The sequence below is a fragment of the Erythrolamprus reginae genome, chromosome 1 (genome assembly GCF_031021105.1).
Source record: "Erythrolamprus reginae isolate rEryReg1 chromosome 1, rEryReg1.hap1, whole genome shotgun sequence".
Taxonomy (NCBI): domain Eukaryota; kingdom Metazoa; phylum Chordata; class Lepidosauria; order Squamata; family Dipsadidae; genus Erythrolamprus; species Erythrolamprus reginae.
The window spans coordinates 97891913-98180270 of record NC_091950.1 but is presented as its reverse complement, the minus strand read 5'-3'; the positions used below and the strand labels follow the sequence as shown (position 1 = coordinate 98180270).

Genomic DNA, 288358 nt, shown 5'->3' with positions numbered 1-288358 from the left:
AGCAATTTTATAGGGCAACCTCTGGCTGACTTTGCTCTATGAATGGATGGATGCATAAATAGATAGATAGTTATGCTAGCTTGCAAGCCAGGATGTCACATTGATTTTTTTCCCCCATTCTGTTTTGTTCATTAAAATCCAAAGTACAGTAAATGGGAGCCTGGGGGAAATCCCAAATACTGACTAATTCTTGGGAAATTGTTGTAGCTTTATAGCTTTGTAGCTATGTTGGCTGAGGAATTCTGTGAGTTGAAGTCTACAAGTCTTAAAGTTGCCAAATTTGAAGAACTGTATTTTATAGCCATGAACGAAAATGACCTATCCATCCATTCAGTATCCATCAGACACTGAGCCCCTTCCTTCCACATGTGGGATTGTCCCTGTCAGGATAAAGACTCTTATCCTGGGTTTCTCTAACTTCATGCTGGGTTTAAAGATTCTTAGAAATGATATCTAATATAAGGCCCTACTTCTGCCCTTTGTAGGATTGTTCAGTGATATGTTTTGTCATCTGACAGTGTCAACCAAACCAAATTTCCATCAATAGAACCTTTTATTCCCTCCAGACATAGTATGGTAAAAACAATATGGAATCTGAGGAGAATATACGATCTGTATATTTGTATACCTGCTAGAGGTATACAAGCAGGAAGAAGGAGATTGTGATCCCGCTATATAGAGCACTGGTGAGACCACATTTGGAATACTGTGTTCAGTTCTGGAGACCTCACCTACAAAAAGATATTGACAAAATTGAAGGGGTCCAAAGACGGGCTACAAGAATGGTGGAAGGTCTTAAGCATAAAACATATCAGGAAAGGGGGGGGGCATGATCGAAACATTTAAATATGTTAAAGGGTTAAATAAGGTTCAGGAGGGAAGTGTTTTTAATAGGAAAGTGAACACAAGAACAAGGGGACACAATCTGAAGTTAGTTGGGAGAAAGATCAAAAGCAACATGAGAAAATATTATTTTACTAAAAGAGTAGTAGATCCTTGGAACAAACTGGTTGGTAAATCCACAGTAACTGAATTTAAACATGCTTGGGATAAACATGTATCCATCCTAAGATAAAATACAGGAAATAGTACAAGGGCAGACTAGATTGATTGATTGATTGATTGATTTTGTCCAATGCACAATGAGGGTTTTAGTGGACCATGAGGTCTTTTTTTGACGTCAATCTTCTATGTTTCTTTTTTTTATATAATTTTTTTATTAATTTTCATAAAATAAACAGACACACATACAAACACTAAACATAAAGTGGGGGTGTATTTCCCCCGCTTCTTCTGAAAGTGTACATTCAAGTACAGAAAAAGAATACATAATTGAATATATGTTAAATGTTAAAAGGTTTAGTAAAATTGAATTAAAGTTTTACAAATCTTGAATACAATGTGAATATTAGGTAAAATTAGTATAGAATAGTCATCATAAAAAAAGAAGAAAAAATACCTTTAGTATAATCTTAATTACTATAGTAAAATGCCATATTCATCAAACAAAACATGTCAACTAATTTCAACTATTATATAGACCAAAGTTCTTAATATGTTACTTATACTTATACCTATACATAAACTACTATGTCATAATCATCAAAAAAAGCATTTAAACTAGTATTGATATTGTTATCACCTAAGTAAAAAACAAATACAAAAAGTTAACTAGAAATAAGTGTGTATATCTTATTTTTTCTTATCTATCCATTTATAAACATTGTTCCATGTTTCATAAAATTTAGTATCTTCTTGATCATTTAATCTTCTTGTCATCATGTCCATTTCAGCGCAATCTAATATTTTAGCTATAACCTCTTCTTCCTTGGGGATTTCCTCCCCTTTCTAATTTTGTGCATATATTATTCTAGCCGCAGTTAATATGTGTATAATTAAGTAAAGAATTTCTTTCTTATAGGTCTGATTGGTAACTCCTAATAAGTAAAATTCCGGGGTATTATCTATATCTTGCTTTATTATTTCTTTTAATATTTTTTCAATCATCTTCCAATATATTTTAGCTTTACCACATGTCCACCATTGATGGTAATAGGTTCCTATATCCTTCTTACATTTCCAGCATAATGGGGATGTTTTGGGAAACATTTTTGCTATCCTATTTGGTGGGAAATGCCATCTGTAGAACATTTTGATTTGGTTTTCTTTTAATGAAACTGATTTGGTCATTTTCCAATTATTAATCCAAACTTTCTCCCATGTATCTATGTCTATTTCCTTACCAATATTTCTACACCATCTTATCATAGTATCTTTTAAAGTCAACTCTATATTTTTATGAGCGATAAGAAATTTATATATTTTCCCTATCATTTTTATTGAATTAATAGTAATTAGATTGCTTAAAAGATTCTTACTTTTATTAAAAATATAAAGAATTTTATCCTTCTGGTATCTAGATCGAATCTGAGCATAATGCCACCAGTCTATTATTATCCCTTCTTCTTGTAATTTAATCCTAGATTTAAGTTTCATCTGGTCATTTAATAATTCTTTATATCTATAAGTTATTTTCTTATCTTTTATAGACTTTGGATGCGTTATTGCTTCTAGGGGAGCTAGCCATTCTGGGATATTTAAAAAGTGATTTTTCTTTATGTCTTTCCAAACTTCTAGTAGATATTTCCTTAATGTATGCCTTTTAAAATATGAGTGATTTTTTTCCTTATTGTACCATACAAATGCGTGCCATCCAAGCATAAGATCATGTCCTTCTAAATTAAGTATTCTTTTGTTCTCTAGAGTTATCCACTCTCTGAGCCATGTTAATGCGGCAGCCTGATAATATAGTTTCCAATTTGGAAGGCCAAATCCTCCTCTTTCTTTAATGTCTTCTAAGCAGTTCATTTTTATCCTTGCTTTTTTCCCTTGCCATATAAATTTTTTAACTAGGTTTGTTAAAGTTTTAAAAAAAATTCCCCCTGGATTTATTGGAATTACCTGAAAGAGAAATAAAACCTTGGGTAAAATATTCATCTTAATTGTTGCAATTCTTCCTAAGAATGATATTTTCAGATTGTTCCACATTGCTAAGTCTTTTTTAATTTCTGTCAGTAATTTTGTATAATTATCATTTTTTAATGTTATTGTTTTCGCTGTTAAATTTATTCCTAAGTATTTTACCTTTTTTACAATCTTTATTCCAGAGATGCTTTCTAGTTTAGTTTCTTGTGTTTTGTTCATATTTTTAGTCAAAAAATGTGTTTTGCTTTTGTTTATCTTTAAACCTGCTACCTTTCCATATTGTTCAATAGCTTGCAATAAAGTAGGAACTGTTATTATCGGTTCTTCAATTATGAACGTTAAGTCATCTGCAAAGGCTTGGACTTTATAAGTTTCATCTCCTACAGTTAAACCTTTAATTTTAGGATCCGCTCTTATTTTAATTAATAGAGTTTCAAGAATCATGATAAATAACAATGGTGATATAGGGCAACCTTGACGAACTCCCTTATTTATATCAAGTGTTGGTAGTTGATTGTTGTTCAATATTATGTTAGTTGTTTGTTTTGAATATATAGTATCTATTAAGTTAACAAATTTTGGGCCAAATCTCATTTTATTTAGTTGCATTTTTATGAATATCCAATTGACGTTATCAAAGGCCTTTTGAGCGTCTAGAAACATTAAGGATGCTGTCTTGCCTGGATATTGTTCATAATACTCTAATGTATTTATTACTGTTCTAAGATTGTTTTTAATTTGTCTCCCTGGTAGAAACCCATTTTGGTCTTGGTGTATTATTCCATTTATAACTCTTTTGAGTCTGTCTGCATAGATGGCAATAAATATCTTATAATCTACATTTAGCAATGATATGGGCCTATAGTTTTTAATTTTTTCTGGGTCTGTGCCCTGTTTATGTATTAAAGTTGTCAATGATTCTGACCAGGATTTAGGAATTTTACCCTCAAGTCTACATAGATTAAAGGTTTCTAACATATGGCTTCTTATTGTATCGTTTTCTATCTTATACCATTCTGCCGGTATGGCGTCTGGGCCTGTGGCCTTGTTGCTTTTCTGTTTTTTAATTGTTGTTAGGAGTTCTTCCATTGTTATTGGTCCATCCATGGTGGCCTGTTGGTCTTCTGTTATTTGTGGTAATTTTGAAGCTTGTAAGTAGTTAAAGACTTCATCTTCACTAACATTATCTTTAGCATATAGATCTTTATAGAAGTTATACACAATGTCTGCCTTTCCTTCTGTATCATATTTTATTGTACCATCTTTGTCTTCTAATTTTTTAATTAATTTTGATTGGCGCTGTTTTCTAAGTTTATATGCTAACCATCTGCCTGGTTTATTTGCATGTTCAAAGTAGTATTGCTTTGCTCTTTTAATTTTTTCAGTTATTTGGTTTTGTTCTATAATTCTAATTTTATGTTTAATTACATTTATTTCTGTTTTTAAGTCTCTGTTCTTGATATGTTGCTGTGATAAAAATTCTAATTGTTTCAATTCATTTATTAATTGTGCATACTTTAATTTATTTTCCTTGTTATATTTTGCGGTATAAGATATTGTTAATCCTCTTATATAAGCTTTAGCTGTATCCCATAAGTTCTGTGGGGTAGTTTCTGAAGTTTTGTTGATTTCGAAAAATATTTTTAATTCCTTTTCGATCCAATCCTTATATTTCTTATCATTCAATATATTTCTATTCATCCGCCAGTTATTCTGTTTGTTATTCATTCTCATAGAAACCACTATTGGATTGTGATCGGCCCACGTATTGACGTCTATCTCTACATCTCTTATTTGTTCTGCGACCGTTTTTGGTGCCCATACCATGTCTATTCTTGTCCATATTTTGTGGGGGTTAGAGTAAAAAGTATATTGTCTCTTTTGGGGGTATCTTTCCCTCCAAATATCATTTAACAATAATTCCCCTTTCATTTTTTTAAAAGTACTAGGTAGCAAATTCCTTCTTGTCTTTTTGTTTCTTTTCCTTTTATTGTTACCGCCCCCCCCCCCCGAGTGGTCTAATTGTCTATTCACGATAGCATTAAAGTCACCTATTATTAATACATTTTCAATAGCTAGGTCTATTATTGTTTGATGCAAATTTTTATAAAATGTCATTTGATCTTCATTAGGGGCATAAATAGAGACAACAACTAAAGGTCTAGGTTCAATATCAACTTGTACAATCAATATTCTACCCTCATTATCCTTAAATATTTGTTTGGAATTTATAGAGTTCTTAACATACATCACTACACCTCTTTTTTTTTTATCTGCTAATGCAGCATACATTTTTCCAATTTTTGGATTCAACAGTAATTTTTGGTTATTTTTTTTAATATGCACTTCTTGTAATATTGTAATTTGAGCATTTTGATTTCTGATTTTAGAAAAAAATTTGTTTCCTTTTCCTTGGTTCATTAAGTCCATTGACGTTTACAGAAAAGATTTTTAAATCTTTACTTGTTATCATTTAGTAGGTTTTTTAGTTTCTCGCTGAGGTTGAACTCTTCTGGCACCTTGGTCCTGCTCTATTACCTGAGCAGTAGCCCCCAGGTCTTCTTCTTGCTGAGTTGTTAGTTTTCCCCCTGGTTGTTGTTGAACTAGTTGTTGATCAACCACTTGTTGCTGGTTTGCATGGTCCCGGCGGCTGATGCCACTATTTTCGAAAAAGTACATAGCTTGTTCTACGTTTTCCAATTTGTATCTTGTAGAGCGCCATGTCAGAGAAAGACCTTGTGGGATAAGCCAACGATAAGTTATGTTTTCTTTGATCAGAATTCGGGTTAGAAAGTGGTAATCTCTTCTGCTTTCTCTGACACTTCTTGGAACTTGTTTTAGTATTTTTATTTCAACTCCTTGATGTTGGAGTTTGGCAGTTCTTGACCAGTGAAGTATGTCATCTCGCAAAGCTTTTCTTGTAAATTTAATGTGTATCTCTCTTGGAAGATTATGACGGCGGATGTAGCTATTCGAGATTCTGTATACTTCATCGATTTCTTTGAGTAGGGCTGTGGGATCCTCTTGGAGTATTCCTCCAATAGTTTCAGCCATAGTCATTTTTAAATCTTCATCTTTTTCCTCTTTTATATTCTGAAATCGAAGTCCATACGAAGCTCGTTGCATCTCCAACTGAGTGATTGATTCGTCATATCTTCTGTATCTTGCATCAGCTCTCCCTTCAAGATAGTCCATTCTTTTTTCATTTTTGTCAGATTTCTCTTCGACTTTTTTGACTCGGTCATCACTTTCTTGTAATGTTTGTTGAATCTCCTTTATCTGGTCTTTCATTTCACCCACATCAACTTTCAATTGGGCCATCTCCATTTTAAATTCCACCAGGTCTGCTTTTATAGCTTCTCTTTGTTGTGTTGCATCCTCTTTTATGGCCTCTCTTTGTTGGGTGGCTTCCTCTTGAGATTTAAACATAAAGTCCTTCAAAGTGTTCAAAGTTTCTTGTAATGTTGCAAAATTAGACTGCATTGTTTTTTCCTTGTCTTTGTCCTTTGTAGACATGGTTAACACCTGGTGGGACGGGGAGGGGTGCGGTGACCCTTGTGGAGAGGGAATTGTTGCTGTAGTTTGTTTTTTGACCGTTTTGACAAAGGTTGAAGTATTTGACATTGTCTAATTTGAATCCACTCTTTAAAATTTAAAATTTAAATTTAAATTGGTTTAAATTATTTTCCAATTGTATGTAGTAAAAGGAAAAGAATTCCTATAAATTCCAAATCTATCAGAGTATTTTTAACAATTACCCTTAAAATGTAATTCAATTACCAACAATTGCCAACAGAATTATTATAATTTTTAAAGCTCTAAATATGCAATGCCAAGAAGAGCAGGTGTAAAACTTTTTTTTTTTTTAAAGTAAAAGGTAAGAGTTAGAAATAAGTAATCTAGTAGGAGGACAAAGTAAGTAAAAGAAAGGAAAAATATTAGCTATTCATAAAAAATAAAAGAAAGCAGGGAAAAGAAAATTTATAGAAAGGAAAAAGGAGGGAGAGAGAAAAAAGGGGAGAGAATTAATAAAATTAATAAAAGAAGTGGAAGAAATTGTTTTAGGGGAAATAAGAAACAAAAAGGAGGTAATATTTTAATTCAACTAGTTAAAATAGAGCAGGAGACCAAGGTTTATTAACAATGCATATGTTTCAAATCAGGTTTCTTTTAGAATTGGCAGTGCACAGAAAAAAAGGAATCAAGGAGAGATCAAGAAGGAAGGAATAATTATTCAAGAAACACAATATCAATATTATATACTTATGTTCTTATATTCTTCTTATAGGTCCTGTAGTTTTGCTAGAGAGTAAGGATGTAAGTCCAAGTCTCAAAGAATAAAGTTATGTTTAATTTCACTTTCAAGTTCAAAGGGAAAGACAAATTAGTAGTTTTCTTATATTTAAAATGAAGTCAGTTTATTTTCCAAGTTCAAGGCAGGAGCAAAGAAACAAATCCCAAGATGGAGTCAGGTTAAATTTCGTACAGCAAGGCAGATGTTAAAAAGTTCTCAGCAAATAATCCAAAAGGAGTCAGCAAGTAATCCAAAGAGGCTCAGCAAGTAATCCAAATAGGTTAATCCAGGAGTAAATAGTCCAAAGGAAAGGTGTCAGTCACTTCTAATTTCCATTTATTTTGTGGTTATTGAGTTATTTCATTGTTGTGGAAAAAAAACAACAAGATGGAAAAAAAAGGCAGCAAGAATGTGTTCCTCCGCCTTCAAAATTTAAACCCGGAACACTATGTTTTTAGCAATCTATCAAAAACAAATTCTAGTCATAACTGCTAATTTCCTTTAGCAATTTAAATTTTCTAAATAGTCATATCAAATTTGAGTTATTTCGTTAATCCATAAAGTAAAAAAAAATTATTTTTAAGTTCCAAAGTTCAAGTTCAAGATGGAAAAAATGAAAGTGAGAAAATTAGATCCGGCTATTATGTGCGGATGAATCCAAACAGGAAAAAACTTTCACTTTCGCCCTATTGAAAAAAAAACTTTCACTTAAAACTTTCACGATCCAATCTTCTGCTTTTAAACACGAAACAAAAAAGGGGTTTTTTACCTTGGGTCTTTACTCTGCTGTATTCTTTTCCAGTCAAATTGATTTAGCACTTTCACTTCTTTGGCTCTTTTCTCCTTCCCGCTGGGTGAGGGGAGAAAGCGCTGGCCGATCCTCTTATGGAAAGAGGAGCGGTTCTCCCGTCTCCGAAGCTGCGGGGCGAACCGCTGCCTCCGGAGTCTTGGCGACGGCTCCTCGGGCAGAGGGGAGCCCCCTGTTCTGGGATCGGGCCATCCGGGCCCGATCCGATCGCAAATGCGACCTTCGGAGGGGGTAGAAAGGCTCCCAAGGCAGAGCTCTGCCGAAGAGAACCCGATGCGGTCTCCTCCAAACCGGAAGAAGAAAGAGAAACATAGAAGACGTCAATCTTCTATGTTTCTATCTGTAAGTAAAATAGTCTATGAAAGCTGTGTGTTTCTCTTGAAAAATAAGTAACATTAATTGGTTCATAAGAATTTTTAATTTTGTAAATATTATATGGTGCCTGAAAGCAATAAAGAACCCATTCACTCCTCAGTATTTTGCGCTGGTTAGCCAGAGATAGTACCTACTTATCACAAGTAAGAAAGCTAGTGGCTATTAAATAGTCAATGTAGCGTTATATGGCCGAATTTCCAATTAATCAAATGTCCTGGTTGTAAACTAGAACTGACAACCATCTAACCATAAATAATTTTCTGATTTATACACAAGGTTTAAAGGGGTCATGGTATCCCTCACTAACACACCCTGCCAGAGACAGTCATTACTCAGCTAGCTGTGCATTGCTTTTGGCTTGTTGCAATCATTTTCTTTCAGACAGTGCTGCTTCCTAGGCTTTGGCATAATGCCATGCTGTTTTCCAGAAACCATTGTGCAGATAAAAAGAGAGTCAGAATTACTGGCCAAGTGTTGAAGAAGAAGAAGAGAAATCAGCAGGTCTATTTGTCATAGTATTTATATTGCTTTATAGCAGTGTTTCTCAACCTTGGCAATGTTCAGATGGAGGGACTTCAACTCCCAGAATTCCCCAGCCAGCATGCTAGGTATAGACAAAGTAATCAATCCTATAATTCTGGGCAGACAAAACAATCATTATGTCTTCCTAAAGTTGAGTACACTACATTCTATAGTGTAAAGATTTGCAGATAGGGATTCAACTTCCAGTTTATTCTAAATATAATAACTGGAAGAAATCACTGAGGAGGTGGAGGGTTTTCTGTCTCATACAATGTCATCCAAAATATTGCTGAAATTTTATATATTAAGCTATTGTAACTTTACAGACTTTTATGTCTATTGTTTTAAAAGCATAAACAGAGTAAATGCAGTAACAGGTATTGGCCCTGAGCCCAAATCCACCATAATAGTTTGCACAATTTCCGGTATTAGGTTATTATCCTGCCAATCAGAAAGCGGTGGAAGTGATGTGCCGGTGCCTGGAGGCTGTTGGGGCCTGGATGGGTGTCAACAGACTCAAGCTCAACCCGGATAAGACGGAGTGGCTGTGGGTTCTGCCTCCCAAGGACAATCCCATCTGTCCGTCCATCACCCTGGGGGGGGAATTATTGACCCCCTCGGAGAGGGTCCGCAACTTGGGCGTCCTCCTCGATCCACAGCTCACATTAGAACAACATCTTTCAGCTGTGGCGAGGGGGGCGTTTGCCCAGGTTCGCCTGGTGCACCAGTTGCGGCCCTATCTGGACCGGGACTCATTGCTCACAGTCACTCATGCCCTCATCACCTCGAGGTTCGACTACTGTAATGCTCTCTACATGGGGCTACCTTTGAAAAGTGTTCGGAAACTTCAGATCGTGCAAAATGCAGCTGCGAGAGCAGTCATGGGCCTACCTAGGTATGCCCATGTTTCACCATCACTCCGCAGTCTGCATTGGTTGCTGATCAATTTCCGGTCACAATCCAAAGTGTTGGTTATGACCTTTAAAGCCCTTCATGGCATCGGACCAGAATATCTCCGAGACCGCCTCCTGCCGCACGAATCCCAGCGACCGATTAGGTCCCACAGAGTGGGCCTTCTCCGGGTCCCGTCAACTAAACAATGTCGGTTGGCGGGCCCCAGGGGAAGAGCCTTCTCTGTGGCGGCCCCGGCCCTCTGGAACCAACTCCCCCCGGAGATTAGAACTGCCCCTACCCTTCCTGCCTTCCGTAAACTCCTTAAAACCCACCTTTGCCGTCAGGCATGGGGGAACTGAAACATCTCCCCCTGGGCACATTTAATTTATGCATGGCATGTCTGTGTGTGTGACTGTTAGCATATGGGGTTTTTTAAATATTTAAATATTTTAAATTTGTCTGATTGCTTATGATTTGTTTTTTACATGTTGTGAGCCGCCCCGAGTCTTCGGAGAGGGGCGGCATACAAATCTAAGTAATAAATAAATAAATAAATAAATACCAATCCCTAGAATTCTCCTTATTTTTTAGACTTCAAATAAGAAATTGTATGAATTTGTGACAACCACAAGTAAATACCATTTTTATTGGCTATGCTGGCAGTATTACTATTGCTTTTTTTAATTAATATACTGAATGCAATGTAGATTCCTTAGACTGATTAGATCAGGATTCACTTTTATATTGCGTACATTATTGCAATAGTTTTGAAGCCAAAAAGCTTCTTTGATTCAGCCCAGGAGTAGCAGACTATAATTATTTTCTTAGCTGTTTAGAATCTTTATGGGCTTCCTTAATCCTTTAGTTGATCTCACCAAAATTACTTCTGTCTGCTGTTTACCTTAGATTAGCAACCGAGAAATAGGCAATGGGGTAAACATGGTTTTGAAGTCTATTGCCTTTTCCTTTAACTTTTGCAATTCATTTCCCCCCATGTTTCAGAACATTTATTTCTTGAAGCATGATACCAAGATTTAGTTTACTTACACCATAGAAATCATTGGAAGGTTGCCTGTTGTGGTATCAAAAGGGATTTCCTGTCAGAACTGGAGGAAGGGGATTTATGCCACTAAGCTGGAGCGTCTTTCTGAGGGTACTTGCCCCCTGCCGTCAGGTAATTCTAATGATTTTGCTTTCATGGACTCTCTTCACCTAGCAAAATGTTTAAAATTATTTCCAGATTTGTTAATATAAAGCTTGTCTAGCTTTGCCTCTTTTCTGTTTTCCTCCTATCAAGAGACTTATAACGTTTAGCCCAGGAATGGAAATAGGTTTGGCTTAACAGCTGGTGTTTATGTTTCCAAAAAAGTGGAACCAAGAATTATTTGCTTCTTTTTTCATTCCAGCAACCTTTGCCAGAGTCCACAGTTGCAACTTAACACCACTTCTACACCTGATAGGACCCAATTGGCAGGTCTACAAAACTGTCCCCCATTCAATCTAAACATGTTACAGAGTGAGGGCTTGGCTTGAACATCAGCCCTATTTCTTCCTTTCCTTTCCTTTCCTTTCCTTTCATTCCCTTCCATTTCCCTTTCCCTTCCCTCCCCTCCCCTTTCCTTTCCCTTTTCCTTTCCTTTTTCCGGATGAAGCATCCTTTGAATATTCAAAGGCCAAATCCATGTTTTATTTCCAGCTGTTTGGGGGAATGGATGGCCATGATTTTGCTGGTTCTTCCCCAAGCACTGGGTTGAGATGTTGGCTGGGCCCAACAGAGATGAAGCTGTGCTGTAAGTTTGTTATGGCACCTTGGCTACTGTATTATGGTTATTGTTTAGCATGTCTGGATGTTCCCGCAAAAGATTGAGATTGAAAACATATCAAGCTATTTTGAGACCTATGAAAATTATGAGAGCCTGCGTTCCCTCAGAGATCATTCATTTAGGAAGGCCTTAAAACACCAGATTCTTTTAGAAAGCAATGGATCAAAGAGATTGCTGAGCCTGGTGGTATATTATGTGACCAAATATTTTGACTTTCCCTCCTGTGCTTGTTTTACCATTGATTCTTTTTTTGTTAGTTTTTAGAAATCGAATACATACATTCATCAATAAAAAAGTTTAAATCATAGAATCATTCTCTCTTTTGATGCTATTTTACCTTCTTCCTTGATGATTCATAAAAAGATAAAACATTACGCCTTCATTTAAATGATTTAACATCTAAATATACAATGAACCACTCTTCCACTCTTCTATTGGAAGAAGGAATGAAATTATGAGACAATAGAAATGTCTCATTCTGGGACAGAATTTGGAACCAAAATTACAAATTAATGAAATTAACTGCTTGTAAAGAAAATATTTATAAAATGTATTAGAGATGGCATTTACCCTTAGTGAGTTTGCCCAAAATTTACCTAAATCTGACACCAAACTGCTGGAAATGTGGCTACAAAAATGGAACCTACTATCATATGGGGTGGATCTGTCCAGTGCTACAAAAATGTTGGTATAAAATTCAAACATGGTTGGAAGAAATTACTAAGCAAAAAATTAAAAAGAAAGCAGAAGCATTCCTCCTAAGGATACTAGACCAAGATATAGGAAAGCAATATCATTACATTATACTACACATCCTCACACCTTACTACAATATTGGAAGCAAGGAGGGGTACCAACCAAAAATATAATAATCAAAAAGATATTGGAATGTGCAGAATTAGAAAATTTGACACTAGAATTGAAAGAGAAAGAAAATTAGGAATACTACAAAGCTTGGAAATTACTGTATGATTGAAAGAAAAAAAATTAATATATTAACAATCAATTTAGTATTAATGTAGCATATTGTTGCTAACACAGTAAGAATAAACATGTATATACTTTGATATACTAACATTTATAATATTTATAATAATGAATAGTGTTATAACAAATATGTTTAGAGGTGTAATGATTATAATGATTGTAGAACTATATTAAAATAGCAAATAAGCATAAAACATTCATTGATATAAACACCGTAAAATAACCCTAGAGGTATAAATGTGTACAGTATATGTAATTGTTACGTTTTGTATAGTGTTTTATTTGTTTGTTTTCTTTTGTTTTTAAAGTTTATAAATGAATAATTTTTTTTAAAGTTTCATTCTTTCTTTAGTCTTCTCAGGAATGCTAGATTTAGGGTACAAAAATACATTTGTGTATGCATCTAAGATTAACTTCACTGAACGTATCACCCTACTGAGTAAGTATCTCAGTCTCCTCCCACAGATTGGCTCTTTTAATTAAATTGGAGATTTAACATCTATTTCCCCAAAAAAATCTAATGAAGCTTAAGGGTGGAGAGACACATAGAAAAGGCCATGTTCACCTATGTTTAGCATTGTCCAGTGCCTAGAGGCCTTTTGTGTCATCTTCAAATTTGATGAGCTTTCCTTCTGGGTCTTTGCCTAAGTCATATATGAAATTACTACTATGCATTCACTCTGGATAATGATGACAGTTATAAGGATATCAAGTATCCCTGTCCCTCTGTGTCTTCTGTATCAGAAAAATTTGCTTGGTGAAGCCATGCTCAATACATTTTAGAGTAACCATCTCAAATTGATGCTATCCAGATGTGTTGGAACTTTATTTTTCAGAGGGAATGCCATCTCAACGCATCTGGCAAGTACCACATAAAGAAGGCATCCCTTAAATGTGTTTATCATGCAGGAATTTTATTTTCCATCTTCTTTCATGGGCTCCTACTGTGTCATCCCTTATCCCCCCCCCCTTATGTACAATTGTTTGTATGAATTTTCCTATGTTAAATGCTCCTTTAAAAAAAATAGAGTCATGAGTTTATTAAATATATTCTTGGGGCATAACTACTGAGTTAAGGCATGTGGCTACTTTGACCATCTACTTCTGTCCTTGTTTATTTAGCATGTTTGTGTTGATGAGATGATACGAGTACTGTAATTTTGAAATATATACAGATGCTAAATATATATGAGGTGAACACCAGCTGAACAACGAACTGAAGAGAATTAAAAAAGAATATAATATGTTTTTCTGAAAGAGCAGATGGCCCAGGCACAATAGTGCTGCTTTGGATTGATGTATGATAAACCAAGTATCATAAAGGGGATAATTAAATAGAAAAGAAGCACTGCTTCTCTTTTGGTAGTGTTTTTTTTTAAAAAAGTCAGTATTATAGTAAGCTAAACCAAACAGCTGCTGATACAAGCAATCGCCCTATGAGAAGACTTGAAACATTTCAATAAAGTAATATTTTGAAAATAAAGTATCTCATAATGGCTCACAATAAACCTAACAGGTAGCTTCATTAAATTGCCTGAAAATCTAGTGAAAGAACATATGTTTATGATTCACTACCTGAAGCAAGGACGTTTCCTGCAGATAAAAATTAAAGTGGGTTCCTTTTAAAAAGCCAGCATCAAAAGAAAAGTGCAGAAAAAAATATGAAATAGTTTAAAATAATGTGATAATATATTTAGTTTTTTGACTTGTAACAGTTTGTCTAGTGACTATTCAAAGTTGCAATGGCATTTAAAACGTGACTTGTGATAATTTCTCACACTTATGACCGTTGTGGCCTCCCGTGGTCACATCAACAAAATTCACATGCTTGGCAACTGGTTCATATTTATGACGGTTGCAGATGCCCCAGTCATGATATCACCTTTTGCAAAGCAACAGTCCATGGCTAATAAGTTTTCTGGGCCAGAGTCCAATAGCTCATTAAAAATCTCTGACAAGAGTCTATTAATCATTCCAAACTCACAGCATTGTGGCAGAAGTCCCAGATAGGCAGTCTGTGTATTTTTAAAGCAGTCAGGAAGTAAACTGGATCTCTAGAGCATATAATAAACACCTTATCATTGTGGAATGTTATCCTTCACACTGATTCCTCGTGAGACCTTCCTTTATATAGTCACAAGGCATGGCCAAGAGTTCCATAATGCTATTCACACCCAAACCTCTTCCTTCCTGAATAATCCTGTCTGGACATAGTTCTGCGCACCCTTGCGTCTATAAGTGGTTCATCGTCATCTTCTGAGTCAATCGTTAACACCTCTGTGGGTGCCATAGGCTTTGGTTGGCTTTCAACTCCTCATCCTCTTCACTCTCAGACTTGGTTGCCAAGAACACTAGTCTAGGATACAAAAACGCATCCATCTCTCGATCTTCAAAATCCTTGATCCACTGAGCAGGACGTGGACTGGTCACAACAATTACTAACTTAACAACTACAAGGATTCACTTAACAGGAAAGCAAAACTCACTTTACAAATATCTCATTTAGCAAAAGAAATTTTGAGCTCAATTGTGATAATAAGTCGAGAGCCACCTTTACATAAATTAACAACATAGCCTGGAGACAAAAGGGAAATAATATTAAGAGGAATTACATAATTCCTGGAGTGGGGATGCTCATGGAGTTGCATCCTTCTTTTTCCAGATTATGCCAGTTTCCAAAGGACCATATGATGTATTCACTATGGCTAATATTGCCAAACTGAAATTCAAACAACCTGCTATAAATGCTTTCAATTCATTTGAGTTAGTGAAAATTTCAATATTTCTTCCAGGATACAGAAGAGAGATATATCAAGCATAATTTCTTTTTAGTCCATCATTATGAATAAGAATTATTCATTTATTTGTATCCATAATCCCACCATGAAATGAAACCCTAAACTAGTGATGGCAAACCTTTTTTCCCTCAGGTGCTGACGGTGTGTGGGGTACACTGTTCCACATACGTGAGAGGCCACACCCATAATGCAATGCACCTATAGCACGTCCTGCCTCTGCATATGTTCACATGACCCCCTGCGCATGGGCACGTGATGCCCTTGTTTTGACCTCACATCCCAAAACAGCAGCGGGAAGGGGGACGTCTCCCATTCCCAAACAGAACTAAGGTGAGGGAAGGAAGCCTCCTTTCCCCAAACAGAGCTCGGGGAGGAAAGCCTCCTTGTTCCCTTGATAGAGTTGTGGGGAAGGGAGGAAAACTCCTTCCCCCAACAGAGCTGGGAGGGGAGAAAAGCTTTGTGTTCCCAAACAGGCACACCACAGAAAGTGAGGAGAAACCATGTGCGTTTCTGACTGAAAATCAGCTGGCTGGCGGGAGGCACATTCACACGCACAGTGGATCTGAGCTGGTCAATGGCTCTCTTGCCTGCAGAGAGGGCTATACGTGCCACCTGTGGCACGTGTGCCATAGATTCACCAACACGGCCCTAAATCCTAAACACACTTCTATACATAGAGACCAATCTTGAAGTCACAGACAGGAGGTAGCATTTGTTTACACCCCTTGAATATTTTTTTCCTAATTGGGAAATATACTGCTCAAAAAAATAAAAATAAAGGGGATACCTAAACAACACAATATAACTCCAAGTAAATCAAATGTCTGTGAAATCAAACTGTCCACTTAGGAAGCAACACTGATTGACAATCAATTTCACATGTTGTCAGCACATTCAACTTTGTACAGAACAAAGTATATTTCATTCATTCGGATCTAGGATGTGTTCTTTGAGTGTCCCCTTTATTTTTATTTTTTTGAGCAGTGTATTTTTGGTGTGAGATCTATAAGATTGAAACTGCAAGTCCTCAAATATTCATATTATGCATTCTTTAAACAAAATAATAATAATGAAGGACTTTCAAACTTTCCCCAATTAGGGAAAAAAGCGCATAAAATTCTGATATTGCCCATATGTATGATATAGCCTACTTATTTTACATTACTACTTTGCCTGCAATGATTCTTAGTTCCCCCCAAATGTTAAATGCTAGCCCTGCTTTGGAGTCTGTGATAGTTCAGCAAATTTTGAAAGAGATGAATATTTGTAGCCTCTCCTATTTATAGTTAGGTGCAACAATAAACAATTTATGAGCAAAGGAGAATTAACTGCAGGTCAAGCCAATTCATTATGCCAAAGTAGTGAGCTAATCCTGCTATACAAGGACAGTATCAAATAGGCTTTATGTGTGACTGAGCACAGAACAATTGTTGCTGGCAACATTCAGCCATTAAGCGCAAGTTTTTAAAATGCTGCAGTAAGGACATTTCCCAGAGGCCTAGATATTGTTGTCTGAAATGCCTCATTCTGCAAAATGCTCTCAGTTGCTCATTCCATGTTGCTTCTTGCTCTTTTGCCCAGGATTGGAAAGCGGTAATATTGCATCATCTACTATTTTGTTTTTGGTAACCAATCCAATTATTTCCCTGTTTCCCAGCTGTAAACGCACAGGTTTGTCAGGATCCTGTCTATACATATAATCGTTCTATAAGAATTCTTCTGAGATGTGCATGGTACTAACAAGCAAAATTCTTCCTGCAAGTATAATGAGTTCATATATGTTTCAAATTTTGGATATCTGTCCAAATTTTCAAATGACTCCACAAAAAAGGTGTCAGGCTTTGAACTATCACATCAGCAACGAACAATCCTGAATAGGATTTGTATCTCACATGGTGTTCTGACCCAGCCCTCACAAGCCCAACTCAATAGCCTATTCATGAGGAGAAGCCCCTTTTTTATTTAGAAAGGCAGTAATACATGGCATTCACTGACAAAACTCCAGGTCACACACCCATAGGTGAGTCACAAGCTGTAGCAGTCTCTGAGCTCCCTGTTGGTCATGACCTTTAAAGCCCTACATGGCATTGGACCAGACTACCTCCGGAACCGCCTGCTACCGCACGAATCCCAGCTACCGATAAGGTCCCACAGAATTGGCCTTCTCCGGGTCCCATCGACTAAACAATGTCATTTGGCGGGCCCCAGGGGAAGAGCCTTCTCTGTGCTGGCCCCAGACCTCTGGAACCAACTCCCCCTCGGAGATTAGAACTGCCCCCACCCTCCTTGTCTTTCGTAAACTACTCAAGACTCACTTATACCGCCAGGCATGGGGGAGTTGAGACACCTTTCCCCCAGGCTTTTTTATACTTTGTTTTATGTTTGGTATGAATGTGCTGTTTGGTTTTTTAAATAACGATAGGGTTTTATATGTTTTTTAATATTAGATTTGTTTCACTACTATATTGTTTTTATTACTGTTGTGAGCCGCCCCGAGTCTAACAAATCTAATAAACATCAACATAAACATCAACATCCCTGCAGGGAGCCTCAATTAGCACTTTAATCCCAGCACAAAGAGTCCTGAACTACCTGGTCAGTGGCAAGGAAATCCTGGCAAGGAATCCACTTTCTGGAGCTTGAAGGATGTCTCCAATAACCATGCCTCCCACACCCCTCCTCCTTATATCCCAGCCAGGGAGGGGCTTGTTAACATCTCCTTATTTTCCTGGATAGCTATCCCTCAGTCCTGCATTGCTCTCCTCTCTGACCTTCTCTGCGCATATGCACACCTGGGACAGGGCCAGCTGTTCTTCCTCCTTGCTCAGCTCAGGCCCCCAAAACAGCTCTCTTTCCACCTGGCTCCTGCTCTGTATCTGGCTCTGAGACTTCCTGCTCCCCAGCCGGCTCCGATGGCAGCCCAGGCACACCCTCCACCTCCTCTGACTCATCTGACTCGACTGCCATCCCTGCTGGCAGTTGATGAACCACAGCACATGGCATCCACCAGGACTCTCTGTATAAATGGGGCATAGTATCATAGAAACATAGAAACATAGAAGACTGACGGCAGAAAAAGACCCCATGGTCCATCTAGTCTGCCCTTTTACTATTTCCTGTGTTTTATCTTACAATGGATATATGTTTATCCCAGGCATGTTTAAATTCGGTTACTGTGGATTTACCAACCACGTCTGCTGGAAGTTTGTTCCAAGGATCTACTACTCTTTCAGTAAAATAATACTTTCTCATGTTGCCTTTGATCTTTCCCCCAACTAACTTCAGATTGTGTCCCCTTGTTCTTGTGTTCACTTTTCTGTTAAAAACTTTCACTTTCACTTTCCTGTATCCTCCCGTCATTGTGACTGTGTGACTACAGCAAACTGTAAATCACATTGTGATCAACTCAGTGCATATACTGGGTCAATATTTAGATATTTTAAATATTAGATTTGTTATACATTGTTTTTATTATTGCTGGAAGCCGCCCCAAGTCTACGGCGAGGGGCGGCATACAAATCAAAATAATAATAATAATAATAATAATAATAATAATAATAATAATAATAATAGTAGTAGTAGTGATAATAGTGATAATAGTGATAATAGTGATAATAGTGATAATAGTGATGATGATGATGATGATGATGATGATAATAATAATAATAATAATAATAATAATAATAATAATAATAATAATAATAATAATAATAATCCACTGGAACTTGTGCCGGAACTACCATTTACAAAGAACTGGTGGGATCATAAGCCCAAAAAAGTGGTTGAAAATGAGCAAGCAAAACTACTGTGGGACTTCCGACTTCAGACTGACCGAATTCTGAAGCATAACACACCAGACATTGTGATTGTGGAGAAAAAGAAAGTATGGATCATCGACATCGCAATCCCAGGAGACAGCAGAATTGAGGAGAAGCAGCTAGAGAGAAATTAGTGAAATACGAAGATCTAAAAATCGAGCTGCAACGGCTCTGGCATAAGTCAGTGAAAGTGGTCCCAGTGGTACTTAGCACGCTGGGCGCAGTGCCAAAGGATCTCAGCGGACATTTGAAAACCATTGGAATTGACAAACTCTCCATCTGTCAATTGCAAAAGGCCGCTTTACTGGGATCGGCAAACATAATTTGCCGCTACATCATGCAGTCCTATGTGATTGGGAAGTGCCCGACTGGTGATGAAATACGAAATCCAGCATAGTGATCTCGTTTGCTGTGTTGTACTGACATAATAATAATAATAATAATAATAATAATAATAATAATAATAATAATAATAATAATAATATCTGACTTTTAAAAGTATAAATAGTGCTTCAATGGTTACATGGCCGAGAGTCTAGACACTAATATTTGAACATGGATCTTTGTTACATTTATATTTTATTGGATTTTACTTATCTAGTTGAAATTTAATTTATATTTCTAATCCATGTACGATATGCTATACCAGTGATGGCAAATCTTTTTTTCCTTGGGTGCCGAAAGAGCATGGGCACGCATTATTGTGCATGCGTGAGTGTTCATACCCATAATTCAATGCCTGGGGAGGGCAAAAACAGCTTCCCCTGCCCCCTGGAGGTCTTCTGGAGTCCAGAACTGACCTGTTTCTCAATTTTTGGTGGGGCCAGTAGGCTCGTGTTTTTCTATTTGGTAATACAATTTTGGCAAGATTGGGAAAAGCTGAAGTATTGAACGGTGAAGGGTTACTCAGGTTATTGTTGGATTGTGTTGCTAAGAAGGTTCTGACTTTAGTATTAATATAACTAGTTTAAAACTCTTGCTTTCTTCTGATGGGTAAATGAGCAATATAACACTAAGCAATCCTTCCTTCCAATTGTGTGGAAATGAATTATCAGAGATCAAAAAATGAAAGTTGTAACAAGAAGAGAACATGGAAGCAATTAATTTCTCCTCTTTTCTAGACAGCTTGATTTGAATGTTTTGCACTGTAAAAAAAACCCTTCATTAAGTGTCCAACTTTTCTTGATTTTAAGAAAAATATATAATCTTCAGAGCAAACCAAGCATAGTTTGTTCTTCATTTCTATTTTTGGCATTAGAAAGAAACTAAAGTTTCTACATTCTATAGATGCAGCCTGCCTGTCATGAATGTGCATAATTTATGCAAAAGCTCTATAACACTTGGCAATAAATCGTATGTTGTGTATTGTGTTCTCTGGCTACATTATCATTTCTCCCGTCCTTGAAAAAAGTATCTAATTTTTACCAGGAAATGTCATTTGGTATTTGGAGAAAACTTTGGTATTTGGAGAAAACAAGCACAAGGAAGAGAGGAAGAGTGAAAAGCTTGCTTTGCTAACTTAGGTGTTTTTTGAATTGCTGTTGACATGAATGTATAATAATGAGAAGATGAACTTTAGTCAACAGAAAATGAAAGCATCCAATTTCAAATGCCGGAATGTAGATGGAAAAAACTATCGAAGCTGTTGCTAAAGGAACTGAATCAATGTAATAATATCTTGTCTATGTTGAAGGAAGCCGAGCCAATCAATAATTTCTCAGTAACTGTAAACTCCTCTTCATTTTATTTGTCCTAAAAGTTGAGATTTGTCAGTAATCATTCCCATATCTTAACAAACTAGAAAGTGCTAATCTTAACAGACAGGAAAACAATAGTATCCGCTATATGAAATAGAGTCGGAATATTAGACTTTTCTTTGGCCTCCTTGGCCTTAGCTAAGCATCTCTGCACTTGGAAGTTTAGTATGCAAACATTAGCATGCTAAATACACCAAGACTTCTCAAGTAGGTGGCACCATTGTTAACTATGTAAGTACAGGTTTTTTTTAATATTCTTTCTTTTTTAATTGAAGAGTTTTGACTTTGCTGCATATAGTGTCCAGTTCAAAGTTCAAGAATAAAATGGTCATTTTACAAGTTTCCAGACCCAGGTTTGACTGTTTTTTTCACTTTCATGTTTATACGGCATGAAGTTCTATATCAGTGGTCTTCAAACTTTTAAAACAGGGGGGCAATTCAGAGTCCCTCAGATTGTTACAGGTAAAGGGGAGACTGGCTGGGTGGGTGTGGTTAGGTGGTCATGTGACAAGGTGGTTGTGGCCAATTTAACAGTCCATTAAACAATGCACACAAATTAAACTTTAATTTGTTTTACTCCTGGGGATGTTTTATTTGCTTTTGCTTGCATGTTGCTCTTTTGGTTGACTTTTCTTTTTACTAGATCATTTTTGCAGTTGTTTAGGAGTCTAGTGGTCCACTTCAAGAAAACTCAGTTTCCCAGCAATTCTTCTCAGCCCCAAGGAACTTGAGAAATCTTTCTGTCTCTCTTCTTTCTCTCTCTCTTTCTCTCTGCCCCTCTCTCTCTCTCTCTCTCTCTGGGTCTCTCTCTCCCTCTTTTCTCTTTCTCTCTATTTCTCTTTCTCTTTCTTTCTCTCTCTGTCTGTCTTTCTTGGTCTATCTTTCTCCCTCTCTCTCTCTCTCTCTATTGGACAGGGAGATGAAAAGCAGGCAGGTTTGGGCCATATTTTGGCCTCCTGGGGTGTCTGAGTCTCCAGCAGCCTTCTGCAGGCCAAAATGGTTGGTCTTAACTTTCAAACTGTTGGTTTTGTTGTTGCACTCAAAACGAGAATATACCATGACACACTTTTTTGGACAGCTTTGATCAGAAGTGGCTCTGAGGGCCACATAATGGTTTAATTTATTTTTCAAATATCTAAGCTGCTCAAATCCAGAGTAAATGAAGCGTTACAATTTTTTTTAGAAAAAGCAGAGTATATAGTATAGAAATTAATATGCTGACACTAGTAATACAAGACTTTAAATCAGGAGTTAAATGCTCCCTGTCCGTCATGCCTGTCAGTTATTGCCCTACATGGCATCGGACCAGAATACCTCCGGAACCGTCTTTTGCCACACGAATCCCAACGGCCGATAAGGTCCCACAGAGTTGGCCTTCTTCAGGTCCTGTCGACTAAACAATGTCACATGGCGGGCCCCAGGGGAAGTGCCTTCTCTGTGGCGGCCCAGGCCCTCTGGAATCAACTCCCCCCAGAGATCAGAACTGCCTCTACTCTCCTTGTCTTTCGCAAATTACTTAAGACCCACCTATATCGCCAGGCATGGGGTAATTGAGACATCTCCCCCAGGCTTTTATAGTTTTATGTATGATATGCATGTGTTGCATGGTTTTTAAATGATGGGGGTTTTTATATGCTTTTTTAAAATATTAGATTTGTTTACATTGTCACACTGTTTTATTGTTGTTGTGAGCCGCCCCGAGTCTTTGGAGAGGGGCGGCATACAAATCTAATAAATTATCAAATTATCAAATTATCAAATTATCAAATTATCAAATTATCAAATTATCAAATTATCAAATTATCAAATTATCAAATTATCAAATTATCAAATTATCATTATCATTATCATTATCATTATCATTATCATTATCATTATCATTATCATTATCATTATCATTATCATTATCATTATCATTATCATTATCATTATCATTATCATTATTATTATTATTATTATTATTATTGGAGAGCCAGTCACAAAGGGAGCACAAGTCTTCCAAAATGGATGCCACCATTTCAATTATTTTATCTTCTGTGCATGCACAGAACGCTTTGCATATGCACAGTGGGTAAAAGAACCTACATGGCAGCATCTGGGCAGATGGGTAGAGCCTCATACTCCCTTCACAACCAGCTCTCTGATGACTGACAGGCATGAATGAACAGGGAGCATTTCATCCCTGCTTTAAAATACCCATTCCTGGTTTATGCTTATGGCCCAATTAATGATGGTTTATTCAACAAACAATGGCTCGATGCAAAGTGTGGAAGCAATTGATTGCTGGAATAAAGGGGTTAATAACAAAAGGCAGCCCTATTACGAATGGACAAATGTGTCAGTTTTAATTTCTTTTTAGTTTCTCATTATTCCAGCTGTGAAGTTCAAAGGATAATTGGAGTGTCAGTTTTGGATGGATGTGACTTGCTGATTAGAATTCTGCTGCAATTGCAGGTGTCTCGTTTAATTGGGAGAACTTCTGTGCTAGATATGATTGAAATGAATAACTAATCTACTACATGAATTAGATCTCACACCAGTAAATTAATACATACATGGGTGTCTCATCTTTTGCAACAGATAGTGAAACGGTTGGGCTGTTGACTTTTGACACTCACATTGCTTCAAGTCAGCTCAGATGCCTTTTGAATGATATCTCATCATTATATCAACTTTTTTCTAGTGGGCCATTATATCAACTTTTTTCTAGTGGGTTCAAAAGCACTGGTCTGATGCTTGAACCCCAAGAGTGACAATGATTGCATGGAGACTTTTCCATTAAACTGCATACTTAAATGTAGATTTTCAAACATTGTATAGTATACATATATGGAAAAGATCATCAAAAAGCACAGCTGTAACACATTTATAGAATGGCCCAAATTGGACACAAACACCCACAACATTTTTGAGGAATGAAAAATAAAGGTTAATTATTGTTCAGAGTGCAAAAACCTAATCAAATTTGAGCATGGCCTTGGCATAGTCCACTACTAAATGAGAAGAAAAGGGCTTGAATTCATCCCACAACATGGAATAAGCACTACAGTGTATTGCCAATGCCATTAATTCTTTGGATTCTTTCTCACTAGTGAAGAAATTAGTGTTCCTCAATCTGGTGCCATCCAGATGGATTGGATGCAACTCATATTGTTTCCAGCCATAAATGATGGGAATTATTATCTAACACATCTGGAGGGCAACAGCTCTAAAGAAGGCTAGTTTCAGCTAAAGAAGTGTTTACTGCATATTTAAGTGCTTATGCTGAGAACTCTGAATTAATATATTCTATTGAAAAATTCTACCCTGCCTAGATGTCAAAGGAATTTGCAATGGCATAACGGTTCCTGTCTGCAGTCCAAGACTCCATACAATCAAAAGAAATGAAATATCATTTACATTACGGGCCCTCTTTCTTCATAAACTTTCTGAAGCCACGCCTACTGGATTAAGAAGGGCAATAGACTTCTTGAAAACTGCTGAACTCTCCATTAATGCAGTTGTGAAGGCAATTCTTTCATGGACCCAAATCCTTGACCTTTTCTCAAATTCTTATCCCCATAAAGCAATTACCTATCAGCTAAGAGGAAGCAATGAATCACCAATCCTTGTTTGTACTGCACATTGAATTGCTGTTGCAGCAAACAACTCATTGGAATCTTCTGCTCAGCTGGAAGAGATTGATGCAGTGGTCCTGAGGGGCTCCTGCTTCAATTCCCAGCCCCAACATCGCCATAATTTCTTCCATATGTGTTTGTGCAAGGCGGCGTGTCAGCTTTGGCTGGCAGGTGGCATAATGACCTTCTGGCCTGAGGCAGGCTTACCACATGGTCCAGGAATGGACTAAGGACCCAGACAGCCACAGGGAGAATATACTGTAAAAACCTGGAGAAACTGACATTGTGTTGCAAATGAAGGTATAGTTCGTTCGTGAGTTTCTCTCGTTCTTTTTAATGTTATGTAAATTGTGATGGGTTGACAGTACAATATCTCAGAGATGGTTCAAGTTGTTTTTATATGCCTTTAGAAATTGATACATTTTGTCCTAGCATTGTCATTCTCTGTCAAATCAGGACTTAGAACCAGTAATAGGCTGCTGCCCCCAAGGAAGGGGGGATTTTGGGGGGGGGGTGTTAGTAAGTTTATGCACTATTTATTGAATACTTAATAATTTTTTAAATTGTCCTTTCTTATCTGTTACCTTAGTATGATCCTTAATTACTTTTAAAATAGGAAATAATTAAATAGTATGTTTTTACCCATAAATGCTTTAATCATTTTAATCATCTAGAACTGAACTTTACAGCAATTAAAGAAAATTGAGCTACTTGCTTAATCTGTTATCATACTGAACCTTGTGGGTTAAACCTTAAAATGTTACTCTGCTCCTCAACAAATAATGCTTTCTATCATTTATCTTTTTTGAGGCTATTCAAATAATGTGGCAAAATCAACTGAAAAAGAGTCCAAGAATCTATTCGAAAATTTATCTTGTTCGGTAAGCCACTCCCATCTAGTTACATGACCTTTAAGCCACCCCTGCTCACATGATTGTCAAGCCACTCCTACCTGGTCACATGGCTGGCAAGCCACTCCTACATGGTCACATGGCCATCAAGCCATACCCACAAAATAAGCCACGCCTACAGTGTGGCAGTAAAAAGTTTGGCAGCTCATCACTGCTTAGAACTGTCCTTCACCTTAGGGTTATTTAATGATACTTGAGTTGAAATATTTTGGATTTTGTTCGTCAATATTTTGACGTAACTGAGACTGAACCACTGCAGATCAAATGATGAAGCTTCGAAGCTTGGTTTGAGTTGCAGAAGAGAATGAGAACTTTCCCTGCTCCGTTAGGCCACAAAATACTCTCCTCTTCCAGATGATCTGGTGATACCGATTATTGTGTTTTACAAAACTAGTTTGCCCATATTCTATTTGTACCGAAAGAAATGTATTTCTTATAAGGAATTATAGCTTGCTTCTGGATTTGGAGACTGTAATGTCTCCTCTATAGCTCTTTGTCTGGCCTCAAGATCAAGTGCCTATAAAAAAAATAGAGCAGGTTTTTCACTCCCAAGATATGTTTATGGACCGTTCTCTGCATTTACAAGAGAGATTATGTATGTAACAGTGGGAAATGAATGAAATATATACCACAAATGAGAAATAGCTTTAAAAACCTCCCAAAGAAACCCAATGAATCTCAGTGGTAGACTCAGATTATATAAATAAGACTGCTCATGTCGAAATGTTTTCTTTACAGCCTTACTTGTGACCATAATCAGGAAGCTGGGGGAACACAACAACGTGAAATACTGCATTGTAGCATTCATGCAAACTGATCTTGAAGAGGACCGTTATGCATGCTATAGGCATGTCTTGCACCACTAAGCTTGCCCAGTGCTCAGCTGTTCTGGGGCTCCTTTGTCAATCCAGTCCTATGTGTATCTTGGAAGGTGCCATCACCATTGTCTACTTGAGGACCAATGCTTGCAAGCTTATCTCTTACGTAATGCAGAAGAATGCATTTCATGTTGCAACTGTCACAACCTCTTACTATAGATGTATATGAAGAACCTTTAGAGTAAAAACTCTGCAGAGGTAGTACAACTATTTTTCAAATGCTGGAGACAAAAGAAGGAAAGTCATCTTCATTATATCCTGATTGTAAGTTCCCTGGTAGCATCTGGCTATCATTGGCTAGAAGAGTGTTAGATTGGGGAGACCTTTAGACTCATCCAACAGGGCAGCTTGTACATTTTTAAATGAATTATGTGAAACACTAGCACAGATGGGGGAACCCATGAGTAGAATGCACAACAGGCAGGATACACCAAGGAGCAACAGCACGTGCCAGGCGAGGAAACAAATTATATATTCAGTAACTGAAAAATAAAAATAAGGAAATCTTTCACAGAAAGACAGAGAAATGTACATTCTTAGTAGAAGAAAAATACAACACATAATTATATATCAATAATGTGCCCCAGAAAAAGACTATCTTACACACAGAACAATTAAAAGAGATGTTATTGCTCAATAGTCTCTTTTATTCCCCTTTTGGGGCTGAGTTAATTCAAATTTTGATATCAACAGATATCAACCAGATATCAACATTTCTTTTCTGTAGCTTAATCCTTTTATTTGTCTTCTGGATACGGGCTAAAACATATTATATTGTTGTATGGTTCTTTGAGAAAAGGCTTCAACTACCCCATTAACTTTGTTTTTAATTTAAATAATTTCAGCTGTCTTCAAGCAAGGCCATCTTTGCCTGCTTAGGAAGCAGAGAAAGCGTTTAATGACTTATCTTACAAAAAAGACAGTGTGGTAAGAGCAGGATCAATGGCAAGGCTACAAATCCATAATTTTAATATTTAATTTGGATACTTCTGGGTTATGGTTTCATTCTTTTGCCTTGCTGGTCTAGCAGGTGATGGATATAACAGTCATTCCAAGGTTTTAGCATAGCCTCTGCCTATTTTTTCTTGTATGTTTCAAACAGCATCTTCTATTTTTCCTAGGATGGGAATTTTCTAATTGATTTATGTGCTGTCAAGTAACTGTCAACTGTTAATAATCCTAACACAGATTCCCTCCCCCCCTCAGTCCCTAAATAGATCTTTCGGGTAGTGCGGGAATAATTCCTCAAAAAGGTTTTGGTTTCACTTTGAATTTTGTCATAGCAGTTGTGTTACCCTTTTGCCATTTTGTAAGATAATAGCTATAATAGTTATTGCAATTCAGGAGAAAGATTTATAGCAGTAGTTTAGATTGCATGCTGGAGCTCTTTCTTCCCTAGGACTAAGCAAATAACAATTCTTGTTTTCCCTGAACAAAAGTATTTGCTTTCTCCCTAGATAGGAGGAAAATTCTCCAAAATTTTCAGCATTTGCAGCTCTCTAAAATGATAAATGGTTCCATTTGCATGCCCCCCCCCCCCGCAGAACATAACATAAGGAATGTTATTATGTTATGTTCTAGGAGTGGGGGGTAAGGATCAGTCAAAAAATAAATTCAAATTGCCTTGGATTAGGGTTTTGTTTTGTTTTACATCTTGTTATCGATTTTAATTCTCTTATAAACTGCCTGGAGCTTTTTCAAGTAGGACAGCATATAAATGTTTGCATAAATAAATAAATAAATGTGGTACTTAGTTTTAATAATTAAATTTTAATCTATATAATACACTGATTCACAAACCAAACTGTCATCTTTAAGCTTGCTCAGACAAAGGTGGGAGCAAATCCTACCACAACTTTTGTTGGTGCTTCCACTTTGTCCTTACCTTGACCGGGGGTATTTTTCTCCAAAGTTTTGAGCTGGTCTCAGTTGTTGATGACCCTCGGAATCATTGGGCTGGAAGGGAATTCAAGAACGTCTAATCTAAACCAGGGCTGAACTGGACTGGGCTGGGTTGGAATAGAGTAGAGTAGAGTAGAGTAGAGTAGAGTAGAGTAGAATAGAATAGAATAGAATAGAATAGAATAGAATAGAATAACAGAGTTGGAAGGATCCTTGGAGATTTTCTAGTCCAACCCGCTGCTTAGGCAGAAAACATTACACTATTTCATACAAATGGTTATCCAATATCTTCTTTAAAATTTCCAGTGTTGGACCATTCACAACTTCTGGAGGCAAGCTGTTCCACGGATTAATTGTTCTAACTGTCAGGAAATTTCTCCTTAGTTCTAAGTTGCTTGCCTTCTTGATTACTTTCCATTCACTGCTTCTTTTTCTATCTTCAGGTGCTTTGGAGAATAGTTTGACTCCCTCTTTTTTGTGGCAACTCCTGAGATATTGGAACACTGCTATCATGTCTCCCATAGTCCTTCTTTTTATTAAACTACGCTCGTAGACGTACCCAGTTCCTGCAGAAACATACAACTGTTCTTCATATGGTTTAGCTTCCAGTCCCTTAATCATCTTTGTTGCTCTTCTCTGCACTCTTTCTAGTGCCTCAATATCTTTTTTACATCATGGTGACCAAAACTGGATGCAGTGCTCCAAGTGTGGCCTTACCAAGGCATTAAATGTGGTATTAACACTTCACATGATCTTGATTCCATCCCTCTGTTTATGAAGCCTAGAATTGTGTTGCTTGCTCATATTTAAATGTTTGTCCACTAGGACTCCAAGATCCTTCTCATAGTTACTACTGTTGAGCAAGCTACCTGTACTCAGATTGTCCCAACCAAATGGGTATCCAACCTATTGAAAGTCTCTGCTGATCAAGGATCTATGGGTGAAGAAGGCAGGCTGTTTAATACTTTCATTTGAAAATCTGTTTTACATTTGACTCTCCCTCTGTAAAATAGCCCTGGTGGCACTAGAATGCAGTACTGCAGGCAAACTCTACTGACAGCCTGGAGTTCGATCCTGACAGGCTCAAGATTAACTCAGCCTTCCATGCTTCCAAAGTCAGTAAAATGAGGACTCTACATTGCTGGGGGCAGTATGCTGACATTATAAAGTGCCCTGAGAGTGTTGTAAAGTATTGTGGAGTAGTACATGAGTCTAAGTGCTATTGCTATTTTCACTGAGTGGCTCTTGTCCAGGAACTATGGGAAATAAATTCACAACACCTCCCTTGTGACTCCCCTCCAAATATACAAAGAGTGTTATCATATCTCTCCTTAGCCTTCTCTTCTTTAGGTTAAACTTAGCCAGTTCTTCATAGGCTTTCATCCCCAAATCTATTTTTGTTGGTCTTTCTTTTGGTTTTCCCACATGCTCAGCATGAATGTCCTGACCTATAATTTGGGAAACTTTGCCCTTGTGACCTCTTATCTACAGGGATTATTTCTAGTTGTGCAGTTTTCCCCCAGCAATTATTTTTCTACTTTTCAAACAGCATGACGAACCTGGAAGTCACATAACATATCCTCCCCATTATCAGACCTCTCATTTACATTCCCAGCCCCTTGTAGTCTTTAACAAAATAGTTTTATGCAGCCATTCATTATGGCAACATTTAGCCAGCTTCATTTCAAAGGCTACAGTTACTGAGCTGCCTTTTTGAAGCTTTCATGTAATGTGAGTCCTAACAAGGCTAGTGGTATGAAACTTTCAATATTGTTTTACAGTTATTTAGTTAAACACATCCCATCTTTAATTTATTAAATATGAGATTAAACACACACAATCTAAATCAGCTTGAACAGTTTAAGCCACAACAGCTTCTCTGTCCAAGTATTTTGCTTTTAGCTTTATGGTCAGTCAGGTCAAATGGTTCTTTGGCTCTTCAAAATGGGAAAAAAACAAACCCCCAATTCGAGACAACAGAGTCATGACAACAGAGAACTTTGGAACTGCAGCTTGGCAAAAATCTGAGATAACAGTGTGAATTAATTTTTCTTACAGAAAACAGACAACATTTCTTACAGGATACAGAAAACTCTTCATCTCCTTACAATTTAGCCATTAGCATTATTAATTCAATTTATCATACTCAAGATGAAATAAGACCATGCTTATTATATGGGGTGCTAGCCAAGTACTGCAATATTCTCAACACAAATATCACCAACAAGTGATTCAATCTTTGTGGGACTAAATCAAGTAGGCCATGGGGATTACTTTACATTATCTCAATGTAAAGTGACTTTGCTTAGAGACAAATATTGCCTGCTGATATAATTCAGAATTGATTTTTCCACCATTTATTTCTAAATATGGAATCAGCTGGAGCAAATTATAATTGGATAAACAATCCTTGAGCTCAATGGCAGTAATGGCGAACTTATGGCATGTGTGCCACAGATGGCACATGGAGCCATATCAGAGGGCACATGAGGCATTGCCCTATGCCATCTTCAGCGCACATGCACAGGTAGCCAGCTGATTTTCAGTCATGGGGAAGGATATTTCACCCTCCAGAGGCTTAAGGAAAACTTCCTGAAGCTCCGGAGTATGAAAATCCACCCAATGGGCAAACCAGAAGTTTAGGGAAAAAGTACTTGGTTGTTGTGCTGTTTCTTGCACTTTGGATGCTTCAGGAAGTGCTGTTTTTCGCACTTCGGGGATTCAGGAAAGCTTCCTGAAGCCCCGAAGTGCGAAAAACAGCACCATGGGCAAACCGGAAGTTCAAAAAAACCGTACCTCCAGTTTGCCCATTGTGCTGTTTTTCACACTCCGGGGTTTCAGGAAACTTTCCTTAAGGCTCTGGAGTGCGAAAAACAACACAATGGGCAAACAGGAAGTCCATTTTTCCAAACTTCCTGGTTCTCGGTTTGGCAGTTTTTTCACCATCCCATGCTTCAGTGAAGCCTGTGTGCACGCATGGGGATGGGGGGGGGGATTGTATGCATGTACAGAGGGCAGTGCAGGAGTGAGCATACATGGGGGAAGGGAATGGGTGTACTCGTGCTAGCATATGCCCACACACACCCTTTCGGCATGCGAACCCAAAAAGGTTTGCCATTATTGTTCTTTGGACATTCTCTATGGTCATTCATGTCATGGTGGTCCCAAAAATGCTTTTTCAAGAGGCAACTGGACTCTCTTGTTTTTCTTTGAAGACGTTTCACTTCTCATGCAAGAAGGTTCTTCAACTCTTTTTCCGTTGCCTCTTTGAAAAGCACTTTTGGGATACCCCTTAACCCTTTACCTTTGACATTTTCCCCAACTATAACAATACAGTAATCCCTTGCTACTTCGCGGTTCATCTTTCATAGATTCACTACTTCACGGGTTTTTTCAAAGGGGGCTTATGGCTTAGAACACTGAAGCAGGGACGGTTTGTATGTTTGTGTATGTGTGTGGGGAAACTGCAGCGGCGGCTTCCTTCAGCCAGCACGTCATGGGGAAAGGCTCGGCTTGTCTTGTCCTCCAGTTCATGGATGTTTCTCAACTCTCTGAAGATCGTCCGCTGCCACCTGACTACAGGAAAGCCGCTACCACCGCTGCTGACCACTGAGAGAAGCTGGTCTCTCTCAGCAGTCAGCAGCAGTGGGTTGTTAACAATACATGGAGGGTTTTAAAAGTCCAAATACTCATTAAATACATTAAAAAAATCTTTCCTCTACTTCGCGGAAATTCATTTTTTGTGGATGGTCTTGCAATGCATCCCTCGAGAAAAATGAGGGATCACTGTACTGCCATTTGTTTTCTCTGCTTCTCTGGAAGCTGATCTGAAAATATTTTCTGATAAGTAGAATAAAGCAGATGTTGCAGTAATGTGTTTTAGCTTTATATTGATTTATCTATTTGACTGTTCTTTTTTAACTGATGTGCCTTAGAAGTTTTGTTGATAAAAATAGCTCAATTTTTTGAAAATAAATCAACCCAAAAGGAAGTCTAAAATCATCTCGGGGATGATTCTTCTTTTTTACCTACTTTAGGAATAACCCAAAGGGAGGAAAATAGTGTATAATATAATTACATTATAAATGGTCAATAATTGTACTTAGATTTCTTTCTGAAATTTACTGGATATATTTAAACTTGAGGATGTAGGAGCAAAAAAGAGATCTATGGAGCTCTTCAAGTTTTGCGGCGTGCAGGTGCTTGAAAAATATTATCTATTCTATTATCTTCTACCCTGTTTTTTTGACCAGAACATATCTCTCATCCATTACTTCCTCCCCCCTCCCCCCATCCACCACTTGAGAGCCATGGAAATCTGGGATGTTATATTGTTTGCTAATAACTCTATGATGATTCTCAGTCATCCAGCTATGTCCCAAAAGTGCTTTTCAGAAACTGGATTCTGTTTTTCCTTGAAGTTGTTTCACTTCTCATCCAAGAAGCTTCTCCAGTTCTGACTGAATGGTGAAAAAGGATTTATATTCCTTGCAGTTGTCTGGTTGTTAGCACTTTATTGTTTGCTGTGGAAAGACCAAAGCATCAAGTATACAAAGGTGGGGGTGGAGAAATGCAATCATTTAGTACAAAAATATATAATAGATTTTCAACTATTTTTACCGTATTTCTTTTAACAAATGGCTAGAAAACAGAAGAAACAACCCAATAAACCAACCAACCAACCAACAAACAAACAAGTAAACAAGTAAACAAGTAAATAAGTAAATAAATAAGTAAATTATATATAGAGATATTTGACAACTGTATATAATGTACTAAAAACATAAATATTTGATAATGTGGATTAGATAAAGTAATAATGATATATATATAGTCTGCTTTTCGAATTATCAGATATGTAAACAAAGAAAATAATGATATGCTAGGTAACTGTTTTCCCTTTCGTTCATTTTTCCTTTCTTTTTCCTCTTCCTTCTTTTTCACTTGTATATTTGTATCGTTTTTTAATGTCTTTTTTTTTCTATTTCCTTATATTTCTGTTTTCTAAACTGTATTGTTGTTTTATATATTAATTAAAAATTATTTTAAAGAATAGTACAAAAATATATAATAGAGTTTTGACCAGACAGTAGAAATATAGCATCACGGAAAAGCATAAAAATCCTACATTTTAGTCTCAAGGTTCTGAGTTCTAGATATGTATTAGGATCCAGTGGATCAAACCAACAAGGAATTGTGAATTTCTGCAGGTAAATTGCTGCAGGTAAAAGTTATATATTACAAAACTAATGTCGCAGGAAGATTTCATTTGGAAGCCATCTGTGGATAGGTGACTTGAATAACACTTAAATACATTTCTGAGCCTGATTCTGTATTCTATACCAACACTTCTTATTGCCTGGAGTGCAATGTTTCTGAAATCTGGCGAGAGAATATGCTCTTACACAAAGTTAATCTTGTGTAGTAAAGCAGCTGTGTAATGTTTCATATTAAATCTCATGTAGTCCCCTGGGAAAGATTAAAATTCAGGTGTGTGTGTGTGTGTGTAAGTGTGTGATTAGTATCTCTTTTTGTTTTTACTTTTCCTCCCCCATCATTCCATCCCTGCTACTCCTGCTCTCAGGGGGGGTATTAGACTTTACTCTTAATATCCTTTCTCTATTCTTTACAAGCTTCATTGGACAGGTAGAAAACTCTGCCTTTCCTGACCAATGAAGAAGAGGGGATGGTTTTGAGTGAGCTTTCAAAAGTAGGCTGGATTTTATACAGCTCAGAATAAAGGTTTCTCCTTCCTTTGTTTCACTTGGATCTTATTGTAATACACCACTATACTCTTCAGAATTACTGAAACACAGAAACATAGAAGACTGATGGCAGAAAAAGACCTCATGATCCATCTAGTCTGCCCTTATACCATTTCCTGTATTTTTATCTTAGGATGGATCTATGTTTATCCCAGGCATGTTTAAATTCAGTTACTGTGGATTTACCAACCACGTCAGCTGGAAGTTTGTTCCAAGGATCTTAGAATGAATATATTCATTCATCAAATTTATATAGCTGCCCACCTCCCTAAAAGCAATGCTGGGTGATATACATCAAATAGATGAAATCGTGTATAAAAAGAGTATATATTGTTGTGGCCCGTCCGCATCCTGTGCAGCTGTCACGGATTCCGAGGACCGAGAGACGGGTGTAAGTTGGTATCCTAGGCCTGTGTACCTGGCACCCAAGTCTGATAGCGAGGAAGTCGGAGAGGATGTGGGGTCAGAGGCTGAAAGCCCACCAGGGCCTGTTGCACCACCAGAAGTGCACACGAGTGACTCAGGAGAAGAGGAGGAGCCTCTACATGATGCTCGAGTACACAGAAGTGCCAGAATACATGAGTGGCTGAGCAAGAGGAGGTCTCTGCATGAATAGATCTCCAGAATTCCCCACCTCCTTGTTTATTTTTACAGAAAAGGATGCCGCAGTGGCTTGCTGCAAGCAAAAGTTTGGGTTCGGGTTCAGGTTCGGTGAACTCACCCGAACTTCACGGCAAAGTTTGGGTGAGTTTGCTGAACCCAAACTTCATTGGGTTCGCCCAACACTAATGGTGAACCTTTTTGCTGTTGCATGCTAAAAGTCCAAGCACACAAGTGCTATTTATTTGTTTATTTATTTTGTTGAGTACATATTGGTAGTATATAAAGATATAAAAATATTTATATACATGATACTAGTAAAAGAGAAACATTAGGACAGGGGACGGAAGGCACGCTGGTGCACTTATGCACATATGTACTTGTGCGTGATGGCACCCATAATACAATGCACGCTTCCATTTGCACATGTGTGCATGACCCTTCCCATACTCTCACTGCACATGCACGCGCACTGCACATGTGCACATGCAAACCTCTCGTTGTGCATGTGTGTGCCTTTGCCCCTGCACATGTGCCCTCTACTTCTTCCAAGAGAGCCAATGTGCCTCTTACCAGAGGACAACCAGGTATCAGCCCATTCCCTGGCGAGACAAAGCAGTAGCCTTTCCTAAGCTGACAGCAGCTCTCTTAGCTCTACCACCATGAAAGCACCATTCGCCAGCCGGGGAAGCACCAAACAGGAAGCCTTCCCTTGGCTCCTCCCTGCTGGGAACTACTGTTCTCCAGCCAACAGTAGCCCTCTCTGTTCTATGCAATGCCAGCCGGGTAAGCTCCAAACATGCAGACTTGCCAAGGATCTTCCCCGCTGGGAACCACCATTCCCTGGCTGGCAGCAGCTTTCTCTGCCTCCCACCTCAGCAACTGGAGAAGCTCCAAATGACACCTTTGCCTGGGATCCTCCCTGTTAGGATCCACCATTCCCTGGTTGGCAACAGTTCTCTTCGTCCATCCCCACCCCTCCATTTTGACAGTGGCATGAGACAACTAGAGAAGTTCCATACATTCAGCTTTACATGGTATCCTCTCCGCTGGGAACCGCTGTTCCCCAAGCAGTGCCTGCCAAATTGGTGGGGACAGAGACCACTAAGAGTCTTCGGAGAGGGGCAGCATAATAGATAGATAGATAGATAGATAGATAGATAGATAGATAGATAGATAGATAGATAGATAGATAGATAGATAGATAAAAATAATAAATAAATAAATAAATAAATAAATAAAAATAGATAGATTAATAAATAATAAATAATAAATAATAAATAATAAATAATAAATAATAAATAATAAATAATAAATAATAAATAATAAATAATAAATAATAAATAATAAATAATAAATAATAAATAATAAATAATAAATAATAAATAATAAATAATAAATAATAAATAATAAATAATAAATAATAAATAATAAATAATAAATAATAAATAATACATAATAAATAATACATAATAAATAATACATAATACATAATACATAATACATAATACATAATACATAATAAATAATAAATAATAAATAATAAATAATAAATAATAAATAATAAATAATAAATAATAAATAATAAATAATAAATAATAAATAATAAATAATAAATAATAAATAATAAATAATAAATAATAAATAATAAATAATAAATAATAAATAATAAATAATAAATAATAAATAATAAATAATAAATAATAAATAATAAATAATAAATAATAAATAATAAATAATAAATAATAAATAACAATAAACAAACAATAAACAAACAAACAAACAAACAAATAAGTAAGACTGCACATTCAGAATTTCTGCAGCTGTCAAGGTGGTGGTGGTAAGGGGGGGGGGGCAGAGAGCTCTGCCAGTGGCTGTGGAATGATGGATCCCAGCAGGGAGAATCCCAAACAAGGCCACACATTCAGAGCTTCTGTGGCTGCTGAGAGGAGAGGGCAGTTCTGCCAGTGGCTGGGTTATGGTGGCTCCAAATGGAAAGAAGCCCAGGCCATGGTCTAATTTGCACAGATAGCCCACCACCACCCTGCCCTCACCGGCTGCTTGTCCACCAGTGCTCCAGACTTCCTGGGGCCTCGTAAGAAGCCCATGTGGGCAGGGAGGGAGGGAAGGCCAGCTTACCTTGCTCTGCTCCCTTAGAAAGCAACCACAGGGATCCCCTCTCAGTGTCTTTTGGCACGCACACCTGTTGCTGGTCTTCCTGGCTGCAGGAATGTCAGAAACTAGACCAGCTAGCCAGTGGACATGTGCACTCTGGAAAAAGGAATATCATTTTCCTGGAGAGCGCATAGGCAATGGGCATGTATTCTTCCAGTTTCCGGTGCATCTGTGCGTATGAAAACAAGCTGGCTGGTGCACAAGAACCCAGAAGAGCCAGTGGCAATGGTTTTGCTGGCCTGAAGAAATGGTTCTGTGTGCCATTTCTGGTATGCGTGCCATAGGTTCGCCATCCTGGCCTTATACCTTTAAAGTAAAATAAACAAAGTAGTGTTACAAGTAGATGTGAAACTGATGTGGTTTTTAATAGATCTGCTGATGTTTGGCTCAACTCTCCCTGTTGCTGCATGTTTTCAACTTTGCTGCCACCCATGGAGCACAGCGAGTCTTGAATCTCCAGAAGAAGCAGGAGTTGCTCTCGTTGACAAAGGAGAGTTAAAAGTAACCATAGCAACCTGGCAATGGTGTGAATGAAACACATCCAGGGTAGTGAATGACAAGATCCCCAGAGCTGTAGATTGCCAAATACCAAAACTGATATATGTTCTCTTAATTTTTTTCTATCATAAAGCATTGAAACTTTCAGTACTCCATTTTTTAAAGATTTTGTTTCATTATATATAAATAAGGAAGATTGTGGCCACTGTTAGGATTTAGGCCTTCAGGCCAGGAGAAAAACAAAGAAACCAAGATACATCAAGCAAAACAATCTGATCCTATAATTAAAGAATCAGTTGATAATGTCCCCACTTCCTTTGTTATAAACCATAGCCTAGCTAAACTTATTCTCTCCAGTCTGCTTTCTCAGTTACTTTTTAAAAAAATATTTGTTTTGTCAAGTATGTATTGGTGGTATACAAAGATATAAAATATTTATATACTGTACATGGTACTAGTAAAAGAAATATTAGGACAGGGGAAACATTAGGGAAGGCAGTCTGGTGCAATTATGCACGCTCCTTACTGACTTCTTAGGAATCAGGAGAGGTCAACAGTGGATAGTCTAAGGGTAAAGTTTTAGGGGCTAGGTGATGATACTACAGAGTCTGGTAATGAGCTCCATGCATCAACTACTCGGTTAATAAAGTCATATTTCCAGAAGTTGAGTTTAGATCGGTTTACTTTAAGTTTGTATCTGTTGTGTGCTCGAGTGTTGTTATGGTTGAAACTGAAGTAGTTGTTGACAGGAAGGATGTTATAGCGGATGATTTTATGGGCTATGTTTAGATCGTGTTTAAGGTGATGTAGTTCTAAGTTTTCTAAACCTAGGATTGTAAGTCTAGTTGCATAGGGCAGTGTTTCCCAACCTTGGCAACTTGAAGATATTTGGACTTCAACTCCCAGAATTCCCCAGCCAGCATGCTGGCTGGGGAATTCTGGGAGTTGAAGTCCAAATATCTTCAAGTTGCCAAGGTTGGGAAACACTGGCATAGGGTATTCTGTTGCGAGTAGAGGAGTGGAGGGCTCTTCTAGGAAAGTTTATCTGGACATTTTCTAGAGTATTTATGTCCAAAATGTGGTGTGGGTTCCAGACAGATGAGCTGTAAGTTTCTATAAGTTAGTTTCTATAAGTTTATATAAGTTAGCTACTATAAATTAAGAAGCTGTGAAAGAATAGGATTTGGTCTGAACAAAAGACTGGAAATTACATTGTTGGCCTATTTTAGGTTCCTCAAAAGCTATTGTGGCTAATTGTAATACTAAACAAACACCTTGAGTTAGAACAGTGACCCATCATGTCTCTGTTGACCGACAGCACTTCTTTGGAATGTAAACAAATGATTTCCTCAAAACCACTTCTTGATCCTTTAAGTAGAAATTCAGGATACTGAGTGCCTAGAATGTTCTAAGGATACAAGAATGAGCTCTGTTACTGACAGGCTTATTTGGATGCTTATTACCCAGGAGTTTCAGTCCAATTCATGTAAACTGACTTTTAAATTTTCACAGTCATTAGAGCTCAGCCAGACACATTTTGCTGCTCTGCCTAAACCAGCCAACAATCTGCTTGTCCAGAAAAAGGAAGAAGAAAAGTGTGGTCTCAGGATCCACTTCCAGTAAGCTGTAATGATGAGCTGATGTTCCTCTAAAGTCTAAAAGATGTGATTGAAATGGCACCTAATTGCAGGAACCAGGCCACTGAAATTTCCTTGAAGTTAAAGATTATCCACACATGCTGCTTTTTTTCTTTTTGCAAGTGGAGAGCAGAAAATGTTTTTTCAGTTTGCTTCTGATAAAATGGGAGCTATAGCAGGGGTGAAATGCTCCTGGTTCTCTCATGCCTGTTGGTCATCAGTGAGCTGGTTGCGAAGAGAACGCATCCGCCCAGAGGCCATCATTTGAGTCCTTTTACCCTATGAGCATGCGCAAAGCATTCTGTGTATGTGCAGAGGGTAAAAGAACCCAAATGGCGGCATCCTGGTTGATAGGCAGAGCCTCACACTCCCTTCACAACTGGCTCTCTGATGACCAACAGGCACAAGTGAACCAGGAGCATTTCACTCCTGAGTTATAAGATTCCATTGTGTTTATAGCACTGGTGTTGCCTACGTGGGCTCCAAGATTAATTGACTCATCTCTTAATCACTTTGGACTTCACTTTTTAAATAAAGCAAAACAGTTTAAGTTTTAAGATTTGTATGATTATTATTATTATTTTGAATTTACAGCAAGAGGATGATTTTTGTTGGCTTTGAAAAGTTTCACACAGATTAAAAGTACTCAGATCGACTTGATTTCAATTCAATTCAATTTATTAGATTTGTATGCCACCCCTCTCCAAAGACTCGGGGCGGCTCACAACAGTAATAAAAACAGTATAACAATGGAACAAATCTAATAATAAAATATATAAAAACCTCAACAATTAAAAACTATACAGCACATACACATCAAACATGAAATATAATAAGCCTGGGGGAGATGTCTTAGTTCCCCCATGCCTGGCGATATAGGTGGGTCTTAAGTAACTTGCGAAAGACAAGGAGAGTGGGGGCTGAGTCCACGGAGAGGGGCGGCATACAAATCCAATAAATAAATAAATCTCCGGGGGAAGTTGATTCCAGAGGGCTGAGGCCGCCACAGAGATTTCTGATTTTGATGTTGACTGAAATAATTATTTCTATGATAACAACCTGTTTATATTCTTAAATGATAAACACACTTTGAAAATTAGACATTAGAGTGAGTGATGAGATTCATATTTTTTTTTACTACCAGTTCTGTAGCCATGGCTTGGTAGGCGTGGCAGGGAAAGGTTACTGCACAATTAGTGAAGGGTTACCAAAAATTTTACCACCACACTGTGGGCGTGGCTTATGCATTTTCTTTCAACATCTTTCAGTGCAAACTGTGTGCTCTTGGGCGGAGCTCCATTTTTGCTACCCCACTGCATTCCCCCCTGTGCACAATCCCTATTTCCTCCCAATCAGTTGGGACTCGAGAGGCAGAGAATAGATGTTGGTGGGGCCAGTCAGAGATGGTATTTACTGGTTCTCCAACTACTCAAAATTTCTGTTACTAGTTCTTCAAAACTGGTCAAAACCTACTGAATCCCACCTCTGATCAGAGGACACCATATGGATACTTTAGAAAAACAAATAATGGTATGGCAACATAAGATTTTAAAACTATTTAACTATTTACAACATATGTTGCTGTAACTGTAAAAGATAAAGTGCCATTGAATAAAACTGAAGCTGATTTACAGGTGGAATTAAAATTACAGCTTACAAGAAGATGGAAATTATAGATTTACAAATGAAAGATGATGTCCTAAACATTTTAAAATAAATAAAAATAAAAAACCAGATGAATAATTTGGATTATTCCCTAATACTGAGTTTACAAGAAGGTTTTTCTGGAGTTACTATATTGGCAGTATGAAGAAACTTGATAATGATGATGATAATTATTTTGAGAGAAGAGAAAGTAAATGCTAGGGTTTTTTAAAGGACTTTAATACTACTGTAGAAAAAAGAAAAAATACAAAATTGATTTATTTGATCAAAGTAAAATAATGCCTTGTCTTTTTTGTGGTGCTTAAAGTCTTTTTTAATTAGGACTGGGTAAACATGATTTTTGTTAATATTTAATAATAAATACTCCTTCAGTCTAGAGTTTTTCAATACAGATTCAATAACCCTAGAAGAACTGTTGCATGGTTAGTCTAGTCCAATATTTGATGGGTTGCCACTGAGGGAAGTGAGGGGGTGAAGCTATTTTCCAAAGCACCTGAAGGCCAGACAAGGAATAATAGATGGAAAGTGACCAATGAGATATTCAACCTAGAAATAAGGAGGAACTTTCTGACAGTGAGAACAATCAACCAATGTAACAGCTTGTCTATGGAAGTTTTGGGAGCTTCATCACTTGAGTCTTTCAAAAAGAGATTAGACTGCCATTTGTCAGAAATGGTGTATGGGGCCATTGGACAAGCTGACCTATAAAGTCCTTTCCAACTCTGTTAATTTATAATCTAATATTTAAAGGCCGAACCCTTCCTTTCCTTCCTTGGATTTTTGCAACACTAACATTTTCCTGTGTATCCTTATTATTGGAGATAAAACATTATTTCATATACAGATCTCCATGATAGGATGAAAATGTCTGAATAAATAAAGATACTGTTTTCAGCCAATTTATCTTCTGCTTAAGACTAGTCCCTATAATCTGACCTATTTTTTGTTAATGACCAGGTATCAGATACTGTATTGAGTCACCCTTGTTGTATTTGCTCTGATATGTAGGTTTTCTATCTCATTATCTTTTACTCAAGCTTCCAGTTGCTGCAAATAAGTTTTGGATATGGCGCATTATTGGAAGAAACACAAGCATCTTATGATTGAATGAAATAGGGTACTGAAATGCTTTCTATTAAAGATTTTCTTTAATTGTTTTTAGAAGACAAGGAGATTTACATTCTATGAATTGAAGATAGCTAGAGGTATAACAAGCAGGAAGAGGGAGATTATGATCCCGCTATATAGAGTGCTGGTAAGACCACATTTGGAATACTGTGTTCAGTTCTGGAGACCTCACCTACAAAAAGATATTGACAAAATTGAACAGGTCCAAAGACGGGCTACAAGAATGGTGGAAGGTCTTAAGCATAAAACGTATCAGGAAAGACTTAATGAACTCAATCTATACAGTCTGGAGGACAGAAGGAAAAGGGGGGACATGATCAAAACATTTAAATATGTTAAAGGGTTAAATAAGGTCCAGGAGGGAAGTGTTTTTAATAGGAAAGTGAACACCAGAACAAGGGGACACAATCTGAAATTAGTAGGGGAAAAGATCAAAAGCAACATGAGAAAATATTATTTTACTGAAAGAGTAGTAGATCCTTGGAACAAACTTCCAGCAGACGTGATTGGTAAATCCACAGTAACTGAATTTAAACATGCCTGGTATAAACATATATCCATCCTAAGATAAAATACAGAAAATAGTATAAGGGCAGACTAGATGGATCATGAGGTCTTTTTCTGCTGTCAGTCTTCTATGTTTCTATGTTTCTAAGACTAGGGAGAAAAGCATCATGACACTAGATTTAGAATGGTATTCAAAGTTAGTTCTTAGGCTTCTCTTCTTTCATCATTGGATGGTCTGTCAAATCTTAATTTACATGGAAACAGTCTGAGTGCTTCATGTGAAGTTTTGTTGCTCACCTTGAGGAGCGAAAAGGGGAAGCACATAGAATTAGTATTTTTATTACTTGTTCTGGAAACATATCATTTGATCTTCATGCTACCATATTTTGATTCACAGACCCAATCAGAAAAAAAATATAATGCTTTCCTTTGGAAATTTTTGTTTCTTACTAGGTTCCCATGGTCTGACATCAGCTCAAATAGTCACAGTGACACACAGAATAATTTTGCTGTACTTATCAGAGAAATGTATTTTTCCCAATTGCTTATTTTATTGTTTCCTTTGGGAAACAGGAGTACTTTGAGCTTTTATTTAATGTAGTTGGCTGTCAGAAAGACCTGTGAAAAATAATTTAGGCAATTTAAACTTGAATAGCTGAAATGAAAGAAACCATAGTCAACATACTTTTTTTATTGAAAGCATTAGTAATTTTAACATTGAAAAAAACCAGATGAACAATATCCACTAAGCACAAAATATTAAAGTATGTGTGTGCCAGCAACTAATAATAATTGTCCCTTATGCCAAACCATCCAACTTTACTCTGCTGGAGCTGCAGCTGTGTCCTCCTTCTATCTACTTCTGTTAACCATAGCCTATATGAGGCTTGCTGGAAGAGAAGGCTGAGCAAGATTCATTTGAAACTTTTCTTTTTAAGGTGACATGGTTTGATTCAAGTTTGTACATTGAGCTACATTCAATATATACAGTAATCCAATTTAACCACTTCAGTGATTTATAGTTTAAAAATAGAGAAAAATTTGGACCATATTATTATTATTATTATTATTATTATTATTATTATTATTATTATTATTATTATTATTATTTATTAGATTTGTATGCCGCCCCTCTCCGCAGACTCGGGACGGCTCACAACAATAACAAAAACAATATATATTGACAAATCTAATAATTTAAAATCTAAAATAACAATTATACATTTAAAAAATCTAAAGCAAGGAACCCCAATATAAAAAACATACATACAGTCATATCATGCACTAAAACTACATAGGCAGGGGGAGATGTCTCAGTTCCCCCACGCTTGACGACAGAGGTGGGTTTTAAGGAGTTTAACAAAGGTAAGGAGGGTAGGGGCAGTTCTAATCTCTGGAGGGAGTTGATTCCAGAGGGTCGGAGCCGCCACAGAGAAGGCTCTTCCCCTGGGTCCTGCCAGACAACATTGTTTAGTCGACGGGACCCGGAAAAGACCAACTCTGTGGGACCTGACCGGTCGCTGGGATTCGTGCGGCGGAAGGCGGTCTCACAGGTATCCTGGTCCGGTGCCATGAAGGGTTTTATAGGTAATAACCTATACTTGAGTGAGATGCTGCATTAAGTAATAGGGCAGTGAGAGCAAACCTTTTTTTTCTCGGGTGCCGAAAGAGTGTGGGTGTGCGCTATTGTGCAGACACGAGTGCCCACACCTATAATTCAATGCCTGGGGAGGGTGAAAATAGCTTCTCCCTCCTCTACCAGAGGCCCTCTGGAGACTGGATACAGCCTGTTTCCCAACTTTTGGTGGGTTTAGTAGGCTCGTGTTTCACCTTCTCCAGCCTCCAAAGGCTTCCCTGGAGCTGAGGGAGGGAAAAAATGCCCTACACTCCCCCCAGATGCTCTATGGAAGCCAAAAATGCCCTCCAAGAGCCTCTGTGCGAGCCAAAAATCATCTGCCTGGCACACACATGCACGTTGTTAGCTGAGCTAGGGCAACAGCTTGCATGCCAGCAGATATGGCTCTGCGTGCCACCTGTGGCACCCGTGCCATAGATTTGCCATCACTGTAATAAGGCAATCATGGCCAACCTGCCGCAGGATAACTCACCATGGCCAACTCATCATGGGGCAACTCTATGCAGGACAATTCAATAATTCAGTTTTATTATTTTAAATAATTTTAAATAATTTTAATTTTTGTCATTTACATTTCACCTTGTCCCTCCTTTGGCATCCTTTCTTTAATGATTCTATTCCACATTTTTTTTGATATTTTTTTATACTATCCACTGTTGACCTAACTCGATTCTTAAGAGGTCAGTAAGGGGCGGGCATAAGTGCACCAGCGTGCCTACCGTCCCTGTGCTAAGTTTCTCTCTTATTAGTACCAATATCGTGTATATAAACAATGTTATTTCTTTGTATACTACCCATACGTACTTGACAAAATAAATAAATACAATAATAAAAAATAAATATTAATGTAACTCTTGTGCTGTGGCAAGGTGTCCCATGGTAAGTTGGTTTCAGCGAGTTGGCCATGATGAGTTGGCTTGGTGAGTTGACCATGTCAAGATGGCCATGGCAAATTGTCCTAGACACCCTGAGCTATGCCTATAATTATTTCAGACTTTGTTTGTTTGTGATTTGATTTGATTTGATTTGAATGCCGCCCTTCTCCGAAGACTCGGGGAGGCTAACAACAATAAAAAAGACAATGTAAACAAATCTAATATTAAAAATAATCTAAAAGACCCCAATTTAAAGCACCATGGGATTAAAATACCAGACAAGGCAGCAGAGAAAATGACAAACTTTCACCCCAAAGCTTCAAGAATGTCACCACCATATTTAAAAACAAAAGCACTTGCCCTAGGCTTATTTTAAGATGGAGGTAGCAAGAATAATGGGCAGGCGGAGACATAACAGATTGCCTCCAAATGGTCCAAATGATCAATAAAGAAATTATACTGAAACAACAGAGAATATCCTAGTCAAACTTAAAATTAATATCTCTCTTTTTTTAAAAAAAAATGATTTTAGGCTGGCATTACTCAGTGGCAAAGAGATCATCTGAGGAAAAAAATGGGAAAGAACGCCAGTTGGCAAGTCCTTGTATGAATAATTTCCAAGATTTCCAAAAAGAAGATACTGCACTAAAAATACAAGAGTCTGTTCTTCCATTCCTTTAATCATTTGTTACCAGGTTTGGCTACTTTAGACTTGGCAAGTGTACTTCCTTATAAAAATGCTGTAGGACACCCAATGACAAATTCTAGTGCAATATAAAGTGCCTTGCTGGCAACGCTTTGGGTTTGAGATTAGAAAAGTTTGTCTCTTGAGAAAACTTCCTCTGACTTTATTGCAAAGGTGCCAGATTGTTGGGGCTCTGGCCAGCTGGCAGACAATCCAAGATGGTATAAGGACTCCTATCTCGGGCAAGGGCCTGGACTAGAGGACTTTCAAGATCCACTCCAAGCAGGTGATTCTATGAATTTAAAAAAACTGACTATGTTTTAGTATAAATCAGCCCTAGACAACATTGCAAATATGCTCTAGATCAGTGTTTCCCAAACTTGGCAACTTGAAGATATTTGGACTTCAACTCCCAGAATTCCCCAGCCAGCGAATGCTGGCTGGGGAATTCTGGGAGTGGAAGTCCAAATATCGTCAAGTTGCTAAGGTTGGGAAACACTGCTCTAGATGACTGCCTTGGACTACCCAGCAGCTACAGTTGGTTCAAAATGCAGCGGCATGAACAGTAACAGGAGCCTTTCAGTGTATTTATGCTTCACAACTATTATGCAAGTTGCACTGACTGCCATTACTTCTGAGTGCAATTCAAGGTGTTGGCTATTACTTCAAAAGCCCTATATCAGGGGCCTTCAACATTTTGGACACCAGGAACTGATTCCATGGGAAGAGGTTTTTCAGTGCCTGCATCCCATGAATGGGACTTTGCTTGTTTGCCTAGCACGGTTTCTGGCATGCTGAGGACCAGTGCCAGGTCACACACTGGGGATTGGGGACCCCTGCCCTATATGGTTATCAGGATATCTGAGGGACAATTTATCCCCAATCATTTCTGCCCAGCCAGTATATTTGAGCAGACTGTATATGTTTTGAAGTTCCCTATATTAAATACAATCCTGTTGCAGCCCTCTATGCTCTGGAACTGCCCCCCCTGCCCCCCATGCTCTGAAACTGGAATCCAAGGATAAGGCCAATGGTCCCTTTCCTAAGGTTCTGGTAAGCTTTGAAAACCTGGATTTGGTCCCATGCTTGAGGTTGAAAAGAGCACAAAATAGATACAAACTAAATGGAAATCGCTCAAAACCTGACTGCAGAAAATATGACTTCAGCAACAGAGTGATCAATGCCTGGAATTCATTACCTGACTGTTGTTTCTTCCCCTAATCCCAAGATCTTCAACCTTAAATTATCTACTGTTGACCTCTCTTTTCTAAGAGGTCTGTAAGGGGCGTGCATAAGCACACTATTGTGCTTACCGTCCCTGTCCTTCTGTCCTATTATGCTTTTTATCACTACTTTATCCTTTGTTATGTTAACACAAACTATAATTCTATACTTGTTTGACAAATATAATAAATAAATAAATAATAAAGAATGAATGAATGAATGAATGAATGAATGAATAATTAAATAAATAAATAAATAAATAAATAAAGACTTCTTTTCTTTTGTGGATTCTGTGGTTTATTAGATTATTTTGATTTTAGATGTCTGCTTAATTTAGTGTTTAATTTTCTGTGCCAACCAGACTCCACTGGAATAGGTGACCAATAAATGTAAACAAACAAACACACACACAAACAAACAAACAAACAAACAAAGCAAGCCCAAAGGAAAGACTCTATGAAGAAAACAACTGGAGAAAACTGGTGGCTTACAGTGGTTCTCAACCTTTCTAATGCCATGATCCCTTAATACAGTTCCTCATGTTGTGATGACCCCCAACCATATGTCTAGTGCCAATTCTCCCAACAGCGCTTTAAGCTGATTGGTAGGAAGATCAGAGGGATACTCACACTGTAAATGCCTGATTGGTCGGATTGTAAAAATATGCTCCAAGGTGCCAGAACAGAAGCTTTAGTTCCTAATATCATGGGAAATTTGTCTTTTCCTGTGGTCTTAGATGCACCCTATGAAACAGTCATTCAATCCCCAAAGGGGGCACCCCTGGCCCCCAGGTTGAGAACCATTGGTATCACTATTTTGGATTCTGGAGGTAATTTCTGTTAAAGAATTGCTAATAAACTTGAATGGTGAAAAGCCAACATTGAATATCTGAATAGCACATTATTCCTGTAGAGAGAATAGTTCTTTAGTTAACAAGAACAATCCTGTATTCACATTATTTCATCATTGAAAGTATTCCACTGGAATGCAGCAGAACCATTCAGATCCAATTTATACTCGGGCAGAGAGAGGAAAAATATAGTACAGCAAATGCAAAAATGATTCCCCCAAAATGGTAATCATGCTTATAGGCTTTGATTAATATGAACATAGACAAAATGGTATTAGTGAATGTACATTCTGCAATATACTGTAACTTGCACACAATGGTATGAGCATTCTAAGCGTCTGAGTGAATTCATTAGTTATCCATAACAGAGGAAGAGCCAGAGAACACCAAGGCTTAATTATAACTGTAATAGAATCAGATTTAACAGCCTCCATGCAACTTGTACATTATGTGCAATTCATTCTGATTTCCCCCAAGCCTCTGATCATCCTGTCAGAATCTGGATAAACTGTACATTAGTAATCATGTAACTTCAGACAGTGAGTGGTGAGTGCTTTAAAAAATAGATCACTAAAGGATTTCTTTTTCATATAATTTTATTAAAGATAATTATCAATCAAGGAGAGAAGCAACCTAGAACTAAGGAGAAATTTCCTGATAGTTAGAACAATTTATCAGTGGAACAGCTTGCCTCCAGAAGTTGTGAATGCTCCAGCACTGGAAGTTTTTAAGAAGAGATTGGACAACCATTTGTCTGAAATGGTATTGGATTTCCTGAGCATGCGGCTGGATTAGAAGATCTCCAAGGTTCCAACTATTCTGTTGTTCCGTTGTTCCGCTGTTCCGCTGTTCCGTTGTTCCGTTGTTCCGTTGTTCCGTTGTTCTGTTGTTCTTCTGTTCTCTTCTCCATTCCATTCCATTCCATTCCATTCTAATCAATCTATCTTTTCTTCTCCCTTCCATCAAAAATTTTAAATCCTGCATCAGTTTAGTTAACTTGATGCATCTGTAGCTCTTACAAGCATATGGCTTTAATAACATTTGTTAAATGTTATCCAATCTGAAGGACAGCTACCAAACTCCCGATTTTGAAGATCCTTGCAAATAAACTGTAGATCCCCAATTTCACAGGTTTCTCTTCCTAACTGTGCTATTTTTACTTTCCACACTCTTCAAAAAAATTTACATTTCTGTATATTAATTTTGTTAATGAACTTTACTATTCCATATTTAATGTTAAGACCAAAGATTGTCATAGTTGATAATATAAACAGGAGATGACTAAGGTATGGATGACTATGAGCAAGACCTTTAACATCTAATTTTCTAACCAGAATGCAAGAGCTTTCAACCGTTGATGATCCAAAAAGTCCAATACATTCAAACTTGGTTTTTAAAATAGAATAGAAACTTTATTGTCACTGTGAATATACACTAATCGGCATACATTAAAATGAAAGTACATTGCATACAACTCTCAAAGGGTCTCCACCTCTAATATAAACAAAACACGACTAACCAAATAAATACAAAATTATGCATATACCCACATATATGACACAGAGAAACAACACACTTTACTTTGGATGTATACATGTACATGGCAACAGAAGCAAATCTTTCACAGGGAAGAAAGCTATTACAGAAAAATGGAAATAAGTCCCTTTTTAGTTAATTTCTAATTAATTATCAATTTCTTGAGGGGAAGTAGAGATAAGGAAGTTCCTTCCTATCCCAGATTAATAATTTATTGGCTTTCTGGTCAATTTATAAAACTAACTTCCTAAGCCAATTTTACTACTAAATGCATCTAATTTCATATCCTCCTAGCTGGTTTCACTGTAAAGATAAAGATAGCTTCTGGAGTTGATTTTCCATATTTATACACAGCATGCACTTATACCTCATAGCTTCCAACTAGTGTAATGGAAAGTATATCTTTGAAATAATTTTTACTCGGAGTATGTGTAAAGTCTATTTACTCAAGGAAAAGAGAAGAAAAGTCAGGTTGAACATTAAAGGGAAAATAGCATCAAGAGAACATGTTGGATTAATACCTAGTGCTGCCATCAATCCTTTTTTCGTCATCTGGGTCTTTACTTCCTTAAAGTCTAATTGTCATATATTCCTTCAAAAGTTATTTTACTGCATCTTATGGCAAAACGTTAATTAACAAAAGTACCTCCAACAATCCTAACTTATAGTTAATGCCAGGACTGCCAATGGAAACTTTTTGCTACTTCAGTGCACTGAGAACCTGCTGATCAATGCTGCTGCTATGGTAAGGCATGATCACGTGATCCTCATTTTCAATGTTCTCTGACAGCTTTCCACAAGTCAATGGGGAACCCAGAAGGAACTGATAGGATTGCTAATGTTCTTTGTCCCCTTCCCACTCTTTGCTTAAATATACAGGGAAAAAAATCATTGGAGAAATGGTGAACCCTCTGCAAGTCCCTTGGTGTTTGTTCCATGCTAGCTCCCTTGTCCCCTTCACCCCCTGGCAGCAGTCACTTGCCTGCTTGCTTGGAAGGGAGGGAGGGAGTAGAGGAAGGAGAGTGGTGGGTGGGAGGGAAGTATATATGAATGACCTTGAGAAAAGAGAGGATATGCCTAGGAAACAATAAGACAAGAGAGGCAGGAACCTACAAATGCTTGATGGTCAGCAAAAGGAATTTACGAAAACCTCATTCTAATAGATTAAGTAGTTAAAAGTGATGGTAGGAATTTTGTGCCTTCAGACTTGCAAGACTGTTCATATAGCATTACAATTATGTAGAATTAATTCATCTTTTCCTATCTGGTTTACTTGGGAGGGAGGGAGGGAGGAAGCTTGGTTTCCAATGCTCAGTGCCATCTTCTCACAAGGAAATTTAACATGGAAGCAGACAGGAAATCAGAGGTCGCTCCAATTCACACTAATTTTTGCTCATCCACATTATTCTGTTTCTCTATTTAGGTAAGGAAATATCTTTGAATTGGTGACCCAATTCTGAAAGTATCCTACTGATTGCATACAATACCCAGTTCTGGTTTTGAATTATTTTGTATTTAGACAAGGTTAGGGGGGAAAAAGGGAAGCATTGGAAAAAGAAATATGTTAAATTCAGGAGATGAGAAAGGGGAAATGGGAAATTATCAACATGCAGTCAATGTAGCAAAATGTATCCCTAAAATTATTATCATAAAATTAGAAATTACATTTATTAACTAATTTATTCATTTTTCTCTAGGGAAACAGGCTAATCAATTAGATTGGAAATGGTTATATTGCAATCACATAATACGGTAAGTAAGCAAAATAGTAAAAATGGGCACTCGAATGAATTTGAATCCTTTCAACTAATGGTAATGAAAAGAAGAACACTTGAGTGGGTGCAGCAAGAAAGCACTCCTTCTTGCTATTTTTAAGTAACAAAAAAATAGAAACGGAAAGAAACAGATGTTACCATACAATATCAAACTAGTTCTTGGAAGAAGTGACAACCTTATGTTTGGACTTCCAGATTTCTACAATTCTTATGCAGTTATGCAACCAAAAGGCCCATCTTTGCCTTCTTACTTCTTAAATCTTTTAAAGAGTTTATTTGTAAGTGGTGTTATTGTAGGCGTGTAACTATTTTCCAGCAACCACAAAATCCAGACATTTTGGTGCATGTGGGATAGAATTAACACTGACCATTGCTAAGTATCTTGTCTGAGAAGCTCTCTTCAAAAGTCTGAAGAATCAGTAAAAAGGTCATCAAAAAGATGTCACACAGCAGTGATACTAAGAATAAAATGGTTATGAAAAGACAGACAATAATTGGATGCAACATTTCATATCAATACTGATATGCATTCGCTCTGGAGCTAATTCTCTTATATGTTGGTTTTTTCCCCTACTTAAGGTGACTTGGTTTCCTAGTGACCATGTGAGCCGGGGTGGCACAGCAGGTAGAGTGCTGTACTGCAGGCCACTGAAGCTGACTGTAGATCTGCAGGTCAGCAGTTCAGATCTCATCACTGGCTCAAGATTGACTCAGCCTTCCATCCTTCCGAGTAAAATGAGGATCCGGATTGTGGGGGCAATATGCTGGCTCGGTTTAAAAAGTGCTATTGCTGACACATTGTAAGCCGCCCTGAGTCTAAGGAGAAGGGCAGCACAAAAATCGAATGAATGAACAAACCAAACAAACCAAACAAACCAAACAAACCAAACAAACCAAACAAACCAAACAAACCAAACAAACCAAACAAACCAAACAAACCAAACAAACCAAACAAACCAAACAAACCAAACAAACCAAACAAAACAAACAAACCAAACAAACCAAACAAAACAAAGCAAAACAAAGCAAAACAAAGCAAAACAAAGCAAAACAAAGCAAACCAAAGCAAACCAAAGCAAACCAAAGCAAACCAAAGCAAACCAAAGCAAACCAAAGCAAACCAAAGCAAACCAAAGCAAACCAAAGCAAACCAAAGCAAACCAAAGCAAACCAAAGCAAACCAAAGCAAACCAAAGCAAACCAAAGCAAACCAAAGCAAACCAAAGCAAACAAAAGCAAACAAAACAAACAAAACAAACAAAACAAACAAAACAAACAAAACAAACAAAACAAACAAAACAAACAAAACAAACAAAACAAACAAAACAAACAAAACAAACAAAACAAACAAACTTGCATTTTTCTTGGCAAGATTTTGGAACTGGTTTGCCTTCTCTCTAGAGCTGAGAGAGGATGAGTGGCCCAAGGTTACCCAACTGGTGCTTAAGCCAGGATTAGTATTCAGAGTCTCCTGGTTTATATACCTCACGTCTTAACCACTAACCTTAACCTCCTCTTTCACATCTTTATTAAATGTTTATTTTTTATATAAAGAGGAATATACTAAGAAATCTGATGACAGGAAATCATTCATTCATTATTAATCAAATCCTTTGAATCCTTATTTTACATTGGCACAGTTCAACTGATAGGTTTCTGTATCTTCAGATGCGAAGCATAATATTAAAAGAATTGTTGAAACAAAAGGGGATACTGAGACATTTGACTGAATTTGAGGTCTTATAGCATACAGTGTAACATTTACTGGGCTTCAGTTACAGATTGCTGGTGAAGTATGACACAGAATAGAAACAGGTCAAACACTGTATAATTAAATGAATGCAGAATATGAATGAAATAATACAATTTTAATGGAAGGAGAATATTTAATTTACTCTGAATATTATATTCAGATAAAATTGGTATAAGATGTATTATTTTTCCTACATCACTCCTATTTTATTGCTAAATGGACAATTTGTTTTTTAAAAATTGGCAGAATATACTGAACGGGTTGGAAGAGGATAGATAGATAGATAGATAGATAGATAGATAGATAGATAGATAGATAGATAAACAGACAGACAGACAGACAGACACACACACACACACACACACACACACACACCATATTTTTTGGAGTATAAGACACATCTCCCCACACCTCTAAAATTGTACAGTGTCTGATAAAAAAAAATTGATTACATCCCTGTCTCAGAACTAGGTTTCACAAAACAAATAATGACATCAGTTAGCAAATGTAAGGACATCTAAACAAGTGTATCTGGTTCTACAAAACTTTTTTTTTCATTTCAACATAATTACTGGATGGTATGCTTTAGTCTAACGATAATTAATCTTTTGACTTTAAATGTTTTGATGAAGTTAAAACTGGTTTTCTTTAGAATGTTGGTGAAGTCAATCCCAGCAGCCACAATCCTTCTGAACTGCAGTTGTGGGTCCTATCACGAGTCTAATTTTTAGATTGCTAAATCTTCATTCAACACTGTTGCACTAGGGCTTTGTTTTTGGGAAGCAGAAATTGATGTATTATCTAATTTAATGTGCTCTGAATCCAATATATTAAAAACAGGAAACAGACTCTAAATCTGCCAATGGTTGGTGGAATTTAGTAGTTATTTATAATTTTCAAGTTATTTCAGAAAAAGGGACAGAAGGGAGTGGGATTAAAAAAAATGGTTCCTGGAAAATACCAAAATACCATTAGTACATTATGTGTGGTGTTTTTGGATGTTGATGATACCTCGGAGAGATGCTAAACAGAATGGGATTTTGGACTGGTATTAAAAACAATCTGTGTAAGAAGGAACAGCCCAGAAATCTTTGCTTAATTTCCTGGTAAACCAACCATTAGCATCTTATACTTTAGAACCAAAAGTGGAAATAACTCTGTAAACTGGAAAGTCTGATTTTGGAGTGGAATATGAAAATGAATTCTTTCCTTTACATAGATTATATATCTGCGTGCATGTGTGTGTGTGTGTGTGTGTGTGTGTGTGTGTGTGTGTGTATACACACACACGTAACATGTTTTTGCAGAATTTGAAAATTAAGGGAGACTAGGATCTATCTATCTATCTATCTATCTATCTATCTATCTATCTATCTATCTATCTATCTATCTATCTGTTCTGTTGGGCTCTCTGGTAGACTCCTCCCAAAAATTCACGGGTACAAATTTCAGACACACACACGTTTGAAAATTCAAAACAATGTTCTTTATAATGAAAATTCACTTAAACCAAGCCCTCTTTTGGTATAGCAAAGAGCACTTGTCTGCAACCAAACTGGTAATTTGTACAAGTCCCTTATCAGTTCTGTGATACTTAGCTTGCAGTGGTGAGGCAATTCACAGTCCTTCTTCTTTCACAAAGTGAAACACACTTTGCTCTGGTTTAGTTTCAAAGCGGGGGAAAAATCAGCACACAAAAAGTCAAAGTCAGTAAAGCAGTCACGAAACACAATGATCAGATAATCCTCCACAATGGCCAAACCCACAGGCTGCTATTTATAGCAGCCTCACTAATTACCACAGCCCCACTCAACCACAGGTGGCCTCATTTTCTTTGATAATAATCTCTCAGTTGTTGTTGCCTATGCATCTCTCTCTGCATGCGTGGCTGTATCATTAACTCTTGTTCTGAATGCAAGGAGGAGCTAGATAATTGATCTCCTTCTGAGCTGTCTGCCACACTCTCCTCCTCCCTGTCACTCATATCTTCTTGGTCAGAGGAGCCTTCATCGGCAGATTCCACAGGGAGGTGGGGGGCAAAACAGGCCTGCAGCATGTGGATGTCTCCCCCACATCCACAGTCCTTGGGGCAGGAGCTGGGCCAGAGCTAACCACAACACTATCTATCTATCTATCTATCTATCTATCTATCTATCTATCTATCTATCTATCTATCTATCTATCTATCTATCTATCTATCTATCATCTTTTCTATGTAAATAAATAAAAAAATAAATAAAATATCCAGGTCTTTTCCCATGTGAGGTTGATAGAATTCTATCAACCTTGCATGAGAAAAAACACGAAATATGGCAAGACCTACATACCTATACCTGTGAAAATCTATATATGAGAGTAATCAAGGAAAAATAAAATCCAGTCAACTGTGCTGAAATACACAGTACTGTATTTGACTTCCCTTATCTGTTAACATGCTTATGTTAACTAATATAGTGTGCATATATTGACACTTAACAGCCTATTGATGGAGACAAGATGGGGTTAAGGATGTATAGAAGGGTTAAGTCAAATTCAGTGATCTCCTTTACCTTTTATGTTGAATAGGGAAAATTACCAGTAACTACACTTCTACCTGTCTTTGTTTGAATGGGAGTTTTGCATGATTAGGAATCCTGATAAATTTAATCAGGCATGTAATCAAGCAAACATGAATCAAAGCTCCCTGCAGGTTGTCATGCACAACACCTTGAGAGGCATCAAAAAATAAAATAAAATAGGGATGATAGATATTGGAAACTGAAGCTCAGTAGCTTCTAAGTTTCTAGAACAGGGGTGCCTAACTCACATCTTCATGGCAGCATCACGTGATATATTGGGACTTCCCACCCTTCGCTAAACTGGGCATGGGCGTGGCCAGCATGTGACGCATCCTGCCTGCGGGTTGGGAGTTTGACAGCCCTGTTCTAGGGGAAGATTTGGTTTACAACTAGATAGGAGCAAGAAGAATAACTGCATCACAGAACATGATGCCATTCAGTGCTTTAACGCCTTCTGGCTTTGGTGAGAACTGTACCATTCCATGATGCAGAGCACCTGAACCTTGATGAAGTCATGCACATTTATTGATTTGATTTGATTTGATTTGAGTCTTCGGAGAGGGGTGGCTCACAACAGTAATAGAAACAATATAACAGTGAAACAAATCTAATATTAAAATAAAACATATCTAAAACCCCAGCAATTTAAAACCATACAACACATACATACCAAACATAAAATATAAAAACCTGGGGGAGGATGTCTCAGTTCCCCCATGCCTGGTGATAAAGGTGGGTCTTGAGTAATTTGCGAAAGACAAGGAGGGTGGGGGCCATTCTAATCTCTGGTGGGAGTTGATTCCAGAGGGCCGGGGCTGCCACAGAGAAGGCTCTTCCCCTGGGGCCCGCCAAATGACATTGTTTGGTCGACAGGACCCGGAGAAGGCCAACTCTGTGGGACTTTATCGGCTGCTGGGATTCGTGTGGTAGAAAGCGGTTCTGGAGATATTCTGGTCCAACGTCATGTAGGGATTTAAAGGTAATTACCAACACTTTGAATTGTGACCGGAAACTGATCGGCAGCCAATGCAAGCCACGGAATGTTGCAGAAACGTGGGCAAATCTAGAGAGTCCCACGATGGCTCTTGCGGCCACATTCTGCAGGGACCAATGGGACAGTTAGTGCAAATATTGAAAAAATTGTGAAGCACCATTAGAATGTACTAAAAAAAACCCTCAACCCTAGAAATCTCTTTCACCAGGATGGATAACTTCTGGGAAACAGAGGGCAGATTTAAACACAGCACAAAATAAGTTCTGAAGCTCCTTCAAGTGTCCTATTAGTTTTATATGATCGCAGTGATCCCATCTGACCTTACAGTCTCTGCCAGTTGCAGCAATTTGTGGTAACTGACTAATGTACAATTTATAACTGCTTTCAGCACCTTTGCTTCCCCCCCCCTGCTGCCCCCCCCGTTTCTACACTATTTAGCATAGTGATTGATAATACGCATAGGCAAAGATTTTTATGGGAAGCCAAACATTGTCCATTCCTGTAAGCTGAGTAGAAAATAATGCAGGGAAATTGGAAACTCCAGTGGTTTGCTTATTACTCAATGTGTTTTGTGTAGTGGCTGGGTGATTAAGCACAGGTTAATGTTATCTCTTCCCCTGCACCCACTCCATTTTAATTTCACCTGAATGCCAGATCAAGCTGGAAACATGGGTTTTTTTGTACTATCTGTGGCTGACAGGTATCTCTAATTTGAAGTTAAATTTTGAGTTGCCCCCTGGTCCTTGTTATTCTTGCACTCTGATTCACACCATATGTTCAGGTTTCTAGCTTTCTACAACTGCCTGACATAGCTGTTGCTGCAAAAAAATTAGTGAAAAATATTTCTTTTTATGTTTAGTTCAACTGATGAACAAGTCCTTCTTCTCAGCCAAAGCCTTTATCGCCACTTAAACATTGAAGAATTTCCAAATGGAAAGATGCTGGGTTTTCAGATTTAGTTATGGAACAAAAGGCATATAAACCAGACATTGACTCCTGGAAGATAAGAAAAAGCTATCTATATCATCTATATCCAGTGATGGATATAGATTTTTATTGCCATGCTGTGGGTGTGGCTTATTTTGTGGGTGTGGCTTGATGGTCAGGTGACCAGGTAGGAGTGGCTTGTTGGTCATGTGACCAGGTGGAAGTGTCTTGACAATCATGTGACTGGGGGTGACTTAAAGATCACGTGACTGGGTGGAAGTGGCTTACCTACCAAGATAAGTTTTAAAATAGGTGCTTGGACTCTTTTTCTGTTGATTAAGTCACATTATTGGAATAGCTACAAAAAGGACAAGTGATAGACAGCATTATTTGTTGAGGAGCAGAGTAACATTTTAAGGTTTTGTGCTGAACCCACAAGGTTCAGCATGATAACAGATTAGGCAAGTAGCTCAATTTTCTTTAATTGCTATAAAAGTTCAGTTCTAAATAATGATTAAAGCATTTATGGGTAAAACATACTATTTAATTATTTCCTATTTTAAAAGTAATTAAGGATCATACTAAGATACAAGAGAAGGAAGGACAATAAAAAACTATTAAGTATTCAATAAATAGTGCATAAACTTACTACCTCCACTGCGTCTCCATCCACCACCACCCCGTGGGGGCAGCAGCCCATTACTGTCTATATCTACCAATATTTATCCCTATCCCCCACCCATCCATCTACAAACACAGAGAAAGACAGACATATGCACAGAGGGAATGCTTTCATCATCTTTTCATCTGTATTATAATGGATGACTTGTGCTCATCAGATTGGAAAACCTGTGGTAGTTGACTAATGTTAGTACTGCAGTGACTGCCGCAAATGGTTCAATGGGGATCTATTCAATGAATTCCCTAAAAAAAAACACAATTTACCGCACAATCTTAAGCACATTTATTCAGAGGCAGCTTCTGTTCTCAAGTACCACTTGGTATTATGCAGCATTATTTTAATGGCTCAAATTTTCCTATGTATAGAAGATGCAATCAGGAACCGAAGAATGTGAGGTGATCTTCAAACACCTAAGATTTTACTCTTTTTTTTTCTTTTTTACATTTTTTTAAAAAATGGGCAATTTTCTTCACACTGCTGTCCATATTAACTAAATATAGGTCGATAGGTCGATAGGGCCCAATATAGTCCTTTCTCATTGTCCTAATGTGGACTAGAATGTTTGTAGCTAAGTGAAGCGGTTGTTAGTGAATGCACAGCTTAGCAATGGCACATTTGGTAGGGCCAGGGCCATTGTTAGGCCACAGCCTCATACTTCTCCTGCCCTGCCAGGCTTGCCTCTTCAATTCCTCTCTCCCACCTATCTCCCACACTGATCTAATCTTTTGATCCCCATGCTCTCTACCATAGTGTTTCCCAACCTTGGCAACTTGAAGATATTTGGACTTCAACTCCCAGAATTCCCCAGCCAGCGAATGCTGGCTGGGGAATTCTGGGAGTTGAAGTCCAAATTTCTTCAAGTTGCCAAGGTTGGGAAACACTGCTCTACCACCAGGGGAGCATTCCCAATCCTGCTGCTACTGGTGTGCTGCGTGTGCAGCTTTGCTCCTCCTGTGCACATGGGTCCCAGTGTGCTTTTGCTTCTGCGCATGTGCAGGAAACAAAATCTTGTGAGGAGAAGTGCATGTGTGAGAGATCTTGGTTATGTCCCGAAGTGAAAAAGTGCTGGAGCGAACTCCAAAAAAGTTGCAAGAAATAACAGATATAGTACACCAGAATTCTTTTTGTTAGGTATTATTAGAAAAACGTATTCAAAAAATATTAAATATTTAATACTATATATAGTAACAGCCAGGGGTGGGCAGCAGGCAGGACGCGGTGGAATACAGTTCCACCGGCGGAAATGAACCTGTGTGCCTGGCTTTAGCTGACCATCCCCCCTTCCATCTTCCCCCTCTTCTTCGGAAAACGGCAGGGAGACCAGCACCAACAGGTATTGCAGGGGCCTGATTTCCTCCTCCTCATTTGTCAACAGCTGATCGGCACCCGTTTGCCTAACTACTCAGCCTGAGGCAGGGAGTGACCCAGGATGGAGAGCATGAGAAACACGAAGCAAATTGTCACCCCAGAGAACAACACTGGTGAGGTTGTAAGTCATGTTCACTTGAACGATGATCGTTCAAGCCACTCCCACCTTGTCACATGGCTGGCAAGCCACTCCTACCCAGTCACATGACCATCAAGCCACACCCACAAAATAAGCCACACCCACAGTGTGGCAGTAAAAATTTTGGCTGCCCATTACTGGTAACAGCCACAAGAATTGCCTACTTAAAAAAATGAAAGGACCCAGAGACACCTGGTGATAAGGTGGTAATTTAAAAAAAAATGAATGTGCAGAAATGGACCAATTGTGGAACTAAAAGATCAAAAGGGCTCAGATTATTATTCTAATTGGACAAAATGGTACAAATGGACACAAAAAAGAAATGCAAAATAATAGTAAGAGATGGATGGGAAAGAAAAGAACATTACAAAGGATTATGTGTACAACGTATAAATATATAATATATTGACAGGAATGTAAATATATGGCTGTCGACCCACCTGACAATACTAAGATGTAAACATTTTAAAATAAATAAAAAATATGGCAAAAAAAAGAAGAGTGAGATCTCGGTGGGTTTTTTTTTGCTTCTGCACAAGTGCAGAAATCTCTCATGCACATGTCCCCTCACAAGATTTTCTTCCTGAGCATCCACAGAAGCAAAAACACACATGCTCAGAAGTAAAACTGTGCACGCAGCACAACTTTCGCTACCAGTGCAGCATTCTCATCTGTACCAGAAGCAACCTGCTACTTTTTATCTATTGGATTTTATCTATTGGTATATACCACCCTGTTTACCATCCTGGTGCCCTTTGCCGCCCCCCCCCATTTCCCTCACATGACCTTTGCTGGCTTCTTCTTTCCACCAATGATGGCAGGCACCCAGCCAGGATATCTGCTGTGGCTTGCTTTCTAAAGCCTTGTGAGGTCTCAACACAATCCGCAAGGCTTCGAGGAGGCTGCACAAAGGCCTTGTGTACAGCCAGCAATGCTTTTTTGGGAGTAAAAGTTTTTTTAAAATTTTTCTCCACTTTTAAACAGTGCAATATCATATACAATACAGTGCAATATCATATACAATCTTCAATACAATACAGTGAATTTACATTTATATTTGGTATTTATCATCCAACAATATGCTGCCTCCTTTACTTTTATCACCTGGAAAACTTTCATACAGACTTTTCAGTATCATTGTGCAAATTTACAATACTATTTGCTATTACATCTCATCTATTTACTTTCACATTATCTATTATATTTTATTACATTTAGGCCAAAGTGGTTATTTTCAAATATCATACACCCTTATTTATGCCTTAAAATTTTCTTTACCCTTATCATATAAAGAAGGAAGAAGACAGCCTGGGGGTGGGGAGCAGCAGGAATAGCTGGTGGGTTTCAGGGTGGCCTAAAGAGCAGAGATGAGAGGAAGACGTTGGGTAAGGGGAGATAAAGCGTACACTTTGGTTGTCAAAGTGGGCAATTGGACAAGAGCCCAATTGTTTTCCACATGACTGTGGGGTGCGGTTGTTTTGAGGATTTCTCATAACTACCATTTGTTATGCACAGTCATAATTTTTAATGGTCACAGTACAAATGGTTGCTAAGATAATATACAACAGCAGTATCTGTCTGCTACTTATTCAAGCAACTCTGGCTTAAAATATACAATTTTTAAATAATGATTCATATTCTCTCTATATGATGCCGCCAAGGTCAATTTGTAATTTACTCTCCAAATTTTGTCCCATTCTGTCAAATTAATTGTATATCCAAAGTTTGTTCCCATGCAATCATTGCTCCCTTTAAACACTTCTAATTTGCATTGGAAATGGTATAATTTTGAAATCATTTTTTTCTTCTGGGCCAAATAATATTTTGTCTAATCCATGTTCCGTTTGAAATCCGGATGGTAGTATATCTTTCTTGTACCTTGACTGAATCTGTAAATAATGCCACCAATCTAGTTCTATTCCCATTCATTCAAGTTCTGGCTTTATTTTAAGGTTTTCCTGATCATCCAGGAGTTGTTTAGATGTTACCATTTTGTCTTTTTTATATGTTGTTTTTAAAGGAAAAAACTTAACAAAGATTAATTAAAAGAGATTCATATTAAATGCAATCATACCATAGAAAAGCATTACTATTCTAAAAACACGTGAAACTTGGAAAGATAACAAGGTGAGGGCATACTTTGTGGTGGAGCACGCTACCTCATACGGTAGGGATGTTCCCCAGGGCCCAGATGTTGATCTACCATGGTGTGAATACAGGTAGACCTCCACTTACAACTACAATTGAGTCCAGAATTTTTGCTGCTAAGCGAGACGTGTATTAGGTGAATTTTGGCCCATTTTACGATTTGTCTTACCACATTTGTTAAGTGAATCATTGCAGTGGTTAAGTTAGTCACACGTTTTGTTGAGTGAATCTGGCTTCCCCATTGACTTTGCTTGTCAGAAGTTCACAAAAAGTGAACACATGATCCCAGGGGCACTGCAATCATCTTGTTTATTTATTTGTTAGTTAGTTAGTTAGTTAGTTAGTTAGTTAGTTAGTTAGTTAGTTAGTTAGTTATTTGGACTTACCGTATATGCTGCCCTACTTCCAGAGGGCGGCTTACAACCAAATAAAAAGCAATATAAACTCCCCTAAAAACAATGCAAAACAATTTAAAACTAACAATTAACAATTAAAACACTTAAAAGAAAACCATGCATGTCATTCCTGGGGGGATCCCGATGGCATGCCATCTGATCAACGATCCCAGGCCTGCTGGAAAAGCCAGGTCTTTAAAGCTTTTCGGAAAGCCAGTAGGATGGGGGCAGTCCAGATCTCAGGAGGTAGATGGTTCCAAAGAGACGGAGCAGCCACAGAGAAGGCCCTCCCCGTGGGCCCGCCAGCTGACACTGTGTAGCTGACGGGACCCAGAGAAGACCAACCCTGTGGGCATTTACCTAGGGGAGCTATGTGGTACAAGGCAGCCTCGAAGATACTCTGGCCCTAAGCCAAGCAGGGCTTTAAAGTTAATAACCAACACCTTGAATTGCATCTGGAGACCAATCGGAAGCCAGTGCAGTCCACAGAGAATTGGTGTGCTGTGGGTGTACTAGGTGTACCCACAACAGCTCGCGCAGCTGCATTCTCCAAAAACCAATTGCCAAGCATCTGAATTTTGATCATTGCCTGTGGGGATGTTACAGCGATCATAAGTGTGAAAAATGGTCATGTCACTTTGAACAGCCACTATATGAACTGTTGTAAGTTGAGGACTACCTGACCTCAAAGCATCCTCCTCCTTTAAGAGTACTTTAAGTGAGCAGATTCTGCCCAGAGATGATCCTGGAAGCAACAAGGATCCAAACTGTATGGGGCTTATAAGTAATCGTCAGCACCTTGAAATGGTCCCAGAAGCTAATGAAGATCTATGCAGATTCTGAGAAGACAGACATCACCCTTAATTGAGATGTTATATCCAGCATTTGTGTAGCAGGTGGAAAGCTCTTTTTTGCTAAACCTCTACTGCCTATCAGCAATGGCATCAGTGGTGGGTTGCTCCTGGTTCAGCTTGGTTCTGTGAACTGGTAGCACCGGTGGTGGAAGGCTCTGTCTACCTGCCCGAGATCCTCTGCCCACCCACTTGGGATGCTTCTGCAAATGCGCATGAATTAGTAGCAAAGGGTTTTAGAACCATCTACTGAGCAGCATCTGGTGACAATAATAATGATGAGAGAATCTATTCTGGTCCATTTCTCCGGAACCAGGAAAAACGGGGAAGGGAACTGAAAGCAAGACACAGATGGCTTCTAAGTCATTTTCAAAAGAGAGGCCCAGATAAAGCAATCTGCAATGTAATCCGGACTTGAGTCATTACCTTCAACATTACCTAAGGGTTTGTGTCACTGCCTTCAACATTACCAAATCAGGAAAGAGCATAACCTATTATCTATGCTGACGCTGGCCAAAGGCACCTTTGGATGCCATTTCATCTGCCAATCCCACAGGCTTCGCTAATCCCAGAATTCCCAGATATGTATTTTTTTTAAAGGACCACCATTTGAACGAAGTGTTGTGCCACTTACAAGATTCAGAATTAACCCCCAGCTTATGTTTTTAAAAGACATCTCACTACAATTCATGTAGCAGTATTCCCTGATCGTTCCCAACTCAGTAGGATTTGACAGTTCCGTGTTAAATTGTCATGCAGGTTGCGCACACCTGCACTTTAATAATTGTCTCTTTCTACAATCACATCTGCAAAATGCTCCTGGCAGTCCATGTGGCAGCCTCAAGAATTGTGCTGTCTTCAAAGCTTTAATAACCGGGGCGGATAGCAGCCTACACATTATGTCACCTCGTACATTTGTTTCTCCTCTGTCTGAATTTTCCATCCCTCAAACTACCTTGAATGATGATCGGCGGTTTAAACCTCTTCTCACAGTCTTTAATTTTTAATTTGACCCCAACTGGAGAGGAAAGTTCAGTCCCATAGGTTCTCCTTTCCCTAATTGCCAGCTCATTTATCTAGAGAAAGGGCGAAAAGTTTCCTGAGGGAGATCCTCAAAGTCAAAAAGAGCCGGAAAAGTAGAAATCTCGCTAGAGGATGGAGTGCAGTGGCAGCGATGGGGGGGACAGGAGGGGAGTGGGGAAGAGAGAAATTGGCTGAAGGGAAAGGAAAGAAAGAAAACTAAGAAGAGACCAAGGTATGCAAGCAATAAAAATAAAAAGAGGAGGGGGGGAGAGAGGGAGAAAAGAGAGAGAGAGAGACTGACCGATGGAGAAGGAAAGACAGAAAACTGAGAAGGGACCAAGCAATAAAAATAAAAAGAGAAGGAAGGAGGGAGGGAGGGAGGGAGGGAAAGAGGGAGAGGGAGGGAGAAGGAGAGAGAGACTGGCTCATGAGGAAGGAAACACAGAAAACTGCGAAGATATGCAAGCAATAAAAATTTAAAAAAGAGGGAGGGAAGGAGAGAGGAAGGGAGAAAGAGAGGGGGGGATAGAGAGAGGGAGAGAGACTGGCTGATGGGGAAGGAAACACAGAAAACTGAGAAGAGACCAAGGTATACAAGCAATAAAAATTGAAAAAGGAGGGAGGGAGGGAGAGGGAGAAAAAGAGAGTGGGGAAGAGAGGGAGGGACTGGCTGGTGGGGAAGGAAACACAGAAACTGAGAAGGGATCAAGCAATAAAAGTAAAAAGAGGGAGGGAGAAAGAGACAGGGAGAGAGAGACTGGCCAATGGGGAAGTAAAGACAAAATAGGGACCAAGAAATAAAAATAAAAAGAGAAGGAAGGAGGGAGGGAGGGAGCAAAAGAGGGAGAGGGAGAAAGAGAAAGAGAGAGAGACTGGCTCATTTATTTATTTATTTTTTATTATTTATTAATTAGATTTGTATGCCGCCCCTCTCCGTAGACTCAGAGAGTCATGGGGAAGGAAACACAGAAAACTGAGAAGAGACCAAGATATGCAAGCAATAAAAATGGAAAAGGAAGGGGGGAAGGAGAGAAGAAGGGAGAAAGAGAGAGGGGGGAGAGGGAGGGAGAGAGGGGAGAGAGAGAGAGAGAGAGAGAGAGAGACTGGCCAATGGGGAAGGAAAGACAGAAAACTGAGAAGGGACCAAGGTATGCAATAAAAATAAAAAAGAGAAGGAGGGAGAGGGAGGGAGGAGGGAGGGAGTGGAGGGAGACAGAGAGAGGGGGGGAGAGAGACTGGCTGGCTGATGGGGACGGAAAGACGGAAATAAAACAAGGGCAACCGCCTAGATGCCCACCAAAGACGCGCCCGCGCTCTCCTTGCGCGGGACTGAAAGCCGCGAAACAATGCAGCGGAGGGACGGGCGCAAGGGCCCGGGGGGCGGGGCGGAGCGGGGCGGCGGAGCTTAGCTGCAGCTGGCGACTCCGGCTTTCTCAGGCTTCCTGGGCAAAAAACAAACAACACCAACCCAAAACGGCTCCGGCGCTCGCAAGCACCGCAAACGAGCCCTCGTCCGCGTTTGCCTCGCGGGCACCCGGGACCTCAGTTGCAACTTGAGCAAGGCGGCGAGCAAGACGAGGCAGCGCCGCCTTGCAACCGTCTTCTGAAGCGGCTTCTCCAAGCCAAACTTGCTCCAGCCTCGCGCCGCTGCGCTTGAACCTTTGCCTGAGAGAGAGAGAGGGAGGTCGCGGGGATGCTGGATTGCTTACTCTGAGGGTAAGACAACTGGGGGAAGCGGGCGGTGTGTGGGGGTTTCTTCTCTCTCCTTACTTAATCCTTACTATTCCCCCCTCCCACCCCGACGAAACCGCTTCTCCCCCCCAGTCCTGGCGAACGCTGCCCTCAGACCACTTGCCTGGTCGTTGGTTTTCAGCGGGCGCGCCCGGGAGTTTTCACGTGCTCAAAAGGTCGCCGAGATTTCGGGTCAGTTTTTCCCTTCCCCTCCCCGGAATACCGAATAAAATTAGCTTCAGCCTTGAGGAGCCGAGGCTTCTCCACTTCTTCTGAACGAGCCCATATTGACAAATGCAATTTGGTTATATTTGCTGCTAATTTTGAAGTCGATTGGGGCACGAATGAGTGTGAGTGGGTATACATGGTTTTAAATGGGTTTTTTAATTATTTTTAACATTGGACTTTGTATTTGAATTTGGTTTTATACCTTGGTGCCTTTATACACTGCTCAAAAAATAATAATAATAAAGGGACCGCTTAAACAACACAATATAACTCCAAGTAAAAGCTGTAAAATCAAACTGTTCACTTAGGAAGCAACACTGATTGACGATCAATTTCACATGCGGTTGTGCACATTCAACTTTGTACAGAACAAAGTATCCAATGAGAATAGTTCATTCATTCAGATCTAGGATGTGTTTAGTGTTCCCTTTATTTTTTGTTTTGAGCAGTATATGTTGAAAGCCGCCCCGAGTCCTCGGAAAGGGGCAGCATGTAAGTCCGATTAAATAAAATATAAATAAAATGATAATAATAATAATAATTTATGCCGCCCCTCTCCGGAGACTCGCCTATATTGATAAGTTGAGCCCCATCAAGCGGTAACCCCCCTCCAGGTGCTTTTATTTTATTTATTTATTAATTGGACTTATATACCAGAGACCCGGCTCTTCGCTTCATGATTCTTGACAAATCTATATTTCTTTTATGTACACTGAGAGCAGATGCACCAAAGGCGAATTCCTTGTGTGTCCTATCACACTTGGCCAATAAAGAATTCTATTCTGTTCTACTCCGCGGCTCCCAAAGGCGCCACCCAGGCTTCCCTCTTCGCCCTCCTCCCCTCTATAAGATCCTCGTGATCTTTCCCCCCAAGGGTCCGAAAGCGAGCGGGCGGGCTCTTCAAGCCTCCTCGAGAATTAAATCTCTCCGAGGTCTTTATTTTTTTTTCACCCTCTCCTAATTTTTAAACTCGCGTTTTATGGCCGGACTCCTGCTGCTTCGGATGGGAAGTTAGGTGTTGACTTCTCTCCCCCGGACGCTGTATCCACGACGCTCCCGTCAGCTCCCTTTCTACATCCTGAAGTTTACAAATCTATCCCGTGTGCCCTTCTGAGGTTTCTTTTGTAAAAATGAAAAGGTAAATGACAGCCTTCCGCCTCCCCCCCCCCTCGTGTCGGTGTGATTTGTTCTCCCAGTGTTGGAAGGTTTGGGGCAATTTGCAGTGGAGGGGATGGAAGCCAAGAGAAATGTTTTTGGTTTTGCTGTCTGGAAAGGTTCCTCAATTAATTGAAGATTTCTTCCTCCGCCCTCTTTCTCCCTTCCAGTTTGATGCACATGCTTTGCTTTTCAGTTGGGCTTAGATTGGATGATAGAAAAGAACTGCTTCGAAATTCTGGATTGTGCAAGCCAAACTGAAATATTCCTTAAGTGCTGGTTTTAGGAGATGTCCTCTCCTTCTGCTACAGTTCGTTTCCATATTCAATTTCCTACCCTTATTCAACCAAACCTGCATTTTAGCTTCAAAAGCTAATTTAGTAAGCTGTTGCTCTTATCTTTTTAACTTTTATAGTTTCTATTAATGGTGATGGTGGGATTTTTTCTTCTTCAAAGAATCACTTTTTTTTGTGCATATATTCCTATTCTTATTTAGGAATAAGAATATTCCTAAATAATCTCTAGCATGACCTCCACATTGCTAATAAGCATCACATGCCAAATGAATGTTTTAAGGTTTGCTAAAGTTCAAGAAATACCATAACTCTAGTAATCATTCAGTAATATCTTTGTATTTTCCTCCTGCCCTGCTAAGAGCTAGCAACGAAACTGAGTGGTAAATGTGGTGGAGAACGTTTGCCTATAATAATGTACTTGTGAGAAGTTGACATTTGTATTGTTTGTAGTTCTCACTCTTCCTTTCTGCTTTTAACATATGTTTCTACAGTTCATACTTCCTAAAACCTTGAGATTTGGAGTAGCCTTTCCCAGCTTGCTGTCCTCCAGACATTATTGGAGTATAATTCCCAGCACTTTAGTCAACTGCTGTTGGAGGCTCCAGAAGGGGAAAGGTTATTAAATGAGTATACTTATATTTACATTTGTCAGAGTTAGTAGAATTGTGGTTCTGAACAGTGCTGTGATTGGTTACTTCTACAAATGAGTTTAGGAGAAAAAGGCAAAGGTTACACATCTGGAAAATTCTTTATGAGATTAGCTGGACAGTGGAACAAATTATCCTGAAATTTCCACCTCTTCTCCTTGAGGCTGTATGAATATACATTACTTAACAAACTGTTTTTAGGCAAGAAGTATAGGCTGCGCTACACCACCCTCATGGGATTTCTCTCTCAACCATAAAGTGTGCTTGGAGGGAGAAGTTCCCTGAGGATGGGGTCCAGCAGGGGTCCAAAAGCTTAAAAGACTAAACCAGTCCTGGTGACTGACCCAGATTGGATCCTGCAGCATTATAGCAATAGCACTTAGACTTATATACCACTTCACAGTGCTTTACAGCCCTCTCTAAGTGGTTTACAGAGTCAGCATGTTGCCCCCAACAATCTGGGTCTCCTAACCACCTTTGAAGGATGGAAAGTTGAATCAATCTTGAGCCTGGTGAGATTTGAACTGGTGAACTACAGCCAGCAGTCAGCAGAACCAGCTTGCAATACTGCACTCTGACCATTGCACCACCAAATGTTATCCTGGAACACTTTCATTTGCCTTCTTTTGGTAGAGGTATGGTCTAGCTAGCAGTTTGGTGACTTCTTATGTATGAAGAATTGTAAGTGGTGCTTACTTGTCTAAAACAATTTAAATTTGATAGGGCAACTCTCTGTCATGTTTCTTACTATAGATTGTCTTTCAGGGACCCCAGCAAATGCAGCATGCAGATGATCTTTGCTGATATAGAAAGAACTAAGGGGGATTAGATCTTATTACTACTGGTACTTGGATAAAAGACATCAGGAAATGCAGGGTTTGTAGATCAGACTAGGAATTTGGAAAGGATATCTCATTGCATATTAGTTGGGCATACGTGATTAGAGATAGGTGGTTAACCAAGCCTTATGGCTTCGAAGGACATTATAGATGGTGACCAACAATTTGAATTGCACCTGGAAATTGACTGGCAGACAGTGCACTCATGTACCGGTAAGAGTGGTGACATAAGGGCATAAGAAGTGTTTATTATTACTTGCATCACTGTATTTAAAATAATCTTCAAGGATTGCGCCAGAGGGTAGAATACATAAGCACAACAACGTGGCAAAATTGAGTTGTCTTTCAGAAATGCACAATTATTTCAAATTGTCAAGTGAATGCTGTGGTTGAAGAAGAAACCATTGTTTGCTAAAGGGTGTTTTTTGTTGAGTACTATAAATGTTAAAAACATCATAAAAATGGTCACGTGACTGTGGAATGATGTTGCAAATGATCATAAATCTAGATTGGTTGTCGACCATCTGACCTGTGGTCACATGAACCATTGGAGAGCAACTGTTGAAGTTTTGGAACTAACTTGTAAGTTTGAAGGGGTCCATCATAAGTTGAGGACTTCCTGTAAACATGAAAAATACAGTTGAAAGCGCAGATTTTGGCTGAGATGGGAGAATTACAAAGACTGATTGTCTCTCTCAGGCACAGATGCAAAAACAACAAGCACCTTTTTGGCCCCTAAGAATCAGACCTGGCAAAGGATGTTCAGTTTGTATCTCAGAAATCTTCTAATTGTTGAATGTTCTTGTGTAGACACATAGCTGCATCCTCTATATCAGTGTTTCCCAACCTTGGCAACTGGAAGGTATTTGGACTTCAACTCCCAGAATTCCCCAGCCAGCGAATGCCAAGGTTGGGAAACACTGCTCTATATCTACATAGAGGTAATTTTCATTTAGTGACTTCCTCAGGAAGCAATTGTTTGCAGTAGCAGCAGTGATGAAAAGGTAACTTGTAACCAATGCCATTTATGACCTTTATAGCATCTCTGTCAGTCACATAATCATTACAGTTTGTATGAATTGTTTTGTGCCTTACCCATTCCACCTCTCCCCAAAGAGTAAAAAGATTGCTTAAACCAGCTCTCTTTTCCTGAGTTGCTCTTCACCAGTTGCAGAGCTCCTAAAATTAATATGTTCTCTTTGAGTTAAATTAGTTGATTAGAATCCTCTGCCTCCTTGCAGCTCTTACCTGAAACTGGCAAGATCCTAAAACAGTTTCATGTTAAAGGACTTCTATTACCACCTAACCAACAGGCCAAGAGGTTGTTAGGCAAATAGCTAGTGCTAGCATATTCCTTTCAATGTGTATTCCCCATTATGTGCCTATTTACTCTCTTGTAATTCCTTTCTCTCCAATGGAAAAAAAAATGCAAACATTAATTCTCTTCTTGCTAATTATCTCAGCATTGAGGTGAATATTCCAAAGGTTTGAGAGGTGTGAGCTGAGTTTTGGAAGCCTTTGCTGCTATTTGAGCTCAACTGGCTGGGGTGATATTCTTCTGACATTAAAGCAAAGAAAGGTTGCAGTAGAGTTGTAAGCATGGTCACATGATATTTTACTTGGTAATTGCTTCACTTAATGACTAAGTTGTTGGCTCCTATTGCAGTTGCTGAACAAGGACTACCTAAGTAGATAATTAAAATACCAACAATTTCTTCCTCTACTGCTTAATGCCTGTTTTCTCCTAATGTATTTTAGGAATATGGCAAAGTCTGCAGTTCATAATAAAGGCTTGGGCAGCTTGGGATTTGGTTATCTGAAGAAGCTTCTTTTCTGCCTGGCCAGCAGTCAAGATTGAATGGAGATGGATTATCAGATGTTCACTGTGCAACAACTCGAGATAGCTTTCTTGAGACCGATGCCCCAATAATGGATTTTTCTTTTTGTCTAGGGTAGGCACTGACTCTAGTTATGTTGGCATTAATTATAAATACGCTTGTTCATCCAGATTTTTTTATTGGCTATATTCTGTTCTGAGTGTGTCAGCCCTTCATATTGTAATGCTAATCTATTTATTTATTTGGTAATTTTTAAAATGATGTTTGCATTTTGGGAGTACAGTCTGGAATTACTTTCTGTAGAACACCCTATCCCCAGAGATCTGCCAGGCCTCCACTCTTCTGGAAGGCCTTGAAGAGCTGGCTGTCCCCACAAGTGTTGGAGTGGGATGAGTCTGAAGCAAAGGTACAGTGTGGATGTGTGGGAGAGTTCTGTCCTGGGTGCCATGAGGTTTTAATAGATTTTTATTACATTTTTTTATTCTGATGGTTTGGGGGTTTCTGTTATTTTCTTTTTTTTAAATAAAATTTATTTATTTTTTCAAATATAACAAAAAAGACATACACAAAACATATACATACAACATTTGGGAAACTAAAGTTTCCCCGCTTTTTTTTTTTTTTTAATGTTCGATCAGAGAATTTTGCTGCTTTCACATAGTATTAATTCTTTTATTTGACATGTTGCTTTGCATGTTATTTCTGTTTCTGTTATTTTCATTGTGTGCCCGCCCAGGATTGTTGTTTTAATATAGGTAGTTATATAAGTCTTAATCAATAAATCAAAGCAAATAGATAACTAGTTAATGATTCAGTCTACAATATCTATGAATTAATGAATGAATGGATGGCTTGGCAATGGAAAGAAAGCCTCTATTGGTGAGTTGAGTTGCTTGGTGTGCATCTTCTCCCATCACCCATCTGCCAGTCATTTTGCTTGGGAAAAGTGTAGACCCGTGATGGCGAACCTAGGGCATGTGTGCCACAAGTAGCACGTGGAGCCATATGAGGTCACGTCTGGCACACATGCTGGCCAGCTGATTTTTGGACCTTCTGGGCCCATTGAGATTCTGGAGGTGTTTCCAGCCTCCAGAGGGAGTGGGGGAAGTTACATTTTTTGCTCTCTCTAAGCTCCAAAGCTAGAAGCCTGGCAAAAATGTCCTTCCCTACCCCTCCTGAGACTGGAAATGCTCCATTTGGTGACTTCTGGTAGGATTGGATGTTTTATTTTTTTTGCTCTCACCAGGCTTCAGAGCCTTTCTGGGAGCCTGGGGAGGCAAAAATGGCCTTCCACACCCTTTTTAAGCTATCGGGAGACCAGAAATGGTCATTTTCCACCTGTGGTGTGTGTGTGAAAGGGGGGAAGGGCATTTTTGCCCTCCCCTGGCTCCTAGAAAGACTCTGGAGCTTGGCAAGAGCAAAAGAACGGGCCATCCGGTCAAACCAGAAGTGGGCAAATGGGGCATTTTCTGCAGGCTCTTAGAAAGGTTCTGAAGCCTGGGGAGATCAAAAAATGGGTATGCCATCACATGCCGGGAGCTGGGGGGAGTGTCTTACATGCATGTGCGAGAGGGCGCATGGAATTATGGGTGTGTGCACATATGTGTGTGACCCTCCCTTTGGCACGCAAACCAAAAAAGGTTCACCATCACTGGTGTAGGCCATTTCCACAAATCATCTTCTCCAATGTAGAAGCAGGAACAGAAGAATGGAGGCACTTTGGATGGAGGGAGCAGAACAGGTGGGTGCTATTTCCAATGTACCAGGTACATTGTGATATATAGGAGACTTTCGAGGACTTTGAGGATCTCCTGGTTACCTGTGTGTTACCTTTATACAATGAGCATAAAGTCCACCCTTCAAATAGATAAATGAATTCACCATGTTCCCAAACATGAGATGAAGAATTCAGATCCAGTCTCGAAACGAAACCATTCCATGTTGCTGAGATCCTTTTGAACAAGGCCACAATGAAAATTAAATATTTCGGAAGAGCTTGCTAGGGCAGAAAAAACAATTTCACAAATGAAAATCTTTCAGCATAGGCATAATTAAATTTACCAACACAAGACTTCCGGCCCTCACTTGTTGAGGATTCTGATGTGTTTTAACCGTCAAATGTGACATTGTTACTTCACAGAAATATTGGTTGTGAAAGTAGGCCCCATTTTCTCTATCTCTGGTATGGTACAGCATCTTTATCCCAAGATGATGTCATGTTTGGCTTATTGTTTAGTGTTACAGCTTTTGGTATGAAGTAAGGGAAAGAAAAAAAACAAATGAAGTACAGTACATGTTTATGAAACAGCTGACCAATTCTAACTTCCTGCCAAGTTCTATATGTGTATGTGTGTATGCGTGTTTAGTCACTACACTGCATTTTATCTTTAAAAGGAAGTAGAGAAATGAGCTGTGGAAGCTAAAAATGAAAACAAAGACCATAATTTTAGTTCGTTTGTTTTATTTTGGGTCACTTCAGTTAGACAGTCTGGTTCTTATTTTTGACACTGTGTGGCAATTCTGCTTTGCCTTCCATGCTGAATTATAGCTTCGTTGGAGCCCTGCATTTATTTTCTTATTCAACTCTTACGAGGTCAGTAAATCACAAAGAAGGGTTTTAGTAGGGCCTTCTGGTATAGAATGGGCTTGTATAAATAGATGATGATAGCTGGTTTTGTATTCGGCTAGCTTGCTTCTGCTTCTGAGGCTTGCCAAGTCGGTGTTCTTCCTGCTGGCATTCTGGTTTGTGAAGAAGAAGCTGGCCTGGTTTGTGATGGCTATCTTTCCGCAGGTTTCTGGGCTTTTTATCCTGCCAGTTAATGTGATTCAAGTGGGCTCTCAAGGGCAGTGTTTTTCAGAATGTGGACTGAAGTTATACTAAGTGAAACCATACTGTACTTAGATGCACTTCATCTGACAATAGCTGTAAATTGCTCATTCCCTTGCTAACTTGACTGTACTGTCAATGATCAAATCAGTTGCATTGCTGTGCTGCCACTAAATACTGAACATTTGGATTTTCAGTACAGATTTTTTTTACTCTTATCTATGATAAGGTTACGGAACTCCGAAATTCATACTTCATTGGATACAAAAGTAGCAGGGTGTGTAATCTTTGTGTTGGCAAATTTGCATATTATTTCATTAGTACGCAGAATAAGAAGCTGCATATGCTTATACAGTATATGCTGAGTTTCATGGAGTAAGAGAATGAACAATTGCAACAAGAGAAGATGTGGCATTTTGGTTTGTGGACATTCATGAATGCTACAGTATGATGAATAAGATGCTTTCTCAAGATAAAATAGTTATCAGTTATGCTCAGAGGTGGGCTACTATCCAGAGAGGGTGGACCGCAGTGGGGTAGCAAAAATGGAGCTCCACCCCAGAGCACCCAATTTGCACTGAAAGAAAATGCAGGGTGTCCTGCATAAGCGACGCCTACAGTACGGTAGTAAAAATTTTGGCAGACGTTCACTGGTTATACTATGATAGTACTTAATTTGAAGTTATTAAAAATGAAACAGCTTCTACCCTGTTCTAATTTTTGTGTCTTGGAGAGATGAATTTTGCTAGGAAGTATTAAATGCACACATGCATGCAGACAATTTGAAAACTATATCTACTGATATAAATAATTTAAGCTGATAAATAATAGAAATCATCCAAGTATAATTATTTATATGAAGAAAATCCATTTACCGTATTTTTCATAGTATAAGACACATCGGAGCATAAGACACACCTTAGTTTTGGGGAAGGAAAACAAAGGAAAAAATTCTGCCTCTGCCTCCCAGCAATTTGCCTCCCAGCAGACAGCACAGATGATATACAGGGTTTGCTGTGTATTTCTGTACATGTGTGTCCGACCCATAGAAATAGCAAAGTATTACAGAAATGGCAGTATATTAATCCCAGAAAGTTTTCTTAAATGTAGTCACACTAACTCCTCCCAATTATTTAAATAGATCTACTCCAAACAGGACTAAGTCAGGGTTTAACTCAGCTGCTAAAACAGGACATTTCAGATTATACTTTTACAGATCTTTAAAATTGATATGGCTTTCTGAAAGTATTCTCTGATATTTAAAAGAAGATACAATAGCACTGGGCTTCTTCAGATCAAGCATTTATTTTAAAAAGTTTCTTCATTTTGTTAAGTTGTCTAGTAAAGTTGTCTAATAAAGCAGTCTTTTAAAAAATGTCTAATAATCTGAACATTTTATAGGCATTTATAATAATTGACTTATCTCCTTGCAGCAAACAACAGCCAGTTCAGCACAGCCTGATTAGCACAAGAAAATAAAAATCTGCCTCTTCCTCTACCTTCCAGCAATTTGCCTCCTTGCAGTTTTAGTTTCACTTTCAGTTTTATCACAAGCAGCTAATAGTTTCAGGCTGCAGGGATTGCCATAGCCTATTGCCCTATGCCTGAATCCTGAATCAGTTGATCATCAGGAGGCCGATAATGAGTTGCTTGTGCTAATCAGGTATGGTACTTCCCAATAAATTATCAGATTTGAATGTTTATTTATGCCTGTCCTGCCACTTGTCAACTTGAAGGAAAGTGGTCAGAGCCACATTTTTGGACTGAACATACTTAAAAAAGGTTTACCGAGTCTCTTCTATAGCTAACAGTGCACAGATCTATATATAGTTGATGAGTGCAGTTTCTCAAAACATAGAGGAGGAATGCTGAGGGAACAGATTTGACATGAAACTCTGGGCAAGCAAGTAGGCTGGAGTTGGCTGCTATCTGAACAAGAGTAATTGTTTGAGAGCTAACTACTTCTTAAATATATTCTCATTTAAAAGATGTACATACAGTATTTTAAAACTAGAACTCTTAAGAGATTTTCAAATTTAAATAAATGTATAAATAAACCCTTTTGGCTTGAAGTTGCACTACTCCTGAGTACTTAAATCCGTTGTACATTTTACAGAGAGAAACCAAAACCAAAACACCCATGGGATACTCATCTGCCTTGCATAAACAATTAACGAGTCAAATTTCTCAGTCTATTTTAGAGGAACTGTTTTTCTGAGGGAGAAAGACTAAGCAGTCTTCAATGTAAAACTGTGACTTTCAAAGGTGTACTTATTCAGCACAAATTGCCTGATATGTTTTATTTACAACTAGCATTGTTATATTTTAGCTTATATGTGTGGCCTAATTTGCACATGGTGCTAATCAAAATGGATGTTTTCACATACTGCACTAAAGCTACTTTACGATGATGATTATATGGTTGTTAATGAATTTTTATTTGAAACACTTCCTAATTACATCTAAAAATGTATTTTCTATTTTGTGACCACATATTAATAATTCTTGAGCGCGTGATCCTGTTAAATTATCTACCATTTTCTGCACCTATGTTTGTTTGGGTTCCTTTTTCATGACCTTATATTTCTTCCTATTAAAATTAATCTCCTTTCGATAACTGAGAGTACACTTCAACCAGAGCTGGGATTCAGCAGGTTCTGACCAGTTCTGGAGAACTGGTAGCGGGAATTTTGAGTAGTCCGAAGAACCGGTAAATACCACCTCTGACTGGCCCTGCCACCATAAATTCTCTGCCTCCCCAGTCACAGCTGATTAGGAGGAAATGGAGATTTTACATTATCCTTCCATGGCCTCACACACTAAGTCACACCCACCAAGCCATGCCCGCAGAACCGGCAGTAGAAAAATTTGAGTCCCACCACTGAGTTTAACATGAACCAGTTGCAAGGATGGGCGTGGACAATAGCGGTTGCTTTAATGTTTTCTCCTAAAGATGATTTGTGTTTTTGGAATAATTCCCCTGAGTTACTTTTCTTCCTATCCTAAGTCTGATGGAATCATCTATTATGCATGTATCCTGTCTAGTTGCTGTTTTTATTCCCAAACTTTTAATATTAACCTCCACAAAACTTTGAAAAAAAATGATGGCAAATTCTATTTGTTGACATCAGAGGAAATCTGTTCTCCAGATGATCTAGAATATTTGTTGATGGATGGGGTAGTTATCTGGATTAGGCAATAACCAAGTCTCATGATAGCTTCAGTTGAGGGAGCATCTCATAAGAGGAAGGAAATCACATTCAATTTTTGTTTTTTATTCTGTAGCAGAGATTTGGATGTTTGATTTGTGCCCCCATCTCCTGAAGGAATCTATAGGATAGAGGCCAATGGTATTATCTTTAATTATTATTATTATTACATTGCTGATATTGACAATGACATCTTTATTATGCTTTTAATTCAGTACTGGTATTATAAACCAAAAGAGTTTGGTTTATTCTAGCCATTGATACCACTTAATAGTCATTGAAGGTTCTAATGTGATTTACAATTTAATTAGGTGGTTGATGTCTTATTTATTATTAATTAATTTTGTATGAAAATTATTTGCCACCCATCTCCTATCCAATGACTTACAATATCCCAGATCCTTACAATATCTTAGCAATGGTTCTCAACATTCCTAATGCTGTGGCCCTTTAATACAATTCCTCATGTTATGGTGACCACCAACCATAAAATAATAAAATTATTAAGAAACTCAGAGGTGGGTTGTAACTTACCTCACTGCCTGTTTGCTTCCTCCTGTGCTGAATCGCTACACCTTGGGGCCACGCAGGTCCTGTTTGCATGCACGCACGCACGCACAGTGCTGAATTTTTTTAAAAAATGCAACCCCCCCCCAAAAAAACACAAAATGGTGGCGCATGCACAGTGCTAGAAATTTGGCTTATACACATGCTCAGAATTTCCCATGGTGCAATTTTTTTGCAGTAGTCTGCATATGGGTGGACCAGTGAAGGGCTACAAAATAAACTACCACACTGTGGGCGTGGCTTGTTTTGTGTGTGTGGCTTGCTGGCCATGAGGCCAGATGGGAGTCGCTTGATGATCAAGTGACTGGGGTGGCTTAAAGGTCATGTGACTGGCTTAAAGGTGGCCAACTTGATGTCTCTCATGTCAAGGGTTTGGGTTAGGGTTAGAGTGCCTGGCCTTTCCTCCCCTCAAAGAGATACAATTTCCCTATCTATTTACTATTACTGAACATCTAAAATATACTATTTAATCCTATGTATATATGTCATATGTGTACATACGTATTACACACAGGCACACAAAAATATACATTATCTACTATAGAAACTGTAGGCATATGTACACACATGCGCACGCATGCACACACACACATACACACACACACACACACACACACACACACACACATAGCTCTTCTAAAATTATACACATTCAACCTCATTTACTGTGATAGGAAAAATATACCTAGAGCCCAGAAGGGAAAAAAATAAAAAATAAATAACTAAAATTCTACCGGTACTGCGTACCTGACCATACCTGTAGTAGCCCTTCACTGGTGTGGACCTGACTGGAGATGGATAGAGGTGCAGTGTCTCGGTTCCTAAGACCATTAGAAATAATGTGTTTTCCGATGGTCTTGGTGACCCCTGTGAAAGAGTCACTTGACTCCCGAAAGGGGTCGTGACCCACAGGATGAGATCCACTGTCTTAAAAGATCCTAGCCAGGGTGTTATTGTTCATTGTATTGGGTAAACTGAGAAAGATGTTCTCTTTAAACCAAAATTCAAACTGACCAAGTTGAATGTGTTGCTTAAATGCAGGAGATGACTTGAGTCTTATATTTAAATAATTCTTCCCTCTCATCCAGCAGACAGAGAAAATGGGAAAACAAATTCCTGAAAAAAAATCCTGATATTTATTTGCCATAAGTTAATTTATTTAGTCCTGTCCAAAGAATTGTCAAATCCTGTCAATAGCTGAGTCTAAGTTAAAGATCCCCATTGCCATTGATTGTCCATTTCATTTCCCTACAATGATGGGTTTTGTTAAGAATAGCTTGCAAATCTATGTATGAAGAATGGGATTCAATGACTTGAAATTAGATTTGAGTTGGTTAGTCGTTTACATTGCCTCTCTTGGAGAAGTGAGTCTGAGCATGTGGGTAAAGTGATGTAGGAAGCTCACATAACTTGTGCCTGGCTTCTGTTGGCTTTCCTTAATTTCTGCAACAAGTGGCGGAAGAAAAAGTGACAACCAGTTTGTTTGAATCTGATCTGGGCAGTTTATAAATGTGAAGTGTTATAAAGAGCAGATTTTAATAGGAAAATGGATTTCTGCCACTTCTCAAATTCTGCCAATTTGTACTTACTGAGACAGTAAGTGTATGAACCTATCTTTGTTTTTAACCACACCATCTGCTGCTTTTGAAAGCATGAAGGAGGAAATAAGCTGTGTTAGATCCAGGCTAATGTAGATGACTTCCCAAGATTTGGATCCTTTTGGAGGAAATGAGCAGCTTTGGATCCAGTTTATCTTAAACGCAGATCTCATTATCCTGCTGCGCAAGGTCTTATTTTTGATCTTGCACAGCAGAATAATGTAGTAATGCATGCCTGAGATCTTAACAATTTGGCAAGGGATTTTGTGAAGCAAAATCTTAATACTATGGATTCGCTTCATAATGGCAGTAATTCACTTGATGGCTGCTGCAAAAAAATGTCGTAAAATCAAGTCTGGTCCCATGGGTGCCTCAACTTATGCCAGAATGACTTACCACTGCATATCCAGTCACAATTGTGGTTTAAGTCTACGTGTACAGGCAATCCTTAATTTACAACTACAACGCAGCCCAAAATTTCTGTGGTTGAGTGAAACATTAGTTAAATAAGTTTTGCTCATTTCACAACCCTTTTTTCTTTTGCTGTAGTTGTTAAATGAATCTGACTTCCCCAATGACTTTGCTTGTCAGGAGATCACAAAAGGTGATCACATAGAAACATAGAAGACTGACGGCAGAAAAAGACCTCATGGTCCGTCTAGTCTGCCCTTATACTATTTTTTGTATTTTATCTTAGGATGGATATATGTTTATCTCAGGCATTTTAAAATTCAGTTACTGTGGATTTATCTACCACGTCTGCTGGAAGTTTGTTCCAAGGATCTACTACTCTTTCAGTAAAATAATATTTTCTCATGTTGCTTTTGATCTTTCCCCCAACTAACTTCAGATTGTGTCCCCTTCTTCTTGTGTTCACTTTCCTATTAAAACACTTCCCTCCTGAACCTTATTTAATCCTTTGACATATTTAAATGTTTCGATCATGTGCCCCCTGTTCCTTCTGTCCTCCAGACTCTACAGCTTGAGTTCATTAAGTCTTTCCTGATACGTTTTATGCTTAAGACCTTCCACCATTCTTGTAGCCCGTCTTTGGACCTGTTCAATTTTGTTAATATCTTTTTGTAGGTGAGGTCTCCAGAACTGAACACAGTATACCAAATGTGGTCTCACCAGCGCTCTATATAGCGGGATCACAATCTCCCTCTTCCTGCTTGTTATACCTCTAGCTATGCAGCCAAGCATCCTAGCATAACTATGAGTCGGTTGCCAAGCATTTGAATTTTGATCATGTGACCATAGGGAAGCCTATAACGGCCATAAGCAGGCGCGGGTTCCTGCTTGCTGCCGCTACCGGCATGCACATGTGTGAGATTTTGGTGATTTTTTTTTGCTTCCGCACATTCGCAGAAGAAAAAAAACTGCCGAAATCTCTCTCATACGTGTGTCCCCTCATGAGATTTTGCCTCCTGCAAATGTGCAGAAGCAAAATCTTGCTTGCGCGCGAAACTCCAATTTCGCTACCGGTGCAAAATGTGGCCCAAACTGGGTAGCAACCTGATATTGGTCATAAGTGTGAAATACAGTCATCAGTCACTTTTTCCAGTGCCATTGTAACTTCAAACAGTCACTAAACGAACTATTGTGAGTCAAAGTGTATATGTCCGTGATGGCAAACCTATGTACTTGTGTCACAGGTGGCATGCAGGGACCATTCTGCAGGCACGTGAGGCATTGACCAGCTCCGCTCCGCAGCACATGTGTGCATGCCTTCTGCCAGCTGATTTTTGGGTCAGATACTCGCCTGCTTTTTTTTTCACTTTCTGCAGTCTGTGCCTTCCCATATGTCTGAAGATTCCACCCCAGCGGTGTTTGAGTGCACAAGTCTTCCCCAAACTCCATTTGGGGAAGGGAAAAGGAGCCTTTTCCCTCCTCCCATGCTGTTTTGTGATGTGAGGCCAAAACAGGAAGGGGTCCACACCCATGTGCAGGGGGGATGTGCAGGAGGAGCATTGCATTATGGCTGTGGGCACTGTTGCATGTGCAAGATTATGCATGCACATGCTTTCAGCACCCGAGGGAAAAAAGGTTTGCCATAACGGCTATATATTTCCAAATACATACTGCTTCATTTAATAGATTTGAGTTGACTTCAGTGAATAATAATGGATTCCTTACAGTATTTCTCAGTTTTTCTGTATACTAATGAATAATAATGGATTCCTTACAATATTTCTCAGTTTGTCTGTAATCTGTGAACATACTTAATTTGATATCTCCGTCAAATCTTGTATTTTTTCTAAAGCAATAAATTAAAGAAAAAGGAGTATTTCTAGGCAGTTTTGGTTTTATAAAAAAAAGATGTTTCTTTTTTATAAAATCAAAGCTGCCTAGAAATAAACACTCCTTTTGATACTACTTGCATTGGATGCTACTTGCAAAAGAAATACATCTTTTGATACTTCTTGCATCCTTGTGGCATCAACTTTGGTGCCAAAATAGTTCTTGATGCCATTCTGCTTGGTCTACTTTAATTCAGTTGGGGACATGAACACAAAAAAGAGCTAATCTAGATTAAAGCTTATTTTAGTCCAGTCCCTTGCTTCTCACAGTGGCCAACCACATGCTCCTGGGTGTTCACCAACAGAAAACGAAAAATTGTTCTTTCCTCCCTCTTGTTCTCCTGTAATTGACATATGGAAATGTGTATCTAGAACAGTGTTTTTCAATCAGTGTGCCGCGAGACATGGTCAGGTGTGCCGCGAAGAAGGAAGCTCAGCTTCTGGTCTCGCAACTTTTTGCTGAGGGCGCGAAGAGGAAAAAGTTGCGAGACCGGAAGCTGAGCTTCCTTCTTTGCACCTTCCAAGTTTTTCCGGTAGCTGCAACTCCCCGCCTGGCTGGAGCTTCCCTGGCGGTGGTGGCAGGTGAGCTTTAGGGCCCGGCGGGAGGGTGTTGGCAGGGGAAGTGGGAGGGTGCCAGCAGCAGCGGCACTGGGCAGTAGCCATGGGGCAGCAGCTGTGAGCGAGAGCTCCCCTGCAGAGGCACCGACGGCGGTGGCTGGAATTATTGCTGGATGCTGTACATGCTGGCGCTGCGCTGGGCATGGGCGCAGGGCTGGCACTGGCCCGCTGGCTGGGCCGGGATGGAGATGCCAGCCCCGCACCCATGCCCAGCATGGCACCAACATGTACAGCGTCCAGCAACACGTCCAGCCACCGCTGCGTGTCCCTCCGCCCGCTCGCAGCCGACTGCCCTGCCACCACTCTGTGGCTACTGCCCGATGCCGCTGTTGCTGGCGTGGAGTACGAGAGAGAAAGAGAGAGAGAAAGAGAGGGGAGAGAGAGAAAGGGAGAGAGAAAGAAAGAAAGCAAGAGAGAGAGAAAGAGAGAGGGAAAGAAAGCAAGAGAGAAAGAGAGAGAGAAAGAGAGAGAGAAAGAAAGGAGAGAGAGAGAAAGAGAGAGAAAAATAGAGAAAAAGCAAGAGAGAGAAAAAAAGCAAAAGAGAAAGAGAGAAGAAAGGAAGGGAGAGAGAAAGGAATAAGGACAAAAAGGCGAGAAAAAGGAGAAATGAGAAAATGATTTTTATTGGTGGTATGCCCCAGGATTTTGTAAATGTAAAAAATGTGTCACAGCTCAAAAAAAGGTTGAAAATCACTGATCTAGAAGACGCACAGGTCCTACTGATAGATAGTGATAATTAATACTATTCTGTGAAAATCTTTTCCGAAGACCTCAGCTACTGGAAGTGTTTAAAGGGCAATCTGCTTATATGCATCTAGGTCTCTCTCTCTCTCTCTCTCTCACTCTCACACTCACTCACTCACTCTCTCACACACACACACAAACAAACAAACACAGACACATGTGTGTGTGTGTGTATTGTTTTAAACAGATGTATATAAGCAGATATGCAGATAGGCATCTATGCAAATAGCTAAGAAGCAGCAGCAGCACTCTTCATTTCTGTTCTTTGCTGCAGAGCAACATGTGTTAAAGTTTAAGCTGAGATGCCCTGGGAGAGCCACATATCAGGAATTGGCATGCTGCCATTCTGCACATTCACGGTATTTTCAACAAATAATACAGTGTAGATCAGCAGAGCGTGAGCTCTAACACAACACTTGAACTTTTTTGGGAACTAAACTGTCAACATCAACATGTTATTATATATTTTTTTAAATTCCACCCTTATTACTTTTATAACTAACTTAATGTGGGAAACATACAGAATAGAATAAAGAATACATGACATACCTTTTCCCTTCATTTGCCCCTACAACAACCTTGTGAGTTGTGTTAGACTGAAGGAAATGACTGGCCCAAAGTTGCTGAGCTGGCTTTCAGGGCTGAAATAGGACTAGAACATACAAGGTTCACCAATAAGTGTTTCTTTAAGCACCTTAACCCAGTGTTTCCCAACCTTGGCAACTTGAAGAAATGTGGACTTCAACTCCCAGAATTCCCCAGCCAGCATTTGCTGGCTGGGGAATTCTGGGAGTTAAAGTCCAGATCTCTTCAAGTTGCCAAGGTTGGGAAACACTGCCTTAACCAAACAAATATAGAAACTATTTTTTTTATAATTTTGAAGAAGCAGCATAGAACAGAAAAAATATATAACAAATAGCCATAGGCATAAATATGTTATATCTACTAACAAAACTTAAAACTGAGTATATTATTCTGTCTTTGTAATCAAAATGTCAATATCATACACTTAAGCTTGCAGAAGTAATTTATGGGAGTGCGGAGAACTCTAAAGAAAATGCCAAGGAAAATCTCAATGTGGATTAAAGTATCGCTTAGTAGCCATACTGACTTGGAGATGACAACTTAATTGGCATGGATAAATTTGGCACAACATTTTTATTTTATTTTATTGTAATTTGGGTGGTCACACAGCATGTGAATTGTGACTTTGGATGGCAAGTGTCAGATTAAAAGTACAGAAGTAAAAAAACCAATTTGCTTAAAAAGTATATTAGAATACAACTGAGATTAAAGTCATTATTGTTGTTATTATTATTATTATTATTATTATTATTATTATTATTATTATTATTATTAATTGGATTTGTATGCCGCCCCTCTCCGCAGACTCGGGGCGGCTAACAACAATTGCAATTCCCTTCAACTCTTACTATAGACAGATGTAAAGGTTCCAGGCAGCCTCCAAGCTAAATCAGAGTTCAAGTCAAAGTGCTCCTGAAAGTTCCAATTTATTGCCGGAGCCATCCTGGCACCTACACTGGGAAACCTGAAATATGAGTTTCCCACCAAGTTGAAAGTTGACACCCCTTTTCCCCCGCCCACAAATGTGTCACATTGTCCACTCAGATTGTGCCAGCATGGTCAGTCCTCCTTCTACTTCTGCCCAGTTGGGTGGGCATTGGATGGCCTTGAACCACTTGAAATAATGCTTTGTGGCTGCATCAGTTCCCTCATGAAAATCACCCCTCCCAAATTCCCATAAACATCAGGCCTTTTATAGATAGTGTGGCAAGCTGTTAATTTATCATCAACTTCTGCAATGGCTCATTCAGTTCCCTAATCCAGTGTTTCCCAACCTTGGCAACTTGAAGACATCTGGACTTCAACTCCCAGAAGTCGCCAGCCAGCATTTGCTGGCTGGGGAATTCTGGGAGTTGAAGTCCAAATATCTTCAAGTTGCCAAGTTGGGAAACACTGCCCTAATCCATCACCTGGGGAGGAAACTATCATCTGAAAATAGTTTTATGGAAAAACAGAACTCATGGACCGTGACAGGTTTGTGTAGATGTGTGGAGTGAATTTTGAACAAATGGGGTGCTTTGAAAGATTTCATGTGTACGTCTTTAGGTGATAAATAATGCACTGTTGAAATAGTTAAAGCCCTGATTTCATACTGTTCTGATTTCTTATAGCCAACAAATCATTATTATATCATGTCTTGTCATTTTTAGATAATCTATATTGCAAAATGAATCCAATATTTTCATACTGATTCAGAGAGTATAGTACAAACTTAGAGTATTGTTAACAAATGATTTGATGTGTAACTGTCTCTTTTTCACCTTTCTTTATTATTGACAAAGCTTATTTAAAATTATCTGGATAATTATTCTAAACTACTCATTTGTTTAAAGAACATACCAAACTCACAGCACAGGTAATACTTATTTTTCTTATTTTTAATATCCCAGTTTAGAATACATTTCTTAGATTTCAAAGTACTAACCCTTATGTATGAGATGGGCAACAACATATATTAAACTTCTTAATTAAATAAGACTTTTTTTCATGGCCGCATATGAGATTGCAGACCCAAGTGAATCAAAATATTTGACTACTTAAAAATCTGATTGCAGTTTGAGGGGATAGTTCAAATGATAACATTTCTGATTTAATTTTACAAATGCATGAATCGACTGGGAAAAGGTTTTATCAGTAATCATATTTCAATTGTAGCACAGGTCTGCTTAGAAACATAGAAACATAGAAGACTGACGGCAGAAAAAGACCTCATGGTCCATCTAGTCTGCCCTTATACTATTTCCTGTATTTTATCTTACAATGGATATATGTTTATCCCAGGCATGTTTAAATTCAGTTACTGTGGATTTACCAACCACGTCTGTTGGAAATTTGTTCCAAGGATCTACTACTCTTTCAGTAAAATAATATTTTGTCATGTTGCTTTTGATCTTTCCCCCAACTAACTTCAGATTGTGTCCCCTTGTTCTTGTGTTCACTTTCCTATTAAAAACACTTCCCCTCCTGAACCTTATTTAACCCTTTAACATATTTAAATGTTTCGATCATGTGCCCCCTTTTCCTTCTGTCCTCCAGACTATACAGATTGAGTTCATTAAGTCTTTCCTGATACGTTTTATGCTTAAGACCTTCCACCATTCTTGTAGCCTGTCTTTGGACCTGTGCTTTTTAACACTTTGTGTCATTTCTTAGGAACTAATAAATCATCCCTTAAGAGCTGGAGAATTTAGGCTCTTGAATTGCCTAAATGTTTGGCTTTTTTGTAACTTATTTCCAGTGGTGGACTATGAGCCAGAACGCTAAATTGTGCTCGCCGCAGCGGCTCCTAAGTGCTTACTGGGCTAGCGTGATTTTGCTTCTCCACCTGTGGAGGTAGCAAAATTGATCACGGAGCTGCAGGTGCGCCCGTGTTTCAACATGCGTGGAAGCAAGCAAAAAAACCTCACCAAAACATGTGTGAACCTGCGGCTCCATGCATGATTTTGCTACCTCCACAGGTGCAGAAGCAAAAACACGCTGGCCCCGCAAGCACTTACGAGCTGCCGCAGCGAGCACAATTTAGCGTTCCTGCTTGTAGCCCACCGCTGCTTATTTCATTGTATGTTTTACACACACACATTTCACACAATTATACTGAAACATACAATTGCGCAATAACTGTGTTGCAAAACAATGATTTGAACACTCTGGAATGTTTCCTTGAACTAAATGATTGAACTCAATGATTACCCTACACATCTTTGAATTTAAGAATGTTCTTTTTTCCCTTTAGAGCTTGTCAGCATAAGAAACATGCATTAACTTGTTAAATCAATTTCTAAACTAAGACAGCTGGGAGGACTGTTTCTATTAAAAATGTCATTTTTCTATTTAAATCGAATTGATCTGTACTTAAGTTGATTCCTTATCTTAAATTGTATCAGATAATTCCCATTACCGAACAAAAGAGGCATCTGTTATGTTTTACGTTGCAGGTGGATGGTAGTTATTATGAGAACTAAAAGTGGATTAGAGAATTGTCCTTTTGTAAGGACATGCATATCACTTGGGGTCTCTGGCTCAGGCCTTGGCATCTCCAAGTAAGGCTGAGAAAGGCTTTTGTCTGAAACCCTGATGAATTGCCCCTGCTCAATGTGTAGACAATACTGAGCTAGGGTCAGAGAGTTCCAGAAGCTACAAAGCTTTTGAAGACAACAAAAACCCATGTTTTGAAAGGGACCATGTATGTCAAAATTGAACAGCCCTCTGTAAACAGAGGGGGAGGAACATGACATCATCTATTTCCAATCTACAACACAGTCCTTTCAAGGCCCCACACCAATTTACACCACTCAGGTGACCTTGAGGACACAGATAAATCTCCAGGTGACCTTAATGATCCTGTAAAAGAATGCAAATTGCTGTTTGCATGGAGTGTAAACCTTTCCGCTTCCCACCATTCAGTCAGAACTGAAGAAGCTTCTTGGACAAGAAGTGAAATGTCTTCAAATAAAACCCAGAAAGTCCAGTTGCCTCCCGAAAAAAGCCCCTTTGTGACAGCCATGACCTGGATGACTGAGACTCTCCATAGACATCCAGAAAGCTACACTTTTTTGCATCTCTTATCCTATGGACTCCTGGAGATGTTAAAGGTTTGAAAGTGTGCCATGGACCTGGTCTACTCATTCTTTTTCTCTGCTTTGCCTCAAAGGGAAAACTGATAGCATCCTCTAGAGCAGTGTTTCCCAACCTTGGCAACTTAAACATGTCTGGACTTCAATTCCCAGAATTCCCCAGCCAACGAATGCCGGCTGGGGGATTCTGGGAGTCGAAGTCCAGATATCTTCAAGTTGTCAAGGTTGGAAAACACTACTCTAGACTGCTTCTTACAGAAAAAACCTCAACCTTCTCTTTCTCCAAGCACAACTATAAAAAATTAAACATACAAGAATTCTATCAAAGTATGTAACTTAATAATTATAAGTTTTGTTTGGATTTAAACATCTATAGTTTTGTACTCCTAATGGATGGTTCTGTTCTCTACATACATTCTGCCAAATGCATGTAAGGAAATTGATACTGCATTTATCAAAAGCTGAAAGAATCAAAGTTACGATCAAATAGCATATGCTTCATTCTGGGACATGTGGCCAAGAGGGAGAAGGCATAAAAAGAAACAACCTGACATTTCCTGAGCTGATGTTTTTCTCTATAACTTCTGGCTAGTTCAGTACATTTTTAAACTTTCTTTTGCCAGATTGTTTTCCATTCTGTTGTTTTAGAGACTTAGAGTCATTATGTATTTTCCCCAATGCTTCATAATTAAGACCCTTAGCTTTGTAGCACTGATTCCCCATAAAAGTATATTTTATTATTTTTTAAAATAAATTTTATTGATTTTCAAATCTTTTCTTTAAAATAACAATTACAATAAATCTTTGAGCATTCTGCATTGTCACAGCGTTCTGCTTTTGTTAAGACATTAAAGCATTACATTTAAACTTATTTCATTCATCGTAGCACTGAAAACTGTAAATATGTAAATATAAATGTAGATGTAAATATGACACATAAAAGTATATTTTAAAATGGCTCATTCTTAAAGGATTGTTGTGATTTGAGAAAAACTGGTCCAGAATATCTGTTTCAAATTAGGACAATAATTTGTTCACTTATGCTTTTAGTATGGTCTCCCTGTTAAAAATATACCAATGATTTGTACAATGGAAATTAAACTACAATTAAATGTAAATTTAATTTTTGTTGCAAAAATTAAATCTGGAAAGCACACATAGGCACACTGATGCAGCAGGATTGATTTAAATAAGAAACTTTCTATACAAGAATAACCGATGAATATTTATAATACCATTTTAGATTCTTCTTCAATGTACAGTGATCTCTCGGTTAGCGCGGGGGTTACGTTCCAAGACCTCCCGCGCTAACCGATTTCCGCGTTATACTGGATGCGGAAGTAAAACCACCATCTGCGCATGTGCGCCATTTTTTTCATGGCCGCACATGCGCAGATGGTGGAGTTTGCGTGTGGGCGGCGGGGAAGACCAAGGGAAGATTCCTTCAGCCGCCCAACAGCTGATCTGCTCCGCAGCGCGGAAGCAGCGAGGAGCCGAAGATGGGGTAAAGGCAAAGGGGAAACCCCATCTTCGGCTCCTCGCTGCTGCCGCGCTGCGGAACGGATCAGGTGTTGGGCGGCTGAAGGAACCTTCCCTTGGTCTTCCCGCCAGATCACTTGCCGCTTGCCGCTTGCCAGTCCACGCCCCCCTGGATGAGCGGCCCCGCATGGCCCCAGCGCCGGACTCTGTTGCCGAACGCCGAAACCGGAAGGGGCGAGGTGGGGGAGAACGGGAGGCTCAGCATTCCGTCAGTCGCAGCGCTGGCTGTCAACTTTTCTTTTTAGCACTGGGGAGGCAAGTCAGCTCCTGCCCAGTTTTAAAAAGAAAAGTTGACAGCCAGCGCTGCGGCTGACGGAATGCTGAGCTTCCCGTTCTCTCTCCGCCCCTTCGCCCCCCTTTGTTCCTAGGAGAAGTGCTGGTGAGGAGCAGAAGGTCTGTCTTGCCTCAATCCCCAGCACTTCTCCTAGGAACACAGGGAGGCGAAGGGGCGAGGGGGGGGGAGAGAAAACGGGAGGCTCAGCATTCCGTCAGTCGCAGCGCTGGCTGTCAACTTTTCTTTTTAGCACTGGGGAGGCAAGTCAGCTCCTGCCCAGTTTTAAAAAGAAAAGTTGACAGCCAGCGATTGTTCCGCTGCCGCCAGCATGGCCTGGCTGGCAGCGGAAGATGTAACGGAGCCCACGGGGGATTCGCCTTCCTCCCACCCGCAGCCGAGACTGATTCTGGGCTCCTTCGCAACCTCGGAGAGCTTCCAGGGCATGAAAGCTCACGAAAACCAGGAAGCTCTCCGAGGTTGCGAAGGAGCCCACGATCAGTCGGCTGCCGGCGGGAGGAAAGCGAATGCCACGGGGCTGGGCTCGGCTCCCCCCTCGGCTCCCCCCCTTACCAGCCCCGCCGCGGAAGGCTCCATTCTGTTCCCTGCCAGCCCGATTGAGCGGCCGGCGGTCTCCATTCAGGGAACAGACGTCCACCCCCTCCTCGGAGTCCCCGGCACCCAGCGTCCCCACGCCGCCTCCACCTCCCGGTAATGCGCCCGACCTCTGCCTCTCTCTTTCTCTCTCATATACCACGCCGGCAACAGGGAGAGAAAGAGAGAGAGAACTAGCGTGGACTTATTTTTTATTTTTTAATATTTTATTTTTTTAATTAATATTTTTTGAAAAACCGCGTTGCAGCGTTTCGCGCTAATCGAGAACGCGCAAATCGAGGGATCACTGTAATAGCAGTTAATGGCAGGAGAGAACAGTCAGTTTCATTTCAGCAGTTCAGAGTGGAGAAAGAATACAGAGTGGACTGAGCCCTGCCCAGCTTTTAGCTTCAGTTTCTATTCTCTGCACAGACTCAGATGTGTTTAAGCTTCCATTGGCTGATTTAGTTGCTATGCCTATTCATTGGCTTACCTTGTTACCATTGGTGATCCCAGTTCAATAATAATAATAATAATAATAATAATAATAATAATAATAATAATAATAATAATAATTATTGAAGCAGACAGTGGAAGAAGAGAAACATGCATTAGCTGACTATGTGAATGAGAGCAAAGAGTCAGCGTTGATGGAAGTCAACAATAGGAAGCTTCTCAAGGTGAAGCGAACTAAGGACCAGTACAGAAAAAATGTAACTCAATGTCGTATGGACAGTTAGATTAGATTAGATTAGATTTATTGGATTTATATGCCGCCCCTCTCCGCAAACCCGGGGCAGCTCACAACAATGTAAAAACAATACATAATAACAAATCCAATACCCACCAATCCAATTACAATTTTAAACTAAAAAATTCATAAAAAACAACCCCAGAATATTAAAAAACACGCATACAATCAATCTAACACCAAAACAACATGGGCAAGGGGGAGATGTTTCAGTTCCCCCATGCCTGACCGCAGTTGGTGGAACAAAGCATTGCATGGCCAGTTCTTGGAGAAGACTGAAGGCAAAGTGGATAAAGAAAAGACCTGGTCATGGCTTACAAGTGGAACACTCAAAAAGGAGACAGAAGGACTAATACTGGTGGCACAAGAACAGGCTATTAGAACAAATGCTGTCAAAGCCAGAATTGAAAAATCAACAGACAATCCAAAGTGCAGACTCTGTAAAGAAACAGATGAAACAATCGATCACATACTCAGCTGCTGCAAAAAGATCGCACAGACTGACTACAAGCATAGACATGATGCTGTGGCACAGATGATCCACTGGAACTTGTGCTGGAACTGCCATTTACCAGTGGCAAAGAACTGGTGGGATCATAAGCCTGAAAAAATGGTCAAAAATGAGCAAGCAAAACTACTGTGGGACTTCTGACTTAAGACTGACCGAATTCTGAAGCATAACACACCAGTGGAGAAAAAGAAAGTATGGATCATCGACATCGCAATCCCAGGAGACAGCAGAATTGAGGAGAAACAGCTAGAGAAATTAGTGAAATATGAAGATCTAAAAATCGAGCTGCAACTACTCTGGCATAAGCCAGTGAAAGTGGTCCCATTGTTACTTGGCACGCTGGGTGCAGTGACAAAGGATCTCAGTGGACATATGAAAACCATCGGAATTGACAAAATCTCCATCTGTCAATTGCAAAAGGCCGCTTTATTGGGATCGGCAAACATAATTCGCCGCTGTATCACGCAGTCCTAGGTTCTAGGACTGCGTCTAGGATGGGGGAAAGTTGATTCCAGAGGGCCAGGGCTGCCACAGAGAAGGCTCTTCCCTTGGGTCCTACCAGATGACGTTTTTTAGTTGACGAGACCCGGAGAAAGCCAACTCTGTGGGACCTTACGGGTCGCTGGGATTCGTGCGGCAGAAGATGGTCCCGAAGGTATTCTGGTCCGATGCCATTATAGGTTATTACCAACACTTTGAATTGTGACCGGAAACTGATCGGCAGCCAGTGCAGGCTACGGGGTGTTGGAGAAACGTGGGCAAATCTAGGTAGCCCCACGATAGGTCTCGCAGCCGCATTCTGCACGATCTGGGAGTTTTCAAACACTTTTCAAAGGTAGCCCCATGTAGAGAGCGTTGCAGTAGTCTTCCCTCATGCTGTGGCATGTGAAGTGGAGGTTGCTTACATGTGATGCTCCATTGGTGTGAATGGAATTTTGCACAGGAGTGCAAGTGCCTTCCACTTGCATGAGTGGAGATTCGCATACCGGCACAAGTATTTGCCACTCACGTGAGTGAAGCTCCACAAATGTGTGCTTGTCCACTTCTTCTGTGATCCAGTTTCGAACAGGCTGCAGCTCAGGTTGGGGACCCATTTTAAGACAATGTGCTGATCACGTTTCAGAACACAGTTGTTTATAAAAGTGACAAACTAATAAACTTGTTGTACTCTTGCTGTTTTGTTTCTCATGTGTGATACCTAGTATGCAATGAATTCTTTTTCTAGGTTGCCAGTTACTATAGCTGGCCAGGGACCACTATGAGTTCAATTGCTATGCAGAGAAACTAAATGTGGCAATCCTGATTTCTTAAATCTTCAAATCTAGGACCTGCCTTTGGAAATTATAGATCTAATCTACAGAGTTAAATGAAATTAGCTAGCACAGGAGAGAATTAGATCAAGCTCCATCACACAGAGAAATGGCCTATGAGAGAGTAAGACAAACTCATTTCACTCTCTAATTATCCTTGAAATAGATAAGCAAACCAAAGTTTCAATTAAGGGATCAATTACTCTACTTACCAACAGTGACTATACTAACATCCACTGGGGAGACAAAAATGGGCAAGCATGCACTTCATGAAGATTTAGTTGCGCTCATATTTGAAGCTCTACTCTTGTGCAAATGGAGTGAGCACTTCTCCATTGACACCAATGGAGCTTCATGCACAAGCACCTTTCACTTGCAAGAGTGGGCCCTCACACATGAGCACAATTAAAATTAAAATTCCTCACAGCCCTTTTCAGGATGAAGAACAAAAATGTGCCTGGTGGTTTTATATTATACATATTATATATATTATGAGTGATAAAACAAAACAGTCCTTTTGAAGGTAAAGTCATTTACCCACTGTAATGTAATTGAGTTAAGTAAGAACAATCATTCTTTTTTTATTGTATATTAAAAAACTATGGATAGTCTTCCCTCATTGTCAAGCAGCAGTGGGTGGCTCCCAGTTTGGACCGGTTCTTAGAACTGGTAGTGCCGGCAGTGGGATGCTCTGTCCATCCACCTGGGATGCTTCTGTGCGTGCACATAAGTGTTGCACGCATGGTGTTGTGGTTAGCTCTGGCCCTGCTCCTGCCCCAAGGACTGTGGATGTGCAGGAGACATCCACATGCTGCAGGCCTGTTTTGTCCCCGGTGGAATCTGCTGATGAAGGCTCCTCTGACCAAGAAGACATGAGTGACAGGGAGGAGGAGAGTGTGGCAGACAGCTCAGAAGGAGATCAATTATCTAGCTCCTCCTTGGATTCAGAACAAGAGTTAATGATACAGCCACGCATGCGGAGAGCGATGCATAGGAAACAACAACTGAGATATTATTATCAAAGAAAATGAGGCCACCTGTGTTTGGGTGGGGTAGTGGTAATTAGTGAGGCTGCTATAAATAGCAGCCTGTGGGTTTGACCATTGTGGAGAATTATCTGATCGTTGTCTTTCGTGCCTGCTTTGCTGACTTTGACCTTTTGTGTGCTGATTTTTCCCCGCTTTGAAACTAAACCAGAACAAAGTGTGTTTCACTTTGTGAAAGAAGAAGGACTGTGAATTGCCTCACAGCTGCAAGCTAAGTATCACAGAACTGATAAGGGACTTGTACAAATTACCAGTTTGTTTGGAGACGAGTGCTCTTTGCTATACCAAAAGAGGGCTTAGTTTAAGTGACTTTTCATTATAAAGAACATTGTTTTGAATTTTCAAATGTGTGTGTGTCTGAAATTTGTACCTGTGAATTTTTGGGAGGAGTCTACCAGAGAGCCCGACAGAACACATGGGAACCGGTAGCAAAATCATTTAGAACTCACTCCTTGACTGGCTTTTAATGTGAAGATTCCATTTTTTAAAAATGGTTAATATGGATCAAATACAGACGTAGGAAAACAGGTCTTCTGAACAGTGATTATGAGACCAAATCCCTACTGTCTAGCCTGAAAAGTGGCACCGTTCCGAATTTAGATTTGCAAGCTTGGAATATCTGCATTTAATATCCGAAATATTCTGCTGCTAAATGTATCAATTTCAGGTGGCGTGAAGCAATATTGCATTAAAAATACTTTTAATGTATTGTTGGGACTTGGTCTTGAAAGATTTCAGCAAAATGTTGGATAGTAGAATATTTTATTGGCCAAGTCTTGAATCTTGGTCTTGGTCTTGAAAGATTTCAGCAAAATGTTGGATAGTAGAATATTTTATTGGCCAAGTGTGATTGGACACACTAGGAATTTGTCTCTGGTGCATAAGCTCTCAGTGTACTTATAAACAATAATAGTGATAACAATAACACTTAGACTTACTGATATATATGGCTTTACGGTATTTTACAGCCCTCTTTAAGCAGTATACAGAGTGAGCATATTTTCCCCAATAATCTGGGCCCTTATTTTACTGACCTCAGAAGGGTGGAAGGATGAGTCAACCTTGAACCTGGTAAGATTTGAACTGCCAAATTGCAGACAACCAGCAGTCTGCGGAAGTAGTCTGCAGTAATGAACTCTAACCATGGCACCACCATGGCACGAATAATATAATCATAATATTAATATAAAAAGAAAAAGTAGTAGAAAAAGATGAGAAGGATGATACTATGTCATAGCCATACTATATGAGTTAATATCCATAGACAAAGACAGTGCTTAAATATCCATAAATATAAGACAGTACTTAAGACTGACGATCTTTAACAGCCAAAGGACACATTCACAATCACTCACTTTTTAGTATTCCATTCAGTTAAAGGCATTATGAAATGATAATAAGTAACCAGTGTTATTTCTCTTATTTTCTCATTACTCGTGAATAATTTTCTCTTTTGCTACTTGCGACTACTTCCTGTTGTAATATTTTGTACCACACATCCAATTTGCTAAACTCTTATGAATGGCTATAGTGTTCTGTTGCTTAGTTAACTGGAAGCTACAGATTTGTGGGATGTGGGTGTTCCATGTTTCATTTCCCTAATTGTTTCTCACTCATCAGCTCACTCTCAGAGAAGGATGTCAGGAAGGAACTCTTGCTATGTAGCACTTTTAAATCTGGAAGCAGTGACAGCCAGGAAACTGGAGTTATATATAGATAGCAGAAAACAGCAATTGTGTTAAGATATTCATGAACTGGGAAAGTCAATGGTAACAAGGTTAGTCATGAATAGGCACAGCAACTAAGTCAGCCAATGGGAGCTAACCATTGTTTGGAGTCTGTGCAGAGAATCGAAACTGAAAATTTAAGCATAAGGCTGGGCATGGCCCAGCCCACTCTGCTTTCTGTTACTGCTTGTGTGCTGTGCTGAAATGAAACTAACTGTTCTTTACTACCTGTAGCTGCTTAAAGAAGAATCTATATTGGTATTGTAAAATTTACTTCATCTATATTTTTGTATAGAAGTTTACAAATCCAGGTGAATCAGCCATCTGTCTGTGCTTCTGGTTTTGATTTTTATGCAACAAACTTTAAAAAATGATAACATTTTGGCTACTTTATCTCTCCCCCCCACCCCAATGAAACTCAAAATTCACCCAAAGAAATGGGGGCACTAAAAGAAAAAAGGGGGGGATCTTTTTTTTAATTTTTGAAAGAAGAATACACAGGGAATTAGGAGGAAAAAAAATCCAACTAATCATACTACACTTATTAGCCATACTATAGCATGTTTTCTATTTTTCCTCCCTATGCTTGATTTTATTCCACTTGAGCTAATGTAGCCTCTTGTTGGCAAGGATTTTTTTTTTTTTTTGCAAGACCTGGAAGATAATTATGTTGCATTATTGATGTCAGGCTGAATAAGGCACTGTTGAAGAGTCCCCGTGAACAGCTCTGAGCTTCTGGAATGAAAACACGGGGTACAAGTGTACCAAATGAATATATCTGTTTCTTGGCTTTTTAGAAGGACATGCTTCTTTTTTATGTTGTGCTTCTGTCTCCATGCTTTTTAAAAACAATTGAGTTAAAACAGTGTATGTAGAATCTGTCTAGACTTTGCGTTGCTTAACAGAAGGGAGGTGAAAGAGACTCATCAATCATAAACTGATGATCAGTAATTTGCTGTCCAATAATTCTCTAAGTGCATTTCAAACAGGATTCAATTTATTGGCGGCATTTGTCACTTAGCATAAACCCCAGGATATAAATCTGAACATTTCTGATATTAATGAAATGACAGTCTGGTTAAGGAAACAAACTGAGTCAGGACTGAGCATGATCTTATCCTATCGTTAGTAGAGAAACTCGTCATTGGAAGCAGTGTGTCAGAAGACTAAACAGAGTTGACAGAGCCACTGCCATGCCTTAAACATCAAGGATATCTCTTGATTTGGAAATGATCCAGCCTGATGTCCAATTTTATGCATTGCTGAAGATGCTTCAGAAATATTGATTGTAGTCACTCACTAAATGGGAAGCTTGGCCTGTGATGGAGCACTCCGATGACAACTTCATCACTTCCAGCTCTAACTTGTGCCAAGGAAAAGAGTAATCATGCCTGGAAGATGATTGATGCTCCAAAGAGGATCCAAAATGTGATTGCATTCACCAGCCCTCTATTAGATTTCTGGGTCGCCCCCAAATAACTTTATTAAATACTTTCATTAAAAGATTTTAAAAAGTAGTGAATTTATCCCTGTACTTGGATAGCATGGTTGGGCTTAGGCACTGTTCCCGAAACACAGGGAAATTAAGTGCCTTATTAAAGCCTCTTTTCTGGATGACGCATGGACTGGCTGTATGTGTCCAATTCTTGTAATAGCCTAGGTCAGTGTTGGCGACTTGCTTCCAAGCCAGCGGGAAGAGCGTTGTCTATATTTCTAGTAGCACTGACAGGGCGAGCCTTGCTCCTGAAAATGTGGTGCAAAGTTGGTGAAAAAAGGCAGGCAGGCTCACTTTGAACGAGACTTTCTCTCGCCAACTTTGCACTACATGTTATATGGGATATCATTGGAAAACTGTTTTAAACATGCCGTGTGATATGCCTTTCTTTGGGACAATGACAGGAACCTACAGCCTGAAAGATATATACAATGGTACTTCTACCTAAGAATGCCTCTACTTACAAACTTTTCTAGGTAAGAACTGGGTGTTCAAGATTTTTTTGCCTCTTCTCAAGAACCATTTTCCACTTACAAACCTGAGCCTCTGAACTGTAACCTGAAAAGGCAAGGAGAAGCCTCCGAGGGGCCTCTCTAGGAATCTCCTAGGAGCAAAAAGACCGGAAAAGGCAGGGAGAAGCCTCCATGGAGCCTCTCTAGGAATATCCTGGAAGGAAACAGGGCCTCCACCTTCCCTGTGGTTTCCCCAATCGCACACATTATTTGCTTTTACATTGGAAAAATAGTTTCTTCTTACAAACTTTTCTACTTAAGAACCTGTTCACGGAACAAATTAAGTTCATAAGTAGAGGTACCACTGTAGTTAAATGTAGCTTTTCTCATTGAAGTGACAGGACTCTATATCATCCTTTTTTTCAGTTTCTTAACCATTTTCCAGTTACTCAACTAAGCTACAAAGAGTAAATCCATGGGAGGAATATCTAAATCTTTCACCTCTGGGGAATCATATAAGGCATTTGTTACAAAAGAAATAACATCCATCTTCAGCTTGTGGTAATAAAGGCAAGGCAATGTTAAGTTTATTTGATCTGAATGTTGCTCTCAAGAGGTATGAATTACCTATGGACAAATCAAAAGATAAAAAAACTGTTAAGGTGAAAGTCCTTCACAATTAGAATGTTAGAATGGGATTTGTGTGTGTTTGCATAATGTGTTAATATCTTTTTTCTTTTTGTAGTGGCTTTAGTTGATAAAATTATTTTTATGTTTATTTAGACACTCGGTCATTTGCTTGACCTTGCAACTGAATTCTCCAAGCTGTACTATGAAAACAAGAGAAAGCATTTGCAACCTACAATGATTTCAGTCCAATACTGCAAGTGATAACTTTATATTTATTGGCAAAGAAATAAAGGTTTTCTGTGAAAGCGACTGCATGTGGAGGCTCCTGGATTGGGGCTGAAATATGAAAGCAGAAGCAGTATGTTCTGTCCCATATTTGGGTAGACCAGGTTGCCCTGATAAAAAACACTGCAGGTGATGTAACAGCTAAAAGTTAACCTTCCACCGTTTCTTAAGCTGCTTCAGTTACCTGTTTACTTTTCTTAATGAATTAGCTAGGTAGAATAATGAGTAATACTTCAATTTTATTTTCAAATCAGAGTTAGAGATCCGGTGGAAAGTATTGGATTCTGTATTTCAGATTCACCCAGTTTCTTTTCAAAGCATTTGCAGCCTCAGCTTTAATTTTTTAAATGTCAGCTGCTTCTGATGAGCTTATACAGTACATTCTAGCAAAAGGTACTTCTCTCTGTACTGGGGCTTGGCTGCTAAGCAAATTGAGCATTCCTGTCGTAGCATCCCTACAGGACAGTTTAAGAAGTGTTATAGAACAGTAAGCTAGCTTGATAGCTGCCTCAAGCTGGGAAGGAAATGCTGTAAGAGAAAGATTAATCTTAAGGCAATGAATTTTAAAGACTTGCTTCTTTTATGTGTTCTGGAAACCCATCAAAATGCTAATGGTTCTGCCGCCTTAACCTTCAACATGTTCAGTGTTTTGTAAACATTTCATTTAATGGTATAGCATCTTAAAGATAATAAGGGACTTGTAGGAGTCATGCAGTGGGTGATATTTGGCAGGCTGCAGTCACAATTTGCATGTCGTGCAAAAGTGATGCACAAGCTGGGTCCCTAGCCTTGATTTTTAGGGAGCAAATTCATCCACCAATCTGTCATATGATTGTCACTGTTGTTGCACTATTTCTCATGGAAGTGATAAATCTCCATCACTCCTTCTGTCTGTTGAATGAATATTTGGAGAGCATTTTTTTCAAAAAGTCGGCCAAAGTTGGTTACTTATTTATGTTGTTTATCCCTGCCTCCCTGGAGAGATTCTAGATGGTTTATAAACAGCAATAAACAGAATAAGATGTCAATTATTTGATCACAATAATACTGTATAGGAGCCAATAATGCTTACAAATATTTGGGATTTAAAACTATGTTAACAGAAAAAAAAGCTTTCATTTCCAACTGGTCCTTAGTTTTCTAGCAGAATAATGTTGTCATAAGTATTGTTTGTTTCTTTAACTGATATCCTACTTTCCCTGCAGGGATTCGGAGCAGCTTATATAAGCAAAATAGACTGGATAGTTCAAAAGTCAACTCAGTCAGCTTTTGTGATTGAGGCTGATTTAAACTTGGGTCTCCCAGGTTCCCATTGTAACTTGTACATCACACATATTTTCTATGATGGAGACAAGGCAGAACAATGTTTTATCTCAGATTGCAAACATGAAAGAGTTACCTGAAGAATTGGTGGCAAGAACTGCACTATTATTTATGAGTCAATTGGGAGTGCGATGGTTTAGCAGTTAAGAAACTGAGCTTGTCAGCTGAAAAATGCGAGTAGATAAATTGGTACTACTTTGGTGGGACAGTAACAACATTCTGTGGTTTCCTGCACCCTGTGTGCTGTGGTGGCATGTCATGCTGGCCATATGACCATAGAAACATGTGGTAGCCAGCCAGTTTGGACCAGTTCAGGCAAACCTGTAGTGAAAATTTTGAGTAGTTTGAGAATCAGCAAATATCACCTCTGGCTGGCCCCGCCCACTTGCCAGCTCACCACTCACCCTGCCCACCTGGTTACTGCTCACAAAAGTACAAAAGACAAATTCCTTGTGTGTCCAATCACACTTGGCCAATAAAGAATACTATTCTATTATGAATAACAGGTTGTTAGGTTTACAGTACCAAGGAATGCTTGTTAGTATTCCTGATATTGGCAGCAGAACATCATCATATTAATCCCTTTTCTGGTATGTCTGCCTAGAATCTGGAATGGTTAGATTTTGCTGCCAATATCATCTCTCTTCAGTTTGCATAATTGTAGCAGCCATTGTCAGAATATCTGCCTCTTGCATACCAAAGTTTCACACTGGGTATTTATTGTTTGGATGACTGCTTACAGCTGAATATGAATAAGGAAGAAATTCATATATGCTTTTTCTCAAATAATGTAGGTTTGATTTGGCCGGAATTAGTATTAAAATACTGGATTTATTTCTTGTTGGTAATAATCTAATCTTCTTAAGGATGATAGGCAGAAAATATTCCCTTAAAAGCAGTTAGAACTTTCAAAGCCTATAAGGAATTAAATTTTGATATTGAGCAGCTTCAACTCAGCTACACTGAAAATGTAATATTTCACTGTCAAGAAACCTCCTGCATTTGTTTAATGTATGAGATGCTTAATGCTTGGTTTTAGTTTGACTTGGTATAATGCCCGTGTTATTGTTGTCTTTTCTTAAAAAGATGCACATTACATCTTGCAAATTGATGAAACAAAACCTTCAGATCCAAACAAATGCATGTATCAGGGCAATGAATGCTTGAATACTTACGTTCACAAAGACTTTGTTGAACTCTTAATAATTTAGAGGTAAATAAAATAAATAGCAATAGCGCTTAGATATACCACTTCATAGTGATTTACAGCCCTCTCTAAGCGGTTTACAGACTCAATATCTGGCCCCCAACAATCTGGGCCCTCATTTTACGGACCTTGAAAGGATGGGAGGCTGAGTCAACCCTGAGCCCTGTCAAGGTCGAACTCATGGAGTGAGCAGTGAGCTAGCCTGCAATATTGCATTCTAACCACTGCACCACCACGTCTCTTATGGAAAATGGGAACTTAAATACAGCCTCATCAGCTTGATTCTCTTTCAACTGGCATTGGCTCTTAAATGGCAGGAACTTTTCAGGATTAAAAAAAAGGCAAATATTCTCAGTTAAATTTGATATGATCCTCCCCACAAGTGTCTTAGAATGGTCCCTTTCTTATTTTTTTAAGGATGTTAACATTCTGACCAGTTTGTGCACAAATGAGAGAAATGCTGTTGCTGCTATTACTACCATTGCTGCTGCTTCCACCTTCTTGTCCTCCTGACTGTCATCAATAATCAAGGTTCTTTCATGCGCAAAACCCCACCGAAAATTGCAGAAATCTCGCTTTCGTGAACATTCTCATATGAGATATTACTTGCTGTGCATGTGCAGAAGCCAAATATTGTGCGGGGGCATGTATATGTGCGTGGGGGGCATGCACATATGCGCGCATCCCAGAATTTCCTACTGGGATGGAGCACCTGACCGCACTAGTTGCTGCCCATCACTGCATGGCCCTACACTATTTCAGAAAAGTAGCTGTCCAGTCTCTTCTTCAAAACCTTCAGTCATGAAGCACCCACAACTTCTGAAGGTAAACTGTTCCACACTTGTTAACTGTTCTTACTATTATGAAGTTTCTCCTTAATTCCAGGTTGTTGTTTCTCTCCTTGATTATTTTCCATTCACTTTCTTGCCTTGCCTTAAGAACGTAAGAAGAGCTATGTTGAATCGGGCTAAAGCCCATTGAATCCAGCATTCTGTGTCACAAAGTGGCCCACCAATAGTACATGGGGATATTATTGTTATTATTATTAATTAGATTTGTATGCCACCCTTCTCTGAAGACTTGGGGCAGCTCACAGAGTACAAAAAACAACATGACAGAAAATCTAATTAATTAAAAATTACTACCCAAATCCCATATATATTAAAATCAGTCAGCCAGCTCATTTACAACCACACATCTTGAGTAGAAAGCGAAGGCAAGACCCTCCCTTTCCCTTGACCCCCAACAAATGGTATCCAAGGGAATCCTGCCTGCCTCAAGCAACATAGAGGCAGCACTTGGGCATGCGTTTCAATAACCATTGATACACTTGGCATCCATGGATCTGTCTAATCCTGCCTTGAAGCTATCCAGGCTTCTTTGGTCTTTTTGAAAATGACAAGTTGACCGCCTCTTCTTTGTTTGGCATTAGTGTAAGCACTGATAAGCCTTCTCCGCTGTAGCCCCTGACCTATGGAACATTCTGCCCTCGGAGAGTAGAATGGCCACAACCTGGTTGGCCCATAATGCTTAAAAAAGGTGACTGTGTAGCCAGGCCTGGGACCTCAAATGTATTAAGGGGCCCATTTCTTGGTTCTACTGTTTTAATTCATTAATTATCTCTGCTATTAAAATGAATTTGGTGTGTGTGTGTTTATTGTTTTGAAGTCACTGGTTCACATGAACAGCCATAGAAATTAAATAAAGAATTTTATATTGAACAAAATTAAAATTCCAGTACAGCCTCATATGTTTCGACTTGGGGTTTGTTTGTTTTTTTGGAAAACAGAAGGTAGAGATCAAAAATAATGTACAAGAAGGTTGCAGTTTAGCCAAACATGATGCATTGTAATAGAGTAAATTAATGGAATCTTAAAAAATGAATGTTTGGAATGTGGTTTAATATCATTATAGTAAATGAATAAAATTGTTAAGGTTTGAAAGGCAATGATCCCTCTACAGTGGAGTGTGTGGATTGTACCAGGTATGTACAAAGGGGGACCTGGTGCACCAATTGCGACCTTACCTGGATCAGGAGGCTCTTGTCATGGTAATCCATGCCCTTATCACCTCACGGTTAGACTATTGTAACGTGCTCTACATGGGGCTACCCCTGAAAAGCGTTCGGAGACTACAACTAGTAGATAATGCAGCCTTGCAAACTATTGTGGGTGCACTTAGGTACACCCACATTATAGCAACTCTTTGTGAACTGCACTGGCTCCCAATCAGTCTTCGGACTCAATTCAAGGTGTTGTTTATCACCTATAAAGCCCTACATCAGTGTTTTTCAACCAGTGTGCCGTGGCACACTAGTGTGCCGCGAGACATGGTCAGGTGTGCCGCGAAGCTTAGCAAGAGAGAGAAAGAGAGAGAGCGAAAGAAAGAAAGAGAGAAAGAAAGAGAGAGGAGAGAAAGAAAGAGAGAAAGAGAGAAAGAGAGGGAGGGAAGGAGGGAGAGAGAAAGAGAGAAAGAGAGCAAAAAAGAGAGGAAGGAAGTTAGAGAGAAAGAAAGAGGGAAGGAAGGAAGAGAGGAAGGAAGGAAGAGAGAGAAAGAGGGAGAGAAATAGAGCGAAAGGGAGGAAAAGAGAGAGATAAGTTTTTTGTCCAAACTTTTTTTAGCCCCCCTCCCATTGCCCCCACCGCTCAATGTGCCCCATTATTTTGTATATGTAAAAAATGCCGCAGCTCAAAAAAGGTTGAAAATCACTGCCCTACATGGCTTAGGGTCAGATTGTCTTCGGGACCACTTATACCACAAAGCTCCCAGTGACTGATAAGAGCCCACAGAGTTGGCTCTCTCCAGATCCTGGTTGTCCTGGTTGGTTGTCAGGACCACGGGGGAGGGCCTTCTCTCTGGCGGCACCAGCTCTCTGGAACCAGCTACCTCCTGAGATCTGTATTGCCTCCACCCTTCTAGAAGGCTGTAAAGACCTGGCAGGCCTAGGGCCATTGATCAAATGATATATCATCCAGATCCAGCTACAAAAGAGATGCAAGATTTTATTAATGGGCTTTAAATTGTTTTTTTTTTTAACTGCTCCTTTTTTAGATGTTACTTCCTTGTTGTAAGCCACCCGGGAGTTGGGTGGCATTTAGTAATATTTTATGCCACTTTATTCTCGCAAGCTTTGTGTGATGCTTAAAAAAACATTTTAAACAGTCTAAGTGCAAAAGAGAAGGGAAGGGGTTAACAGACCCATCTATCAGGGCCAGAGCAGATCTTCATGTCTCCCAAATGGTCTGACACAGTAATGTTTTAACAAACCCTGAGAAAAATTCTTGCAGGGGGCGAGGGAATTCAGAAGCATGTGCACAGACTGTTTTGTAGACAGGGAGTTGAACAGAATAGCTGTAAAGCTTTCCAAAAGACATCGTGATTGAAGTTCACAGTGACAAAGTAATGTCCATGTGGAGCAGTTGACTAAAGCTTTGGAATTTATTTACTCACTTATCTTTCCTTTTCCCCCCTCTCGCTCTAGTGCACAAACAGAACAAGAAGGAGATACAGAAGTTTGAAAATTCCTTCTCCCAGGGAAGAAAAAAAAAGAGAGGAAAGATTCAAGTTATCATCAAGAGGCAGAAGGTTTGTTTGGCTAAATGAAAGAGGCATTCTTCTTTGTCTAAGCCCTTTTGAGTCCTCCGCAGAAATGATATAGTTTAATCTTTGCTGCCAGATGACTTTGTAGTTACAGGATGCCTTTTATACCAGTCAGTCTCATCTGACTGAATCATTTCCAGTGGTGCATATTTTGAGAGATGAAACTGATTGCATGATACTAACCATTCAGATAGAGCATGACTCAGTATGGATGTGTTTGCAGGGGAATTGCAGATCATTTACTCTGTTGATTTAGAAACTTAATAGTTTTAAGAGCGGTCACTGTTCAAAAGCTAATTCATGTTCTTCTAATCAGGTTAGATTAGAACATCATGCAAGGGTGCGAAATGGAGGGAAACCAGGATTTATGTTCCCAAATGAGTCTGTTCTATTGAAACGTTACTAGACCTAAAGTAATTGGGACAGTAGAAAGAAACAATCCACTCTGTTGACTGGTATCAAAAACAAATTGTCATGGATAAGCTAATTTATTAATGTGGTTGCTAACAGTTGGCAATGACTGGGTGACCCACAATCAATCAAAAAGCAAACTGAAATTCTTGACCATGAGAAAAAAAATATCCCAGATCCTCATAAGGTAATAGGAACTATAAATATTACAAAATATCAAACTTGCTTTTAAGTTCTCCAGAACTCTTTCTTATGTTTCATTGCTTAACCTAAAAAAAAAAAAGGGTGGGTATTAGCTATATTATTTCAGATAATCTTCAACTTATGACTGAATCCCAAATTTTCTAATCAAGACAGTTGCTAAGTAAGTTCTTCTAGTTTTATATTTCATTTGTCAGTCTCATCCCACCAAGTTTCCGTAATGGCAGCTCTATCGTATCTTCCCTTCTTTACTTGAATTTCTAATTCACCCTGTTTATTTGTCATACTCTGTTCATTGGTGTATAGACATTTAGGTCTGTCTGTCTTTATGTCTATCTGTCTGTCTGCATCAGTGGTTGGTGGTTGCTCCTGGTTCGGTCCAGTCATCATCAGGCTGAAGTTCCAATCTTTGTGTTGTTGTAAAATGGAATGTTAGCAACTGTCATTTCTTCCTAGTATATAGTGTGGGGGTGGAGATTTGTTTTGAATGTAGCAAATAGATTGGGTGATTATATATATATATATATATATGAATTTGGAAATTTCTGGCGACATTTCGACGAGGTCTCACTCGTCATCTTCAGGCTGGTGTTTCTGTCCAAGGACAGAAACACCAGCCTGAAGATGACGAGTGAGACCTCGTCGAAACGTCGCCAGAAATTCCCAAATCCTACACGGGAAGAAACCCGAATATACCAAGACCGTCATACCTGTACCCGTGAAAATCAACGAAAACACATATATATATATATACTACATAGTTTCCTGAAATGTGAAAAGAATTTTTTTTTAGGAAGATTAAAGTATATATTATAGCCAACATTAACAATAATGCTAACTGAAATGATCGATTTTAGATGAATTTTTGTTTTGTTTTGAAGGGAGGTATTGAAATAATACTGTTGCATGACAGCAAAATGGATGGCTGATAAATTAATGAAATAAATAATATGATTGTCAGGTCTTGACTGGGCAATTTTTTACAGTCACATTAATGCCTCTGAAACTTTCTTTAATTGTCTGGCAACTTTAAAAGAGAGGAAGCAGTCCATAAAATAAGCTTAGTGGAGGCAGCAAAATCTTTATAGCAATGTCTGGAGGTATTGATTAAAAAATGAAGCCTGTTTCATAATTCAGATAGAAGTAGAGTTTGCCTTTAGGTTCTCAGTTCAATCAACGGATAAATACTAATGCCTCCACGTAAGGTCTGGGAGTTCCTTTAGATTAGAAATATAGAATCAAACTGAGGGTTCTAGAAACATAGAAGATTGATGGCAGAAAAAGACGTCATGGTCCATCTAGTCTGTCCTTATACTATTTCCTGTATTTCATCTAAGGATGGATATATGTTTAGCCCAGGCATGTTTAAATTCAGTTACTGTGGATTTATCAACCACGTCTGTTGGAAGTTTGTTCCAAGTATCTACTACTCTTTCAGTAAAATAAAATTTTCTCACATTGCTTCTGATTTTCCCCCAACTAACCTCAGATTGTGCCCCCTTGTTCTTGTATTGACTTTCCTATTAAAAACACTTCGCTCCTGAATCTTATATAACTCTTTAACATATTTAAATGTTTCTATCATGTCCCCCCTTTCCCTTCTGTCCTCCAGACTTTACAGATAGAATTCATTAAGTCTTTCCTGATAAGTTTTATGCTTAAGACCTTCCACCATTTTTGTAGCTTGTCTTTGGACCCGTTCAATTTTTTCAATATCTTTTTGTAGATGAGGTCTCTAGAACTTAACACAGTACAGTATTCCAAATGTGGTCTCACCAGTGCTCTATACAGTGGGATCACAATCTCCCTCTTCCTGCTTGTTTTACCTCTAGCTATGCAGCCAAGCATTCTACTTGCTTTCCCTACCGCCTGACTGCACTTGGTCAGTTATGCAGTTGGTCACCAATTGTAGCATCAAATATGATTTAATTTTAAGCATGATTAATGTTCTGCATTATAGAAGCATAAACCAGAAAAAAATAGGTTTGGAAGTTAAAAATATAGTCCCCGCATTGTGCATCTTTAAGATATATATTTTTTTTGCCTAATATCATTGACAAAATGTATGTGATCAAAAAGAGAGACATTTACGACACAGGGCAAAAAAGACACTTATGAATTTAGTTTCAGAAATACTTTAGTTAGTACAACTGTCTCCTTCAGTATAAATACACATTTTGATTGTAATCCTAATTTTGTTTGTAAAGAAACATTACTTTTAGCCACTATTAAGAAAACTTCATTGTTTGGTTAGGAACCAAAGGCAAGAGAGAGAGAGAGAGAGAAATTAATTTTTTAAATTTTTTAAATTTTCTTTGTGCAATGGATTGTTAGCAATGCAGTGTAAATGGAAAAAGAATTTCTAATACTAATAAATGAAATGTTGAAACAAGCTGAACAAACTAGACAGCAAAGTGTGTCTTTGCAAATTTCTGGAACAAAATATTATTAGCTTGTGTGGGATAATTAAATATTTTTAAGCAGCAATACAGTATTAGATCCTTTATCCCTTCCTTTTTCTTTTTTAAATCAGCCTCTCAACCATGGAGTAGTGCTCTGTAATGCCCTTGCTTTCAATTAATAAGCATTTTCTCTCATGCTTTTCCTTCTAAACTAATCTCCAAATTCCTAGTCATAGCCACTTTGACTGGGGATTAAGGGAGGTGTAGTCAAACACCTAAGGATGATGCTGTATTGAAGAAGAATGCTGCTGAAAGATTATTAGAAGAAAAAAATAGGTTACTTGAGTAGGCTAATACAAGCATTAGATTGTGACATTAACATTGAGAAAGTTGGGACAAGAAATGCATAAGAGGAGTTTCATTCATCAAAATTCTTCTTTCTATTTGACAGTGCAGTTTTCTTTGACAGTGTAGGCTTCTTCTTTTTATCTTATTTTTGCCTAGCAGGAACAGATTGCCATTATGACACTGTGATAATGATAGGAAGAGAGAGATAAGAAAGGAAATCCTTTGATTTTAAAACAGGAGAGTAGAACCAATCCTGTTAACCATTTCTTCTTCTGTTGTCATTTGGAATTTTGTGAGCTTAATGTATTGTAAATGTCTGATAGGAAGGGAAGGAGAATTTAGACTAAAATCACATTAAATAAGCAAGTGAAAAAGTTGTCAGGGTGAATGAATGAATGATGGTTTTCTGATTAAAAATACTTTTTAAAAATAGTTTTTCTCTCTGTAATGCTATGTGAAGACACTCCGCAGTCTGCATTGGTTGCCGATCAGTTTCCGATCACAATTCAAAGTGTTGGTTATGATCTATAAAGCCCTTCATGGCATCAGACCAGAATATCTCCGGGACCGCCTTCTGCCGCACGAATCCCAGCGACCAGTTAGGTCCCACAGAATTGGCCTTCTCCGGGTCCCATCGACTAAACAATGTCGTTTGGCGAGACCCATGGGAATAGCCTTCTCTGTGGCGGCCCCGACCCTCTGGAACCAACTCCCCCCAGAGATCAGAATTTCCCCCACCCTCCTCGCCTTTCGTAAGCTTCTTAAAACCCACCTCGGTCGTCAGGCATGGGGGAATTGAGATATTCCCTTCCCCCTAGGCCTATACAATTTATGCATGGTATGTTTGTGTGTATGTTCGGTTTTTTAAATAAGGGTCTTTTAATTATTTTAAATATTATATTTGTTATATGTTGTTTCATTATTGTTGTTAGCCGCCCTGAGTCAATGGAGAGGGGTGGCATACAAATATAATTAATAGATAGATAGATGGATGGATGGATGGATGGATGGATGGATGGATGGATGGATAGATGCTCTTTATTTGGACAGATGAAGCTGCCTGTGGCTGGTTTTGCTGGTAATCATTTTGTTTTCGTTTTAATTCTTTAAATGTATTTTTAATAAGAATATCTTTCCTAAACAGAATACATATATAAAGCACCTGATAAATATTTGCTATTGTCAGATTACTATAAGAATAAATGTAAGTCTCTACCGTCAAGATCCTCATATGGGTGAATTTTATATGTTACATTTGTTTGTAAAGTTTTTGTACTTGTGTTATAAATTCATGTCCTTACCTCTAAATTTTGAGATTAATTTATTGATGGTAAAGGATTAGGTTATAATTGCAAGGAACATTGATATCTTTCATGTAAAGGATTTGCTTTTATTAATTGTATCCCACAGTCAGCAGACATTGTTTTCGAACTTCATGGCTGCATGGATGCACATATGAGCATCACTTCTGTACATGTTGAATTAGAAACAGATGCTGCTTGTTTCATCATGGAAGACAGTCAAGTATACTTGATGCAGTTTGCCAAATCTGTGCTTAGCGAGATATAATAATGTGAAAAGAGAGAAGGAGAGAACTACTGAGCTTTTTTTGTGGCACTGCCATTAATTTCCCCTGCAGCCCCCTGCAATTTTCCTTTTAGAGAGAAGAAAAACATTTGTGAGGAATATGGTAGGGGGACAATAATGAGAGGCAAAAAAGGGCTCAATTCTATTTTTTAAAATATTACTTCATGCTAGAAATTGCCACCCAATTTAATGAAATCTGCTAGGCCAGGCTTATGTACAGTTATGCCATCCAGAGTTTTGAAAGTAGCCTGACCCAGTTCAGATCTTTCTGAAGTTAGTGATTCTAACACGTGAATGGCTAGAAGAAGAGGCATAAACTCAGGAATAGAGCTAAGTGTACAATAATTCACCCCTTGTCTAAAGATACTTCCTACACAAGTTTCATTTCTTTGAAAATGTTTTGAAATAAGGTTTATTTACCAATTTAGAGAGTGAGGGAAATGAACTGTTTAGTAGCCAAGGATGGTTGGAACTGAATATTATGTTTAATTTCTATATATCCGATACTGCAACTTATGGTCAAGGCAGTGATGGGCCCAATTCTGAAGCATGCCGCCTTGATTGCATCAGCGGAATCCCGCCCGGATGCTCTGCTTAGGGTGACCCGCTCCCTTCTAAATCAGGGGGGAGTCGGGGAACCCTTGCAGGGCAGTGCCGAGGAATTTAACTCGTTTTTCGCTGATAAAGTTGAGCGGAACTCAACTCGAATTGCATAGCAGTATCGGCTGACAATGAGTCAGTCGAGGCGACTGGGGCTAAACGTCTTTGTCCATCTGTCTGGGAGGAGTTTGACTTGGTGGCACCTGATGAAGTGGACAAGGCCATTGGAGTTGTGAGTTCTGCCACCTGTTTACTGGATCCATGTCCCTCTTGGTTGGTTTCAGCCAGTTGAGAGGTGACATAGAGCTGGGTCCAGGAGATTGTCACCGCCTCCTTGGGGAGGGGGTCCTTCCCGGCTCCTTATAAGGAGGCACTTGTGCGCCCCCTCCTCAAGAAGCCTTCCCTGGACCCAGCCTTGCTTAATAACTACTGTCCAGTCTCCAACCTTCCCTTTATGGCGAAGGTTGTTGAGAAGGTGGTGGCGCTCCAACTCCAGCGGTCCTTGGAAGAAGCCGATTATCTAGGGCCTCAACAGTCGGGTTTCAGGCCCGGTTACAGCACGGAAACTGCTTTGGTCGCACTGATGGATGATCTCTGGTGGGCCCGGGATAGGGGCTTGTCCTCTGTCCTGGTGCTTCTTGACCTCTCAGCGGCTTTCGATACCATCGACCATGGTATCCTTCTGCGCCGACTGGAGGGGCTGGGAGTGGGAGGCACTGTTCTCCAGTGGTTCTCCTCCTACCTCTCCGGTTGGTCGCAGTCAGTGTTAGTGGGGGGTCAGAGGTCGGCCTCTAGGTTTCTCCCTTGTGGGGTGCCTCAGGGGTCGGTCCTCTCCCCCCTGCTATTTAATATCTACATGAAACCGCTGGGTGAGATCATCCAAGGGCATGGGGTGAGGTATCATCAATATGCGGATGATACCCAGTTGTACATCTCCACCCCATGTCCAGTCAACGAAGCAGTGGAAGTGATGTGCCGGTGCCTGGAGGCTGTTGGGGACTGGATGGGTGTCAACAAACTCAAACTCAACCCAGACAAGACAGAGTGGCTGTGGGTATTGCCTCCCAAGGACAATTCCATCTGTCCGTCCATTACCCTGGGGGGGAACTATTGACCCCCTCAGAGAGGGTGCACAACTTGGGCGTCCTCCTCGATCCACAGCTGACATTGGAACATCATCTTTCGGCTGTGGCGAGGAGGGCGTTTGCCCAGGTTCGCCTGGTGCACCAGTTGCGGCCCTATTTGAACAGGGAGTCATTGCTCACAGTCACTCATGCCCTTATCACCTCGAGGTTCGATTACTGCAACGCTCTCTACATGGGGCTACCTTTGAAAAGTGTTCGGAAACTCCAGATCGTGCAGAACGCGGCCGCGAGAGCCATCATGGGGCTTCCCAGATTCGCCCACGTATCTACAACACTCCGTGGCCTGCATTGGCTGCCGATCAGTTTCCGGTCACAATTCAAAGTGTTGGTCATGACCTTTCAAGCCCTACATGGCATTGGACCAGAGTACCTCCGGAACCGCCTTCTACCGCACAAATCCCAACGGCCGATAAGGTCCCACAGAGTTGGCCTTCTCCGGGTCCCGTCGACTAAACAATGTCATCTGGCGGGCCCCAGGGGAAGAGCCTTCTCTGTGGCGGCCCTGGCCCTCTGGAATCAACTCCCCCAGAGATTAGAACTGCTCCCACTCTCCTTATCTTCCGTAAACTACTTAAGACCCACCTATACCTCCAGGCATGGGGGATTTGAGACACCTTTCACCCAGGCTTATTATAATTTATGTTTGGTATGTATGTGCTGTTTGGTTTTTAATTATGATAGGGTTTTTAGGGTTTTTTTAATATTAGATTTGTGCCAGTGTAATATTGTTTTTATCGTTGTTGTGAGCCACCCCGAGTCTTCGGAAAGGGGCGGCATACAAATCTAATAAATTATTATTATTATTATTATTATTATTATTATTATTATTATCATCATCATCATCATCATCATCATCATTATTATTAATCAGGGTGGCCTGCAACAATGAAAAAATTACAAAACAGTAAAAGCAAGTAAAAAATACTATCTAAACTCTAAAACCCTAATAAGACTTGTATAAAATAGACACAACATAAAACACGTTATTTTATTGAAGGTTTTATGCATTAAAAAAGTAAAATATCAGTTACAGGTGTTAATTTAAAAAGTCCTTCTCCCCTCCAGAATCTAATTATTTTCACTGCCCTGTGGAATGCAAACAAGATAGGAGTTAGAGAACCAATTGTTTTGCCCACCTGGATAAATCCATCTGTATGCATTGCAGGTCTATCTGAGGAAATCATGCAATTGATTTGCATGATTTTTGATCAGTTCATTATTATGTTTGCTAATGTTTGATCAGTTCATTATTAAAGTTTATCATCTTTTCAGTTGATATTTGGTCAATGCATCTGAAAGCATAAGAAGTGAGGAAAAATACTTATAAATTATATAACTAGCTGAAGATCAGTACTATCATATATTTTTCTTGCAACAATATGCTGCAATATTAATACTTTTTGATATTGTATAGTGTAGCTTTCATTTATATTAGTTTTATGACTTTGCCTTTATAAAAAGAAAGTTTGGCAGCAGCAGCTATTAAATGTTCTTTATAATGTTCTATGTGTATTAAAATTGCACCATTATCCAATTAAAAGTGTAGTACAGTGATCCCCGGTTATTGCGTCCCCGACCATTGCGAACAGGGTAATTCGCGATTTTTCAACCCGGAAGTCAAAATACCATCTACGCATGCGTGCCGGGCACGCATGCGTAGATGGCAACCGGGAGATCAGCTGCTGGGCGGCTTCCCTGGGTCTTCCCCCTCTTGCTGGCGTCAGCGAGGAGTTTCCCCACCGCCCACGCAAACTCCTCGCTGCCGCTCGCCCGCCCTTCGCCTGCCCACGCCGTTCGCTCCCCCCTCTTGCTGGCGGGAGGGCGAGAAGCCCTCCCCAGCACCGGCTCGCCCGCCCTTCGCCGCTCGCCCGCCCTTCGCCCTGGCCGCTTCTTCCCAGCGGAGAAATTCCAGCCCCCACCTGGTCCCGCCCGATCCTCCTCCCTGAGGCAGCTCGCCCTCCCATGGCCGCTTCCTCCACCCTCCATTGCAAGCCCTCGCCACCGCAGCCAACGCGCGCTGCGATCTTCAAGCCCGGCTCCTTTCGGCCCAGCATCCCGGGCCAAGCAGCTGCCTTCCGTGACTGAGCCTGGCTGGCCCGGAAGATCGTAGCGCGCGTTGGCTGCAGCGGCGAGCGAAGCCAAGCCGGCAGCAATGTCGCCGCCGGTGCAGCCAACGCGCGCTACGATCTTCCGGGCGAGCCAGGCTCAGTGACGGAAGGCAGCCGCTTGGGCCGAGAGGAGCCGGCCTTGATCCGCTGAGCCTGGCTGGCCCGGAAGATCGTAGCGCGCGTTGGCTGCACCGGCGGCGACATTGCTGCCGGCTTGGCTTCGCTCGCCGCTGCAGCCAACGCGCGCTACGATCTTCCGGGCCAGCCAGGCTCAGCGGATCAAGGCTGGCTCCTCTCGGCCCAAGCGGCTGCCTTCCGTCACTGAGCCTGGCTCGCCCGGAAGATCGTAGCGCGCGTTGGCTGCAGCGGCGAGCGAAGCCAAGCCGGCAGCAATGTCGCCGCCGGTGCAGCCAACGCGCGCTACGATCTTCCGGGCCAGCCAGGCTCAGCGGATCAAGGCAGCCGCTTGGGCCGAGAGGAGCCGGCCTTGATCCGCTGAGCCTTCACATTCCTCCAAGTCATTTCGCCGCTCATGTCCTGGCTAAACCGGGCAGCAGGAGACAGGCTTTGAGTTTTGGCTGCGGGGCGAGGGAGTTAGGAAAGTCCTACTTCTCCCCCCGCAGCCAAAACTCAAAGCCTGTCTCCTGCTGCCCAGTTTAGCCAGGACACGAGCGGCGAAATGACTTGGAGGAATGTGAAGCTGAAACCGGCCGGTTTCAGCTTCACATTCCTCCAAGTCATTTTGCCGCTCGTGTCCTGGCCAAACCGGGCAGCAGGAGACAGGCGGTGGGCTGGGAGCCGCAGGCGAAAGGAGCTCGGGCATTGTTCTCCGGACCCCGCCCACAGCCTGGAGAGGGAAAGGGCCGCCGCGGGGCTGAGCGGGCGGGGTCCGGAGAACAATGCCTGGCGCCGCGCTCCGATGCGCGAGCTCCTTTCGCCTGCGGCTCCCAGCAGCACTTTGAATCCAGCAGCTTCTGCTGGATACGGGCGGTGGGTGGGACGAGCGGCGCGGAAGCCAGGGGCTGTGGCAGCTCGCCCCCCCATCGCCCGTATCCAGCAGAAGCGGCGGGATTCAAAGGGATTCAAGGCTAACTTCTGTGCTTGGCTTGAGGATTCAGCTCGGAAGCTGCACGGGTGTTTTAAAAGGTCTCCGCCGGCATGGGGGGCTTCCTACCACCTCCCGAACCCCCAACTCGGGTTTGGGGGGGTGCTAAGAAGCCCCCCATGCCGGCGGAGACCTTTTAAAACACCCGTGCAGCTTCCGAGCTGAGTCCTCAATCTTCGGCTCCTCGCTAGCGCTGCGGAAGTAAAAACACCATCTGCACATGCGCAGATGGTGTTTGTACTTCGCAGCGCTACTTCACGAAAACCCGCTCGTTGCGGGGGTTCCTGGAACGGAACCCTCGCAACGAGCGGGGGATCACTGTAATATTATTTCTGTGAACTAACATACTGTATATCAAAGTGTGCCTCTTTTTTCTCTTGATGGCTGCATATATTTTCTGTGGCTTCTGACAAGATATTAGATATACAGTATACTGTATGATGAATATAACTATGGGATTGTAGTTTCAATGGAGCTTGATGATATCCAATTGTCACTGAGCATTGTTAATATGGTAATTACCAACTTGCCATTTATTTAAATATTTTCCAGTGGATCCTTTGTTAAGTTTCATCTTCTCATTCTCACTCTAATGCGTATTTTGTGAAGTTACTAAAAATAATTGTGATCCTTATCAGAAGCCTGAAACATTTATTTACTACTGCGTAATTAATTCTTTTTGGAGAAAAAATAAAAAGAAACAAAACTCATATAGCTGTAATGTGGTTTTCCATAAAATTTGTTGGTACAATCTTGAGGAACATGTGTGCCATTGGTCTTATAAGATGAACTGTTGCTTACTCAACATATTGTGGTTAAAAGAAAAAAAGAATGGCTCAGTGGCGTATTTTGATTCATGATCTCAAGCTCTAAATTCTAGTTTCCAGTATCAGCCTTGCAAATATTGAAGCCAAAGGGAGTTTGTTACTCTAAGACTTGATTTAATTTTTTGATGTTACCCTTAGCAAATAAAGCAATCATCAGAAACTTCTTTAATGCTGTTTTATAAACATACACACCCCGAATATTACTCTATCCCCAAACTGGGCTAAGCACTAGTATGCAAAGGCCTGAAGCAAGTAAAAAATAGTAAGGCAAATAAGTTAAAGATATGAGATATAAAAAGGTCATACAGCTATACACATTTATATCAATATCCTTCATCACAGTTCTTTGTACCTTTATATCTTCTCTTACTTTCTGATCAATATTTAGCCATTCAGTAAGATTCTGTTTATTGTGACACATGCTTCATTTCCATCATACATTGATCTTATTGCATTCATCAACTTTTAAGTTCATATTTGAATAAGCCTTTCTGTAATTCAAAGGTATTCATGTACCATATTTGTTCTTTTTACCAGTAAACAATACAATTTCTTTCTTTTACTATATTCACCTGCTTCTCAAGAATTTGCAGCACCGGACTTACCCGGCAGCAGGCTTTGCTGGAGGGACCGGGAGACACCGGACCCTCATGGCGGCCGCCATCTTGAATCCCGAGCGAAGTCTCGTGAGATGAGACTTCGCTCGGGAGTTCGGGCCTGTCTGGCCCGGCTGCTGATTGGTCCGGGCGGGGCCTGCTTGCCCTATATAAGGGAGAGCAGGCCCGGGGCTCTTCCTTTTCACCTGGACAGCAAGCCACGAGCAGACACCCGCCCGCCCTCCCTATTTTGCAGTGTGCTTAGGGGTCGCCATTAGGGGGCCGAATGGGAATTTTTTGCAGTTCTGCCTCTTAGCCGGGCTGTTTTTTCGCCCATTCCACACTGAGGAGATGGATGTGCGGTTAGGGGGTGCTTGCATTTATTAGGTTAATTGGCTTACCTTTGGTCATTTGGGTAGGCAGGTTAGGGGCGGAAAACTGGGGTGGTTTAGCAACCGCGCGTTCTCCCTTGGGCATCTTTGGGGATGATTGACAGGTTCTCCGCAAGCTCATGGAGGGAGTGCCTGCCTGAGCAGCTGGGGGGAACCTGTCTTTGGGTCCTGCACCTTTAATTCCCGGATTCGGGGTAGCCGGTGGGACCCCCCCTCATGCAAAGCATGGCAGGGTCGCAGGTGATGGACTGGTCCCTCACCTGGACTTGCATCGAGATACGCCCATGAGTTGCCCAGGAAGTTTTTTGTCATAACGTCATTTCCGCCCCGGAAGTATTTGTTTGACCCTGCAGGTCCATTTCTGGGTCATAGTTGATTATGCTAATTTATGCAAATTTAATGAATAAATTATGCTAATTTATGTTAATAAAAATGACCCAGTTTAAATCCAGCTCTTGTGTCCGTGTCGTTACTCCGTCTCTCCAGCAACTGCCCTTGCCTACCATCAGAAAGCCAAACTGCTTCCCGATTTTTTTCACTGTCACTTCTAGTAATCTGTGGTGCAGTAGGTAGAGTGCAGTACTGTAGCCACTAAAGCTGACTGCTACATTTGCAGGTCAGCGGTTCAAATCTCATCACCGGCTTGTTGACTCAGCCTTCCATCCTTCCAAGGTGGGTAAAATGAGGACCCGGATTGTGGGGACAATAGGCTGGCTCTGTGAAAAAGTGCTATTGCTAACATGTTGTTGGCCAACCTGAGTCTAAGGAGAAGGGTGGCATAAAAAAATTGAATAAATAAATAAATAATCTGTTAATGAGAATTTTGTCCAACACTTTTCCAGCACACTTATTTAACAAGTTAATCCTATTGTACTTTTTGCATTCACTCTTACATTTTTTTTTGTACAGCAGAATAATGACATTCTTCTGATAATCAGGTGCAGATATGGTTTTTACACACACGGTAAACAAATTGCACAGTGACTCCATGAACAAATCAGTTTATTTATTTATTTACCATTTTTACTGTTATACCTTCTTCACCTGCAATCATGCTTTAATTTACTTCCCGTTAATTTCCCCCCTTTTTTTCGGGGTCCATGTTTAATTCTTCCCAATAATTACTGTTACCACTACCCTCTGCCCCCCTCCAAAAGGCATTTCATTGAACATTGTGACAGCTGTAAATCATGTAAAGACGTATATTTTATGTTGTCCCTCAAGACATATTTTATTTCTGTTTTTAAAATAAACATATCTTGTTTGAACAAATGACTAAGGCTTTTATCCATCCACTCCGTGGGGTTAAGGTCCTAACAGACTTTAATCAATTCTATAAACTTTTGTCTGGCTTTCTTCACATGCAAGGGCAACTTTAAAAAAAATACTGCATGAGTTTAAAGTTTTTGAACAGCAGTATTTCATTTACACTTACAAATAAAACATTCAAAACATTTCTTTTTGAATGTTTCACTAAGCCTTACTAATAGCTCCCTCATTAGCTTCAGCATAAATTTGGAGTTCCCAAACAACCCATTTGACATTTCCTTCATGCACGCTAGCTCATCAGTGTGTGCTAATTTTTTTATGTTTTGAAGTTATCTACCCTTGAGATATTTTTATGCATAATGTATACAATTGGTTTCAGTTTTGTAGTCACTTGCTGGTGAAATATAAGTTAGATAAATAAATTTAATTATATAAATAAATAAATATAATCTGCTCTGGTAGTTTTTATGTAGTGTAGTGTATGTTTCTCAGAGCATTTTCAATTCATTTTCAGTGAAATTTTATGTTGTACTTTGGGGGCACAAATATGGTTTTTTTTTAATGGCAGAGTACATCTAGCAGATGTTTCAGTTATGGCTTCTGTAATGGAATTGACTTACAACCATAGTTCCCTCTAAGCTGAGCAGTGAGCAATCGCTCACTTAAAAATCATCATCAACTCAGAGTTTTCCAAACCTGCCCAGAAGCCGAGAGGGAAAGTGTGAGAGGGAAGGAGAGAGAGAGGAAGAGAGGAAGAGAGAGAAACAGATAGAAAAAAGAGAGGAAGGAAAAGAGAAAGAGAAAGAATGGGAGTAAGGAAGAGAGAAAGAAAATCAAAATCTAGTTTGAAACTAGCTCAACTATTTAAGTGGCATTTTGATACTGATAGAGTTGCCCTATTATGAGCTCACTGTTATAGACACATAGTACAGTATTTTATTTTGAAATTCTCTGAGGCAAAACAGGGTGGGTTTTTTATTTGTTTGTTTGTTTGTTTGTTTATTTATTATTTTTGTGCCGCCCAGTTCCGAAGGGACTGTCGCTCAGACACTATACTTTTCCGCCCACCCCCCAAAAAATTAGAGGGAACACTGCTTACAACTATTGTATTTATGGGAGATGACCTAAAATATAATTCAAAACATTAGTTCTTTTTATGTTCATACATATTTGTGGTACGCTAGAGACTGACACAGAAAAAGTCCAATGCTTTCTACTGTAGACACAAATATTCCTTCCCTTAAATATCTTTGGAAGATTGTAACTTCTAATAAAGGACAATATTTGTAGTTCAGGGGTCCTTGATGCTCTCTGGGCTTGCTTGTTTTCTTGCAGATTATCTATCTATCTATCTATCTATCTATCTATCTATCTATCTATCTATCTATCTATCTATCTATCTATCTATCTACCGTATTTTTCGCTCCATAAGACGCAGTTTTTTTCCTCCCAAAGTAGGATGAAAAATCAGCCGCGTCTTATGGAGCGAAGATGCAGGCAGGGAGGGGGGGAGGCGCAAGCCCAAAAAGCGCCTTCGCCCCGGAGAGCAGCCGCCGCCGCCCTCTTCCTCGCCCGCGGAGTGGCAGGAGCAGGCCGAGCAGAAGCGCCCCCGCCCCGCGCCGGAGAAGTCGCCCCTCTGAGCCCGACGTTCCAGGCAGATGCGGCAGGAGCGAAGCTCGCCCACCTGCGGCCCGTTGCGGTGCTGAGCGAGTGGGGTCGCTGGCGCCGCGGTTCACTCCTGCCCACCCGCCCCCACCCACCGGTCCCTCTTTTTTCCCGCCAGCACTCCAGGCGGCGGCGGGCACCTACCGGGCAGGGCGAGGAACCGGCTTCGGCGGGACGAGGGAGCAGTAGGCGCGAAGAAGCTCTCAGTTCGATGAGCGGAGGATGGCCCGTGCCAGCCGCCCTCCTCACCGGCGGGGCTCCGGAGCGCATCGGGAGCGGCGGTCGCTGCCTGCTCGCCCCGCTGGGTCTCTCCTGCGCGGCGGGCAGCTGCTGTGTGGCTCGGGCGGAGCGGCTCGCCCGGGATGATGCTCTGCCCCGCAAGCGCCTCTGGGACTGGAGGACAACCCCGCCCGCCCACCCGCCTGCTTGCTCGCTTGCTCCCGCTGCCGCACGCTGCGTGGGCCCGCACTGCGTCCGACCGGGCGCCCTCCTGGACAGCAGGGGAGACGTTCCGTTCTGGGGCCGGTGGCGGGTTTTGAGCGCCGCCTCCGTGGAAGAGCGCGCCGCGACTTGGAGCAGGAGATTGAAACTCATTAAATTCTCTTTTAACAGTGATAGCTGCTAGCTACTTTATGTAAGATGCTGCCTGGCATTGTCATACAAGTTATTATTTACCCTTGTATCTGAGCTTTAGTATAAAGTCAATTATATTTAACATCAAAATGATCCAAGTGAGATGTTGCTTGTTTGTATATTTTCCCAATTCCCCTAGGGCAGTATTATTGTAATAAATATTTTAGCCTACTTTTTGGCTCAAAATATTTTTTTTCTATTTTCCTCCTCTAAAATCTAGGTGCGTCTTATCAGCAGGTGCGTCTTATAGAGCGAAAAATACGGTATCTATCTATCTATCTATCTATCTATCTATCTATCTATCTATTATTTCAATTTTTACGCCACCCTTCATTGAAGACTCAGGGCGGCTAGTCCAGCACTGACTATATTATGTCGTTTTGGTAATGAAATGCCTGCAAGAAAGCAAGGTAGGTCAAATAGCATCAAGGACCCCTCAGAATATAATGCATTGCTTGATATCAAGAACAAGTATGAAGCTGCTTTGTAGTCTGTCAAATGGGTAGCCTTTCCCAAATATGTTGGCAAAGTACATGCTTTCCAAGCAACAACAATTTTATTATATGGCAGTTATTGACAATCACCTGTTAACATATGAGCTGAGCCATGCGTTCAAATGTGTTCCTCTTCAAAATGTAGCCCAGCTGCAGTGATGTTTTGCCATGAAGGTTTGAAACTAATTGCCTTGTTCATTTAATTAATAACTAACACGTTCTGCCATTCCAGAAGTCTAGAGAACTTCCATCTGGATCCATAAGTGATTAAAACCTGGAAGCCCAACTCCTAATTGAGGAGCAGACTTTTGCAAACCTATTTCTTTTCTGATTAATTATGGCTACATAATGTTTTCTCTTCTCCCTTTTCTTCAAGGCTGAGAAACTTGAACTCTTTCAGCAGAACAGTATGAAATGAAACTTCATATTATTGTGGAGTATGGAGTAAGCTTGTCCATTTTCTTCCTCCTTCAAGGGCAACCATAACTTCACTATCTTGAGTGGAAAATACTGACTAAGAAAATTAGCATTTGCTCTCCTCAAAGAATATGGTACCTGGTTTTTTCCCCCTTATCCTGTCCTTTCCTTTCCATTCATCAGTGGCTCCCACTTATCCCCCATATCTTTGCAGCTGAATCTTAGGCCAAGGCAGATTGTCAAATCTCCAAAAAAAAAGGACCCTGTGTCTTTAAACCACACAATGCTGATATGACAGAGCATCTTACTGGGGGATATAGTTTCCATGGCAACCCCACACCAAGATAAGCAAGCTTGTTGTGTTATTTATTTATTTATTGAAAGATTCGGGAGCAAAGAACTTGTCAGCAGGGGAGACATGAAAAGAGAAAGCCATGCCCGCAAAGGCATTGGACACAGCTCCTTTGTCTTTTAATTATTACACTATTAAAGCTTGCAGGAGGGAATGGTCTGCTTTGGTTGTCTTTTTCACTTTTCTTTTAACCGACCTGGAAGAAATGGTTTATAGAATTACTGAACATGATTGGCAGTAAGATAAATACTGATTCTTGGTCCCAAATATATATGTCCCAGTTTGGGAATAGGGAAATGTTTCAGTATGTATTTTATTTTATGTACGCTGAGAGCATATGCACCAAGACAAATTCCTTGTGTGTGCAATCACACTTGGCCAATAAAATTCTATTCTATTCTATTCTATTCTATTCTAAGAAAAGGCTATAACATAATAAATACAATTCTACTTAGTCAATAATGTAAGTATTACTCTAAGTATAGAGCAACTGTCTTCTCAATTCCCATTTTCTGTTTGTATTGAGGTAGAGTCCCATCATCCCCAGAAATCATTATTACTTAAAGAAATGAGATTTATAATCCTATATAACCCTCAGCCAACCTGTTGGGGAAAGTTGAAAAACTTTACAGACAATCCTTGGGTGCATCTTAAAATGATTTTAGAAATCTATGCCATCCTGGCAATTGATAAGCTTTGTTTATATCAGTAAAATATACATATAATTTCTCTGGTCATTATGGAAATAATCCACTATCCCTAAGCTTCATGGATTTTCATTGAAAAACTGGTCCAGGGACTAATGACATTTGAGAGTTGAGATTGGAAAAGTGCATTATTCACATATTTATTCAGTATCTCTGCCCCTGCCACAGCCCTTGTGCAAAGGTAACAGATGGTTGAATGTAAAGAAGTCTGGTAGATACATGACAGAGGATCCTGTGGTGAGTTATGAATTTAAAAAAGACTCCTGCTCAAGATAAAAATGTATTAAACATGCAGAAAAATCTACCAGTAGCAGATAATATGTTGGATAATATGTCAGTGTTGGAAATAAAACTGTTGCTAGTATCTTATAAATACTCCCACTGTGTGGGGGTTCCATTACACATAATGTTTTGACAAGATCTGCTTCTGTCAAACATATTGCAAGCACTATGAAGGAAACAGTGTATTGTTTCTAACAAGTCATTTATTTATTTCATGTACATTACAATAGCCTCAAGGAGCTCACCATGATTCTGAGCTTAATCTATAAATTACCTACGGAAAGGAATTTAAATAAAATGTGTTTCTCGATTGTTTTTCAGAAACTATTGTTTTGACAAGTAATATGCTGTGCTAAATGTTTCCTCAATTAAACATACACTATCAACACAAATATGATTATTTAAAAAATTAAATGCTAGAAGTAGGCTAGAGAATGCATAAATTACCCATATTTTTCCAGACCATAGGATGCACTGGAGTAAAGGCGCACCAAGATTTCGAAGAGGTAAACAGGTTTTTGCCTGCCCCGGCCCCTAGGAGGTTTTGCTGGGGTTCACAGAGGGTTTAGAAGGCCTACAGAGTGCTCCTGGGGACTGGGGAGGGCAAAAATGGGCCTATTTTGTGAAAAATGGGCCAGTTTTTGCAAAACATTGCAAAACATCCCCCCAGAGATTAGGACTGCCCCCACCCTCCTTGCCTTCCGTAAACCCACCTGTGTCGCCAGGCATGGGGAAATTGATTCCCCCTCAGCTGTCTCGCTTTATGTATGGTATGTTGAGTTGTGTGATGGTTCTTAATAAGGGTTTCTTAATTGTGTTCTTTTTAACATTGGATTTGTAGATTGTATTGTATTGTTTGCTGGGAGCCGCTCCGAGTTCTTGGAAAAGGGCGGCATACAAATCTTTAATAATAATAATAATAATAATAATAATAATAATAATAATAATAATAATAATTGTTTTGACAAGTAATATGCTGTATATTGTTGCTTATTATTATTATTATTATTATTATTATTATTATTATTATTACCTCCAAAACTCCCCACCCATTGCATTTTTACCCTCTCTAGCGCCCCGAGGACCACTCTGCACCCCATTTTTGTGAAAAACAGGCCTGTTTTTGGCAAATACAGGATGTGTGGGATAGGGTTTCAGGAGGCCAGAAATGGTTGTATTCGGTATATAAGATGTACCAACACTGAGGATAGGGCCAAGATGACTGGTTTTTGTAACTGGTGTAAGCAGGTGGGGTACTCCAGTTTTTCTGCCACCACCTGGCTAAAGGCCTCTTCTCCCAATATCCTCTGTTGCCAGTTAGTGGCCCTGTCAACGCTGTTGTCCTGTCAGTTGCTAGACTCTTTTTCAACGCACCCCCTGATTCAAAGAATTCTCAGGAGGGTGGTTAATCTATGCCACCCAGTCCACAGATTCCTGACCTGGGACCTGTCCAAGGTCCTCAATTCACTCACAAGGGGACCTTTTGAGCCCTTGCAAACTGCTTCACTTTGCCATCTCACTTACAAGGTGGTCGTCTATTGTCTGTATAAAGTTGACCAGTGTTGGAAGCTGCATGCAGAATCTAATTTTGTCTTTCATCGAAAGGGGGGGAAACTTAAGATGGAGGACGATATTTATACTGTTTCAGACTCAGTCCTGATTTGCTAGAGGGCAAGGTCATCCCATCTTTGGAGCCTAGCCGCACCCTACGAGAATGGGTGCATCAGGTAGGTCCAACACCCCCTTCCAGCGTGGCTTATACTATATGGTATTATAACAGCATCAGAGGCACCTCTGTGCTGAAATTTTTGAAGCCTACCACTTATCTGGTATACCCCCATCTCATCCTCAAATCCCACTACATAAAGAGAGTCAGACATTCTTCCCTCTGATTTTTTACATAACCCAAATAAATGCAGATCAGGATCAGTTTGCACATTGATTAGGTGTTTAATTACTATTAAAAAAATACTAATTTTATAGTGTTTGTTGCTGAGTGTCAGGTTAAGCACAATCTTCAAGGTGTATTATCAGAATGTAGTTTTAGAATGGCTGGTATAAAGGTTACTGGAAAACTGACTCAAATTTCACTTAGACTAGAGGTCTCCACAATTTCAAATAAGGTTGATGTTAAATAAAGTTTGATTTAGGCAGCCAAGAGATACCTTTCAAATTTATCCTCTTAGATTGGCAATAGAGACCTTATTGTTACTATTTTCTCAACTCTATCCCCATCTTGCATTCATTTGTTAGAGCTTCACATTCTTTCAAGGCATCATGAAAACATGATAATCTGGTTCTGACGGGATCTTTCTAAATGAAAATTTATGTCTCTGGTCAATGAAAAGGGTCTCTCTTGGGATTTCCTTTGTACAAAGAATCAGTTGTTAGAGAGATGATTCTAGCAGACATTTGTCCGTCTTCTGGAATAGAAAATTGCATCTCAATAACAGCAGATTTTGAATTGTGTTCTCTGACTATGTGTAATTTAAGATAATTTAGCAGAAGCTTTTGAGACAGTTTAAAAATTATGTAAATTTAAAAAGTAACTTTTTTGTGAATTAAAAAAAAGGAATCGTTTTCCATCTAAGTATTGCCTTTGGAAAGTCCAACGTTCAACTCAGAGACAGACTTTGGGGGGGTTTTCATCAGAGGCAGAAGAAGCAGGTGGTTTTTGCATTTGCTCATTTTTTTCTTTCAAGTTCTTTCTGTTCAGGGTAAAATAAACAAACACAATTTATTTCTGTTTAGAAGAATGTAAGATGTTCTGAACTCCTGGCAGAAGTACAGCACAGTTAGAAAAGTTAAACCCCCAGGCCTAAGTCAAGGGTGGGTTCCACTGACCTTTGCCACCTGCTTGTATCAAAATGTTTTGCATGTGCATGCAAGCTCCATTCACATGCGTTTGTATGTATCCTTATGCAATTTGGCTTCCGCATATGCTCAGTAGCTGGAATTGGCCGAAACACAACTGAGGAGCTGATCAGCTGTGGTTCAGTCAAAGAAATGAAGGTCAGTTAAAACCTTGGGCCAGGCGGGAGGACCCTTTTACAAGCAGTGGAACAGGAAAAAACAGAAAAAACTTCACCAAAAATTCTGAAAAAAAATAGCAGGCCTAAGGACCATCGCCAATCAAACCAGATCCATAACACCATTATGTCACCAGCACGTCACAGTTCGAGCGATCTGGTCCGAACCTGGAGGACCTCACCCCTGGCCTAAAGTGTACCATTAGTTTAACTTACTGTATCTCATCTCTTCCTGGTCAGCTTCACGTTTTATTTTGCATTGGATCAAAATTGTTCTTCCACTCAAAGAAAGCATTGTGATTTGGAAAGGAAATTAAACTTAGTAGTTTTTTCTTCTATTTCTCATGTGCATTCAGCTTCAGCAGAGACTTCCCAGTTTTCACTACGTGATAACACACATTTTATTTATGCCACATAGATCAGCAGTCCTTAAAACCCACAACTGTGATGAATGTTGATTTGAAAGTCTTATTTGTGGGAAATATAAGCAGTACTTTCTCACTCCAGATACAGAACATCCATTAGTTAAAAATTGGGTATCTCCATAGCAGCAGGTTCAGTGGTGGGTTGCTGCTGGTTGGGACTGGTTCTTTAGAACTGGTACCTGTGACTCCAAGCTGAGAATGAACAGGTTCTTTGCATCCATGAAAGTGGGCCCACCTGCCTGCCGCTGGGTTATAATGACCTTTATCTCTGCTTTTGAAGCCCAGCTGATCAGTGGAGGCAGATTGAAATGCTGCTCCGAAGCTGTTTTCCATGCTCCTTGCCTCATTTGTATCATGGAAGAGATTTTTTAAAAAAGTACTGAGCATGCACAAAAGATAATTCACCCATGAGAAAGTTACTATAGAACCCACCCATGAGAAAGTTACTATAAATTCACAGTTGGCCTGTGGGATTGGTAATTTTTATATTTTATATATTCACTGAAAAGGTGTAGCCGTTGCAGGTGTTCTTAAAGCTAAAATGAACTTAACACAATTATGGATCAGGGGCAGGTTTCTCTTACCTGCTTACTGGTGCACTGGGTGTGCATCATGACAATTTGTGCTCACATCCCCGCGTGCGTCCACTCATGTGATTTTGCTTCCGCGCATGTGGAGGAAGCAAAATGAACCCATTTTTTAAAAAAGGTGGTGTCACATGACAGACCGGTGAAGACAGTAAAGGGATCTATTGCACACAAATGGCGCAATCTGCGGGGTGCTACCGGAATGGAGCTCCGGGGCATAGTGGTAGGAACCCTCCACTGACATGGATTCATTTTGTATGCACCCATTTAATTACGGTAGATGGAAAACATAAAATAGCATGAAACGGGCAGCCATATAAATTTGATTAATAAATAAATAAATTCTTGTACTCCGTGTGCCTCAGACAAAAACTATAATATGATCTGGATAAACCTAGGGGCTAAATTACATTAATTGCATTTGTGGATAGGTCTGTCAATATCTGCTGATCATTTTTGTATTCTTAAATTTGCTTCATTTGAACAAAAAAATTACATGCTATATATATATTGTATGCTATTTCTGCCAATGTACACAGTCTTATGTGTCCTGACACCAAATATTTGAACTTTTTTTTTACTTAGGGAATTGTTTTAAATTCCAGAGAAGCTCAAGGTTGACAGAATTACTGTATCATATTTTACTTTGCTTTGGTTTTTGTATTTCATTTTCAGTCAGAAATTCAGTATTAAGCCTGTCTATGATGAAAAGGAAACAAACAAATGTATTGCCTATTTCTAGTTAAATGTCATGTTCAACTTGAAAAAGCAAATTTTTCTGTTATAAAAATATCCAAGGAAAGGAAACGTCAGCCTCTCCTGTTCAGAAAAATAGAGAACCGGTCAGTTGTTAAACTGTCACTTTAAGTGTCTTATCCTTTCTTGCCTTTTCTTTCTGTTACAGTTTGGACTGGTTGTTTAATCAGTTGGTGAAAGAAGTAGAATAAAAACTAAAGAAAGAAGGATTGAATATGGATTGGCCTTTAATATTGATTCTAGTTAAACTGTGCTGGAAGAAAATTCCTGGTGTGTTCTCGGCTGGGAAAAAAAACTTTCTGCAAATGTTAGAAATAATCTCGAAAGACCAGCTATAAGAAAGCAATTTATTGGAGGAAGGCAAAGAGTGACAATGGTTTAGCTCAAATGTTACTGCAAACTTTATGTTTCTCCATCAGGGTGGAGCCTGCAGTCAGGATGGGTTGTCCTCATCCACTCAGCTATGAGGATTAAGTTTGTATTTTTGCCAGGATCCGCCCTGCTACGATCCAGCTTTGACTCAGTCCTCAGCAGGATGGACATAGCAAAACAGTTCTCCAATCCTGATGACTGGTTCCTTATGGATTGGAAGTGACAGGCAGTCAAACAAGTGAGTTTGAGCTTCTCTCTAACCACCAAGAGAATTGAGAGAATGGAAGATCTGATGGAGCTTTGCTCCAGCCACCTCTGCAGGTGTCAGCTATGCAGTGACATTGACATAGCAGGACTTCAGTCCCGTCTGCCATGAGGCGTGTCATCCTGATCCCCTTTTTGCTTGCACACAAACTCAAAGGGGCCCAGGCTCTACGCTAACAGTGGCAGCAACGCTTTCTTCCTCAGGCTGCCAAGCCGTTGAGAGTATGGGCAGTGTGGGACTTCTATTTAAGCTGTTCCTGTCAGCCAGCTGAGCCTGGACTCTGGCACAAGGATCACGAGGACTAGCCACCCTCCTTCCACTTTCCTCTGCCAACACCCATTGTACTGAGGGAAATTAAGGCCTGAAGAAGTCGCAGTACTGCTGTAGCGCTGAGCTCACAACTCTCCTGTAATGCTAGCAGTGTTTAATATCTTGCGCCTGTTGTGGTTGGCTCTGGCCCAGCTCCTGCCCCAAGGAATGTGAAGGTGGATACAGGAGAAACATCAACATGTCATAGGCCTGTTTTATTGCCGACAGAGTCAGGTAGAAGAAGGTGGGGGTGACTTGGAAGAGGGGGGCTTGGCACACAGTTTCTAGTTTTCCTATGGCTTTTGCTCTGGCTTTGTTTGGCGATATTGCTTTTAGAGGTTTCTGGATTTGCTTTTTTGTGACTTACACTCAGTGTAGTTCCCTGTCTACAACTGTTTATCCATCTTTTGTTGGGAATAAAGGTTGTTTAGAAAATAATGGTATAAAAATCCAGGTGAGTGGGTTTAATCCTTTTATGACACTCACATAGGTTTCTGCCTGATTAATTTATTTCCTTGTCCAGTTACCTTTTTTTCTCAGCTTTCATTTAATCCTTCACCTTTTTTCTTTGTAACCTCATTCTGTCCTCCCCCCCTCCCTTTTACTCTTTTTGCTAGTTCTGCTAGACCGGAGGGAGGGAATTCACACAGGTGTAGCATTTATGTAATGGAATCATTAGCATATATTGATTGGGGCTCAATTGATTTTAGATAGAGGCTACAAGCACATATGCACACACATATATGCATCTGTCATATTTAATTAATTCACATTTATTGAGACAAGAATCTCGGGTTAGCTTCATCTGGGTTTGACCAGATAGGAAAACAATACTGAACATATATACTGTATTTTAAAATAATTTTATTTCCTATTTACTCTTCCTTTGGGGTGGATTATTTTAAATTCAGGGTACTTTCAAATAAATGTACAGTGGAACCCCGACATACGAGCAGCTCTACTTACGAGCTACTCGAGATACGAGCTGGGAGAGTAGAGAAATTTTTGTTCGACTCACGAGCTTCCATTCGGGATACGAGCCGAGAAGAGCCGGCCTGGCTTGCTTTGCTTCCGAGCTGATGCAGAGCCGAATAAAGCGTCAGGCCCCTCTGACGCTTTCGGCGGCTTCCGAAGCGATGCTGGGCTCTTTTGCCGCCAAAAGCGTCAGGGGGGCGTGACGCTTTATTCGGCTCTGCATCAGCTCGGAAGCAAAGCAAGCCAGGCCGGCTCTTCTCAGTATCCAGCTCTTGGTGAGTCCTTGGCTTCTGCTGGGGGTGCAGAAGCGGGCGGGGGGGGGGGGGGGCGGCAAAAAAAACGCCCGGACAAGCACTTGCTGCGAGGCGGGCCGGGGGGGGCAAAAAAAACGCCCGGACAAGCACTTGCTGCGAGGCGGGCGGGGGGGGGCGGCGGCAAAAAAAAACGCCCGGACAAGCACTTGCTGCGAGGCGGGCGGGGGGGGGGGGCAAAAAAAACGCCCGGACAAGCACTTGCTGCGAGGCGGGCGGGGGGGGGGGGGAAACCGCCCGGACAAGCACTTGCTGCGAGAGGCGGGCGGGGGGGGTTGGCAAAAAAAACGCCCGGACAAGCACTTGCTGCGAGAGGCGGGCGGGGGGGGGGGGCGGCAAAAAAACCGGGGCACTTTCGCTGCGAGTGGCGGGAAAAAATAAGCAAGAAAAAATAAGCGGCTTTTCCGCTGCCTCCTAAAGCGGGGAAGTTCGCCAGGAGGCATCAGAAAAGCCGCGCGTGTCTTTTAAAACATCGGAGCCGGCATGGGGAGGCTCTCAATCAACCCCCGAGTCCGGGTTCGGGGCTCGGAGGCTGATTAAAAGCCTCCCCATGCCGGCTCCGATGTTTTAAAACACACGCGCGGTTTTTCCGCTGCCTCCTAAAGTGGGGAAGTTCGCAAGGAGGCAGCAGAAAAGCCGCGCGTGTGTTTTAAAACATCGGAGCCGGCATGGGGAGGCTCTCAATCAACCCCCGAGTCCGGGTTCGGGGCTCGGGGGCTGATTAAAAGCCTCCCCATGCCGGCTCTGATGTTTTAAAACACACGCGCGGCTTTTCCGCTGCCTCCTAAAGTGGGGAAGTTCGCCAGGAGGCAGCAGAAAAGCCGCGCGTGTGTTTTAAAACATCGGAACCGGCATGGGGAGGCTCTCAATCAACCCCCGAGTCTGGGTTCGGGGCTCGGGGGCTGATTAAAAGCCTCCCCATGCCGGCTCCGATGTTTTAAAACACACGCGCGGCTTTTCCGCTGCCTCCTAAAGTGGGGAAGTTCGCCAGGAGGCAGCAGAAAAGCCGCGCGTGTGTTTTAAAACATCGGAGCCGGCATGGGGAGGCTCTCAATCAACCCCCGAGTCCGGGTTCGGGGCTCAGGGGCTGATTAAAAGCCTCCCCATGCCGGCTCCGATGTTTTAAAACACACGCGCGGCTTTTCCGCTGCCTCCTAAAGTGGGGAAGTTCGCCAGGAGGCAGCAGAAAAGCCGCGCGTGTCTTTTAAAACATCGGAGCCGGCATGGGGAGGCTTTTAATCAGCCTCCGAGCCCCGAACCCGGACTCGGGGGTTGATTGAGAGCCTCCCCATGCCGGCTCCGATGTTTTAAAACACACGCGCGGCTTTTCTGCTGCCTCCTGGCGAACTTCCCCGCTTCAGCCGACGTCTTTTCCCCTCAGCCCTCGGGCTTGCACGCATTAATCGCTTTTACATTGTTTCCTATGGGAAACAATGTTTCGAAATACGAGCTGTTCGACGTGCGAGCCTCCTTCCGGAACCAATTAAACTCGTAAGTCGGGGTTCCACTGTATTAGTTTGACACCTTAGACCAGTTTTTCCCAACCTTGGCAACTTGAAGATATTTGGACTTCAACTCCCAGAATTCCTCAGCCAGCATTTGCTGGCTGGGAAATTCTGGGAGTTGAAGTCCAAATATCTTCAAGTTGCTAAGGTTGGGAAACACTGCTTTAGACTACTTATTTTAGGTAGTGTGTGCAAACATTAGCTGGAAAAAAATGGCCGATTAGGATTTGGGGCATTTAGAGCTTTTGTTCATAGAATGTAATGGTGACATAGTGCTAGAAAGCACTATTGTGGAATCTTCTCTCATTATCACACATGCTGTTTCAAAGTCCCATCCCTATTTTTGTATTGATCCTTGCTGGGAAATCATCATCACCATAATCAACTGGGGTCTTTGTTTTCTGCTTTATTCTCTCCCTTTCTTTCTGCTGTAGGGGGGTAATGAATTATTTGTGCATTCTGACTGCTTCTCCCTAGGTAAGTAGTATTACCTGCATTTAGTTGCTATTTGCTGCTATAATCCCATATGTCTGTCACTCTGTTTCTTGTTTTTAGTATGACCTAATTTATTGTAAATAAAGATGGGAAACGTCTATCCCATCTTGAATAACTGAAATGTTAAGAGAGACCAGAAAAAAAAAGTAGGCCGTTGATTTTATATCTCATCTATATCTAATTTTATGTTTTATATCTACCTCATATCCTAAATTGATTTCAACAAAATCCTTCCAGAAAAGTCTGGATAAAACAGATAAGCACAGAGCATATGCTATAGTAGGTCTCCTTTCGATTTCTCTACTAATTCTGTTTTTATCTATTTGCATCTGTTTGCCACAGACTGGAGTATATTTGGCAAAATAACCTCAATAAATTGTGCCTGTCACAATGCAATATTGATGGGTTTAGGCTGTAATCTCTTTTGAAGGAGTAGTTCTCTTCTGTTTACCAAGCACAATAGATTTCAATAGATTTTTTTTAAAAAATTACCATTGTTCATCATCCTGGATGGTCAGACTGGATTTGGTATTTTTATCTACCTATCAAGTTCTTTCCAAGGACCTGAGATAGGCAGATGTGGATGTCTGATTATTATTATTTGGCATAATAAAATTATTGCCTGCAGTGTATTGAAGATAAACAACAGATGGTAGATGAAGTACCTGTTAATCCAGAAGTGTATTGTTGCAAGTCAGCATAGTACCAAACCTGACTCTTGATGGGATTATGTATTGATAAGATTGACTTTAGGGGATTGCCCTGGCCTTACAGCCTCTACTGAAAGGTGAAAGCCTTCATCTACATGTATGTATGTATGTATGTATGTATGTATGTATGTATGTATGTATGCATGTATTCAGTTTTTTAATACCACCTTTCTCCTTAGACTCAGGGCAGTTTACAACATATTAGCAATAGCACTTTTTAACAGAGCCAGCATATTGCCCCCACAATCCGGGTGCTTGCTTGCTTGCTTGCTTGCTTGCTTGCTTGCTTGCTTGCTTGCTTGCTTGCTTGCTTGCTTGCTTGCTTATTTATCCATCCATCCATCCATCCATCCATCCATCCATCCATCCATCCATCCATCCATTTGATTTATATGCCGCCCCTCTCTGTGGATAAAAAGATACAAAATAAAACATTCCTAAGCCAATTAATAGAATAATTACTTTTAAAAATTGTCTTAAAAACTAGTCATTTAAACACGAACAATCACATCCATACTGTCACATTCAATACATTTACTGGGCAGAGGCTGGGGTCTAGTGACTCCAGGCCTGCCGACATAGCTGTGTTTTCAAGTTCTTACAGAAGGCAAGGAGGGTGGGGGCGGTGTGAATCTCTGGGGGGAGTTGATTTCAGAGGGCCGGGGCCTCCACAGAGAAGGCTCTTCCTCTAGGACCCGCCAAATGACATTGTTTAGTTGATGGGACCTGGAGAAGGCCAACTCTGTGGGACCTGGCTGGGCACTGGGATTCATGCGGCAGAAGGCGGTCCTGCAGGTAATCTGGTTCTATGCCATGTAGGACTTTATAGGTCATAACCAACATTTTACCCACCTCAGAAGGTTGGAAGGCTGAGTCCACTTTGAGCTGGTGATGAGATTTGAACTGTTGACCTGCAGCAGATCTAGCAGTCAGCATTAGTGGCCTGCAGTACTGCACTCTACCTGCTGCGCCACCTTGGCCACCTTTGCCTAGTATACCAATTGTGGGATTGTTAAGAATAGGATGGTTTGAGAATAGTCACCCATTAGTGAAGGGCTGCTCATCTTACCTCCTACTGGTCTGCCCTCCGAGGCTGTTGCAGGCGTGGGAGCGCCTGGCATGCAAGTGTGCGCCTAGTGGGCGTGTCAATGTGAAATTTGGCTTCTGTGCATGCACAGGAAGTGAAATATTATATGAGGACATGCACGCAAGTGAGATTTCAGCTATTTTTGCTGATATTTTTGCTTCCCCACATTCGCAGAAGCAAAAAATCTGCAAAAATTGCCAAAATCTCACTGGCACGGATGTCCTCACTGAGAGTTTGCTTGCTGGGTATGTGTAGAAGCCAAATCTCACACAGGGGCACATCCAGGTGTGCAGCTGCGCATGCATCCTGGAAATTCCTACCAGGACGGAGCAGCTGAGCGCACCGGTTGCTCCCCAACACTGTCACCCATGCTATGGCATTTCTTGGTTAGCTTATTGTAATTCATTGGGCATAGGAGCTATTCTTGAAGACCATCTGGAAACATTTAACTTCAATGCAAAATGGAGTGATCAGTGTGGTTTAATGGCCTGTCATGCAGTATTACTGATCTGACACGTTTTCTATAGGGTAGGTCAGTGACGGCGAACCTATGGCACAGGTGGCACAGGTGGCACACAGGGCCATATCTGCTGGCACGCAAGCCATTACCCTAGCTCAGCTCCAACGTGCATGTATGTGCTGACCAGCTGACTTTTGGTTTGCACAGAGGCTCTGGGAGGGCGTTTTTGGCTTCCACAGAGCCTCCAGGGGGGTGAGGGAGGGTGTTTTTACCCTCCCCTGGCTCCAGGGAAGCCTTTGGAGTCTCCAGGCTCACTAGAAGTTGGGAAACAGGCTGTTTCCATCCCCCAGAGGGCCTCGGGGGGGGAGCTGTTTTTTCCCTCCCCAGGCATTGAATTATGGGTGTGGGCACTTGTGCATGTGCGATAGTGTGCACACACACTCTTTTGGCACCTGAGAAAATAAATGTTCGCCGTCACTGGGATAGGCAGTGGCTTCCATCATCTTTCTGAGTATGTGTAACAAAAGATGAAGGTTGACACTTTTACAGGCATGGGTCTATATGGCATGGGAATGGGGCTTTGTGAGATTGTCTTTATTAGATAGATTCTGCTAATCAGAACCAGTTAAAGAACACCTGCAAAGGATCCCTACATGCCATGAACTGTATCAAGAGGGGCTGCTGGTAGATGTCTTCAGTGGGTATCTCCCACTGTGGAACAGCCTGCCTAAGTGAAGCATGAATAAGGATGTCTCCCAATCACATGGCCTTCTACAAGTAGTTAAAAACCTGGCTCTACCAGGATGCTTTTGGCTGTTGTGTGTGAGGTCTTTGATGCCAGTATTAATTCAGCCATTATGGTTACTGAATTATTTATGATTGTGTTATTTAAATTAGTAGTATCTGTTACCAGCTGGAGTCTGTTTGGATTGAGGCACTTAATAAATCCCATAAATAAATATCTATCAGTGTAACAACATTCAAAAATGACATTATTTATGTGTATCATCGGTGCCATCTCTAGAAAATGAACAGCCATTAACCATTTCTAAATATTGCACATTTAACAAATCTTTACATTTTATAGACCCAGTTGGTCATTTTGGTCCAGATTTTTAGAAATGCTTCTGTTTCCAGACTCTAAATAGAAGCAGTTAATTACATAAGCTATTATATTTTCATTTTCCCCAAACATGAATGCACAACTGGTAGTTATTGCATAATGAACTCCCGTAGTACCCTGTTTTTGTGTCCTTGGCTTTCACTAGAACTGGAAAGTACATAGTGTTAATCAAACGAATAATGTTTTTAAATTTAAATGATGATTTAATTAAATGTAAATATAGTATATTTAGGAAGTTGATTATTTTTTATGAGGTGTATGAAAATGGCCATTTCCACCTTGAAGCGTTGACTCAATCCAGGCCACTGCACTGATCCAATTTTAAGCAGGCCTTGACTTGAAAAAAATGAGTCATTCTGCCTTGATACCTCAGATTAAAAAAGCAAATATAATCTTATCAAAGTCCTCAGATCAAAGTGACAAGACTTTGAAGGGGAATATCAGCATAATGCTTCATTTCAACTGAATCTCTTTTATTTTTTTGTTTTCAATATATATTTATTAAATTTTTCCTTTTAAAAAAAAAGTACATAATCATATTTACAGATGAATCTACATCATATATACATTCCTATCGATATTGTCTTCTAATTACTTTTAGATTTCTTGATATTTTATTTCGATGTTTCTTTTGAGTTTCTTTTTCTTGTCCATTGGTACCATTTTGTCCAGGTTTCATAATAGTCTGATTCTTTTTGATTATTAAGTTCCATTGTCAATCTGTCCATCTCTGCACAGTCGTATATTTTCTTGATGATCTCATTGTCTTCAGGTATTTGCGGATTTTTCCAGTTCTGTGCAAATACAATCCTTGCAGCTGTTGTAATATGCAAGCTTAGATATTTTACATTTTTAGAATAGGTACCTCTCATAATACCCAGTAGAAAAAACTCTGGCGTATATTCTATTTTTGTATTTGTTATTTGACACAACCATTTATTTATTTTTTTCCAATATTTTCTTGTCTCTGGACATAACCACCATAGATGAAAGAAGGTGCCTTGAGTGTTTTTACATTTCCAACACATTGGACTATAATTTTTGTGCATTTTAGCTAGTCTTTTGGGTGGAAGATGCCAACGGTATAGCATTTTATATTGGTTTTCTTTGTATATTGTGGATTTTGTTAATTTGATGTTTCTCTTCCAAATCTGTTCCCCTTCCTCTCTCTATATATATATATTATGGCCAACGTTTTTCGCCCAGGCAATCATTGTACCTTTAACTATCTCCTCTGGTCTTTCATATTCCATCAGATATTTATATATTTTAGATATTGCTTTTTCTTCCGGGCCTGTCAATAGTTTGTCTCTTTTAGACTCAACCCTTCCTCAACATTCTGCACAGCCCTAACCTATGTATTCCATTGCTATTATGTACATATAGATTTTAAATGAATTCAGTTTTAAGTATACTGATCTTCAGTTTAGCCAGACAAAAACTGTAATGGTTTAGACATAATCTTTCATAGCAGTTTCTGCATCAAGAGGGGCTGCTGGTAGATCTTTCTGCCTTTCAGATTTAAAAATTAAGTGTAGGTATTTATCCATCATATAGATAATGTGAAAAATTTAAATCCAATAAAAATAAGTGATAGCATGACATATTTTTAATCTAAACATTGCAGCTGGTATAGAATTAAATGGAAAAAGTCTAGTATTAAATATTATTTTAAATAATATTATTTTATGTAATAGGTGAAATGACTATTTTGCATAAAACTCCGAGCATGTATCAATATTTTGCTGTTGTTCACACACTATTACATAGAAGGCATTTCACCAATAAACAGAATCATTAAATCCTTTATGTAATGTTTTTTTAATGAACTGTCAAATTATTGGGTACTTGAATAAGAACTCATGTTTACAATAATTTCTCTTATAACTTGCTTGCAGCTTGAGATCTAGTCTTGTTATCTTTAAAAATGTTTTCATTTGGTCCATTTTAATGTGCTTGATGACATGCATATATACACACACAAACACAAAAACACACACACACACACATTATGAGGGTCACCCAGAAAGTAATGCACCATTCCCCCCCCCCCTCAGCCTACAGTAATGGTACAAATGTAAAACTTTAAATATACGTTATTTGAATTGTCAGGAGTGCATGTGTAATTTTTGCGTTTCTTCAGACAGATAGTGTAGCTGCAGCAGTGTTTCAAAATGGCGTCTGTAAGTGATGTATGTTACAAGCAGCGTGTTGTATTTGAATTTCCAACTGTAGATGAAGAAACTGTTGGGAACTTCCACAAACATTTGCGTACAGTTTATGGAGAATCTGCAGTCGATAGAAGTACGATTTGTCACTGGGCATAGAGGGTGAGGCCATTGGAAGACGGTTCAGTGCAGAAATGGCTTTGTGACCAGAACAAGGAGTGGTACTGACAGGACATGCATGCCCTTGTGTCTCGCTAGAGGAAGGCCATAGAATGGGATGGAGATTATGTGGAAAAATAGGGAGTGTAGAAGAAACATCATTGTTTCTTGTGTGTAAGTTTAATTGTGTTCAATAAAAAATTGTTGAAGAAAAGAAATGTGGTGCATTACTTTCTGGGCAAACCTCGTAGTTACCATTTGGAAGCAGTAAAAAAAGCAGCATCAGAAATATCAGGAATTCAAAGGGAACTATTTGTTGATAAGTTTTGTCTCTCTTTCTTTATCTCATGGCCAGTAAGAACATTTGGTTTGGCTTAAATCTTCAGTCAGCAGGGACACACATGCACAGATAACAGAAGCCTGTAAGTGCTGATTTTTTATATTCTGAACAGTTTTAGAATATTTCAAGGAACATACACTATATCAAAAGGTCTTTTTTGCAGTTTTTTCAACAGTGAAATTATAAATGCGGAGGCGGCAGTCCTGAAAGATTCTTGTTATACCTAGCGCATTATTATTATTTCACTGTAAGAGAAAAGCTTTCTTTCCCCCTTACAGACATTTCTTGCATTGCATTCTTTTTTGATGTGTACATGGCAAAAATGGATTTGGGGGGGGGGGGTAATATACATGTCACATGTTTTTTTGCTGAATTTGAAAATTAAGGGAGACTAGGATAGATCTATTTCGGCCTTATTTTGGCCTCATCAGCTAGCCATACCCTCACTGGGACTTGAACCTGCAACCTTTGCCTTGTAAGGCAGAGAATTATCCTCTAGGCTACAGTATCCAATCCCTTCAGCTCTGCACCAGGGAAGGGTTACATATTTTTGTGTCGAATCACCCTGGTGTATTGAAGGAACATCACAGCTTCTTATTTGCCTCTCGGCCCAACCTAGGGTCATTTCCAAGGCAGTTAATTTTGTTGATAGCCGACAATTCTATCTGTATGTGTCACATGTTTTTTTGCTGAATTTGAAAATTAAGGGAGACTAGGATAGATAGATACAGTATATGACGGTCTTGGCATATTCGGGTTTCTTCCCGTGTAGGATTCAGAAATTTCTGGTGACATTTCGACGAGGTCCCACTCATCATCTTCAGGCTAATGCTTCTGTCCTTCTTCTAGGGCAAACAAGGACAGAAGCACCAGTCTGAAGATGATGACTGGGACTTGTCGAAATGTTGCCAGAAATTTCTGAATCCTACACGGGAAGAAACCCGAATATGCCAAGACCGTCATACTTGTACCCGTGAAAATATATGATTTTTTTTTTAATATCACATATTTTTTGCTGAAATTTTAAAATTAAGGGAGACTAGGATGGCACCATTTCGGCCTTGTTCTGGCCTCATCAGCTAGCCACACCCTTACTGGGATTTGATTCAGCAGCCTCTGCCTTGTAAGGCAGAGAATTAACCTCTAGGCCACCAGACCTGATCCCTTCAGCTCTGTACAAGGGAGGGGCTATATGTTTTTTATGTCGGATCACCCTGGTATCACCCTGGGCCTAGAGGCAAAAAGGAGCTGTGACGTTCCTTCAATATACCAGGGTGATCCGACATTTATATTTATATTTATATTTATATTTATATTTATATTTATATTTATATTTATATTTATATTTATATTTATATTTATATTTATATTTATATATTTATATTTATATTTATATTTATATTTATATTTATATTTATATTTATATTTATATTTATATTTATATTTATATTTATATTTATATTTATATTTATATTTATATTTATATTTATATTTATATTTATATTTATATTTATATTTATATTTATATATTCATTCCCATATATACCATATATAGATGGGGTGTTATACCATATATATATATGGGGTGTTCCAGACTAGTTTGTTATTTTTACTTCTAGAAGAAAATAGGATTTATCAAGAACCTTTCCCATTTTCACCCTGATCTTATTTTTTTGTATCTCATTTTTTGCACGCAGTTTTAAAATCAAGTTTCTTTGTGAGGAAGCTCACTTGACTTCCTTCTGCCTTGGTGCTCCTTATCAGCTGGCAATTATCATTCAATGGTATTAAAACCGAATGTTTTAATTTTGCTGAATGTGGAGAACGGGAGTTCTTTTAAAATTCACAACCCAACCTTTCTAGAACAGCATGACTCCCTCTGCACACATTATCCAGCTCTTGCCAATCCTTTGTCAGGATTGAGCTCAACTTCCCTCCAGAGATTTATATTTTCAGGCATATATTCCAAAAGAATGCGGGTGTGTGCTCCATTGTAACAATCCACTGTAGTATTTTGAAGAATAAATTGGGGATTTTTCTTGTATGTATAACTGTTGAAAAGGAGTTCTGCTTTATGAAAGGGAGTAGGATAAAGAGATAAGGAATAATGAATTTTATTATTAAAACCATATACAGTACATGTAAACGCTGCCAAAAGAGGAATAGCCTGTGATAATTTACGTTTGATACTTTTACCATTGCATCTGGTATCAAAACAGTGCCTCCAGTATTTTTCCCAAGTCTCAAACTTTGGGAATGCTGATAAAAATAAACACTTTTGTGAAAGCAGAGCCTCTGATACTACTGTCTGTAGGATAAAAATAAGTGATAAAAAGAACAAAAAAGCTTACTAAACGCATTGAACACTAAAAATAGAAAAATATTTTTAAGTGACTATATATTTTATTTTATTTTATTTATTCATTTGTCCAATACACAAATACATAGGAAGAAAAATAGACATGTGATAATATAAAAGAGGGTGAAAGTGAACTTAGAGGAGAGTATATATGAAAGTAAGAGAATATATAAGATAGGTGAAAGAAAGGAAAGACAATTGGACAGGGGACGAAAGGCACACTAGTGCACTTATGTACGCCCCTTACTGGCCTCTTAGGAACCTGGAGAGGTCAATCGTAGAGAGTCTAAGGGAGAAGTGTTGGGGGTTAGGGGTTGACACAATTGAGTCCGGTAATGAGTTCCACGCTTCGATAACTCGATTGTTGAAATCATATTTTTTACAGTCAAGTTTGGCGCGGTTCGTATTAAGTTTGAATCTGTTGCGTGCTCTTGTGTTATTGCGGTTGAAGCTGAAGTAGTCATTGACTGGTAGGACATTGCAGCATATGATCTTGTGGGCAATACTCAAATCGTGTTTTAAGCGCCGTAGTTCTAGGCTTTCTAGGCCAGGATTGTTAGTCTATTTTCGTAGGATATTCTGTTTCGAGGGGAGGAGTGAAGGGCTCTTCTGGTGAAATATCTTTGGACATTTTCAAGGGTGTTGATGTCTGAGATGAGGTATGGGTTCCAGACATATATAAAACTTATATAAATTAATATAAGAAATGAGTATAAGTGGGGACTTCCAGCAAAATTATAGCTTCTCTAAACTTTAGCACAATTTCTCAGTATGAACAGAAATTAGCGATGGGTCGCTACTGGTTTGCTCCGGTTCTGTGAATGCTTCTGCAGATGTGCAGAAGCACCATGTGCAGAAGCACCATGAACTGGTAATAATGGGTTTTAGAACCCACTACTGGTAGAAATAGTTATGGGTTAAGAGAAAATCAAAAAACTTTTCCTAAATAGACTGTAGGGACAAGTGTGTGTGTGGGAGAGAGAAGCATCAAAAACTGGAAAACATTAAATGCCTGCTGGTAATCAGAGAATGGCTGTTGTTTCTGAGAGAGATGTTAATTAATGTGTTTGTGTCTTTCTAATATGACATTATTACAACACAGCAGCATTAATGTCAGTTTGTACTGAACCTGCCTCCATTGGGATTGTAGAAGATTCAATAAGTCCTTTCCTTGTTTATTAATTCATTAAGTCTTCACATATCTTTTCTTTATATAGCTAATTGCTAATTGTATATTGTCTTCCTTGTGGCCAAAATAATTGCTCTAGACACAAAGCCTTATGATCAAACATCCACACTACATCAGTTATGTTGTTGTTATTAATTAAAAATGTCAGTATATGTTGCATAGAGCAATGTTTTCCAACCTTGGCCACTTGAAGATATTTGGACTTCAACTCCCAGAATGCGCGGCCGGTGAGTCATTCCCGGCCCGGATTTGCTGCAGGGCCAGGGAGACACGGCCCTCGGCGTAGCCGCCATATTGGAAGGCCGGGATCTCACGAGATTTCACGAGATCCTGGCCATTTTGTGTCATTGGCCCAGGCCGATGACGTTGTCGGGGGCAGAGCCTGCCAGCCCTATAAAAGAGGCTGCGCAGGCTTGGGGCCTCCTTTTCGCTCCGACGATGAGCAAGCGAACACCTGCCCGCCCTCCCTATCTTTCAGTGTGCCACTGTGGGTCGCCCTTAGGGGGCCGAATAGGAATTTTTGGCGGTCTCGGTATTTTCTGCGACCGTCTTTTCGCCTATTCCACACTGTGGTGACGGATGGATGGTTAGGGGGTGCTTCACTCCCCGATTAGTCTAAATTGGCTTACCTTTGGTGATTTGGGTAGGCAGGTTAGGGGCAGAAATTGGGTTGTGTTTAGCAACTGCATGTTCTCCGTTGGGCATCTTTGGGGATGATTGACAGGTTCTCTCCAAAGGCTCATGGTGCCTTTAGTTCGATCTGAGCAATTGGGGGGAACCTGTCTTTGGGTCCCACCCATTTCTATCCCCTTGTAGGGGTTAGACGGCGGGACCTCCCACATGCAGGTGCATGGCTGGGATCCAGGTGAGGGTGGGGCCCTTCACCTGGATCAGCACGGAACTACGCCCATAAGTTGCCCCGGAAGTTTTTCTGACATCATTTGCGCCCCGGAAGTAATTGTTTGACCCTGCGGGTCCTTGTTAGGTTTAGTTAAATTTATGCTAATTTAATGAATAAATTATGCAAAATTAATTAATAAAATGACTCAGTTTTAAATCCATCTCTCTGTGTCCGTGTCGTTACTCCGCCTCTGCTGTTGCTGTTAGCCGCCCAGAGTCTCCGGAGAGGGGCGGCATACAAATCCAATAAATAAATAAATAAATTCCCCAGCCAGCGAATGCTGGCTGGGGAATTCTGGGAATTGAAGTCCAGATATCCTCAAGTGGCCAAGGTTGGGAAACACTGGCATAGAGGATAATATTTCCTGTCAAAGCTTGTATGAATCATGGTTAAAAATACTAGAAAGAGACAGTTCAATCAATTCATTAAACTTTGTCTGCTTAATGACAGAATTGTGCTGCTTTCTAAATCCACAGGTAACTAAATTGCTACTAAAGGTTAATAACCTGGGAAAGCTTAAATAACCCCAGAACATAGTTTCTATTAATTTTTCTATATTAGGCTTCAAGCCATCTAGTGATTTATTTGAGAGACTTCTCTATTAACTCTATTTGAGAGACTTCTCTGTGCCACAAAATGCTTGTGGCATTTTAAAAAATTATTTCATAAACAGTTGATAGAACTAGAGTGAAGTCTATCAACCTCACTCTAAAGCCTTTCCAATATGCCTGCACCTTTCTAGTGAAAACGAGGAATAAAAGACAAAGCACTTAATTTGCATAACAGCAAGGTACTGGTATCTTTGTAATCTCCTCCTATCTGACAAGTCTTGTATCCCTGCGTTTTACTTTTTTTAAAAAAATATACATTGAAGATCTTAATTTGTTGTGCAAATATTGAGAGGCTCCCTGCTGCCTGTCTTTCATCAGAATCTGCTGCTTATTTCACTTGACATCTGTGTTGATCTTTATATTTTGCTACCTGAGAATGCAAATATGAAAAAGAAAACTATGATGCCCAATCATCCTAGAGCAGGGATGTCAAACCCGCTTCACTGTTGTGTCCCATGACATATCAGCACTTCCACCCACCTTTGCTAAACTCATCTGGCCCACGGGCTGGGAGTTTGACAGTCATGTCCTAGACCTAGAGTATTTATCTCATGCCTGTCTGTTGCAAATGCACACTTAAAATGAGACATGATTCTGTTTCCTGTTTTCCCAGTTTTGGCTAGGCCATATATTACAACTCTGTTGGCATTACCAAGGTGTCTGTCAGTCTAGAAATCTCTTATTGGGTTAGGAATTCCTTATCAATTAAGAAAACATGGGCTAGAAGTGAGAATGTTCCTTTGCAGCCAGTATGATAAAATGAAGGGGGGAAAGAAAGAGGAAGGCCAGTTGGCTTCATATTGGAATACTGGCCAATATTAGATTTGTCTATAAATATTAGATTTGTCACTATGTACTGTTTTTGCCATTGTTGTGAGCCGCCCCGAGTCTGCGGAGAGGGGCAGCATATAAATCCAATAAATCTAATCTAATTTAATCTAATATTTTATTCTCTGTGAGTTTTCATTTGTCCCTTGTTTTCCTAAAATCTTGCAAAACATGAATGTAAAAACAAACTGTGACTCGTTAAAAAAAAAGATGCTCAAAAAGTCAACATGAATTAAAACACTTGTTTGATTTGTAGCTCAAGTATAAATCACAGCACAGGCCAAATGGCCTTTATTCTCTTTTAAAGACTTTAGCATTAGCTAGTCTTTTTAAAAATGAAGGTTTAAAAAATGAAGCCGAAGTTGAGATGGGTTTCTCTTTTTATGAAAACTCATCTGGAGGAAGTGATAAAAAAAATATCTGAAGCTGAAAGTTGGGATGTTGGTGCCTGACAAATCCTCTTGTCTGTGCTGTGCTGTGTTTAAGAGATAACCTCTGACCTGGACTTTTGAATGGTTAAAAGCTCTGCTCATCAGCCAGCATTTATCAGCAGGATATGTAGATAGTTGTTTGCTTGGGGTTTTTTGTTGTTGTGTGAAAAAAGTAGCAGTTCCTAGTGAAATAGATAACAAAGGGAGGAGCATTTACACTTTGATACAACCAAGATTATTTTCTTGGAACAAATGTGGGGATATTTTTTACCCAGAAGTGTACATTTTCCTGCTATTTTCTTCTTGATAGCATTAACACGTTTACCACATGAGATAACTTTAAGTCCTTTAAGTCCAGATTTTTACAGTGTGTCTTGCTTTGCAAACAAAAACAGAAATGCCGCCTCCAAAATAACCCCCATCCTGCCCACATGCCTCTCTGATATGTGACCCCCCCCCCTTTTTTAAAAGGAACTTTTTTACTGCTGCATCAGAGAGAACATAGTTTCAAAAGATCAGAATTTATTTTGACCATTGCAGCTAGTTGCTGAATCAGGGGTCCCCAAACCTGGCAATTTTAAAACTTGTGGACTTCAACTCCTAGAATTCTCTAGGAGCTATGTGAGTTCAGTTCTTCAATTCTGTGAGTTGAAGTCCCTCTGGAATTGGGTGGCTTATAAATTTAATTAATAAAAAGTCCACAAGTCTTACAGTTGCCAAATTTGAAAACCTCTGCGCTGAATGTAGGGCAAATTCTGATAGGATTGTAGTTTTGAATCAGCAAAGGAGTACATATTTGAGATTGAAACGAGGCTAATGAACAGAAAAAGTAGCAATGGCCATGCTACTTCAGTAGTTGGATATCCAGAAAATGGACTGGGAATGCAAATGCAGTTATAGTTTGGTTATTTCTGTGGATCATTTCTTAGAAAAAGTGACACCAGCCTCTCCTGATTTTCAGCCTCATTATAGCTTCTAATTAACTTGTCCTTTGTCTAATTTCTTTTTAAATGTTTATACTTATACCAGGTGTTGTGGTTAGCTCTGGCCCAGCTCCTGCCCCAAGGAATGTGGAGGTGGAGGTGGGGGAGACATCCACATGCCGCAGGCCTGTTTTGCTCCCGGTAGAATCTTCCGATGAAGTCTCCTCTGACCAAGGAAGCGTGAGTGACAGGGAAGAGGGGAGTTTGGCAGACAGCCCAGGAGGATATCAGTCATCTGTATCATCCCTGGATTCTGAACAAGAATTAATGACACACCCACGCATGCGTAGAGTGATGCATAGGAGACAACAACTGAAATATTATTACAAGAGAAAATGAGGCCACCTGTGGTTGGGTGGGGCTGCTGTAATTAGTGCTACAGATAAAAGTGCAGCCTGGTGTTTTAGCCTCATGGCAGTTTATCTGATTCATTGTTTTGTCAAGATCGTGTTTTTGCTGTTCAGGATTGTGTGTGTGGACTCTCTGGACTTTAGAATTGGACTCAATTTCCCAGTTATTGGGTGAGCAATTTGACTGCATTTAACCTGTGCCTTGTGTGTACCAGAAAATCCCTTTGACATTTAAAAAGGGAGCTGTTTCTGTTTTTCTGTTTATAAAAAACTTTTGGGTTTTCCTTTTATCGTGTGGTGTGTGTCTTCCTGGACTAATTACTCTGTAATTACGGGCGGTTGAGACACACCGGCAGAACACCAGGAAAGCCCAAATGTTTGATTTAGCACAATTATTTCAAAAGATGCTATAGAAATAGTGTTTCTGTGCACAGAACAGCTTGTTACAATTAACATGGTGGCAGGTGCTTTGTACTTATGCTGGCCCTACCATGCTCACATATGTTCATGATTAAAAACAGACTTGCAGATGCTATTTGCATTCTTGTTATGTCAAAGGAGTCCAGCACTACAGCCCTAGACCCTTTCGTCTATTTTCCTTTTCAACTATAAATTCATTTTGGCCTATAGGGGCTGTAAGTAGAATGGTCTCAGCCAATCATAAAGATGCTTGGTAGAACACGTTCACCAATAAGGAGCAGAAAAAATACAGAACCTACTGGTGCTTTATTATTTCTGCTTTTATCTTATTCATCTATTACACATTGTATAATAGCAAAATCACATTGGGAAAACTGGGAATCTAGGGATCTTTTTACATCAAGTAATTTATTTATTTATTTATTTGTTTGTTTGTTTGTTTGTTTGTTTATTTATTTATTTATTTATTTATTTAGATTTGTATGCCGCCCCTCTCCGCAGACTCGGGGCAGCTCACAACAAAGTGAAAAACAATTTATAACAAATCTAAATTTCTACTAAAAACATTTTAAAAACCCCATTTTCTAAACACACATACATACACACATACCATTCATAAATTGTGTATGCCCGGGGGAGATGTCTCAGTTCCCACATACCTGACAACACAGGTGGGTCTTAAGGAGCTTACGAAAGGCAAGGAGAGTAGGGGCAGTTCTAATCTCCGGGGGAAGTTGGTTCCAGAGGGTCGGGGCTGCCACAGAGAAGGCTCTTCCCCTGGGGCCCGCCAACCGACATTGTTTAGTTGACGGGACCCGGAGAAGGCCCACTCTGTGGGACCTAATCGGTCGCTGGGATTCGTGCGGCAGCAGGCGGTCTCGGAGATATTCTGGTCCAGTGCCATGAAGGGCTTTAAAGGTCATAACCAACACTTTGAATTGTGACCGGAAGTTGATCGGCAACCAATGCAGACTGCGGAGTGTTGGTGAAAGATGGGCATCCCTAGGTAGGCCCCTGACTGCTCTCGCAGCTGCATTCTGCATGATCTGAAGTTTCCGAACACTTTTCAAAGGTAGCCCCATGTAGAGAGCATTACAGTAGTCGAACCTCGAGGTGATGAGGGCATGAGTGACTGTGAGCAGTGAGTCCCGGTCCAGATAGGGTCGCAACTGGTGCACCAGGCGAACCTGGGCAAACGCCCTCCTCGCCACAGCTGAAAGATGGTTCTCTAATGTGAGCTGTGGATCGAGGAGGACGCCCAAGTTGCGGACCCTCTCCGAGGGGGTCAATAATTCCCCCCCCCAGGGTAATGGAAGGACAGATGGAATTGTCCTTGGGAGGCAAAACCCACAGCCACTCCATCTTATCCGGGTTGAGTTTGAGTCTGTTGACACCCATCCAGGCCCCAACAGCCTCCAGACACCGGCACATCACTTCCACTGCTTCGTTGACTGGACATGGGGTGGAGATGTAAAGCTGGGTATCATCAGCGTACTGATGATACCTCACCCCATGCCCTTGGATGATCTCACCCAGTGGTTTCATGTAGATATTGAATAGCACGGGGGAGAGGACCGACCCCTGAGGCACCCCACAAGGGAGAGACCTCGGAGTCGACCTCTGACCCCCCACTAACACCGACTGCGACCGACCGAAGAGGTAGGAGGAGAACCACTGAAGAACAGTGCCTCCCACCCCCAACCCCTCCAGCCGGTGCAGAAGGATACCATGGTCGATGGTATCGAAAGCCGCTGAGAGGTCAAGAAGCACCAGGACAGATGATAAACCCCTGTCCCGGGCCCGCCAGAGATCATCCATCAACGCGACCAAAGCAGTTTCCGTGCTGTAACCGGGCCTGAAACCCGACTGCTGGGAACCTAGATAATCGGCTTCTTCCAAGGATCGCTGGAGCTGGAGTGCCACCACCTTCTCGACAACCTTCCCCATAAAGGGAAGGTTGGAGACTGGCCGGTAGTTATTAAGTACGGCTGGGTCCAGGGAAGGCTTCTTGAGGAGGGGGCGCACGAGCGCCTCTTTATAGGATGATGGAAAGGATCCCCTCCCCAAGGAAGCGTTGATAATCTCCTGGACCCAGCTCCGTGTCACCTCTCTGCTGGCCGAAACCAGCCAGGAGGGACACAGATCCAGTATACAGGCGGCGGAACTCACAGCTCCAATGGCCTTGTCCACTTCATCAGGTGTCACCAGATCAAACTCTTCCCAGACATGTGGACAAGTACGTGCCCCAGTCACCTCAACTGACTCGTTGTCAGCCGACTCTGTTTTCTAATTGGAGTCGAGGTCCGCCCGGATCTGAGCGATTTTATCAGCGAAAAACATGTTAAAATCCTCGGCACTACTCTGTAAGGGCTCCCCAACTCCCCCCTGATTAAGAAGGGAGCGGGTCACCCTAAACAGAGCGACCAGGCGGGATTCCGCTGATGCAATCAAGGCGGCATGATACGCGCATCTTGCCGCCTTGAGCGTCACTTTGTAAGTCTTAATAAACGCTCTTACAAGTGTTCGATCAGATTCAGATTTACTCTTCCTCCATCGCTTCTCTAGATGTCTCTTCTGGCGTTTCAACTCCCGGAGCTCCTCGTTGAACCATGGAGCTCTACGGGGTCTAGCACCATGGAGAGGTCGCAAAGGCGCAATCCGATCAAGAGCCTCCGCTGCAGCCTTGTTCCAGGCTTCCGCAAGAGACTCCGCCGAACTGTGGATGAGTGCATCTGGAATAACCCCAAGCGCCGTCTGAAAGCCCTCTGGGTCCATCAGGCGTCTGGGGAGGAACATCTTGATTGGTTCCGCCTGCCTGCGGGGAAGGATTGGAGCCAGGAAGTCAAGCCGTAGTAGAAAATGGTCTGACCATGACAAAGGCAACACTTCTAAGCCCCTTAGTCTCAGACCATTACTCAATTGCTCAGAGAGGAATACCATGTCGTTTGCGTGTCTTCCCTCGTGAGTCGGACCCTGTATTACTTGAGTCAGGTCCATGGTTGCCATGGTGGCCATGAACTCCTGTGCCAGTCCAGAGGCTTCGCCGAGTGACGGCAGATTGAAGTCCCCCAAGACAATAAGTCTGGGGAACTCCACCGCCAACCCGGCTACCTCCTCGAGCAGCACAGGCAGGGCTTTTGACACGCAGCTGGCAGGCAGGTACGTGAGAAACAAGCCCACCTGAACCCCTAAGTCCAACTTCAGCAAGAGAGACTCACAACCCGCAATCTCTGGAGCAATGAGTCCACGTAGGCAAAGGCACTCCCTGGCTATAATAGCCACTCCTCCCCCCCTTCCCTGGGGTCGAGGTTGATGCCATATCTGAAACCCAGCTGGGCAAATTTCAGAGAGAGGAACTCCTCCCTCTGGGCCCAGCCAGGTTTCAGTAACACATGCCAGGTCGGCCTCCTCATCCAGGATTAAGTCCCGGATGACGAGAGCTTTATTTACCACCGACCTGGCATTAAGCAGCAGCAACCTGAGCCCAGGGCCAGAATTACACTCATCACCAGTACCCAAGATTGAGCTCACAAAGCCAGAACAAGGGACCGTTATTAAGCAACAGTCCCCTCGTTCCCCTGGAACGGCTAACTCTGTGGCCCCCACCATATCTGCCTCTCCCCAGCAACACCGGAATATTCTGACCCTCTGTCACCCCAGAGATTAGTGCCCCTTCCCCTCCTGCCTCTCCGGCGTCAGGTGGGCCAAGTCTATCATTCATATTGTTTCCATTTATCACATTCATACCATAATCCCACCCGCCCCAACCATTACATTCATACCAATCATTCGTCCCATATCTACCCCAATCATCCATTAATTACGAAACCCCCTAGCAATATTAAAATGAATTAAATTAATAATAATTAAAATACTAATAATATATATCACAATATAAAATAGAGAATAAAAAAGTTCAAAGATTAATAGTTAATAGTATAAAGTAAGATAGTTGATTAGAGATTTTAAAGAAAATTATGGACTTTGCTGAAATGAATAAACTTACTTTGGGAATTAAAGATAAAGAAAATTTGGAATATTATAAACTTTAGGGGAAATTTATGAATGAATTGAAATTAAAAATAGTTAAAATAGATAACTATCTTGCAAAGTGATGTAAAAGAATTAGAAATTGGATGGTAGGAACCCGGTTGATAAAAAGAGAAATGGTAGCAGTATTAGATAGTTATGCAACACAAATTTAAAATAGTTGTAAGATTTATATTATTTTAAATATAAAATTTGTACTCTTGTATGTCAATTAGTTTAATTGTTGGAGAAATGAAGTTATGACAGTTTAAATAAAAATAGAAATTAGAGATGTTAATTTTTTTACAAGATACTGTTAGGCATTAATGTTGTGTTTTTATTCATATATGTTTTATCTTAAGATAGAGAAAAACTAAAAACTTTATATCCAAGTATGATTGTATATCTGCACCCCACTGCCTATCAGGCAGTTTCTAAACCATACCGGAGGTACTGCAGATAAAAAGCAAATGTTCATTGTATCTGAAGTATATGTTTTCCATTTAGCTCAAGTGCTTTGTAGATTTCAATTTCTACATCTTCACAGCATTTACTTATGAGTAATTGCAAGGTTCACTGAAATTTTGTGATGCTTTATATAAAAGTTCACCCTTAGTGTAGGAATTATAGGAAGGAACTTCATTTTGATGAACAACAGAAGTCCAAATCATGATAACATTTCTGCATTTATCCTAAAGCAGACCAATTACAACTCCTTCAATGCATGGATACACAAATTTTAATTTCTTCGATAGAATTAGTAACAAAATATTCCCAAAACTATACCATTGCCTTTTTTCTTGAGGGGAGGCCACCTGGCAGGCTGAAGCCATCATTTAATTCGGAGATATAATACACATATTATGTATTAGACTGTATTCGTGCTGTGGCAATTTGGGAGGGGGTTGTTGCCTGTGGGGAGTAGAATTGTAGCCATAACAAATTCTTTCTAGATTCTCAAGGACATCCTTTGTTCAACACCTACCTGGAAGTGGATGGGAGTAACATACACATTGGCATGAAGGAGACTGGTCAATGTGATGCACTGTGGGTGGGAAACAATAGAGTGAACTTTAAACTGGAGAAACCCTGATAGTCTTAGATTTGGGTTTCTCACAGATGTGCCAACATGGCTCTGCTAATATATTGGAAGTTTGACGAACTCTATGCCTTGGACTCTGATTTAGTTTCAGATGCTATTTGAAGCCCTGACATTGCCATTTCAAGAAATTGCTCTTTTCTTGTATACTTTTAAAATAAAACTTTTTTTCTTTTTTTAAATTATTACTTCTTTATTCTTTATTATCTTATTAAAAGGAATCCTTGATTTCTGAGAATGAGCTCTATGTGATTCATTTCAAAGACAGACTTGTTACTTGAACCACTTTGTATATCTCTCAAGATTAAATTACTTGGATGGTATGATAGACAATAACAGAGAGGTGTTTATTAATAAAAGAAGATCTATATCAAATGCATGACAAAGACATGACCCAGAAGCTCTTTGCAAATGTCATATGTAGAATTAAACCCATAAAGGTGATTTTGATGAACTGCTGGCATATGCATGGATACATATATCCCAGCCACGATGTCCATGGACATTTCAGTGACTTTAAGAGCAAGATTTAGCAGGAAGGATTGTTTGCAGGGAAAGGAGAAATAACTCCAACCTTTTGGGAAGTTGTGCTAATTTGGTTTAATCATCCAATAGCAGTAGGAGATTGAATTAATCCACTAGAGCAAAACTCAAAGGAAAAAGAGTACAGCATATGGATTAATAATAATCCCTGTTAATCTCTCTTTCTCCAATTACATGAAGCTATTAGCCTACCAGTAAAAGAACCCACGGGAAATTCAGTGCAGTGTGGAAGGAATTATCCTACTTGGAAAAGAACTGTATGAAAATGACCATGAGCTAATAAAACATTAGGTGCCTCCTCATATATCTGGAAGAAGTGTGGACGATAAATCATTCTGTACCAAGGAGGGGCGAGGGGGATAATTTTTTATGTTTAGATGCCAAGCAGGAAGTGAGAGTGCAGAGTCACTAATGAAAGGAGCTTTTTTATTTGCATTATTTATTTTGTTTTCTTCGAGTGCTGATAAGCATTTGGATAACAGAAATTTATTACTATCTTCAAATTCCCACTATACAGAATAATTTTCAGAAATCCTTTTTAAATATGCTAATTTCCCCTACTATATCTTTAAAAATGATGGTGTTCTGTTTCTTAGTAGCCTGGAGATAATCCTCTCAGTATTCCACTTACAAGGAAAACTCCAATCTCAGATTGGTGCCATCCTTGATATCTCTGTAATGCTATGCGAGTTGTGAACACCTTAAAAAGCTGATCTGATTATTTCAGCAAGTTAAATGCCTTGATTCCTGCTCCAAAGGCAATGCTACCACCATAGTTTTGCCAGTTTTTGCCACAACTTAACTAATTGAGAGTATATGGTGGCAATAATGCAAATGTAGTCACAGTGTATGCTATTTTAGGATCTTTATTCAATAACAGATATTAAAATTCATTAGAATGCCCAAGATTTTAGAAAGTTCCTCTGTAATAATGGCCAAATAACAGGGCATTATTATTATTATTATTATTATTATTATTATTATTAGATTTGTATGCCGCCCCTCTCCGAAGACTTGCGGCAGTTCACAACAGCAATAAAAAACCATATAACAATGGAACAAATCTAATAATAAAATATATAAAAACCCCAACAATTAAAAACCATACAGCACATACACACCAAACATGAAATATAATAAGCCTGGGGGAGATGTCTTAGTTCCCCCATGCCTGGCGATATAGGTGGGTCTTGAGTAACTTGCGAAAGACAAGGAGGGTGGGGGCCATTCTAATCTCTGGGGGGAGTTGATTCCAGAGGGCCGGGGCCGCAACAGGGAAGGCTCTTCCCCTGGGGCCCGCCAAATGACATTGTTTGGTCGACGGGACCTGGAGAAGGCCAACTCTGTGGGACCTTATCGGCCGCTGAGATTCATGCAGTAGAAGGCGGTTCCGGAGGTATTCTGGTCCAATGCCATGTAGGGCTTTAAAGGTCATTACCAACACTTTGAATTGTGACCGGAAACTGATCGGCATCCAGTGCAGGCCACGGAGTGTTGTGGAAATGTGGGCGAATCTAGGAAGCCCCACGATAGCTCTCGCGGCCGCATTCTGCACGATCTGAAGTTATGGAACACTTTTTAAAGGTAGCCCCATGTAGAGAGCATTGCAGTAATCGAACCTTGAGGTGATAACGGCATGAGCGACTGTGAGCAATGACCCCTTGTCCAAGTAGGGCCGCAACTGGTGCACCAGGCGAACTGCCCTCCTCGCCACAGCTGAGAGATGGTGTTCCAATGAGACAGACATAAAGATTCACATACATTGGTTCTGTTCCAGGTGCAGTAATGCTGATTTTTGTCTTCAATTTTCTATCTCTGGGAGAATGAAAATAGTTCATCAATATAAGCAGAGCTGAATTATATCGGGAAATATGTTCAGTTCTGGAGACCTCACCTACAAAAAGATATTGACAAAATTGAACGGGTCCAAAGACGGGCTACAAGAATGATGGAAGGTCTTAAGCATAAAACGTATCAGGAAAGACTTAATGAACTCAATCTGTATAGTCTGGAGGACAGAAGGAAAAGGGGTACATGATCGAAACATTTAAATATGTTAAAGGGTTAAATAAGGTTCAGGAGGGAAGTGTTTTTAATAGGAAAGTGAACACAAGAACAAGGGGGCACAATCTGAAGTTAGTTGGGGGAAAGATCAAAAGCAACATGAGAAAATATTATTTTACTGAAAGAGTAGTAGATCCTTGGAGTAGTAGATCCTTGGAACAAACTTCCAGCAGACGTGGTAGATAAATCCACAGTAACTGAATCCACAGTAACTGAATTTAAACATGCCTGGGATAAACATATATCCATCCTAAGATAAAATACAGAAAATAGTATAAGGGCAGACTAGATGGACCATGGGGTCTTTTTCTGCCGTCAGACTTCTATGTTTCTATGTTTCTAATATTAGCTTTAGCTGATGTCTAAATATGGTTACCTATAACCTTGTTTAATAGTCCTACTTCTTTCCAAAGTGCTACAATTGACAGTGGGGCACCTGAAATAGTTTCCTTTGAAAAGTAGACAAGTGGTCTCTAATTCATATGGGTTAATATCATCTAATTAACAGAGCTTTCTAAGAAGCTGTGCTAATACCTTGGCCTCAAATCTTTTTAATGCTGCTGGCATATACTTCATCCTGCTTTTCTGACATAGAAAAAAAAGAGAAAATTAACCACTGCTGATGACTGCTGGGCATTCAGATTTGCTAAAGCAACATAGGCACTTTCTATTCCTGAATTGAAGATTGAAATACAAAACCCAGGTACTTAAAGCCATTCACTTGCTGTCTAGGTCAACTTTTGGAGACCCTTCATAAAATGCACATCTCGGGATACTTTTTTTAGAAAAACCCACAATTGATTTGTAGTTAATGGGTTTTTATAGTTTTATAGAGTTCAGTACTTCATATCTTTCATTAGGCCTATTGAAATAAAACAAAGTTATTTCATAACTTGTATAAAACAAGAATATTATTGATCTTTTGGCCAGTTTGGGGAAGTGATGTTTCTTCTTATTGATATGTCTCATTATTGCATTATTTATTAATATGTCCATAATTTACAATTTGATGCTATAGCATTGAACCCTGGTTTACAATAGAGCAGAGGTGTCAAACATAAGGCCCGAGACCTGGCCCTGGCCCACAGGGTGTTTGTATCTGGCCTGTAGAGCCACCCTGGGAACAGCAAAGGACTGGACCACAGTGCCTCTGCCAGCAAAAATGGAACAGCCTTCTCGAGCTCAGTTTTCACTGGCAGACAGTTACAGGAGGCTGTCGGAGCTAAAAACAGAGTTCAGAAGTTCATTTTCATTGGCAGAGCTCTCAGGCCACCACAGGTGCTCTGACACAAGTGACACTGAGCTGCCTATGGGTACTCCCCCCAAGGTCAAACCACAACCCTGATGCAGAACCTTTTCTGAAACTTGCCTACAAGAATGAACGAATCCTCCTGTTATAAAGGTTCTGCAAGTTTTCAATGTAAGTGGAAGTGTCTGCTGTAGATTTTGCTGATTGTATTAAGAGGCTTACTAAGCAGAAATGGGCTGGATCTTCTTTCTAAAAATAGAAGTAATTCTAGCCATACAATGAGAACATTAGCTGATCTATCAACAAAAGGAAAAATAAAAGAAGCTAGAGTCCACCAATCAGAACAGATAGTCCTCTTTAGCAAACCACAATTGGGATTAACTCAGTTGTTAAACGAAGTGATCCCTAAGTGAAACTATGACACTCCTTATGATATTATTACTGCCTTTCTTTGCTATAGACCTGTGATGGTTGTAAATGTGAAGATTGGTGATAAAGTTCCTTTTTTATTACTATTATAACTGCAAAAGGTAGCGCTCTGAAGTTGTTGCAAAACAAGGATTACCTGTGCTTCTGTATACATTCAGGAGGGATTACTGTGTAATGGTGCTGTAAAAATGCCCCTTAAGATATATAGAGAAAGAGAGGGATAGATCAGCCCTGAATGTGTCTTAAGAACAGTGTAAATGGGAAATGCAATTTTTGGTTCAGAGCAAGATTGAAATGTTTTTTTTTTTTCCTGGCAAGTGGACCAGACAATCCTATGGTGGAAGTTTTGAATGAGAATTCTGTTGACCATTTGGAGATGAATGTAAATTTAGAGTCAAAGAAATGAATAAGAAATGCAAAAGAACGAAACACATCTATCAGGCTGTAATGGGGAAAAAAACTTAATTTCAGGTTTCAGTCGTAGCAAAAGCAGAATTGTGTTTGCTTCAGTCTTTTAATCATGCCCCCAAAAGTATAAATAATCATCAAGACTTCAATATAAGATGACATCCTTTGTTTTGACCAAAATTTCTATTTAAGTACAACTTCAAAGGAGACATCCTGTGACTGGGTCACCTTTGATTGGTGACCCTTCCAGGAAGAAAGAAAAATACCCTAAATGTGCCACTATGCACGCTGTGTAATATGATTATACTTACATAGCATGTCCAAGTTAGAGCACTCTTTATTTGGTTGGGCTTTGCATTCACAATATAGTATGTATTTTTATATACCCAAGACCTCCTAGGACATTTCCAATTATTTTTCTTTTTTTCTTAACTAGTAATCCTGTATGCACATTTCTTTATTCTACTGTTAACTAAATCTAACTTTTCCCAATATTATTTTAGTTTTTGTGGTCATTACAAAGAAGCATGGGAAGGAGGATTAGCAAGCAATTAGTAACAGTATGTTTTCCTGTCAAATTACCTCCCAGAGAAAGTTTATAAACAAATATATCTGGTTAGGTCTGTGCAAAAAGTATAGATTCAGGAATGCAGTGTTCTGGAAAACTTTAAGATTTACCCATTACTCCTCTGAATCATCAATTTAGGCAGCATCCAAGTCCATACTAGATGTGCAGTTTTATTTTTATGGTTATACAGTAAATCAGAGTAAAAATAGAATACATTAATTATCAAAAAATAAACAAAAATAAACAAGAACCAATGGTAGATCTGACTAACCATAGCAAAGAGGACATGTTTTTGGGATCCTGATAGATGACATTGTTTGATTAAAGGGATTGGGATTGTGTCAACTATGCCAGATTGAATATGGCATGTGAACAGGGGAATTAGGTGGTCCCACAATTAACCATGTTTATACCAGTGCTTTGAATCATATCAGTAAGTGCATTCCTTGGAGCTGAAGTGACATATGTGCAGTCACATGGATATATTAAGGTATGCCCTCACTGCCTTCATCACTCCATAATGGATCTGTTGAAAATTCTTAGTGGTCTTCAAGTACAGCCCCATATAAAATGCATTTATGTATTTATTATTTATTTATTAAATTTGTATGCCACCCCTCTCCGTAGACTCGGGGCGGCTCAGAACAGTAATACATCGTACAATACAAATCTAATAATTAAAACTAAAAACTCATAATTTAAAAAACATGCACACAACATACCGTACATAAACAATATAGGCCTGGGGAAGTTATCTCAGTTCCCCCATGCCTGACGGCAGAGGTGGGTTTTAAGGAGTTTACGAAAGGCAAGGAGGGTGGGGGCAGTTCTAATCTCAGGGGGGAGCTGGTTCCAGAGAGTTGGGACCGCCACAGAGAAGGCTCTTCCCCTGGGACCCGCCAAACGACATTGTTTAGTCGATGGGACCCGGAGAAGGCCAACTCTGTTGCAATTGCAATTGTTGAGCTGTGAAATTAGTAGGGCATGTCTGAAAGGCCTCCCAATCTAGGAAAGAAGTAACTAGGGAACCAGATGAAACTCTGCAAAAATATTGGCATTAGATGCCTTCTGTTAATCAAAGTAAGCATTATGAGTCCAGGAAAACTCCCAGACTGAATACTGTACTTCCTTTAAATGAGGAAGTGTAACTCCATCCTGAACAGAATAGCAAAATAATAGAGTTGGAAGGGACTTTAGAGGTCTTCTAGTCCAACTCCCTGCTAAAGCAGGAAATCATATACCATTTCAGATAAATAGTTGTCAAAACTCTTCTTTAAAACTTCCAGTATTGGATCACCCACAACCTCTAGAGACAAGTTGTTCCATTAATCAATTGTTCTAACTGTTGGGAAATTTCTCCTTAATTCTAATTTGGTTCTCTTCTTGATTGCTTTCCAACCATTGCTTTTTGTTCTGATTGATGTGCTTTGCAGAATAGGCTGACCTCCTCTTCTGTGGGGCAGCCCCTTAGATATTGGAACATGGCTATGATGTCACCCCAGTCCTCCTTTTCATTGCCTGCAACCGTTCTTCATATCTTTTAGCCTTACTCCCCTAATCATCATTTTTGCTCTTCTCTGTACTCTTTCTGAGTCCCAACATCTTTTTTATAGTGGTGACCAAAAGTGGATGCAGTATTCCAAGTTTTACTATGGCATTATAACATGGTGCTGACACTTCATGTGATGTTGATCCAAGGTTAAAGAAGGAACATCCCCCAAAACTAATTGCTTCTAATGCTTGGTCTTGGTAAGATTTAATCTGAGATAAATACCTTAGAAGTAATCTAGTCCAAACTCTTGCTCCGTGAAAGATTCACTACACCAGGGGTGTCAAACTCACACTGTCATGGCAGTGTCACATCATGACTTTCCCCCCCTTCGCTAAACCAGGAGTGGGCATGTCCAGTGCATGATACATCCAGCCGGCAGGTCATGAGTTTGACAGCCAATCACTACAGCAATTTTAATAGATCTAGCCTCTGATTAAAACTTTAATGCATCAGTTTACAAAGGAGCAAAGTCTGGTAGTGAACACTATGAATGCAAATCCTTCCATTTATTAGATTCCCTTTTGTAAATCCATAGTACTGTTGGCATGATCAGGGCAAGAAATTGAAATTTATTTATTTATTTGTTTGTTTATTTATTTATTTATTTAGTTTAGTTTAGGTTAGGTTAGGTTAGGTTAGTTAGTTAGTCCAATACACAATGAGGGTTTTAGTGGGTATATATCTATATACACATAGTAAAATACATGATGAAGGTTATAGAGGAGATACTCATAGTAAAATATATCTAAGAAATAATAGAAAAGAAGGTATAGTAATAGAACATATCAGTGAAAGAATAGAAGAAGAGATATAGGAATAGAAGAAAGGTATAGGAGATATAGGAGAGCAATAGGACAGGGGACGGAAGCCACTCTAGTGCACTTGTACTCGCCCCTTACTGACCTCTTAGAAATCTGGATAGGTCAACCGTAGATAATCTAAGGGTAAAGTGTTGGGGGTTTGGAGATGACACTATGGAGTCCGGTAATGAGTTCCATGCTTCGACAGCTCGGTTACTGAAGTCATTTTTTTTACAGCCAAGTTTGGAGCGGTTAATATTAAGTTTAAATCTGTTGTGTGCTCTTGTGTTGTTGTGGTTGAAGCTGAAGTAGTCGCCGACAGGCGGGACATTGCAGCATATGATCTTGTGGGCAATACTTAGATCTTGTTTAAGGCATCTTAGTTCTGAACTTTCTAGGCCCAGGATTGAAAGTCTAGTCTCTTAGGGTATTCTATTTCGAGTGGAGGAGTGAAAGGCTCTTCTGGTGAAGTATCTTTGGACATTTTCAAGAGTGTTAATGTCTGAGATGCGATATGGGTTCCAAACAGATGAGCTGTATTCGAGGATGGGTCTGGCAAAAGTTTTGTAAGCTCTGGTAAGTAGTGTGAGATTGCCAGAGCTGAAGCTATGTAGGATTAGGTTTACAACTCTTGAAACCTTCTTGGCTATATTGTTGCAGTGGGCTTTGGCACTTAAATCTTTTGTTATTAGTATACCAAGGTCTTTAACCGAGTGGGAATTATCTGTGATAATTTGATTATTCAGTTCGTATTTGGAGTTCTGATTCTTCTTCCCAATGTGTAGGACAGAGCATTTGCTAGTTGAGATTTGAATGTTCTATTGTTTTCCAGAATATTTTATTCCTGGAACGTTAGGTTTTATACATACCAAAAAGAGAGAGAGCATGTACAAACAGTAAGGCTGCTACTTAATTTTGCTTTCATGAATTCATGACATTTGATATTCATGAGTTATAATGTCTGAGGTTCTTGTGTCTTAGTAAATTCTATCATTGAGCATTTCTAGTACAAAAGATGGTGTTGTATACAGACTGAATCGAAACAGAAAATGGGCAAGAGAGGACTTTTTCCAGCTATTTGATGTTTGCTAATGAAGGTGTAGTAGTTATATCTTAAATGGAAGCAGCCCAGCATGTTTTCCTCCAGGATTTCCCCCCCTCATAAATTAAGTCAGTCTTGTTTACTTAGCAGATCTGAGTATTTCTCACCCCCGCCCCACCCCACCCCCTACTCACCAACAAAGCTGTAATTTCAGTCAAGCCAGGGAATATAAAGCTTTTGGAATAAAAATAAAGCTCAGGAATCACTTGCAGTGCTAGGACTTTAAGAAAACAATAGAGTTCATGAACCAACAAAGGGAGGCCAGTGAGGTTACGCTCTCCCTTGAAGTTTGTTCCATTTCTGTTTTGAGAAATCAAAAGCAGTCTGTTGCAAGAAAAGCCAGGAGGTTCATATTTGGAGAAAGGGGGTGGGGGCAGGTTAAAGATGTCTAGAGCCAGGATGCAAGGAGAAGTGATGTTCATCCATCGTGTTTGAAGAGGACTTTGACATCTAAGAGGTTGTGGGCTGTACATGATGTGTCCACAGGTGGTTGGGCTGTACATGATGTGGGCTGTACATGATGTGTCCACAGGTGGCCGGCACCAAATGTTCTGCCACATGTTGGGCAGATATGTGTTGGTGCTATTGTTGCAGCATTTGCAGCTCTGGCTTTGCATGGTGCTCGCTTCTCTTCTGCTATGAATGTTCTTCTGGCCTCAGATGTCTGGCAACCTTGGTGGCTCAGCACGCACTATGTTGGTTGATCTTTGAAGGCATTTTCTAATGAAGTGCTGACATGATTTTCATATTTAGGACCCAGTTCCTAAAATAAATTTATTTATTTATTTTATTTATTGGATTTGTATGCCGCCCCTCTCCACAGCCTCATGTATCCCAGCGGCCAGTCAATTTCCACAGTCGGTCTTCTCCAGGTCCCATCAGCTAAGCAATGCTGACTGGTAGGACCCAGGAGAAGAGCCTTCTCTGTGGCAGCCCTGACCTTCTGGAATCAACTCCTTCTCGAGATGTGCACCGTCCCTACCCTCCTGGTCTTTCGCAAGGTCCTAAAAACTCATCTTTGTTGGCAGGCCTGGGGTCGTTGAGCACTAACATCTTGCTCCGGCCGATATGAATGTAGGATTGTGATTGAATGAATATGAATGTCTGGTTTTTAAATGACTTTGGGGTTTTAGCATTAGTTTTATGTTTGGGTTTCTCTTGTTGTATCTTTAATTTTATTCTTATTTTTGTAAGCTGCCCTGAGTCTACGGAGACGTGCGGCATAGAAATCCAAACAAACAAACAAATATTTGTTTGCATAAATAGTAAGAATTGACATGAATGGCTTATCTACAACAATGAAATTCTTCATTCTTCAGATAAATCATATAATGAAAAAGTGTTATAGAAGATGAATAATTGGAGGAGATCACAAGTGTCAAGATCTGAAAATTGAAGTTGAAAGATCATGATATAAATGAGCTTAAGTCCCAGTGGTTATTGGTTATTAGTTCCACACTAAAACATCTTGCATGGCACTTGGAATTTTTTAAAAAAATCAAATTTTCTATATCTCAATTACAAAAGAGTCCAACTCTCTGTGCTCTTATTGGTTTCTGGGAGTTATGGGGCAAGAGGGGATCCCATAAATAGTCTGTCCCTGAGCCATATAGGGCTTTATAGTAATAACCAACACCTTGAATTGTGCCCGGAGACTAATAGGAAGCCAGTGCAGCTCACGGAGTGTAGGTGTTATACAACTTGTGTGGCTGCATTCTGGACTATTTGCAGTCTCCGAACACTCTTCAAGGGTAGCCCCATGTAGAGTGCATTGCAATAATCAAGATGGGAGATGATGAGGGCCTGTGTGATTGTGCATAGAGCCTTCTGGTCCAGGTAGGGCCACAACTGGTGAACCAGGTGAAACTGGGCAAAAGTCCCTCTGGCCACAGCTGAGACGTGGCGATCAATGCTCAGCTATGTATCCATGAGGACACCAAAGTTGCGGACCTTGTCTGAGGGGGTCAGTGCCCCCCCAAACAATGGACTGACAGATCAAATGGTCCTTTGGAGGAAATGCCCACTGCAACTCAGTCTTCTCTGGGTTGTACTTGAGCCTGTTGGCCCCCATCCAGACCCTTACAGCTTCCAGGCACATGACATCCACCGCTTCACTGAATTGGCATGGGGTGGAGATGTATAACTGGGTATCATCAGCGTATTGATGATACCTCACCCCATGCCATCGGATGATTTCACCCAGTGGCTTCATGTAAATGTTAAATAATGTTAATTTGCTGTGAATTAAATGAATTAAATTCTTCCTTGCTGCCTACGTCTTTGCCATTAAAAAATATTTAAATATAATTATATTAGAGAAAGACATTCAGTAAATTCCTTTGTAGAACAGAAAATATTCCTGAGAGCAATGACTTTCAAATACTTTTTCAGCATATGCTGTAGCCAGATAAAGCAAAACAAAAGACTTGTGTTGATTTTTCATATATTTAATTTATTTTTCTTATCTAACACAACTTGAAAAGGGATTCCTAGAAAGAGTCATACTGGACATCTTTCTATTAGATATTTTTATAATATCATAGCATTTTATAACATTAGGGAGTATTTTGGACTAATGAGCACATCTGAAGAGCTGAGACAATATCTTGGGTGTCCTTAAAAAATAACTTCCAGAAATGGTTGATGTAGTCATGGGCCCAGAACCTGTATTAACAGAAGACTTGAGCAACTCTAATACTTTTTTGCCCATGTGCTCTTAATCACCTCAATTTCCCCAAGGCTTATACTTGGAAATGTATCTATTTAGTTTGCTTTTATGTCATTTCCATATAATCATTCCAGATATAGTGCTTGGGGTTTTCAATTTGAAGCTTATAAATATCTATGTGCTTCATATCAGTTACATTCAGAGACATAAATATATAAAGGTCTTTGAGACATCACACTGCCTGCTAATGGCACAATCTGTTTCCATGTAAAAAGAACATGTACTGTATATTATAATATATCAGAATAGAGATGAAAGGAAAGCTAATCTAAATAATTTTAGTTTTTACTAACAGGGATTGACAATACATCTTGGAAATTATCACAGTGGGCATTTAATGCATCAAAGCAATACTTTTATCTGTATGTATGTAGTATAATATAATTGTTTACAGCATTGGTAGATAATATTTCCAATTTTCATTGAAGAATAGGTTGAATAATTTTGATCTCAGTGTGGGTTTTGTTAATGTAAGTTGAATGTGTTTGCAATGATATAATTACATTTTCTGGTTTTAAGTGCCATTTTGGAATTAGTATATTCATCTCATTGATTAGTAATATCTAATTTTTGTAGTAAATTATGAAAAACTATTAGAAAATATTGTTTAGGATGTTTTAGCTATGACACCTGTAATATGCTTGAGATTATTTCATTATGTATTTTATTTGATTCCTCTGTCAGATTCTCTGCTTTAATAAATTAACTTTTAAATCCAACTACTCTTCTCAGTTTAAGAATCCAAATTAAATCAGCACTGGCAAACAGCTTCTGCCTAAACACACACAATGAAAAGATTTTCATCACCTTTGGATAATTGATTTCACTATCAATCTGCTAATATTGTGAGAAAGTTTTTTTCTGGCATTCATACCATATGAAATATTTCTTTCAGTTATAATTTCTGCCTTTTTTGCTACCTGTTAGCACTGCACCTTCTTCATTAAGCAATTGCTGTACAGCTTCTGTTCCTTTCCTTTCCTTTGGAACATATTTAATTAAAGCCTTTTTTATTATTATTCTTAACATCTTTTATAACCTCAACTCATTATATTATATACTTGCTCTTCTGCGGCCAGCTCAACAGTTTTTAATACATATTATTCTTTGGTGACCTGGTCCTCTTTCCATTTTGTACATATAATCTTTTTCATGACATAGCAATGGACATAATAGCTCCATTGCAATTCTTGATGGATCAATAAAGACCTGTTACCACTGTGCATCTTTTGAATTGTTTGGATATTCCAACATGGGCCATTTGAGCTTATAATGGGAATGCTGCATCTAAATGTGATTTTTTCCCCCAACAATCAACATTTTTTCCCCCAACAATCAACATTTTAGCATGTATAAAAGATAGTAAAGTTATATTCCAACATAAAGTTATATTCCAACATGGGCCATTTGAGCTTATAATGGGAATGCTGCATCTAAATGTGATTTTCCCCCCCAACAATCAACATTTTAGCATGTATAAAAGATAGTAAAGTTATATTCCAACATGGGCCATTTGAGCTTATAATGGGAATGCTGCATCTAAATGTGATTTTTTTCCCCCCAACAATCAACATTTTAGCATGTATAAAAGATAGTAAAGTTATATTCCAACATGGGCCATTTGAGCTTATAATGGGAATGCTGCATCTAAATGTGATTTCCCCCCCCCCCCAACAATCAACATTTTAGCATGTATAAAAGATAGTAAAGTTATATTCCAACATGGGCCATTTGAGCTTATAATGGGAATGCTGCATCTAAATGTGATTTCCCCCCCCAACAATCAACATTTTAGCATGTATAAAAGATAGTAAAGTTATACAGAATATAAATGTGTAGAAGATGAAGTTGTGGAGGAATTGTTCAGCCTATTTACCTATGAGAGACAGATGCCTAGAAATAGTTAAATTTGATACAAAGATAGCCAATTCATGATTTGGGAAAGCAAAGTTGTTGCTTACAGAGTGTGCCTTCTGATATGAATTAAGTCCTATACTGTACTCTTAAGTGCACCTAAGATAATTACCTCCATTTATATATTCATATCCTACCACCTCTTAATAAGTCAGAGGTACAGTAGAAAAGAATAATCGCTAAACTGTTTTCTTTATTAATGACCTTTTCTTCTGTGTTTTGATCTTGAAACAAGTAGCAGCCCAAAACTGATGTATCACAACAGTTTAATTTTCACAGCCTACATAAAATTAGATAAGATCATAATATGTCAACTGAGTTGCCATGCCCATGATTATTATACAAGAATATAAGAAATCATCTGTTCCACCAGCATTTGATGTTGATTGCACTTTATAATTTTGATTTGATCATCATGTTGCCAGAATCTTTGTAATTCACTATTTTTGTTCAGTGAGTTGTCATTACATTAGGACAGCTCTCCATTATCATTACAATGCTATGTAAAGATTTTCTCCTGGCATATAGTAAGTTTTTCTACCCCATTTTCATGCATTGTACTTGAATTGATTTCCCAATATCAGCAACTGCGTGAGAAACCAGCTTTCAAAATAGTGGTTATAAACATGTCAATTAGTCTTCATTAAGATGCTTTCAAAAATCCAGAACACTTTTCTTAGCATAGAAATTGGGATAAAATACAGCTGTGAAATAAGGGAAAAACAACCAACAAAATGCAGCTGCATAGTTTGGTGGTTTTGTTATTACTTTGGAGAGGTATTTTTTATATATATTGAAAGAAACAAGCATAATAACAGAGATCCTAATACTGTACTGATTTCCCAATCAGCTTTGGGAAAGTTAGACTTCAGAGTCAAATTAGAAGCACAGATTTATTCCATCTGAATTAAAATGGATTAGGAAAAAAATACAGTTTATACCAGGCAATTGAACAACTTAAAAGTTTTTAGTGAGAAATTTTCTTTATTAGCAATAAATGGTGGAAGAATGGTGGAAGGTTTTAAGCATAAAACATATCAGGAAAGACTTAATGAACTCAATCTGTATAGTCTGGAGGACAGAAGGGAAAGGGGGGACATGATTGAAACATTTAAATATGTTAAAGGGTTAAATAAGGTCCAGGAGGGAAGTGTTTTTAATAGGAAAGTGAACACAAGAACAAGGGGACACAATCTGAAGTTAGTTGGGGGAAAGATCAAAAGCAACATGAGAAAATATTATTTTACTGAAAGAGTAGTAGATCCTTGGAACAAACTTCCAGCAGACATGGTAGATAAATCCATAGTAACTGAATTTAAACATGCCTGGGATAAACATATATCCATCCTAAGATAAAATACAGAAAATAGTATAAGGGCAGACTAGATGGACCATGAGGTCTTTTTCTGCCATCAGACTTCTATGTTTCTATGTTTCTAAAAGTATATGCATGGATGCAAAGGAGAAAAGAGGGCCTTTTTCAGTTCAAGAAAAGATCATCTGATTTGGAAATGATTGGGAAGTCATAGGATAAGGATTAAAACATTAAAAGTGAAGAATAATGATTGCAGTTGAGGTTTGCTAGTTGGAGAAACAGTGATATTTATTTAATGCAGTATTTTACGAACTGATTTCCCTTTCCACTTGGGTATAGTACTTGTTTCATGTACTGACCACAAAATTCATTAGTCTGAAGCTGTGAGTCCTTTTGTGGTGGCAGGGCGCCAAGCCCTAGATATTTGGGAGTGGATGAAAATGCCAAGATATACAATATTCAATTGCTGTGTTTAGTGTGGTCATGAGAATGCAGATTGTGTCCATGGGGCTGGAGGGGAATTTCCCAACTCTGACTCTTCATTTCTGGAGGATAAAAAGAAAGCTTGTCTTTATCTCATTTTTATAACTGCTTGAGGATGTCTTTTCAGCTGCTTACCGTTAGCTTTTCTTCAAATATCATTGCTAAATTGTTCAAATATGTGGGGTTGTTGTGTTTTTTTTAATTTGAGAGGAAAATGTATTCTAGGGAAACTTTTTGTGCTCTCGAGGCTGGAAACTTCTAGAGAAAGAGACTATCTGGGAAATAAAATCCCAATGTATAAATTTTTTGGACACTATATTCCAAAAATGATCAAGGAAAATGAATAGTTAAAAAGCCTGCCTCCTCATATACAATATCAGTCCATTTTTTTAAACCTCTGCTTTATTGGTTACTGAAACAGCAAAGTTCAAGCAGGAGATATTCTGTTAATTCACTGAAACTTAGTTAAGCAAAAGGTGAGGATTTAAAGTTCCACGAAAATAAACTCTCCTTTATGTCATCTGAAAAATATCCACATTACCACATAGCTGACTGTATAAGTGTGAGCAATCCTAGAATCTCCTTTCCATGTACAGCATTATATGATGTAGAAATTTTGGAGGGAGGCACTCATCTAACACCTGTGGGCAAATTCTTCAAGCAGTGTTTCTCAATGTTGGCAACAAAGTCACCTTGAACTGTGAGATGGGTGACAAATAAATAAATAATAAAAACTTAGGGTGCAATCCGAAAAACAACTGAAGCATCACTTGAACACCATTGGCATTGATGAAATCCTCAGTCAATTGCAAAAGACAGTTTTATTTGAAACAGCTTACATCTTGTAATAATATATTTAATACCATCAAACACATCTGCCTCTGCTAGATCCTTGGAAAAGACTCAATAGGTCAGGACTGTCAATCCTCCAGCCCATGGGCCAATTGCAACATGTGCTGGCCACACCCACACCCAGTTTAGGGAAGGGGACAGAAATTGTGAAACATCAAGTGATGCCATGGATTTGATACCTCTGTGATAGGTGGACAAAAATACCAAATCTAATATGTACATCTGACTTGCTGTGATGAACCATAATAACTTAAAGATGTATTGATTTCAATTCCCAGAATGCTCTTGGCAGCATGCTGGTTAGAATTACCATTCAAATCAAATCAAATCAAATCAAATCAAATCAAATCAAATCAAATCAATCAATCAATCAATAAATAAATAAATAAATAAAATTACTGCTTATAACCTCTCCTTGGTTTGTGTGATACTTTCTGTGACTGCCATATAATCTTATGAAAAGGCCCATTTACAGAACAGCTGAAAGTGTTGTGTGTTTGTACATGTGCACTGTGAACCACCATTACATTTCAAATCTAAGTCTGCACAAATCCAATAATAACACTGAGGGGCTGAGCTTTTCCCTGTTGTTTTAATATCTCCCTTAAATGTGTAGGTTTCTCTGTTCATATTTGGATATTCTAATTCTCCACAGGAACTCTAAACATCACACCTTTTACTCAAGATGTAGGCTAACAAGGACATGGAATGGGGGCAGAGATAGAAATCGTTGTTTACTAATTGTGGAATTTAGCTATCAAATTATTGACAATGAATTATCAACAAATAAACACAATTTCTATTATTTTTGAGAGAAATGGTATTGAGAGAAACATAAGGCCATTAAAGAACTGCTTTGGGGGGAAAGAATTTTTTTCTTTCTCATTCTAAGGATCACCACAAAAGAGCTTTAAAAGACTTGTGCCAAACCAAATATTCACATTTTTGCCACTGGATTGTCCCTGCTAATTGTGCAATGAGACCAAAAGCAAACATCAGGTGTAAAATAAAATTAAGGCAACTGGACAATATTTCAATTGAGGGATTGCTAATGTTACTTGTAGGAAAGTTGATACAAAATGATTAGGAAGTTGCCATTAATAACAGAAAAGCAAGTTCTTCTTTGGATAGAATTGTGGCATTCTTCTGAAAATGTCAGTTTCTTTTCCTTGGCCACTTTTGGGGCCAGGAAGGTGTTAGACTTAATCAGAGGAAGCAATTGAGGAAAAGTATCCCATTATTCCTGCCCTTTGCCAAGCCTGAATAATTAGTAGAACCTTTTGCAAGAAATATCATTTGTTGCCATGTAATTGGAAAATAATTAGCTCATAAGGTAGATGTATTAACTGTGTTAATAGATACCATGCAGGTAATAGATAAAACATCTGCTTCAGAAAGACATGTGCCACAACACAATTTTAATTGGCCAGGTCATTGCTAATGACCTGCAATTAAGTGTATCAAACACTATATTGAATATAGTAACTGCTTGTTGTACCATGTCTTGCTGAAATAAAATGAGAAAAAAGTGGATTCTCTGGGGAGATTTCTTCCTGAAAGATGAGGTTTTTGTTTTTAAATGTACCCTTTTCACAGAGGTTGAGATTGGACTTTTGAGCCTTTCTAATTAATGATATAGGCTACGATGCATATTTAATACAAATTCTGAAGGAATTGGAGGATGAAAGGAAGGAGGAGGGGAATAAGGGAAGATTATTCATTGTACAACTTTTTCTTGAGGAATTTTCAACATAGTCTCTGTCTTATCTTTAAAGAATGAATTATTCTTTTTTGGTGCAGTAGAAAACAAACTGCTCAGGATTTTAGACATGTTAACACATGCTACTCTAAATCCTGTAGTAGCACTGGATATAACTACTATCTTATAATTTTATCTTCCTTACAGCATGAAAGAATATGACCTTAGAGAGGTTAAAATATAAATTCATTTGTAACTTCTGCAAAGAAAATTGGAAATTGTTTCTTTATATCTTTCTTTCATTTCTTTCCTATTTGCTTATCATTTTTATTTTCTATTTTTCTAAAAAAAATTCTTTAATAAAAATAGAATAGAATTCTTTATTTGTCAAGTGTGATTGGACATATAAGGAATTTGTCTTCAATATATGCTCTCAGTGTACATAAAAGAAAATATACATTTGTCAGGAATCATGAGGTATAACACTTAATGATTAATATGGTACAAATCGGCAACCAGGAAAAATATTAATATAAATCATAAGGATACAAGCAACAAGCTACAGTCATAAGTGGGATGAAATGATAAGAAGACTAATAGTAATAGTAATGCAGCCCTAGTGAATAGTTTGACAGTGGTGAGGGAATTATTTGTTTAGCCGAGTGATGGCATTTGGGAAAAAACTGTTCTTGTGTCTAGTTGTCATGGTGGTGCAGTGCTCTATATTTTTATTTATTTTTTATTTTATTTATTTATTTATTTATTTTGTCATACAAATATAGTATTGTATTGTAGTATGTTTAACATAATATAAGTATAAAGAAAGTAAAAATGATAAGCAAATAGGAAAGAAATGAAAGAAAGATATAAAGAAACACTTTCCAATTATCTTTGCAGAAGTTACAAATGAATTTATATTTTAACCTCTCTAAGGTCATATTCTTTCATGCTGTAAAAAAGATAAAATGATAAGATAGTAGTAGAGATAGAAAAGATAAAAAAGACATTAGGACAGGAACGGTAGGCACAAAGGTGCACTTATGCACACCCCTTACAGACCTCTTAGAAAAGGGGAGAGGTCTATTGTAGATAATGTAAGGTTGAAGATTTTGGGATTGGGGGAAGAAACAACAGAGTCCGGTAGTGAATTCCAGGCGTTGACCACTCTATTGCTGAAATCGTATTTTCTGCAGTCTAGTTTGGAGCGATTTACATTTAGTTTGTATCTATTGCATGCTCTTGTGTTGTTGTTGTTAAAGGTGAAGTAGTCGCTAACAGGGAGTACATTGTGATGTATGATTTTATGAACAAGAGTTAAATCAGTTCGGAGGCGGCGTAGCTGTAAATTTTCTAAACATAGTAATTGAAGTCTGGAGGAGTAGGGTAATTTGTTGCATGAGGAGGAGTGGAGGACACTTCTTGTGAAGTATTTCTGGACGTCTTCAATTGTATTAATGTCTGTTGTGCAGTGTGGATTCCATAGAGGTGAGCTGTAGTGTAGTGTAGTATAGTGTGTAGACAACTATAGTGTCATTTTGAGTAGGAGTTGAAACAATTTGTGTCAAGAGGTCTGTAAATATTTGCACGGCCCTCTTTTTGACTCATGTAATATACAGGACCTCAATGGAAGGCAGGTTGGCAGTAATTGTTCTTTCTGCAGTTCTAATAGTTTTTTCTGCAGTTCCAAATTTATTAGAAGAGATGTCCATCTGAGTTCATTTCCAAGTGGGAAGAAAGACACTGGAAACATGGAGGCTATTTGGAAAGATGGTTTATTTTATTTATTTATTTATTTGTATGCCGCCCCTCTCCGTAGACCTGGGGCAGCTAACAACAATGATAAAAACAGCATGTAACAATCCAATGATAAAACAACTAAAAACCCTTATTATAAAACCAAACATACCATGCATAACTTGTAATGGCCTAGGGGGAAGGAATATCTCAACTCCCCCATGCCTGGCAGTATAAGTGAGTCTTGAGTAGTTTACAAAAGACAGGGAGGGTGGGGGCTGTTCTAATCTCCGGGGGGAGTTGGTTCCAGAGGGCCGGGGCCGCCACAGAGAAGGCTCTTCCCCTGGGGCCCGCCAAATGACATTGTTTAGTCGACGGGACCTGGAGAAGGCCAACTCTGTGGGACCTTATCAGTCACTGGGATTCGTGCGGTAGCAGGTGGTTCCGGAGGTAATCTGGTCCAATGCCATGTAGGGCTTTAAAGGTCATGACCAACACTTTGAATTGTGACCGGAAACTGATTGTCAGCCAATGCAAGCCATGGAGTGTTGAAGAAAGGTGGGCGAATCTTGGAAGCCCCACGATGGCTCTCGCGGCTGCGTTCTACACGATCTGAAATTTCTGAACATTTTTAATAGTGAAGAGGATCACATGGTTTGAGGTCCTGGCCAAAGAAGATCACATGGGTGAGAGTGGGAGATAGATTTATACCTGATCTTGGGCCCCTTCCTGGAGCTTCCAGTTCCTGTGTAAGAAGTGTATTCTGACTGGTTGTTAGACTCCCATGGGGCCATGCAGGAGTAACTTTGCAGGTTGTCTTGAGGCCCAGGCTTGGTTGGGTGATATAACCTTCCTAGGTGCCATGTAATGAGTTGGGTAGAGGGCTAATCTTATTAAGTATGTCCTGAGGGTGAAGGTATTCTATGTTGTAGATAGGATGGCCCAGCCTTTGTCTCATAGATAGGTTGGCACCAAAATATGTGCTGGGTGGGTGGGCGGTGAGAGAGGAGAGAGCTGAGGCTCTGAGTTTATGTCTTTAGAAACATGTTTCTCCTTTGGAGAAAATAGAATATTCTGCATTTTTTAAATATTTCCTATAATATTTTATTTTTCTAGGAGATGGGTAGGTGCTAGCTTCCTACAAATTGTTGAAAGTTAATTAAGACAGTAAAGTCATTATTATAACATTTATATCCTGCATCTTCAGCAAAGAGCTGAAAATTTCATATCTCCTTATTTCATTCTCGCTATAATCCTGTAATCATGGTTAGGATAACATTTCAGATTAGGACATTAAACCACGTTTGTTCAGCCATTTTGGAATCCCCATAGTTCTGTGTTCTCTCAGCTTGTGTGATTGTACTGCAGCAGTGCTGCATATTCATAGAGGAATCTTGCATTGCAGTATTCCACACCATATAATAAAAAAAGCGAATCTGTGTTTCATGAGATGTATGGATCTACTTAATTTCTAGGGCATGGAAGCATTTTCCATCTGTTATGCATTATTTTCACAAATGCTCTTAATACCATAAGAAAATGGAAAACTCAACCACAAAATTGCCACTTGGAAAAGAACTAAACACTTGTGTGCTGTATTCTGAAAACTTTGCAACTTCTATAAAAAATAAGTTTCAGTGGGAAAAAAGTATGTGGGTCCTGAAGAAATGTAGATTGACTACTGCAGTTTCTTTTAATGAATTTTTCTAATTACCTAATTGTTTGCAATTGTGTTCATTCCAATTGAATTGGATTTTAAGACATTTGGGGTTAAGTCTAGATGATTTGACTCTATAATGATTCATGTTTTAATGTTACTGATACCACAGGATGGAAATCCCAAGTTATGCAAAAACTGGAATGCCAGTGAGGTTACTAGAAGTAATGGAATGCCTTTGTTGGGCTTTTGTTTGTTTATTTGTTTAGCATCTTTTGATGTGTGAATACTATCTTGTTCTTGAAGTCTGTGGGATTTCAGCTTCTTGTTTCTCTCTTTCTCGCAGAGGCTTCTTCTTTTGGTAAAGGATTGTAGCTGACTTCTGTTCAAGGCACCTGATTTTTCTTTATTCAGAACATATGGTCATGCTTGGAGATATCTTTTTGTTGTTGTTGTTCAGACAAAGTGCAAGATGAGACTACAATGAGACTAGTTAAGGAGAAACAATCATAGGCTCCTCTAAATGATATCACTGGCCCACAACAAAAAATGGTTGGGATTAAAGAGTTACTGATTGAATAACAAATATTGTCTGATAGCATAGTCTAGTCCAGTGATGGCGAACCTTTTTTCCCCCAGGTGCCAAAAGAGTGTGCACATACACCATTGTGCATACATGAGTGCCCATGCCCATAATTCAATGCCTGGGAAAGGCAAAAACACCTCTCCCCCTGGAGGCCCTTTGGAGGCTGGAAATGGCCTATTTCCCAACTCCTGGTGGGCCCACTAGGTTCATATTTTGGCCTCCCCAGACTCCTGGAGTTTTAGGGAGTGTAAAAAATCCCTCCCCCATTCCCCCGGAGGCTCTCTGTAAGCCAAAAACACCCTCCCATAGCCTCTGTGCAAGCCAAAAATCAGCTGGCCAGCACCTACATGCACATTGGAGCTGAGCTAGGGTAACGACTCGTGTGCCAGAAGATATACTTCCATGTGCCACCTGTGGCACCTGTGCCATAGGTTCGCCATCACTGGTGTAGTCTATGGGTTTCACATAACATTTCTGTCACATGACATATCATGACTTTTCCCCTTCGTGGAGCTAGGGTGGGTGTGGCTTGCGTGTAATACATGTGGCCTATGGGCCACCAATTTGACAGCCCTGGGCTAGTATAGAAGTGAAAAAAAAATGCTTTCAGCTCTATCTACCCAATCAGCCATTGACATAATTGTTCTCCCTACTCAAAACAACAAAAATAATAATAAAATGGGTGGGCATTGGATTTGGTATTGTGTACTGTACTGTTTTTTATTATTGTTGTGAGCCGCCCCGAGTTTGCGGAGAGGGGCGGCATATAAATCCAATATGGATTTCGAGCCCCCCAGGCCGGCTGCCACGTTTTAAAACACGTGCGCTGCTTCGCAGCTGTCTGCTGAATCCGAACGCGGAAGTTAGCGTTCCGGATTCAGCAGAGACCTGCGAAGCAGCGCGCGTGTTTTAAAAGGTTGCAGCCGGCCTGGGGGGCTCGGGGGCTTCCCCCCGAGCCCCCCAGGCCGGCTGCCACATTTTAAAACACGCACGCTGCTTCGCAGCTGTCTGTTGAATCCGAACGCGGAAGTTAGCGTTCCGGATTCAGCAGAGAGCTGCGAAGCGGCGCGCATGTTTTAAAAGGTTGCAGCCGGCCTGGGGGGCTTGCCAGCACCCCCCTGAGCCCCCCAGGCCGGCTGCAACCTTTTAAAACACGCGGGATACGAGCGCCAGGGAGCTGTCTCCTGAAGCCGAAAGCGGAAGTTAGTGTTCGGCTTCAGGAGACAGCTCCTTGGCGCTCGTATCCCGAATGTGAGCTCGGGAGGCGAACAAAAATGTCGCTCCCCTCCCAGGTCTTATCTCGAGTAGCTCGTAAGTAGAGCTGCTCGTATGTCGAGGTTCCACTGTATACTGAGGAGCATCCATCTTTTTCTGTGCCTACCTTTGCAAACACAATTTTCACATCCCATTCTAAAGTGATTTGAGAGACAGATGCACTGCAGCTGAGCAGTACAATCCTAATTTTCTTTATTAATTCCCACCAGCTCAATGGGACTTATTCCTAAATAGAAATGCACAGGATGCCACCTTGATAATTAAGCAGGCCTCTTGAAAATACATACATACACACCGGGAGATACAAATATGATTGCAACACAAAAATGAAGAGGGAGAGAGAGAATGCAATTAGACTTTGCTGTTAATCAAATTAGAATATCTAGCTCTCTCTGCTTCCAGTTCTCTCAACTGTGCTTGAGAAAACATGGCTGGCTTGTACTTTTTCAACAGACCTCTCGGAAACATTCATGACATCCAACCAGTGAAGGAAAGGGAAAAGCAACATTACAGAAAGAAAGGATGGCATTCTTGATCAGTATATTCGAGGTTTTCTCACCCACTTTAATTCCTTTCAAAACTCATTCTGGTTATCATGAAACTCAGTTTGAAAACCCCCAACTTGGGATATCTAAATATGAAATGATAGTTTTGTGAAACCTCCCCCCTCCACTTCAAATTAAGATCATGTCTGGTGCTTCATTTGAGCTGACATTTACATCATAGTTGCTGTAAAAATAAATCAATTCCTTGTTGATTTGCTTTTACAGTAATTTGATTGCTGTTTGCAAGTTGCCCTTGCTTTGACGCATCATGTTCACTTAGAACATTTTGATTCAGAATCGATCCCTTCCATTCTTTTATTTTTCTGTCCCATGCTGACTTGGTTCATATGATTCCCATACCATAAGAAATAAGAGCTACATCATAAGGGGGCATACTGCTTGGTAAACCTTCCACAATGAGAAATGATCCTTTGGAATTCTACATGCTGAGTTGAAGAATACAAAACATGAGCAGCGTAGTATGGTTTAGTAAATTGCCTTCAGAATTGGAGGAGATGGTATTTCCTTTTTCCCATGAAATTGTCCATGGGCACAATTATTCTTTATTATGGTTATTCATTTGCTGTACGATATAAGAAACAGCAATTCACGTTTGCAATAGCAAATATTGGGAGGGGACATCGATGATCCATTTCTATTTTTATTTATTTAAAGAGTTGGTTTCTGATTTGCCTTAAATTCACTGTGCATACAGACACACACAAATACACACGAACGCACACACACACACACACACACACAGAGGGTTTCTAGTTTCTGTTTTTTCTTTTGGAAGTGACTTGTAGCCATGATTAGGTTAAGCTATTGTCTTTCATAGAAATAGTTGCAGCATGTAAAATTTACATTGTAAATCAACAATGGCTCCTTTCCTTTCCCCCTGCTCTCTTTGGGGCTCAAATTTGTATAGAAAATTCCCATCTAACAAAACCTGAAGGACAATTTCCTTCCTTTAGATCAAGGACGAGAATCCTCCAATCCTCAATTGCTGAGAAGCAATAGATCCTAGCAACATCAACTGTTTTGATGAAATCTGCAATTCAACACTATTTGAAGGCAAAGTGTGTTTTAAGGCCGTGATGGTGAACATATGGCATGCATCCCACAGGTGGCACGTGGAGCCATATCGGAGGGCATGGGAGACATTGCCCTATGCCAGCTCCAGTGTGCATGTGTGTGCTGGCCAGCTGATTTTGGGGTTTGAGAAAGGCCATTTTGCCTTCCCTAGTGCATAAAAATTGCCCAACAGACAAACCGGAAGTTCAGAAAATGCATTTCTGGTTTGCCCATTGTGCTGTTTTTTGCAGTCTGGAGAGTTCAGGGAAGCTTCCTGAAGGCCCGGAGTGCAAAAAACAGTCCAACAGACAAATCAGACGTGCATTTTCCGAACATCAAGTTTTCCCGTTTGTCAGTTTTTTCACATCTAAGGCTTCAGTGAGGCCTGAGCACATGTGTGGGGATGGGGAGGATTGTATGCATGTGCGGAGAGGCATGGGGGTGCATATGCATGCGTGGGGAGGGAAGGGGTGTGGGCATGTTGGTTATGACCTATAAAGCCCTTCATGGCATCGGACCAGAATATCTCCGGGACCGCCTTCTGCCGTACGAATCCCAGCGACTGGTTAGGTCCCACAGAGTTGGCCTTCTCCGGGTGCTGTCAATGAAACAATGTTGTCTGGCGGGACCCAGGGGAAGAGCATTCTCTGTGGCAGCCCCAACCCTCTGGAATCAACTCCCCCTGGAAATTAGGACCACCTCCACCCTCCTCGCTTTTTGTAAACTCCTTAAAACCCACCTCTGCTATCAGGCATGGGGAAATTGATTCCCCCGGGCCGTTCCCGTTTCATGTATGGTTTTTGTCTGGGTTGTATGATTGTTTTTATATTAAGGGTTTTAAATTGCTTTTTTAACTATTGGATTTGTACTGTGTTTTTTGTTGTGAGCTGCTCCGAGTCTCCGGAGAGGGGCGGCATACAAATCTAATTAATAATAATAATAATAATAATAATAATAATAATAATAATAATAATAATGTGCATAGGTTCACCATCACTGCTCTATAGGAAGCAGGCAAATCATTTGCAAAACCTTGCCAAAAAACCCTTTAGGGAATTGGCCAGGCAGTCATCAGGCTTGGGTAAATAAGTGAGTGAGGGAAGGAGGCAGGCAGGCAGGAAGGCAGGAAGGCAGGAAGGCAGGAAGAAAAGAAGGAAGGAAGGAAGGATCATAGGATCTCTACTCCTGTCTTAGAATTACCTAATTCTTTCCATGGGTCTAGGACAGTGATGGCGAACCTATGGCATGGGTGTCACAGGTGTTACGCAGAGCCATATCTGCTGGCACGTGAGCTGTTGCCCTAGTTTAGTGCCAATATGCATGTGTGTGCTGGCCAGCTGATTTTTGGGTCACATAGAGGCTCTGAGGGTCATTTTTTGCTTCCAGAGAGCCTCCGGGAGGATGGGAGAAGGAGTTTTTACCCTCCCGTAGCTCCAAGGAAGCCTTTGGAGCCTAGGGAGGGCAAAACACAAGCTTAGTGGGCCCACCAGAAGTTGGGAAACAGGCCATTTCCAGCCTCCAGAGAACCTCCAGGGGGCAGGGGAAGCTGTTTTCACCTTCCCCATGCATTGAATTATGAGTTTGGGCACTCAGGCATGTGTGATAGAGCGCGCCCACACTCTTTTACCACCTGAGGACAAAAAGGTTTGCCATCACTGGTCTAGGACAACTCACCAACATTGTTCCAGTTGTTTTGTGATTTCACCCAAGATGCCTGTTTGTCATTCTATTTCTATTTGCATTTTGTAGTTTTCTCCAGTTCTTCTTCTATTCAGCAATCTCTAGGTATTACGATGTCCAGTATCTAAACTTTTTGTCTTTCTAATTGACAATCGTTAAGTCTGGGCCTGGGGTGTTATGTGACAGATTCTTCTCTGTTTGAATTCTAAAATTAACTTCTTCATTTTCTGATGACTTTGTTTATTTTATGGTACCATTCGTTCTTGCTTGCAGGCAAATGATATTTCTTTAAGATATTCCAGTGCATCTTTGTTATTACTTTGCCATTGTTTGTAATCAATCTATGAAATCTTCTACTAAGTGGTCCTTTATACCTTCAGCTTCTTTGAGGAGATGGCATTTGCTGTCTGTTACTATTATTATTTTCCAAATTGGTTATTTAAAATAAAAGCACAAGGTAATACGTTATGTTTGTAAAAAAATAAAAACCTTATTTTAAAAATAAAAGCACAAGGTAAAGATGTTAGAAATGACATATTAGTCAGCTTTTATATTGCAAAAGCTAATTTTTGAAATACAACTAGTACGCTTGCTATTATGTATTGTACATCGAGTATAATTGTCAATTGAAGTGCTATCACGGTCCTCTGTTGAAGCAGGAAAATACTCTCTCCTGGTTGGTTGCATGGCTGATCAGCTTCATATAAAAGGAACTGTGTCAGCCAGGGAGTTAAGTTGCCTCACAGACAGTATTGAATAAAGAATTGTTAGAACTCACTCTGACCTCACGTCCATTCTTCACCCAGAACACAACACTTGCTATTAATAAAAAGTGCATGCCATATTTTTTTTGCCCTTATCCTACTTTGCTGCTCAGAAAGCTCCATTAGTGACCCTTACTACAAAGCACCATGAATTAAAAGTCCATGATGGATAGATAGTATCATGTAAAAATCTTTGACCTTTTTCATGGAGAAGATCTACCATTAATAATTGCACGTGCAAACATAAACTGAATCTGTTTCTCTCATTTTTTCCTGTTCTGCCTGCTTCCAAATGGATGCTGTTGTATCTTGTTGACTTGTGATGGGAATGTGGGTTTTCACAAATACACTTTCCTCCCTAACTATTTCAGAAGATATTTTCTGTGCCGTTTGCAAATGTCTAGATTGTATCTTTGTGTCTTATGTGGCAACTCCATAGACATTCAATAGATAAATATTTCTCAGTAGTTCACTAATAGCTTTTTGGCAAGAGGCAGGGAAATGCAACCCAATAAATATAGAGAACAATGTTCTCAGCATCCATCAATCAGCTAATGTGGGAGCATCCAAGCTGAGCCCCACAGGAATTGCTCATCCTTAGTATAAATAATGCTGAGAACTTTGGGGGGCTTGTCTAAGATCAGTTCCAGGAATATGGATAAAATCATGTCTTGCAGGAGAGGCGGAGTAACGACACGGACACAAGAGCTGGATTTAAAACTGGGTCATTTTTATTAATTAAATTTGCATAATTTATTTAAATAAATTAGCATACTTAGCATAATTAACTATAATGCTAACAAGGACCCGCAGGGTCAAACAATTGCTTCCAGGGCGGAAAATGATGTCAGATAAACTTCCGGGACAACTTATGGGTGTAGCTCCATGCTAATCCAGGTGAGGGACCCCTCCCTCACCTGAGACATTGCCATGCACTTGCATGTGGGAGGTCCCGCCGGCTAACCCCTACCAGGGGAATTAAATGTGCGGGACCCAAAGACAGGTTCCCCCCAATTGCTCAGGTCGCTCACACCACAAGCCTTTGGAGAGAACCTGTCAATCATCCCGAAAGATGCCCAACGGAGAACACACAGTTGCTAAACCACCACCCAGTTTTCCGCCCCTAACCTGCCTACCCAAATGACCGAAGGTAAGCCAATTAACCTAAACGGGGGCAAAGCACCCCCTAACCGCTTATCTGTCTCCACAGTGTGGAATAGGCAAAAAAATGATCTTGGCAAATGCCAAGACTGCCAAAAATTCCTATTCGGCCCCCTAGGGTGACCCCAAGTGGCACACTGCAAGATAGGGAGGGCTGGTGGGTGTTTGCTGCTCAGCCGAGTCTGGGCAAAAAGGCTGAGCCCGAGCCTGCCGGCCCTTATACAGGGCTCGCAGGCTCCTCCCCGGACTCGTGACCGGGTAGGCCCAAGCCACCTGATATTTCGGCCGAGATCTCGCGAAGCCTCGCGAGATCTCGGCCCTTTCCCCAAAATGGCGGCTATGCCGGCAGCCGTGTCCTCTGGCCCTCCCGCAAAAGGGCCGGGGGATGAAGACACCCAGCGGTAATCTACTAGATAATAATTCCCTTCTTTTTATAGTCAGGTGGAATATTATAAATGTTAATAGGGTCACAAGTGTGTTTGTCAAGATGTAATCTGAGTTTTATTCTGTACTTTCCTGCTTGCCCATTTTGAAGTGTCAGACACGATGGATAGAGGAGGGCTCATTTTGTTTATGTAAGAAAGCAATTATTATAACCAGTTTGTATGACATGGATCTAATGTAATACACTCCATCATTACATTAAGCACTGGCCATTTTTCTCCAGTGCCAAGGATATTGTCTTTTGGCTGCTCAGAGTAATAAATGCCGCCCAGCACTGAGTAACAGCATAGCTGTTGCTGCTTCTGTTACTTAATGGCATAAATGAAATATTGGAATAATGGAGGTTTAGACTAGTCTCCAGCCAGCTTTGTTTTTCTTTGTTAAACTGCTAAAGAAGTATGGCATCAACATACTCGAGGGAAGCTGAGGGTTTGCAGAAACACTAAAAACCATCTGAGGTAATGAATTGCATCTTCTCATATCCTGTGGGGATCAAGCTGCATTCTCTTTATCTCTATATTTTCAATAGTTTTTCTCTTTTTTTCCCTGTGCTTCAGGAAATCATGGGCAGAAAGCAACATTACCAATTTCTAGTAAATGAAAGGCATCTACAAGAAGTGGAATCAGTCCCGCTTGTACAGCATAGCTGTTCTGCCTATTACATATACTGCTTGGTTCAAAATGAAACAAAACTCAATCAAATGAGTTACTGTAGTACTTATTTACAACATCCTTCCACAAAGTGGTACCTTCAAATACTGTCTTTTAGTTCCCGTAATCCTTAGCTATCATAGACATTGGCCATGGTGTTTCTGCATCTTGATACTTGAAAGTTAGCATGTTCTTAGAGTTACATACATGAACTGAATAGAACAACAGATAGGATAATTTTGGAAAAGAAATGAGTCAGGGTTTTTCAGAATACAGTTAATTCATCAGAAATAATATTTTGCATCTAGTAGGCCTCTGAAAGCATCTTCAAAATTGATTGGACATCTATTTTGTGTGTGTGTACATGCCGATGGTATTGACATACACACACATGTATTGGTATTGCAAAACATTTGAGCATCCTTTAACTCATGTCACCTAGTCTAAACCAGTTATAAATCCATTTTAGTCCCAATTGAATTGCATTAGCCTACATTAATACAAAGTTGAAATAAATATAATAGTAAAGTGTGATATTAAATTACACTTCCCAAATATGGAATGCATTTAGAAAAGCTTTTATTTTCTTATTAATTATGTTTCAATGCTGTCACAATTAATAAAAACACTTAGCATAAACTGTCTTACATAAAACAAATATAAGTTAAAATATCTCTAATGAGACTAAAACAGCCATTGCAGCCACACAGAAAGAAAAATTGTACAATTCTGTTTGGTGCTTAATGTCTATCCTTGGAACATCACAGGGGAGAACTACCTTATTCCAGCTGACCAGCAGTGCTTGGGTTGCTGGCTCTTCCAGGTGTCTTCATCAGTCTCATTTTGTCTCATCTCATGTTGGGTTGGCTTGCTTCTGGCGGGGTCCATCTCTTGTTTCTGCTTTCTGTGCATGCACAAGTGCAGTTAGGTTTTTCCACCAAAGTGGTACGCATTTATCTACTTGCATTGCTAGCTGAAACTGCTAGGTGGGCAGGAGCTAGGGAACCAGCAACAGGAACCAGGCTCAAACCTCTGCAGTCTAGACCATTTCTGGCCAGCAGTTCCAGTGTCATTAAGACAATCAATTGATCAGGATAGAGCTGGAAGGGACCTTGGAGGTCTTCTAGCCCAGTTCCGTGCTCAAGCAGGAGACTAGACCATTTCAGACAAGTGACTGTCTAGTTTCTTAAAAACCTCCGGTGATGAAGCACCCACAACTTTTGAAAGCAAGCTGTTCTACTAGATTAAGATTTATAGATTAAGATTTATTAGATTTGTATGCTGTCCCTCTCTGAAGACTCGGGGCAGCTCACAACAACAGTACAATACACAGAGTACAAATCCCATATTAGATAAAAAACGAAATTTAAAACCCATAAATATTAATAACAATCATTACTGCACAGTCATACCATTCTCATGTATTACAGTCAGGAGAAAGGTCGTGGTGGGGGAAGAGATAGTTATTCCCCCCATGCCTGGTGACATAGATAGGTCTTCAACATCTTGCGGAAGGCGGGAAGAGTAGGGGCAATTCGAATCTCCAGAGGGAGTTGATTCCAGAGGTCTGGGGCCACCACAGAGAAGGCTCTTCCCCTGGCCCCCACCAAACGGCATTGTTTAGTCGATGGGACGCGGAGAAGGCCAACTCTGTGGGACCTGATTGGCCGCTGGGATTCTTACGGCACAAGGCGGTCCCGCAGGTATTCTAGTCCGATGCCATGTAGGGCTTTATAGGTCATTAGGGCTTTATACGTCATTACTTTATAGGTCATTACTAGTTAATTGTTCTCACGGTTAGAAAGTTTTTCCTTAATTTCAAGTTGGTTCTCTCCTTGATTAGTTTCAATCCATTGTTTTTTTGTCTTGCTGTCTGGTGCTTTGGAAAATAAATTGAAATTGACCTCTAAACATAATGAATGAGCAATTAAGGTTATCAGGACCGCATTGCGTCGATTCCCTGACATTGTATGCTAAATAAATAAATGTCTCTATTGAACCTGGAACTCAGAGAATATCGGTAATTATGTGTATGGAAAGAAATTTATATTAAGAATGGATACTGTATGGGTAAACTTTTCTTAAAATGAAAGGATGAATCTAGAGTTAATGATAAGAGTAAGGATTTATTTTATTTATTTATTTATTTATTTACTTACTTACTTACTTACTTACTTACTTACTTACTTACTTACTTATTTATATTTCTATGCTGCCCTTTTCAACCTACTCAGGACAGCTATTAATCCCTTAGTAACAACTAATGGGTGTTATCCTATTTGGTTGATTGAAACTTACAGGCTTGGCATGCTCCAGGTTCTTTCAATTAAACAATGCTACTGTCAGGAGCTCGGAGGCAACATTTTCTTGGTAGCAGAGCTCGTAGTAGAGTGCAGTACTGCAGGCTACTTCTGCTGATCACCAGCTTCCAGCAGTTTGGCAGGTCGAATCTCACCAGGCTCAAGGTTGACTCAGCCTTCCATCCTTCCGAGGTGGGTAAAATGAGAATCCAGATTGTTGTGCGCAATATATGCTGACTCTGTAAACTGCTTAGAGAGGGCTGTAAAGCACTGTGAAGTGGTATATAAGTCTAAATGCTTTTGCTATTGTCCTTGTGGGATGAGCTCCTTCGAGTGTCGTATTGTTTATTTTGCTTATTTTATACTTCTTATTGTGTTCTCAAGTTTTAGTTGTCTTTAGTTGACTTTAGTCTCCCAAGGTCTATGAGAACTGGGCATTATGCAAATTGCTTACCTACAAAAACACACTCTTTTGAAATAATTCTTTTACTGTCTATTTCCAATTACCGGAAAAAATAGAATATTGACATAGAATAACTTTATTATCACTTTAATCGGCATACATTAAAATGAAATTTTGATGCATACAGTTCTCAGGGATCATCATCTCCAATATACACTACATAAACATGACAAAATAAATAAACACACATTTATGCATCTACAGTACCCACATACTCACATATATTATATGACACAGAGAAACAACACGGCCTAGTTTGAATATATACATGTACGTGGCGAGAAAGACTAACATTGTGAATTTGCCAGACAGATGGCATAAGGAACAAAATTGTTACAAAATCTGGTAGTCCTGCTAGAAATACTTCAAAACCTCCTCCCAGAAGGGAGCAAATGAAACAGACCATGAAGTGGGTGTGTGGGATGTCTAACAATGCTTTCAGCGCTAAGTACATAGCGCTTATAAACAGTATCTTGAATAACAGGAAGTGAGCTTCCTATATAATTTTCTAGTCTGTCCTTACCCCTCTCTGTATGAATTTTCTACCTGAGAAACTGATGCCACCAAACCAAACAGTCGTTATTATTGTTATTATTATTGTATTTTTATTCTGGTTGCTATTTATATTTCACGATGTTAATTAAATCAACTATACAATAGTCTTTCGAGACTGAAGGATGCCAATGCAAACTTATTGTTGTCTGTATTCCATTTTTAAAATAAATCATTATAAGAGGAAAACCCAACCTTCACTGCCTTGCCCCCCTTAATATCTTTAGAGGCAGAATTTTTTTAAAAAATATCTTTTTATGTACATCTTCCTCCCTCTTTGTTGTTTTTTTTAAACTCATTTTCTTTTAAATCCGTTCCTTTTAAACAGAAAGGTCTGTTGGGAAAGTATTTGAAAAAGAAAGGTGGTGATAAAATCTTTCAGTTTTGATGTCGATGTCAAGATTTGTTTTGCAAAGTTTATAGTATGATAGCTTACGTAGAGATCGAAGGCCAGTAAAACTGTAAAATCCCAATTTTGTGGCAGTGCTTTGACATTTTTTAAAATTCCAGCTTTTATATGTAACTCAAGGTTGAGAACATACCTAATATTCTTTCCTCCTTCTATTCAATAACAATAGATGAGATGTGTTGCACTTAGAGAGAAAAATTGACCAAAAATCAGCCAAACAGCTTTCATGCCTAAGGCAGGACTAGAACTTCTTTCTTTCTTTCTTTCTTTCTTTCTTTCTTTCTTTCTTTCTTTCTTTCTTTCTTTCTTTCTTTCTTTCTTTCCTTCCTTCCTTCCTTCCTTCTTTCTTTCTTTCCTTCTTTCTTTCTTTCTCTCTCTCTCCCTCCCTCCATTATTATTATTATTATTATTATTATTATTATTATTATTATTATTATTAATTGGATTTATATGCTGTCCCTCTCCAAGGACTCTTAAACACTATGTCTTCTTTTTTTTTCTTCCCACTTATTCCCCACAGGGCATTTCACTATTGCTTATGCTTACTCGTGTACAAGCTTCCTGTTCAATCCATCTTTATATCAGTTGGACTTGAGGGAAAGAAGAAATCTTTAACTCAAGAGTCAAAATTATCTGGCCCCCAAGATTAAGGTAAGAGATGGAAGCTCAACTTTTGCTCTTAAGCTTTTAAAGATTGTCCTGTTTATGCTGAGGTATCTTCATCACATAAAATGCATTTGCTTGTATACCTCTTTGGGTCTACACACCCACCACCAGAAAAAAGGGACAAGTACAAATATGGGTTTATGAAAAATATATCACTGTTCATTTATATAAAGAGTAACTTTTCAATAAAAGAAAAAGTAAAGGTTCCCTTATCCATTCATATCTGATTCTAAGGTGTGATGCTTCTCTATTACTTGGCTGCCACTATAGGCCAAATATATTTTCTGTGGTCATGTGGCCAGCATACCAAAAGTGCACAAAACACTGTTAGCTTCCCACAGAAGTGGTACCTATTTATCTACTCTCAACTGCTAAGTGGGCAAGATCTGGGGTAGGAATGGGAGCTCACCTGGTTCTGTGGTGCTTGGGTTTCCAACTGACAAGCTCAGCATCTTTTTTAAAAAGATCAGGCTGATCAAATGGGTTTTGTACAGGACTAATTTATTGATTGTGTGGTGTTTGTAAATACTTCATCTGACACAGTGGTTAGAGTGTAGCACTGCAGGCTATTTCTGCTGACTGCCTGAAATTTGCCAGTTCAAATGTCACTAGGCTCAGGATTGATTCAGCCTTCCCCCTTCCAAGGTGGGTAAAACGAGGACCCAAATTGTTGGGGGCAATATGCTGTCTCTATAAATTGCTCAGAGAGGGCATGAAGCGGTTTATAGATCTAAGTGTATTGCTATTTCTTTCCCTTTTTGCCAGAAAGAAACAGACAGATCTTGGTAGATATCTGAACAGACCTACAAGATTTTAAATGAGACCAAAGATCACATGAAATTAGATCTAATATCACATGTGACTTGGCAGATACAAATAGTTCTCTGGAATACTTCTCACCAGAGTATCTTTAAAAAATGCAGTCACTTTAACTGTGTGGAAAACTCAGTGGGAACCATTGAAGTTCCATTGACCTATGCTAGATTTCTTATTCTTTTGTTCCTTCTTTCCATGTTCTATTATGAAATGTTAACCACAGCAAAAATCTTTTCTATATTATTTCTTCTTGCTTTTTCCTAGGATTTTCCCTTGGGAATTTTCCCTATAGATATACATAATATTTTCTGTCAGTGTAGAAGTATTGATGCTGCTGTTTTCAACAAAGGGAAGCAGTAGGAGTTTGCAATCTAATATTTACATGTATAGATTTTTTAGCATTTCAATGGCATAATTGTAGTACCACTTAAGATGTCTAAAGGCTACACATTAAACAAAATGGCATTTTCAACAGGGATTCCATGACAGCTTACCTCTAGCAGCAGAGGAGGCAACTTTTGACTTTTATCAAATGCTTAGTTGATGCTGGTGCCTTCATATTTGTTTTGTTATTACTGAAAATGTATTCTGTTAATATATGGCTTGTCTTAAAAGAATAATGTGAACCTCAAATGGTTTTTGGGAAAAGAGGTAGTTGAATAAAAGATCAAATTTATTAATCTTATTCTAGGCCATTCCCAATAGGCAAAGCATCCAACATATTTTTTTTTCCTTTCAGCTGGTCCATGTGCAAATTGTGGGTTGTGTGTGTCTGTCCCCCCAGCAAGAAAAATAGCCAGGTCACATGAATAAGACTTGCACTGAGAGGGGAAAGGCCCCTTCATTTCTAAAAACTACAGATCAATTGATCATGTGGCTCTTTGTGATATGCTACTCTAACCCAAAGGTGTCAATCAGGATTTCATTGAGGGTGGCATCAGGGTTGTATTTGACTTTGGGGGGGGGGTCAGGGTGGGCATGATTAGGGTGGGAATGATTAGGATGGGCATGGCCAACTCAACATCACTCCTGTCAGGGGTGCCTGTAGTGACCCAAGGGCTCTGCCAGCAAAACAAAAGCTACTGAGGTCCATTTTTAGCCGCCACAACCTCCTATAACCTTCTGCCACTGAAAACGTATGTGGCTCTTCCATGCTAACTTTTCACTGGCAGAGGATTGCAGGAGGCCGTGGCAGTCAAAGTGGAACTCCGGAACCCATTTTCTCTGGCAGAAGCATCACAGGCCGATTCTTCACTGTTTTCAGGGTGGGCCCACAGGCAACATCTAAGTACCCCCTGGGCTGGATCTGCCCCCTGTGCTTTGAGTTTGACACTCTTACTGTAACCAAACAACAGACTACATGGGAGTGCTGTGGCCATCTTCTCCATGAATTGAATGGTTTTTTCTTTGTTTCTTTACTTGTTACGGCTCTTAAAATAATCATCAATTTCAGAGATTTTTAAAAAGGACCCACGAGTTCCTTTCTACTAAAACAAACCATGAACATTTAAAGAATCTATGTAAGTGAAGGCGTGTTTTAAGTAAGAAGATCTTTGGATATAAAGACTAAAAGGAAAAGTAATGGATTTTTTTAAAAATAACTGAAATGTATCATTCCCAAAAAATTCTACTGCCTTAGAATGAGCCTGAGATGATAGTAATTGAAATAATTTTCTATTATTAAAATGCATTTGTGATTGAGCAGTATAAAAATACCTCAGCATTTATTGTCAAAATATACTCTAAACCAGGGGTCCCCAAACTTTTTACACAGGGGGCCATTTTACTGTCCCTCAGACTGTTGGAGGGCCGGACTATAAAAAAAACCCCTATGAACAAATCCCTATGCACACTGCACATATCTTATTTAAAGTAAAAAACAAAATGGGAACAAATACAATATTTAAAATAAGAAGTAATTAAGTAATAAAGTAATTTATACATTTTTATGAACAAGTAAATTTAAACTTAAATCAAGAAACTCCCTCCATTTCTCCTTCCTTCCTTCCTTCCCTCCCTCCTCTCTAGTTCTCTCTTCCCTCTCTTTTCTCTCTCATTTGTTTCATTTTCCTCTCCCTCGTTTTCTCTTCATAATTTTCTCATTTTTCTCTTTCTCTCTCTCTTTACATCTATCCCCCTTTCTCTCTTCCTCTCTATCTCTCCCTCTTTCTCTCTCTCTTCTCTTTCTTTCTGTCTCTTTCACTCACTCTTTCTCTCTCCCTCTTTGTATCTTCCTTTCTCTCTCCCTCTTTCACCCTCTTTCTCTTCCTTTCTCTCTCACTCTATTTCTATCTCTCCCTTTCCCTCTCTCCCTCCCTCTCCCTCTTTCTTTCTCTCTCACTCTATTTCTATCTCTCCCTCTTTCTCTCTCCCTCTCTATCTCTCCCTCTTTCTTTCTCACTCTATTTCTATCTCTCCCTCTCTCTCCCCCTCTTTGTATCTCTCCCTCTTCCTTTCTCTCTCCCTCTTTCACCCTCCCTCTCCCTTTCTTTCTCTCTCACTCTATTTCTATCTCTCCCTCTTTCTTTCTCACTATTTCTATCTCTCCCTCTTTCTCTTTCTCTTTCACTTTCTATCTTTCTTTCTCTCTCCCCTCCTTTTTTTCTCTCTCTCTCATACACCATGCTGGCAACAGAGAGAGAAAGAGAGAGCGAAGGGCGGCTTGCCAGTCCATGGCCCCCTGGATGAGCAGCGCTGCATGGCCCCAGCACTGGACTTCGCCGTCGCCTCCACCCCCGCCTCCACCCCCGTCCGGCTCTCCAGCTAACCCCCTGAATTCACCCGAACAGAGGCGGCGGCGGTTTCAAAGGACCAACATACAGTCCTTCTTGGTGCTGCATTGCTGCAGCCTCCAAATTCCGCTGCTGTTCTTGGGCATTGTTACTTCTAAGCTGCACTGAGAGAGAGAGAGAGAGAGAGAGAGAGAGCGGAGAGTACCGGACTTCACCGTCGCCTCCGCCCCTTTGGATTATTTGCTGGAGAGCCGGACCGGGGCAGAGGCGACGGCAAAGTCCGGTGCTGGGGCCATGCGGGGCTGCTCTCCAAGCTAAGAGGCAGCAGTCACGTCCACCCCTTCGCCCTCTACGGTGCCCAGCGCCCAGCCCCATGCTGCCTCCGCCTCCTCCGCCGCCTCCTGGTAGCGCGCCCGACCTCTTCCTGCAGGAACGGGTGGTGGGGTGGAAGTGGTTGGACTTATCTACATGCGCGCCTGCTGATTGGGAAGAGGGGGAAAAAAATCTGCGCCTCCAAAGAGGGGGGGGGAGAAAGAAAAAAAGAGCTCCAACTTGGCGGAAGGCAGGACAGGAGAACCGAGCGTGCTGCGGCAAGTTTGCTTGGCTTTCTGGGGCTTTTTTTTTTTCTCCCCCTCCACCACCCCCGTCTTTGCCGCTTAGGAGTGACACTCTCTCGGGCTTGTTTTGGATGCGGCGCAGATGAGGGGAAAAGCCCGGCTGCCCTGAAAAGCACATTTGAAAAGTCTCTGTGGAGAGCCAAAATCCCAACGAAGCTTCTTTTTTCTTCAGTAGTCCGTAAGGAGGCGAAGAAGAGGTTGAACTGGTTTTGCTAATTCGCGCTTACGGCTTTTCCCCTCATCCGTGCCACATCCACAACAAGCCTGAGAGAGGGTCACTCCTAAGCGGCAAACAACATTCGGAAAGGGGTGGTGGAGCGGGAGAAAAAAAAGCCCCAGAAAGGAGTAGCCACCTATTCGCCAAGCAAACTTGCTGCAGCACGCTCGGTTCTCCCCTCCTGCCTTCCGCCAAGTTGGAGCTCTTTTTTTTCTTTCTCCCCCCCGCCCTACTCTCTTTGGAGGCGCAGATTTTTTTTCTTTCCCCTCTTCCAAATCAGCAGGCGCGCGTGTAGATAAGTCCAACCACTTCCACTCCACCACCCGTTCCTGCACGAAGAGGTTGGGCGCACTACCAGGAGGAGGAGGTGGCAGTGGCCTGGGGCCAGGCGCTGGGCGCCGTGGTGGGCAAAGGGGTGGACTCTTTGCTGGAGAGCCGGACGGGGGCAGAAGCGACGGCAAAGTCCGGTGCTGGGGCCATGCGGGGCCGCTCATCCAGGGGGGCGTGGACCGGCAAGCCGCCCTCCGCTCTCTCTTTCTCTCTCAGCACAGCTGAGGTAACAGTGCCCAGCGGAGCTCGGAGGCTGCAGCAACGCAGCGCCGAGAAGGACCAGCTGTTGGTCCCTTGAAGCCGCCGCCGCCTCCGTTCGGGCAAATTCAGGGGGGTTCCTGAATCTCCCGTCCATTCACCGCGGAGGATGAGGTGAGGAGGAGACGGTGCAGAGGCAAGGGGCGGGGAGAAAAGCGGGCCTGCAAGGGGCCAATTGCAGGCCCGCTTTCCTCCCCACCCCTTGCCTCTGCACCGCCTCCTTGCTCAGCAGCAGCCCGCGGTGAATGGACAGGAGATTCGGGAGCTTATTATATCTATTGATAAAATCTCGTGTGCTCCCTGCGGGCCGGATAAATCGCCTCGGCGGGCCGCATATGGCCCGCGGGCCGTAGTTTGGGGACCGCTGCTCTAAACTAAAATCAGTTCCATATCAAACACTTGTTTTTGGTGGGAATGAAGGGTAGCCATATAAAGTGCTCCCATTAAAGTAAATGAAATTTAAAATAATAACTTTGAGTGGACTTATGCCTATAGTTCGATGCGATTTTAAGCTAACTTATGCTAAAGCTATGAAGTCAAAAGTCAAAAACAGATCATGCCAGATTAATCTTATTGTGTTCTTTGACAGAGTGACAAAATTAGTGGACCAGAGGAATACTGTTGATATAATTTATTTGGACTTCAGTAAAGCATTTGATAAAGTAGACCATAACCTACTACTAGATAAAGTAAAATACTACTAGATGAGGGTTAGACAACACCCACCAGAGGGATTCAAAACTGGCTGACCAATCACACTACAAGAAGCTTCTTTAGATCTAACTGGATGGTGGGGAATAGAGTGACCATCCTGCCAGAGCTGAACAAACTGATTGGATGAGTAGCGAAACTTCTTCAAAGACAAAAACAGAAAGCCCAGTTGTTCTTGAAAAAGCACCTTTCCAACCATGATCTTGGTGACTGAGAATCTCCATAAGCATCATTTTAGTACTTGGCTTGTTCAATCTAGTTACAAATGTTGTATATTCTAAAATACAGTTAGTCCTTGATTTTGCTAGTTGCCCCGAGTCCTCGAAGAAGGGTGGCATATAAGTCCAATAAATAAATTTATGGCCACAATTAGGACCAGAACTTTCATTGCTAAGCAATACAATTATTTTGACTGTACCTTTTTGGCTGCGATTGTTCAGCGAATCACACAATTGTTAAGCAAATCATACAGTTGTTTAAGAAAACCCAGCTTCCCTCACTGATTTTGCTCATTTGAAACTGGCTGTCTACATAACCCTGGGGTGCTTCAACCATAATAAATACATGCTAATCGCCAAGCACCTGAATCACAATTGGATGACTATGTGGATGCTGTGACTGTCATAAGTGTGATGACCAGTCCACAAGTTATTTTTTACAGTGTTACCGTACTTTCAAATACCTTATCTCCAAGCATTGCTCTGGTTGTGTCTCTTCATCCTATTTGCCAAAGTTATTCGTATATGTTATTAAACTGTACAACCTGAATAATTTTTTGTATGCAAAACAGAAATCCAGGCTGTGTGGCTTCAGTAGTTGCTGCATAATTTTGCTGAGTTACTCACAAGGGGGTCAAGCTACATAATTTTGAACAAACTCCCTCCAGAGATACGTACTGGTCTTTCGTAAAGCTCTCAAGACCTATCTCTGCTGGTGGGCATGGGGGCCGTGAATGGTGAGATTGTCTCCATCTGATACCATGTATGATTGATTTGAATGAATGCCTATGATTGTATATGGGGTTTTAATACTTTTTAGTAATTTGTATAATTTTTATAGTCATTTAGATTTATTTACACATTGTTCCATTTATGATGTTGTATGCTGTCCTGAGTCGCCTCGAGAAGGGCGGCATAGAAATCTAAATAATAATAACGATGATGATGATGGTTATTATTATTATTATGGCATATATTCAGCCTGCAGTATGTGCCACAGCCCACTCTAGAGAGCTTTCAGCCATTGCTGTTGGAAAAGGTTCCTCTCAGTCTTTTTCAAGTACACAATTGCACAAAAGAAGGCTGTAAGTGGCTATAAAGAAGATAGAGATAAAGCAGTGCTGCTTTGCTTTGCCCTAGGAAGTGAGAAAACCCCATTTCTTCTGGAAACAACTTCAAGCAGCTGCTCTATTTACAGTGCTCTATCTGCTTCATTTAACACATTTCACCCAAGTTTAGTCTAAAATTTTCTTAGAGTAAGGCAAGTTCGCATCAAATGAAATGGAAAATTTCAAATGGATGTGTTTATGATTGACCTACAAGTTGGGAATGCTTAAAGGATTTTCTTGTGTATTTTGTGTCACCTAAACACATATGCTTACAAAGTGAGGTGGATTACAGAACAAATTAGCATATGTGCTGAGTTAAATTAGCAGCTTTTAATAACTGTAACCTTCTGAAGACTTACCCAAGGTTAATTAAACCTGTGACTAAGTTTGCTTGGGTAAGCTTAAAGTAATAGAAAGTGTTATCGCATGACTGATTTGTTAAGAAATTGTATAGACTAATGATTTTATCTTCAAAGGATCAAGCTCAATATTTATGTTTGTGTTATCAAAAATTTAAGTATGACTATGCAAAGTAAACCACTGTATTCTCTCTCATGGTGGATATAGAGCCATGCATGGGTTAATCCTGTCTGTTCAGTGATTTGGCCTTGTCAAAGCTTCTAGTGGTGTTGTTCTTCCCTTCTCCAGTTCGTTTCTTCAGTCTCTCATTGTGCTACAGCTCTTCCTAGATGAGAAATTTATTAGCTTTTACAGTATAGTGAGAATATATTGCTTGTCTCCCTAATGTGAATTTGTTCCAGCTTAACTAGTTGGGGAGGCATTCAAGGCCTAGGTGGTTGTTCATACAGTGCTAAGAGGTGGGGGAGGGACCCTCGGATTCCTAAAATTACTTTAGCACTCCCTTCCTCTGTCTTCTTTGATCCCTAGGGGCTGCCAGAGACTTTTACTTAAGATTACTGCAGCTGGCTGGCCCTTTGCCTTTTGAATCAGAAAAGAAACACCAGCATCACTTTGTTTTATCAGTTGGTGAGCGGTATCATGCTGCCATTTTGAATTTGTCCTGATTGAACTCTCAATTCTTAGTGTAAACAGATTATTTTTGATTCTGCTATCTTAATTTCGACTCTGGCCAGCCTGGGCTAGCACAGAAACCCCAAATTCATTGGATATTCACTGTCTAAGACATAAATTACCCTTCTCTGTCCATCCTCCCTTCAACTCAATTCTGCCACAAGGCTCTGGTGGAGACCGTCAACAACCAGAATCTACAGTGCCACTTGGGTGGCTTTCTGCTGCTGCTGTGACAAACTGGGAGTAGTACCATCACAAGCAAGTTAAATTGAAGTCCTGATGTTCCTTCAGGATGATTTAGACAAGGGCCTTAGCCTACGACACCTTGTAGCTATAGCTGCAAATGGCAGCTCTAGCTCCTGTCATAACATCAGGCCCATTGGGCTTAGTAGCCCATCATCAACAGATTCCTTAGAGTGGCTACTATTCTGGGCCCACCAGTCATACATCATTACCTGATTTGGGACTTGTCCAGGGTACTGAAATCCTTCACGGGAGCACTATGCGAACCTCTCAAGGAGGCCTCATTATGACACCTTGTGTGCAAAGTGGCCTTCTTAGTAGCCATTACCTCGGCCAGACTAGGGCCAAGCCTGAACTAGTGTCAGAAATAGCGTCCTTGTCAGTAAGTGATGACCTATGCATCTTTCACGCAGAGAAGGTAGTCTTGCACATGAATCCCACCTTCTTACTGAAGAACAACATCTTCCACAGAGCACAGGACATTGTCTTACCCACCCCTTTTAAAAATATCCCTCCTATGTACATGAAATTGATCATTTTCTGCTGCAGGAGGTGTTGCCAATTACGACAGAGTCACCAATGTGTTGAGCAGAATGAAGAGGACAGAAACTTTGAAATCTTTAGGGAATTTATCTGTTTCTAGTAGGATCTTCAGAAATCCCTTGCAATTTAAAAATGAATGATTGCTTCATAATAACAAGGTGCCCAGCTATTAAAAAAATGATACAATCTGAGCCATTCAGAACAATCAATTCTTTGTCTACTGCGGAAAACCTATAGTGACAGGGCAAGGAATTGGAACAAAATAAAAGTTAGTCTATAGTTGCCTGTACCTAATATGGAAGATGTAAGTTATGGCCCAAAGATGTATACAGTTCTTATGATAGCATGTATCTTTTTGTTGTGAGGTTGTATTAGTTGCAGATCTTGGTACCAGCTTCATAATTTTGCTGAAATACAGTGATACCTTATCTTACGAACTTAATTGGTTCCGGGATGAGGTTCGTAAGGTGAAAAGTTTGTAAGACGAAACAATGTTTCCCATAGGAATCAATGGAAAAGCGATTAATGCAGAACTGCAGGTTGAGAAACAAATCTGTCCATGTTTCGGTGCTGTATTTTGCTTCTGCGTGTGCTGAATATAACCCTCTCCATCAAATATGAGAGGTATAGACCAGGAACATTTGGAAACTGCCAGCCTGTGCTGTATGTTGTTTTGAATCGTATACTTTCAGATAATAGTAGTCTACAATAGAATTCCCATGGCTCATTAAAATAAAAGAGAGAATCTGAACATTATTCTTTATAACCCCCCTTTCTTTTTTTTCATACTTTTGCCATTTTTTAAAACTTTGCCATTTAAAACAGTGTGATTTGGTGGATACCTAATTGTCTGAATGCTCTTGACTCTGAAGGATTTTGCTCTCACAGTGCGAAATCAGCCCCTCTCATTTGAGTCTGCCACTTTTCGTCCCTTCAAAGGTAGGCTGCTGCAGTGTTTGAACAGCTAGCTGAAGTCATTACATTCACTGACATTTTAACTGTGGTTACTTGTCTAGACTAAAGTACTATAAGTGATTTGAAAGGATGAGAAGGCCTAGGGGGGTCAGAAAAAGAAATTGATAAATCAATTGTGGCTGAGGATTTGTACATTCAAACTGTAGTGATGGGGTGGGGGGAGTGGAGGGCTGAGCTGCTGTGAGAATAGCTAGTAGGGGGTGTACATTTCATACACAGGCATTCAGCTTACCCTCAAGAATTTATTTATGTGCTTAAGTTATTTAGTTACTTATGTGAAACTAAAACATGTAACATAGAGATTAAGACTGTTCACACAAAATGCCAAACTGGAATTTAGGCTGGTAGAAATAGAAACACTCCCTTTTCTCTTTTCTCATACAAGATGAAAAAATTTGGGTTTTTGTTTTCAAGCAAGTATAGTTTTCTATTTATTTACAAAATGATTGCATAAGCACAGGATTGCATGTTTGAAAAATCACCATTTTGTACATTCATGATTAGATGTTATACATTTTAATTTTCTTGAATTTCCTCTTTTTGGCAACCAAGAATTTCTAAACTAAAGCTAATTGTTTCATGCAGTGGTGAAATCCATTTTGTTTTTACTACCGGTTCTTTGGCCATGGCTTAGTGGGCATAGCAGGGGAAGGATACTACAAAATCTCCATTTCCACCCCACTCTAGTGGGAAGGATACTGCAAAATCCCCATTCCTTCCCCACTCTGGGGCCAGCCAGAGGTGGTATTTGCTGGTTCTCTGAACCACTCAAAATTTCCACTACCGGTTCTGCAAACTACTCAAAATTTCTGCTATTGGTTCTCTGGAACCTGTCAGAACCTCCTGGTTTTCACCCCTGGTTTTATAGATGCAGAGGGCTGTAAAGCACTGTGAAGTGATATATAAGTATAAGTGCTGTTGCAATGGTAATGTGATCTTCATCTTGCTCCTGTTTTTAGTTTCCACAGCTGAATGGGAGACTTGGCACTAGTACTCTCTCAAGATGATGTAGCAGCAGTAATATCTCTTCCCTCCACCCCCCCCCTACTTTACATCACCCCTTCCTTGTAGATTATTGAAATCCTGAGAGTTATAAAGCAAGATGAGAGAAGAAGTAACCTGGCTCCATGCCTCAGAGTCCCAAGACTCTTACATCTTCTTTTGGTATACCAGTAGCCACGAGTTGACAGTTTTACAGTGTGATAGTTTGCCTTGTTGTTTTGTTATTATTTTCAAAGAAGAATTAAATCTCCATCTGCAGAGAAATATTTATATTGTCTGCGCAGATGAAGAATCAATGTTTTAGCTGTGAATGGAAACAATTAATTCTGGCCCACCCCCATAGATTTAGTGTCTTGAACAAGTTCTCATGTGTCTACTAGTATTTCCTTTTTTTAACCACTAACTTGCTGAGTAGTGAAGTGGTAATTTAAAGAACTCCTATCGCACTCTGAAAATCTTCAGTACATCAGTGTTCATCAGAAAAAGAAGATTTGGTAATCTTAGACACAATGAGCTAAGATTAAAGTTGTATTCATATGTAAGCGATTGATAATATTTATTTTTTATTTTTTATTTTATTTATTAAATGTGTATGAGACAAGAAGATTTTTAAAGTAGACTTAATGTTTAAGATGAAATAAAGTCATTAAATTCATACTGAAGTGATTAGTGAAATATGATCAACAAAAATGAAATCTCAAAGAATAATGGAAGATTGGAAGCTGTTCCATCTCTGCCTTCCCCATCCCCCCAGAGGCTTCTGAAAGCTGACAACACGCCTTACACCTGTCTCTACCTAGGATAGAACTCATGACCTCTTGATAGCGAGGCAAGAGCTCAACCTCTAAGCCAGTGATGGCGAACCTTTTTTTTCTCAGGTGCTGAAAGTGTGTGTGTGTGTGTGTGCGCTATTGATCGTGCATGTGCGAATGCCAACACCCATAATTCAGTGCCTGGGGATGGCAAAAATGGCTTCCTCTCCTGGAGACCCTTTTGAGGTCTAAAACAGCCCATTTCCCAACTTCTGGTGGACCCGATAGGTCCTTTTGTTGCCCTCCTCAGTGTCCAGAGGCAAAAATGCTGTCCCAAATCCTCCCAGAGACTCCTTGGAAGCCGAAAATGCCCTCCCAGAGCCTTCAGGTGAGTCCAAAATCAGCTGGCCGACACACACACATGCACATTGAAGCTGAGCTAGGGCAATGGCTTGTGTGCCAGCAGATATGGCTCCGTGTGCCACCTGTGGCACCTGTGCCAGAGGTTTGCCATCACTACTCTATGCCAAAGCAGCTGGGTTGTGGGTTGTGAGGCAGAAGCTTCCAAGAGTCTTGAATCACACAATTAGAAACTGAATCACACAACTAGAAACTTGAATCTGAAATTCATGAATGATAGAGCACCTCTCAGTCAGATCTAATTTATATCCCTGATTTGCTGCTTACTTTCCCTCTGTCCTTCATTTATCCCCAAAAGTATTAGAATTATGGGTCTGAATGTAGGTAAGAAAACTGCTTCCTTGCTGTTAACCATCTTCCTCCTGTTGCTCTTAATAATCAGAAACTCAATTGCCACTTTCAGTATTAAACCCTAAGTGCTTTAAAGGTTGTATTTATTTTGTTATTTTCCCCTCTCCTTCACTTTAATGGTCCTATTTTCCTGAGGAAAGGACTACGAGATTGTCTTTTCAGATCAGATAAAGTAATAGCCTGCAAGATTTTAGAAGCTCCTGTTCACTTAATGATATAAGTCATTAACCTTCTTCTGTTGCCTTTGTCCTTAATCTAGTGCAGTGATGGCAAACCCATCACTGGTGCCACAGGTAGCACACGGAACCATATCTGTTGGGATGTGAGCTGTTATTTATTTATTTATTTATTAGATTTGTATGCTGCCCCTTTCTGTAGACTCGGGGCAGCTGCCCTAGCTCAGCTCCAATGTGCATGTATGTGCCGGCCAGCTGATTTCTGGCTCGCACAGATGCTATGGGAGGGTGTTTTTACCCTCCCCTGGCTCCAGGAAAGCCTTTGGAGCATGGGGAGGGCAAAATACGAGCCTATTGGTCCCACCAGAAGTTGGGAAACAGGCCGTTTCCGGCCTCCAGAGGGCGTCCGGTGGGGAGCTCTTTTCACCCTCCCCAGGCATTGAACATTGAATTATGGGTGTGGGCACTCACACAAGCACGATAGCATACACACACGTTCTTTCGGCACTGGAGGGGGGGGAGGTTCACCATCACTGATCTAATGCATTTTCTCAGAGATACAATCCATAATGATGACACCACATGAGCAGTGTTGGCTAGATACTATTTATGTAGTTGTAGATACATTTGTCAAGATCTATTTACTACTATTTGAACAAATTGAATTTTTATCCTTAAAGGAAGATAAAGTAAGAGGACATATTTTACTGCCAGAAGTAGTGTGGAGAGTTCATTTAACACTTGATCAAATCATAACTCTTTGTTACGGACCTAGAATTCAGTATTCCGTTTGTTTTGATGAAAGCGTTCTTATAACAAGTGGAATTGTTTTTCTTAGGAATTTCTTCTAACTGGCTAAGCCAGTTTACTTCTTCAAATCTAATTGATGTTTTAGAAATGATCTTTCCTTTCTATTTTGCAGTTCACTAAATTTTCCAGATTCCAAAATTGTGAAGAGCTTTTATGATGAAAATTTTAAATAACAAGTTTGCATTTTAGTATGCAGAATTACTGGATGGTAACATGTATACCAAATATTTTAAAAATATGAAACTAAAAATTTGTGGGATGCTCCTGGTTCGGCCCATTTCTATGCACTATTAGGGACAGCAGGAGCCTCTGCCCACCCCACCTGGGACACTTGTGCATATGCGTGTGAGCAAACTCTAATGTAGTGCGTTCTAAAAGCTCAGGTTTTAGAACGCACTACTGCCCAAGGTGTGTGTTTATGTGTATGTATGATGTAGGCAGACTAATTAGTAATGTTAACATATTGATGAATTAGATTGATTTACTTAGATTGATTTACATTAAAAATGTACTGATATATCCATTCCTTGAAGCTTCTTTGTTTTCTGGATCTTTTTTCCACTGTATCATTCAAAATTCTTTAATGAAGCCAGTTTGGTTAATGTTCTATCGAGCTCTCTGGTAGAATCCTCACGAAAATGCACAGATACAATTTCAGACACACACAAACGTTTGAAAATTCAAAACAATGTTCTTTATACCGAAAATGCAAATAAACGAAGCACTCTTTTGGTATAGCAAAGAGCACTTGTCTCCAAACAAACTGGTAATTTGTACAAGTCCCTTATCAGTTCTGTGATACTTAGCTTGCAGCTGTGAGGCAATTCACAGTACTTCTTTCACAAAGAGAAACACACTTTGCTCTGGTTTAGTTTGAAAGCGGGGAAAAATCAGCACACAAAGGTCAAAGTCAGTTAAGTAGTCACTAAACACAAGGATCAGATAATCCTCCACAATGGCCAAACCCACAGGCTGCTATTTATAGCAGCCTCACTAATTACCACAGCCCCACCCAACCACAGGTGACCTCATTTTCTTTGATAATAATCTCTCAGTTGTTGCTGCCTATGCATCGCTCTCCGCATGCGTGGCTGCATTATTAACTCTTGTTCCGAATCCAAGCGGGAGCTAGATAATTGATCTCCTTCTGAGCTGTCTGCCACACTCTCCTCCTCCCTGTCACTCACGTCTTCTTGGTCAGAGGAGCCTTCATCAGCAGATTCCACCGGGAGCAAAACAGGCCTGCAGCATGTGGGTGTCTCCCCCACATCCACAGTCCTTGGGGCAGGAGCTGGGCCAGAGCTAACCACAACAGTTAAGGTGCCTAGAAACCAGGAGACTGTGAGATGTAATCCCTCCTTAGCCATCTTGGTGACTTTGGATCATTTATTTTAGGCTTATCAAACTGGCGGCCTACAGGCCTGATGTGTCACGCACAGCCACACCAAATCTGGTTCTACAAACCCAAAATATGTAACAATACATCATGTGACGCAATTGAGTTCGACCTCCTTGACTTCCTTTATCTTAATCTTACCTTATGTAGCTGTTGTGGGAGAAGCAGGAGAAAGAAGGTATTGTGTATGTTCTTTGCCTTGAGTTACTTATAAAAGTTGGTGGGCTAAAAAAATCTAGAAAGTGGTACTTCAGCTCCAAAGCTGACAAATGGATATTTATTTTATTTATTTATTTATTGGATTTGTATGCCGCCCCTCTCCGCAGACTCAGGGCGGCTAACAACAGCAATAAAACAGTATTTAACAAAATCCAATACTAAAAACAGTTAAAAACCCATTATATAAAAACCAATCATACATTTATTTGTTTGTTTGTTTGTTTGTTTATTTATTTATTTATTTATTTATTTATTTATTTATTTATTTATTATTTAGATTTGTATGCCGCCCCTCTCCGAGGACTCGGGGCGGAACATACAGACATACCATGCATAAAATTGTAAAGGCCTAGGGGGAAGTGTATCTCAGTTCCCCCATGCCTGGCGGCAGAGGTGGGTTTTAAGCAGCTTTCGAAAGGCAAGGAGGGTGGGGGCAATTCAAATCTCTGGAGGGAGTTGGTTCCAGAGGGCCGGGGCCACCACAGAGAAGGCTCTTCCTCTGGGTCCCACCAAACGACATTGTTTGGTTGACGGGACCCGGAGAAGACCCACTCTGTGGGACCTAAATGGTCGCTGGGATTCAGCAGCAGAAGGCGGTCCCTGAGGTAATCTGGATATGAGCATATGTGGTTTAGCTTACCCACTGACGCTTCCTTAAAGAAAGCTGCATCTTTTTCTGGGCTTGTACATTAATCACGCAATTCCAGAAATACACATTTGAAGCAAAGATATGTCAACAAGATGCACCAAAGTGCTTCAAGAAAAGGTACAGCTTCTTTGAGGAGGTACCAGCATGTATTTGCATAAAGTCCCTAAAGTAGCCTTTCAACTTTTGAAACAAAAAAAACCTCCAACTGTCTTTTAATATTCATAAAAAATATATTCAGTACTGGATCAACTGCAAAACAGTGGTAAACATGAAATGACATTTAAAGAAAAACATGATCAAACATGAAATCTCAAGAGAAGTAAATGATTAGAAAAATGCCATTAAAATTGGAACAACTTATACTCAACCTTGCAAGCAATCAAGAATTGTTGAAATAATGTTTAATTCATTTGTTATATTTATTAGGAATTATTAGAAAAATAATATTTATTCCCAGAAATATTTACCACAGGGAAATTCAGGTACATTTTGGAACATAAGAAGCACCTTTTTCCACCCTAAAAGAATACACCAAATACAGCCATTTTTGCTGTGCCGAAGCCCTGCCCCTGCGTCCCAATTTTGGACAGAGAATCTGGAAGCCTGCAGAGAGTTCCTGGGTGCTGGGGGATGGCAAAAATGGCCCAATTTATGTGAAAACCAGATAATTTTCTGCCCATTTTTTCACAAAAATGGGGCCATTTCTGCCATCTCCCAGCAACTCTCTGCAGGCTCCCCATGCTCTTTGCCACCCAATTTTTGCATAAAAACCACCCCAGAATTGTTTTTGCCCTCTAATTATCCTATCTAACATGACTGGAGGAAGAATTCTGGGAGTTGAAATTCATTAGTCTTAAAGCTGTCAAGTTTGAAGACCTCTGGTTTTGGGATTAGGGGTGCAAGGGTCTTCAAACTTGGCAAGTTTAAGACTTGTGGACTTCAACTCCCATTCCTGATTTGGTTCTGGTATTAAAAAAAAGAATTCTTCAGTTGCTGATAATACACTTGTTAATCAAAACTCAGATTTAAAATAAAGATGGCCATAGGTTCCCAACCAATGGCTCTTGAAATTGTACTGTGCAGGGAGGACCTAATACTTAAAAGGAATACTTAATACTAATACTTACAAAGGAATTTAGACTATAGTCATTATAACAAACCTCAATGAACAGAGATGAATAGATTGAAGATGCTATATAATAAAAACAATAAAAATGATTGCTTTAATTGAAGACCATAGGAAGGGAATAATTCTTTTTAGCTGATTTATATTCATCCCTTTTCCACCTCTGGCACAATGGAAGCAATTGTCATTACAGAGGTACAGAAAGAGTCAGTCAACTATTTTTTAGCATACTGAATTATGTGTGATTTTTTTAATTGTAAGTCAAAAATGGCCACACCATTCCTCTGAAATAAATGTCTTGGTAAAGTCTCCTAAACCACCAGATCAAGTAGTCACTCTGAGGACTGGTATATCTCGAGACCTGTTCTAATACAATCAATCTTTCTCAATGTTTCTGCTTTTCCACAACTTTTATTGTGACTCAAAGTCTTCCCAGGCGAATTTAGAGATTTTACAGAAAGAAGAGCAAAATATGCCCCAATATACAAATGGAACTACAGTGATACCTTGTCTTACAAACTTAATTGGTTCCAGGATGCTGTTCTTAAGGTGAAAAGTTTGTAAGACGAAACAATGTTTCCCATAGGAATCAATGGAAAAGCAATTAATGTGTGCAAGCCCAAAATTCACCCCTTTTGCTAGCCGAAGCGCCAGTTTTTGCGCTGCTGGGATTTCCCGGAGGCTCCCCTCCATGGGAAACCACACCTCCGGACTTCTGTGTTTTTGCGATGCTGCGATTTCACTGAGGCTCCCCTCGCTGGAAAACCCCACCTCCGGACTTCCGTTGCCAGTGAACCGCCCATTTTTGCGCTGCTGGGATTCCCCTGCAGCATCACAAAAACACGGAAGTCCGGAAGTGGTGTTTCCCATGGAGGGGAGCCTCAGAGGAATCCCAGCAGCGCAAAAACGGGTGCTTCACTGGCAACGGAAGTCTGGAGGTGGGGCATCCCAGTGGCGGCGGTGAGTTTGTAAGATGAAAATAGTTTGTAAGAAGAGGCAAAAAAATCTTAAACCCCGGGTTTGTATCTCGAAAAGTTTGTATGATGAGGCGTTTGTAAGACAAGGTATCACTGTATTTCCCAGTTTCACTTTATGTGAAATGTTTAGGTGAAATAGCATGGACATGGGCTTTAAGATGTGTTAAATTAAGACACCTGTGCCAGATGCCTTTAAATGTTTATTGCTCTTTTGTATTCCACAAGCAGTAGCAATAAACTGGTTTCCATTTCAGAAATAATGGGAAGCCCCTTCTTATTGTTAGAACATTTGGCAGTCATCCAACTGGAGGAGTTTATCACAAGTAAAATAGGTATCAGGACTGACCCTGTTGTTAGACAAAGGGAGATAGCTTTCCCTATACTTCATTTGTGAAAGAACATCATATTGTTCTTAAATATTCTGATATTTTGTTCCGTTAAAAAAATGGAAAGAAAGAAATGTAGGAATTTCTGTGTCACTTATCAAAACAAAGTGCTTGCCTATGAAATCCTCTGCACTGGGATTGAATGAATTGCTTGTGTGACTGCACAAGGATTCTGAATATTCAGAGGGAATGTTGTTCTCTACATAGTATGATGTATGTCGGCTGCCAGACAGGGCCATTGATTGACTAAGGGTCCTTCTGTACTTGTCTGGGCTGAATCTCTTCTGCTGTCATATGCTTTCAGTCTAGGAGTTATCTGCAAATACCATCTATGTCACTGGGCTGAATTTATGCTTGGGTTTATTTTTTCCTCTAGCAACTCACTAGCAATGAATTGTGCCGGGTGATGAGTTGCTTAATTGAATAGCATTCGTGCTGTGAAGGGTAATGGCTATGATAAAGTTAATTTGCTTCTTTGGATTGGTTGTTTTCCTGCACTTCATGGGTCAATCCAGTTCTTTTGTGCTACAATCATGGCACCCTGTTGGTGGCAGAGTTCTGTGGGGTAAGCTTTATGATCTAAGCAGGCAACCACCCCACGCCCCCCTTAAATAATAAAATAAAAATCAACCACCTTTTTCAAGTAGTGAACCCATATGAAAGATGGAACACACTTTACCCAAATTTCAATTCTAGATCCTCTTCACAGACCTTCAAAATCTGATCCAGAGGTCTGGGCATACTCCTGAGAAAATACCAGTGGCTGCTTGTAGAGAAGAAATGATCTCCTATTGCAGTAATAAGCTATCACTGATTCTAAATATACAATTTTCATAGGTATTTAGTTTGTAATTTAATATTATCTTGTTACTGTTATATGAGGCTTTCATAACTAGTCCCCCCCCCCCTTTAATGGTAAATATATCTCTCTCTTAAGGCTTGTAAAGATATGAATTATCTTAAGACAGTTAGAAATTAACTCCAAAATCTTCTGAGGGGTACCAACAATACTTTAATTCAGTGCACCCTTCAAAAAACCCCTACCACCATAATTTGGGTGCAATTTGAAGTGGGGAAACATTGATAATGTAATCACTTCCAGACACACGCTTTTAACTTTTAGGTAATGAATAGCTTTTTGGTAATGAGTACCTTGGACTTTACTTACCACAGCAGTATCTGTCTTGTTTCTGATTATACATCTTGCAATCCAAGATTTTGTGGTATAGAAATTAGGATTGTGCAGGACTTCAGTTTCAAAGGCAAAGGTGCTTTGGAGTATGTGGTACTCCTCACAAAACAAACTTTTCACCTGTCTGAAGCCTAGTTGTTTCTCTTGCTGGGATTGTGTGGCTATCTCTGCAGCTGCTATGCAATTCCAGAAAAAGATATCCCTGCTTTGAGGAATTGGCAGACAAGAACTATGGAAACAAATATCTTGCTTTGAACAGCATTTTCCTTTCAATTTAAACGAACGAAGAGTCATAATAATAATGTTTGTTGGAAAACGTTACTTCTATGTGCATGTTTACACAATAAATTTTCTAGTAGATTTGTTTCTGCTGGGGCTAGATCAGGGGTTTCAAACTTACATCATCAGGTTGTCGTCATGTGATGTATCACAATTCTTTCCCCATTCGCTAAAACAAGGATGGGCGTAGCTATTGAATGATACATCTGGTCTATGGGCTGCAAGTTTGACAACCCTGGGCTAGGTGACTCTTATAAGTTTAACCTCCAGCTAAATTCAGCCATTACAGAACTTGGGTACGTCCATTAGAATTGTTAGGTCTTCTATTCATTCCCACACATGCTTTTTAGTAAAGGACAGATGTTATAATGAGACCTTATATTTTGCGAGTTTTTCTCCTATGATTCTGTAAATGGAAAGATCAAGGGAACCAAGTTCGCCTATATTGTTGGGTTCCATTAGCAGAGGAGATTAATAGCTATGCAAGAGTTTTGAAGGAGAAGCCTATGCTTATCTGGCCCTCTGGACATTTTGTGTAATTGAGGGATATAATTAAATAATGTAAGGGCTGCAAATTGCTTTGATAGGCAAGTTTAGTTTCAGGCTCTGTTTCAGTAACAGAAGTAGGTTCTAAAATCCTTTACTACTGGTTCTCGCATATGCTCATGCGCGACACTACTGTGCTTGCACAGAAGCTTCTGCACATGTGCAGAAGCATCCTGTGTTGGTGGGCAGAGCCGCCCACCGCCCACGCTTCTGCTTCTAAGAACTGGTCCAAACTGGGAACAACCCATCGCTACTCTGCTCCTTTTGCTCCTTATAATCTTCAGCAGTCAGAGACAGCAGAATTCTAAATAGTCTGCTCTGGATTGTGTTTGACTGTTTTTTAGCATCATAACATTTCCCACAAATAATGCCTATATTTCATTTACAGTAGAAGCCATTGCGAATAGTTTCTCAATTTTAAGTATTTCGTTAGCCCAAGGATTAAGCATTCTGGAAGATTTCGGTTTGAATTGGAATAAAAATTCCTAGCAATAGAGAAGGTGTGTTTGTATGTGTGTGTGTGCATGTATGTAGAAACAATGATGCACAGGTTTGTGCTAATAAGTAACCTCTGGCTAGTGGTGTTCACTTAATCCTCTTAAATGACCAATTATTGTAGAAAGCAGGCACCTAAGAAAAGGTAACATAATTAGTGTTGTTCAGAAAAATGAGATTATTTTGTGGCTCTAATTTAAAGATTTAATCATTTGTTAATATAAACTGAATTGAGAATTTAAGACTGCATCAACCAAAGGGATATAATAGCATTAACAATTACTGCCTTAATGTTGTTCTTTTCCTAGTATATTAATAGAGAAATAACTTCCACTTTATATGTTATGCCAACGTGTAAAACAAAAGAGTACATAAATGAACATATGCATACACATATACATGATTGGCTAAGTCAATTTGTCAGCGGAGATCTGGGTCAATATGATAGATACATTATTATTATTATTATTATTATTATTATTAATTAATTAATTAATTAGATTTGTGTGCCGCCCCTCTCCAAAGACTCTATATGGCATCGTCTTTGCTGGCTCTAAATAATTTGTTTAAGGGTTGAACCATAGCAATTTTTATAATAAAATACATTTTAGGTTAGCCTAACATAGACTAACAAGAAAATCATTTTTAAATGCCAGGCATTTCAATAAGATAATTACAAGTGCTGTAAATCTCTACAGTGGTTTTTAAAACTATGGCTATTTAACCTTGAGGTTGCAAACATATCATTTGTTCTTCCTTTGATATCCAGACATAATGGCCACTGACATTAATTACAGATAGTTCTGTTTGTAGCTCTTAACCCTAATTAGGAAAGATGCAGTAGATGTTAATAGAACAAAAGACAGTCAAGTTTTCACTTTCAAGTTCAAATTCTTGATAGATTTCCTTAGCTCTGACACCCTATAATCACATCATCACCCACTGCACATGCAGCTTTGACTTCAGTCTTTTCTGATTTACATGTATGATGTGTTATTTGGAAAGAAAAATTAAGAAGGAACTGAAGTGTTCTCTTGCATTCTCAGTTGCCCTTCTTCATGGTGTCATTATGTCTCCAAGCTAGCTTACAGAGGATACACTTGTATCCGAATCTATTAAGGCATGATTAACTCTAATGTTTCTGATGAATGGTTCCTCTGTTGTTTTATTTCATGTATATGTATATTCACTCTTCCACATTTATTGGAACTGCAACTTCTAGTATTCCCAACCAAATGCAGATTCAGGCCTGGGGCTGTGGAATTGGTAATCTTACTCCCTCCCCTGCCATTGACTGAATAATTGGCATGACAGTTTGAGGTATGAGATGTGTTGGTTGAGTAAATTGTTTTAATTTTTTTTATAAGGTTTGGGTTGTTTTAGAGTAATTCTGATTTCTGTATTAAATATGTAATGTATGCTGTAAACCGCCCTGAGTCTCAGGAGACAGGTAGCCTAGAAATCAAATCAAGAAGGAAGGAGGGAGGGAGGAAAGGAAAGGAAGGAAGGAAGGAAAGAAGGAAGGAAGGAAGGAAGGAAGGAAGGAAGGAAGGAAGGAAGGAAGGTGTAAGGCTAAAGAAGGCCAAAGCCAGAGATGTAGGAACTCAGTATTTTATTATTGTCATGAACATTAAGAAGTTACCTGATTCCCCAAATTATTCAACTTGTTGTGAAGCTGGATTATTTTATTATAAATGAAATGGAACAACCAGCAGACGTTGTGAACTCCAACACTCTGGACATTTTAAAGAGAAGATTGAACTGCCAGTTGACTGGTGTACTATAGGGTTCCTGCTTGGGCAGGGGGTTGAACTCGATGGCCTTCATGGTCCCTTTCAACTCTAACAATCAATCAATCAATCAATCAATCAATCAATAAACAAACAAACAAACAAACAAACAAATAAATAAATAAATAAATAAATAAATAAAGCTATATACAGCAATTACTAGCTTATAGGGTGGGTTTTTTTGGCAAAATATTCAGAAGACCTATTTACGATAGTGCTGTTAGAACACACAGTGTTATTACCATCTGCCTATGCCCAAATAGTAAACTGTTCCAAAAATCTTCCAAATTTGAAAATCAATTTACGGTATAGTGCAAATGCGACCAATAGCATATTAATTATCTTTGTGTCTTTACAGCCATAACTGTATAACTGTCCTCATATAATTCTTTTTTAAAATATTTTCTAAAATGGCAACAGATGTCATATAGAAATTGCATGTTAAGTTCAGGGCTGGAACATAAGAGTTTGACCACTGTGCAGTAAAGCATCTGCCAGGCTTCCAAATAGCATCTGCAATTAAATAAGAGGCTGAGGTACCGATTTCCTCAAAGTTCCAATTTATTAACAGAGCCATATTGGTACATTTGTAAGAAATCGGAATCTAAAGCTATGAGGGTTTCTCCACCCAGTTTAAAGTTCATTTCCACAACCACAAGTTTATTACGTTGGCCAGTTGTCTTTTGCCAATGTGTGCGCTACTCCCATCAGCTTCCGGGCAGGTAATGAGCAAAGGATGACCTTGAGACTCTAGAAGGAATTTGTTATGGCTACATTTCTACATCCCTCATGCAACGCCCCTTCCAAGTTCCCACAGCAAAAATACATTCTAAAGCATAAAGTGTGGCAGGCCAAAGTCTCCCAAATCAATGATGGCTTCAGCCTGACAGGATAGTTGTACCGCTTGTCAGCCACTAATCACTGAAAATGGTATCTGATGAAGTCATCAAAATGCTACATATATTAAATGAACTCTACATCTTACAAGAACACATAAAATCTTATATTGTTGGCAAGGGAGTCAGTGTTTCAAAACATTTGCCTATTGACTTAAGATGAATTCCATGGTACCAAATTCAAGTAAATGAATACATAAATGTGTTTGCTAGAATATTGACCCTTTGTAGCTGGAATGTGCTGTAGTAATTTAACATTTTTATCTGAAATTCTCTTTGGCCTGTGTAATTCCAGTGAAGGGGATTGGATGCCAATTGCCCATCTTGTCTCTGTCAGAGGGTAGAAGAGTGTGTGAAGGGATGAATCTGAGATAATGTTGAAAATGGTAACGTGTGCCACTTTGAAGGAGTCGTTTGTCAGTTTGAGATGCAGTTATCTGAATCTGTATAGCATTACGTCAGATCAAATTTGTGGTTCTGTATATATATTTTCTAAGTACATGAAAGCTGTGTATTATGGATGGGACCAACGGAACTGAAATTGAATCTAAAGAAAATTGATTTATTGTTGGATTATAGTGACTTTCAGTCTCTTGAGAAAGAGAGCAGGTGCACATGAGTTCAAACCCATTGGTCAGTGGGGCAAGTGGAGGCTATAGCTACAGTTGTACCTCTGCCTAAGAATGCCTCTACTTAAGAACTTTTCTAGATAAGAACCGGGTGTTCCAGATTTTTTTGCCTCTTCTTAAGAACAATTTTTTACTTAACAACCCGAGCCCGGAAAAATTTCCCATGAAATTTGAGAGCGGCACGAAGGTCCGGCCAGTTTCCTGCCATTCCCCCTTGGTTTCTCTCTCTGGCACAGTGTATGGGAGCCAGCCTCATGCCGGGTGTATGGGAGGCACGTGCTCCTCCTCTCCACCTCAGAGTCCCTCTTTTTTTTAAAGCCTTCAAATTTTGGATTTTTTAAATTCCCCTCACCTCACCTTCTTCCTTCGGCAGCAATTGTCCTCCTCCTCCTCCTCCTCCTCCTCCTCCTCCTCCTCCTCCTCCCCCCACCCAAATTCCAAGCTTTTATTTCTTTCCTAATGGGTTTGCACACATTATTTTCTTTTACATTCATTCTTATGGGAAAAATTGCTTCTACTTACAAACTTCTCTAGTTAAGAACCTGGTCATGGAACGAATTAAGTTCTTAAGTAGAGGTACCACTGTACTTAACCCAACAGATTTTTATGTCTGTTGTGATCTGACATCCCAATAGAGTAACACATGCCGTCACCATTACCTGTATTGAGTGCTGCAGTGCATTCTACATGTAGCTACTAGATTCTGGGACATACATGCACACACATACATGTAAGGAATGGAAAGGATCACAGCTGAAATCAGAACTCAAGGTTGAAACTCTAAGGATTTGAAATCAGCTTTAAAAAGCAATTGAATTAAATATAAATGAAAAAAGTTAATATCAAATAGTGATTGTTTCCTTGAGCTCAACAATAGAGAAAGATAAGCGTGTGCAGTAGTAAAGATCAGTTTGATTTTAGTAGAAAGGCAATGCAACTTATACAACATCATTGAAGGCAAGGATAATTACACCAATGGTTTTTCAAGAAGTAATATATAGCTGGACTTTAATAAAGAGGAGTAGGAAAAAAATAGAAATCTTCAAATTATGGATTTTCAGCTAAGTTTAAAGGGTTTTTGAACTTAGAACAATTAGACACAGGAACAGTTTTTTCTTGAATGCCATCACTGTGCTAAACAAATAATATTTACTAAGTCTGCACTACAGGGGCGGGTTCCTCTTACCTGGCTACCAGTGCTACCAGTACGGTGTGCACACATCCTGATGATCCGGGTGATCGTGCATGCCCCCTCATGCAATTTTGTTTCCACTCATACCTGGAAGCAAAAAATTGCCAAAAATCACGTGCTAACGTCCCCTCATGAGATTTTGCTTCTGTGCATGTGCAGGAAGCAAGATAAAGCCAAAAATTCCTAAAAAAAGAGATAGCACTGCGTGAAGAACCGGCAAAGACAGCACCAGACCCGTTGTGTGCAAATTGCACAATCTGTGGGGCATTACCGGAACGGAGCTCAAGGGTGTACTTCTAGGAACCCACCACTGCTGCACTAATATTAATTTTCTCATTGTAATTTTGTTTACTTATATCCTTACAATTTAAAATGACTAATATAATTTGATTGCTTAGTTGTACCGGGACTACCATTAAGTGTTGTACCTTATAATTCTTGACAAACGTATATTTTCTTTTATGTACACTGAGAGCATGTGCACCAAAGCAAATTCCCTGTGTTTGCAATCCCAATTGGCCAATAAAATTCTATTCTATTCTATTCTATTCTATTCCATTCCATTCCACTCTTTGGGCTACAAGAGGAACCAATCAATTCATTTTGTAATTTAAGGTGATAATCAATGAACAATACTTTCAATTTGTATTATGAGTGGATATCAATTACTGTGGTTAATATAATTGAAAAGAGTAGAAGAGAAAGAAAAAAGAAAAATTGGATTCAAGGGACCAATGAGGGTAACAGAAAATTGTTGGAAGATCCACAGTTTATTTCCAGAGACAGGTAGAGAAGGTGCATGGTTACCAGAATTGACTTGATATCATAAAACCCACTGAAAAACTAAGCAATAAATAATTGTACAACAGTGTACAAATACATTCTTTTCATAATTCTTCTGTAATTCAGTCTTGCTGTATTATGAGTTGGGCAGTTTGTATCAGACATAACAGCTTTCCATGCAGACTTCAGCAACAGATGGTTAGGCTGATAGTTACTATGGTTAAATATCTAGCAATATCTAACTTCCCTTTTTTATTCTGACCTTTGCATGCAATGTGAGGTTTATTTTACTTGTCAGCTTATTTCTTTATGCTTTCATTTTATTACATATCATGTCTTGCTCTCCCAGTTTGTTTACTGATAAAGTAATGTTTTTTTGTGTGTGTTTTTAATACAAATGGTTTGCTTTTGTTTAATAAAAATGCTTTTTTAAAATAAAAATGCTTTTGTTTAATAAAAATGAAAAGCTAAATTGATTTAAAACTCTGTATTTGCTTGCTGAAAACTGTGATGTGAGGTATATTTTTTGTAGCTAAGGCATCAAACTAAAAACCGGGAGACCGAATCAGCAATAATTTAAATATTTTTGAGAACCAAAGCTCTGGACTTGACAGAGAAACGCACACAAAAGTCCTCACCCAGCTTCTGTAATCAAGAAAAGCACCAGCCAAGAGTGTTTGTCCTTTAATAGTTGTCTTGCTTCCTGTAGAAACAACATGTCCTTCATTCTTCAGTGCACACAGAGCTCATCAGCCTGACAGAGGGAAATTGACTTTGTCACCTACATATGTTCAACTGCAATGACAGAAGCTTATACTGTATCTGAAATAGATAAAATTCAGCCTGCAGGTGACATGCAGCCCAGTTTTTCAGTACATCCCAGGATTGCAGTCCCCGAATCTGATCAATTTTGAGTTGGGTTCATTAGGCTCTTTGGGGGGGAAAAAATAGATCGAACTGAAGTCGTTGTGGCTCGTTAAAAGCATCTGCAACGTGCAAAGTTTCATTTAGACCTAGATTTTCCTTCAGACACACTGAGAATCTCACACTGTCTTTTACTCTCGAAGGAAGCGAGAAGGTAATTAATCTTTGATGTCTGCAAAAAGAAAACATCCTTTACTTGAGAAACATAAAGATTAATTGACTTGTGGCATTTCCCTTTTGGCCCTGGAGACAAGCCTGCCTGGTTGCATATTTCTTCATTCACAATTAAAATGAGCTTCTAATATTTGTTCCGCGTGTATCGTTATTTGAATATTGCTTAATTTTACTTGTTTGGATACATCCAGTCATTGGCTTCTAAGAACAGAAGCAAGAACAGAATGTGGTCATGCTAGTTAATTACTTCTGTCTGTTAGGGTTTGTGTTCTTCCCTTTGGTGTGGGATGTTTCTTCTCTATTGTGAGAAATGCTTCCAACTTGCCCTTTATCTTCACTCCTAGATATGGCTCTTATTTAAATGGCTAGTATTGATTCTTCATGCTTCTATTACAGGTTATTTGGTTATGGAAGCTGATGATTTGTTTTATCTTGTGATGCAGTTCATAATGGGCAGAGTGAAGTACTGCCTTTTGCTTTTACAGTTGCCATATCTATAGTTTAATACAAGGATAAGCAACTTTTTTTTTCAGATGCAGATTCTCAATCATATTAGTTGCAACAATACTTTCAGTTTTGGAATGGCCTGGCTTCATTCTCATTTTATTATCTCATATTACAATACGAAAATTATGGTATATTTTGTAATGTGTGGTTGAAAAAATAAATTCAAAAAATTAAATGTTAAAACCTGAAAAAAATTGAAAATTCTCTTAAAACTTTTGGCAATTTATCTGCAACCATATGAAATGGCTGGATTAAGTACAGTACTACTCAATATAAACATATAATCTGTCAAAGCCAGGAGGAATTACCTAAAACAAAACCTTAATAATTTTTTTTTGTTTTAAATGACTTTAATGTTCTTCAAAGACTTTAAATGTCCTAAGATTTTTTTTAGCTATTTCCAAGAAGCTCTGGGATAATAAAATGAGAATGAAGCCAGGCCCTTCCAAAACTGAATGTATTGTTGCAACTAATATGATTGAGAATCTTTCTGTCTCAAAGCCAAAACTCCCTCAATGTGAAAAAGAAATATTAAACAACAGGTCATTATAAATATTTCTTTTTATTTTCAGCTGTAGCTGACATCTTTTTTACTAGTATCCTAAGATCATCAATGTGAGAGAAAACCTTGAAGACAAAATTTTTAAAAATTCACTGCATGCTGTTGCAGGAACAATGTGTTATGAAGATCAAATAAAACAGATGGTATTTTGAGTCCTGAGGCTTTGACTTTATGGGGCAAAACAAAGGAAGCTCTTTGCTCACTGTGACATTTGCCATAGATTTATTGAGCTGTGGCATACAGTGTGTCATTCCATTCACAAATGTGGTCAGAAGTCTTGTAGGAATAGACTGCAGTAATTGGTTTCCCCTTTGCTGTTTAATTCCTGAAATACAGAAGTATATTGATGCTGGATGCTTAGAAGAAATTCCAGTACAATTTTTTTTACCACAAAAAGTAGAGGGAAATATGATATCATGAGGTGCCTCCATACTCCACATTCCCTACCAACTAAATGAGTTCCTGACAGCATGTCCTAATTGCAATTATGCAGCATCAAAATAACGATCGTATATTTTTCCACAAGGACAATAATCAACAGGAGCATTCCTTGATTTTAAATATGCACCAAGCAAGTTAATTTGTAAACTCATTATCACTTCAGTGAGACAAATCATTAAACGGGTATGGAATAGGAAATGAAAGCACATTTGAAAATACAGTATTCCAATTTTTTTTTAAAAAAAGTATTTTCAGGAGCTTTTTTTAATTAAAAAAACAGTTATACTTATATTACTGTACCACACCTTATAGGAATAAAAGTAGAAAAGAATCAAATGCAAAGTATGAAGAAAGTATTTCATAATTTATCAAGATAGGAAGTACAGGAAATGATATGTTCAGAAAAAAGCTATAGTTGAGAAAAGCTATAGACTATTTCTGAATTGAGTTTGAGTTAGGCTAGAAACTTGAAGAGTATGACTTCTAGTTTCACATTAAGCATAAAACCAGCTGGATGACCTTGGACCAGACAATTTCTCCCAGCTCTAGGAAGGAGGCACTTCTGAAATGAGACTAACAATCCTGGGTCTAGAAAGCTTAAAACTACGGCGCCTAAAACACGATTCAAGTATTGCCCACAAGATCATATGCTGCAACGTCCTACCGGTCAATGACTACTTCAGCTTCAACCGCAATAACACAAGAGCACGCAACAGATTCAAACTTAATATTAACCGCTCCAAACTTGACTGTAAAAAATATGACTTTAACAATCAAGTTGTCGAAGCGTGGAACTCATTACCGGACTCAATAGTGTCAACCCCTAATGCCCAACATTTCTCCCTTAGACTATCCACGATTGACCTCTCCAGGTTCCTAAGAGGTCAGTAAGGGGCGTACATAAGTGCACTAGTGTGCCTTTCGTCCCCTGTCCAGTGGTCTTTCCTTTATCTCATATATCATATATATTTTCTTCCTTTCATATATCTTCTCCTCTATTTTTACATATTATCTTTATATACATTACTTCATGTCTATTCTCTTCTATATGTATTGTGTATTGGACAAATGAATAAATAAAAAAATAAAAAAATAAATGGGTCTATGGGTCTATGACATTCATGGCAGCCAGCTTGCCACAATCAACTTGCCCTGGGGCAAATCACTGTGGTTCAAGAGTTACACTAATATCAAAGAAATGGTGGAATAGAGTAATTAAAGAAAGGATGCAAAAGGAGGGACGGAATGAAATGTGAATGACAAATATTGTTTTTAAATTTTAAATAATTACATTGAATTGTTAAATTGTCCTGTGATGAGTTGTCATGCAGCAAGTTGGCCACAGCGAGTGAGTTGTGGTGAATTGTCCCATTCTGTTCTGAAATACATTGCCAAGAAAACTGCAGGGACTTTTCTAGGTCAGAGGTGTCAAACTCAAGGCCCAGGGGCTGGATCCAGCCCACAAGTTGCTTAGATCTGGCCTGGGGAGGCCTCCCTGGCAACAGCAAAGGACCGGCTCACAGTGCCTCTGCCAGTGAAAATGGAGCTTACGAAGGCCGTGGATGGTACTGCCAAGCTCCATTTTTGCTGGCAGTAAGAGGCCATCACTGTTGAAAATTAAATTTCACGAGGGCTATGGGTGGCAGCCCTAGCTCCATTTTCACTGGCAGAGAGTTGCAGGAGGCTGTTGCAGTCAAAAATGAAGCTTGGGAGCCCGTTTTTGCTGGCAGAGCGCTTGGCACCACAGACACCTCCCCCCACAAGTGACGTTGAGCTGGCCATACCCACCCTGAGCACTCCCATTCTGAACCCCCAAGGTCAAACACAACCCTCAATGAAATTGGGTTTGGCACCCCTGGTTTAGGTAAGTCTGTGAGAATCAGATACGATTGAATGGAAGGGAAAAATACACAAAAACCCTGCACTAATGTCAACTTCTATTATCAATGGGTATTTAAGGCATGCTGGAAATAGTGATTGCTATGTTATACATTTTTCTTACAGTTACAGACAAAAAGCTTGTATGTGGAATTAATGTTGTGATTCATCTTGGTGTACTGTCTAGACCAGGGGTAAGCAAAGTTGGCTCTTCTATGACATGTGGACTTCAACTCCCAGATTTCCTGAGCTAGTATGAGTGGCTCAGGAATTCTGGGAGTTGAAGTCCACAAGTCATAGAAGAGCCATCTTTGCCACCCTTGGTCTAGATAAATGAGGCCAGTTCATCAACCCCAATTTATACTTGCTGAGAAAGCCTGGAAATCATTTTGAACTTCTATCGTTACCAAAATACTTTTCCCCATTAGCTAGAATTAAGAATATCTTCTACAAATGCCATCCTAATATACAATGTGCCCTTTCCAAATTCACACAAAGAGACTGAAATCGATTTCCCATTGACTTTAGTGTTACATGCCTTGGAGAGAAGGTTAAGTAACTTACATTAACCTCTGATTGCTGAGATGAATTGTGCTTTGCATTTAATTGAGCTATGATTGATTATCTTCCATATTTTTAAAAATTTTTACAACTGATTATGCTTACACAATTTCTGTGTACAGTGTTCCCTCGATTTTTGCGGGGGATGCGTTCCGAGACTGCCCGCGAAAGTCAAATTTCCGTGAAGTAGAGATGCGGAAGTAAATACACTATTTTTGGCTATGAACAGTATCACAAGCCTTCCCTTAACACTTTAAACCCCTTTCCCTTAGCAACCATTTAGATCATTACTCACCATGTTTATTTATTAAAGTTTATTAAAAAATATATTTATTAAAGTCGGATGAAAGTTTGGCAATGACATATGACGTCATCGGGCGGGAAAAACCGTGGTATAGGGGAAAAATCCGCAAAGTATTTTTTAATTAATATTTTTGAAAAACCGTGGTATAGACTTTTCGCGAAGTTCGAACCCACGAAAATCAAGGGAACACTGTATAGCTGCCATATTTCCATATAAGTTACAAAGTTAATCTAGATAGGAAGCTCTTCACACTAAATTTGTTTCCATGTACGCTTTTAGTCACTTTCAATCTTAAACACCATCTTTTTCTGTGCATGCATTCTTTACTTGTTTGGGATTCAAGGCAATTAAATGCATGCTAGCAACCTTGCATCATAAACTTCTCTTCCTCTAGCCTCTTATCTAATTTTGGAAAGCGTATTCCACTTTGTAAATGCAGTCTAGGAACTGATCTGAACATTGTAATTACAGGCAATTTTTATTCCTCGAGTCCTTGAAGTGCCTTAGCTACGTTGCTTTTACCACAAGTCAGTCTGTAAGGACTTTTTAAAAACTCTGCCCTTTTTTGTATGTCTTGTGATACATGTAAAACAGTTGGGTTTTGATACCATAGTTGTGGTCACCTCCTTGAGTCTTTTTGAGTATCCTAACCTCTCTCTTCTCTGCAGAAACCCTGAAGGTCATACAGGCTCCATAGGAAACATTATTTTTTGAATTCCAGCAGAGAACAGTAAAGAGCCCTAAATAATGATGCTGCCCTGTAATGCATTTCTACATCCCTTTAGTGCTGTGATGGTTGGGCTTAATTAACCCTGCTGTTGTGTTTGCATTTACTATACACTTGTACAGTTTTGGCTGTAACAAAATGTAACAATCAGCGTGTACTAAAAAAGTAAGCAAAATAAAAGAAAACCCCACACTCATAGTAAGAACTCCTCAAATGAGGAAAAGTCATTCACAAGTTTCAAATCCACATGACAAATAATCTACAGGGTCTCAAATTTCATTTCGGGTCTGTTGTGGTTGGCTCTGGCCCAGCTCCTGCCCCAAGGAATGTGGAGGTGGATGCAGGGGAAACATCAACATGTCATAGGCCTGTTTTATTGCCGACAGAGTCAGGTAGTGCAGTTTCCTCGGACGAAGAAGAAGGTGGGGGTGACTTGGAAGAGGGGGGCTTGGCACACAGCCCAGGAAGCCAATCTCCATTATCTTCAGTCGATTCGGATGAGGAAGTGTTAGACTCACCCAGGCGCAGAATTATGCATAGAAGAGACCAATTGAGGAAATATTACAGGAGATAATAGAGGCCACCTGTGTTTGGGTGGGGCTCTAGTAATTAGAGATGCTGATATAAATAACAGCATGCTGGTTTGGCTGTTGTGGAAGATTATCTGATCGTTGTCTCTTCAGGACCGTACCTTGCTGATTCCAGACTTTGTTTGTTGAATTTTCACGACTTTGAAATCAAAGCAGAGCAAAGTGTGTGTGTCTCACTTCGTGGAAGAAGGAGGGCTGTGACGTTTCTTCACAGCTGCTAGCTACGTACTTAAGGACTGATTAAGGGAATTGTACAGCCTACAAGGTTGTTTTGGGACGAGTGCTCTTTGCAATACAAAAAGGGTGCTTTGTTTCTTTTGAATTTTGTGATAAAGAACTTTGTTTTTGAATTTTCAAGTGTGTGTGTGTCTGAAATTTGTACCCTTGAATTTTCGGGAGACTCATACCATAGAGCCCAGCAGAACAGGGTCATATAGATCCAAGCAGGGTTAAGTAAAGCCAGTTTCATACCAGAGAGCTGTCGCTCATTAAATAGCCCCTTCTATTTTTGCTTCAATGTTTTCTTTATATTGAGAGTTCATAGAGAAAACTATCAGTTTGTGAAGACATAATACTGCATTTTTTAAAAATCCTTTATTTATTACATTTATATTCCACCCATCTCACTGCAAAATGAGTCTGGATGGCAAGCTGTGGGTGGATTTAGCTTAGCAACCTGTCCATTTGGAAGAAGCTGCACTTTGATTTGGGGAACTGCAAAATCAACCCCATTCTATTCAGAATTTCAATCATATTCATTTGCCGCTCCCTGGTGTTATTATTGTGAATACACATCATTCTTGTACATGCAGATATCCATGTTCTCCAAGATAGCAGCAAGCCAGAATGCTTGCTTCCATTCTTAAGATAGCAAGTGGTGGGGGCAAAAATCCATTCATTGGTCTCATCATTAAAGTACTGTGTTTATTTTTCTTGTCCTCTGTCAGGTAGAATTTACAAATTTGGCATTTATGATAGCAATACTTATTGCGGAAATCTTCCATTAATTTTATGTGGATTGCAGTTAATATTTTAATGCAACAGCTTGGGTAGTATAGTAATTAAAGTACTGGACCAAGAGAGAGAAGACCCAAAGCTTAGAAACCAGTTACATGGACATGAATCAGCCAACCTCTCTCTACCCCAAAACAGCATCAGGCTTTCTGACAAGCCAGGTAATAAATGCTTTATAACACCGTGCACTGATAACTTTGCTCTACAAACTAGGTGAGCACCCAGAGCAACCCTGAAGGACAAACACTAAGAAAATATTTAATATTTTCAGTGGTTGAGTAAGCAGTATGCATTCCACAAAGCTTGATGAAGTGGAGATTTTAGCATCCATTGTTTCATTATGTATAGTGTAACTTGGTATTTGAGATTTGGAATTAAAATTACATGTTATAAAAAGTTGTATCTAGGAATATCCCAGAGGGGCAATACCCTTAGTTACAAAAATACTTTTTCTTGCCTTCTTATTATAATAACTGAAGTTTTTAATTGAAGGTTTTTTTAGATGTTATGCCAAAACACCACTTATGACATTTAACGATAGCTTATCATAACTTCCAGTGTAATATCTATCATCGCAGGAATGAAAGAATTGAGTTAATAAGAAAAAGAAACATGGATAGTTTTCACCATTGATTGCCTTTGTACACCTATCTTTATCATTCAGCAGTTTAATTTATAAGCCTACTCTCCCGTGACAGAGTACGGGTATATCTGTAGTTTGTGTGAAAATGTAACATTGTTAATAATGATTTGGATAGGTTCTAAATTGGAAGAAGAATCTTTCACCTTGTTGCTTGCCACGCTAGGTTCAGATCACAGTTTTTAATTCCAATGAATGATAGAGAATGGCAGTGATGTTAATGTTAAAAGTGACAAACCTGACAGGGAAAGATAATGTAACAGCTCTCTAACACACACGGTGTCATGAGAGTGTTTCCAGAATAATAAAGAATTAACTATCATCTTGAATTGTCAATTTTAACTTCAAGTCACTTCCATTAACAGGAAAAAAATATTCTGTCATATATCGAAATATTTCAATAACACTTTGAAGCTGGATGGTAAACTAAAATATCTAGTCAACAGGAGCAAATTCCGCTTAGATATATAACAGATATTTGGTCTCTGAGTGACAACAAAAGCCAAGCCACACTGGTGCCAGTTATCCTTGCATTAATTTCATCTTTGGAATTAATTTGAATTTCAACACATGAACTGCTATTAATAATTGTATTAAGACAAAAATCTTGCTATTAGAAGGAACTGCTCGTAGCATAGTTCAAAGGCAAAACTTCCTAATTGTTAACTTTCCCACATTTTGTCTTCAGTTCTTATGGATGTGCTTTTCATGATTCTATTTTAAAGTCTTCTGAATGACTCCAAGGAACGTTTAGCATAAGGGCAAATCTCATCAGTTATGGGTTAGTGATGTGAGAGAATTCCCCGTGGAGTGATGTTGTCAAGGCAGCAAAACAGTGTATTGATTGTTTTAGTAATATTATTTACACCCTCTTATTTTAACTGTAGAATCATAGTTTTATTTTTTTTTCTCCCTCTCATTTTGAGTGAACAGAAAGTCCCTCAAGTTTTTATAGTATTTCTTTTGTATCGGGATTATTTTTCTCTTGAATGGAAAGGTGTTTGCTTTCTACTGTATACCAATTTACATGAATATATGAAGAGCAGTCTAACTTTGGCACTTTTGGTCAAAAATCTTGAACAGAAAATCTGCACATTGACAAAATTTCCATCTGTCCATTACAAAAGACCATATGCTGAAATCCCATATACTATGTTTATACATTAGGAAAGATTGTGTTCCATAGAAGAACTCAATGTGTATGAACGCCAATACAGTGGTACCTCATCTTACGAACGCCTCTTCTAACAAACTTTTCAAGATACGAACCCGGTGTTTAAGATTTTTTTGCCTCTTCTTCTGAACTATTTTCACCTTACGAACCCAAGACGCTGCTGCTGGGATGAAGGGGTTTCTTTCTTCAGCTTTGTAATGATGCTAGCCAAAAATTCTGTCCAGATAGTGGTTACCATACCACACAATTGATGGATTTGTCTGTTTCCTACCAATGTTGTGAAAGCATACAGAATTTGCTCCCCACCCCCTCCTGCTCTGAGTTAGTCTTTGAAGACTTGAAGGTCTCCATCAATAAACTCCCTGTTCTAATTGACATCCTTCTGCCAGGCATGTCCACCATTGATTGGCAGGGGGAAAAGAGGACACTATAATTTTACATATATATTTTTTTGCATCATTTGTCCCTAAAGGAAAAACAATAGAGATCTCTTGTCAGTTTCATATCATTCAAAAGGAAAAAGGAAAGACACAAAAAGCTCCACGTTTCACTGCTCCATCAATGAACTTGTTAAAAACAAAACAACAGAATCTAAACTTACTATGTTCCACTATTGAATGTTGTTGTTGTTCACTGGTCTATTGTAGAAAAAGTTCCTTCATCTTGACAGCCTAGAATAAAATGTCTGTGGAAGGCAGCAACCAATAAGCACTTCTACTGAACACACAATAGTTATTTGGAGTGGAGGCATTTTCCTACCAGAATTAAAAGGCAGCTGACAATCTCCAGACCACTTTGGTGGTAGAGGTCAGAAAATATTTCTTCTGACAAGGAGCAACAAGTAGAGGTTACCTTCATGGTGGTCTGAAGTGGGTTGTAACATGATCAAGGACACGAAGTGAGTCATCTTCATGCTTGAATAAGAAGAACATGTGGACGAGTCCTTAATGTTATTCAATTAAGTATATTTTATGAAGCTAGCATAGATATCATTTTGAAGAGATATAGAGAAGGGATATTTTCTTCCTCCAAAAGATCTTGCCAACCTAAAATTCAGCAAGAGTTGGTTGCTTCATAGGTTTGGACCTTGTTGTAATGGATATGAGGGGAGTTGGCAGTAAGCATGGACTGGAAATAAATATTTTGGATGTGAAAAATCTGTCATCATCCAGTTCTTGAGTTCTTCTCATCAAAACCTGACCTGCACCCAACTGATAGTTTTTTCTCAACAATCAATTATGGTGATTTTGATCAGTTAGAATGAATTCTATATTTGCTGCTGAATAAGATAAATTGTGATTTAAAACTGGATTTTAAACATGGACTGAAGGGGAATGGTATTGAAACTATAGTATTATTAACCATTTATTATGTTGTCTAGTCACTGCTGTGGAAATAAATAATAAAATAGTGAAGGGCTTTTGATTGACCCAGCAATATTAGGTAAATCCTTGGAGAGGCGCGGCATATAAATCAAATCAAATTAAATAAATAAACAAACAAACAAACAAATAAACAAACTAACAAATAAAATAAATAAATCTATAAATTGCTGAGGAACAAAATCTTTAGTTAGACCATTCTTCACAGTCTATGTCAATTCAAATTAAATTGACAGTTCCATAATGGCAAAAACTAAGCATCAGTTGGGAACACTTTTATTTATTTATTTGTTTATTTAAAATGATCTCTATAATTGCAAGAACTAATAGTTTTGACAAAAAAAATCAACATTTTGATAGGGAAATCAAAAAAGGCTAAACAGAGTTTTGACAACTTTTGAAAAGCATTCAAAAGCATTCATTCATAGATTTTTGGTAAGAAAATTACATCTGTTTTCAATCCTATTGTTTGCATCATCACAGAATTTGGTGGTACTTTGATTTAATGTAGGATTCAAGCAGAATCTGAATAAACAAAAGCAGGTCAAAATGATGTTTAAGAAGACAGAGGATTCTTTTGAGATTAATTGTTTCAGAAGTCTGGCCCTGAGCTTAGTAATGTCTTACATCTTGCATTTCTACTTGGAAAAATAAGCTGACCAAGCTGTAATTAAGCACAGTTGTTTGTTACTGGTAGTTTTAAAATTCTTTTGAATTGTTTAATCTCAGTTTTTATTGTTTTAAAAATCAGCTGAGGGGACACTTAACCTCAGCTCAACTCCAGCCAATGTGGCAATTCCAAAGTGTGGCAGCCATTTCAATGGGCAATTTGAAGCAGCCACTTCTGGCAGTATATGCAGCCACTTAGCTGATGGTTCTTTTTAATTTGCTCTGCATCCTTCAAATGTGGTTTGAGAGATCCTGGAGAAAGTTTTAGTTAGCAGTACAGTGAGTTTTGTAGAATGGGACAAGTGCTACCTTGCTTTCTATCACAGCAGTGTATAGGTAGTCCTTAAGCTATTGACTAAGCTGAGCCCTACATTTATGTTGTTAAGCAAGAAGGTTGTTAAGTGAGTTTTGCTCCATTTTATGACCTGTTTTTGCCAGGTTTGTTAGTGAATCACTGAAGTTGTCAAATTAGTAACATGGGTGTTAAGCGAATCTGGCTCCCCAATTGTGTCTGAAAGTCACAAAAAGTGATCACCTGACCTCTGGATACTGCAACTGTATCTGCAAAGCATCCAAATGTAAATCACGTGACCGTGGGGATGTCACGAAAATCATACGTGTGTAACATAGTCATAAGTCACTATTTTCAGTACTGTTGGTTACTAAACTGTTGTAAGTCAAGAACTACCTGTCCTGTACCAATCCTACCGAGTGTCTTCAAATTTATTTTTATTTATTTATTTATTGGATTTGTATGCCGCCCCTCTCCGGAGACTCGTGGTGGGTAACAGCAATAATAAAACAGCATATAATAATAATCCAATACTAAAAACAATTAAAAACCCATTATTATAAAAACCAAACATACATACAGACATACCATGCATAAAATTGTAAAGGCCTAGGGGGAAAGAGGATCTCAATTCCCCCATGCCTGGTGGCAGAGGTGGGTTTTAAGTAGCTTATGAAAGGCAAGGAGGGTGGGGGCAATTCTAATCTCTGGGGGGAAGTTGGTTCCAGAGGGCCGGGGCCGCCACAGAGAAGGCTCTTCCCCTGGGTCCCGCCAAGCGGCATTGTTTAGTTGACGGGACCCAGAGAAGACCCACTCTGTGGGACCTAACTGGTTGCTGGGATTCGTGCAGCAGAAGGCGGTCCCTGAGATAGTCTGGTCCGGTGCCATGAAGGGCAAATGATCTTTACAGTATATTTTGTTCCTAATAGTACACTACTTCTTACTTCTGGGTATCTTCTCAAAATTCCTTCTCTCCCTCCCTCCCTCCCTCCCTCCCTCTGAAGCAGAGTAAATATTTCAAAATGTGGTAAATTGCAAAAAAGCAAATTTTCTTTCCCCTTCACATCAGCCTCTGAGAACTAGTAGCAGTATAATTATATGCACTTGCAGGCCATTGCACAGCAGGAGCAAGAATGCTCTCAGACTTTACTTCCCTAATGATAGGTTTACGTAAAGGCATTATATCTTTGCAGAAAAATGTAAACTTTAAAGTGGCAGCTACTTCTGTGCTTGTGGTGCAAGACATTTGCAGTAAGTGAAAGCAGATTAATAGCTCAAGTTTAGAAATAAACTATGTTGGGTTTTTCTGGTTAGAATACATTGGATTGCAGCCTGAATCAATTAAATGTAACATAGTGGCTGGAATTCTGTAAAATAAAGGCAAGGGAAATGCATCAGGAAGGTTAAAAAAAACAAAGAAGATATAGGAGGAGCAAATAGAAAAAAGAAAAAACCCTACACAAATCACTTATGCACATATTTCCTTTACAAGTCCTTTCAACATTTAATGGAGGTTACAAGACTAGACCAAAACATTTTTTCACTCTTTCTCTCTCTTCCCTACATGCCATTTTATTTATAAAGAGTGACTTCAGTGTTGTAGCATGCGTAGTTTGTTAGTATGGACCTCTAACTCTCATATATCCTAATTAAGATATTTTTGTTAGTTTCCATGTTGAAATTAGTGCATCATTAAATAATCCAAAAATCTTTATTTTCACTATGACAAGCTAACCACCATTATCTCTGCTGGGGCTTTTACATGTATTTTAAGAAGTAGAAACATTTGCAATGATGATGTCATAATTTACATCCTAGCTGTTGTGTTTGCCACATCTCTTGGACTAGGAGACGTTTCCATGTTTTATATTACTGTATTATGGTGTATTTTTTAAAATTGGATTGTGCAGCTGTGTATTTGCCCAGCCATTATTTCCTTTCATCAGTGGCACTTGTTTCCAGCTTTACATATTCACAGATTTTCTACTTCAGCAAACTTGCATTCTCACTACTTTTGGCTGTTTAAAAGTAGTTTTAAAATAGAGCTTACTTGAAAGCAAAATAATCTAAGAATAACCCAGCTGCAAAAGGATCAGGATACTCTTTGACCAGATTCTTTTTTTCCCCCACTGTGGACAACCCAAGGCCTTTCTGGTATTCAAATGCAACGAGATCCCTTTCCAATTGTTATTCTCCTACAACTGGTATTCAGACAGAGAGAACAATTTGACTAATTTCTCTATGCTATTCAGATATTTATATATCTCAATTATGTTTACTCTTTCTTACTTTTTTTACCAAGCTAGAGGCTCCCCAACATGATAATGTTTTCCAGGGGTAGGTTCCAGTTTGCATTACGATGTTGCATGTCCATATCCCATCATGCATTTTCCCTTCCATGCTTGCTCACTATCCCAATAGAATCCGAAACACAGCTGAGGAGCTGATAGCTGTGCTTTGAGATTAACCCGTGGGTGCGCAGGAGGGCTTTTTTTCCAAGTAGAAGAAGAGGAAAATCAACTAAACATGAGCCAAGAATGTGCAGCAGCAGCCAAAAAAGCCAATACAATCCTAAGCTGCATCAACAGGGAAATACACTCCAAGACCAGGGAAGTCTTAATACCACTCTACTACGCCCTGGTCAGACCACACCTGGAGTACTGTGTTCAGTTCTGGTCACCACACTTTAAAAAAGACATTGAAACTCTGGAGAAGGTGCAGAAAAGAGCAACCAAAATGATCAGAGGTCTAGAAACCAAGATTTACAAAGGGAGACTGCGGGAACTGGGCATGGATAGCCTAGAGAAAAGGAGGGCCAGAGCGGACATGATAGCAGTCTACAGGTATACAAGGGGTTGCCACAGGGAGGAGAGGATCACTTTATTCTCCAGGGCACCGGAGGGCCGGATGAGGAACAATGGCTGGAAGCTGACCAAGGAGAGATTCAATCTGGAAATAAGGAAGAACTTCCTGACGGTCAGAACGATCAACCAGTGGAACAACCTACCAGCGGACGTTGTGAACTCCAATACTCTGGACATTTTTAAGAGGAAATTGGACTGCCATTTGGCTAGGATGCTATAGGGTTCTTGCTTAGGCAGTGGGTTGGATTTGATGACCCGCATGGTCCCTTCCAACTCGTAACAATAAATAAAATAAATAAATAAATAAAAGCCATCCGAAGAAAAAAAAATTGCCAAAAATTCTAAAAAAAGATGGCGGTGCCCCCGCACCAGCACCGACCGAACTTGATTCATGGTGCCATTTTCACATCACCAGTGGATTGCTAACGGTTTGGGCAAACTGGGAGGATCCCACCCCTCACATTTTCTCATATGAAGGTGCTTGAATCCCATTGATTATTGTAATTTTCAAGCTTTATTATATCTTCTAAGTGTGGCAGAACTACATAAAATATTCCAGATGAAGACATATTCTATATTTGTATTACAATTTCCTAAGGTGGCCTACTATAAATTTGTCTTTTTCTAGCTGTATAATTATCATCTTCATTGTGCTATCCACAAAGTTCCTGACTGTTTTTTTCTGGCTAATTAGAGACATTTCATATCCCGATATGTGAAGATAATGATGTTTGCCACAATGTGGATCCCTTGTACTTACTTAAATTGAACCATATTTGGTTGATCATTCACTCAGTTTAAAAACATTCTTCAAGAGTTCTTCACAGTCAGTTTTGTTTTGCTTGGTTTTTTTTTTAACCCCCATGAATAGTTTGAAATCATCCTCAAATCCAGGAATTCAGTGTTTAATTAAGTTGGGTGTTTAGTGAACGTGATAAAAGCACAATTTTAAACCCTGATTCTTGGAGGATTCGTTACGTATGTCCTGTCATTGAGTAAATTACCCAAGTACTTCAAGTAAGCTTAGAACCCTAAAGTAATAACATTTTCAATCACTTAAGGGAGACAAAATGTTAAAGCATATATGTTCAAGAAACCTGAACATAAACACTTGAATGTTTATGCCTAATGAAATAAGATTATAACAGCCTTAATGCATTGCTTATTGCCAGATCATAAATATATAACTACTGAATCCTAGTAACCATGGAAGCAGTATGGTAAATTAGGCAGGATAAAGGTAAAAATATGATAACAAATCACATATAATGCTGTACTTATGCAGAACGATAATTTTTGACTGTGACATTTTATATTGTTTGCTATTTATATTGAAAATGTTGAATATCTAATGATTCACATGATACAATGTGTTTGTATCATTCATTTAAATGAATTCATTTTCAAGGATTTAAGTAGTGTGCATAACAGAAATTTTCTGAAAGACTTATAATTATTATGGTATTATGATGGTATTGTGAGATGTGGTGGTGCGGGGGTTATAATGCAGCAAAGAGAGTCCTTGACTTATGACCACAATGGAACCCAAAATTTACATTGCTAAATGAAACACTTGTTAAGTGAATTCTGTCCCATTTTTCAACTTTTATTGCCAAGGAGGTTAAGTGAAACATTGCAGCTGGCAAGTTAGCAACTTGATTTATATGAATCTGGCTTCCCCATTGACTTTGCTTGTCAAAAAATTGCAAAAGGGTATCATGTGACCCTGGGACACTGCAATTGTCATAAATGCAAATCAGTTGTCAAGCATTCGAATTTTCATCATGTGACCAATGGTTTTAAGTGAAAAATGGTCATAAGCAGTGTTGGGCGAACTGAAATTGCAAAGTTTGGGTTCGTGTCGAACTTTGTAGCATTTGGCAGGCTGAACCTGAAACTGAACTTTTGAAAAAGTTCGGGTAAAGTTTGGGTTTGGGTTCGGCCGAACGCTGCGAAGCGCCGCCACCCGGGAGGATTGTGGGGAATCCCATCATGGGATTTCCCACCTCCTTTTGCGCTTCACGGCGTTCGGCTGAACTTTACCCGAACTTTTTTAAAAAGTTTAAAAAGCGCTGTTCGGGTTTGGGTAAAGTTCGGGTTCAGGTTCGGCGAACTCACCCAAACTTCACAGCAGTTTTACCTATTCCAGTTTCTCAGAATCTCTGCTTAAAAATATGTTTCCTAGACTTTAATGTTTGTGATGCCATCCAACCAACCATCAATTTTTATAAGGTGGAGACTATTTCTTCTATAGATGCAATTTAAAATTGTAGCTTTTAGCAACTTTCTTTAGCAGCTGCTAATAATACTCTTCCAGCTCACATTTATTTTTAATGAACTACAAGTCCAAGAAGCTTTTCTCACATAATGTTATCTAAGTCAGGAGTTCCACAACCTCTACTTTGCATTTGATTCTTCATCTATAGATAAAGAATTTATCTCCATTAAATTTCACTCAGTTTCAGTCCACTTTTCAATTCAGTTTTGAATTTGCCTTGAATTTTTAAATGTATTAACTCTCTATGATCTCTTCATTTAAACATTAATAAAATTTTAAAAAATGATTGAAGAGTACAAACTCATTACCAAAGTCTGTAGCACCCTATCACTCCAGTTTCATAACGCACTACTGATGAACATTCTTTATGCATGGTTTCCAAGCCAGGAATGTCATAAGATACTTATTAAATGTTTTGCTGAACTCGAGTTATATTTTGTCCATAGTCTTTATAAGATACTAAGGAAATTATTGATTAAAAATACTGACAAAATGCTTTATAAATCAATACTAACTTCTGATAATCACTATATTCTTTTTTTTAAATGCTTATGGGTCAATCTTTGTGTGTGTCCTTGATTATTGCCAATAAACAGATAGTACTGCTGAGTTGTCTCTTTGGAAAATATGATGTGTAGCCAATACACTCCTTAAAACCCACCTTTGTCGTCAGGCATGGGGGAACTGAAATATCTCCCCTGGGCCTATACAATTTATGTATGATGTGTGCTCTCTTACTGCCACAGGCTTTCCCCTGCCTTCTGACTGCCACCACCTGTATTTCCCATTTGCTTGCTGCACTCGCCAGGATTCCCCACCTCCTTTTGCTTGCACCTGTAGTCCCGAGGCGGGGAATGCCAGAGCTGCCCCATTTTCATGCCACTTTCCCCTCTAGCCCTCTGCTTCCTTTGCTTCCTGCAGCTGCCCCATCCCGCTGCCAAAATCAGCCCTAGCCTACCGCTTCCTTTGTCCCATCTTGCTGCCAAAATCACCCCTCCAAAAGCTTCCTATGCCACCCCAAATCACTCCCAAATCGCTCCCAAAATCACCCCTCCAAAACCTTCCTAGGCCACCCCAAATCGCTCCCAAAATCACCTCTCCAAAAACTTCCTATGCCACCCCAAATCGCTCCCAAAATCACCCCTCCAAAAGCTTCCTATGCTGCCCCAAATCCCTCCCAAAATCACCTCTCCAAAAGCTTCCTACGCTGTCCCAAATCGCTCCCAAAATCACCCCTCCAAAAGCTTCCTAGGCCACCCCAAATCGCTCCCAAAATCACCTCTCCAAAAATTTCCTATGCCACCCCAAATTGCTCCTAAAATCATCCCTCCAAAAGCTTCCTATGCTGCCCCAAATCATTTCCAAATTCTTCCAAAATCACCTCTCCTTTCAAAATGCCTCATTTCTTCATGCTGCCTTTCTTCACTCCATTTGCCTTTGTTAGGACCTCGATTGGGGTGGCACAGTAAGTGTTTACCTCATTTCTCCTTGCTGCCTTTCTTCACTCCATTTGCCTTTGTTAGAACCTTGATTTGAGGTGGCATAGGAAGTGTTTGAAGGGGTGATTTTGGAGGCGATTTGGGGTGGCATAGGAAGCTTTTGGAGGGGTGATTTTTGGAGTGATTTGGGGCAACGTAGGAAGGTTTTGGAGGAGTGATTTTTGGAGTGATTTGGGATGGCATAGGAAGGTTTTGGAGGGGTGATTTTGGGAGCGATTTGGGGTTGTTTAGGAATCTTTTTGAAAGGTGATTTTGGAGGCGATTTGTGGTGACATAGGAAGTGGCTGGAGGGGTGAATGTAGGAGCGATTTGGGGCAACGTAGGAAGCTTTTGGAGGGCTGATTTTGGTAGCAATTTGGGGTGGCATTAGCCTTCGTTAGGACCTCCATTCCTTGCTTCTCATCGCTGTCCATCTCCACTCCGTTAGCCTTCACTTTGTCCACCCGCCGCTTTTTTTCTAAGCCTTAAAGTTTGGATTTTCCTAATGGGTTTGCACGCATTATTTGCTTTTACATTGATTCCTATAAGAAACATTGTTTCCTCTTACGAACTTTTCTACTTACGAATCTCGTCACAGAACGAATTAAGTTCGTAAGACGAAGTGTCAATGTATATATATTCCCAAGTAAATTATGAAAAAATCAATCCACAATTTTCAGTTGAAATACAAAGAACCAGGCTCAGATTACTGTATTTTGGATGCATTATGCAGAGACACACTTGAGAAAACCATAATGCTGAGAAACATGGAAAGAAAGAATAGACTTTCTTTCCATCTTTGCACCACCATGAGATGGTGGAATATAAATTTAATAAATAAAGTGGCCAGCAACAAAGTAAATAAACTAGGTTATGGTGATGGTGAGTATGTCATTGGATGACCTGAATATTGGGGACAAATTATCCTGAAGAAGGCAAAGCTATATGATTGCTAAAAATTGACACCAGCTTGATCAGACAATCAATGTGATATAAAAATACAGTCAAATATGGTTCTAAAAGGAGGTCTGAATATTTTCTGAATGCCCAATATCTCACAAACATAAATGAAAATATATTATTGTAAGCTCAATAGGAAGAGTTTGTTTTGGGATTTAGGAGGTGTGCCTCATTGTGAAAAAAAAATCAATATAGCTCCCAGGCTGATGTTCAAAATGGCATTGAAAACATGGCTGGTCCCTCAGGCCTTGTGGAGGATGATGCTAAGCCCATATACAATTTTATTTGATTAAAGAAAGCATTCCTGCGGGCACGAATGATCTTTATTTTATTGTTTGCTTGTTTTTAACATTGTAAACCACAGAGGCTTGTGGAACTGAGTGTCCTCTAAATTGAATGAATATAATGACTAAACAAGAAAAGCCCCCAAATGAAAATATTTTTTTAAATTTATTTATAATCAAATTTATATAGCTGCCCATTTCACCAAAGGTGAGTCTGGACAGCACACAAGAGCTACAAGGGTCACTATACCGTAAAAATAAATTAAAAACTGAAACATCACACTAATGATTATCATAAAAATCTAATTGAGGGAGGGAAGGACGGAAGGAAGAAGGGAAGGAAGAAGGGAAGGAAGGAAAGATAAAAATGCATCCCTCAGCAATGAAGCCATTGAGACAAGTTTCTGGTTCTTTGTGAGCTCCAGGCTTGGCAGCATAATCAGGTCTTGAGGGTCTTTCAGAATATCAAAAGGATTTTTTAATGAACACCCCCCCCCCCCCCCGTCGCAGCCAGCCCAGTTTCAAAGCTGGCATTTTACCACATTTATAAAAGAAAATATTATCCACTTGATGAAGAAAACATTGAGGTTTTAAATGTAAGTACATTTTACATTCATTATTCTTAAAAAATGCTTACTACTCCTTGAGATTTTATCACTGGGGAGTGCAAACTCCCTTTTAAAACCTGTGAATGTGAAAGAATTTAGTGACACCTGTCTCCATCCCATTATTTTCTTCCTTTAAAAATGGTCACATATATGAAGAAGAACTCTTTCTTCTTCATATATGTGTTCTCTTTTCTCCTTCATTCCCACTTGGGCAAATATTTCCGTAAGGCACCTCTGAATACAGTATGAAAATCCCCTGAGGCAGAGGAGAGATAATCAGCTCTGTTTCTTTGCTTTCTGCAGAGACTAACCAAATGTCATAGAATCAGCTTGCATTTGGACTCCCTGCTGTTTTCCTTCCTGTTTTCTGGACATCCAGTTGACCCTCTCACTGTCTTTTTCATACGTGCGTGCAATGTGATTGGTGGAACTGGGTCATGTATCTGCCTCTGGCTATCACCATCATGCCTTTTCCTTCAGAGGCAGCATTTCAGCTTACTTAGGTACTTGTGAAAAGCTTAAGTAAAACAGATCAGTTTCCATGGTCACACCGGAAAGAGCTATGGTGTTAGAATACAGCAATTCCAAATTCTTTTGAGTAGGAAAAACAGTGATAACACAGGAGAAGGATTTATTTCCTAGTACCTGCAGTCCCATAGATAATTTCTGTGTTTATTGTTTAAAACATCCAAATGTCTTTTTAAAACAGAATTCTGGCCACTGTTCAGTTTAGTGAGCTTTATTTTTTAAAAAACTAAACACACAATATTTGAGGTTATAGGTTATTGTATTTAACATGTTTGGTTAAATGCCCCAGTTTTCTAATGCTTCCTGCCCCAATCAAAAATAAATACAAGATTGACGGCAGAAAAAGACCTAGTCCATCTAGTCTGCCCTTATACTATTTCCTGTATTTTATCTTAGGATGGATATACAGTTGTACCTCGTGATACGAACCCATCGTCATACGAACTTTTTGAGATACAAACTCGGGGTTCAGAAAATTTTTGTCTCTTCTTACGAACTTTTTTCGCCTTATGAACCCACCGCCCGAACGCCGAACCCGGAAGTTCAGGTTCGGCATTCGGGTTCGTAAGGCCACCGAGAAGTGCCGCCGCCCAGTTGTCGCCTTTTGAAACAGCCGGGGGGCTTCTCGGCATTCCCTTGAACGCCAAACCCGAACTTTTGCCAAACTTCCAGGTTCGGCTTCGGGAGGCCGCCAAGAAGCCATGCTGCTCGGCTGTCGCCTTTTGAAACAGCCGGGGGGCTTCTTGGCGTTCCCCCAAATGCCGAACCCGGAAGTTCAGCAAAAGTTCGGGTTCGGCGTTTGGGTTCGTAAGGCTGCCGAGAAGCCTCGTTGCCCAGCTGTCACCTTGCCAGAAGAGCCGTGGAGCTGTTGGCCAGTGGGGAGGCTCAAATGGAGGTGGGGAATCCCAATAGGGAATTCCATGGGTGGAGCTTTGACATCACGAAGATGTCCTTCCTGGCCGGCCGAAACATGGACAACTCAGAGTGGATATATGTGTGTGTGTGTGTGTGTGTGTGTAACTTTGGATTATTAATCATAGCTGAAATATTTCAATAAGGGGAATTTATAAAGAGTACTGACAATGCCTTAGATTCATTTGCCTATCTCATTTGAATAATTCCAAATGAATGTTTTTTTTTAAATTATATGCACACACTAGGATATGTTCATTGTACATACACTAGGGTCCTCATTTATTATATATACATTAGGGTGTTGAGAGCTTTAGAGTGAGGTCACAAGGCTAATTCACAAAAGGAAGGAACTTTGGTTGTTATGTTTTGAACAAGATGGTAAATTGTTGAGCACTTTCTCATTAACTTTTCCTTCCACATCAGGGAGAATACAGGTTGGGAACTGTAGACGTTCATTATTTCCTATTAACCCGGTGTATTCTACCTCATTCAAATGTGATTCATTCTTTCTATATAATGAATTCTACAGGGCTTTAAGTAGTAGATGGTAACTGCATACCCGATTTTTTTTTTCAGAATCAACTGGACTGTGTAGCCTGCACAAATATGGAAGGGGACTGTTTGAGCTGCATGAAATATCTGATGTTTGTCTTCAATTTCTTCATATTTGTAAGTTTTCTTTGATTTATCACATGCAGTCTTTTTCATATGTCTCCTTAGGAGATGGTTATACTTTGGTAGAAGTATTACAGGTTCAGAAGACCTCTCCCTTATATGGGAACATTTGAAACAAGCAATTTGCTTTTTATCTGAAGCAGCCACAACATTTTACAATACTTTTGAAATTTGAAATGACTGATGAGGCAGAGGCTGCCTTTGAAGGGTAGTTCATAAGACCCATGAATGTACTATCGTTGTGAGATACTGCAATTCTAGAACTGATGGTCAAGTATATCTAGTCATTTGGGGGGAAGGCAGGGGACATGGTTGTATAATTTTTTAGTGTCTTTTTGCTCAACTTCCATTACTGGACTTCTTACAAACCATTAAAACGTGACATTTTAAGAGAGCTCTTGCAGTGAGACTGATAAAAATAGAAAGCCTCCATTTATAGATTTTATTCTGAAGTTTCAGTGTTCCCTGGATGCCAGAACATTTTCATTATTTTGTTTCTAATTCCAATTATTCTCTTGCCATACCATTTTTTTCTTTTGCCTTATAAACCTGAAAGTGGGAAATGTAAACCACTTTGGACTTGAATGGCAAGTAGGTAGGTGGATAGGTAGGCAAAGAGCCAATTTACTGTAGTGATTAAAACAACTGGTTAGAAACCAGTAGAGTAGGAGTTTTCATCCTGCATTAGGGACAAACCAATTGAATGACCTTGGGCCAGTCACTCCGTGTTAGTCCTGGCAGGTAATGGCAAATCACTTCCATGTTCCAAGAATCCTTACCAGGAAAGCTAAATGTCCCGGTAGTTAGTAAGATCAAAGCCAGGTAGAGGGTGGGAGAAAGGGAGGGGGAGAGAAAGAGAGAGAGAGGGAGGGAGGGAAGGTGAAAGAGAGGGAGAAAGAAAGAAAGAAAGAAAGAAAGAAAGAAAGAAAGAAAGAAAGAAAGAAAGAAAGAAAGAAACTGTGACAGGCAGAACTAGCCTAATAGTAACATTGACATGTTCATTAACATGTTGTTCAAGAACAACAAACTGTCTTCACATGTCACCCAAGCTCTTGGTATGAAATACAGTAGCTGTTGAGTCCAGCTTCTTCTGGCAGTACCTTTGTTTCTGAAAAAGCCATCTCAAGATAATATATATCACCTGTGTATGCAGATAATTCATTTTAGCTGAAGTATTTAGGAAAAAATTATCCCACTGAAATCTGTTGAAGTTTAACATAAGCTGGATTCATACATCATTATATTATGCTAATCCTTAATGCATCTTGTTGGTTCTTTTAACTGCTCTAGTGAAACCCGCAAATGATTGCTTGAAAGCATAACTTAACCGATCCATTTGATGACCAGTTAGCTTATTATAATATTTAAACCTAACTATAGAATAAGGAACACCTTTACAATTAAGAGACACCTAGCAGAATTTAATTTTTTTAAATTCTCCAAGTGAAATGATGAGGAATGAGCATGTTAAGATTACGATACTAATTTACAGTAATACCTCGTCTTACGAACCTAATTGGTTCCCGGGGGAGGTTCGTAAGACGAAAAGTTCGTAAGACGAAACATTGTTTCCCATAGGAAACAATGTAAAATCAATTAATCCATGCAACAAAAAACCCCCCACAAAAAACCGGCGCCGTCCGGCTGTCACCTTTTGAAACAGCCGGGGGGCTTCTCAGTGTCCTCCTGAACCCGAACGCCAAACCCGAACTTCTGGGTCAGCATCCCAACTGCAGATAAAGCATCAAAACTATCTTCTAGGAGAAGCAAAATTGTGACTGCAAATCTCCACTGCCTTGTGGCTCTATCCATAATTGGCAAAGGTTTCAGGAGTAAACCTTGAAGCAAAATCAGGAGCCGGAGTGCCGGAAACAGTTTGTGACTGTGTGTAGGCATGTTCTGATAACTCCTGCGACATAGCTGGAACCAATCATATTGGCTTTGCCATTCCATTGGATTATTTCAGAGACATGGAGAGGGGGGATCTGCTGGTTGGATAACAGTCTATTCTCCATACTAACCTACCCAGGCCTCGTGCTCTGGTGAGGTTACTCCAGCTTTGCCTGTGGCATTTTAGAAACTCTTTCCAGAGCATGATACCATAGTCTTTCGAGATTGAAGGATGCCAATGATGAAGTATAATAAATAATTAGAATTCTTAAATGGCGGACTGCTTTCAGCTGTAAATAATATTAATCACATTTTAAAATGAAATGTATTCTTGAAATTTTTGGAAGATGCCTTTTCAAATAAGTCTATCAGTTTAAGTCTCTACCAAAAATGGATGACCATTACATGTTAACAAATTAGATGTTAAATTAGATGTTTATGAAGTAGTACAGAAAACCCCCCTGCTATCTTGCAGTTGTCCAGATTTTAGCTGCTCAGTTGTAAAGACTCTATTCTCCTAACATAATAAATTGTACCATAAGGAGTTGGCCTGCATTGCAACAATTGCAATTCAACTTTTAACTTGAACTATGTTGTCTAGACCGGTGGTTCTCAACCTGGGGGTCGGGACCATTTTCGGGGTCGAATGACCATTTCCCAGGAGTCATCTAAGACCATGGGAAAATTCCCTCTGGTGATAGGAACTCCACTGCCTTGTGACTCTATCCATAATTGGCAAAGGTTTCAGGAGTAAATCTTGAGACAAAATTGAGGCGTCTAGTGCCTTAGAACGTATTTTTACAATTCATCCAATCAGGCATTTACAGTGAGGGTGAACCTCTGACCTTCCTGCCAATCAGCTTAAAGCTCTGTTGGGAGAATTGGTGCTAGACTTATGGTTGTGAGTCACCACAACATGAAGGAACTGTATTAAGGGGTCGCGGCATTAGACAGTTAGAGAACCACTAGAGTACATGTCCAAGAAAATAGTTTTAATCTGAATCTTCCTTTTTTATGACAGCTGGGTGGTACCTGTCTCCTGGGAGTTGGAATCTGGGTCATAGTTGATCCCACAGGATTTCGAGAGATCATGGCTACTAACCCTTTGCTCTTTACTGGAGCATATATCATGCTGGCTATGGGAGCTATGCTCTTCTTGCTGGGATTCCTTGGTTGCTGTGGAGCGATCCGTGAGAACAAATGTCTTCTTCTTTTTGTAAGTACAACTGAGTGGATTACTTTTTCCAGTGTATCTACTTGTGTGTTATTTTGACCTGTCTAGAAAATAATCTTATAAATTGCTACAATTTACTTATTTTAAATTTCACATATTTGAGCCATTCATGTCCCTCAGAAGATGACTCTTTCTTTTTGTTACTCCCATTACACCATTTAACTTTAAGGCATTTTCATCCCAAAGGAAAATAATATAAATTAATTAATTATAAATTAAATTAATAATATAAATTATTTTCCTTTGGGATTAAAAAAGGAATATATAAATCAGCATTGTTAAATCACAATTCAAACAGTTGTCTTCTTGAGTGCACATAAAATGAAAATTATGGTTTCTGTAAAATTATTTTAATATCATGCATTTTAATTATTTAATACCATGCATTATATTTTAAATTCGTGGAATAAGAAAAAATTCTTTGCATAATTTGTAGAATTACTTAAAATGCTTCCAACAGTTAAAGAACTGTGGAAACAATTAAGTGTATTTATAAATATCAAGTATATCTTTTCAATCTCATATTATCAACTGCCTAAATGGAAGGGAACGGAGTGGAAGTTCGTTCATTCATTCATTCATTCATTCATTCATTCATTCATTCATTCATTCATTTATTACATTTGTATGCCACCCAATTCTGAAGGACTCTGGGAAGAGTCCTTCGGGAGTGGACTCATAAAGCATGAGTCAATAGTTTCCTGTAAAACCAGACAAAGAACTTTCACAAAAGCCTAGGACAGGGATGGTGAACCTTTTTTCCTTCGGGTGCCGAAAGAGCATGGGTTTGCACTATTGCACATGCTTGAGTGCCCACACCCATATTTCAATGCCTGGGGATGGCAAAACAGCTTCCCCACCCCCTGGAGGCCCTCTGGAGGCTGGAAACAGCCTGTTTCCCAACTTCTGGTGTGCCTAGTAGGCTACTGTTTCACCCTCCCCAGGCTCCAAAGGCTTTCCTGGAGCCGGGGGAGGGTAAAAACGCCCTCTCCCATTCTCCCGGAGGCTCTCTGGAAGCAAAAAATGTCCTCCCAGAGCCTCTGTGTGAGCCAAAAATCAGCTGGCTAGCACACACATTCACATTGGAGCTGAGCTAGGGCAATGGCTCGCATGCCAAGAGATATGGCTGCATGTGCCACCTGTGGCACCCATGCCATAGGTTTGCCATCACTGGCCTAGGACATAAATTTTTATCTATAGCCTATTGCAAGAGTGTCAAACTGGCAGCCCAAAACCAGATGCATCACACACAAGCCAAGAACCCCTCCCCCCAGCTCCACGAATGGGGAAAACATTGTGAAATTTCACGTGATGGTATAGTGACTGGCAAGTTTGTGTATTGCAGCAGAGGCGGAATAACAACGTGGACACAGAGCTGGATTTAAAACTGGGTCATTTTTATTAATTAAATTAAAATTAATTTAATTCAACCTAACATGGACCCGCAGAGCTCAACTGAAATACTTCCGGGGCAGAAATGACATCATAAAAACCTCCGGGGCAACATAGGATGTAGCTCCATGCTGATCCAGGTGAAGGGGCCACGCCCTCACCTGGATCCCAGCCATGCCATGCATGTGGGAGGTCTTGCCGTCCAATCCCTGAAAGGGGATTGGAATGGGCGAGACCCAGAGGCAGGTTCTCCCCAATTGCTCAGGCCGATTTAAAAGGCACCATGAGCCCTTGGAGAGAGTCTGCCAATCATCCCCAAAGATGCCCAATGGAGAACACGCAGTTGCTAAACACCTCCCAATTTCCGCCCCTAACCTGCCAACCCAATGACCAGAGGTAAGCAAATTAGAACTAATCGGGGAGCGAAGCACCCCCTGACCATCTGTCCCATACCGCAGTGTGGAATAGATGAAAAAACGGTCGCAGAAAATACCGAGACCGCCAAAAATTCCTATTCGCCCCCCTAAGGGCGACCCTTGTAGCACACTGAAAGATAGGGAGGGAGGGCAGGTATTCGCCTGCTCATTGTCTGGGGCGAAAAGGAGGCCCCGAGCCTGTGCAGCCCTTTATATAGGGCTGGCAGGCTCCGCTCCGGCAACGTCATCGGCAAGCGCCGATGACAAGGCATGGGCAGGATCTCGCGAAATCTCGCAAAATCAAGGCCATTCAAAATGGCGGATGAGGCCGAGGGCCTCGTTTCATTCAAAATGGCAGATGAGGCCAAGGGCCTCATTTCCCTGGCCCTGTCGCAAATCCTGGCTGGCGTTAAGTCGCCGGCTGGGCATTCTCATTCCCAAGTTTGTGTATTCTCATTCTTATTCATGCATCCTAATTTGTAACCTGTTGCCAGTATTGCTTTTCTTGGAATAAAATTTGTGTTTTATCATCCGCCCTGTAGCTAAAGAATATGCTTTGCCAACCTAGAGTTTTGAGGAAGAAAAACTCTCAAGAGACCATAGTTATGCCCCAGACTTCCAATGTTGTTTAACTCACAAAAAATCTCTATAGGTTCAGTCTTTGTGGGGTATTAGATGCATCCATATGTCAACCAACTTGATCAAGAAGATCTGAGCTTCACAATCATATTTAATAAGTAGAGCCTTGACATGCTCCAAGACATGCTCTGTGGCAGAACAAAAGAAATGTCAAATTGTGCTACATACATTCAAACATTTTTTCCTTCTTTTTCTTTTTAATTTTTATTTGCTCACTTCTTGTAGAGGCAAATCATTTGGAGCAATAGTATAGCATCCACAAAGATTTTGCCACCATTTCAACTGTGTCCATATTTTATTTTCTTGTGGCTCGGGCTGAAAATGACCCAGATTGGGCAACTGGTTCATGTTTATGATGGGTTTAGTGTCTCGAGGTCACATGATCACCTTTGACCTTCTGACAAGCAAAATGAATGGGGATGCCAGATTCATTTAACAGCCGGTTACTAACTTATCAACTGCAGTGATTCACTCAACAACTGTGGCAAGAAAGGTCATAAAATGGGGTGAAACTCACTTAACAAATGTCTCACTGAACAACATAAATTTTGGGCTCAATTGTCCTAGGTCAAGGACTACCTATACTTCCCATTCTTTTGTTTCTGGATGGACTAAGTACGGGGGACAGACATCTTCATACACAACTCAAGAAAGTGAAAATGGTTATACAGATGGGAGTTGGATACAGGAACTTCTGTTGTTTTCTAATGACAGAAAAACAAGGAGGAGAATCAAGCTCCTAACCTTCTACAACCTAGACAGGTGACAGTCAGATCAGATTAGCCTCTGGTCAGTAGCCTCTGGTCAGTAGTGGGTCCTAAAACCTTGTACTATCAGTTTGCCCTTGCTCCCGCACTCACCTGCAACACTTCTAAGTATGTTGAGAAGCATTCCTGACAGTTGGTCGGAGCCTCCCGCAACCGGTGCTACCAATTCTAAGCATCAGGCTGAACTGGGAGCAACCCACCTCTGCCTCTGGTGTTTCCTAAGCAGCTCTCATCTTTTGGGAGGAGAATGAAAGAAGTCTTGTTGACAATGCTGCATGGATGCTGCATGCCAAGGAAGATGGTCAGAGGACTTCAGATATCCTCAATTTATCTTATCACTTGTGGGAAAGTGTTCTGCATTTCCTGTCCAATTCAATGAGTGTCAAATTTTAATTTAACTGGCAGGCCAAGGTGGAGCTAAAACACATCATAGCAGGCTGGTTGAAACAACTGGCTAATTGTATGGGCTAGGCATGTTAGGTTCATTGCTTGGTTTATGTAGTCTCTCAGTGTCTCAGTTTATTTCCATGTTTCCATTTTGTTGATACAACAAATACACACATACATAATTTGGCAAAAGCTAGATATTGAGATATTTTATACTAAATAAACTATATGTTCCACTAGCAAAAAAAATGTGTATTCCTGCAAAAACTGAATTTTTCACTCATTTGACTATTTACGCCTACTTTCATCTTAAATATGCAGGGTGGGAAAAGTGCTGTATATCAGTGTTTGTCAAGGGTGTGCAAAATAGCATTTTCTTTGGGGTGGGGGGGGAGGAATGGAGTTGTTACAAAGAATTGATGCTGGAAAATGATTACCGTATATACTCGAGTATAAGCCGACCCGAGTATAAGCCGAGGCACCAATTTTTGCCACAAAAACTGGGAAAACGTATTGACCCGAGTATAAGCCGAGGTTAGAAAATGCAGTGGCTACTGGTAACTTATAAAAATGGAAAACAATAAAATTACATTAATTGAGACATGTTTTAGAATATTTATTTTAAAGAAAACCAGTAAACTAGCTCTGTAAATTTAAAAGAGGGTAAACAAATTAACAATATTAACAATAAATTAAAAAGTAAAAAAAAGTAGCTCGATCAGGAAGCTAAAACCTAAGAGTTAAAATCCTTCAAAACTGGATTCCTTCTCATCATTAATTGGATTTACATTATTGTTCTGTTTTTATATATGCTGTGAGCCACCCTGAGTCCTTGGAGAGGGATTGCATACAAATCCAATTAAATAAATAAACAAACAAACAAACAAACAAGTGTATCCAAAGAAGAGCTTCAGCATTAGCTGCTGTGAGGTTATCAGCATAGAAAACCAAATAGATAGATAGATAGATAGATAGATAGATAGATAGATAGATAGATAGATAGATAGATAGATAGATAGATAGAAATAGATAGATAGATAGATAGATAGATATAGATAGAAAGATAGATAGACAGACAGACAGACAGATAGAAAAATAGATAGATAGATAGATAGATAGATAGATAGATAGATAGATAGAAATAGATACAGATAGATAGATAGATAGATAGATAGATAGATAGATAGATAGATAGATAGATAGAAAGATAGAAAGAAAAATAGTTAGATAGAAAAATAGATAGATAGAAATAGATACAGATAGATGATAGATAGATATAGATAGAAAGATAGACAGACAGACAGATAGAAAAATAGATAGATAGATAGATAGATAGATAGAAAGAAATAGATACAGATAGATAGATAGATAGATAGATAGATAGATAGATAGAAAAATAGATAGATAGAAAAATAGATAGATAGATAGAAAGATAGACAGATAGAAAAAGAATTCCTGTCTAGCTCTGCCTCATAACACATTATTAGATCCTATCCAAGCAAGGACAGCAACTACCACAAAATACCATTTTTTAAACAGTTTAAATCCTTTCAAAGGAGGGGGAGGAGAATCTGACAGCAGGGGGCCTTTTTAATCCGACTCACCATTGCAAATGGCTGCCTTCTTTGCTTGAGGCAGGGAGAGGAACTACAGTGTGCCAGAGGGGACAAAAGCTGGTGCCTCCTCGCTCTGGCTCAAGCAATGGCGCCCTCGTGTGGTGACTTTGTCAATGACCCGAGTATAAGCCGAGGCTGTGTTTTTTCAGCCCATTTTTGGGGCTAAAAAACTCGGCTTATACTCGAGTATATACGGTAAGTGTGGGGGACATGAAAAAAAATTGACTTGGCAGAGAGTTTGGATGGAATGGTTGTTATCTATATCTTAATTAGGGGAAAGGTGTTATTTTCATGGACTAATTAAAACGAACGTCCTCCCACAAAGTTTTCAAATATAGATGAATCAGAGGCTTCCCAGGAGAAATTTCTCAGTGATACATAATAAATGCCTGAAGCTTTCAAGTCAAGTATAAATTCAAGGAAAGTGTACAGCACAGCTGAGAGATGAGAGAAACATGCATCCCCAGGGAAGTTCTTAAATTTCTTTCTCTGTAGAGATTATTTCTCATGTTATGTTTTTATACAAAAAAATGTTGCAGTTGAATGAAATATAACTTGCTCTTCATAGCCCCTAAAGCCTGTCTAGTGGTTGGACTTGTTTTTTAAAAAATAAATTGCAAAGGTTTTCTGGGGGGGGGGGGAAGTTAGCTCATAGAATAACCTAATTATATTCTAAACCCTTTGATAATGCACGCTGTACCTATGATTTTTGCAAATCTACAAAGTAATTTCATCAGTAAGAAGATGCCAATCCTAGTGTGCTCTTTAAAAAAAAAAAAGCAACCAATACTATTTGCTCCACCTCATATTTAAGGCAGTTTTACTTTACATACACAAGTGTGAACATGCATCTAAAAGAAATTTCTTAAATAACTAAACAAAAATATGCACCAGAAAAGAAATATGTATATCCAAAGGTGAAAGAACATCCACAATTAATCATAAAACGTGGGAATAATTGCTTGAATTAATTTACAGGTACCCTGACCTCAGTTCTTATCTTTGATTCCAGAACAGCAATTTGATTGATTGATTGATTGAATTATTAAATAAATAATTAAACAAATACATGCATACATGCAGACATACATACATACATACATACATACATACATACATACATACATACATACATACATAATCAGATGACTTTGAAGCCTGTTTAATTCATCTAAGAGTTAAATCCAAATATTAGATGTATAGCTTCTGATTGATGATCATGGCAAATCCCCATTTTTTATTTATTTATTTACTTATTTACTTATTTACTTACTTACTTACTTACTTACTTACTTACTTACTTACTTACTTACTTTTTGATTTGATTTGATTTGTATGCCGCCCCTCTCCGTAGACTTGTTTTAATATTTCAACAAAGTTAAAAACATGTTATTATACGAGGACCGTTAAAATTTTGTTAACCAATTTTTGCTTGTAAGGAAAGTTCCTGCAATCCTTTTTCTTCCATCCATGGGGAATGAAACCTGCTGTGTATTTCAGATAAATACGTACAGTATCTGCAGGATCTGCAGCTTTCATCAAAACAACAAAAGAACTAATGTGCCATTGCCCCTCGCGTTGTACTCTTTTTGGATGTTTGTTTGTTTGTTTGTTCTATTTATGTAGTTGCCTGTCTCATATGTGTGACCTTGAGTGGTTCACAGTCACAGACTTAAAAACAAAAACAAACAGTAATTAAAAATAAACAACCAAAATGGAAAACATAAAATTTTTTTAATTAAAATTTAAATTGTGAGAGTGTACAGTCCATAAAGTGACAATACAACCAGGTAACAGGCTCAATACCATCATTGGATCTTCAACCACAATGACAAGGCCATGTCTTCAGATCCTTCTAAAAGGCCTGCTGGGAGAAAAATGTTCTAAAAGGAAGATGCTGTGGCAGAAAAAGCTTTTATTTTGGTTTCAGATGACATTTCTTAGTAGAAGGACCCATATTATGCTTTCTTGCCATTTCTGATGGAACAAGTAGATTAGATTAGATTTATTGGATTTATATGCCGCCTCTCTCCGCAAACTCGGGGCGGCTCACAACAATAATAAAAAACAGTACATAATAACAAATCCAATACCCACCAATCTAATTACAATTTAAAATTAATAAATTCATAAAACAGTCCCAAAATATATAAAAAACAGACACACAGTCAATCAATCAAATGGCAAAACAACATGGGCAAGGGGAAGATGCTTTAGTTCCCCCATGCCTGATGGCAGAGGTGGGTCTTAAGGAGTTTACGAAAGGCAGGGAGGGTGGGGGCAATCCTAATCTCAGGGGGGAGCTGGTTCCAGAGGGTCGGGCCCCCCACAGAGAAGGCTCTTCCCCTGGGTCCCGCCAGATGACATTGTTTAGTCGACGGGACCCGAAGAAGGCCGATTCTGTGGGACCTAACCGGTCGCTGGGATTCGTGCAGCAGGAGGCGGTCCCAAAGATATTCTGGTCCGGTGCCATGAAGGGCTTTATAGGTCATAACCAACACTTTGAATTGTGACCGGAAACTGATCAGCAACCAATGCAGACTGCGGAGTGTTGGACTGATATGGGCATACTTAGAGAAGCCCATAATTGCTCTCGCAGCTGCATTCTGCACGACATGAAGTTTCCGAACACTTTTCAAAGGTAGCCCCATGTAGAGAGCGTTACAGTAGTCGAGCCTCGAGGTGATGAGGGCGTGAGTGACTGTGAGCAATGACTCCTGGTCCAAATAGGGCTGCAACTGGCGCACCAGGCGAACCTGGGCAAACGCCCCCCTCGCCACAGCTGAAAGGTGTTTCTCTAATGTGAGCTGTGGATCGAGGAGGATGCCCAAGTTGCAGACCCTCTCTGAGGGGGTCAATAATCCCCCCCCCAGGGTAATGGACAGACAGATAGAATTGTCCTTGGGAGGCAAAACCCACAGCCACTCCGTCTTGTCTGAAAAGTGGACCCCCAAATGTCCCCATACCATGTACAGGTTTATAAGACATTACCATCACTTGATTTTTGCAACATCATCAAGCGTTATAAAAGACATTGGATTTAGTTTGCAGTGCAGCTTTACTTCATATGAGTCCTCCAATTGACTCCTCTGATTTCTATAATTTCCCCTCTCTCATTTGTCATGCAGAAATTAAAACAAAGGTGCCACCTAAAAAGATGCTTGTAGTTTCGTACCTAAGCCATTTTGCAGCTTTTTGTGAGGTGGGAGATGTTCCCCTTCCTTGCCATGTACAAAATAGACTGGCCTGGTATTTAATTTTAATTTTAGTTCTAGCAGCAAGAAGAAAGCCTATGAGTAGCACACAGCAACTTAAATTTTAGCATCTTTTTTTGTAGGTTTTTTTCCACCTTCTTTACAGTGTTCTTGGAAAAGGAGCACATTTTTGATAGACTTTGGACCAAAGAAAACATTTGGCACTTAGGATTCCCCTCTCAACCTCTCTTTCTTTTTTCCCCATTTCAATGCCTGCTTCTTTTTTATGTTTATTTTTCCAGGTTTCTTTTTGAGCCTGAAAACAAGTGATATTGCTTGTGATGTAATGAGTTAAAGTGATGTAATGAGTTAAACCTAATGTCCCACAGCTGACGTTAGAACACCATCTTTCGGCTTTGGCAAGGGGAGATTTTGCCCAGGTGCGCCTGTTGCCCCAGTTGCGGCCCTATTTGGACCAGGAGTCACTGCTCACAGTCAGTAATGCCCTCATCACCTCGAGGTTCGACTACTGTAATGCTCTCTACATGGGGCTACCTTTGAAAAGTGTTTGGAAACTTCAGATCGTGCAGAACACGGCTGCGAGAGCAATCATGGGCTTCCCTCGATCTGCTCATGTTACACCAACACTCCGCAGCCTGCACTGGCTGCCGATCAGTTTCCGGTCACAATTCAAAGTGTTGGTTATGACCTATAAAGCCCTACATGACATCGGACCAGAATACCTTCTAGACAGCCTTATGCCGCACGAATCCCAGCTACCGATAAGGTCCCACAGAGTCTGCCTTCTCTGGGTTCGGTCGACAAAACAATGTCGTTTGGCAGGCCCCAGGGGAAGAGCCTTCTCTGTGGTGGCCCTGGCCCTCTGGAATCAGCTCCCCCTGGAGATTAGGACTGGCCCCACCCTCCTTGTCTTCCGCAAACTCTTAAAAACCCATCTATGTCGCCAGGCATGGGGAAATTGATTCCCCTGGCTGTCCCGTTTTATGCATGGTTTGCTGAACTGTGTGATTGTTTTTAATAAGGGTTTCTTAATGTGTTCTGTTTTAACATTGGATTTGTAGACTGTATTGTTTGTTGGAAGCCGCACCAAGTCCTCGGAGAGGGGAAGCATACAAATCAAATCAAATCAAATAAATAATTAAATAAACAAACAAACAAATAAAAAAATAAACAAACAAACAAACCATTAAAGTCTCACATCTTTATATGACTCTTAAAGCAGCGGAGATATTTGACCTCTGAAAGCTGAGTTGACTGCAGAATTTTGGGTGTTGCAGCCCCAGGAGGCACTAGATATTTACAAAAGGCTGGCACATATTTATCAAATGCAGGTAATCCTAGACCTATGACCACAATTGAGTCCAAATTTTCTGTGACATTTGTTAAGTGCATTTTGCACCATAGTACGACCTTTCTGGCCAGAGTTGTTAAGTGAATCACTGCAGCTGATAAATTAGCAACCCGGTTGTTAAGCGAATCTGGTTTCTCCACTGACTTTGCTTGTCAGAAGGTTACAAAACGTGATCACGTGAGTTTGGGACACAGCGATAGTCATAAGTATGAACCAATTGCCAAGCATCTGAAATTTGATTTTGGGGATGCTGCGAAGTTTGTAATCGAAGAATGGTAATAACTCACTTTTTTCATTATCAGAACTTTGAATGGTCACTAAATGAACTGTTGTAAGTCAAGGTGTACTTGTAATGGTATGTGATGCAGAGTTGGTGAAGAGTTGTCCGATGGCGCAGAAGTACCTGTACTTACAAACTTAATTTGTTCTGTGACCAGGTTCTTAAGTAGAAAAGTTTGTAAGAAGAAGCATTTTTTCCCATTGGAATCAATGTAAAAGCAAATAATGTGTGCGATTGGATAAACCACAGGGTGGGGGGAGTCCCTGTTTCCTCCCAGGAGATTCCTAGAGAGGCCCCATGGAGGCTTCTCCCCGCCTTTTCTATCCCTGTTTCCTCCCAGGAGATTCCTAGAGAGGCCCCAAAGAGGCTTCTCTCTGCCTTTTCCAGTTATAGTTTTGGAGGCTCAGGTTTGTGAGTGGAAAATGGTTCTTGAGAAAAGGCAAAAAAATCTTGAACACCCGGTTCTTATCTAGAAAAGTTTGTAAGTAAAGGCATTCTTAGGTGGAGGTACCACTGTATTGTTGTCTATGAACTTCATAAATCCAAGTGATTGGTCATAATGGTAATGGAATAATCAGTGATAAACAATGAAATATACATGCCAAGTAAAAAGTAGCATATATCCCAGATGATCAACAGCTTTAATAGTGCATCAAACAATCCCCTAACTCTGGTGGTTTGACATTTCATAGTCATTTTCTTAAGCTATTTATTTGGCAAATTTGTTCCAATCTAGCTGTCAATTTCTAAACATGCTTTAGTCAGTTTGACCTATTCTTACTATTATTTTATCAAATGTTAAGGCAGATGTCCACTCTAGATAAATAGTAATGTACATTTCTTTTTCTTTTTCCCCTCTTTCAGTTCTTCATGTTTATTTTGCTAATCTTCCTGGCAGAACTCTCGGCTGCAATCTTGGCATTTATCTTTAGAGAAAATGTGAGTATGACGATGATGGAATGTTCTTTGGGAATTTGCAGAATTATATTCAGTTGGACTTCTGCTTTATAAATTTGCCAAGCAGTGCTTTGTTCAAGTTACTAAGCAATTTGAAACCACCCATTGAAAGTAAACAAGCACAGCTTGGGTCATGTATAAATGCTTTATGGATAGAAGACAAACCCTGCTTTTCAGGAAAAGGTCATCTTTAAAATTGAATTAGCTTTATTTTGTGAATTTAGGGGTTAAATTGATGGTTTGAGACTTTTTAAAGATTCAAATGTCTGATCTCTGGGAGAGCATTCCAAGGGCCTTATGATAAGTCGAACTTTCCCAACTGAAGACAAAGAGATCTTGGTAGTGCATATTAGGGTCCTTAGATGGTCTCTACGTAGATCTTGGAGAACTGCTGAGATTGTGGCTTCTCTAGCAGGACTGCTAGACTCTAACATTGGTAGAGTTTAACATTGGTAGAGTCTAAATTTCCAGAAACTTTCCAGACATTAGTAAAAAGATAACAGCATATCACTCCTGAAGCTAGTGGGCACAATCTCATTGAGAGAAGTTTTTATATCTGCATGAGATGTTAGTAATAATGAAAAAGGCATATATATGAAAATTATCAATGAATGAATACAATGTGATCCTTTGTCCTCCTGTCATTACAAATCTAGCAGAGCTTTATATACTGCTCAGAAAAATAAAGGGAACACTCAAAATACACATCCTAGATCTGAATGAATGAAAGAAATATTCTCATTGAATATTTCATTTGCACAACTATTCCATTTGTACAACAGCATGTGAAATTGACTGTCAATCAGTGTTGCTTCCTAAGTGGACTTTTTGATTTCATAGAAGTTTGATTTTTATTATTATTATTATTATTATTATTATTATTATTATTATTATTATTTATTAGACGTATGCCGCCTCATTCCGAGGACCCGAGCGGCTCAGAACATGCAATACAAACAATATGTATACAAATCTAATAGTTAAAATACAGTAACTAAAATCTCATTATATAAAAAACAGTCAATCTACTCAATCACATCCATACATAACATTTAACGGTCAGAGAAGGGGGCATGATCTAGCTGCCCCATGCCTGGTGACATAGATGGGTCTTAAGTGTCTTGGGGAAGGTGAGGAGGGTGGGGGCAGTACGAATCTCTGGAGGGAGCTGATTCCAGAGGGCCGGGGTCAACACAGAGAAGGCTCTTCCCCTAGATCCTGCCAGATGACATTGCTTAGTCGATGGGACCTGGAGAAGGCCAACTCTGTGGGATTTTATTGGTTGCTGGGATGAATGCGGCAGAAGGTGGTCCCGTAAGTATTCTGGTCCAATGCCATGTAGGGCTTTATAGGTCATCGCCAACACTGGAGTGTGTCCGGAAACCACTCGGAAGCCAATGTAGGCTATGGAGTGTTGAAGAAACATGGGTGTATCTGGGGAGATCCATGACGGCTCGCGCTGCCGTGTTCTGTACGATTTATAGTTTCCGAACACTCTTCAAAGGTAGCCCCATGTAGAGAGTGTTGCAGTAGTCGAGCCTTGAGGTGATAAGGGCATGAGTGACTGTGAGCAGGGACTCCCTGTCCAAATAGGGCCACACCTGGTGCACCAGGCAAACCTAGGCGAACACCCCCCTCACCCCAGCCAAAAGATGATATTCTAATGTCAGCTGTGGATTGAGAAGGACGCCCAAGTTGCGGACCCTCTCTGAGGGGGTCAGTGATTCCCTCCCCCCTCCAGTGTAATGGACAGACAGATGGAATTGTCCTTGGGAGGCAAAACCCACAGCCAGGGTTGAGTTTGATCCTATTGGCACCCATCCAGACCCCGACAGCCTCCAGGCACTGGCACATCACTTCCACTGCTTCGCCGAGTGGACATGAGGTGGAGATGTACAACTGGGTGTCATCAGCAAACTGATGGCACCTCACACCATGCCCTTGGATGATCCCACCCAACGGTTTCATGTAGATATTAAGTAGCAGGGGGAGAGGACTGACCCCTGAGGAACTCCACAAGGGAGAGACCTAGAGGTCGACCTCTGCCCCCCCCCCAACATCAACTGCGACCGACTGGAAAGGTAGGAGGAGAACCACCGTAAAATGGTGCCTCCCACTCCCAACCCCTCCCGCCGGCACAGAAGGATACCATGGTCGATGGTATGGAAAGCCGCTGAGAGGTCAAGGAGCACCAGGAAAGAGGATAAACCCCTGCCCTGGGTATGCCAGAGATCATCCATCAGTGCGACCAAAGAAGTTTCCGTACTGTAGCCGGGCCTGAATCCTGACTGCTGAGGGCCTAGATTTACTTGAAGTTATACAGTATTCTATTTTTTAAGTGTTCCCTTTATTTTTTTTTAGCAGTGTATTTGATGATTCTTCTACTTGGGCTTATTTCATCATTGTATTTACTCTAAGAAATTTGATACAGAAAAAAAAAATTACACATTTATCCCACCCACTCCAAAATTCTTTTGATAGTCTATGACAAAATCAAATAATTGTAATCCGCTTATTTTGCTTTGTAAAGTTTATCTATCCACTAAATGTTGTTGTACAAATACAATTTAGAGGGGAGGGAAGAGAGGGAGGGAGGGAGAGAGATATGAAATATTTGGTTTGTCTTTTCTTTATCATCATGTGTTCAAAATACTATATCATTTTATGAAATACAAGAAAACAATGAATTTAGCTTGCTATTTCTGTGGTTCCACTTTTTCAACTTCTCACAGCTGCCCAGATTACTTTGTGGTATTAAATAAATACAAAAAAGGTAATTTGCGCAACAGATTTTTTAAAAATTGAGGCTGTGAGTGTGAGAACCAGTGGGAGATAAAAGAAGTTATTGGGCAAAAAAAATATGTGGCTTATTTCTCAAGACTATTGTGGATATTCATTTAAGCTATATTCTCAAGTGATATTTGGTTGGCTTTTAGCTACTTATCCTGTAGGACCTAAGGGGGAAAAAAGATCCCAGCTGAATATTTGGTGGGTTTTTTGGTGTTGCAAAACTACTTTAGGAGACCTGTGTCTGACCTGCTGCTTTTATTGTTTTTCTTCCTCAACTACTATGGCAGTTGGATTTGCATCAATATATTTATCCAATTTTCTATTAAGTATTGTATTGATTTTGATTGTTCCTAGGACAAATATACTGTAGAATTGTTTATGAGTTGGGTAATTGCTCAGTGACTAAGAAACCAAACTTGCTGATTGAAAGGTCAGCAGTTCAGCAGTTTGAATCCTTAGTGCCACTGAATCCCTAGTGCCTTGCTCCCATTACTTGTCCAAGCTTCTGCCAACCTAGCAGTTCGAAAGCATGTAAAAATGCAAGTAGGGACTACTTTGGTGGGGAGATAACAGTGTTCCATGCACCTTTGGCAATGCTACATGACCACAGAGACGTCTTTGGACAGCACTAGCTCTTCGGCTTTGAAATGGGGATGAGCGCCGCCCCCTAGAGTCAGAAATGATTAGCACATATCTGCAAGGGGAACCTTTAACTTTACTTTTAATTGACCATGTTTCCAAAAAAAGCCCACTGCATTTAAATGACTAAACATTTGTAAATAGCAGAAAAAAATAAAGTAGAAAAGAGCAAACTAAGCAAGAATATCTTACAAGAGAATAAAGCTCATGGATAGCAGATCTAGGTTCATGGTGAGCAGGATGCATAACTCCTATATGCCAAATGATTCCCTTTATAGTGCAGAATAGAGGAGAGAACACCTATTTTCCATTCCTATTCTGTTGCTATTGCAATAGGATAAAGTTGGAATAACCAAAGGCTATTTTAACTTTTCAAATTAGACGTGCTAATTAACCATGCTATTACAGTGGTACCTCTACTTAAGAACTTAATTCATTCCGTGACCAGGTTCTTAAGTATAAAAGTTTGTAAGTAGAAGCAATTGTTTCCATAGGAGTCAATGTAAAAGCAAATAATACATGCAAAACCATTAGGAAAGAAATAAAAGCTCAGAATTTGGGTGGGAGCAGGAGGGGGAAGAAGAGGAGGAGGACATTCGCTACCGAAGGAAGAAGGTGAGGTGAGGGTAATAAAAAAAAAATCCAAAACTTTAAGGCTTAAAAAAAATGAGGGACTCTGAGGCGTCGAGGAGAGGCACGATGCTGCCTCCATACACTGCACCAGAGAGAGAAACCCAGGCAGGCCAGAGGGAGGGGAACCTCCTGCTCCTTTAACCAAAAGGCGGCTGCTACTGCTGCTGCTACCTGCTTCCTCTTCCTTTCCATACTGAAGGGCTTCCCTCTCCTCTCACCCACTTTGTAGCCAGTGGCTTTCCTTCACTGTGGTCACTCCTTGGTTTGGCTGAAGCCAAGTTGATCCGGCCAGGGCAAAGCGCCCCCTTTTGCCTTTCCGTGCCCATACGCTCCAGGAAACAACCTCACGCTGGGTGTATGGGAGGCAGCGTGAGGGAGTCAACACATTGAAGTGGTTTATTCCCTGTCAAAAGCCCAGAGAAAGGAAAATGCTTTGTTCGCTCTGGACTGCCAAAGCTCCTTAAGCGCCACCGAAAGGCTCCTCTGGCAGCCCAGAAAAGCCTGAGATGGCCAGGATTAAAGGGGGAATGGCAGGAATCTGGCCAGGCCTTCGTGCTACTTTCAAATTTCCTGGGAAATTTTGCGGGCTCAGGTTCTTAAGTAGAAAATGGTTCTTAAGTAGAGGCAAAAAAAATCTTGAACACCCTGTTCTTACCTGGGAAAGTTCTTAAGTAGAGGCATTCCTAGGTAGAGGTACCACTGTATTTCCTGGGGGTTTTGAGTTCTGAGAATACTAAGCTGTTTTCCTCCCTTCCTTCCTTTGTAGTTCATCTCTCTTCCTCTGTCTCTATCTCTTGCCTGCCTTATATCCTGTTTTGCTATTGTTGATACTTAATATTACGGTCACCAAAGCATTAATTGCTAACTGAATTGGCATGCACGTTGATCAGATCTGGCTGAAGAAATTGACCGGAAATGTGCTGGAAGCAAAAATAAAACTGGAAATTACTCATATTCATATAGAAGAATTTTACATGGATTGTATTGTCCCAATGAAACTTCATTTCCAAATTTTAATAGAGGTCTTAGAGAAAGATGTGAGTACAGAACCAATATTAAAACAACCAAATCTTTCCAAAGATTAAAAACATAGAAGGCCTCTTTTGATGGTCCCACAGTTGAAAAGAAGGAAATGCACTTTAAAAAAATGTAAAGGCTTCCCCTTTTCTCCCTTTTTACAAGGGGAGAACCAAAACTGCAGTGACAGTGACTGCTCTCTAAATAGCGATCACTTCCTCAGCAAATCTGTTATGGTCTGGTCAATACGGTCTCTATTTTCTAAATTAGTGACATTCCTTCAGGAGACACAAGAGAAAGACCTCACAGCAAGAGAAAACCACATATGTAATCTGTCAAATTATATCTTTGAGTATGACCAACCCAGATACATGCACAGATAGCCACATATGTGCACAAATCAGTGGAAAGGGGCAGAGTTGAGGGATACATTCCTGTGGTAGCAGGAATTGGTAGCAGTCAAATTCAGAGGAAGCAGTTCTGAATTTGTTGCAATATATGGACAAGAGCACCAACCAGCCAAATACAGTAATACCTCATGATACGAACTTAATTGGTGCAAGGAGGAGGTTCGTAAGATGAAAGGTTCATAAGACGAAACATTGTTTCCCATAGGAAACAATGTAAAGTCAATTAGTCCGTGCAACCAAACCCCCCCCCCCCCCCCGCAAAAAAAACGGCTTTCGGCGACTGCTGGGAAGCCGCGCGGCTGTTTTAAAAGGTGACAGCCGGCCTGGGGGGCTTCCCAGCAGCCCCCCGAACCCGGGTTCAGGGTTCGGGGGGTGCTGGCAAGCCCCCCAGGCCGGCTGCGACCTTTTAAAATACCCGCGCCGCTTCGCAGCTGTCTCCCGAAGCCAAACACGGATTTTCGGCTTTAGTGTTCGGCTTCGGGAGACAGCTGCGAAGCGGCGCGGGTGTTTTAAAAGGTCGCAGCCGGCCTGGGGGGCTTGCCAGCACCCCCCCGAACCGAACCCGGGGTTCAGCAAAATTTTGCCTCTTCTTACGAACTTTGTTCGAGTTACGAACCAGTGTTCGGGAGGCTTCTGGGAAGCCCTGCCGCACGGCTGTCACCTTTTAAAACAGCCGCGCGGCTTCCCAGCAGTCTCCGAACGCCGGTTCGTAACTCTAAAAAAGTTCGTAAGAAGAAGCAAATTTTTTCTGAACCCCGGGTTTGTATCACGAGTTGTTCGTAAGATGAGGGGTTCGTATCTTGAGATACCACTGTATATAAAAGCCAAAAACTACTCACACATTACAAAATCTTCAGAACCGTAAAGCCTACAAGCTTGAAACTTAGCATGCGTGTTTCTCTTGGCTTCTAGGTGCTTGCTAAGAAAGAATTTTTTGAAATTATTATTTATTAGATTTGTATGCCGCCCATCTCCGTAGACTCGGGGCGGCTCACAACAGTGACAAAAACAATACATGGTAACAAATCTAATAATTAAAATCTAAAATAACAGTTTTACATTAAAAAGTCTAAAAAGAAAAAAACCCAATAGATAAAATACATACACACAGTCATAACATGCAGAAAACTACATAGGCAAGGGGGGGATGTCTCAGTTCCCCCAAGCCTGATGACAGAGGTGTGTTTTAAGGAGTTTACGAAAGGCAAGGAGGGTGGGGGCAGTCCTAATCTCTGGGGGGAGTTGATTCCAGAGGGTTGAAGCCGCCACAGAGAAGGCTCTTCCACTGGGTCCTGCCAGACGACATTGTTTAGTCGACGGGACCCGGACAAGACCAATTCTGTGGGACCTAACCGGCTGCTGGGATTCGTGTGGCAGAAGGCGGTCTCGCAGATATCCTGGTCCGGTGCCATGAAGGGCTTTATAGGTCATAACCAACACTTTGAATTGTGATCAGAAACTGATCGGCAACCAATGCAGACTAATATCTAATGACCATCAGATCATTAGTTATTTCTTATATTATTATTAATACACTCTGATGCTAAGGAGTTAAGAGGTTCTACACCCCCTCCCCAACTCTGTTCCAACTGCCAGTGGATGTGGTCAGGATATGACTCATTCAGCCTATGGGCTGGGAGTTTAAACATTCTACTCCATGCTAAGGAGTTCAATTTTGTAGGGAAGCACTGGTATCCAGCTACTAGTAAATAATAAAATCAAGATCAGCTTTGATGATCTGGCCTTTATTATGGGATAAATATATGTGGTTATATATGTGGGATTGGGCACAGAATCTCATTCAAGGACTAGCAGCCCCAGATTGCTTTTCAAAAAAAGATCTAGTTGGTTTGAGTCCTTTAATAACATAACAATACAAGTGGGGCAGCTAGGGAAACATTTTTAAATGCTTTGTAGCCTTGATAGTTTTGACTAGCAGAAGGACATTAACAAAAATAAAAAGAGCATAAGAGGATATTAAAATACTTGCAGGTTGAATCCTTTAGGGCATGATTCATCAAAGCAGCAGAAATACTTGACAGCCAAGATTATTTACTTTCCATTGATAGGAGAATTTGATTAAGGGGATTTGAAAATAGTTATACCACTTGGTATGGAAGCAGATTTTTCTCTATCACTTACAATACACTTTGTACGAAGTTGAATAGGAACTTTAATTTGTCAGATTATCATAATGGTGTGATACTGTTGCTTTCCAATCTGATATTAGACATACTGACTTATTACTTCTAATTGGAAATTTTAAGGGTGATACTCCCATATACAGTATTCCTCATGTTGAAAAAGATGCTGTTGTGTAAGTTTATATATTCGTTGCAATTGCATATAAGTGAACAAATTAAAAAGCGGTAACACTCCCCATTAAAAGCAACCCGCTTAAAAGCAATTGAGGTTGACTACTGGTGACTGTTCCAGGCAACCATATAAAAGTGGTTTGTCCTTGTCTTTTTGTGGAATGCCTGGATAAAGGTTAATTGGTGTCTTAAGCACATCCCAAAAATGATGTCCCTTGGTGGAACTGAAAGTACCACTTCACTAGAGAGAAACAAATGCAGTTTCTGATGCTACCTTCATACCAAATATTTAAAGTTTAGTGATTCACCATACCAAGGATGACAGAGAAGCATTTTTAACAATGCAGGTTGAAGTTGAACATGGCAGATACTGTAAGGAAAATTACTTTTTAAAAAAGGGGAAAAAAACATTCAAGTGTGACAGCAAAAGAATTAAGGGCATGGTAGCTTGGGAAAAAACTCTTTGCTGTTTTTCTTTGCATGGTGATCTAAGCAGATGCTTATTATACTTAATGGTTAATCCAACTTTAGCTTAACTGGATATATGAAGGTGTACTGGAATTTTTAAATCCAGGTCTGGAATTTAATATATACAGTATGTGATTTTCTAGCCCAACTATTAGATGAGACGACCTTTCATATTCATTTGGAATGGCTTACTTCAGTTTTTACCAAACATTATTCTTAATTTCTATTTAAATAAAAGGTTATTTTGAAATAACCCAAAATAAATGGCAGTCTAATGCATGTTTACAAACTCACATAGTAATTAGCAACTCTTTAGTTTTTGACACAAAAGATGGGTAAATTAAGTCTGGAGCTTATATTCATTCAAAGAAAGGCCTGAAAAAAGGTTTTTGAATCTCCGCTGGCTTTTTCTAATCCTCATGTCTCCTTTACGTTGTTAGTTCAGCTCGGAAAAATGCACAACAAACACTATGAATATATTGTAGACCTGTGTCAGAGCACTTACTCATTGAATCTGAAACAGGAAAGAATGGTAACTATAGTGATAATATTGTGGAGCACAATGCCTGATTAAATTGAATGGTGATGAGGTGATTGGAGTGATCAGCTCCTAATTAGCACTTCAATACGCTGTATCACAGAAACCATTTCCTTGGATTATGGTCAAAATCAGCCTCATCTGTTATTGGAAAGGATGATAGGTAAGGTTTCTATAACATAGCTCTTGGATACATCCAAATAATTAATTGTTTTTATTGGCCAAAATCTCACAAAATAGGATCTTTATGTTCTCATGTGAGTTTGGGGCTTTTTCGGTTTGATTTTTTAAAAAATAATCATATTTGACTGTGAAAGTATATGAAATTTTAGAACGATTTAGAATAATTATCAAGAAGGAAGGACACAATCTTGTTCACTCTTTCTAAGGTAGCCACACCAAAATTTGCTGGTGTGTCATAGAAAAGCGAAGTCATAGAAAATTATCTTCCCTAGTCATAGAAAAGGGAAGATAATTAATTGTGCTTTGAAATAATAGATATCCTTTAAAGAACATTAAAGTACTCAGATAAATTAATAATTTTTTTTTTAATATTGCACTTTTTGTTGACGCATTTTCGCAGCCTGTTCTTAATGGCTTCCAGCTTGTCTTGTGTTATTATGGTTAATGCTGCTCTCGACACAGCCCGTCTCCCCCTCCGAGGAAAAAATAATTGATAAACACAGTTTTCCTTGTTTTGCAAGGCAGCACAATTTCATTTGAGACAACATCCTGCAGCCAAACTGTTTGCATCACTACATGGGGTTAAATAATATAGCTGAATAATTAATAGCAGAGGGGAAAGAAGAGATTAAGAATCCAAACGGGAGATGGAGAACGATGTGCTCTGCTGAGATTTCAAATGAGACAGTCAGCGGAGCAGGCAAAGAGAGACTCTTTCAAATAACTGAATTAGTGGCGTACAGGAACACAGCAGGAAAGGAAAACAAAATGGAGTATTCCAATTGGAGCACAGCTCAGAAGAATGGGATTCAACAATAGAAAAGGGAAGAGCTACACTGGAATTTCTTCCTTGGGCAAACCCCTGCCCTGGTGATAATTTTTCAAAATGCAAATTGCTACTCTGTAGGCACAGGAGAAACAATGACAATATTATGCTTAGAAAATGAGCACAAGTTTAAGTTTTAGTTTAAGTTTTATTAGATTTGTATGCCGCCCCTCTCCGAAGACTCAGGGCGGCTCACAACAACAGCAATACAATATACAAAGTACAAATCCAATATAAGTTAAAAGCAATTTAAAACCCATAAATATTAAAAAACGATCATTACTATACAATCACACCATTCTCATATACTGTATTACAGTCAGAAAAAGGTGGTGCTGGGGGGAAATGATAGTTAGGGGTAATTTGAATCTCCGGGGGGGAGTTGATTCCAGAGGGCTGGGGCTGCCACAGAGAAGGCTCTTGCCCTGGGTCTCGCCAAACGGCATTGTTTAGTCGATGGGACCTGGAGAAGGCCAACTCTGTGGGACCTGATTGGCCGCTGGGATTCGTGCAGCAGAAGGCAGTCCTGGAGGTATTCTGGTCCGATGCCATGAAGGGCTTTATAGGTCATTACCAGAACTTTGAATTGTGACCAGAAAGCTGGATGCTTAAGTGCTGTGGCCCAGTGAAGGGCTATCAAAAATTTTATTGCCATACTGTGGGCGTAGCTTATGCAGGACGCCCTGTATTTTCTTTCAACATCTTTCAGTGCTATTTTTGCTACCCCACTGCGTCCTCCACGGTCTGGGCAGTAACCCACCTCTATACGGCCCTATTGTGATCTACTGGTTGTGACCACTGCAGTTTTGTATTCCTTGTTGCTGTGTTTGATTTTCAAAGCAAAACAAAAGAAAACTAATTTTGCATTTTCTGGTTGATGCACCTTATCTTCATTCTTGTATTGTACACTTGCAGGGGGAAAAATGATTTGCTGTAGGTCCTTTATGTCAGACATCTTATCGGTGAACCAGATCTTAATCCCTTCTAGCCAACTTCACATTGCTTAATGGAAAAACCATCAGCAAAACTATCTCGAGCCAATCAAATTCTTAAAATGAAACTAACAGGAAGATGACAAATTGAAATTTAATGCCAACAGGCTATGGTGTATATCCTTTCAAGGTTGTAGGATTTAACTCAGCTTTTTTAGCCTCTGATTTCCAAATGTATTACAACAAACCTTTTGACCAGTTTTCCCCAAAATTCCTATTGGGATTTTTACTTTTGATGCCACAATAACCAGGTTTGGCAACACTACAACAATTGTGTAGATTTTATATATCAAAGTTTGAATACAGTTGTCCCTTGAACACTATACATTTCTGAGCTCTAGCACAACTAATTAAGAAGCACATGTCACTATTTTTTTAATTAATTAATTTATTTATTCCTTTGTCCAATACACAATACATATGGAAGAGAATAGACATGAAGTAATATATATAAAGATAATATGTAAAAATAGAGGAGAAGATATATGAAAGGAAGAAAATATATATGATATATGAGATAAAGGAAAGACAATTGGACAGGGGACGAAAGGCACACTAGTGCACTTATGTACGCCCCTTATGTACGCCCCTTATGTACGCCCCTTGACACAGGTTTCCCCATTAATTAAAGCAAATAGGTTATTTAAGTTAGTAATCAGCTACAGAATTTATTTTATGGCTCTTTGATTCTAGATACATTCCCCAATGTGGAAAAAATGAGAAAAGCATTAGCAAGGGGAAAATAGAAAACAAACTAACAAACTATAGAATGAAGAAGATATACACTATCAACATCTACGCTCTTACACAATTCTCCCACTATGCACACAGGGTTCCTCTTCATCTTCTTCTGTGTACTCTAAAATTATTGGGCTCTGTCCAAATGGATTCCAAACATATTTTCATGGAATGCTGTCACAATTTTAAAAGACAATTTTGGGAGGAATCTAGCTCTTTAACAGTTTTTGATTGCAGAAGTTAAGGTCCTGATTCCTGGTACCTTTATCCATCAATTGCACTTTGATCTTCAAATGATCTGTGGCACATTGTTGTGTTACTGCACCTTAGAATGCTATTGCACTTCCATGCAACTTCGTATTCAGGTGGTCTATAGTAGACTTGTGTAGTTATGAAATAGTTCATTAACCTATTATTCATCGTGATCACTAGAAAATGTCATTTGCTGGCCAAACATAAAAGATTACATTCTATTCAAACACGGATTCTTTCTGGTTCAGCTGACTCTTCGCTTTTATATATCCTTATACTCTTCAAAAATGAGGATCAGAAATAATTATGTGTTAAAAAGAATTATGTTGAAAGGATGAGTGAGTATCCCATGCTTCTGATGCAAGGACACCATTCACCAAAGTTTATAATATATTAAAATTGTCATTCCTTTTTAAAAAGAATAGTACAAAGCAATCACCTCAAAGTGCCAGCGATAAGGGCCAAAATACAGAAACATTAAATAAAAATTCTGGCTGAAATAAAATGATTAATCAGGATTTGATGAAAAACAGCGAGAGTTGACTTTATTTTACAGGATAAAGTATTCAGTGCACCCCATTTGTTAGTGCAATCACTAGCGCAATCATCACTGAGACAACTGTGATATGAAAAATGAAATAATTTTATGTCATCTGCATAATAGCAACAGTGCTGATACTGTCTGATGATGTTTTTCATGGTTGTAACTCGGAAGTATAACCGACAACAGTTACTCAGTATTGCTATAAGGCATTGCACACCAGAACAACTAGATTCAAGAACAGCATCGGACCAGAATATCTTCAGAACCGTCTTCTGCTGCACAAATCCCCGCGGCCGACAAGGTTCCACAGAGTTGGCCTTCTCCAGGTCCTGTCGACTAAACAATGTCATCTGGCGGGTCCCAGAGGAAGAGAAGAGCCTTCTCTGTGGCAGCCCCGGCCCTCTGGAATCAACTCCCCCAGAGATTAGAACCGCCCCCAGCCTCCTTGCCTTTCGTAAGTTACTGAAGACCCACCTATGTTGCCAGGCATGGGGTATTTGAGGCTAATATAGTTTATGTATGGTATGACTGAGTTGTAAGGTTTTAATGATATGGGTTTTTAGATGTTTTTAAGTATTGGATTTGTCACATTATTGATCTCTGTTGTGAGCTGTTCCAAGTCTTCGGAGATCTAATAATTTATATTTATTATTATTATTATTATTATTATTATTATTATCATCATCATCATCATCATCATCATCATCATCATCATCATCATTAATACCATCACTCTGCTAAACAACTAATTCCCACAATACTCTCAAATTATTCAATAAGACTGTATTACTATTATTCTTCTCATCCTTCCTAGTACCTATCTCTTCCCGCTTATGACTATAACCATGTTGCTTGTATCTTTACAATTTATATTGCTTTATTTATTTCCTAGTATGATTTGACTATCAGTAAGTAGTTGTATCTTATGATTCTTGATGAATGTATTTTATTTTTATTTATGTACAGTGAGAGCATATGCACCAAAGACAAATTCCTTGTGTGTCCAATCAAACTTGGCCAATAAAGAATTCTATTCTGTTCCATTTCATTCCATTCCATTCCATTGACAGGCTGCTTCACAATGAAACTTTTCTGTTCATCCTCCCTAATTTATATCTGCCAGGTGGTCCAGAAGGATACTATAATCTTGAGAGCTCTACCAGAAACAAGATTGCTCACTTTCTAACAAAAAGACTGAAGATGTATCTACCCCAAATCTAGGGTTAAAGTAAATTTGAAATAGATCAAAAACAACTGAAGTTTTCAAGAGCTCATGTCTCATATAATTTCAAAACTTTGTGGTATTACTAGTTTGAGACCCACACAACTGTAGAGTAGATCCCCAAATAGTCTTGATATAATAAAAAATGAGGTAGTGACAGATAAATCTGTAAAAAAAGGTCCTTGACTTGTCAATGAGTAGCAAGACTATGGTTTCTTTGAATAAATAGTACTACCCACTTCATAATTGTGCCCCATTTATTATGCCATCAACTATTAGCCCCGATACCTTATTTGTAACTACTTGTTCGAATGTTTGCCAGTGACAGATGTCAGTTTGGTTATTGGTTGTTCAACATGCTGGCTTTTAATTCCTATATGTAGGCTTCATGCTGCCATCATATAAGTAGGAACACTTCTGACTAATTAAGAAGAAGTTGTAAGAGCAGTAAGACTGCAACAGAAGGCAGGTATTCACAGAGACAAGCATTGCAATAGAGGGTAAATACAATGTTACCGCAAGCAAAGAATGCTATAGATTCTTTAGAAATGGGGGAAACAATGAAGGAGTGAGTATTCTGTGAAGATAAATGGGAGCATATCAGAACCTAGGATTTGAAAGGACCTCAAAAAGTCTTTCAGTCCATCTCTTTACCCATGGCATAGCTTTTTTAGTAGCTTCCTTAAAGTAACAAATGTTCTTAAAATTTGTACCTAATATACAGTGATACCTCGTCTTACAAACGCCTCGTCATACAAACTTTTTGAGATACAAACCCGGGGTTTAAGATTTTTTTGCCTCTTCTTACAAACTATTTTCACCTTACAAACCCACCGCTGCCACTGGGATGCCCCGCCTCCGGACTTCCTTTGCCAGCAAAGCACCCGTTTTTGCACTGCTGGGATTCCCTTGAGGCTCCGCTCCATGGGAAACCCCACCTCTGGACTTCGGTGTTTTTGTGATGCTGCAGGGGAATCCCAGCAGGGGAATCCCAGCAGTGCAAAAAGGGCGCTTCGCTAGCAACGGAAGTCTGGAGGTGGGGTTTCCCAGCGAGGGGAGCCTCAGTGAAATCGCAGCATTGCAAAAACACAGAGGTCCAGAGGTGGGGTTTTGAGGACTTCGGTGTTTTTGCGATGCTGTGATTTCACTGATGCTCCCTTCGCTGGGAAACCCCACCTCCAGACTTCCGTTGCCAGCAAAGCGCTTGTTTTTGCAATGCTGGGATTCCCCTGCTGGGATTCCCCTGCAGCATTGCAAAAAAACCGCAGACGTCCAGAGGTGGGTTTTCCCATGGAGGGGAGCCTCAAGGGAATCCCAGCAGCACAAAAACGGGCACTTCCGCTGGCAAAAGGGGTGAATTTTGGGGCTTGCACGCATTAATCACTTTTCCATTGATTCCTAGGGGAAACATTGTTTCGTCTTACAAACTTTTCACCTTAAGAACCTCATCCCGGAACCAATTAAGTTTGTAAGACAAGGTATCATTGTATTTTCATCAGGCAGGATGTATGTTTAGTTTCATATTCTTGGTTATGCTAACTATTTTGTCCAAATTGCACCCAGTTATAAATACAATTAAGATGTCCCAATAGATTGCAAGCAAGTAATTGATCTATGGCTTCAGTGGAATAAACTTTTTCTTTTCTTCCTGGTTAATAAATCTTTGCTGACAATTTATATGGGTGTGGAAGTGTGTCCTCCACATCAATACAATATAAAAATCGGATTTTCTTTCTTTCTTTCTTTCTTTCTTTCTTTCTTTCTTTCTTTCCTTCTTTCCTTCTTTCTTTCTTTCTTCTCCTCCTCTGCTTGATTAGACTCATGCTATTTTTCCCCTATTGCTGCTCTAACTCTGTTATTTCATTACCCTGAACATCTTGGAGGAGGAGAAATGCATTCTGCTTTCTAGCCAAAAGTCACAGGAATCTACATCTCTAGGAAAAGAGGTTGCTGATAAACTATCCAGCTAATTTTCTAATCACTGTCATCATTGCCAAAAGCTTAAGTAAAATCACTGGTGAATCCAAGTGCTTTGTGTATTGACAATACAATGCAAAAACCTTCATAGTCTAACTCTAGATTCTAAAAAAAAAGAAAACAATTGTTAATCAGTATTACAGATTTTTACTTCTTTATTTTTGTCCACCCTTCTGAAATGGCTATTAACTCTTATTACCCTTTTTTGTAAAATATGTGGTGCAAATCTCAATGTTCTACTAGTTAAAAGGAATGGGATATTTTTCTGGCATTACAGTTCCAGCATTGGGCTTTGTTTTAGATCGAATCTCATAAAAATCACACATACAATCCTCCAACTTTTCCATTGGGATCTTGCCTGTCAAAACAAAGGTTTCACTTTATATTCAAATAGCTCTTTTGTTTAGAATTGGTCAAAGGAAGCCAACTGGGACTCTTACCAACTGCAATATTAGTTTCAAAGCCTGCACTTAGGAAAGAGACAAACATCAATAAAATATCTGGGTGGCTGCCTTCACAGGATGGGAGACCAGGCTCCTTAAATTATGCAAAAGAAGGAAAGGAAAACACAATGCTTGAGTATGTATGGGCCACCTCCTAACCCCAAGGTGCCTGATGGAGCTGGCATATTTCCCTAGACAATATTCTTGTCCAGTCTGACTAATAAGCACTTACATTTACAGTGATAGAGCTGCTCTTGCTGAAGTTGTTTAAGATACTGCTTTCATATGTTCTCAGCAAATCCTATGAGGTCTGCAGAAGGGGCTATTAATTTTAGTAATAATGTGTTTGAGGCAAACTATAAAAAAATAAAACTGACCCCCCCCCCCCCCCCGGGTGATTCAAGAAAAACAAAACCAAGAGCAAATATTACACTAGAGACAACTTGTTAATTCTGAACGATTAGTGAACATCCCCTTTATTGCTGTGGATGTAGAAATATCTTGCCAGGCTTGTTAAAATGTGTTATGTTTTCATTGGATTAAAAGAGGTCTTAGCATTTAGCTAGCCTTGACTGATCTGGAAAAAGCTAAGTAAAGAAGAGAGTGATTAATACTTGCATGAGAAATCACAGGACTGTAGAGTAGAAAGCAAAAAAAAAAAACCAACACCCAATCCCAACAACCTTACATTTGAGAAAAAAGCCATGGCAAACCATCCTTATTATTTCCAAAATATCTTCATGAACTTGTCCATGTGGTTACCATACCAGAAGTCAATCCTCAATTCATGAGTGGCATTCTTTATATATCCTGAAGATTGAATTAATAACATCTTTCAAATTGCTAGCGCTGCAGTTTCATATTTTATCTGGGTATTTACAATGGACTGTAGAGGGAATTATACGGCAATAAAAAGTTCAATAGTTATTTGGGCAGATCAATCATAAATACTTTACTTCTAGCTTTGTATCTATAAGCAATATTGAAGAAAGTCCACTCCAACAGGGGAATTTCCTCTTCCTTTGCTCCTGTTTGCAATGCTGACTTCCACTTTGCTTGGCTGAGTTCCCAATCATTATGAAGATGTTAGAAGGACATATAGCAGAGCCATAGAAGAAAAAGACATGGTCAGTTCTGCTGAATGAAATGCCTGCATCTCCCAAAAAGTATGATTTTGAAAAATTGTACGAAAATGTTAGAATTTCCCAAAATTTGTCTATTCCGCAAAGAATAAAAAGGTCAACACACTCTTTTGATTATACTCTTAATTTTGTATTCTGGCTTATGTTCATAAACATTGCAAAAATAAGGATTAAAGCAAAAAACGAGGAGAGTGTGCCTCTCACATTTAAAACAAACTATGTTTTGGATGTTGATTGTGAGAGCAATCATGGGCTTTCCCAAATATGCCCATGTTACACCAACACTCCGCAGTCTGCATTGGTTGCCGATCAGTTTCCGGTCACAATTCAAAGTGTTGGTTATGACCTATAAAGCCCTTCATGGCACCGGACCAGATTATCTCAGGGACCGCCTTCTGCTGCATGAATCCCAGCGACCAGTTAGGTCCCACAAAGTGGGTCTTCTCCGGGTCCCGTCAACTAAACAATGTTGCTTGGTGGGACCCAGGAGAAGAGCCTTCTCTGTGGTGGCCCCGGCCCTCTGGAACCAACTACCCCCAGAGATTAGAATTGCCCCCACCCTCCTTGCCTTTAGTAAGTTTCTTAAAGCCCACCTCTGCCACCAGGCATGGGGGAACTGAGATACTCTTTCCCCCTAGGCCTTTACAATTTTATGCATGGTATAAGCTGTATGTATGTTTGGTTTTATAATAAGGGTTTTTAACTGTTTTAATATTGGATTGTTATATGCTGTTTTTATTACTGTTGTTAGCCGCCCCGAATCTACAGAGTGGGGCGGCATACAAATCCAATAAATAAATAAATAAATAAATGATTAGTGAAAATGTATCTATCTATGTGCCTATCTGGACTTCAGCTGCCTATCTGGACTTCAGCAAAGCCTTTGATACGGTTCCACATAAAGAGCTGATAGATAAATTAGTGAAGATTGGACTTAATCCCTGGATAGTTCAGTGGATTTCAAGCTGGCTGAAGCATAGACATCAGAGAGTTATTGTTAATGGCGAGTATTCTGAGCAGAGACAGGTTACAAGCGGTGTGCCACAAGGGTCTGTTCTGGGTCCTATTCTTTTTAATATGTTTGTGAGTGACATAGGGGAAGGTTTGGTAGGGAAGGTTTGCCTATTTGCCGATGACTCTAAAGTGTGCAATAGGGTTGATATTCCTGGAGGGGTCTGTAATATGGTAAATGATTTAGCGTTACTAGATAAATGGTCAAAGCAATGGAAACTGCAGTTTAATGTTTCCAAATGTAAAATAATGCACTTGGGGAAAAGGAATCCTAAATCTGAGTATTGCATTGGCAGTTCTGTGTTAGCAAAAACTTCAGAAGAGAAGGATTTAGGGGTAGTGATTTCTGACAGTCTCAAAATGGGTGAGCAGTGTGGTCGGGCAGTAGGAAAGGCAAGTAGGATGCTTGGCTGCATAGCTAGAGGTATAACAAGCAGGAAGAGGGAGATTGTGATCCCCTTATATAGAGCGCTGGTGAGACCACATTTGGAGTACTGTGTTCAGTTCTGGAGACCTCACCTACAAAAAGATATTGACAAAATTGAACGGGTCCAAAGACGGGCTACAAGAATGGTGGAAGGTCTGAAGTATAAAACGTATCAGGAAAGACTTAATGAACTCAATCTGTATAGTCTGGAAGACAGAAGGAAAAGGGGGGACATGATCGAAACATTTAAATATGTTAAAGGGTTAAATAGGGTTCAGGAGGGAAGTGTTTTTAACAGGAAAGTGAACACAAGAACAAGGGGACACAATCTGAAGTTAGTTGGGGGAAAGATCAAAGGCAACATGAGAAAGTATTATTTTACTGAAAGAGTAGTAGATCCTTGGAACAAACTTCCAGCAGACGTGGTTGGTAAATCCACAGTAACCGAATTTAAACATGCCTGGGATAAACATATATCCATTGTAAGATAAAATACAGGAAATAGTAAAAGGGCAGACTAGATGGACCATGGGGTCTTTTTCTGCCGTCAGTCTTCTATGTTTCTATGTTTCTATGTATCAATTTTTTAAATAAAATTTTTAAATGAAATTAAGGTCACATCCAACAAGGAGTAGAAAATTTCATGAAATATGAGAAATAGCCCCTGACTTACTACTGAATTTCCAAGGTGGAATTTCACCTGGAGATGCCAGCACCTGGAATTGTAAAATCATGTTTATTTATTTATTTGATTCATTTGATTTTTATGCCGCCCTTCTCCTTAGACTCAGGGCGGCTTACAACATGTTAGCAATAGAACTTTTTAATAGGCTAGCCTATTGCCCCCACAATCTGGGTCCTCATTTTACCCACCTTGGAAGGATGGAAGGCTGAGTCAACCTTGAGCCGTTGATGAGATTTGAACCGCTGACCTACAGATCTACAGTCAGCATCAGTGGCCTGCAGTACAGCACTCTACCTGCTGCGCCACCTCGGCTCTGTTGTAATAAGTGAAGTGTTTTCTTAAAAGGCCGTAAAAGTGAAGGGCCACTGTCATGTCACTTTCCCCCCCTGTTACCTAGCTATGAATTCAGGGACTCCATTGGATGGATCATCTAACCATGTAGGCTTAATCCATCACGTGCTAATAGCTGTTATAAATCTTGCTTTCAAGTCTTATTAACTATGAGTAGAAATGCAGCCCTGCTTTGAAGTTCTGGCATGGATTCATTCTTTCCCTCTTTGTGTGTGGTTTTTGTTGCAGCTGACCAGAGAGTTTTTTACCAAGGAACTGAAAAAGCATTATCAGGGGAACAATGAATCAGACGTCTTTTCTTCCACCTGGAACTCAGTCATGATCACAGTAAGTACTTGATTGTTTAATGCATCCTGATATGGATTTGAAAAAAAATCTTAATTACAGAACAGAGTCAGGACTGGCTCATGCTTACTTGATACCAGGAAATCCCCGGACTGTAGACTATATTGGGAAATCCTGCCCACCAAACAATAATAAGTGGCAAGTAATTTAGGAAGTTTTGCCAAGAAAATCATAGACATGAGATTACTAGGAGCTGAACTTGATTTAAAGGTAAACAAAATTGACATTCATTTTACATAAAACCGTGGCTGGCAGTTGCACAAAAGAATAAAAGCACAATTAATTTTGACAGAATAGGAAAGAAAAGAAAAGTAAGAGACAGGGGAATGGAAGGCTCACCCTCCTACAGTATAAATGCTTCTATTCCGGTTCAATAGGAGTTTCACTCTGGGAATGTATTTAGGATTATACAGCCAGGCTGGCACAGTGATTGGAATGCAGTATTGCAGGCTAACTCTGCCGACTGCCAGCAGTTTGATTCTCATTGGCACAAGGTTGACTCAGTCTTCCATCCTTCCAAGGTTGGTAAAATGAAGACCCAGATTGTTGGGGGTAATATGCTGACTCTGTAAACTGCTTAGAGAGGGCTGTAAAGCACTGTGAAGCACTGTATAAGCCTAAGTGTTACTGCTATTACAGCACCAGAACACAATTTTGCATCTCTATATTCAAAAATAATTTCTATTAAATAGTGAGACTTTCTTCCAAATAGGTATGAGTAAGCCCAAAGAGAGACCTAATGTGTCCAAGTGCTCTAACTATAACAGAATGGCAGAAAAGGTAAACAGGTGACAATTGCAAACTTCTACTCTTTTGTTGACACCATTTATAGGACTGGCTTTCAAACAAGCAGCTTGTTGTCTTTATGCATTGGCTGGGTTGGGGATCTACAAGGTATGAGTTCGAGGCACCTCCTGTTTCTTAACTATGGAAGCCTTTTTTAACAGAAGTAAAGCAAAACCTGAAAAAAAAGTCGGCCAGATATTGAAGGAATAAAATAAAATCTCTGAGATATGTGTGTGAAAGATCGGCAACAGTGGTTTTTCCCAACTAGCTTTTCTTGTGCCCATTTTGTTCTCTGTTCATTGCAAAACAAAACAAAACAGAATTAATTGTGCCAGGCTGCTTAAATTATGATATTTAAGTTGTTCTATATGCTCCTGGCTTAGTTAATTTTCAGTCAGATATCACTATTAAGGAATTCGTGCCTTATTTTATGGAAATGATCTCATTTGGCATTACCAGAGGATCAAAGGCAGCAATTTGAAAATGTTCTCATTAAGTTCTAATGAAGGTTGTTATTGCTGTTGCTTTAATTGTGTCACTCCTCTGGGAAATTGTTGGGTCTTAACATATGCAAGTCCATATGTAATGGTATTCCGGGATTTTTATATTACATTTTCTCAAACAAGCACTGAAACCTGGTTCCGGGATGGGTTTGTATAATGATAAAAATAAACTAACCATATTACAACTAGTGCAAAAGAGGTTGTGATATTGAAAATATAATTTTTAATAATATAGCATTAGATAATCTGAACACTTATTTATTTTACACAATAGTTTTCCTGTTCATAAAGACAGAAAATAGCAGGCAGTTCTTTGGAAGCTAATCAAAAGTCTCAGGCTTTTCACACACTCGACTAGAAACATATCTGCTTTATTTTATTTTATTTTTATTTTATTTTTTAAAGAAAATAGTAATGTTTAGGAAAAATAGAAATTTACATCAAATATCAAATTTTAACCTCAGTTTATACATTCAGAAATCTGATTTGGTTGCTTCAGTTTTGTCTTCAGTTGTCTTCACTTTTCCTAGAAAGCAACTTAATTCTGCCAGAAATATTAACCCTTTGATCACCTTTCCCATGTGCTAGTTTGGGTGCTGTGGTGTCAATGGTCCAGAAGACTTCGCGGCAACCTCTCTTTCGAGTCTTCTGGATTCCTATCCTGCTGTTCCTGAAGCTTGTTGCAAACGGGAGCTCCAGTCTCGTGATGGACCATTCATCAATAAAGAAGAATGTTTAAAAGGAAAGGAAGTGTATCAGAACCAACAGGTAAAGAGATTATCAAAAGTATTGTGCAAAAAATTCCTGCCTTGATAAAATTCTTTATCTGAATGATTGAAGACTATATCCTTTCTTTGGCTAAACTTCCAGGTTTTTGTACAAGATAGAGTAAAATAATAATAAAGAAATAAATGATAGGAAGAGAAACCAGGATTGGCTCTTTTAGTTTTTGCTAAATGCAAGTTTATGTGTATGTTTATGTTTATTAGATTTGTATGCCGCCCCTCTCCGTAGACTCGGGGCGGCTCACAATACAATAAAAACAATTCATAACAAATCTAATAATTTACAATTTAAGATATTTAAAAAACCCCATTATTAAGCAGACATACATACAAGCATACCATACATAAATTGTATAGGCCCAGGGGAGATGTCTCAGTTCCCCCATGCCTGACAACAAAGGTGGGTTTTAAGGAGTTTACGAAAGGCAAGGAGGGTAGGGGCAGTTCTAATCTCTGGGGGGAGCTGGTTCCAGAGAGTCGCGGCCACCACAGAGAAGGCTCCGACATTGTTTAGTTGACGGGACCCGGAGAAGGCCCACTCTGTGGGACCTAATCGGTCGCTGGGATTCGTGCGGCAGGAGGTGGTCTCGGAGATATTCTGGTCCAATGCCTTGAAGGGCTTTAAAGGTCATAACCAACATTTTGAATTGTGACCGGAAATTGATCGGCAACCAATGCAGACTGCGGAGTATTGGAGTAACATGGGCATACCTGGGGAAGCCCATGACTGCTCTTGCAGCTGCATTCTGCACAATCTGAAGTTTCCGAACACTTTTCAAAGGTAGCCCCATCTAGAGAGCATTACAGTAGTTGAACCTTGAGGTGATGAGGGCATGAGTGACTGTGAGCAGTGAGTCCCGGTCCAAATAGGGCCGCACCTGGTGCACCAGGCGAATCTGGGCAAACGCCCCCCTCGCCACAGCTGAAAGATGGTTCTCTAATGTGAGCTGTGGATCGAGAAGGGAGCCCAAGTTGCGGACCCTCTCCGAGGGGGTCAATAATTCCCCCCCCGGTGATGGACGGACAGGTGGGATTGACCTTGGGAGGCAGAACCCACAGCCACTCCGTCTTATCAGGGTTGAGTTTGAGTCTGTTGGCACCCATCCAGTACTTAAGAATCAGAATAGAGTTGGAAGGGACCTTGGAGGTCTTCTAGTCCAGTGCACTGCTCAAACAGGAGATCCTATACTATTTCAGTCAAGTGACTGACTAGCCTCTTCTTAAAAACCTTCAACTTCTGAGGGCAAGCTGTTCCACTGGTTAATTATCCTCAGCGTTAGGAACTTTCTCCTCCGTTCCAGGTTGCTTCTCTCCCTGATTAGTTTCCATCCTTTGTTTCTTGTCCTGCCCTCTGGTACTTTGGAAAATAAATTAACCCTCTCCTCTTTGTGGCAGCCTCTCTAATACTGGAATACTCTTATCATATCCCCCTAGTCCTTCTTTTCTCTAGACTAAACCTAAATCCTCCTGCCATTCTTCATATGTTTTAGTCTCCAGACCTTTGATCATTTTAGTTGCTCTTCTTACAAAACCAGGTTCCTCCCTTATGAAACCAGGTTGCAACGCCTTGGTCTCTTCAGCCTTGAAAAGCGGCGTGTAAGGTGTGACTTGATCGAGGTATAAAAAATCATGAGTGGGATAGAAAAGGTGGATAGAGAAAAAATATTTTCTCTATCACACAATACTAGGATGAAGGGGCACTCCCTAAAGCTCATAGGTAAGAAAGTGAGGACAAATCAAGGGAAATATTTCTTCACCCAGAGGGTCGTTGGTTTATGGAATTCACTTCACGACCTCAGAAGAGGTAATGACAGCTGTCAGCCTGAATAGCTTCAAGACAGGTTTAGACAGATTCATGGATGCCAAGTGTATCGGTGGTTATTGAAACGGATGTCCATGTGCCGCTTCTGTGTTGGTTGAGGCAGGCTGGATTCCCTTGAGTACCATTTGTTGGGGGTCAGGGGAAAGGGAAGGTTTTGCCTTCTCTTTCTGCTCACGATCCCCATGTACAATTGGTGGGCCACTGTGTGACACAGAATGCTGGACTCGATGGGCTTTGGCCTGATTCAGCATGACTCTTCCTAGGTTCTTAGGTTCTCTGAACTTTTTCTGAGGTCTCAATATCATTTTTGTAATGTGACCAAAACTGGATGTAGTATTCCAAGTGTGGTCTTACCAAAGCTTTATAAAGTGGTGCTCTTACGACCTTTACATTTTCAAGAAACATCATCTAGTAGGAACATATTTATTTTTTAATTCCATTTTCTTAGCCCCCTATCTCAGTCAATGACTTTCAGCAAGATTCAGCATTCAAAAAGATAGGTTCATTCTACCAGATTGAGTTAGACAGGTAGAGACTGTTGGAAAAAAGTGAACTCTCAGTTAACCCATCCCAGGACATGTAGGGCTTTAAACATGGTAAACAGCACCTTGAACTGCACCTGGAAATATACCAGTAATCAGTGTAGCTCACACAGAAGTGATGTTACAGGTGCTGCATATCTGGCACCACTTACTACCTATGTAAGCCACATTCTACACCAGTTGATGTTTCCAAATGCTCTTCAGGGATAGCCCCACTAGAGCAGTAGAGCAGTTTAGATCATATCATAGTGGTCTAAATTTTGCAAATGGTTAATTAATATTTTAAAATAATGATGCATCTATAGCCATGATGGTAAACCTTTTAGACACCAAGTTTCCAAACCGCAGACACGCACATGCCCAAACTGAAAGGTGTGCATGCATGTGTGAAGAAATGTGCGTGCATGCATGCATGGACATGTGCATGCACAGCAGAGACCCAAGACCAGCTGACCAGCAGGATGCGGAGCATCCCAACACCGGCAGCACAGCAAGAGGTAAGATCTTTTTCTTTTGTGAGCTTCTGTTTCATCGTTTGCAGTGAAACAGAAGCTCACTGAAGAAGCACTACAGAGATATGAGCTGGGACGACGGCACACATGCCAGCAGATATGGTTCTGTGTGCCACCTCTGGCACACCTGCCATAGGTTCACCATCACAGATCTATAGCATAGGGCAGTGATCGTAAACCTATGGCACGGGTGCCACAGGTGGCACACGGAACCATATCTGCTGGCACGCAAGCTGTTGCTATAGCTCAGCTAAAACATGCATTTGTGTGCTGATTTTTGGCTCACACAGAGGCTCTGGGAGGCTGTTTTTGGCTTCCAGAGAGCCTCTGCGGGGATGGGGGAAGGAGTTCTTACTCTCTCTCAGCTCCAGGGATGCCTTTGGCGCCTGGGGAGGGCAAAACATGAGCCTACTGGGCCCACCAGAAGTTGGGAAACAGGCCATTTCCAGCTTCCAGGGGGAGGAGAGTTGTTTTCACTCTCCCCAGACATTGAATTATGAGTGTGGCACTCACACATGTGCGATAGTGTGCACATATTTATTTATTTGTTTGTTTGATTGATTTGTATGCCACCCCTCTCCGAAGACTCGGAGTGGCTCACAACAATAAAACAGTACAAATCCAATTGATTAAAACAATTTAAAAACCCTTAATATAAAAAGCAGTCATACATCTCATATAAACCATACACATGCTCTTTTGGCACCTGAGAGAAAAAAGGTTCGCTATTACTGGCATAGGGGGGCATGTCTGCAGAATAGTGGAAAATGAACCAAAGAATCTTGCAACAGTGCTTCTACTCACAAAGCACATATGAACAACTTAAGCATCATAGAGATTTTATAACCTGTCTTCCAGTCTAAGGGGTTTTTTTTCCAAAAGGTAAACAAGTTGATTAAGCTTAGAAGCCCAATCAAACATTTCCTGACGTAAGTGTGGTGGGAAATATTTTCAGAATTCTTTTCCTTCATGCCTTGTTCATTGTGATGAACATTGGTCAATTTTTCTGTAACTTAATACTGTTCAGTCATGTTTGTTACCTTGTGTTGTGATTCAGCCTGAGGCTCCTCAGGGACCGGCTGGATCTCTGCCGGATCCATGCCCAGAGGAGGAGGACAGTGAACAGGAGGGGGAGGACCAGGCAGACGGGGGAGAGGAACATCAGGAAGAGGAGGAGGGAGAGCAGCCTGAGACCCCCTGGGGGGGGCTCTCCCCAGCTAGTAGCCTGGATTCATTGGATGAAGACGCACAGGCTATAATAGACATGAGGCAGCGACAAGCAGCTCAAAGACGGGGCCAATTAGAAAGGTATTTCCATCCCTGAATTGGCAACAGCTGGGTTTGGGTGTGGTTCTCCTCAGCAGGGTTGAAAAGGCAGGCCCGCCCTTACAGTCTTGTGGAGTGTTATCAACTGGGAGTCCTGTGACCTTGCTTCGATCCTCGGCGTCTCTGATCTTGGCTTGTGGCCTAGAAGTCTGGAAGACTTGGGGGACGCGTGGGTTTTATTATCTCCAGCGTTGTTTTTGCCAGCAAGAATCCTGTTTTATTGCCTGGCCTTCGTGAAACCTCTGTGAAGCTTCATAGTGTTCCTGTCTGTAAGAACAGTTTTTGTTACCTCTGTTTGCTTTGAATTATATAAACTGCCTTTGCTTTTTACCAGTGTGTCTGCTACTCTTTTTGGTTGGTGTTGGCGTCTGGGGGGACCCAGACAGAACACCTTGGATTATTTTTTAACTGTTCCACACTAGGACAATATGACTACACTAAACAAGAACTAAACTCTCAAATAGTGCTTCTTGTAGTTTCTGTCTTTCAGTAAGGATGAGTAGGGACCACCTTCCACAGGGTCTAAGGAGTTTTGCCTTCCCATTTGCAACCCTCTTTTTTCTGGAATAGTTCATCTCCTCAGATCAAATCAGCCTCAATCTTAACCTTGTTGTATTTTAGGAGAGCTTGCAAAAATGTGGCCTTCTTGGATAGCCTAGGAAGGCAGCTGGGATTTGCTGAAAGCTCCAGTCTTTCAATATTGATAGTTCCTCCCTGCCTGTATTTTTCTTTGTAATGTTATAAAATATGATTATAATGAATAAATTTGAACTTTATATTTTTATATTGACTGTTTTTATTAATTGTGTTACACTGCCCACGCTCCCATTTTGTAAGATGGGCAGCTGCTCATTTTCGATTAATCAGTGAAGAATAAATAAATCATTTGTAATGCTCCTTGTTAATAATTATTCTGTTATTAAAATGTATTGTTTTGTTTTGTTTTATTTTTTATTTTAATTTCTTTCTTTTTTGCTCAGTGTCCCCTTAGTTTGAAATTAACTTGGTAATTTATTAATTAGATGCACTCACTTTGCATAGACATTTATTTCAAGATAGATTTCTTTCTTTCTTCCCAGGGTTGCTACACTGTGATCCTGAATTCCCTTGAAACCTATGTGTATCTTGCAGGAGCTCTTGCCATTGGTGTTTTAGCCATCGAGGTACAGTACAAGTGGGATCCTCCTGGTCCCAGTAATGTCAAAAGATGCCTCCTTTCCTTATGTTCCTACCACAGCCTCCTCATCTGAATTTTTATTTTCTAGTCAGAAAGTTAGAAACATAGAAACATAGAAGACTGATGGCAGAAAAAGACCTCATGGTCCATCTAATCTGCCCTTATACTATTTCCTGTATTTTATCTTACAATGGATATATGTTTATCCCAGGCATGTTTAAATTCAGTTACTGTGGATTTACCAACCACGTCTGCTGGAAGTTTGTTCCAAGGATCTACTATTCTTTCAGTAAAATAATATTTTCTCACGTTGCTTTTGATATTTCCCCCAACTAACTTCAGATTGTGTCCCCTTGTTCTTGTGTTCACTTTCCTATTAGTTACTTGTAGGAATGTATTTTCTAAAAAAATGATTTTTATTTCTCAAATTTGGACATTGCAAGATGTGCAGAGTTCAACTCCCAGAATTTCCCTGGCTGGGAATAATTAGACAATTATTACCAAATTTGAGAAAAACTAACTCAGCGGTAGTACCTTAGGTTTTATGTGAATAGAAGCACATTACTGGCATTCCTTCAAGCAGCTAGTGGTTGAGAAAATTAAAGTGAGGTATGACTCAAAACTGCTGCACACCTCTTCTTATTAGTTTGGGAGCTGATTTGGAAGGCTAAAGTTTGAATGGGCACTGAAAATCCTATATAATCCTCCTAGTTGCTAACTTGAAGCGTTTATCTGTGCTGGGAAACAACTATCCTGCACTGCCCTCTAGTGTTAGCCCTAGCTTATTCACTCATTCTAAATACATATGTTTGAGATGAGGTCAGTATTACTTCATAAAGCTGCGTGGAAACAAAGCAATTATTTATTTATTTATTTATTTATGATTGATGGATTGATTGAGTGATTGATTGGTTGTTTGGTTGTTTGGTTGGTTGGATTAAGAACATAAGAAGAACCATGCTGAATCAGGCCAAAGCCAATCGAGTCCAGCATTCTGTGTCACACAGTGGCCCACCAATTGTCCTTGGGGATCTTGAGTAGAAAGAGAAGGCAAGACCCTCACTTTCCCCTGACCCCCAACAAATGGTACTCAAGGGAATCCTGCCTGCCTCAACCAATATAGAGGCGGCACATGGACATCCATTTCAATAACCTTGGATTTATATGCCACTCCTTTCTGAGGACTCATACAACATATAAAAAGAGACAATAAAATACAGTAAGCTAAATCCAATTAATTAAAACTAAGTAAACTGTTCTAAAATCCTTAATTATATTAAAAGTCAATCATACCCATTCAAACAACAAGCATACATAACATACATACATACATCTCCTTTTCTAATTTAGCATTCATTAGAAAATTATTCCTGTATTCACTTATGGATCAGTTTAGTAGGGGTTTTTTTAGGCTTTTGTAGAGATTTTCAAGATTTGATGGGGTTGCTTAAGTTTCCACATGTTGCATGGATGAACTATCCTGGCTTAAGGAGTCCTGGGTATTCTTCAGCAGAGGTGATTCTATAGTTAAATGTATGTCACAGCATATTCTTCCTAGACGGGCGGCATACAAATCTAAATAATATTTATTTATTTATTTATTTATTTATTTATTTATCTAGATTTGTATGCCGCCCCTCTCCACAGACTCGGGGCGGCTCACAACGAGTGAAAAAAGACAGTTAGCGACAAATCTAAATTCCTACTAAAAAACATTTTAAAAACCCCATTTCCTAACACACATACATACACACATACCATTCATAAATTGTACGCCCAGGGGAGATGCCTCAGTTCCCCCATGCCTGACGACACAGGTGGGTCTTAAGGAGCTTATGAAAGGAGAGTAGGGGCAGTTCTAATCTCCGGGGGGAGTTGGTTCCAGAGGGCCGGGGCCGCCACAGAGAAGGCTCTTCCCCTGGGGCCCGCCAACCAATATTGTTTAGTTGACGGGACCCGGAGAAGGCCCACTCTGTGGGACCTAATTGGTCGCTGGGATTCGTGCGGCAGAAGGCGGTCTCGGAGATATTCTGGTCCAGTGCCATGGAGGGCTTTAAAGGTCATAACCAACACTTTGAATTGTGACCGGAAGTTGATCGGCAACCCATGCAGACTGCGGAGTGTTGGTGAAACATGGCCCTACCTAGGTAGGCCCATGACTGCTCTCGCAGCTGCATTCTGCACGATCTGGAGTTTCCGAAACTTTTCTGGAGTTTCCGAACCTCGAGGTGATGAGGGCATGAGTGACTGTGAGCAGTGAGTCCCGGTCCAGATAGGGCCGCAACTGGTGCACCAGGCGGACCTGGGCAAACGCCCCCCTCGCCACAGCTGAAAGATGGTTCTCTAATGTGAGCTGTGGATCGAGGAGGACGCCCAAGTTGCGGACCCTCTCTGAGGGGGTCAATAATTCCCCCCCCAGGGTAATGGACGGACAGATGGAATTGTCCTTGGGAGGCAAAACCCACAGCCACTCCGTCTTATCCCACCCCTCATTAGATTATCTGAACCAAAGAAAAGGAGATGGAAGAAACTATTGGAATTTGTCAATTAAAAAATAATAATCTTAAAGAGCTGAAGCTTTAAATTGATCATTGGCTCACAGGGAGGCCATAAAAACAATTAAGGAAATGTATGATATTACTTCAGCAGGATTAAGTTGCTATTTAGTGATTATTTTCCACAGACAAAGTTTGAAGCAAATTTGTCCAACTGGCCTCCAAATTCTTGCGGGCTAAGGAAGAACAGAATTCCCCATCCTTCTTTAAAAAAAGTGTACAAACTTTAATCAGGAGAAAAAGTGTTAATGATTTCCATACAAAATAGTTCTTTTGGATAAAACTGAAATAAAATTGAATCCTAGACTAATTCTTCCAATAGTTCTCCTTTTTTTAAAGCTAAGTATTGCTACACTTTTCTGTTATAGTAAGATTCAGTGGGGACCTATTTTGCCATGTTAGATATAAATGTTGTCTCTGACATAGCATGTAGATCAGGAGTGAGTTCTACTTACTTTGCCCACCAGTTCACATCACGACGGAAGTGCATGTCTATTCCTAGAAAATATTTTTTTAAAATAGTACCTGTGCATGCACAGAAGCAAAAGTTAGCTTCTGTATATGGGCAGAAGCAAAATCCAAAATGGAGGTGGCCACAAACTGCGAACGACAAAACCAGCTCTGTGACGTCATGACCGGTTTACTAACAGTTCTAAAGAACCAACTAGAACCAGTAGGAACCCACCTTTGATATAGATAATACTCCCTAATATCCTTCTAATACTTCAGATTTTCATAGAGATGGGCAGACAGACAGATCTGCATACATCCACATATAGATCCACATACGTCCATATTTGATATGTCTCTAATACATAACTACTTTTAAATTTACAATTTTATGTCCTTTATGCCTTCTGTGTCTACTTTATATGGCTCCTAAATTCAACTTTTTATCTATTATATTTTAAGGTTTGTTCCTAATGGCTATTTATATACAGTGGTACCTCATCATACGAACTTAATTGGTTCCAGGAAGAGGTTCGTAAGGTGAAAAGTTTGTAAGATGAAACAATGTTTCCCATAGGAATCAATGTAAAAGCAAATAATGTGTGCAAATCCTTCAGGAAAATCCCAAACTTTAGAAGGGAGGTGAACAGAGGGCAGGGAGGAGCAGCTAAAGGGGACGGGTGGAAGAAGCAAGGCTAGGCTAAAGGGTGAGTGGGAAGGAAGAAAGGCAAGGGGGGCGCCCCTCCCTTTTCTTTCTTCAAAAGACACCATTTCAGTGCCTTTGCAAGCACCTTGTTCTCTGCAAAAAATTTCTTCCCCCAAGCTGCCCCTCCCTCCTCCCTTTTCTTTCTTAAAAAGACACCGTTTCAGTGCCTTTGCAAGCACGTTGTTCTCTGCAAAATCTTTCCTACTCCAAGCAGCCCCTCCCTTTTCTTTCTTCAAAAAAGGGGGGGAAAGAAACCCCTTCATCCCAGCAGCAGCTGCTTGGGTTCGTAAGGTGAAAATAGTTCGGAAGAAGAGGCAAAAAAATCTTAAACACCGGGTTCGTATCTTGAAAAGTTCATTAGAAGAGGCGTTCATAAGATAAGGTACCACTGTATATATAAACACACACCCTTAAAGGTCTATGACTGTAATAAAATGGATTTGGTTTGATCTGTAATAATAACCAGGATCCTCTCTTTTGTTTTATGTCTTTTACAGCTGTTTGCTATGATCTTTGCTATGTGCCTCTTTCGGGGGATCCAGTAGGAAGCATTTCATGAGCCACAAATGATTTTTTTCAAGGACTTGCTTTGAAGAAGGAAAAGAAAGAAGATAAATTTTATTTTTCGGTTAGCAAACTAAAAAAAGGAGGGAAAGGACTGTAATATATTAATGATCAAAAGGATTGTACTTCAGGGGCTGGAACTTTGAGGTGCTGTCTTGTTCCTTGCCATCTCCAAGAGGAGTCATTCATCTGAAGCCACTCAAATGGATTGCACTAAAAACCTGCAAGTCAGGGATGGGAAATGAACTCTAATAATATCCAGGATGTTGTCTGGAACACACATCTCTCATACAATAATGATCCACTGATTGAAGAAGATAAAGAAGACTACCTACTTTAAACCAGATCTTCATTTAAAATACTAAAACTGTCATCTAAAGCATTGAGATATATACAGGTTACTTCAGTTTTAAGCTAAGAGGGGGAAATGCATTGGCACTTGACTTGCAAGCCTTCTACCAAGATAAATAGTTTTCCATCTCATGTGTGATCCAGAAGATACAAGCATTCAGGAATGCTTGGAATGGAGAATGTCTTCTCCAAGAATCTTGAGGATGGGGTTGTGTGTATCAGATCTAATGGTGAAAATTGGGGTAAGCTGAAATCAGTGCATACCATTTTAGTGCATACCCTTAAATTTCCTGATCAGTGTTATATGAAAACAAAGACTAAAGCAGCTCAGCTGCTGGGTCCCTCACCTTAAAGGAAAAAAAAAGTATGTTCTTGTCTAGAATTGTTGGTGCTGTCTCCCATAAGGAGATGTATCTGTTTTGGGTTTTTTAGGCTTTTGAATGTCTTGTCACCATCATGCTCTGTGAAAAATACATTGCCAAGTTTGGCCTTCATATAGCAATTGATTTAGCTTGGTGTCTTGTCCCCATGTGCCTTTCAATTGTGTTAAAAATAATCCCCAACAAGCACGGAAAGCAGTGAGGCTGTTTTGCAGTTGCCTTTTGCAAAATTTAATTTGTAAGTTTTGTGGTGTTGCTTCTGACCTAGGCATTCTTCGCTTTAAAAAACCCCAATATACTCTTTATTTTATTTTATTTTTATTTTTATTATTTTTAACTATTGTCAAGTTCTAGCTTTAGTGGTCTATTATCCACTCAGCAAACACAGTCAATAAGCCCAAAAGGGCAGAATTGAAGTTTCAAGACATACAAATAGCAATGTGTAAAAACATTTGAAGTATAAAACAAAGAACTTTGAGCTTTGATCTCAAGTTTTAAATAGTTATTTCCAGTTTGAAATAGTTTTCCCTGATCATTCCAGAAGAGCCAACCTGCCCAAAAACACTTGCTTCAAACTGGGAATATTTTGGTCAGCCTTAAATTCAAGCTGTTGTGATTGCTTAGGATTCTGATGGATATTAAATTAGGGTGAAATTGCATTATTTACTGAAAGGTGGACAAAGATTTAAACTGGCAAAATAATGTGATATGACATTACTTTAAAAGAGATGGTAACCTACTACTGAAAGTGTGAATAGGATTTGCTGACATAAGATGCCAAAGATGAGATGTTGAGAATCCCTGTGGAAAGCAACATTAACAGGATGTTCATTTATAAGTAATAATCTCCACAAGTATAAGTTTGGGGGGGTGAGGGAACCAGCAGTTATTATTTGATATGAGATAAAAAATATGCTAGAACAATCATAGTTATCATGGCTATTTGGTTAATGAGCATATGATAAGTTAAATCTCAATCTTTGACAATCTCTCAAATATGATTTCAGTGTTAGTTTGTTAAGTTCTGTGCTTTAGAATTCACCATGACTTCCAAACACAAGAAAGCCAGGATCTGAAGAAGAATTCTGTTAGTTGGTCCCATCTAGAGATCCTGATCTCCCACAATACATTTTGTTAGTAGAGTGGGGGGGACAGAATTATATTTGAACAAGGAGAGACATAATAAGAGGGGTTGGAGGTGCTTACCTTTGATTTCGTAACCTATTATTGGCTGTTACCATGGGGCAGGTCCAGCAAATGAACTGCAGGTGATTAGTGGTTTCTTTAATTCCAACTACTAAGCCTAAGCCAACAGGAAGCATACTACATGTGCTATTAATTTTTATTCAGAAATCTCTGAAGATCAATACCTATTTCAAGGAGTTGGCCCTGAGATATGTTCGCTGGCTTCCTCCAAAAGATACTTATACCCTGAAAAATGAAACTTATTAAGTGAAAGGTGGGACAGGTGGCAGAACTAAGAGAAATCTAATATAGTTTCCTATTCTATTTCTGTTTCAGAATCTCAGTGCCTATGGGTCTTTACTCTAGCTTATCTGATGGTTTTCTAATTTCTGACTCACTCTGCTATCTCCAGTTTGCGCTCCAGTTTGAACACTTTTCTGTTTTAATGTTCCCTTTCCTTTCAATACTTCAGCACAAGCACTCACGATAATCCCAAAGAAAATCCTAAAGAATGACACTGAGCTAGCTGTATGAGCAATCAAATCTAATCTACTCTTTAGTAATGGCTTAATCTAGCTTCTGTTTAAGCAATTCCAATGAAAGGGAGACCACCACTTCCTTGGCAGAGAAAAGAGAGCCAATTTTTTTACAAAATAATGGGAATTAACTTGCTGGCTTCAAAGATTCCCGTCAAAAACATCTGACACTTACTGCAAAACCACACTAATGTCTGACAGAAGGAATAAATGTATTTATGTAAGAGAATTATTAAAAGTAACAGTATCAGATTTGACCATGCATGCAATGAGAAAAACGCAATTGGGATTTTTGTGATGTCAGATTTGCTAAATTCATTTTAGAATAGTCAAGGATTGTAAGATTGATTTTCTATTCTGTGTTTAGTTAGAGTTAGGCTGCTGCCGTTAGATCCCAAATATCATTTGTTTGGTTTAGGCTTAGCAGATCAGATTAAAGTGAGCCTTTTTGGGGGGGGGGTTCATAAACTTTGGTGTATTATGGGAGCCCAGCAAAATATAGAATTATGATTCAACAATCTATAGCTCAGCATGATACATGACCCAACCCTTCCAGCAAATTCCAAACTGCATCATCTCTCTTCCTGACCTGAAAATAGATTAAAGGGCAATTTCAATTCCAAATAAACTTGTGCCTGAACCCTTTGTCACTAATCTTATTAAGAAGAAGGGATGACCCATAACATGTTCTTCTACCCAAGCTTAAGTGAAATGAATATATTCTGCTCAAAAAAAAAAAAAGGGAACACTCAAATAACACATCCTAGATCTGAATGAATGAAATATTCTCATTGAATACTTTGTTCTGTACAAAGTTGAAGGTGCACAACAGCATGTGAAATTGATTGTCAATCAGTGTTGCTTCCTAAGTGGACAGTTTGATTTCACAGAAGTTTGATTTACTTCGAGTTATATTGTGTTGTTTAAGTGTTCCCTTTATTTTTTTTTTGAGCAGTGTATATGGCTAAACCCTTGCAGAGATTGAATGCTTCAAATGGAGTTTGTCCAGAAGAAACTGGGTCAGGGCTGTCTCCTTCTTATGTTGGTGTTTGTGACTCTAGATCCACCCAAGTATTTCTCATTCTCTGTGGTTGTCACTGTTGCAAGTGCCTGGGAAGCAGGTCACTTATAAAGTAAATGTTGAGATCTATTTTAAATGTTCCTTTTATTAGAAGGCTAGAGCTAATTTAACTTGTATTCCTTATTGTAATGCTTTTTATATTGAAAGGGATTTTTTGTAACATAAAAATAGGATGCTATTCTGAAGCATTTGCACAGTTTCTGTGTGCATTTCTTAAAAAATGAAAAGATAAAAATAAAGACACTGTGACAACAAAGCTTTACTTTCCACAATTCACGGCTTCTGCGTTTTTCTTTTTGAAATTGAAGTGTAATAAGCCTTTTTCCTGAGGGGGAAAAATAGAGTCAAAATCCAACAGTAAAACTTTGCACTGAAAATATGGAACAATTAGACCATGTCCTGTTCCAAATTATGAAATCCGATATAATCACCAAGTTGGGTTTTTTTATTTTTGTTTTGAGTTAAGACTGGGTTGGCGCTTACTCTTCAGAGATCACACAAAATGTTTTGACTTTTTGAAAGCATTTGCACGTTCACTGTGAAAAGCCTGCAGGAAGCCGGAATGTACATTGAAGACATTTTTGAAAACACAATTGTTTTTAGATTGTCAAGGTTATTTGAATAAAGTTGGCACAGGATGGACTTTATCTTAAAGGCTCAAAGGGAAATGTTCTTCAACCACAATTGAACTTTTTATATACAGCGAGCACATTAAAGAATGATCTCTTGGGGTTACATATGAATGGATCAATAAACAAAGGTTATTTGCCCAAATGTTATTTTGGAAAAAAAAAAAGGCTTAGAAATACAATACTTTACTTAAACGCAAAAACCAGTAAGGATATGACTGTAGCCATATCCAGCATAACATTCTTACACCAACACTCCGCAGTCTGCATTGGTTGCCGATCAATTTCCGGTCACAATTCAAAGTGTTGGTTATGACCTATAAAGCCCTTCATGGCATCGGACCAGAATATCTCCGAGACCGCCTTCTGCTGCACGAATCCCAGCAACTGATTAGGTCCCACAGAGTCGGCCTTCTCCGGGTCCCGTCAACTAAACAATGTCGGTTGGTGGGCCCAGGGGAAGAGCCTTCTCTGTGGTGGCCCTGATTCTCCAGAACCAGCTCCCCCCAGAGATCAGAACTGCCCCTACCCTCCTTGCCTTTCGTAAACTCCTCAAAACCCAGGCATGGGGGAATTGAGATATCTCCCCCGGGCCTATATAATTTATGTATGGTATGTTTGTAGGTATGTCTGCTTAAAAATGGGATTTTCTTAACTACTTTAAATTTTAAATTGTAAATTATTAGATTTGTTATGAATTGTTTTATTATGTTGTGAGCCACCCCGAGTCTACGGAAAGGGGCGGCATACAAATCTAATAATAAATAAAATAAAAAATAAAATGAATTCTATTGCAGGGGCCACTAACAGTATGCAAAGTACAGAAAAGGAGTAAGAAATAGTAAGCCAAAGAAGTGAAAAGACAATAGAAACAAGAAAAGAAACGTAGCCGGGTTTAAACCAGCACTGCTCAATATTCCTCTCTTTACATTTTTTTGCTTTGCAAACCATACTTAGTTTGCTTTGCATTTAGTTTATGTATGCAGTGTACCAATTCATATTTTGTCTTTTTTATCCTCAAATTTACCACCTCTCTATTTTTCAGGAACTCATCAATTTTCTCCAAACTGATATCTTTCTTGGTCTCCTCCAACCTGTTTGAGGTCTTAGTCATCTGTGTACAAAAATCTATGCACATTTATATCCTAAAGTGACACACAGATCTAATATTACCATATGCATTCCTGCAAGGGTGGGTTCCTACCAGTCCGGTCCAGTGTGGGTGCTCTGATAGCAGCCCACCAATGATGCAATTTAGACGTGATTGCTCTGGTGCCATTTCTCCCAGTCCGTGTGTGCTGCCATCTTTTTTCGGTTTGAAATGTCCTTCTGTGCATGTGCGGAAGTAGAATCTGTGCTTTTTTTCCTGGTTTGGATGGCAAATTATTATTATTATTATTATTATTATTATTATTTATTAGATTTGTATGCCGCCCCTCACAATACACACCGGTAGTGAAAGGTAAGTGGAATCCACCCCTGCATTCCTTGTATATTTATGCACAATACATTAAAGAAGAGGTAGCACATAGGTAGAACTCACTCTTCGATTAATGTTGAGATATTTTAACTGGTATCTCATTGACTTTTTGTACGTGATTTTCTTCCATCATAGAGTGCTCCTCCCATTTTCAGGAAGCAACCTTCAGCTCTTTACTCTTTCCATAATTTATATCTTTTCCCTGTATCGTGGAATTTGGGAATGCTTTCAATAAATCAACACTGCAATAAATTCATTTTTGCAAATTTATTTGGGATGAAGCCCAATAAATGGCTTGTGTGATGTGTTGTCACTGGAGTGGAGAGGGGAGGGTGGTTTTTCATTAATTAGTTGATTATTTTTTTCCATTCATTTTTTTTTTATACAAGATGTTTTTATTTGTGTAAACCTCCTTAAGTTGCCATGTGTGGAATAGGCAGCAGTATAAATTTTCTAAAATAAAAATAAATAAATAAATTTATATCACTGTCCCTATTCTTTAGAATGTTCTTCTGGTTGCATTTCAAAGTGCTTCATACCTCTCATTCTTTAGGAAACTTCAAAAAAAATCCCCTTACAATTGGCACAAGAGGGGACAGTTTTATGTTGTGTATGTGGTGCATATTTTTTAGGGATTTTAATCTTTCTTGTTCTTTTTGCATTGTTCATATTTAGCTGCCTATAACCTTTAGGAATGGTTGAAAAGCACCTTTAAGACAACCCCTGGGAATGCTTGTCCTACAAGTATAGTAAATGAACAACCAACAAAACTGCTGAAACACATCACAAGCTGAATGGTGGGGAAAAGGAATGATGGAAGGAAGCTGGGCAGCTAACTATCCATCCTTCAGCCACAAATCCTGAGTAGACACCTAATCCTGTGTCTTAGTGTTGCAGCAACCACCACCCTTTCTACTTGCCATTCTCCTTCAGTTCTGCTTCTATATATATATGAAAACCTGTAAGATGGGAATGGGACAAAACTTCTCCAAAAATCTTGCTAGAAGGTTGTTCCTCTTTCAAAACCATTTCTAGCTGTTCAGCATTATGGCTAAAATTATTATTGTCAATTAGATTTTCTCATATTAAAGACCAAAGGCAAATTAATTCAGCAACAGATAAACTTATAACTGAACTTCAGATCACTATTAACCCCTATGAAATTTTCACCACTCCCTTAATTTTTTTGCAAAGATCTGCCTATTAATTTTGGTGTCACTTTTTAAAAATGTTCAAATGCACCAGTAGATCTTTCTGCTTTAAAGACTGTCAGTGGTCTTAGAAGAAGCATGCTTCATGACAAGCTGTAAGAGATTTTTTTCAGTTGTTCATAATGTATTTTACCAATACCAGATTTTGTTGGCGTTAGCAGGCATATGGAATTTTGTAAATAAAAAAATGAGGTTGCTGGTCTATTGCCTAATGATTACTTATGTAAAATAATTGAAAGGCTAATGAAGTCTGGGTGTTTGAGATTATTTATTAGCTTCCGTTTAATAAGTGCGTTTGATTTTCACACACTTGGGAAGCCAATGAGTACTTATATTCAGTAATCCATGTTGAACTCTTGCTTTCCTGTTTTCTAGTTCAGTGGTACAGTTTATAGCTTTTATAACAATTTCGTGAAATAAATCCCTGAGCATGTTTGGTTTCAAAACAGCAGGCAAAGTGTTTGATCTTTAACAGTCTATGTTGAAGCCCCTGTTACTGTGACCCAGGATATAAATATATATACAGTGGTACCTCGACATACGAGTCTAATTCGTTCCAGACCGGAGCTCATATGTCGATCAACTCGCATCTCGAACGAATGCCTTTAGACTTTGTTTTTCACGCTGAGATAACTGGAAGCATGGAATTCTTGCGCCACCTAGTGGAAGCTCGGCTCGTATCCCAAATTTGAGTTCGGGTGTCGAACAGAAATTTTGCTCGTGTCTCGGCTCGTAACTTGGAATACTCTCATGTGGAACAGCTCGTATCTAGAGGTACTACTGTATATATATATATACTGTATATATCAGACCAATGGACTTAACTATCTAGGACAGGGCTACCAACCCCTGGTATGATCCATACCAGGCCATGGCTTATTTGAAACTGGGACATGTGAGAGGACTACATTCATATGAGCAATGTCCCAGCACACATGCATGTCAGTTCCCGGCTTGCATGGCCTGGTTCTCATTTTAGCCCCCAGCCGGGTTGCTAAGCCATAAAAGTTGGTGACCACTGATCTAGGATGGCATGGACTTAACTATTCTAGCCCTGAGAAGCTATATGTCCATGATGGCGAACCTATGGCATGTGTGCCACAGGTGGCATGCAGAGTCATAACTGCTGGCACACAAGGAGTTGACCGTAGCCCAGCTCCACCATGCATGTGGGTATCTGCCAACTGATTTTTGGCTCAGACAGAGGCTCCAGGAGGGTGTTTTCGGCTCTGGGGGGTGAGGGGAGGGCCTTGTTGCCCTCTCCAAGCTCCAAGAATGTCTCTGGAGCCTGGGGAGGGTGAAAAATGGGCCCACCAGAAGTCAGGAAATGGGGAAATGGGGGGGGACGCTGAATATAGGTGTTTGCACTATTTCAGCACCCGAGGAAAAGGTTCACCATCATTACTATATGTGATGTTGTAAGCCACCCAGAATCACCTGACAGTGGCATATAAATATAATACGTCATAGTAATATACATGAAAATGATATTGTTATACCAATATGCTACAATCTACTAGTATGATAACAATACTGGTAGATTATATGGCAGGGGCTTTATTACTAATAATATTTTGAAAGTGAGCCCTGGTAAAGAGACAATTATGAATTTTAATATGCTAATGAGTCATATTTACTATAGATATATAACAGGACAACAGCTTGATTCCTAAGTGCATATAATTCCTTTCCTTGAGACAAAGTTCATTTTAAAGATTTGGAGACTGGATTAAAGCACAGTTGAAAAGTGTTCCTTCCTCTAATTCAGTTTTCTACCTTGGAACAAAATGCTCAATACCAGACGGTAACTGCTTGGAATCATACTTATTTCATTAAGTGTACAAATCATCTTTTCTACAGAGCAAGAACTTAAAACAACTGAATGTAGCATTACAAAATTCATTCATATAGATGAATTTAATCTCTCCAGGCATTCTCTCTTAATTCTAAATTCACCACTTGAATCACCACATTTATCATAAAGTCAAATACTTTAAGAATTTCTATTCGATTCATGGTTTTTGTATGGTCTTCAGCTACAGCATACATGGTAGTCCAAGTTCATGCGCATACGTAGTTAATGCCAGAAGTTGATCAAGGCGGCAGTGTTGGAAATAGTTGAGCAGGAAAAAAAGACCACAGTAGGCAAAATCAGCACATATAATTGGCCATCCATGAATAAGTCTTTAGATTTTCCAAATACCATTACTTGTTGAAAATGAAAAGATGCTACTTCGGTCTTCAATGTTATCCAGTTTTATGGATAGTCAGGTCTTTTCACAATATAAATCAAATATCCCTTTTCTAGAGTCACTGTGCTTAGTCCAAAAAGTTTGGTCCATCTTAACAGATATATGCTAACAAATTTTTTGCAATCCATTTCAGGAAGACAGTTATGTATGTTTAATATAGGGCAAAGTACAAAAACCACTATAAGGAAATTTAAGAAAAAGTAGGGGAAAGCATGATATTCACTGTTGAATGTATTGAAAAGTAAAAGGTAAATGGTTAGATTTTAATCCTGAACTGATAGATAACGTGGTTTGTATGGAAATCACAACCAATTCCTGATTTTATTTAAAAATATCTGCAGATTTTCCCAATGTTTTGATGGGAACAACAGGGCAGGGGAAAAAAGCAAATTAGCTTTATTTGCCCAACTGATTACAATGAATTGCAGTTTGAGTAGACTCCTGGGCAGTGTTCTCTCTAAATTTTTTTTGGGGTGGGCGGAAAAGTATAGTGTCTGAGCGGCAGTCCCTTCGGGACTGGGCGACACAGAAATAATAATAAAATTTCCCTCTCGGCTTCTGGGCAGGTTTGGAAAACTCTGAGTTGATGATGATTTTTAAGTGAGCGATTGCTCACCTGCTCAGCTTAGAGGGAACTATGCCCCTGGGTATACCTGGAGCATTATGACTCGTACTTTAGTCTATGGTTTCTCTTTTTTATATATCATTAAGAACTTTGGTTTTGAGTTTGAAGAAATCAGCTTATATTTATCCCTTTTGGTTAAATAATGGATAACAGAATGGATAAAAGGACATGCTAACACTGCCATTTGTAATTGGCAAACATTACATCGACAATATAGAGAACCTTGTTTGAGGTCATGCCTACCACCAAATAGGTTAATTTGTTCTAGGTTAGCAACGTCTTGCAACTACAAGTGAGGACAATTCATATTTAAACGTCTTTGGGGCATCTTGCAGAGTCACAGTTCAAAGTAAACTGATTTAGTTCATGTACCAGGGTGCAATCCAGTTTTGGAGTTAACTGCCAAACATGACAAATGACCAAATCATTTGTAATTTCCCCCTCGGTGCTCCTAGACATACATGTGCACATAAATACCAATTTGACCATCTTTCCATTTCAAGAAGAATGAAAAGATCACCAAAATCAGTCTACCAATCTACATTCACAAATCATTCCAGCATATACAATACAAACTAACCTAGACATGTTCAGTATTTACTATGCCATTTTAGATACGTGTTTATAATCAAACTCTTGTGAATTCTTCATTTGCACTAACACTGGACAATAATTTATAAAAACTGGTAAATATTTCCCTGTGTTTTTATTTTTATCTTGAAAAAAGAGCTTGTCAAATCATGATTTCAGTTCCCTTTTCTAATGTTCCTCTTCTTAGAATTATCTGAGAGTATTTTAGTTAACAACTAATACTTTAAAAACCAAACACCTCTAACTAGAACAGTACTAAGTGGCCAACAGCAGAGAAGAAAGGGAGTAATGGTGATCAAAAATAAAAAGGCATATTTAGAAGCTGTAGCAGATTAAGGCTTCCTTCAAAAGAGTTTATTAATTTATTATTAATTTATTTATTAATTTAATTTATATGCCGCCCAACTCCCAAAGGACTCCGTTTGAATCTCTTTTTAAGTTAATAGAGTTTATGTCTGAGTTTCAGACATATGGTCATGATATCATTTTCTAAAAGGCACATTAAAGGATGTCAATATTCAACTTTCTAAGAATTCTTTATAATGTGCCTTTTGGATTTCCCCATAAGACAAGACATTGTTCCAGCCCTAGCTATAAGATTTTAGTAGATAGATTTGACAAGGGACCCAAACACAACTGACAAATGAAAAAGGAGAATACAGTGATACCTTGTCTTAC

The 288358-nt window shown here is 39.7% G+C and overlaps 1 protein-coding gene across 1 annotated transcript; it reads left to right on the top strand.

Annotated features, from left to right (window-relative positions):
* Window positions 1–65198: 65198 nt before the first annotated feature.
* On the top strand, window positions 65199–281164 carry TSPAN18 (tetraspanin 18). The gene is made up of 10 exons (XM_070760586.1): window positions 65199–65479; window positions 103641–103744; window positions 183098–183228; window positions 231441–231533; window positions 234451–234645; window positions 245591–245665; window positions 265515–265613; window positions 267509–267688; window positions 272987–273070; window positions 277293–281164. Exons 4-10 carry the CDS (start codon window positions 231471–231473, stop codon window positions 277338–277340), a joined length of 744 nt encoding a protein of 247 aa, XP_070616687.1. The 5' UTR covers window positions 65199–65479; window positions 103641–103744; window positions 183098–183228; window positions 231441–231470; the 3' UTR covers window positions 277341–281164.
* The last annotated feature ends 7194 nt before the right edge of the window (window positions 281165–288358 follow it).

What these genes read in the sequence shown, in the direction of transcription:
- TSPAN18 (XM_070760586.1), top strand. Translation starts at nt 231,471, where the DNA reads ATGGAAGGGGACTGTTTGAGCTGCATGAAATATCTGATGTTTGTCTTC. An exon ending in TCTTCAATTTCTTCATATTT is followed by an intron (nt 231,534 to 234,450) that starts GTAAGTTTTCTT and finishes TTTTTATGACAG; the next exon opens with CTGGGTGGTACCTGTCTCCT. An exon ending in TTGGTGTTTTAGCCATCGAG is followed by an intron (nt 273,071 to 277,292) that starts GTACAGTACAAG and finishes TGTCTTTTACAG; the next exon opens with CTGTTTGCTATGATCTTTGC.